This window comes from Agelaius phoeniceus, chromosome 1 (assembly GCF_051311805.1).
Source record: "Agelaius phoeniceus isolate bAgePho1 chromosome 1, bAgePho1.hap1, whole genome shotgun sequence".
Lineage (NCBI taxonomy): Eukaryota > Metazoa > Chordata > Aves > Passeriformes > Icteridae > Agelaius > Agelaius phoeniceus.
The window spans coordinates 42,416,742-42,705,099 of NC_135265.1; the positions used below are offsets into that span (position 1 = coordinate 42,416,742).

Below are 288,358 nucleotides of genomic sequence, written 5' to 3' on the forward strand. Positions count from 1 at the left end.
CCAGCAATGTCTTTGGCAGTTGCTATGGCCTTATTTTTGCCAGCAAGTTCTGTTCTAACCAAGTTTAGACAACACTTCTGATAGCAACAAAAGCAGCTGGTTGGCTTTAGAAATCCCAGTGGAGATGGAGCTGCTCCAGTGTCAGCCTAAGTGTGTCATGGGGAGTTTGCCAAAAAAGGCTAGGTTAGATGAAGTCTTCAGAGGCTACACACAAACCAAACGTGTCAAAATCCTGGCACTTAACTGCCAGGAAGTTTATAACCCAGGGAGAAAGAGAAGACAAGTCTCCTGACATAACCACAGCATTTTCTCACTTTCACAGAGTTTCAGAAGGAAAACTGAAGTTGTTTGATGATGCAGTCCATCAGAAATAAGACAAAGGCCATCATCCAGGCAAGCATCTCAGGGTAATTTGAATCTTAGGAAAATATTACAAAGGGAAACATACGTAAGCAAGCCAACCCAAGACATCACACAAGAAAGAGAAGGTTTTAAGAAAAAAAAAGGAGTATTCTCTGCATGAAAGTAAACTGATGAGCTGATGGCACAGGTTTTAAGACTATTTTTCTTTAGTTTAGTAGTTTTGAAGAAAAATACCACTCCTATTTTTTTTGCACAAACACAAATTTTATGCATAACGATTCTGACCCATTCCTTGTACTCAAGTAGATTTTCTTCACAGAGGATAGGAAGAATGTGCATTCAGTGATACTATGGCTTTATTAATTAATACATATAGGAAAAAAATCAATGAAATAATTTCTTTCCACTTTTTGTTTTTTCCTAACATGTACCTAACATAGAACAATCATAACTCTATGAAGTTGATTAAATGCAGTATGTGTCCTTCAGGCTTGAGTCTTGGTAAAAGAAAAAAATAAAAGTGAAGGAAAGGTAGGAAAATACTCTTGTATCAGCCTCTTTCTCAGGAAAATTCTCCACTTTAGTTCAAGTCAAAGGTTACCAGCTTCTTATTTGGCCAAGAGCAGTTTGCTTCAACCAAGACTGGGGCGATAGAAATAAACAGTGTAAGTTCACAGAAAAGGGTGAATCTCCATTTGTAACATAGAACTAAGGGAGTACATTTTTCTTTAACAATCTGTAGCACAATGCAATTAATGTTTCTCCCTAGAAATAAAGAGAATAAAGTTCTATTTTTCTCTGCCCTTAGCTATCCAGGAATACACTCCTGGAAGGAATGACCAGGCAGCACACAGCTTCCTGATTCACTGGTTACTGAACTTCCTGTGCATTCCCTGTACTGTTTGTGGCACCCTTTGGGAAGAGCTAGGCCTTTGAAAAAATTGTGCTACATAACGTAGAAGATAAAGAAATTCAAACCCAACTAGAATCAAAGTACTTAATGCAGTTGATCTCTGCTATGCATCCTGTTTGCCAGAGTCTACCTAATGTCACATAGCATCAGAAATAAAATCAAAATACATATTGTAAAGGTTTAATCACAGCTCTTACTCTTCAGAAATCCAGCAGACAATGGCAGGAAGTTCAAACACTGTTATACAGTTTACACAAAAGCAAGAGGTATTGTTGGAAGTAAAAATGACATTGAGAAGGTCACCTTTTTACAGTGGCTGGTGCTGAAATACAAGGTACATTTGGGCACCTCTTGTTAATACAGATCAAAGGAGGCAGGGAAACTGCAGCATAGAAATGTAAGAAGTAAAATTGTGGTTTTACCTATGGTACAAGGTACATTAGATTATCTGTGGCTGAATGAAAATGGGAGAATCAAATTTGTTTTCTCATGAAGGAAAAGAATATTGAAATGCAGGGCACAACTAAAAAGCTTCACAAAGGGCTTGTAAGACTGGCAGGTTTAGAATTAAATCTGGGCACATTATTTAGACTTAGCTCAAGATCTACTCAGTCCAGAGCAAGGCTTCTAGCAGATGGATGGCAATCTAACTCAGCAGACATGACTGAAAATTCAAAATGTCAGTAAAAAGGATGGCTCGGGTATGAAGCTCAATTCCGCAGGGTACTAAGGAATATGCTTACAAAGCTCAAAATCAAAGTCAAGCAAAATACCTCGTGAAGCCTTGCATTCTGTGATAGTCAGCACAATCTAGGAAAACATGTCATAAAATGCATGTAGAAAAAAGCAAAACTTCTAATACATTTTGTCATTTTGCAAGGGTGTACCAGCAGAGTGCATAACACCAAAAAGGAGACAATGAGGGCCTCATTAAATCTAATTAATTTCTCAGAGGAGTTCTACCAGGAGATGAATGGACTGCCAGCTAGAAAGCAAATGGGAAATGTATTGCTTTGTGCACCAGCGTCCAGCTTAAAACCAATGTATTGCCAGAACTGCAGAGATTCTAATAAAAAGCCACTAATCATAGAAGTTAAGCAATAGGACCTAGACTTCACAGTGGTTAGCTCTCCCCACAGACATAATACATTAATTAGGTTATATTTCTATAAATTATAACAGTGTCAAAGGAAAGAAAAGCCCCAACCAAAACGCCCCTTTTGGATTTAAAATAATTCATACCTTTGGTCTTACTAAGGAGGTCACCCTCAGATGCAAAAGGGAAAGCAAAATAATTCAGATTATTATGAAGACATCTTCCTGGGTAAGTATAAAAATCTTCACAGAGTATTGAAAAGAGCTGGAAAAATTCAAGGACTTCAGATTTCATGCCTCCAGAAAAGTGCCTACCACAGCATGAGAAGAGAACCCAAATGTTTTATTTTGGGAGCCACAGAGCAATCAGAAAACCCAAAAAAGCAAAAACATTTCAGCATCATTGAAAAAAATATTCCACTTAGGCATGGATTCCAAAGAATTCAGCAAATATTTAAAACAGAAACATGTTCCATTTCCTCAAAAGGGAAGAACACTCAGGGAATGTGACTGATGCCAAGAATTTTTCTTCACTGAATGCATTCTCAAAATTGCCTGTATACATCTGCAATAGCCCATCCTACAAAGCTTATATATTTCGCTCTTCCCTGTGATGAAAGGCTAAATAATATTTTTCTTTAATCCAATATTCTAATTAAATTTCCAAGGTTTAAAGGTGCAAGAAACTGCCCAGTTAATGTAGTAATTAATGACTAGAAAGCCAACTTTCCATTACATTATTATTTGGACAGCTCACACACTTGAGAAGACTTCTAATTGTGTTACTGATGATAAATGTTGAATGGTCAAAGCTTGTGTGTGCTGTGCACATTTTACTGCCCTCAAGGCCAACACACTAAACAGTTTAAAACATTCAAATATTCTTGCAAACTTGAAAGTTAAGCCATAAACTACTACATTCACTGTTATTACAGCAGATTAATTAGTCATGCCATGGAGTTTATGGGTGCACAGACAAAAAACTGACAATGTATCATCTCTACTAGCAGCAAATATGAGGATCTGAATGTCCAAGAAAACTGATAACATTTCTTCTGAAAGATGCAGCAAGTTATATAGCAGTTAAGAAAATAAATACAAATAACAAGAGGTTTCATTATCTCCTGAGTTAATCTATTTTTCAATACAAATGTTTTCTACACCATTTTGTTATCCATTCTTATGTATTAGGTATAAACTAGAATATCAAAGCAGAGGAGACAAGTTTGCAGAGATGAGGATAACTATAGAGGGGATAATCACTTTGTGCTAATAATTGAAAAGAATTTTCTTTTTTAAACTAATGGATACAAATTAGGCTATTAAACAGTGAGAAGGCCTGTCCTCTACATAAAATCATAGCTATATTCTTTTGAGACATTACTTTGTGGCATGCTATTGATTCACAAAGTGGATTTATGTAAATGAAAGTGGATTTATCCCTTATCTTCTACTGAAGATATCCTCTGGTATTCATTGATATCTAGTGTTATCTATTGATATCAGTCTACTGATATTTACTGGGTTTACTTCCTATCAGTGGTGCCAAAAGTCAGCCCTTCCTCACCCTATTTATTAATCAACATGATTGCATCTTATAAGCCCATCCTTTATGCCTGCACAACCCTATCTGCAACAGATAAGTTGCATGAGCTTTGGAGATTAATACTTTGAGTTCTAGAACATTATTTTAAGTCTGAAAATCACATTAGTATACATAAACATCACCAAAAAAAAAAAAGGTTTTTCTTCATAGAAAATAGATTTCTATCTAAAATTAAAGAACAAACTGCCCAGGTGAGTGGCTGAGTCACCTTCCCTGGAGTTACATAACAAGCCTATAGATGTGTGCTGTTTAGGGACATGGTTTAGTGATGGGCTTAGCAGTACTGAGTTAATGGTTGCACTCAGTGATCTTAGAGGCCTTTTCCAGACCTCTAAGATTGTATGGATGATTGTATGATTCTATTATGATTGTATGCTTCTATTAAAATCAAAACTAGTGATGAAATTGTTAACATCAACATAGTTCATAGTTTTTTTTTCCAAGCACTTGTGGGTATCTGTTTTTTCTCCTGCACCCAAGTAGCCAACTAAGGTATCACTCAGGAATTTGGAATTCAGAGCTCTTTTGGAAATATCTCTGTTGAGCAGGGACTTAAATTGGCTGCTAAAACCTGTGAAGCTATCAATAAACTACATATTTTTAGATTTTAGATTTTGCTAATGAAGGATGTCCCAGTCTTTCTTGAACATAAAAGTTGGAGGCTCAAATTAAATTAAGTCCAAATTAAATCCAAAGTTAGTTCCAAAATTAGTTCAACTCATTCATTAACTTTAAGAATCACAATAAAAGGTGACATAGTCACTGACTGTAAACTTCACTTTGTAGCACATCTTATTCAGAAACATTTGGTCTAATGCTTCTTTTGTCTCTATCTTGTCTTTTGCTCTGTCAGTTTGCATACAAACCCTGTAATCCAATAAAGTTCCCATATGTTTGAACTTCAGCTGCATGGGACAGGTTTATTGCCAGAAAACAGCAACTCCCTCTAGTGCCAAAGGTGCTTCCTCCCTTACAGCACACTAAATTAATCTCCTGTGAAAGTCATTCATTGCTAATTAATGTTGTGATCTTGTTATAAAGTAGCATTCAAAAGTCTTTTTCCTGTTAGTTTTGGTTGTATCTGCTGACACAAGTGTTAACAGGAACTAAAATTTAATAGAAACAAAAATAACTTCTGTGTTTGCAAATTAGGACACACTTGGACATAGATGATTTTTTTTTCTTGAAACACATGTTAAGCACACTGCAAAGCTTTGGTTTACACACTCAAGCCCTATCAGACTGGAACGAAAAGCTGGCTCTCTGCCATCTTTGAAAACTGTTTCAGAACCCTGTGGCTTTTACAATTTATGGCAAGTGTATGATTTCCAAGCAAACAACCACATTGAAATCAGTCACAGTTACTCTGGATGCTAAATTTGTCCTAGGTGTTGATACTCAGCAGGTTAATATGCATGGAATCTACCACAGAATAACAAAGCAGAAAGTTGCAAGCCTTATGGGAGTTTGTATCCTCTGAAGATAAGATAAATAAAACTCCTATGCCCTTGAGTTACAAACTAGCTGCTGCAGATCAATTCCACTGGGGGCATTCCATGCTGGCTTGGTGCGCTGATAAGCGGGTTTGCACACTGCTGGTACTGTTAGACTGCACATACTGGATACAAGGGTTACTGGAGTTGTCAAACTCAATGCAGAGAAGCTTTGTGTACATTAGGATTGCACAGCTTGCTTTGTTTTCTGAGGCACAGCAATGGAACAGCACGAAACTAAGTGGTAAAGGCAAAAAACCAGCAGAGTGCTGGGAAGAAATAAGGTTACACCTCATTAAAGGTGTCCTGCAGGGCAACTGTCCTGCCTCCATCACAGAAGGAGGACTAGCCTGCAATGCTGGATCTGTCTCCATCTTTTGCTAAGTTGTAAAAAAAGGTGGAAAAGAATAAGAGATGGGGCTTATAGGAAAGATCTCACTAAGAAACTCCCATTACAATAATCCAAAATTAGATCATGACCTGATGTCCAAAAATGTGGTTTTAGACCTTTACAGGGTCACTTACCATGACCTACTACATGGAAAAAGATGAACACAGGAAACAAGCAGCTGCCCAGCTGTCTTTGTGTCAGAAGCTGAGGTACAAGCTGTCCCTCCTGTAGTGTATGTGGTGACCACTTACAAAGCAGACAAGCATGGGGCAATATCCTGTACAGATCAAGAGCAGCATCATCTACATCTGTATGCTACAGTGTGGCAGAGTTCTGTACAGTGAACAAGCTAAAATAGCACTAAGTCAGCATTCAGAGCATTAGGATCACTACAGAGCCTGTACAGATCAAGAGCAGCAACATCTGCTCTTGATGCCCTGTACAGATCAAGAATAGCAACATCTGTATCTGTATGCTGCAGTGTGGCATAGTTCTGTACAGTGAATCAGCTAAAATAGCACTAAGTCAGCATTCAGAGCATTAGGATCTCTACAGAACAAATAGAAGGGAGGCAGACAGTGAGGCCACAAAATGCCATGTCTAGCCCAGTGCAAGAGCCAAGTGCAACTTGGCTTTCTTACTCCTGCAGCCTATATTTTAATTTTTTTTTTTTCCCCTGGGATCACTGACACCCTGTGAGTCCCACATAGTAGAACTACTGCAGACTCTTTGGCTTTGCACAACTGATAGTCCACAACCTGGTGTCCATCAACCATCCTGGCTTGGTATTCAGCTCAAAGGCTCACAAACTTCTTTCCTGCCATAAAAAAAACCATTATGAGGAGGTTAACTGAGATTTAACCAGGTAACCAGCCTGACTGCCCAGGTGGAGCCATGGGAAAAGGTGATCCTCTTAAGTCTCCCAAGAATCTCTTAGGGCTATTGGAAATAGATTTCAATATCTGTTAGGTATTTTGTGGCTAATAAAACACTGGCTGGTGTAGTTGCTGGAGTTAGCAAGCTGCTTTTTACTAAATAGTATATATAACAGTATAGATATAGATTTGGTTTATCCTACCTGATTTATTTTCACTTTAATCTCACATAATCATAGTACAAGGGAATAAGAAGATATTTTCACTTCCAGCCTTAAATAATTTTATAATCAGGAATAATTTACACTTTTTATGTACCTTCCTTGCATGAATGAGTCATGTACTCATTGTAACTTCATATGGCCCTAATGCCTAATCTTGCATAATTTTATGCAAATAAACTGTCTCTGTGGTTGCTAAACAAAGTCAGCTAGAAATACAAATAAACTGCCTTTCTGTGCAGCTGATCATTGTCCTGTTGCTAGTCTCACTCCTCTCAGTGATGCAGGATCAGCACAGGTGCATCCACATAACAGCAAGGGCTGAGCTGAAAAGCATCTCCTGAGACAACGGGTGGCGTGTGCATGGATGGAAATGTGCATCCTAGTCCCATCTGAGGCTTCTCACAGCTGGCTCCTGACAGCTGAGCCAACATTGCACAGCTGTGCCACACCATAGCTACCTGCCAACAGAGGCAGCCAAAGCCTGGGAGATGGGGAAGACATTCCAGAGAAGGCTCATGGAAAATGATGGTTACAGATTGGTCAAGATAACTGAAACCTGTGGGTCCACTGAGGGCCCTGACAGCAGCTGAGTTCAAATGTTCTGTAAAGATTTTTCTAGCTACACATTTCCATTTAAAAATGGAGTACCCTTTTTGTATTTTTTTCTCCTTGCTACATCAAATATTCACCAGTCCATGCACACCGAGGCTGTAATTTTGCTTAAAACGAACCATTACTTTCTGATTTTAGTACTTTACATTGACTGTTTCATAGCGAATTCGTATTTTTTATTGTTGCCCAGTGTTTACATGATGAAAAACACATTCCATGGTTCTCAGTTCAGTCTCTCTTTATAGACATGACAGTTCACTAATTTGCTCCAAAAAAATGACAATGGCATGTAACCAAATTTGAATGCAACAAAAAAAAAAAATCAATTTTGGAACTGCATACAATTTCACATAGTCTATGTCAATAAAAGCTATTAAGCAGTAACAAACTAACTTTCAGAGACAGCTATTGAGAGCATCAGCTAAGTATATTATTGACTACCAGGGACTGCTGGGCACAATTACATCTAAAAAAATCAGTCAATACATCTTCCTACAATAACTTTATCTGAATGTTTTCTTCAGGCTATATAAGGCTGAATAAGTGTTATATGAAGAAAAATGAGGATATGCATATATAACTCAGCATTCCCTATGTTAATGGAAATGCCTTTACTGTCTCAATCCTTATTTTGGAAGTTCCAAACTTATGTTACTATAAACTTGGGAAGAACTGGTACTGTCTTTTCAGAAACCTGGAAGTCTATTTGCATGCCTATTGTATTTGCTGGGATGCCCTGACAAAAATGCCCCAAATGATGTATTTGACTATGTTCTTAGAAGGCTAATTTATTACTTTATTATACTGTTTTATATTAAAGAATGCTATATTATACTAAAGAATACAAAAAAGATACTTACTGAATGCTAAAAAGATTATAATGAAAACTTGTGACTCTTTCTAGAGTCTTAACACAGCTTGGCCCCAATTGGCCAAAGAGTTAAAACAACCCACACCAGAATCCAACCAGGCAATCACTTGTGGGTAAACAATCTCCAAACACATTCTAGATGAGCATAACACAGGAGAAGCAAATGAGATAAAAATTGTTTTCCTTTTTCTCTGAGGCCTCTCAGCTTCCCAGGAGAAAAATCTTGAGCAAAGGAATTTTTTCAGAGAATGTGAATGCTACACATGCCAGTTAAAATTCATTTTAAATGTACTAACAGTCACTGGAGCATAGTAGAGAGAGATTCTAAGTAATCTGTCCTGATTCCAGATCATTGGACAGCACATCAGATTACATTACGGCTGAGAGAACCGTGCACTTAGCTGTGCTTCCCATCTTGTGAATGTCACTGACATCCACGAACTTATGATTCCCCGATTGAACTAACCAGTCAGACACTTTACATCTTGACCAGCTAGAAGCAGTTTTCACTTCAAGTCCAGATACTTTACTCTCAGATGCTTCACTGTAACAATGTGCTGGTGCCAAGTGCCCCTCCAGAGCTGCCCAGAGTCAACATGATGATAGATGATAGGGCACAGCTCTGCACTCAGCAATCCAAGAAACCAGTAGTAGTTAATCCTGACTACTGCTTGTTAGGAGATTGCAAGCCCATTTACAACTCTCTTACACTAAAAAGTGGAGGCAATGATGCCAGTGAATGTGCAGCAGATCGGCAGCCATCTCTGGCGTCACAATCATAAACAAAGAAGTACAAAACTTCCACTCAAGTTACAGCAGGGTTTTCCTATTTGCAGCATTCTATGGTTAATGATACACAAAGACAGATGAGAACAATTATACTATGTGGACATTAGCCAATGCAGTTTACCTAAAGAACCAGATTGTAATTAATTTGTCTTTTTTCCTCCCTCAATAATCCCTTTGCAGACAACAGGGGGGAAAATACCACATGATTAAAACCTTTTTGACTAATAAAAATGATAAACTGTAAATTATTTCAATTTACTCATCTTAAACCTCATTTATGCACTATACATGCCTGATAATAGCTCTGTGCAGCTACAGGAACACAGTTCCATGGATTGAGGCTGCACAGTAGTGGGAGGCTCATTTTATAGTTTTGTAAGAAATCCTCTCATTGCACTATCTGGAAGGCAGAGAAACTACTGAGCAAGAGTTATCCATGAAGCAGAACCCAATGAGGAGAGCAGGACATACTCTGGAATAAGCACCAGAGTAGAGGCACTAGTTAATCTCTAGCAGCTGTAAGGGTCACATCAGAGATGCTGACCTATGCATTGCAAATTTAAGGCTTTATTAAAGCTGACTGTTAAACAGCAGGGAACTAGGCCTACATTCCTACATCATCATTCCTACACCATTTTCCTAGCTTGCAAAGACAAAGCTTGTTATTGTGTGCTTTGCTGAGGAAAGGTTAGAAAGAAAGCATTCTCTGCATGCCATCGAGTGGTTCAGTGAGAAAGGTGAGATGGCTAGTACAATTTCAAGAGGACTGGAAGCCAGAAAAGAAAAGAAAGGAATGATCTGAGGTAATCTTCAAAGAACAAGGGAAAAATCCACATCTCTAGAGCAAAACTTGCCTTTATCTTTTGTTTTATAAGGAATAGACTTTAATGCTGTTTATATATAGTACAGACCATTGACAAGCAAATCTTCTAAAAATAGTTCTCTGCTGCCTAACGATTGTAGGCAAGAAACACTTTCCTGGCAGACACCCGTATTTGCAAAGATCATTTTTGTGTATTGCCCTCAGCCCACATAATTCTGTCGCCGTTTTATATTTAGACTCTGTATTCCAGAATACAAATCTAACAGCACTAAATTGCTTAGTCGGATATTTGACTTCTTACTATGGGTTGAGACAGTCATTCAACAGTTTAAGTTTGAAAAACAGATAAACACAGCTGATTCTCCTTTCTGATTTTCTGCATGGACAGCAGAAATGACAACTTTTGTATTAGCACAAGTGGGGGGAAGAAAGTGCAGAAAGGGGAATGGACAATTGAGGGAGGCTGACAATTGTCAGCCTTTTTATTGACACAAAATGTTTATCATGCTATTAATAGACCTTAATTAATAGAGATGTTACACAGAAATTTAATGGAGTAACCTGCAACAAGTTACCTGAAAGAAGTTGTGCAGGAAAAAACAGTACCAGTAAAACATGTAAGATACAGACAGGTCTTTATGAAGCTGAAATCAGATATTTCTTTTCCAGATTTCTCCTTATTTTTTAAGCTTTATAATCTGTGCTTGACATAGGTTCACAGCTAGATTAAAATTGTATTTAAGGTCTGCCAAAATGCAATATGATAGAGCTGAAAACATTCTTTCTTCTTTGAGCATAGAGGTGTGATCTGTTCAGAAGATTGACTTATTTTGAAGGTGCTTGAATGAGGTGGGTAGTTCTCTAAGCAATGTAAAGGAAAAACAATAAAGCAATGTAAGGAAAAACAAAATGGCTTTTTAACCCACAAATCGCCTTTCTTTCCTCATTAACATTTTATACTCAAAAATGCAGATTTGGCAATCAAAATAGAACAGGACTGGAAAGAGAAACCTTTTAATAAACTTGAGGAGACATGACAAAATAAGCACAGATAAGAAGTGGGAAAACAGGTTATGTGAAGAAAGGATGAATAGGGAGTGGATGTGAAGAGGAGGGAAGGTAAAATGTTTGTGCTTCTCACCATTTCCTGGCCTTCATCTACACTTCTTTTTGTGGGACTTCAAAGTTACCCAGCAGTCACTGGGAATAAAATCCCAAAAGCTAAAAGTCAAACCTAACTCCTTCTCATCCTGTACACCTTCAAGAGTCAAAGACTGTGACTTTCTTAATTAAATTATTCAGTTACATCTATGTTTGTTTAATTTAGGCAGGACCTCATCATCAGGTCTGTATTTGAGATGCTTTAGAAACTGAGGTGCCTTAAGAAAGTATTAATTATTATATCTTAATCTGCTTGCCCTTGAGGTCACCTACTCAGAGAGGCTAAGCTATGCTGCCTAATCCATATCCATAGACAGGAGTTCACAGTACTAAAGGAATCACAGAATTTTATAAGTCCCACACTCTCACAACAGCATGTACATAAAAGAAATTCCTAGAATATTGCCAGAATTTAGAATGACTCAAAATGTGTTTCAAGATGTTAACATGTTCTGGTGAAATAATTATTTGATTACATATAACTCAGATTCTTATATTTTGTGCAGAATACTAAGAATATACTAAAAGAAAGCTGCTATTTAATGTATTTAATTATATCTTAAAAAATTTTCCTTTCTAATACATTCAACAAGAAAATCAGCCTATTAAAGGGAAAATTTCCAAGTATGTAATCAGGACTCTTTTCAGAAACTTGCAATTGAAGCTAAATATTTTATATTACTGTAGCTCTTCTGTATTTTACACTTGCCAGATGTTTCTGCTTTGTACAGGACTCTTTGCAGTTGCAGATTAGCACTCACATATCTTATTGTCTCTGGGTACTGAGTTTTGAAAGGAGCTTGTCAGGTTTTGATAAATGCTTGGATCATCAGGCAAATACAGAACTCCTGAGAAAAAGAGGAACAGGTATCCCAGCAATATCTAGTCTAGTTAAAATAGATCAATACATAAAGCTGTAAGCACAGTGACTCTGCCTATAAGTAGTCTAGAACATGCAACTAGAGAGTATCAGAGCTTTATGCTGCCCTTTCAGGAGTTGCTTTTTTTTCTTCTTAATGATTGCTCAATCCATGCTGTCTTTTTCATCACTGTGTATGAAGTCAAACGAGGCACTGAAGAAAAGAAATAGATTTATGTGCATTGACACTGGAGCTACAAACCACTTAGATGCAGAGGAAAACTGGAAAACAAGAACAGTGATACCATTGTATATTACTTCCTCCCCCAAACAAAATGTATTTTTATGTTAACAAACTTCCTTCTTTTTTTTTTCTTATTTTTTTTCTGTAATGGAATTATGGGTACCACACTAGCTGCTTTCTGATATGCACTACATAAAGTTAATATTGACTTAGTATTTTGGGATTGTTGACAGATCCAATGTGTCAAATCTTAGTGGTGGTTTAACAAACCCAGCTGCCTGCTTCACCTGTCAAAGGAGCTCCTACTGTTGCCATAGCAAGGCTGGCATAAGGGAACATGTGCTCCTGCTGCAGCTGCTTCCATACAAAGCCCAGAATCTGAAGGCCTTAAAACCCATAACTCAGGCAACAGTTGTTTGACTTATCTATTAGAACCCAGCTGTCTGTCACTTCCCTTTGGCTGGTTGCTCTACAAGGCTTAGCAGAATGGAATATGGATGTGAATATCTGTGACTTCAATTAATTGGTTATACCTGGACTGTCACAGCTACACCATCAGGATGCAGTTTTTTATGAAAGATGCTGCAAGTCTGATTTCCCTGAGATTACCTTTCAGATTGCCTTTGCTCCTGACTCTTCTCATTAGCAATTTACAGTGAGATGTCAGACTCTGAACTCAAGCCACTGACATGTAATTTCTTCTGCCAGCCTTGAGAAGAAGATTAAAATCTCCATCTGGGGTCAGTTTGGCCCACCAGGATGGGAGGACAGTACCTTCTGTTAGTATAACTAGATTGCCTGAACACAGCTGTCTGAGTCTGCAGACGAGGCATAAAAGAAAATCTTGTATTCTTGCTAACATTAATGATCTGGTAGCACTTGTTTTAACAGTAGAAAAGTTCTTTCTTGCCCTTTCTTCTCCATTGTCTGCAGTGTTTTTATTTAAATGATTGGTCATTTCTTACTTCAGAAGCAGTTTCAAGTAATCAGCCCTAAATTCATCAGGCAGTTGGACAAGATGGTTGTTGTAGTTCCTTTCCAACTGAAATAGTCTATTTTACTTTATTCTATTCTGTAAAATTTAAAGTGGCACAGCAGATCTGCACAATGTACTTCTGCAATACATCTGAGGATTCTTCAAGATGAATATGAGTTTATATTCTGGCTTTTTTTTTAAGTTTGTGTAAACTCAATCTAAGTAGAATGCAGTTTAGTTCATGGTGTAAATGCATGTTAAATTTCAGGATGCAGGCTGCCAGTGAGACAATGGCAATTCTCTGAAAAATAGAGAAGTACACACACAACCTCACAATATGCTGCAGACTGATGGACCATAGCCTTCTAGACTGGTGAAGAACTGTCAGCTTTTTGAGAAAATCTATAGAAATTATAATTTATCTGTATTTTTTTATATTTTACATTAAACTTAATAAAGACTTTAACCTTTCTGTCCAGACTCTCAAAATTATTCTGAAGTGCTCATATTCAGGATGTACATTTTGCATAATATTCAGTTCCCTATTTCATTAAGCATTTAGATTCGAGTCACTCATCACTCAATTTTATAGAACTATCTCCTCCTCAATCCCTCAAAACTTAGGCCAGATATTATCAACCCTGGTCTCTGAATGCCTAAAGCAATCATAAGCAAAACACTTTCTCACTGGGCTCAAACAACGAGATGAGGGCTTTCTCCACATTAGGAAGTGCTTGCAGTAGAAATAAAGATACTAGTGCAAGCAGATTGGATTTTAGGCATGTTGGTTTTAGTTGTTGTTTTGGGGGTTTTTTTCTCTTCTGTTATGATTTAATTTGATAGCAAACTGGCAGTGGAGTAAATGGAGTAAATGAAAACCGTGCTTTTAAACTAAAAGGAAACCAGCAGGTAGCAATTCACACTGCTTCAGCAATGATAGCTCAAAAGGCAACAGAGCTGATCCAACTTTTCTTCTTTTATAGCCTCTAATTGAAAGAGCATTTCATTGACAGCTAACCCCTAGCAAGCAATTTAGAAGAAGTACAAATGAAGAAAAGTGCTGTAATGAAAAGCTCAAAAGGTCTTGATACATGGTTGATTTTCATAAAGAGAAGGGGACACTGTTCTGGTATGGGGACAAGAGCATTGTCATAGAATCATAGAATATGCTGAGTTGGAAGGGATCCACTAAGTCCAGCTCCTGGCCCTGCACAGGGCAGCCCCAAAAATCACACGATGTGCTTTGTCCAAACTCTTCTTAAACTCTGGTAGCTTGGTGCTGTGACCACTTCCCAGGAAGCCTGTTCCAATGCCCAACAACTCTCTGGGTGAAGTACTCTTCCTAATACCCAGCCTAAACTCCCACCCCAGCTTCCCACTGTTTCCTTGAGTCCTATCATTGGTCATCAGAGAAAAGAGATCAATACTTGCCCCTCTACCTGCCCTCCTCAGGAAGTTGCAGACCATGACGAGATCCTCGGTCTTTCCTTGATAATTTATTATTAAATACAGCTAAAAGAGTCAGTAGAAATACACATATGATGGAAAAGTTTATCACAGATGACTCACACCCATCTATCAGACCAACAACATATCCACTTTTGTTTCCACCTAGAGAAGCATGTGGGATAGAGAACAATATGATTTTGGCTGAAGGCTGAGGGCAAAGGAGTATTTGGAAACACTCTATTTCTGTTTCTAAGATCCCTCCAGGCCTAACATGCTTTATTACCTGATACATTGGTTCCTCCACACCTGGGAGCCTTCACAGACTTACTCCAAAGCTATATAGCACTAGGAGAGAGCAGAAATTTTGCTGTTACATATATGGCTGAAATGTACATTAGTTCAGCAGATAATGGTGACAATAAGGATTCTTCTGCTGCACTTGGCAGTGGTGAGGCCACAACTTGAGTGCTTTGTCCAATTCTGGACCCCTCAATTCAGGAAGGACATTGAGGTGCTGGAGTGTGTGCAGAAAAGGGCAACAGAGCTGGTGAAGGGTCAGGAACATGAATCCTGTGAGGAGCAGCTGAGGGAGCTGGGGTTGTTTAGCCTGGGAAAAGGAGGCTCAGAGGAGACTTTATTGATGTCTAGAATTACCTGAACGGAGGTTGTAGCCAGGTGGGGGCCAGCCTCTTCTCCCAAGTAACAAATGACACGACAAGAGGACACAGTCTTAAGCTATGTCAGATTCAGGTTGGACATTAGGTGGAATTTCTTCACAGAAAGGGTGATTAGATATTACAATGGACTGTCCAGAGAGGTGGTGGAGTCACCGTTGCTGGAGGTGTTTAAGGAAAGACTGGACGTGGCCACTCAGTGCCGTGGTCTGGTTGTAGTGTTCGGCCACAGGTTGGATTCGATGCTCTCAGAAGTCTTTTCGAACCTAAATGATTCCGTGGCTCTGCGATACGCCGCAGTGCCTGCGGGATTGCCTGCTTTGTTCCAGAGCCCCCCTCACCCTCAGCCGCCGCGGTCCCGGCGGGGGGGGACGGAACTACAGTTCCCGTCACGCCGCAGGGGCGGAGGGAGAGCGGGCGATGCCCTGACGGCGGAGGCGGGAGCAGGGGGCGGGCGCCTCACGGAGCTCCTGACCGCGGCCGCTGTGGCGGGGCGCGGGCGGCGCTGTCATGGCGCTCTCCGCCGGCGCCCTCAAGGTCTGCATCGTGGGCTCGGGCAACTGGTGAGTGCGGCGGCCCCTGGCAAGGCGGGCACCTCGACGGCCGCCGCGGCCCGGCTTTCCCGGAGGCGGTGTCCGCCCGGGCCTTGCTGTCGGTTCCCGCCCGGCGCCGCGGCCGCGCTGTCCTCAGGTGGCGGCCGTGAGGCCACCCGGTGCCGGCGGTGGAGCGCGGTGTCGCCGGACCGTGGCGGGCTCTGGGTCGCGCTGGTTCCGTGCGGGAGGGCTCGTCCTGCCGTGCCCCCGGCTCCCTCGGAGCGGAGGGGCTGCCGTGACGTACTCGGAGGAAGAAGCGGCAGAATCGAGCCCGCAGTTTTAGTGCTTGTAAACACCCGCGTGTCCTGCGAAGAAGTTGTTCTAGGATATTTTTAACCTGGTATTTGTTGTGCGCTTTGTCCGATAGCAAATGACGTAGACATTAAAGATGCTGTACATTTTTAATATTTTTTTTTCAACTTACGCCCTGTTTATAGAGCTTCACTAACAATCTCGCTTGTCTACAAAAGTGTTGTTCGGCGTTTTCTGTGTTCTTATGTGTCTATTGTCAAAGACAGTTCAAAAAAGAATTGGGAGACCCTGGGTTATTCGAAATACCTTCTTTTTCTTTTCCCTCCAAATTGATTATGCTGAAGCACACTGAGAGCTTGAGACAAGGTTTTATTGCTGTCCCTATCTCTAGTTTATAATTAGACATAAATAAACTTGCTTCTTCATCCACTGAAAGCAATAGACTTACTTGACATCATTCTTCCAGAGGAGTATCGTGTTAATAACCCTTTGTCTTCTTTAGTTACTTCTCTTTCTTACACCAGATCCCTCTTTACACTGAATAAATTAAGTACAATGTGTTATAGAAATAGGTCTTCACAGTTTGTCACTTCCAATTACTAATGCTAAGCACACATTATTCGGGTAGCATTGGCTTTTAAGACATTAAACTCAGAAGAATTCCGTGTAGAGCAAGCCACTGTTTTATTAAACCAAATTTGCCAGTCTTTTGTCAGGATGATCTTAGACTTGTTGCTCACCCTCTGCCCGCCCACTCCGTGCAGTTGGCTTTTGCTGCTGTTAAGAACACCAGCAGCTGCCAAGTTTTATCTTTCTTTGTGATTCCCTCGTTGAGGGAATGGCTGATGTTTCAGTGCAGTATCTCTTGCTTTCCTTGCACCAGCTTGTAAAATGCGTGCATTTCACTATATATGACAAGGAAATTATGCAGTTAGAGCTTGTCTTTTAGGAGTGGGTGGCTGTTGTTCTATAGTTGAAATCTAGAAAAAGTTTCACAGGAAGTTTGACTCCATTTGTATTTGACTGTGAAACACTTGCAGAAGCAAGAGGATTTGGAGATACTGCCTACTAGCAATAACCATATGCAAATGTATGTTGTTTTCCTCTCACTGGATAAGTTTAATAAATGACAAAAGTTCTGCCTAATAGTATGAGTTGGTGGCAAAATGCCCATATCTCCTATGCTGAGAGAAAGAAAGAAGCTGCTGCCTGGTAGCAGCATTCGCCCTTCATTTTGGGGATAAATGTATTTAAATAACTTACAGCTTCTTTCATATGTAATGGCAGGGGTTTTCATGTGTCTAAAGTAGAAACCAAAGTAAGCAAAAACTGAAAATAGTAATTCTTGGAGAGGTAGGTGGTTTCTTCCTCAAAGTCCATGGGATGACAGACACCAAACCCTGACTGCAAAGAGCACTGTGATTCTGTGTATGAGCACTGTGTATGTGTAATCATTGCACTAAATTGGACTAAATTTGTAAACCTTGTAGGTGCCTTTTGAACTGGGGCCTGTGGTCCTAAAATATTTAATTAAAATATTAGTATTTAATGCATTAAAGCAGGTAACTAGAAAGAGATTGAAGCATTTGTAAATATCTGATCATTGATATTTGGGGATTATATACTTTTAAACCTTGTGTTTATAAGAGTGTGTGATAGGTGGTGCCTAAATTGTAAGCATGTAAATAGTTGATCTGAGTGGGGTTTGGCATCTTGAGCAGTTTGGAGACAGTGGGTTTTGGAGTTCTGTGTGAGATGATTCTGTCAGACAAGTCTTCTCATAGCCCTTTAACCTATATCTGGGATGAAAAAACCCCTAAAGGAGCTTGGCAGGACAGTAGCTTTAGAAGGGTTAAGCCAGTCACCTTGGTTGATTGACTACTTCCAGTCAGACTTGTTTGGTTGGTTTGCTACAGGAAGGTCACCTTAACAATGAAGTTGACTTGGCAGGGGTCACTTGACACCTGATGGAAGATCATGGGACAGGACAGATGGCTCAGCATGGGAGAGCAGGAGCTGTGCTGTCTGCTGGCCTTGCCCTTTTAGGGTTGCTCAGCTGGTGGATCAGTGATTCTGTTAGGGTCTTTTAAGACAGGGGATAAAGTAAGGTGTCTGGAGTGTTGAGAGAGTACACCTTGGGTATGCCTTGGAGCCCTGGGATTCCAGGACAGTGCCCAGAGTCATTTAAAGCACTGCAAGCCTGCCTTGATCATGTACTGCAGCCTGTTCTGATAACACTCCCAGGGCAAGTTAATGAGGTGTGCACAGCCACAATTTGTCCCTCATCATTTTCTTGGAACCAGTCTTTAAGTAACCTGATTGCCAAACTTGAACAGAAACTGTAAAATTTGGGAAGAGATGGGAAGTTACTGGACAGAGGGGTTTATGCAGCTGGGAACTTGTAGAAAACTGGGAGGAACTGTGGTTTAACTGAGGTCATTTTACAGGGACAGTGGTAGAGCTAGATAATTATATCATTTGCACTTGCATGTTGTGACCTCCACTGTTGCTGTTATCAGGGCAAGTTAAGGAGCTTTTTGCCTTTGTGCTTTAGTTAAAAATTGATGAGGGGACAGCAGGCCAACTATGAAATAGTCCTGAAAGAGTGATTGCAACATCATGGGAAATGATGAACCAGAGAAGCCAGTCAGGAGAATCTTCTTCTTGAATTCAGAAACTAAGACTAGGCAAATCTCCACTTTTCCTAATACTGCATTCAAAGGGTGAAAAAAAAAAAAGACAGTTCAGGCATTTAAGTGTTAAAAAGTACTAGAATTAATGTCTCACATAAGTAGTACACACTGCCAGACCTTCTGCTGGCAGACTGAAAATCCCAGTCAGAGAGTTGCTGAATCAGTTATTTCTGTCTTGCTCTGTCACCAGCAAGCCCAGAGAATATGTAGTGAAGTTGAAAACAGAAGGCAGTGGGCTTGCCAGGATCCTAACTGTGTATATAAATCTGTAGGAGTAAATGTGCTTTTGTTCAAGGAACTCAAAGCACACTCTGAGGAGCACATACCTGAGCTGTGTTGAATATGAGGTCTGCTGTTTGTATGGATCTGATATTTAGAGGCTGAGGTGGTGAGCTGTGTAGCAGTGCAGCAGAAACCATGCTGGTCAAGCTTGATAAGAGATGGCTTGCAATTGTCTTCTGTATCACCTCCTGAACCTGGGGGCATTTTTAGTGTGTGAAGTGCTATTAGAGAAGTAAATTCCAGTCTTTTAAGACACACAGTTTATGGTTTGACTATAAAAGGTCTCTTAGGGTACTAAATTTTTTTTCTGCTGCAACTTTGAAAGTGACCTTAGTCATGTGCTAGCACACATCTTTAATACAGCCCAATGAGTTGTGCCATATCATAAGATCTTGAAGCAGAATGAACCCAGCTATGGGTTTATTATAAGCAATGTGCAATATAAATTCAGGGGATCATGTGAGTATAACTAGATTGGAAATGTTAGTGTTCTTACCTCCTAATAAAGTATGCGGTTTACACACACACACGTAAACCTCAGATCATTACTCTGTATTTTTATCACATCTTTAAATTTTTTGTGTCTCCTTAGTAGGTTATCAGTAATTATGAAATTACCTCCTATCCCAGGAAAGGAACTTAGGTTAACAGGTTTAATAGAATGATGAAAGGGAAGATTGTGTTTGTTCCTCCTCTTGTAATTGTGATTAATTTTGTTACTGCTTAGAGATTTCAGAATTAAAATTGATCACTGTAGTGCAGATCTTACTGTATGCTGTTCTTGGGGAGAATATGAGGGTAACAGTAATGGACTTGTCTCCATGCAGTTTCAGAGGATGCTGTTACAATAGTTCAGTTCTGTGAGGTTGGCTGCACAGCCATGAAGCTCACAACTTCTGCGACATATAAACGATTCTTGGCTTTCAATGCCTATTGGTATTGTACAACAACTTATGAGTCAGTCATCTCAGCAAAGAAGCTTCTCATCTCTTTTAGAGGTGAAAGTGACACATTTAATAAAATTTAGTATGTCACTTTTATCTCGGCTTTGAAGATACAGTTAATTTGATTTGGGAAAATACAGTAACCTAAACTCTCAGTAGATAGCCAATAAGAAAGCAAAATAAGTAAGGATGTTTCAGTAAATGCTTCAGTCCAACCTACTCTAGCTGTAGTTGAGAGAAAGCAGCAGATGTGAATGACTAGTGTATTTTCCCACTTATTTTACTAGATCAGAATGTTTTATGGTAGCTGGTCAAATAATCTGTGAATTTGTGATTGTTTTAAAAACAAAGTCTTCTTTTTCCTGCAGCGAAATCATAATTTTTTAAGACTGTTTTTGTTTTCTTTTGTGCAGGGGTTCTGCAGTTGCCAAAATAATAGGTAATAATGTAAAAAAATTGCAGAAGTTTGCTCCCACAGTGAACATGTGGGTCTTCGAGGAGAATATTAATGGGAGAAAACTGACAGAAATCATAAATACGGACCATGAAAACGTAAAGTATCTCCCTGGATGCAAGCTGCCTGATAATGTGGTAAGGCTCAAAAGTTAAATTATAGTTATGGAGCACAGGGAATATTGCTTGTGCTGTAAATGGAGTTAGAAATTTGTTTTGTTAACACCTCTAGGGTCTATAATATTTCAGACTAAGCTATTTTACTGATGACATCAAAAATTTAAACAAATAAAATTATGCAATTTTGCAGTTAAGTAAATCCAATGTACTCTTTCTTCCTATCGCTATTGGTTTTTATGTTATTTCAATTTCTGTACAAGAAAGCAAGTGTGGAAACAAGAGCAAAATTAACAGCTTTGACTATACCCATCAAAAAAAAAAAATTGGCCTCAACCTTGGATTGGAGCTGTTGGTCTGGGAAGTCTATGCTACTGCTTATTCTCAGTGACAAAATGCAGTAGTTTGTAGCATTCAGCATGAGACCAAACTGCTCGGGTTCAAGTTCAAGATCAAACTGGGAGATTCAGTTTGGGCATTCGGAGGGATTTCTTCACAGAAGCAGTGACTAAACATTAGAATGGGGTGCCCAGGGAAGTGGTGGAGTCACGGTCCCTGGAGGTGTTTGAGAAAGGACTAGATGTGGCACTCAGTGCTGTGGCCCAGTGGGCTGGGTGGTGTTTGTTCCAAGGTTGGACTCAATAATCTCAGAGGTCTTTTCCAAACTAATTAATTCCGTGATTTTAGTTTTTATTAGATACCACTTGTGTGTAGTGTTAATTTTGAGAAGTTATGCAGCCTTTCTCTCCCATAACTACACAGGTTGCTATCCCAAACCTTTGTGAAGCGGTACAGGATGCAGACTTGCTGGTTTTTGTCGTTCCTCACCAGTTCATCCATAAAGTCTGCGATGAAATCACAGGACAAGTACCCAGTAAAGCTCTCGGCATAACTCTCATAAAGGTACAATAAATACCCTGCATTAATAACCGAGAATGTGTCATGGAATCTTCTAAGACAAGGTGACTTGATATTTTGATTTGCAAAGTCTCGGTGCATTATTCACTTGATTGGTCCATTAAACCTTTCTAGATGTAAGATTAGAATTTGTCTTGGTCATTAGTGGATTGTTACGCAACGCTTGCAGGAAGGGGAAAATGAGGCTCTTCACAAGACTTTTAGAAAGAAAGAGGGAGTCGATATGTTTTGCACCGCTAAGCTTTCCAGTCTTTTATTTGTTGTTTCCAAAAGCATCATTAGATGAAGAGCAGAGCACAAGCATAATGCTTTGATTGTTAATGCACATCCCACATGCTGAGTTGATCATTTCAAGAACTGCTGAGAGAATTTCATGTGATTGAGAGAATAGTGCTCTTGTTCATGTCAAATATTATGTTGCAACAAGAGAGTCTGTTCAACACCGCCCAAAGACAGTTTGAGCATAGGAAATAGGAAAGGGCAGAGGTGTGGGAGGCCTGGAGTGTTTGTAGTTTTGCTGGCAGAAAAATTTTAAAATGTGGATTAGCTTATTTTTGGGATTGTTTTTGGGTGGGTGGGCTTTTTTCCTCTGTATGTTTAGCTGGAAATAATAAGCAATTCCCAAGAGGTTTGGAAGATTGTGGTTTGTTGTTGCTTTGAAGGCCATTTTCTTTGCACACATTCCCTTGTTTCCTGTCATCTCTGGAAAATCATACATTTATGGATCTGTGCTCAAAAAAAGAACAAAAAACCTCAATCACTGCATGCTGCAAGCTTGTCTCTTTAGTTTGGCTAACAAAGCCCACGAAATCTATTGTTTTGTCAGTGCTGACTAGTGTATTGCTGTGAGGTGTGGAAAAGTAATGCTTCCAAAGTGTTCTTACTCCAAATTGTAGAGAAACTCTTCATATCATAGAAAGGTAAAATAAGGCACTGTTAAAAGTGCTCAAGATATTTATTCTCCTTTAATTTGCTAAATGTGATTTATATTCTCCTAGTGATAGGAGTTACTAATGAAATTGCTGGACTAAACGAGGTTTAAGTCAGCATATGTGAAGTCAGGGTCCTGGGCTATATTCCCTTGGAATTAGTTCTGGATACAAATTACCAATTCTCTAATGGAGTGTTGATTAATAGCTATATTTGGCAAAACAAAAACAAAAAAGAAAAAAAGGGAGGGTGTGGAAGGGAAAGAAATCCTTACATTAAAAAAAAAGCTAAACTCCAAACAGACAGAAACCCCCAGCAAAACAAAAAGTCCATGCATAGTGTAGTGGTGGAAATGAAATTGTGGCACTTGCCATGCAGCACAGAGTTGGTTACTGGGCAGTTTCCCTCTGTCACATTGCAGCACTGCATCCATAGGCAGCCTTTCCAAAGAAATGCTGTGAGGCCCCTTAATATTTTGCAGGAGAATGCAAAGTACATGCCAGTATTTATGAAAAGGCATAACTGAAAACGCATAACATAACATCATTAAAAGTGTCATTTGAGAAGAAAGGGTAGAGATTTAACACAACATTCTTTCCTCTACTTTTACGAATTCTTTAGGCATGCTGTTTTCATCAGTGTCATAATTTTTGAGTCTCATGCTCAGTGCTAATGCTGTTAAAGTGGCTTGTGTTAACATTGATAGTTAAAGTGCAGTTCTGCTCTGAAAACTATTACTTGTGGGACATCTTGTTTTTGTGCTTTCTAAATTGGCTGTCAAGTTACCAGTGTGTCATCTTTTAGTCTTTTTTTGTTTTGTTTTGTTGTTTTTTTTTCTTTCTGACAGTCTAATCTTCATGCAGAGCCTAATGTCTGACAAGAAAACTGAGTCTTTGGGAAATAAAAACATTTATCTGCTGGTTAATAGTCGTTTCTATTGAAACATTTGCATCTGTGTTGTTTTACATTAGCTCTTTGTTGATGAAAACCTTACAAGTGACTGTGTGGCTGTGGGGAGAGGAACCATATAAAACTTAGAGTGCAGTACAGCAGTGAGCATAAGTTGCAGGCTAGCTGAAAGTCATTCAAAATACTCTTCAGGCAACCTCAACATCAGTCTCATTTTCATTTCCCTGTTACTGGCTCCAAGGATTGCTCTGGCAGGCATGTTAGGATGCAAGCAGTAAGGTCTGCTTGCTTTGCCTGCAGACCATTGCTGCCCAGTGAAAATGCCCATGGTGGAGCCTTGGTTTTGCAGGGAGGAAGGGGTGTTTGGTTTTTATTCTGTCATTCAGTATTGGATTTAACTCGTTGCGTCTATTTCACAATGGAGCAAAATCTGGCACCTAAGCTTTTCTGGTCTCCTTTCACTTGCATGAATAATTGTTGTATAGGTATTTACATTTTTGGAGTTGTTCCCAATGGGTGCATGCTTTTCTGTTTATTATTTGCCTGCTTAGGAAGAGGGGCAAGTTAAATTATTCTGAGTTGTTCAGCTTTCTACATATCTGTGAATGGCTGTTCCTTTTGTATTTCTACTACTAAACTGTTGTTGGTTATAGACTGGGGAACCTGCCTCTGATATTTCAGTTCAATTATCTCTTCACAAAACAAATTATTCAGATGCCGTTTTGTGAGTTTCAGTGTAATTTCAAATCCAAGTTCAAGTCAGGTTCATAACTGATGGATTGGTTAGGCTTCACTGATTAGGGATATACTGATAACAAGCCCTTGATTTCTGAACTAAAAAAGCAGAATGTTCAGCACTTCTTAGAATCAGGTCTTTGAGGATGGAATAAAAACTGGTTTCATCAACTAGAGTTTAGTCCTAAGCCTTAAGGTGCTGCCTCCTACAATTCTAAGACATCTTGGAGAGGTCAAAATAGCAGAAGTGCCTGTGGTAGTACACCTGTCATCTTTAGTCTCTGTCTGAATAGTCCTTGTTTCACTTCTCACCTGGGGACAAGACTAATTGTGTTCTGCTTGCATCTCTACTGTGCCTAATGAATGACTTTTTAGTAATTCCATTTAATGTTGGCTGCAGGGGATAGATCATGGCCCGGAGGGACTCAAACTGATCTCTGACATTATTCGAGAGAAGATGGGAATAGACATCAGTGTGCTGATGGGAGCTAACATTGCCAATGAGGTGGCAGCAGACAAATTCTGTGAAACCACAATAGGTACTGTTCCAAGTTGTAAGAATATTTAAAACATGCACCTGTTGCACCTGTCCTCACAGGCGCACACCAAATAGCTCAAATTTCACTGTTTTCGACATTAGCTGACTGTTACCAGAAGCTGTTGGTTGAATTTCCTAGAATGTTTATACTTCCAAAAGTACTAGGACAATACTGGGAATAGAGGGAGACAGAAAACCACAATTTTACCTATTCTTACTAGGGTTATTACCTTAGTATGTGAAATACAAGCATGTTTTTTATCACCCTTCACATAACAAACTGCTTCGTTTTATTACTGTGTTTAAGATTTTTTCTTGGGTCTGAATGGCTTTACATGGATAAACAATTATAAATTCTGTACTCCAGCTCAGGTGCTATTGTCAAAGATAGTACCTTCATGCATGTTTGTTTTGGTTTAACTTTTTTGTTTGTTTTTTTAAGGTCTCTTGTTTTAATTTCTCAAAATACTTCGCTCCCACAAAAACTAGAAATTGTTTTAGTTCTGTGTTGATGTCTGCATACCTTTGCAGCATAAGGATGTGCCTAGTCTTGGGTTTTACAGTTTCTAGAAAGGCATGTGTGTATGTATATGCATGCAGGTACTCATACATACTCTCGCTTTATAGCACAGAGTTCATATTATGTTTTTTTTAGTGTTAATTTTTAGAGTTTTATGCACTGCTAGCTTTGTAACATCTCATTCACAGCTTTTGCACTGAACTTAATTTTCAATGGTTGAACAGCATCTTAGTGTTTAAAAACAATTGTCAGGGGCAGGATGCTTGATTAATAAAGCAGCTTTAACTTACCTTTATCAGTAGGTATTTTTCTGAAGTGCTGACTTTGAAATAATTGGTAGAATTGCTCCTTCTTAATTAATCTCTGTTTTATTATTTGCTGTTCTTTTTAAAGACAGTGATCAAAAAACAGACAGTGAATTAATGGAAATAGAGAGTGAATTAATGGAATTATTTAGAACCTGTTACTGAGCAGACAATAAATTGTGAAAAAGTCCTGAATAACTCAGTGCAGAGCTTTTAAGTGCAATGTCAACGTGATTGGTCCCTTAGAACAGGGATTCTATTTAGGGTTGAAATAAAACAACCTTATCTCTACTTTTAGGCATTTTGGCTTGCACAGGAAAGGCTAAATAACATACAAATAAATTATTCCCTTTTTTTTAGCTTTCCTTTCTCTCTCTCAATAGGCTGCAAAATCTTGGAAAATGGCCTTCTCTTCAAAGAACTCCTGCAGACTCCGAACTTCCGAATAACTGTAGTTGATGATGCAGATGCAGTTGAGGTGTGTGGTGCTTTGAAGGTAAGATTAACAGGCTGCAGGTGATACACAGGTGAAATAGTGATCCTTGTAGGAAAAGAAAAGAGGGTATTTCCATGTAAAAAATGAAGTTCATTGTGTTTTATATAATATGTAAAACTGCGACACAACATTTCCAGAAGAACCAGAGGGGAAATGAGGGAGCAGCATTTTCTGAGAGCTGGCTTTTAGATCTGTGTCACCATCTGCCAGGTTCTCTTTCTACATCTTCCACTTAACTTGCACACAGTCATGAAGCAGGTATTGATTTCATCTAACTGGCTGATATATTTCTAAATCTATTTTAGTTCCCTTTTTCTTTTTGCAGCAGTGTGTTCACCAAAGGAAAGGGTGAAAGAAGTTGTTTGGCACCATAGCAAACAGTACAGTAGCTCACATTATCTCATACCTATCCTGAATGATTTCTGATGGGTGTAGTGAATAAACATTTATTTTTTGTGTTTTGAATAATTATTTTGTTTGCCTTTGGTTTTGCTGTTGAAATTTTGTCTAAACTAAATTAACTGGCCTGCAAAGCTACCACACCAAGCAATGATGTCTTAAGATAAGGAACTCTGATTCCTGCTTAGTGAAAGTAGCTGGATAGACACAATAGCATTTTTTTGGCATATTAATTTCCTTAATTTTGTCTTGACAGCTGTCATACTGGAAGGCCTGAGAAAGAGGAGGTAATGGGTCTGTGCACTGATGGGATTAGGTGTTTTGAGGCAGCATGCTTTGGAGTTACTGTACAGAGAGAAATTTCTTGAGATTATGGAGCTTGTAATTCAGCTCCACAGCCATTGCTTTAAAATGATGTGGGTGATATGGGAAGGTTACCAGAAAAGAAATCCCTGTGTATAGACCCTTGAAAAAGTTTTGCAGAGTTATTTTTCTTTGGAATCTGCTCAGCAGGATGTTTTCTGACTAGCTTAAATTCTTGCCTGATAGAGGAGTTCTGTCCCAGGAAATTTTCATTGACACAAATCTCCTGAAAGGGCATTAGAGATGACCACGCCCATCCAACTGGGCAGGTAGGCAGCAGACACTCAAAACTCCACTGTAAAGGTCTAAGTCAGGCAAGATACCAATATTTCTTTGGAACTGCAGTAGAATTTAAATAGATTGTTTTTCTTGACCTGGAAAGATTCTAAGGTGAGACTTTAGGGGATTTTTGTAACCTTGCTTTATTGCTCTCTTCTGCTTCGTTATTCATCATGCATCCTGCAGACTGAACTGTCTAGTTGTATCTCTGAAAAGGTGTTTATATTCTGTGTGCTCTCGTCATTTCATATTGATTGCAGTATATTTTATTAATTGAGTTGAAATTTCCAAAAAATGCATGGTATAAGGTCTAAACAAAAAGTGAATTAAAGATAGATTAACTGGTTTAAAAGTACTGTGGATTTCTTGCATAATTAAAAGGCAAAACTGGTATAAAGTGGCATAGACCCATCATTCTAGTATGGGTGATGTCTTTAAACATACAAGTCTGTCTTAATCTAAAAGAAAATATTAATAAAATTAATAAAGTTGTTTTTAATTTAAAACCCTTTCTAGTTTATCCTAAATCTTGTGGTGGCAGCATGTAAATAATGTCCTCAGGTGTTTTACTCTCAAAGACTGAAAAATTTTATTAATGCATTGGGAACATGTCTGGCTCTGAAAGAAAATAAAGAAGCTAAAATTAAACCTGTGGATAAGGTTTTATTACCATAGTGCAAAGCAAAATGCAAAACTCAGATATGAATAGTGCTTTTTCTGAGAAGCTGTACATATTTTCTATTAAAAGAATTGTTTGCTAAGGGTATCAACCAGAGCTTTGCTTTCTTATCATTCATCTGATAGTCTTCATAATAAAAATTTGAAAAGTAGACCTTTTTTTTTTTTGATAGTAAAATCTAATTTGTAGCTTCAGTCAGCTGACAGTTTGTTAAACTTGGGAAGTTACTTCAGTAAAAAATAGTAAAAATTAGCTTTGTTTAACTTCCTGGAAGGAGGAAGTTCCAATTTCAGAAGGTGATGGTGTCATGTTGTATGGAGACACTGGCATGAAAAGAGAGGCACTACTCTCTTTCAGTTCCAATTCAAAATGTTAGTAGTGGCACTATGAACTACAGCAAGGAGGACAGGGTAAGCAGGCAAACATGTCACTCCAGCCTGTCTTTTTGGATGTGGAAATAGTAAAAACAATTCCTGTGTTGGTATTTGAAGGATGAGAAACAGTACACTATGGAAAACTACATTCTTCCAGCTTCTGCACTTTCCTGCAAATACCAGCTTAGGAAAAGGAGACTTTCCTGTTATTACTGGCATAATGGACTAGCTGTTAAAAGCTTGTACTCTACCTCTCTTTTTATTTCTGCAAGCCTTTCTATGCAGGGAAGATTTTCAGCGTGGGTGGTTGCCTAAAGCTTGGGAAAAAATACAGAAGGGTAACAAAGAATGCTCTGAGCACAGCTTTCCCTTACAATGATAATTGCAGGTTTGAAATTTGGTTTTGGAAGCCTATTTGAGTTCAGACTGTAGTATTAGGTAGTGCAGCTGGGTGATCATAGGAAAACATGTGCTTGATTGCTATTTATATATGGATATGTATAGAACATCCACTTCATTTACTGTATTTAGATTTGGGACAATGGGCTGGTGGAGATAAAGTGAAGTGCAGAAATCAGTGCCATGAAAAAGCAGTCTTGTGCCAGCTTGGAGACTGGCTGAATAGACAGTGGCAGTGGCTTTACAAAATCTGATAGTACTGAGGAGGAACAGCTTTCTACGGTAACCTGCTGTTGGAACAAAAGTGCTTGGCATGTTCTTTGTGAGGATATTTTTTTTCTTTTGAGGGCTGATGACCATTTCACATTTGTCTGTTGACCTTTTCTAAGGGTTGGGGACAGAAACTGACAAAGTTGAAATTTGGATAGTTGTTTCAAGGTGCCCAGTCGGCTTTACAGGCAGCATGACTCAAGGCCTTGTACCTACAAGTACATCTGCCATTTACCAGATGATGAATGGACCTTCCTAGAAAATGCTTAAAGTTTATGTCACCTAAAAATAGTATGTGCAGCTATGCTCACATATGGAGGTGCTGTTGGATACTGATGGATGTGATAGTGCAGAGCAGCATGGACCCAAGGTTGTCACCTCAGAAGTGTCCTTAGAGTCCTCACCGCCTGTGCCAGTGTGGTGTTAGAAGCAGCACAGATGTGAAGCCAGACTGAGCTGGGGTATGAACCTGGCCACATCCTTGAGAGGCCATTTAAATGCTGGTAGTTGCAGTCTCGGGGGTAAACCATACCCCAGTTTAGCTCACTTACCCAATGCAGCAGTGCAAGGGGTGCCTGAGAGGAGGAGGATTAAGAATCTAACCTCTGGATATGGAAAAATAGCCATATGATGAAAAATAGCCATGCCTGATGATCAGGGATCCAGAGAGTTAAAAACCCTCAAGTGGCAGCAGCCAAGGACCAAGACAGATGTGAGTTACTGTAGGAAGAAGCAGCAGCAAGCAGCAGCAAGGAGTTGCTTCAGGTTGCATCAGGCTCATCTAAACCTTCCAGCTTCAGCTAAGCCTTTAATAAAGAAGTAAGAAGTATAGTGAGGGTTTATTGTTTACCAGGTTATGTAACTCAGCATTGTTACTTGCAAAGTGTGTTTAGGGCAGTCAGTGTTGAATAGTCAGTGTAGGTACTCTAGAAGTTGATCATGAGAGGTTTTTCCTTTTTCCTGAGATTGGAAATGGAATTCAAGTTAACCAGGAGCAAGCAAACAGTTTATACTTAACCTCTCTGACAGTCCTGCTGATACTGTCTTTGATTTTTTGAATCTTTTCATTTGACCTCTTCTCAGCCATCAGGGGAAGCAATGAGCTTCTCCAAGTTCATGTGTAAACAGAGAGAAAGCAGGCTACGCTGAGCTGTGACACTGCCTCAAGGAAGGTGAAATAATATGATCCATTTAATTATGGAGAAGTAATGGTTGCCTCAGAAATGGCTGCTGAAGCTGTCTTCATGGGCACTCCACAAACGTGCTGTACACTGGATATTGGATACTTCTGAGGACTGACTCTGTAGGAGAACAATCTGTCAGCAGAGTCTACAGACTTGTTGTCCTTGTTTTCTTGGTCATCTGTTGTCCTTGCATTTGTGACCTCTTGCATGTTTGCAGCAGGTTGTGTGCAAGTAAAGAACACTTTCTCTCATTTGTTTTGACACATACTGTGAGCACTGCCTTGGATCAGCATTTCCTTTCTGGAGCATAACTTCACTAGCCCAGTGAAAAAATAACTAAATCCATTCCTTGTTCATGTTCTAGAATAACCAGGACTAACACCAGGATAGCAGAACAGCTCGTCTGTTAGGGCAAAGTATTTTAGTAGCTTAAAACCAAGTGCAATATAAAACCACACTGGAAATCATGGTCAGGATGTGTGCTTTCATGCAAAAAGCTGTTAATGCCAAGATAGGGGAAGTGTGTGTGCTTAAGCATGTAGTGATTTTGAGAGCTCTGAATGCCTCAGGCCAAGAGGAACATTGTGTTGCAGTCCTTTTGGGGTTATTGTGACAGTATCTTTGAACCTGTGGAACATGTTTGTCAGTAGGCACTTACTTATTGGGCTCTCAGACTCCCATGTGTGCATGCAAATACAGTCAGTTTCTAATCTCATGGAAATGTGGGCTCTCTCCTCTTGCACAAATACATACCCACTGCATTTGCAGGAATTCCTGTAACTTCATGCTGTGGGTTTAATCCCAGCTGGCAACTGCATATTGTGCAGCTGCTCGCTCACAAAACCCCTACCCCCTGTCAGGGATGGGTAGGAGAATAAGTGGAAAAAAAGTAAAACTCAAGGGTTGAAATACAAACAGTTTAATAATTGAAATCAAGGGAAGTACAGTAACAAGATCAGCAGTAGTAATAGTAATTGTAATGAAGGACAGAGTGAAAACCCAAGAAGAACAAGTGATGCACACTACAGTTGCTCAGCACTCACTGCCCAGTGCCCAGCCTGTCCCCAGGCAGCGATTGATGGCTCCCAGCCAATGCCTCCAGTTTATATACTGGGCATGGCATTCTATGGTATGGAGTAGCCCTTTGGCCAGTTTGGATCAGCTCTCCTGGCTGTGTTGCCCCCTCCCCAGACTCTTGTTCAGCTACTCACTGGCAGAGCATGAGACACTAAAAAGTTCCTTTCTTAAAGTAAGCAGTACTTAGCAAACCACCAAAACACCAGTGTGTTGCCAACATTATTCTCCTACTGAACTCAAACCACAGCACTGTACCAGCTACTAAGAAGGAAGTTAACTGAAACCAGGTCACTTCAGGTGTAGTCTTTGTCAGTGGCAACATTCAAAATCAACCATATGAAATACAGAAAGATGTTTTTGCCAGGTCAGTCACCCTTCCTGCCTCATGTACTTCCAGACAATCTCACAATAGTGACAGTGCCACTATACTCTTGTGTGTCAGTTTGTGTTCTGCTTGCGCATCTTCCTGAAACAAGCTCAGCTTAGTGCCTACAGCCAGAGACTTCAAGTAACAAACTAACTGTTTTGATCTTGTTCAGGACTGAAAGATAACTGGGTTGTAAGTTTGGGGAGATTTTTTTGGTCATTGTTGTTGTTTTTAAAGGGGTGGCTCGTCTTTGAGTAAGGTACAATTTTCAATGTGGTATAATTAGTTCTCTACAGTATATTAGGTACCTGACAGTTGTCAGAGATTCTTCAAGGAGTTAAATAAAACCAGATGGTAGACCTTGTAAATTAATAGCTGTGGCTTGAGGGATATGTGTGCCAGGACATAACAGTCTCCTAGGCACGGGGGTGTGTTCTAGAGCATAATCTGTTGCCTTGTGTCCTCATTATTTGCAAACTGTGTAAGAATATACAATGAGAACATTGTACAAACAAGGAGCTCATGTTTTAGAGTTGGACTCACAACTTCCCTTGTTCCCTAGCCCATTTCCTCAGATGTAAATAGTCTTGGTATGACTTACTTAAAAGAGTATTTCTGTTCCTCCAAAGACAAGCACTGCAAAAGGTACAAATAGACAACAAAATACCGTAGGCCAAATTGTATTGTAAATTATGAACAAGCAGACTGCTTCAAAGTGGAAAGTCAAGCAGACAAAACTGGAGGGAAGGGGAAGCTTTAGTATGGGAGTGTTCAAGAAGTATATGGAAAAAGCCCAAAGGTTGCTCAGTCATGTTTGTGTTTTTAGATGAGTGATAAATACTTAGAGATTTCACATACATGTAAAATCCATTTAAATGGGTTATCCCATCTGAAAACTTCTTAAATATCTGTTTGACTTCCTCTTGCTTTGGCATCAAATGAAAAAATATTAAAGGTTGCTCTGCAAGAGGTGCCTGATGGAAGTGTACCTTGATTGAATCACCACAGCTAAGATCTAAGCCAAGATGATTTAAACAACCAAATTTTAAAGTTGACTGCCTTGGGCTGCTTCAGGTCTAATGTTGGGATATCTGTCTGCAATTTTCAGGATCACCTTTAGACCTCAACTAGCTGCTCAAGAAGTAATGACTGATCCTCTAGCCTCATGTGATTCAGAGTCACCTAGCCATGACTGGCCACACAGCTCTGCAGCTGCCTAGCATTTGTGGTTCTTACAGCCCAAAACCAAACCAGCTGTTAATCAGTGGTTGTTTTCAGTAGCATCTTCTGATTATAGTTCTTTCTTCATCAACAGTTAAAGTTGATTTTTTAATGTTATTTTTTTCCCTGCATCGGGTGCTACATTAGGAGTCATAATGTTGGTTCTCCTGTGCATTCTGTTGAGATCACTGCTGCTGCTGTTGCATGCAGGAAGATATTAACATTCATTACTTCCTTGTTTTCTTTATCTATATGTCAGAATGCCATCTTTTTGGGGTTTTTTGTGTTAGATGGATTGTTTTAGTGGGGATAGTGGAACCAGGGCTAGTGCCTGCTCTGACTCCCAAGCCAGAAAATAGGTTTTATAGTTGCTTCACTCAATTCTGTCTCATCAAATATCTATGTTCTGTAACCAAAGCAGGGACCATATAGCTGAATGTTAACAGCACATTCTTTGTAGAAGGTCATCACCAGGTCTAAGGAAAAAGCAAACAATTTTTTTGCTAAGGGAGGTCTTCCTGTGTCTTGAACCTTTTGTGAATCCTTTATGAACTATTTATGGTTATAGAAACTCTGCATACTTAAAAGGGCTGGATACTATTGGCTTGGCTGAATTTGGTCCTGTAGGATGTCATCATAGATGTCATTAAATGCTTTTTAGCTGTACTGGTGCTTTAATCATTAAGAAAATCGGAATAAAGGGACTGTAGGATGTCAGTCTAACTTCACCCTTACCTCAGGGTAGGAGTAGCTCAGTCTAGCTAAAACTTTGTTTGGGTGTAGTGCAACCTGTTTATCCTTAAAGATGGTCAATAATAATAGCTCTGCAGCCTCAGGGGCAACTTGTGTCAGAGTTTTAACTATGCTTTTATCCTTGGAAATGTTTTGCCTTATATTTTTTCTTCTTTTTTTAGGTTATGCCATAGACATCAAAATCGCCAAACCAAAATAACCCAAACTAGCAACCTAGTCTTTCAGTAGTAAAGTGTTTGCTGTTCTTAAGGACATCTGTAAGCAGTAATTGAGTCATTTCCCATTTCTCTTCCTATTAGAATGTAGTAGCAGTGGGAGCTGGTTTCTGTGACGGCCTTGGCTACGGTGACAATACCAAAGCTGCTGTTATTCGCCTTGGCCTAATGGAGATGATCGCCTTTGCCAAAATTTTTTGCACGGGACAGGTTTCTATTGCCACTTTCCTGGAGAGCTGTGGCATTGCTGATCTCATCACAACGTGTTACGCTGGCCGGAATCGACGTGTAGCAGAAGCATTCGTTAAAACTGGAAAGGTACCTAATTCTCTGGGTGAAATCTGTTCCTATAAGTACTGCCACTCCTCAATTGCTGGAGTAACAGTAGAGTTATCTGAGTCATGGTAGCTCACTGAGTGGGCACCCTTCTCTTTCCTTGTGTTTTCTGAGTCTGTTGGCTAGAATAAGTGTAAAGCTATTAAAAGGTGGGTGGGTGGTGATTTAAAAAAAAAGCTTGAGAGACAATACTTACAAATAAGAACATAAGAGAGTATTCCATATGCTCACTCAAGATTACTTTTGAAAAAGAAAAACACTCTCAGTAACTTTTTTTTTTCATCCAGATTATGTTGTCAGGCTTGTGAAAAGTTTATCATACCTCTCCTTTGCTTTCTTTTTTTTTTCCTCTGCTGCTTAGTCTCTTGAAGAATTAGAGAAGGAAATGTTGCATGGTCAGAAACTCCAAGGACCACAGACTTCTGCAGAAGTGCATCAGATCCTGAAGAAGAAAGAAATGGTGGACAAGTGAGTAAGAACAGATAAAACAAATTCCACATACCCCTTTTTTATCTCCATAATTCTTTCTGCATATTTGGTTTTGATATCTTCATAAAAGTAATAGCCAAAAAGAAAATCACTGTAATAACAATAGATTAGAAGTTAAAATCAAAGAGAAGTGAATAGAACCTGAAAATAATATTGGTGTAGATAGAGCTATTAGTGTGATGTTAAATTTGGGAATGTCCTATTTGCAGACTGTATTGTTGCCTTCTGCTACTACAGAAAAGCACAGCAAATGTGTTTTAATATGTGAAAAGAAAAAAATGCATGAAAGTAGAAGTAGAGCTTCTTAAAGAGACTGTGGAAAGTTGCTACATCTCATTTCATTGTAGTAAATTCATTACTTACCCTCTAAGGAGACGAGCTTGGTGATCATCTGTATAGAGTGACTGCCTCCACCACATGGATTCTAGCTTAGATACTGCAGTTCTCCTTCTTAATGTGACTTCCAGTTTGCTGTAGGTTAAAACCTCCCATCTGCCTCTGTAGATCAGGGTGGTTTTTTGTGCTATGACATTAAGCAGATTGTCCTGGCTTGGTTCACTTGTATTCAAGTCAGAAAATGAATGATTCCTATAGCCACACACACAGTTGTCTCCTTACAAAATTAAGGGATACATTTTCCTGTTCGTTAAAGAGGAAAAATCAGAAATTTAAAAACTGCCAGTCAAAAGACCAACCCTTGTTACTTTTTTTTTTCAAAAGCATTTTTGAAATTCTAGTTTTAATGCATCAGCTGCATTAAATGATTAATGTTTTAATATTATCTTTGGATGTAAGGTACCTAAGTCTGTCTCCTTACTATACAGTAATTAAGCTAACTGCAGAAAAAATTAATTAGAATGTTGGCTTCATTCTTTACTGTTTATGATTCCCTAAATGAAACAGGATGCTGTGTTTGAGGGTTGTTTTGTATCCTGTTCTATCTTACAGCAAATTAAGTGCATTAGAGATGATTTTGGGTTGTGTTTTTAGTAAAAGACATGAAAACAGTGTTGCTAATTTCCTTTTGGCATGCCAACATATATATGTCAGTTCTTCATAAAAGGTCTCATTCAACAAGACTTTTGAAGGCAATTTTCAAAGTGTTTTGAAAAAACTACTGCTTTAAAACATAAAACACAGTGGAGCAGCCACAGTTTCAAAGTGAAGAGGAGAGAGTCTCATAAGGGTAGAATTTCCTACTCTGGTCCTACAAAACTATTCCCAAGTCTATGTAGAAGTGTGCAAACGTCCAGTTTCAGAAGAGCCTTGGTAGCAGGGCTGATGCCTGTTGATACTCGTGGTGCAATTTTTTTCAGCAGTTGTAGTCCTTGCTGTCTTGATGTGCTCAGGCCTGAGATGCATCTGGAGTTTGCTGGCCCTGAGCCTGCAGTCAGCCTTGGTACAGGTTTCTCCACGTGAAGTGTGGCAGACCTGTGCACAGTAATGTTCTCTGGGATAAGCAGCAGGACTTAGGTATCAGGTTGTGGCTTGTAGTAGTGGTGCTTCTTCACTGAGAAGTAACTGCCAGTATTGTACCTAAACCTGTGGGAAACCTGCTTTGCTTCGGGAGGTTTGCCTGTTTTGTGGCCACCTCTCGCATAGTCACAGCAAATTTTGTTAGTGCCTACACATGAGCTTTTATGGCAGCAGCAAATGTAACCCCCCTTCAGGCCAGTACATCATACAAGGTGAGTGAGGTTTGTTAAGAAATGCAGAAGTCATTGTATAAATTTTTTCTGCAGATTTCCTAGTAAGGGTTTTACAATCTGAGCAGTTTAGCATTGGATTTGAGAGAGCAGCTATGTGGCTGTGTGTTAATTTTTTTTCCACCAATGAAGTAGAAACAAAACTCAAGTCAGTCTAGTTCAGGGTGATGTGCTGATAGCAGCATTACTTCAATGTAATAGTGACAGCAGAATGTATAGGTCATCATACATGGTGCTCAGGGCTGCTCAACTCTGAAATGGGCATTACAGATAAAGCTGCAGAGTCGCTGGTGGGACACATTTCCTAAGGAGAAAGTCCTAATACTGAATCACTCAGAAATTACTATTTCACCATCTCCAATGACCCTTGTTTTTTATCTCCATTGGTTAAAATTCATCAGTATAAAAAGCCATGCTGAAATGGTACATGTACTTGATGAACAAATCAACCCCCAAAATTTACCAAGCTTTGTATGGAAATTGAACTTGGCTGGCTGTTACTGTTTGGGATGGACAGAAAGCAAATACAAATTCTGTAAAGTATCCTGGCTGTAACAAACCTTCAGATTATCAGAGAAGCCTGAATAATTTGAAGGTTGTTGGAGATGTGCCAATCTAAAAAAGAAAAAAGAAAAAGTAGATGTGGAATTCTGTATTTCAAAATCCAGGTTTAATTTTCAATTCTTACTAAAAAAACTTGACCTTCAATGTCTTCCTGGGTCTTTTTTTGTCATGTACTGTATTATCAAGTTATTGCTGAGAAGTACTGCATAACAGATGTGCCAGTCATCCTTTTTAACCACAGATGGGTACTGCTGTGAGAACAGCCAGGAAAAATGTTTTAAATTTATTTTTTAGATCACTTTATGGTTGTGCCATACATAATGAATGTCTCAGGCTCCATTATAGCTAGCTAGGCTTCTGAGAGTCATTCTATTTCAGAGATGCATGCAGATTATGCAGTTATGCCCTGCTTTTCAGCCTAGCATTTGCACCTGACAAATAGAAAAAAGAAATATTTTTTCCACCTCTCCCTTTTCCCCCTCCCTCTCCTCACCCCTTTATATTTCTTTCATTTAATAAAATGTTACAGAATAAATTCACACTGTGTTCACTTTCCCCACCCTCTTTCCTCAGGTTTCCACTCTTCACTGCTGTGTATGAAATCTGCTATGAAGGCAGACCTGTTACAGACATAATATCCTGCCTTCAAAATCATCCAGAGCACAAGTAGAATCCATCAGGCTGCTGTACTAATGCAGCTTTCTGCCTTTCGAATTCGTGTCCAGGTTCCAGTGGATGTAGCTGTCATTAAGCTTTGTTCAGAGCTGCTCTTAGGCAACAGGAGCACCATGAATGTCTGTGAGCAGGTGTCGGTGTCTGTCCCCAGCCTGGTGTGACACAGCACGCGGTGTTGGCTTGGTGATTGTCCTTTTACTGGCTAACGTGCAACTCCTCTAAGATACGCAATACAAAAGTTGCACTACCTGCCTGCTATATATACACAGGTGTACTTTGAGTTTGCTCCTGCACCATAAAACACAATGCTTTGTTGTCTTCTATTAAAGCCTGGTCCTCAGTCCGCTGGCACTCTGGGAAGAATCCCAGTGGTTTTGATCAGAGGCTGAATCAAGCGTGTGACCTTGAAATATTAGGAATCTGTTGGAACTTTGTTTTATTCTGTATACGCAATTAAATGTTAACATTTTGCATGCTTATGACTATATTAATTTAAGCAATGTTAATGCAAAACAAGTTGTAGCAGTTATTCATGGGGCTACAGGGATATTTCAATGAACTCTAGTGAAGAATATTTTGATTTTTGAAAGTTGTTGAAATTGTCAAGCTACTTTGAAACCAATTTCTAAATGAATTTAAAGTTTTTAATTACACTGTTTTAAAGGGAATATTCTAGAGGGGGATCATTGCCTCCCCTTCTGTTTTTTAATCCCTGCATTTTTGTATTTCTCCATTTCTCCCTTACTACTCCTCTGTGTTAGGCTCTTCTAGAATCCCATTCCCCAAAGCAAGCCAGAGGTGTTCACCTGGGAGTTCTGAGCCCTTGAGCCTACAGTTCATTTTATCGTTTTACCTGTGGTTGTTCTTCACTGCTGTTGTTGGTTGTTTGATGAAGAATAGCCTTGGGTATCCACTGCTCCAAGTTGTTCTGCTGTGATTTTAGCTTAGCTACAATGTGTTGAGCTCCACACAACACTCCAAGCAATGTCAGGGGAATTCCCTGGTACAACACACTTGTGTCGTCAGAAGGGTTGTGTGCCAGTACGATGACTGCATTCATTTCAGTGCCTGCCAGTCACTGGCACGTCCACTGGGCTGTAGTCCTGATCCAGCCTTCCCAGCTCTGGAGTTACTCTTTCACTGGACAAAACTTTTATGGGTGCTGAATCAAATCCTTTACAACTCATCTCCCAGAAGCTTCTCAAAGGCATCCATCTCTTTTATTCCCCAGGGATCTCAACTAGATTTTTTTCAGGAACCTTTGTTTTATCAGGGAGGTTAATTTTATTTGTTATTGGAAAATTTGTGTTTTTATGAAGTTTAAGGCAGGGGGCAGGGGGTGGTTGGTTTGGTTGGTCTTTTTAGATTTTTTTAAGATTGATGCAAGAGAAGGTAGATAAGTAAAATCTGTTTTGCTTTTCTTGTATATTAAAGTGTGGGGTTTGGGTTTTTTTGTGAAATATATGCTAGACACATTAAGGGTAGACTCCTTCTTCCAACTGGGAGACAAGGGTTGGCATTAGAATTTATAGAACAAGACTGCCCATCTGCTCTGAATATCCACACCTAACATCTGAGCAGTATTGGAACTGTTGTTCACTGCTCTCAGTGGTGGTTTTAGACCAGGAATCATGAGCACGCACCCGTCCTGAAACTTCAGGTTGTCATTCAAAATTTGCTAAAACAAAGAGGATGCCTGGGAATAATTGTTGTACTTACATATCCTGGATTACTCTGAAATGGGAAAGCTTTGGGACAACTTTGTGTGGACAGGAAGACCCTTCCATTTAGGGGTACCATTTTTTTGTGCTCCTGTATTATTTTGAATTCATATTTGGAAGATCTCATGAATGTCCTCAGATATTCAGGGATGTGAAAAGTTATTTTGCCTTACTTCTGATTTAGTGCTAAACATAAGAGATGGCTGGAAGTTAAGTGACATCAGACATTTGTGGCAGTTGGGAACATCACTGGTAGAGCTGACTTGGAGCAAGCACTCTGCTTAGAGGTTTAAGAGGATGTTTTAAGGTTGGAAGCACTGTTACGCTAACGCACACATGGAGCATACACTCCTCATTACTGCATAACTTTCAGTGTGTTTGCTTATGCTTTGTTTTGTTCTGTTTTTTAAATACCAAATTGGTGGCTTTTGCTTTGTACGTGTATATATACATTATATATATAAACTTTTTTTTTTACACGCAGTATGTAGGACAGTAGCATTTTGTAAGATACATAAAGGGCTATATGAGCTAAATGTGGTAAATTAATATATATTTTTAAATTATTTCTTTATTATTCCAATACTACTTCTACCACTGAAAGTCTCAAATCTTAATTGTTCTTGTTTTTTAGAGAAGCTTATATTCTAAGGCAAATCCAGAGAAAAGGTTTTTATGGAATTCATTTCTCCAGTCTGTTACAATATTCTTTTTTTCAGACAAAAATTGAGGTTTCAGTAACTAAAATAACTAAAATAGTTTATTTAAATTCCATTGATAGTTCACTATTTACATTTGCTTTTCAGTGCTGGAGAACACTCAGCTTGGCACTATGTATTTTTTCTCCCACTAATATTTACTGCTCATTAAAAGACTGTGACATGGTACTGGAACTGAATGAGCCTGCTCTGCAAACACTCTGTTTTGCCTGGTACTGGGATAGTCTTACTGAAATCATTAGCCCCTGTGTAAGGGGGTCATAAATTTGTAACTAATTCTTGGGTTATGAACTTTACTTGCTAAGGAAGGCATTAGATTCTAATGATACTTACTCAACTTGCCCTCATCATATGTACTGATTTTGTTTAGAGATGTTGAATGTATACCTGTTTGAAGAGTTAGTACAAATAAACATTTTGGGAATCACTTTGGTTTCTGTTCTCTTTGTCTCATTTTACAAGGCTTGCAATTCATATTTTATTCACTTGATGGAATGTAGGTTTTTCTGGTTGTGGTATGTAATGATAGCAGATGGGAAGTTGCCATGCAAGAACATAAATTTTAAAAAGAGCTATTTGGCATCCAGATGTCAGCATTTTCTTTCTTTCCATTAGTGAGACAACTGTGCTGTGTTTGACCTCTGAAAACAGGTTCTTGTCTTCAGTTCCTTCAGTTGCTCTGGGAGCCACTGGAGGGCACTGGTCGGTAAGTGGCTGATTCCATCCCCTCTGGAGTTACTCTTCTGACCTTTTCTAAATTTCCCGAGGTTTCTGTGTGACTGCGCCTGTCTTACAGTGTGTTCCTTGTATTTAGGAGATGGCTACAATTCAGCACCAGATGCATGTGTTGTAGACCACTGGAATTGAGGGAAGGAGCTTGTTATAAAAGCCCAACATACTATAACCTCCACCCAAGGCACTGCCTTGCCTGTCATCAGAGACCCTCCTCAGTACAGGGCAACAGCCACTACCTCAGCTGCTGGACAACATGGTCAGTGAGATCCTTCAGTATCACTGGGGTTCCTGTACTGTGTACCCAACATTTTTTTCTCTTGGGTGTTGAAGTTGAAAGACTTAGGGAAGTAACAAGAATGCATTGTGCTCAGGTTTGTCAGTTTGTACTTCAGCCAAAGGGGTGGGAGGTGTCACAAGTGTTTATCCAGAGAAAGAAAGGTCTGCTACTTAGTGTGGGACATCATACTGTAAAACAAGTATGGTTTTCTTGGTGACCAAAATAATGCATTGTCTACTGAAAGCCTCAGAGCAGTTAATAAAATGAGAGCAATGTCTTAATCATTTACACGTAGGGATACTGAGAGGAGTAAAGATGGTTGCCCAGCAAATCTGTACCTGGTTGCATTTTATTCCTAATTTTAAGACAGAATTTTAGCCATTAGGTCATTTCTTCTTCTTTTACCTCAAAATTATATTTATTTTAAGAGTACATGAAATCAATCAATAGAATAAATATGTAAGTATCTCAAACATACTATCCAAAAGGGCTTAAATTCTTATTAGCCTGAGTCAACAGCAAAGTAAAAAGCCATCACAAGAGAATTAGGATGGACAACCTTGTTTTGTGTATCTTCTTAAGGGGGTGGTGCTTTCTCACTAAATCAGTGCAAACAGGCTGGGTGTCTCTCATTGTCTGACAGCAAATAACAGCCAGGCTGCACAAGAAACACGGCAGGCAAGAAGCCAGTCTGTGCTGAGAGTTCTTCTTAATGCTCCCAACCTGGACTTCATTGTATGCCTGGAGTCATATGAATGAATTACATAGATTTCACAGCAGTGAAATTGGATAAAGCTGAAATAAAATGTCCTGGAACACATGGCACGTCATATTATTAGAAAGTGTAAAACTGTTTAGTTTCTGCCTGTCTCCTGGCTGCATGGATTTTTCTCCTGTGATTTGCCATGAGCTGATGGAAATCTGAGCACTAAAAGGTAACACTTCTGTTTTGAATAATGGATGAGAAGAGCATCTGCCTTCAATCCCAACATGTGCAAAGGAGAGGTGTTTGGCATTCAGGTTGAATGAAATATGTTTCTCTTTCAGTCTGTTCTAACTTGATTTCAGATCCCTGCTTTGGGTAAGGACTTTTAGATACTCTTCATCTGTCAATCTAATCCTGCTCTTACTGAAAACAGTGGCAGAGCTTGATTTTAAGAAGAGTACAATAGGGTGGCACCCAGCATAATGGTATCTCTGTCAAGAGTTCCCCGTGTCTAAATTGAATTTACCTATTTGTTATATTTACCTGTTCCTTACAGTATCTGTTTTAGGTTTAGTGAAGGGTAATTGTAGGGACATTGGGAACTATTTGTTGATTATTTCTGTAAATTACTGTGTGAATTTCTGATTTTCTGTGTGAATTACTGATTTTAAAAGTATGCTCTTCCTGTAAGTTATGCTGAAGGAATCAGTGAATGATAAATAAAGTACTGCTCTGACCTGTGTGAGCAGTCCTGATTGTTTAGGTGGATGTAGCTGCCAGAGTCTGCTCAGTCCAATCCACATTGCCCTCTGATGTTAGTGTTGCTGTTTGTTGCTACAGTGCACGTTTCCTTTTCTCACCTGGATGAGAGTCATGTAGTGTCCTTCACCCTACAGCTTTTCTTCGTGCCTGTTCAGCTTCCTTCTTGTCTTTGTGTAGCTGCACCTGTGTGTGCTGTTTTGTAGTGACCCTTAAGAAGAGTTCTTCATATCAGAAGGTGGATGTGTGTACATGCTCACACATGCTCATCTACACAGGTAAACCCCTGCTTACCTTGCTTTTGAATGTTTGTGTGCACAAATAAGCCTTGTTAGGTGCTGGGAATTTTGCACAGGATTTTAGCAAGGCTACCAAGAGGATTAATGTTCAGCTGCCATTTGCACTCGCTAATGTCTGTCTATCCATTTAAAGCTGTCTGGCTGTGAAGCTAGTGCATAGATTTCTTTCAGCCTGTCCTCGGTGTCTGTGATGGCAATAAGTCAGGTTGGGGTAATTGAAAACATTGCTACTGTTTCAGGAGAGCAGTATCACATCCATGCTGCCAGTCCCTGAAGCTCTTGAAATGCCATGTTTGTAGAGAATAGTGCATATTTCACATTCAGGTGAAAGTAATAGTGACATTAATTGAACTAGTTTGCCCTTTCTTTCTCCAAATCCACGTTTATTATAAACTGAATTCTTGTCATAGGACCATACTTCAGCTCTCAGTGTGATAGATTTTTTCTGTATGATTTGTGGTTTTGAGGACCTGGCGAGTATCTTTCAGTTTGATGATTACTGAGCACAGGCATGTAGTAGGCTCAAAAAGTACAGCCTTGGGGACTTTCAGTTTGCTCTTTTGCTATTTAAAGGCTGGAGAGAGCTGGAAAGCAAGCCAAATCTGTTAGCAAGCACTGGCTGGGTTCCTGAACTACATCATTTTAAATACTAGCATTTGAAATGCAAAGTCAAACACAAACACTTGCATCACAGCTGCTCAGGACTGGGAGGCTTTTTTTTTTTTTAACATGCTGTTCTTTTTTTATGATACCCACTTCCTGTATTGTTGCATCAAGAAATAAACCTACATGTATTGTGATCCATGCTTTAGGAAGCTCTAAATACTTGAAAGCAAAGAGAGCACAAAGCAAGCTGCTCTGTACTGTGATTGCTGAGCAGAGCCAGCCTTGGCTGTGCTTGTGCTTTGGATTAAAGCCCAGGTTTTATAGAAGTATTTTTAGTGGTATTTTTATACCAAATTTATATTTTTTTTCTAATTTCCACTTACCATGCAGATTTGCAATGGCATGTGACAGAGATGCTTTGGGTATTTTGTTGTTTCTGGACTTTTATAAAATGTAAAGTAGGTGTCATCAACATAATTTTCTTCAAGCTTCAAGCTAGGTGGTAATTGCAGCAGCTCTTGGTCGTGCCAGTCTTCCCTTGTCTTTGTTTAGTCTTACCCTCCTGTTTTCTTTATCTGCATTTTTTCAGGCTGTAGGCTACTATAGATAAGGAATACCTTTCATTACTCCCAGAGATTTAGCCAGCATGGAAAAAAAGGAACAGCATGCTGCCATGTGCATTTAGGCTTGTCTTATGTTTGATGCCCAGCAGGGAAGTTAAATGGAATAAGGTCTTCCAAGCCTTCATACTCTTGGGTTTAATCCTTATGCCACTCCCATCTTTGTTCATATATTGTCTGTTTTAAAATGGCAGAAGCTGAAGTTGTTTATTAGTGGTGTTTCCTGGTGCAGTTGCTCAGTCTGCTTTAAGTCTCTTGAGTAGGTGATCACACCAAGATCTCAGTAGCTAGCAATGATCTTTAACCCATCACTGCTTAAGCTTTGTAACAAAAGCTGCTTATGTTGATTCTAATATATTCCTGCTCTGGAGCCAGAGTATCCTACACTTAGGTGTAGTCTACCTAGTTACTATACTCACATAATTTTTCCCCTCAGAAATTTTATCTCCATTATGAATGACTATACATTATTCAGAGATGCATTAAAAAACTGGTAATTCAGCTCCTTGAAACCATTTGACAGAGGAATGTGCAGTTTCCAGGTATGACAATTTCCAGGTGTGGCTTTTCTTCCAAAATACAATGTGGTTGCCTTGACAAGGCTGGGCAAGGCTAGAGCAGCAGACGTGTTTGCTAGCAGGCACAATTAGCTTTCTGAAAGCAATCAGATTAGAGTGGAATGGGATTGCACTGCAAACCCTACAGGTAAATTGTTTTAAGTGTTAACTTGTATGTACTATGTGTGGAGAAGAGAGGGGACAGAATGCAAAGTATTGCATTTGTTAGAACATTAGGAATGAGCCTAAGTCAGTTTTAACCAGTGCAAGAGATGGTAATACAAGAACCCTGTAACACAGAATGAGTGAAGACAAAGCTGTTGAGAGCTGATTGAAGCCCCTTTTGGCCTGTCAGTCTGTACCAGGCATGGCTTCATGGTAACAGCTTAGTGCAGCAGCATTCCTTTCAAAGCTAAAACCTGGAAAATGTCTCCTCAGAGGATTTAGCAGTTGCTGAAGTAGAAGAGAGATTTCGCACTTGGTGTTATCAAACTGCATAGAGATAAAACCATTGCTGTTGAAGTTTGCTTTCCATTCCATGTATTGTTTCTACAAGCAAGAAATGGAAAACTAAGATGAGAAAAATATGCTGTTCATGTGTTATAGACAACTTATACAGAGGAAATATGCACTTCACTCACTTTGCTGTGGGATCATGAGAGTTCATGAAATGTGATGATGGTCATGAGAAAGGCTGGCAAGAGAAAAAGCTGCAACTTCCTCGGGGTTGCATATACTGTATTTAACAAGTGAGAAGTAATCAGAAGTGTTGGTTACCTCCTCATCGGTTTGTGATTTTTCTCAGAGCTAAGCTAAACAGGATTAGGTCTGACTAAGTAGTTAGAGATAAGCCCTCAAAGCAAAGCTCCTCAAAATGCTCTTCCTGAATTTCTGAGGGAATTATCTTCCTTCTCTTTTGCAATTGCAGATTTAGAGCTAGGAGCAGGAGCCCTAGGTAATAGCAAGGTAGCCATAACCCTGGCTATTAACGTTCTTCTGTAATCTTAAAACCAAATAAGTATAATGCTGCCAGCAGCTCTGCCCTGTTGTCACCAGAGGCTGAGGTTAAATGAAAATAATTGAGCAAGAGCACTCCAGGGACACTCCTGACTCCAGATGTGATTTTATTCATCTAATATAGGTTAAAATAAGGCTAGAAATCTTCCTGGTTGCTTCCATCTGAGAACTTGCATGTTGTACCCAAGCTCTCTTCCCTAGCACAAGGCCAGCATCACTGTTTTGGGCTTTTTTTTTTCCTTTTTAATTGCTACTGTAATCAATCCTAAAGTGAAGAGTGGTGGATGTGGTACATGACTTTTGAAGAGGCATTAGTGTGAAATGAGCATGGTTAGCTAGAACCTGTCATGTCAGCATGTGGGCTGGATCAGGAGAGCATCCAAGGAGCAGTGAGCAAATATTGGGAGGTTTGAACATCTCTGTTCTTGTAATGTTGGGACAGTAATTAGGCCCAGAGTCTAATGGACAGGCAGATTTTAGGAAACAGAATGGGAACACTTGAGAAGCTCAGCTCAAGGTACCTTGTGTTAATTACTGAGTTAAACTAGACTGATTTAAAACTCATTATGTTATAATGACTGGGAATTCTCCACCAGGTAACCAGGCTTCACACAAGTCCTCCTTGAATGCATTACTAAAAATGAAAATGTGTTTATTGTTACAGAGGTTATATGGTGAATATAACTAGTCAGGGAATCTAAACTATTCAAGGCAGCCTGCTTGAGTCGGGATAAAAGCATTTCAACTGGACGTTAGAAGGTAATTCCTTGGATTGCTGACCTTGCTGGACATACCTTAAGGAACCAGTGACATCATTCCCTGGGACTGCTTGCTGTTTACCTGCTTCTGTGTGTTAAATTCACATTTTTAAGAAGGAAATGCATGCACAGACAGCACTTGAACAGGAAAAATGTTTAATTTTCAAGTCTGCTTTCAGGTCTGAAGTATTAGTCTTATCATATGATTTATCTCTGTTCAATGCAGTTTTCTTGGGTATACCTATTTCCAAGTGTTTGTGTAGCTAGACAGAGCTTTGGAAAGATTATTTTGCTTTAAAAGGAATTATCTATTTTGAGATGATTAGTAAAATATCTCGAAATCCAGTAGGCAAATCTCAAGAAATAGCTGATCTTCAATTTAATACAGATTCAGAGTGTTTGGCGTTGCTGGTGATTTGGGTTGGCAATTTTTTTATTTTCTGTGCTGCCTTTGAATGAACAAAACTTCCTGTATCTGCTTTAGTCCAGTATTCTTGATTAATTGGTGACTTTTTTTAGAACAACTTAAGTCAGGGGATTCACTACCACCAACACACAGGGTAAAGGTAGTTTCTCTGTGTAGTGATCATGGAGAGTCCATGCCTCTCTTTGTCTCTCATCTTAAAAAATTATTTTCAATCACATCAATGAAGATCTGGGAAATAGTGGCTTCTTTTTCAAGGCAGGGATCCACAGTCCTGCTTCTTCTTCATTTCCCCAAATTCGGAGGTGGACTTGAACTGTAGAGAGGGAGGATCTGCAAATGAGGGAGGGAGGGAGGATCTGCAAACTCTCCTTTCCCCTTTCCTAGAGAGGCCCCCCTTTCATGACTCCCTTTCTGTGCTCTTATAAAAGCACTGTGGAACACTTGTCCTTGTAGTACAGGTGTCTTCACTGGCTTTTCTTTCCTTTTCCATGTGTATGTTTTTCTTATCACTTGTTGCCTTACACTGGTTTGCTTTATATATTGGAGTATTTTTGCAGGCTGGAGGATGTCACCTATAAATCAGCTGCTGGTTCGATAGATACCTTGAAATACCCATTGAGGTATCCCAGTGTTGTTCATTGCTGTTGATGAAGATAATTTGTTGAATCCTGCATTTCAGCACTGATGAACTGATGTAATCCACTTACTCATATTTCCCTTACTTGTGAATTACATGAAGAAAACCTTCACTAGTAATTTCAGACAGCCCATAAAAGAAGTATTCTAGCACAAGAAGGATACTTGCATGCAAGAAATCATAGAATCATTTAGTTTTGACAAGACCTCTAAGATCATTGAGTCCACCTGTTAACCCAGCACTGCCATCTCCACAATGAAACTGTACCCCCAAGTGCCATAGCCACATGTTTTTTGGAACAATTCCAAGGATGGTGATTCCACCATTTCCCTGGGCAGCTTGTTCCAATGCCTGACCACTCTTTTAGTGAAGAAATGTTTTCTAATATCAAATCTAAACTTCCCTTGGAGCAAATGAGATTTCATCAAAGTAATACCTGGTTTAAATATATTATTGCTAACTTCAATATTTTTTTGTTGCACTGCCTGCTGGAACAATGAATCATGAAATGATGACCTCCCTGATTACTCCTTCACTGAAATAGCAATCATAGCATCACTTAAAAAGAAAGCCCAGCAGTTTGATGCATGACCTTCATTTGCACACACTGATACAGCTTGTTTCCTGGGCATCTGATTGAATCCTTGTGAGGATGGCAAGTGAGTAATTATTTGATTGGTATATTCAGAGAATCACACTGCTTTTGTAGCATCATAGATTTTATATATTTAGTGACCACTATTGTTTTTTTAAATAATTGTCTGGATCTATGAAACATGCTTTTTTGTATGCCTCTGTGTGTATATATATATTTTTCTAAAAAATCAGATTTCTGATGTGCTGAGGAGATGAAGCTGTCACATCCTCATCTTCATAGTGTCAACTGATCAGTCAATCCCAGGTGAGCAGAGGAAGGTTACCAGAAGATATCAAATTCTTGTAAATGCCAAGAATGTGGATAACTGAGGAGATGCTCTCTGTAGAAAAATCTACATGGAATAGATTGCTCTTACAAATATCCCCACTGCAGCCAGCACAACCAATGGAGTCTGTACTTTTCTTGATCATTAAAGTGAGCCAACCTCAAAGTTTATAGGAAAAGAAGCTTTTTCATTGCAGGGATGTATGGGGACATCTGTATAATTAAAAATCTCACATCATAATTGTCTCATAGTTAGCATTAAGCCAGACATTTGCAAATGGATTTCATTCACCTCAATATCTGTAATTAGAGCCACATCCATCACAGAGCATCCTCTACTTACTCCAAATCTAGTAGTGCAAACCACAGGGCTGTGCCAGTTCACATAGTTTAAAAACCAGGGATGCCCTCAGCAGAAAGACTATATTAGCTGCACTATGAGCTGTTAGAAAAATCCTTCCTGGTAAGTTTTTCTCATCGTTCAAAGAGCTTAGATATCCTAACTCCTATCGGCTCTTCTCCCAATCTCCTAAAATCCCCAAATGAAAACCTTCCTTTCTTCTAAAATTCTCTTTTCCCTCACTGATCTAGGGAAGAAGCATTATCCATTCTCAGTAGCTAGTTAGCAGGGTGAGAAATGACTTGACAGGATAAGCTTTCTCAAGACATGGCATAAATGGAATAAGCCTTTGTTCTGAGGAAATCCCAATCCCTCCAAAAGGCAGCCCATCATCCACCCTGAGTCCTATAGTCTCACACCATGCACTATTCTCACACAGCCCAAAGCCTGCAATTTTTGTAGAAAACTAAATGAATTGAGAAATTTAACTAAATTTGTCTTTCTGATTCATTTAAAAATCCCAGAAGGTTTTATTAGGCCAGCAGCAGAAAACACACTCTGTTCCCCATAAATACATGCAGTCATAACAGAAACATTTTTCTCTCCCCTGTTTCTTCAAACTCCCGCTTCTCTTGCAAAGGATGTTTTTGGAAGCTAGAACTGGAGGATTAATTAAGTGCCTTGCATCTTAACTGCAGGGGTTTTTTTCATGCACCAACACAAGTCCTACCAGGTATCAGGAGCTTTGCATGCTGGTTCTTTGCATATCTGTAACACTAATGCTCTGAAAGCATCCAATGATTTGACAGTCATGAGCAGTATCTTGTATATCCTAAAACACTGGTGCCTGCACCTCTGTGTCCTGCTTTGAATTGAATTTGACTGTGTTTTGTACTAGGGAGAATTGTTTATTTGCTTTTGTTTTGTTTCAGGGCTAAGACTGCTCTGTAAATACAAACATCAGGGTCATTTTGTTCTTTGTTGCACAGAAGTCGTTTGACACTTGTCTAAATGCAGAGATAAAGTGCTGATTTGAAAATACCAATGCTATATTGCTCAGCTGCTTGCAGATTTCAGGCCACTACGTGGTGTACTGTGTCCTCTGTTAACATTTTCCTCTCCTGTTAATGGATAGATGTCAAAAGTCTATACTCCATACTAACAGAAAGGCTGTGCCAACCAGGATGAGGAGCAGTAAAACATCTGCCTGCACTCCTATGCCTTCTCCTTCCACTGTTGTGTTCCCCAAGATTTAGGTCAGTGCCCTGCCAGGCTCAGTTCTCTTCTCCTGCACTTCAGCCCCCCATGACAGAGCATGTACACTCTGGCACCTCGCCCCAGTTACCTGGCCCCTTTCTCTGCAGGTCCTGCAGTCAGCCCACTGGTTTTTTAACTTTCTCTGGATGAGAATTTTTCCACTCTTAAACCTTGCAGTATGTTCTCCTTGTACAGCAGTTTCATCACCAGTTTTCATTGTCCAGACAGAGCAAGATTCATTAGATCCTTTATTCTGCTGCCACTCCAGGAGATGTGTCAGGCATTGGTACTGCATGCGTACTGTACAGCTGGGTGACTAGAGCGTTAACAAGACTGGCACTTTATGGAAATAATTGGAATTAATTTCTGTGGTTTCTCAAATCATTTGGGTCATCTCTTGTCATGTTCTGTATAATAAAGACCACCAAATTTGTCAATGTAAGTCTGGTAAAGGGTACATTTCAAATAAACCTATAGCTTGGAATTATAGATATAAAATGATGGAGAGTTTAATGTTTTATTTAAGAAATCCTTCAAATAGCTAATAATGCTATGTGAAAAACAATACAATCAAAAAGCTCCAACAACAAAACCAATTTCTTTTCAGTCTGAATTTGTCTAGTTTCAGCTTTTAGCCATAGTATTTGGTTAGGTTTTTACCTGCCATCCATGTCTTCTCTCAGTGTATATAAACACACAGCAAGCTCAAGTGGCCTCCTCATAATTTGAGATAAGGGATGCTTTAAGTCTCAGGCCTCTGTCATGGTGTTGTATTAACCAAAGCAGAGCAACATAGCTGACTGTTTAATATTTTATTTAAGCCTTCAAGCAAACTGAGTTGGCTGTGAACTCTCTCCTTAAACTTGAATGGTGCTTTGATGAAACCACGGTAGAATTATACAGTCTTTCATTAATTATCTAAAAACAAATATGGCATTGACAATTGTTGAAGGTGGTATTTTCTTCCAGCTGTTTTGCACTGGGCTTGGGTGCTATATAAACATTACCTGCTGTGATTTACATAAACACTTAGGCAAGCACCACCCTTAGCAGGTAGAAAATGCAAATGTCTTCAGTGGAAGTGTTTATATTCTCAATGATGTAATCACTAGTATGTGTTTGCTCCATAATAATATTTAAAGGTCTGTGGCGGACTGCTGACCCTAATGAAAGTATTTATGAGTGTGCCTCAGGGACAGCCTGCCTGGACGTGCTCAGGGGCAGAATCAGCTCCTTCCTCACACAACATGACACCAGACACTCCTGAGTATTGGGGTGGCCTCTGATTTGCAGGTGTGAGAAGGCACAGCCAGCAGCTGTGCTTGGAGCTGTGCTTGCAGGCTCGCTGGAGAGCAGGACAGCTGAGAGCAGCTGGGAAGCAGCCTGGGAAATGAAATGCAGACATCTCTTGCAGGTGCACTACAGAGCTGAGGCCCCTAAATATGAAAACCACAACTCCTGTTCTGAGAAGATTTGTATGTGGACTTCACACAACTCACTACAAACTCTTTTTAATTTGAGTAGATGTGCTCTCTGCCCTAAAGTTAAGCACATATATTCAGTGTGCAGGGACAGTGTGTTCTAAGTACAAGCCAGCTCTGAAAGAGGTAAGCAATTTTTCCTCAGTACAATATCTGTGACATAGTTGTGTTGCAGGGCTGGGAGAGATCTTTAGATTACCAGAGCAGATAAAACAGCTGGTGAAAGCCTAATGCAAAGAAAATACAAGGCTTATGTACTCTGTGCTTTCTTTTCTTAGCATAGTCTCTATCACCACACAGTTTACTTAGTGTCATGGGTTTCAAAACTGAAAAATAAAATCTAAAAGTCAGTATGTTGCTGTTCCCAGCACAGAGTTAATTATCTGTATGGCAAAATATGTTGTAAGACAGCTTTCTGGCAGGTAAAATGACTGTGTGTCTACAGTCAGGACTTTGTGCATATAATTCAAGTAAACTTCATGTAAAGAAAGAAATATTTGTGATAAGAGTAGTACAGAACATATACAGCTAAGTCCTGCCTTTTCCAGCATTAGGGTAGTAACAAACACCTGCTGATAAAATCTCATGCCCTGTCATTACTTTAATTATTGTTTCAATTGGTATTGATTTTATGTTCTTTAATTTTAGGTGCCCAAGCTGCAAAACAAAACAAGCTTCATGTTCAGTGACCCCATGTACAAAAAAGGATTCTCTATGGATTTGCCAAATAATGGCTGTTTTGAAAATATGAGCATCTCACCTATTCTCTCTTTGTTGCAGCAGCATTGGAAAATCCAGGTATCTCAGTCATGAAAACCATCTTTTCTTTGTGAAATATGGATTCCTACACAGAGACATTTGCCCTGATTGATCATGTGCCTATGGCACATGTTACTACCAAAGTACAAATCAAGTATTTCTGGTTTGTATTAGTATAAATCAGCTTTTCCATATGGTTGTAAACTGCTGAAGGGTAAAATATGTTATAAATTATTTACTTGAATACTTTTGTAGCTCAAAGCCTACACTTTGCTAATTCTGAAAAGCCAATAGGAAATTTCCAATCATTTCTTGATTTAATGCTAACTAAAAATAACTCATCCTCAGATTATTTGCACAGTAGGATGTCAAGGGTGAGAATATTTGTCCTGGACATCTGACATAAATCCCCGTTCCTTGTGCGAGACCTGGGTTTTATGGAAAGTACAGTTCCTTTCTTGCTCTCTTCAGATTAAGTTTCCTTAGCTTTCTTAGCTCACTCAGGTGGTATAAATATAGTAAATTTTTTGTTTGGGGTGAAACCTGCTGATAACCACTGAAAAATCTCACTCATCTTTTATATGTTAATGTGTTTTACTTACCTAAAAATAGTCTGAATGAGTTTCACATTTGAAAATTCTAGGATTTGGGAAGGGGGAAGGGAAGCTGTATTTCAAAATCAGAAAAACAGTTCAGGAAATTCCAGTCAGCTCCACTCCTTGGACCTGTGAGTCTACTTTAATTAGCACTTCCAGCTGGCCAGATTGTTGCTAAGAAAGTAGTTCTAGAGGGCTTGATCAGTAATGTTAAAAATGTTGATACCTCAGGATTTGAGAACAAAACCAGCTTAAATGGAAGACTCTGTTAATTAGATAATGAGACATTCAGGAATAATCCCTTTACTGAGAAACCTGATAATACCTTTATCCACTATTCTGCTTTTACTAAAGCATTTGCATTCACCACATTGCATATTTTTTTCCTAATCAGACTTTACTTCCTTATAGCAGTTGACAAATAAGAGGCTACAATCTTGACTGGTGTTTAAAAGCCTTGCCGATCCTTCCCTTGAAAGGTTAATTTAAAATAAAGAAAATGGGCCACCTTATTCTCTCTTGGTAGTTCTGTAATAAAAGGTTGATTGTTCAAGCAGCAGCATTCAATTATTCTGTTTCTGATGCTATCTACATGTAAAAAAATCTAGCTAGGCTTAGCTGGTCCCTGAAGGCTTTCCAGTTCTAGCCCTCAGTGCAAGGATGCAAAACAAAAAAATTAGAGCCTCACAATTAACATTCAAAATGTCAAGTATTATGTTGTCAAGTTAAAGAATGAAATTTGCTTCCAGGAATATCAGATACAGAAAAGCTTCTGGAGTGTTTACCCATTTTTTAGTGAAACTCATTCTTTGAATATGTTTGCTGGAGAAAAATAAGCTAACTAGGGAAGTCAGAGTGGCAGCCAGTGTTCAGAGAAATTGCCCACAAGTGTAGCCCTCCAGTTCTTGTTGAATTAATCATGATACTAGACCTCTACAACAGACATTGAAAGTGTACAGTTTATTAATAGAGCTGAAGCAGAAAACAATTGGTTCCCTATCTGTGTTTTTATTTTACTTTTTTTTCTCCCCTACAGGAACTGGGATGCTCAAACAACAGATGTGCAGACCAAAAGCAATGAAATTTACTGCTCTGATTCTGATAGCTGAAAGAAAACCAACACTGACCCTCAAGAGTTTAGGGTATAAATAAAGAGTTTTAGAATTATGCATGAACACTGAGACCAGTGAATAACATCCTGGAAACATGGTGAGAATATACATCTAGTGTAAAATAAACCGGCTCTCAAAGGGAAAGTGATGTGAATGGCTCAAACAAAATTGAAATTGAAATACTGAAATTAGTGTTAATTTTGATAGCAGCATGAATTTTAGCCCCACATTTCCTCACTTTTATTTACTGATCTTCTAGGTGGAAAACTGAAAAGACAGGAATCTCTCAGAGAGGAAAATCGATGCAGTTACAATGGATCCTCACAAACAGCAACAGGGGCATGGCAAAGCAGCTCTGGCATTGGAAGGAACCTTGGCAGTGCTGAACAATCAGATAAAGCGTTTTTTACTTGCAAGCCAGTTGAAGCAGGCCTCCAGACAGACCAGTGCACAGGTGTGTTCTGTACCTTTAAATATCAACTCTTATATAAAAGAAAGAGATAAAATAGGAACACAAAAAAGCCCATAATCCTGTTAATGTCACCAAAGAAAAAAAAAAAAAAAAAAAAAGGTTTTGCCAAAAAGTATAAAATTCCTTGTTTCATGATTAAGGAGTTGTATTCAGTGGTTTGAGTGTGTATTAATGGTCTCTTTTTTTCCTTAAAAAAAAAAAAAAAAGAAAACAAAAGAAAAAAGATGCTATCTGTATATCTTATCATGTCAAGTGACAGGCATCGTGTTATGATGACCTGCAGTTCATGTTTGCAAAACTCTGCCACATTTCCTCTGCCATCTTAAATTAAAAAGTCACCAGTGTCTAAAACATTTACATTGAAAGGCTTCACCAACTTGCATATTTTGACCTAATCAGAGTATACTTCTTTTCCTAGTCAGAGTGTAAAGGGCATGAAAGCTCCACAGAGCCTGAGCCAAGATACACGTTCCAAGAAGCCCATGGAGCCTGTACTGTGACACACACACGCTGTGAGTGGAGGCACAATAATGCACAAGAACAGTTCCTTTGGGTAATTCATGTTTCCTGTATTTCTGGGAGAAACTCTCCCATACTCCTTCTCCTCCCTTCCCAGCTGCTTCAGTCCCTTGCTGAAAGGTAATACCACAAAATCCAGCCTTTGTTATCCAGTGGGAGAGCAGCAGTAAACAATTCAAGGACAATAGCCACCAGACATGTGGAAAACACTTCATTTTTACTGAATGGCCACAAAATCCTTTGCTAATTAGAGTTCCTGAATGTTGAAAATAACTATAACCTGCTTGCTTATTGTTGAAACCCCATGGTTTTTGTGGAATGGAAGATCTCTTTAGAAGCTTTTAAAAGATCCAGAAGTGTTTGGATTTGTTTTTTTTAATGACACTTCAGACTGGAGTACTGAAAAATACAGGTTAAGGGACAGCTCAGCACTGCCATGGGTAAATAATGACTTCATACTTTACATTTCCAGTGACTTTTAGGGCATTTAAAAGTCTTTTGCGTTGTTCAGTCTCTTGGTTATTTGGCGGACCCCAGCAAACCCCCATTTCCAGCTCTGGGAGGGCTGTGTTAGCTCCTAGACTCCCGTTCCCCGCCCGCGGCACTTCGTGGCGGTTCCTCTCGCAGGCGCTGGCTGCCAGCGGGGACAGCCACCGGCGGCACCAGCCAGCGGGGACAGCCACCTGCGGCACAGCACGGCCCCTGCCAGCCTTTGGGGCCTCTGGAGCCGGGGGTGACAGCCACCTGCGGCACAGCACGGCCCCTGCCAGCCTTTGGGGCCTCTGGAGCCGGGGGTGACAGCCACCTGCGGCACAGCACGGCCCCTGCCAGCCTTTGGGGCCTCTGGAGCCGGGGGTGACAGCCACCCGCGGCACAGCACGGCCCCTGCCAGCCTTTGGGGCCTTTGGAGCCAGGGCTGACAGCCCGGAGCCACGATGACGGCCGGGGCATGAGGCTGGACCTTCCAAGGGGCTGTGGCACAGACAGCAGTGGCTCAGCCTGGCTCCTCGGCCGCACTGGAAGCAGACGGGATCCCAAGTGTATAAAAGTCCGCGAGGTCAGAGATGGTTTTGAGGAGATGGTTTTGAGAGGGGACGCGCTTTGACCCTCATTCCCTGGCGCTGGGGAAGCCTCGCACCGGGCAGCGCTGTCCCGCCCCGGGGGCAGCGGCGGGAGGGCTGGGCGGTCTCCGGGGCGGGCGGCCCCGCTCGGGACCCGCCTCCCCGCCCGGGGCCGGGCGCCGAGCACCCTCCTCCTCCTCCCCCTGGCCCAGGCGGGGGCTGCCCGCGGCGCCGGGGCCACACAAAGCGGCGAGCGGCGGTGCCTCCGCGCCGCCTGTCCGGCGACAGCCGCGCCGGCCATGGAGCCGCCCGTGCCGCCGCCTCAGGAGCAGCCGCCGCGCCCGCGCTCGCACACGGTCACCACCACCAGCAGCTCCTTCACCGCCAACCTGTCGGCCAGCTCCAGCACCCTCGCCTACGACAGGGAGTTCCTGCGCACCGTGCCCGGGCTCCTCATGGTGACCGAGATTGTGAGTGCCCCGGGGGCGCGGAGGGGCGGGGGAGCCTCGGCCGGCGCTGGGGTGAGGAGGGGTTGGGGTGTCCCTCAGCGCATCACCCCGTGCGGGTCCCTGCCCGCAGGTGAAGCGCGGGGGAAGGACGAGCCCGCGGAAGCAAGAGCGGCTCCGCGGCGGGGGCACAACTGTCCCGCCTGGAAACTGGAAAAGGAGCGCAGGGCACACGCGGTCTGCTCAGCCTCCCGTGGTATCTGCGGTATCATCTCGTCCCGTAGCGGAAAGACGAGTTTTGGCAGACAGGGAGCTGAGTTTTGGAGACTTTTCTGTAACCACATTGGTTGTGTATGCTTTGCACTTGATAGCACACGAATAGTCATGATGTGAGAGTTTATTAAACAATTTATCTTTGTTTCCTAGGTCAAAAAAACCCCATTTCCTTACATTCTTACTGCTTAGGTACACCTGTGCAGAGTAGGAGATGAACTGCTGCCTTTTGGGCTTGATAGTGAATTTTTTTTTTTTTTTTTTTTTTTTTTTTGCAGGTAGTCTATAAGGTGTAAATGAACATACAGAGGGCCAGGCAGTGCTAAATTCGGTCACTTGCCTTAGTGGTAGGCACTGAACAGCACAACGCCAGGATCCCGCTGCAGGCCTGTGTGCCCTCAATGTGTTGAGCCACAGATACTCAGCATCTCCTCTTAAAAATTACGTGTTTCATTCCATTCATCTACACTATTCATAATTAAGGGTCTTAAAAAGCTGGCTTCCCCAGCTAAGTTTTTGAGTTTCCTGTGTGAAGTTTTTGTTGTGCTGAAGCTTCAAGGATTAACTTATCAGATCACATTCGTTTTCAAGGCTTGAAAACACTGTGCTTCACCAGAGCAGTGGAATGGCTGTTGGTTTTGCTGACTTCAAAGTAAAAATAACCAGGCAAAGCTTCAGGCTGGTGTATGATGTGGGACCTCTGGAAGGAGCAGTGCCACTGGAGAGGGGATGCACACTGAGATGCCAGATTGCTGTGGAGGCCGATAGTGATGAGGCTGTGAGGTCAGAGCCTGCTCCCAGCTGGTGCCCTGTGTGCCAGTGTCTTTGGGAATTCTGTCGATCTCGGGTAGATAGGTGATTGTAGGCTTATTTTGGCTGTTAAATACAGGAGATGCTTCACCGTCAAAGCTGTGGTCGATCTGTGAATAAACAAGTCTTTGAAATAATAGCTGCTTTCTTTTCCACTCTTTTTCAGTTAGTAATTACAACGGAGTTATGTACCTTTCTAGTACTTTATCTGAAGAGTGATCCCACTGCAGATTGTTACAGAGGTGCCCAAGGCTTTTCCAGAGCCCTGCTGGAATGTCATATATTCATCCTGGCTGTGAATACTGGATCAGCTGCACTCACATTGAGCTACATGACCACAGGGCATGGACAGGCTCTTGCTTACTCTTTGTTGGAAGTGTGCCTTCTAGTTTGTGTTGACAGGTGATGTCGTGCAGCTTACCTTTCTAAACAGTGATGATGCTTTTTAGAGGGATTTTGTTTCCTCTCAGCCGTTCCTAACTCCTGGGATAATTGTAAAATGTGAAATGAGCAGTTCCTGGCCAACTCAAAGGAGCTAATAGAAGTCTCTAATGTAGATTAACTTTTACAGGTTTGCAATGGTGTATTTGAGAGAACAGAGTAGAGTTCTGATATTAAGCTGAAAGGTGTAGGGCAGGTCCTACAGAAGTGGAGTACTGATAGATAGTCCCTTTAAGGAAATACTTCTAATTCTTAACTCCACTTATTTTAAAGCAGCTAGGGTAGCTGTTCTTCGGTGAAATTAAAGAAAAATATATCAGTGAAGACCTTTATATGGAATTAGCTGAAAGAACCCCAGTTACTAAAATCAAATAGTGAGTTTATATGTGTTTGTGTATATATATATATATTTGGCATTGGGTATTGGTTAAACATTTTCCACCAGTTTGGTATGTTCTTTTTTTTTTTTTCTGAGAGAAAATGTACTTTAACAGAGCATGACTAGAGATCCCAAGATCTCTACTTCAAAATTTGCTGTGCATATTCAGCAGTATTGGAGCTGTGTACCCTAAATCAGCCTGTTCTGATTGCTGTGCCTTGCCTGCACCAATTGGCCCTTCAGGATATTTCTGACCCTCAGTACTGATGCCCCAACTTATAGCATGATCCTTCTGCTAAGGATTTGCAAATCTGTAAATAAGACCAGCATGTAATTCAGTCTCAGGAGTTTGCAGCCTGGTAGATCTTTTCCAGTCTAAACTCTGAGCTCTGAAGGACAGCTGCTGTGGTAGAAGCATCCCTTTGCTTCTGGTGCCCCTTCTCTGGGACAGCTGTGACACGGACAGGGAAGAGGACTGGTTTTAGTCATATCTGCTATCTGTGTAGCTACTCATCTGCCAGATCCCATGTCCATGTTAAAGCTGAGCTAGGGGCATTAAACAATAGTGGTAAATGCTCCGAGAGTTTGCACTCTCAGAGTGGGGCTGCATAAATATTTGATTATTGCTGCTGTCAGTCAGCAATGTGCATGCAGCAAGAGGGGTGCAGTCTGTGTCTCCTGGCTCTGAAACTCTACTCTCTCCTCTGTGTCGGCAAAGGGCAAATCTGTGTTATTCTTTGACCAAAGAGAATGGAAAAGCAGAAAGTTACCCCATAAATGAAACATTCCAGCCCCTTAAATGGAGGATCTTGATCAGGTTTTGCTCCCACGTCCCTGATTTGCATACTGTGAAGATGAATTAACTGCTGTGTGGGTTTCCATGTGTGCTGGTAACCAGCCTACATCTGCACTGAGGCTGTGGTTTAATGGCACAGTAAATTCAGCTTAACAGTTCCTACTAAGAGATTCTTTGTAGTCGTGCAAAGCACTGGTCTGCTATTAACTCAGTCTCCTGTTTCAAATTTGTTCAAAATGAGTTAGCTTTATAAAGACAGGTTTTATGATGGATCAGGTATTATCCATCCTTTATGTAGCTGCTTTAGAGCCTGTGTAAATGTGGGATGAGGCTGACTGTGCCTATTCAGCAGTAATAGAGTTATGTACCCAAACCTGGTTAATCTTAATTCTGTAATGCCTTTTGGTCTAGCACTGCATACATCCAGCATGAATGAGCTCAGAAATGCAGCCTGAAGTGTAGGCTAAATTACCTGGTGCTGACAGATTTCCATTGCCTTTGATGTCTGCTTCCATGACCAGAGCAGGTGCAAGGTTTCCTGCAACTCACTTGGAAAGAGCTGGGGTCAGTTCATTTCAGTGGAAAGAGCAAAGTGGAAAATGCCACTGGGTTTCTGAGAGGCCTTTGGAAACTGGCATAAAACATAACTTTGGTGCATGGAAGGCTGTCCAAAGCACTTATATACAGAAGTAGTGGTGCTTGCTGGACAGGGCAGGGGGTTCTGACTCTGGAAACTTGCATTTACTGGCCTTAGCTGGCCATTGACTCTGCAGGTTAATTTATCTGCATCTCTCTAACTTCTCAGAATGTCTCATCCATTCATGGAATATGTGTACTAATCTTTGTAAGGAGCACTGAGATCCATTGGTGGAAAGTAGTACAGAAGATGTAAGTGGTGTTACACAAAGTCTTTAAATGAGAAAATGAGATGTCAATTGCCTGGGTTGACACTGAAGTAAAAATACATCATATAAAGTAATTGATACTGATTCCTACATGTAGCACCACCAGTCCCCCTGGAGGATTTACAGTTTCAAAATGAGCAAGTATAGCAATTTCTAGAGATATCTTTTGAGTGTTTCTTTTCTGTGAAATGATGGCCCAGAAAAGCTACATTTATCTTCCTGGGACTTTTATGGCCAAGAAAAATGATGGCAAGTGATACCTTCTCAGAGCTTTAAATCAGCTTCTCAAGTCAAGCATTATGGATCACTTTGGGGAGGTGGAGAGTTTTGTGGTTGCTATGGATGTAGTTATAAAAATATTTACTTTCTAGCAGGATGACATTGATCTCTTCAGATTGTTGCTTCATACCAGTGTGTTGCTAGATGGAGCCTCTTGTAAAACTTGCACTATTGATTTTAAGGCTTGTGATGGCTATTTGACCTTGACAAAAACAAATACTTCTATAGCTTGGAAAGGTTTGGAAGGTTGTTACTTTGCTGCTGCTGCACTGAGATCTTGTGATGGCATAAGTTTTAGTTAATTGTACTTACAGTTGCATTTCTTTATGCTGTTCCGTGCACATTATTCTTTGAAATGCCCAGAATAAAATAGGTACTTGAAATAGAAGCCTGATAGGAATTCATTTACTTTATTAGCACCACATAAAATTGTGGTTCAAATTTATGTTTCTGGACAATAAAAATAATTTTGATCACTGGTTCATTATTCTTCTTCAAATGTTAGACCTTTGCAGGTTTAATTCATAAAGGAAATATTGTTGACTTTGTTTATTCTAGTAGACTGATGACCCTCAGAATATTAAATAGATATTGAAAGTTAGGTCAGATCTAAGATATTGAGGTTGCCAAAACCAGAACAACTGGAAATGTGCAAGTCCTTGTTTGACAGACTTTTCACCTTTGTCTTTTTCCTGAGAGATGCATCAAACTCATCTACTGATATTCAAGTGTTAAATTAACTCAGCAATAAAGCCATATTAATGTTAAGAAAAACAGAAGTAATACAGATGGGATGATCTACTGTGAGAAAGCTAAAATAAAAAATTCTACTTAAAGCTCTCCTTGCATTTAGCTTTTTCTTTTAGTCATACAGCCTCTCTGACTGCAGTTCAAAGTTTTATGTGTATTTACCATCCTCCTCCTGCCCTCCCATTTCTTGGAAAAGCTCAGAAGAATAGAGCAGAAACATGGAGGGAGTTCCAAAGAGCCTCTCTCCTCACCTGAGTGGCAGCAAGACTTTCTCTTCTTTCAGGAATAGTAGTGATGTTTTTCTTTTTTCTTATAATGTGATTTTTACTCCGATCATAGCATGTCTGCTTGCAAGTAGTTGACAACACTGAGCTACCTCCTGACATGTTGAATAAGTGCTTTGCCTGGAGGAGATGTATACAAGCACCATCTTAATATTATTCACTTTGAATTACTGAATGGAAAAAACCAAATTCTGTAGTGACTAGTCAGTCACTTCATCCAGCAGCTTCATGCTCCTATGCATGAATAAGAAAACACACAATACCAAGTCTCAGCTCTCTCCTTTGGTCTTGATCAGACAGAACTCTTGCTGAAGTCAGGTTTCAGTTCTGCCTTTTTTAGGTGCTGTTGTTTCACTCCTAACCCTTAGCTGTCTTTAGTGTACTGAATACATACATCTATATGATTTCCATCTTCCTTTAGGATCATATAGTTATTTTAAGTTCTGTTTCCTGTAAGGTCTTTGGTTTCCTGGACAAGATCAGGGTGTTTCCTTGGGAAGAGAGAACTGTTTGGGGGACACAAGAAAACAGAACCTTTTGAACATGCTCCAAGTGATGATAGAAACAGTGTTAGGGCTAAAATGGTAGGAGGGTGAAAATGCCTCTTAAACTGAATGAAGATATTTTACCAAAGGTCAAAAATGCAAAATATTCTCAATACGTCAGAGTTAAGGTACAACACGTGTGAAATGTCTTTATCTCTTCATGAGAAGAATGCTTTAAAGTCATACTTAAACATCTCCTTTGTTGTTGGGTGGATAGTGAATATAATACAAATCTCCCCCCCCCCCCCAAAACTCTAGAAATTATTTTTCTTTTGTGCCTGCAAAAATTCTTACGTGCACAAACTTATTTTTAAAAAAATAAATAAATAAATAGATCATTTGGGGCTTCAGTGGCCTGTGTCTGTATGACAGTGAAATGTGCAGTCCTCCCATTATTCCTAACGGAATAGGCAGAGCTTCCCAGGTGCTTAGCTTTAGCATGATGCTGTGGCTGGGTGTGAGTCCTATGTGAGGGTAAATGCTGAGGGGGCCATCATGGTCTGAGGACAAAGGTCAATGATGTAGTTGTAAAGAGACTGTGACTGCATTCCTGAAAATTGCCTTTTTCCAGATATGCACAAGAGTCCCAAATCCCTGGGTAATCATGCTATGGGAAGACAGTGATAATGCCAGATACCTGATAATGATGGAGACACCCAATGGTGCATTTTGTCCTTAAATTAATTCAGATCCTGGATTTGTCTGTGTCTCTTTTCTTTGTGGTTGTTCATTTGTTGTTCAGTTGGGATTGTTGGGATTTTTTTTTCTCCCATTGTGTTATATTCTCTTTTTTTCTCTTTCTGCACTGTCATTCCTGCTTTTTGTTTGTAATTATTTATTATACTCTGTTAAGACCACAGATTAGAGGATCTTGAAGTGGTGTATGCCTATCTAAGAACCCCTGTTTTCCATGCAGTGTATGATGAAGAGGTGTATTTGTTGGCAGCATAGTCAGAATGTGAGCAGAAAAAGGACACAGAAAGAAGTTGTCTATGGGTCACACCAGATTCTTGCAAAATCATTAATGGCCCCAGGTTTCTGAGTCCATTAACAAAATGCTGCTTCCAGAGCAAAAGCAGATGCCTTTCACTCCCTGCCCTTTGGATGGGAGCACTCCTGTGTACCTGGGGAGCCCACTGATGTATCTGCTCTGTTCTGTGCTCTGAACCTCCTGTGTAGTACCAACAGGCAGGGTTGGAGCAGAGGTGCCTGAAAGATTCTTCTTAAAAAGAAGAATCTCAAAACCACAGAAAAACTCCCTTGGGGACTCTGAACCCTTCAGAATGGGAAGTGTGGAGGGAATGATGATGTTTTGTTGTTTGTTGATTGCCTTCTCATTCAGCCTACTGTTTTTTCCTGTTCTCTTCTGGGAGTAACAGTGCCCTATATTTAGTTTATAATGGTCATGCAGACATATATGCATATATATGTGTACACATACATTCATATATCTATAAATAGCTTTTAGCTTAATTTTACTTTGGATAAAGTACATATTGTATTGTGTGATATTTCTGCACTTTTTCCCCTTCGAATTCCAGAAAAACAGCAGAAAGTGTGTCCTTACAAAGAGGACCTAGCTCTTTTTTTTTTAGTGTCAAACAGCAAATAGCTTTTAGCATCCATCAGGCCTTTGGCCAAGGTAGTTCTGTTCCTGTGGCCTGAGCCAGTTCCCCATGGAAGCTGCTGGCACTAATTCACCTGCCTCTGAAAGGACCAGATCAGGTATAAGGCTCTTGAAACTCCAGTGGAGGAGGGACTGAGTAAGGAAAGAATCAAGTCACTGCTTTCAGTGGCACCTGGGACTGGTCCAAGGAAAGTTTAGTGTCATGCTTATGTTAATGAACATAAAGAAGCTGAGCTCTTGGTTCTACACACATTAATAAGGTATCCAGGCTTTGCCAGACCTCTTCACTGCACAGGCTTGGATCCTGGGCGTGACTGCATTTTTGCCAAGCTAGGGAACAATACTGAGTGTTTACACTGACCATTTTTGCAAGCTATGGGTGTGCAGATGACACTGATGCAAGCACAGGTTTGCTGAGAGAAAAATCTTCAGAGCAAAGCAAAACCAGTTTCAACAAATTGGTATTGTTAGAGGCATGCAGTCTGTGCAGTTTGTTCTGGGCAGCCACAATGTTTCTGGTCTGATTTAAGATGTGCTAAAATCAGATTTTGTAGAACTGAGACAAAGTAAGTAGGTGTGGTAATAATCAGTAAGGTGTCAGTCTCTGGATATATCATAATCTAATTATGAAGAATAAGTAAATTGCAAACATCCCAAGCAGGATCCTGGAAAGAGGCCATGTGGGAAAAGCAGCCTCTCTGATCATACTCTGGTAATCACTTCTGGTCTTTGACTGGTAGCCTAATGTGCACAACTTGAAAGGAAATCTGTCAAGAACCTCTGCTTTATACCAGAAAATAAGAACAGTTTGTATCATTAGCTTTAAATGTGGCTGCCGTGTCCAGGCCTGAATTTAAATAAATTCAAGGTGACACTGTCTTTGCACAGATCCATTTATTTAGCCTCAAAGTTGTGCAGCTGCTAACAGGCTCCCTTTTTTTAAATCTTTCTTGGCTTTCTTCTTTTTTTTCTCCTTTTTTTTTTTCTTTTTTTTTCTTTTTTTTTTTTTTCCTGTCTGTCCCTTTAATATATATTTTCACATAGGTTCTCTGCATTCAACAATAATGGTATTCCAAAGGCTTCAGCTCATATGGCAGGTAATAGCTGAATGGGGCAGCATGGTTTTGAGACAACTGTAGGTGAAACTTAAAAACTGAGACAGTGTTGCAGGCAGGAATTCAGCACTGAGGGATAGTGGAAGAGGTTAAAAAAATAATCCTCTATCAAAAGGAAAACATCTCCAATGTACCTTTAAAATGATACTTCAGCTGATAACATCAGCCTTGGTTGCGCCCAGCCAGAGACAGCCACTGCAGGGCAGACTGACAAGGATCAGGCGAGGAGAAGGTGAGTCTGTGGTGATTGCCTGTTACTACTGCTGTAGGTTGGAAAGCATAAACAAATGCACAATCGTCCTTTTACAGGATCAGGACACAGCTATGATACATGCTGGGGAGAGTGGTGCTATAATTCAGTCCTTAGTGGGGAAAAAGACCAAAAAATGACAGCATTTGTGCTGATTTGGTATTAGTTTAATTTATAAACGGTGACGTACCTTGCTATCAGGAACCCCATGTGCTGTTTCAAAGAGCTTGCATGTGTATAGGTGCTTAATAATTAACAATTAAAAAACATTATTATGTTATTAAGGTCCTGGAAATTAAGCACCAAAATTAGTTTCACCCTAGCAGTGTTGGTTTTGTATTGAATTATGTGCAGGTACTGAAATCCAGTCAAAACTTGCTTGATTGTGGTTTTTTATCAAGAAACTTCTGTCATGGTCATTGCACAGAAGAGCTTTTCTAGGCGTGACTGGGATATTGTGCACACAGCATTGGAGGAAGTCATGTTGTGAGTAAGGAAAGGGATTATTCAAAGGGAGAGGATGGTCTCCTGGCTAATTGCTTCCTTGGAAAATTTGATTTTTATCTTCTCCTTGAACCACAATATTCCTATGGGATGCTAGACAAGGCAAGTAAGCCCTACATTTCAGTGTGTTCACTCTACTCCTTGTTTGCTGAATCCCCAGCTTTGGGTCTGAGTTGCAGAAAAAGCAATTATTCTCAGATGTGTCTGAAAGTCAGTAGGAGCTCTGTGTTCTGAAGATGCAAAATGCAGTGCCATAATAAATGCTGTAGGAAAAGAGTTTTCCAGAGTTTGGATGCTAAATAAAATTCAAACTTGACAGAAAGAAATCTGGCAAGAATTGGCTTTTGACTCTAATTTTAGTGCACTGTCTAAAATTAGGATAGCATACTTCTCTATCTCAGAGATGTGTTTAATAGTTTATTGATGGACTTGTGGGGCAACACAGATAACACAGTGTTTTTCAAGAGCCCAAATGCAAAGCTGAATTGCAGTTCTGCAGGCCATGCAAGTAAACAGGCAGAAAGCAAAATAAGGGGAAGCATTAGTTCTGAAGGAGGTTTTCCCTTCTGTTGCTGCATGCAGGTAGTGGTGTGGAGAAGGGGAAAGTATATGGTCAGAAAATTATAGGCTATAGCATAATGTATATTTAACCAAGGATAGAATTAAGATGTGTGAAGAACTCATTTCTGGAAGTGTTGCATAGTTAGCTGCAAGTATTTCAACATGTTTGTCCCTCTCTCTTGTCCACCCCTCTGCCTCTGTCCCAAGTCCTAATTTCCCATCTCTCTTCTGCGGTGGGTTTGGTTTGGTTTTGTCTCCCTGCCTCATTTCTTCAAGCCCTCTTGTCCAGCAGCTCCAGGCAACTTGCCAAAGGCCTGCTTTGCATGATTTTCATCTGCTCTTCTTCAGGCTTGACAGAGAAAATCAACGTAGAAAATGCAGCTCCTACACGAAAAATTTGGGGAAATGTTGTTTTAGGAGAGGAGGTGTTGGGCAACTGAAAGAACAGGCTCTGCTCAGTATGAGACATCCATCTTTAATGGTTTCATAAAGCTGTGGGTGGACAAAGCTATGAAAAATACCATAGTATTTTAGAACAGTATTAGAAATACTGATAGTGATACAGTGATTTAGGAGGTTGTTGGTGAATATTGTGACATGTTTAGTTCTTGCATTCATCCAGAATGCAACTTTTTCTAAAACAAAAGGCATAAAGCAGGCTGGACAGAGCTGGATTTTTTGAGACCAACTACAATCTTGTGGTGATCTCGGTGAAAGATGAAAAAGGCTGAAAAGCTCTTCAATATAAGAGATTCAGACTGCATGGAAAAACAAGATCCCTGCTGGAATTTCTGATTGATGCTTCAAGGCCTCTCTATGTGCATAAGCCATGTTCGTTGGACTGTGCAATGCAGTTGTAACAGTTACTGTCAACAGTCATTGCTAGTTGGCCTCCAAGCTGAAAATATTTTCCCTTCCCCATGTTGTTACTAAGGTATAGCACAGTACAAATCAATACATTAATTAGTGTTCTTTTTATTTCTCCTAATGCATGGGAAGGAGTTTGGATGCTAAATAAAATTCAAACTTGACAGAAAGAAATTGTCATTGGGAAACTACTATATTTAATTTTGGAAAACCACAATCCTTATTTTACTCTTTTGAGTACATTTTTATATTGCTGGAACTTAATTTTAAAAGGCAGTGTGCAAGAGGAAAGTAATGACCTACTTGAAGAGATGGTTCCTCTTGTGGTGTGTTTTCTGCTTGAAATATGAGCATCCATGTAAAGATGTATAAAACTAATCTTGAACGTACAAAGCAGGCCAGTGGAACTGTAATTTAATGATGGAACTTGCCGTGAGCGAAACAGTGATAAACAGCTTATATGTTACTAGGTACAATTTCATTGTTGCATTTGGTATATTGAAAGGATTTTCTGTTTAACTTCTCAGCAAAAATGGTAGGAATCTTACCCAGGAGAATGAGGTTTCCAAGCAGTTTTTTTTCAAACTGGGGATTTCTTCCTAGACTTTGGCAATCATGAAACGTGACCAGACGCTTGTACAAAGAACTTGGCATTCTCTTTGTGCAGTAACAGACAACTATCTAGCAAATGTTTGCCTGAAGTAAGCAAGTCTAGATAATGTGTTAAAGGTGAGATGGGGTCTCTTGTAAAGTGTTTTACCAGCTCAAGTTAAAATTAAACTGAGTACACAGCAACAAATGAAAAGGAATTCTCTAAGGTTGGTTACATCTAATTTTCACTCTCTTATTAAGCTGTACAGTGTAATGCTAGTCTTGGGGGGGGGGGGAAGAAAAAACACAAACCAAAAGAAAAATCCCTCCCCCCAATAAACCTCCAGAAAAAAAAAACCAACCCACTCTATACTATGTCTGTAGTAATTTTCACTCTAAAAACTTAGCTTAATTTCAAAATGCCTCTTCAATTTAGGTCTCAGTTTAAAAAAATGGCAGTGAAGTCAACTTAAAAAGAACACTTTATTTTGACTTGTGTTGGTTGGTGTTTCTGTAGATTACATATTGCATGAACAATGTACACGAACAAGAAGATGACCCTAAGAACTGGTGCAAGTACAGTCCGGATGAGTTGATGGGAACAAAATCAGATTAAGATCTAATGTACACAAACAATATTGTTATGAAGAGAAGGTTATAATGAATCAGTTCTTGATGCTCTCAAAACCTGTTGTGAATTTCCCATTGACTTCTGTCATCCCGACATATCTGCACACGAAATGAAGAGAACATGAAAGGAACATGAAAGCCAACCTACTGTGCAGTCTGTGTGCTCTAATCAGCGCTGGCATTGTTTGTCAGACTCCTCAGGACAGCAGCTCCTTCCCGAGAGTCGTTTCCTATCCCCTTGTTAGCGTTTGGTGAAGGGCGGCTCTGATGTTGCTTCCGTTCGGCGCAGAAGAAAAGGGTATGCCCAGAAACTTTCCCCACTGGTTTCTTCTGCCAGGGCCATGGATTAGTCTGATAAAGGAGATCACCTTCCTTAAGACCTTTCCTCTCCAATCCTCCTGCATGGAGCACTCACTGTCAAATTAGATTCAGATTAGAAGGAGCCTAATTAACAGCTTGTACCATTTTCGTGTTGACCTATTGTGCTAAAATTGACTTTGGGAGGATAACAGGCACAGTTAACCCACTTGGTACCAAGATTACCCCAAAAATTCCCTGTCATGCTACCTGTTTCTTGTGCACAGTTTCTTTGGCTTGAACATCTAGCTGATAGATGGTGAAAGGGGAAGCTGTTCAGATCCATTGTTTGGACATGATCTTTTATAACCCAGCTGTCTAATTTATGTATTTCTTCAGAGCTCCCTATAGTCATGTATCCCACAGTCCCAGGACATAGCTTATTTTTTAATGAAACACTGATGATTTTTTTTATATCCACATCATGATTCTATTAAATCCTGTGTATCAAAACAGCTCAGCATCACAACTATCAATCTAAATTTGTTTATTCAATACAACAGATGGGTTTGTCCCATAGCTGTCCTGCCTTATCACTGGATTATCAAACGATATATGCCTTTTCCTGTATCAAATTGCTGTGCATGCTGTGCTCTTCCTTTTCCCTTTGTGTGAACTAGCAAAGCCCCCAGTTTGTGATGCTTTTCAGTGCCCTAATTCCTTTTTGGTTTCTTGGTTTTATGTGCTAAGACCTGTAATATTGTTGGCAGTAGGAGATTGCAATACATGCCTCTGTGTTTGTACACATTTCATCATAGCGGGCTGAGCTTTCAGTGTGTGTGGATGTGGGCATTTTGATATAGCAATAATTCATAGCTTGAAGAAAGGGATATCTGCAAAGTACTACTTTTTTAGTATTACTTTATATATATGTATAAAATTTTTTAAAGTTATTTTAAGATTTTTTCCCTTTTTGATTTGAAACTAGTAATACCAGGCTTTGCAGGGAAAATGTGCTAAATATCTCTGCACACAGACTTTTTGAACAAAAAGCTCCCATGTCATTGTACAGGCTTTCCCTTCCCCCCTCAGTGGGAAAACAGGAACTTCTGGGGGGGCAGTAAATAGCTGAAATACTCAACAAAGAGCACTTGAACAAAAGGCTGGTAACACCTCATTATTGTATCTGCACTATTGTCATTCTAGGGACGAAAATATTAGGCAGAAGAAAGCAGTGATCCAAATCTGAGGAAATAGAAAGGGGAAAAGGTGTGGAAGTTAGCTAAGTAAATATAATTTAGTTGATTGTGTATATTGGAATGCAGTAATATAAACAGCACTACAGGAAAAGGCTTGGGTTTTTCAGAAGAACCATTTGGGTGGGAAGGTCAAGCTGTAAGCTTGCATAGTGATATGGAGACTTTATTCAAAAAGCTTGTGTGCAGTGAAAGATTTTCAAAGTGTTTTTCCCTCAAAGCAAGTGTAGAGCACACTCTCACTCTGCCTGTAATCCCTGAGCAACTTGGCTGTTGCTACCTTACCTAGAGCTCTCCTCCCCATAACCTTGGTGTGTGTGCTGCATCACTTGCTGCTCATGAATCACAGCTCACATGCAGACAGCCTTTGACAAAGACAGTGGCTGCATTTTTGGATATTGGTACTTTCAGCTGCCTGCACTGCCCCAGCAGCTGACCCAGTCACAGCTCCCCTCAGCCTGAGCTGTGATCTGAGCACAGCAGTGGTGGTTGACTCTAAACTGTTTGGTGGTGGAGTCTGACAAGGGGTCTGGCCCCATTTATCTGCCTTTCTCATCATCAAGTGGTCCATGCTGCGGGAGCCTTGTCCTCCCTTCTCACAGCTCAGTCTGCGCATGAAACCCTGTCCTGGTCTGCTCACTGGGCTTTGATAGTGCAGGGGATGGGTGGAGGCTGGATGGGATGGAGAACAAGCAGTGCCATCTCTGTTTCATGTTTGCTGAGGAGATTTCCCTGAAATTTAGATCCAAGTTCTAGCCTGGGCTAGGATTGAAGGCGCACTTTGCTACATCCATCTGGGGGTTGTACCAGCTTTCGGTCTGACAACACGTTTGTCTCCCAGAGGAAACAGCCCTGCTGACAGAGGAGCTTGAAGGAGAATGTGTGGGAAATACCTTACCACTAAGAGGTGTAATTGCTCTAAACACTTTCAGGCATGCGGGATTCATTAATCCATAATAATCCCTGTAGTTTGTAGCCATTCTGACATCTGTGAGCTGTACTGGGAAATCAGATTTAGAGGAGAAGTGGAATCAAAAGTTCTTGAAAACCCAAAATATATTAGCTGTATTGTGGGGACAGTGAAGCATGTGGGGGAATGCAGTGAGAGCAGCAGCTCTTGGCATTTCTGTGTTTATGCATTATGGGAGGCAAATACCGAATTTCTGGTTTCAGACTGATAGCTCATACATGCAGACAGCTGACAAGGTCTCCATGCCTTGCTGTTCACTGCAGTTCACATTCTAGCCTGTGGTGACACCACAAACCAGAGATTTGTTTACCTCAAATACACTGAGCATTAGAGTGCAGTGACTGAGGAGCAGCTTTGTCTTCAGTAACCCTTGCAGGGCATTAACCTCTGGCACAACAGCAGAGCAAATATCTGAGGGACATTAAATAATTTCTGCTCACATATTTAAATCTGGATAAGACAATGGATTGAGGGGTTTTTTTTTTCCTTGATTGAAGACTTTTTTCTTGCACTAGAAAGCTGGCATTTGTCACCAGTTGTTCTGTTCTTTGTTTACATAAGGCCCATTGAAGCAGTTGGAGAACATTATACCCTGCCCCACAAATAGGCATGTATACTTAATTTATGACTTTGGTAGTTTGAATTTCGAGTGTCAGGTATCCCACAGACCTTTTTACTTTGTTCTTTTATATTGCATGCACTGCTTGAGTATTTATTATGGAGAGCAGAAAGGCTGCGGGAAGTCTCCTTCAGGCTTGTGGACTTTTTTCTTCAGATCCTTGAAAATAAAGTTATGGAGCTCGAGAAAAAGGAGTTCTCTAAAAGCATGACTGATGTGTAGAGTTGTTTAACTTGTTTGGCCAATTAATTTTTTTTCATTTGGTATTAATATTTTCACTTGCATATAATTCTTCCTTCATATAATACACTTCATGTAATTCACCCTAAAGTTGCTTTAGTACCCTAAACATCTCTGCAAAACATTAAATGTGGAACACTGGTAACAAGCCTTATATAGGTCTTATGTAGGCCTCTGTTGAAAACTTAATTCTGGATTTGTTCTTGATTCCTTCAAAGTCAACTCTTTCTATTACTACCACAAAAATAATAAAGAGAAAGATAAAGCAGAATTAAAAAACCCAATGTAGCTTGTTGCCAGAAGCAATGCTAGTATTTCTGATTATCTCTTGTTCAGTTGTGTTTTGTCAACAATTTTGAATATGGCCCTTAGTTCAAAGTTATCTTTGATATATTGGTGACAGATGGACGTTTTGGAAAAGGACATGACTTGAAACTGACTTCAGAAAAATTCAGATGAGAAATGGGGCTGGGGTTTTTCACCAATGAAAGCAGTAGACATGACGGCAGTTTTTTTAGAGACAAGATGAATTTTATCATTGCAACGTTTGTGCCAAGGTGTCATCTCTTTCCAAAAAGCATGTTGTAAGTTGAAATCTTTATGCCATTGGCAACATGGCCAAAATGGTCCTTTCTGACAGTGAAGTCTTTGAACATAAATGCCTCCAGAACAGCATATGCAAGTGTTAAATATTTATAGGCATGCAGTTCTTCTGTGTTGTTATTGCAAAGTGTACTCAGGAAAGAAAGTGATTTTTGCCAGAGAAGTAAAAGGATTTTTCATTGAGGTGCTTCTACAACACGTGGATCAGTCTTTGTAAAATCTTTAAACTTTACCTAAATATGTGAATCACAGTCCTTAGGGGTGGATTATTATTCCTGGGACTCAATATAGAAGTAATCTGCTTCTAAATAGGCAGACAACAACAAATCTGAATGCAGATTCCTTATTTCTTTATCATCTTATTTTCTCTTCTGTTTGTTGGGCAAGGGGAATTGTTTCAACTTTTGATGACAAGAAGATTCTGTCTCACAGCAAGAAAAAATTCTGTATTGTACAAAATCAATTTTTGTGGTTTTCAGCTGTGGAAATTAAAAGATACTTTCAGTCTAAAGGTTTTTTGAAAAAGCAGTTAAGGGTTTCCTCCTGTTTAAATGGATGAAGAATGCAGCAATAGATTTTTGAATTTTCCATTGCGTCATATCTGGCTTTATGACTTTGTATCTTAGCTATGGGGCAAAATACAAGTTATTCCCAAAGAAGTAATAAGCTTCCTATTTTAATGTAGCAGCTAAGACTTGTGAAACAATGCTGCATGCCCGCTAATTTTAGGCATCTCTATTTACATGGCCTAACAGGAAGATGGAGATGTAAAAATAGCAACAAAGAGCCAGTGACATTATTAATAAAGCAGCTGTATACAGCATTGTTCTCTTGTAGACAGCCTTTAAACAAAGTGAACTACATAAATAATCGTTTATAATTCATAAGGTAGCCATTGTTAGGGATTCTCCTTTAAAAATGATTTACTTTATTAATATAAAAACTATGGCAAAATGACTTCTTCGTTTTTTTCTTGGATGTGTACTCCACATGTATACATGCACGAAATGTTAAAAGTAGCTTACAAAATTTATTGAGAAGCTTGTATTTTTCTACCCTCAGGAGCTATGTCCCTTCAGGGGAGATCGGAAGAAGGATGATAGAGTGCTGCAAAACTTCTTTCAAAGGAAGAGTTTGTATGTCTCTAGAAGAGGCAATATCAAGGTTAAGGAAGACTTTTCATGTATGATTTTATTGGATCAGAAGAAAAACTCCTTCTGCCATCATGCTCCAATAAGAAACAGTAGTAGTTGTAGTGATAAAAAAAATAGTAAATAGCCACATTGGGGAAGACACGTTCAGACAGATAAAAATGGTCCTCTATCTTTTGAACTCAGAATCTGCTTCTGCCCTTTTCCAGTTAAAATAATAAAAGAAAAAGTAAATGAGATTGCAGACAGTTATTGCATTTTTTCCTAGTTTTTCTGTACAAGGACAATAATTTCTTCACAATGCACTTCTGAAAAGCAAGAAACAAACATTGTATTCAGTAAGCACAGCAGATCAAGCCTGCACATTTAATTTGTATAAGTGCTTTATAAAGGAGAAATAGTATTCGGAACTCAAGGGCTATACTGTCGTCTTCACCTCCATAAATATGCCTCTACTGCTTGGCTTGAAGTAGTCCCTCTCAGGAAGGACTTCTCAGGAAAACTCTCATGTGTTTGTGAACCAGGCACTGCATTTGTGTAAAGGAAAAGGAATATGTTAAGATTTTGTCTGCCCCACCCAAGCTCCTGAGGTGGAAGGGGGCAACCCTATCCCAGAGTTAAACTGCAGCTGCACTCTGGAAGTCAGTTCTGTCTTGAGAAGAGATGTGAAATTCATCATCAGCTGACATTCTTGGTGAATGTGAGGAAGCGTCTTTCTTTGTCCAAATCTTAGGTTCATGTCTCAAAACAAGAATTCAAAAAGCTTGCCAATGTAGTTTTCCTTTTTTTCTTTTTATTTAAATTGCCTCAAGGAAGCACTACAAGCTCTCCTAAGTCTTTCCACCAAGTAGCTGATGTTCCTGACTAATGTGAGCTCTCAAATCTACACATAATTTTATAGTATGAAGATCTAAAATTTAAATCAATTAAATCATATGACATTGTATGAGTGCAATGATAGGTCTCCTCACAAATCGACTCAGTAAATTGCCCCTGGATCTCCTGTGAGTCACATAGGATTTATTTTTACTTCTCTACTGCCTGTTTGGGGACAGGACTGTTTAGAGGACTAAAACTGAGTGTTAATTCTCAAAGAAATCAGTTACAGGTTCTACTCAGAACTCCAAAATGTATTAATATTTGAGTGTTAAATAAAAAATCATTCAGCCTTGTAGTTTCGCCAATCTTGATTTATAAGCAGGCTTTTGAAAAGGAAAAAATATTGGAATATGGAATTTAATTGCTACTTTTGTATCTGAAGGTGTTTGTACTGAATTTTAAAGTTTTTCCTCAAAAAAGCCGTCACCTCTAGAGACTGCACAAAAGAAGCCACTAGGACACAAAAAAATACATATCCTGTGCCTTCTATAGTCTCTATGTGACTATTCTGCTTGTAATTGTCTGCTTTAAAATTCATACTTGAAGGCGTGGTTAAATGAAAATTTGCTCAGAAAGTGACTGGAAAGGCAGATTATTTTTTATTTGATTCTAATGTGCTATTACTTTACATTCTCCTTTCTCTGCTGCTCAAGGGCAAAATGTAGCAGCAATTCCAGTGAGTAATTCCCAGCTCCATGATACTGCAGTGTTTACTGTAGCAGTACCACTTCACGGTTTCCTGACAGGGCTGGGAGGAGGCAGTGAATTTGGAATCAACAAGCATTTCTGCACAATATCACAGTGTTTCTCTCTAGGAAATCCTAGGTGGTGAGAGAAACCCCTGCCACGGGCAGGCCTCGCTGAAGTGGAAGGAAAAGGGAGTGGCAGCAGCCTTCCTTTCAGTAGCATCCCGCGGGATTGTTCGATAAGAGGCCAGGCAGTCTCCTCTCCTTGCTGTTTAGATGCTCTTGTCAACCTTTAGAGATTGAGCACTGTGGAGGTCACTGCCTTGCACTGTCACCCTTCCAGAGAGGTGAGTAAGTGCTGCTTAGGTCAGGCTGCTTGTCTCCAGTAGCGTTTTGTACCACCCCTCTTTATTTTTACATGACACTGTGGCCCTGATGGAGCCACTGATAGCAGCCACCAGTGTGGTCCCAGCCAGCTGCAGCAGCCCTGAGCTTGCAGGTCTTTCTCCTGGCTGCCTATCTCACTGTATTCTGCATCAAGACACTTTCAGACTAGAGAACATGATGGGCACAGACAAGGCTGTCTTCTGCTGCCTCTTTGTAGATGAAATGATGGTAGCACTGTGATACCAAGTTAATGTATGCATAGTGTACAGTAACCTATATAAACTACTCCATGTGTGCAGATCCCCAGGCAAAATACAAGGCTGAGTTAGAATTTACAGGCATGGATAAGCAGTACTGTGCTCCTGAACGCAGCCCTCAAACTCCAGAGCATTTAATGTGGAAAGTGCCCTGGGACAAGGACCAATCTTTATGCTTTGTACACATTTTAATGGCCTGTTAATGATCAACCTCCACTCTACTGAGAAGATAAATTTCATGATGATATAATTCGAGCCAGATTCTTCACAGTTCCTTGAGATAATTTGTTGTAATTCTACTTTAGAAACAAATGATATATTGATGTGGCATGTAATCATCTCATCCTATTCTATTAACACTTCTACATCTTCCAGTCCTTGGTTGCCAGGGTTGCAGGAAAGGAAGGCCAGTTAAAACCAGAAGTAATGGATCTGGTCAGTGGTTTGTTTAGCTCAGTCTCTAATATTCACTGATACCGAAAACTTAGGGAGGAATGTTAGAAGGAGCATGTACTGCAAGCTTTTCTCCTCTATTATGGTTCTCTAACTTCTAGCAAACTGCACATGTAGGAATTTCCAGTGCTGAAGATTGCTGACTATCCTGACTGTCATGCATGTACATAATATATACAGATAGGGCTGACCCAGAGTAGGTATGATGTTTCCTATGGCATTCTGTGATTTGATTATGTACTGTGGGGTTTTTTCCTTCTTTTTGATTTTGTTTTGTTTTTAAAGACCATTTCATTTGTTTGCTTTTCATCTTTTTGTGTGATAATTTTAGCAGGATGCTTCTTGTGTTGCAAGTCCTAATCCACTCCTCGCTCCCCTCTTTGTGCCACCTGACATTCTGCAGACTTCTGTCATATCCTCCTTCAGTCTTCAACAGAAAATTGGATCTGTCTTTTTTTCCAGCTTTAACTTTCTTTTCTTGTAGGAGCTGTTCTCTGTGCCTTGAATAATACAACTGAATCATTTTGTAAGTGGAAGGGAGGAATGAGCAGAACATACTCAATGTGTGGGTATATCATTGATTTATAAAGCACTCTGGAATTTTCTCTTTGGTAGAGGTTTTTATTTACTTTTATTTTTTTTCCTAAGAGTTTCTAATCTTCCATTGTAACATTTTGATGACATGAACAAAATTTACAACCTGAACAAACTCTTGTTTCTTATTTACCTTCTGAATATCCACTACTCTGCCTCTAATAGAGCTTCCTGAGAAACTGTAAGAAATCTGTTGCAGTGATTTCATAATTTTGATGTGGTATGTCTGTGTTTTCCAGAAAACATATCTTGTTTTTTTAATATAGGCTACCTCCTTAAGTTTACTGTGTTACTGGTGTTAGCTCTGGTCTCAGACATTCCGTGCATATTTCTCAGGTGAAGCAACCTGTAATGTGCTGCTGGCATGGACAGCATGATTTCCTTACTGACCCCCACCCCTGGGTTATTTTTCTGGGATGCCAGATGCAGTGAGCTGGAGCACTGTATCACAAAAGATTCCTCATGCATGGGCTGCAGTGGAGAAGGAGTACCTTTGTGATTTACACCTTTTTAGTAGGTGGTAGATTACTAAGGTGACACGAAATATGGCGTGCTGCTGCATTTTGCCTGGATGATGTTGTCTTTATGCCTGGGCAGTGCCCATTCTGATCAGACAAAAAAGTTTCTCACTTGCACGTTGCTTTCTCTTTGCTCTTCCCAATGAGACTTCATAGTTTCTTGGGCACTCCTGAGTGCTGGCTGAACACCAGGACTGGACTTTATTTACTGGCTCACACATGAGGAGGTCTGGTGCCCAGTTTTTTAGGCATAGGTGCTCCTGGACTCTTTCTGGGGGGTTTGGGGTGGGTGTGGGAGGACTTCCCTGCTTTGTGGAGCTGTGGGAAAGGCAGCAGAGGCCTGTCAGCCCTCGAAGGGCTTTGTCTGAAGTCTCATTCCGGAATAGGTGTGTTCCCTATTGAATGAAGTGTCTGCCAGAAGGGTTTGACCCATTTCAATCTTGGGTCAGGAGGTTTTCTGACATGTCATAGGATTTGGACTAAACTCTGGGGTAAGAGAGTTCAGTCTTTGATGAAGATATACATCCGGAACATATTTTGGCACGTGCTGCTTCCAGCAGTTTTCTTTCTTAGGAAATCTATCCTAAATAACAACTCTGGAGGGGGTGATTCTCTGAAGTAATGGTCAGTATTGCCACTGTTTCAGGCCCATTTAGCCTGAGGGGTGTGTGCTGGTGCTGCCACCAAGCCAAGAGCATGACAGAAATCTTGAAGACTAGTGGGAAGATTCAACTGAAACTGGTCACTTGAAAGTAATTAAACAGGCATTCAGAAAATTTTTAGAAATTCTGGCAAAGTAGAAGAGACTGAATTTTGGACTTTGATTAGGCAGAAGTGTTTTCAAAGCTAGGAGAGACTTGAGACCCATAGCTGCTGCTTAAGTTTGGTGCTAAGAGTAGTACTGTGCAAATTATAAAATTGGTATGTCCACTATGACCACTGGCATGCTTCTGTGTGCTTCTGTGAGCACTGTGGATTTTAAAATTTTTTCCTAGCAAGGCAAAACCATGAACAATCTAATGAGAGGGGGACACTAGAGAGTGGCTGATGTCAGCTCGCTGTAATGTTTGGTGCTTGAAAAAAAAATGTTTGAGACTGGGAAAGAGAAGCAGTAGGGTAAGGCAATGTATTGATTAGATTGTTCCAGAGTACATTCACATGGCTCTTGAACTGTCAAAGACACTTAAGCAAGGTTCTTTTATCTCTAAAAACCATAGCTGAAAAAAAATTTTGAATTTCTTCATCTTTGCACCTTTACTCAATGTTAGTGGAAATATTTGAAGTTTGAATCTTTCAATTTAAAAACATGCTCATCACCTTTTCTCTTACAGCAGCAGAAATAAGATTTTTATATTTTGTATTTTAGTCTGGATTGATGTTTGATTTATCCAGCAATTACAGGCTTTCACCTTATTTTTTCTTATACTTTTTTTTTAAGTTGAACACATCAAGTGTTCTTATTTTGACTAGTTCGTGAATAAACCTGCAGTTGATGTTGCTGTTGTTGCACCTGGTATGGACATTAACCTGTTGAATTTGTCTTGGGAAGACACTCAAATTTGGAATTACTCCTAGTGAAAGATTTATATAGATATAGATATCTTGCTTATTTTGAGTGGTCCTTTTCGATTTGCAGGGGTTACAATTGCCCTGATGCTACTGCTGGGCAAAATGCCCCTTCCGTGAAGAAAAAAGCAATGATTGTGCTCGCTCTAGCGGCAGAAGGCAGAATTGTTGTGTCACTTCATGGATGATGTGTGAGAGCACAAAAATTCTGATTTAAAGACACTTCTAAAGTGCAGTGCAAACACTTACTCCATTTAGCCTGAGCTGGAAAAAACATTAAAAAAAAAAAAATCTGTATCTGTAAATAATCTGCAAATAAATCAATAAATCTGTAAAATAAAACCAGCTGGAAATGATACCATTAAATCCACCTGTTCTTATGACTGACTGTCCTGGATATATTTAACAGGAACGGTAGAGGGATATTTCTCTTTTTCTCACTCTTTTTTTTGTCATTAAAATCCACACCAGCACCACCATCTTGGTATGTAGCCAAGGCAGAAAAGGATGGAGGTTGAGACATTGACAGGCTGCTTGTGCTGCTGATAAGGTAGCTCCTAACTTGTGATTTAGTAATGAAATAATGATGTGCAATAATTTACAATGGTCTCTCTGTCCTCTAGTCATAAATCTCCTCTGCTAGGAAGAGGAGGCAAGATGTCCTGCTTTCTCCTTGCTGGATGCTGTCCATGTTTAGGTGGCTTTGCATACAGTAGGCAATTCGTGCTGCAAAAGCACAACTCTTCTAGTTTCCATCTGCCATCCTTTTCATCTGCGCCAGCAGCAACTCCATATAAATCCTGCAGTGCTTATGGTCACAGGAAGCATCTCTTGGATAAAGAATAGGAAAAGCTTCTGGCAAAGGTACCAAATTTTTGTTTTGGTTTGTTTTTTTGTGTTTTTTTTTTGTTTGTTTGTTTGTTTTTGTTTTAAATAGGTGAGCCTTGGGTTTTTCTTCCTGTGAGTTCTGCTACAATGAGACTTCTTTTATTGTGGAAAGGCCATATATACATTTTTAACTGTGTTGCTGAGTTAACTACTCAGGAGAAATGCTGGAGAATTCCAAACCCTGGTGTCACTGGAGAGGAGTTGTTACATCGTAGTCTTTTGAATGCAGGTGGCAAGTACAAATTTTCTTTTGCAGTTTTTAAGCTGCTTTGAAAAGCAAAGTTGGATACACAGATTCAAGCTCACACCTGCTTTTATACCTGCTGAATTGTGACACGAGACAAGAAGTGTCTCATGTACTAACAACAAAGCCCTCTTTTTTTTAAAGTGACTAAATAATCCAATACTTTTGAAGTTCTCAGCACTGCAGAAGAATTATGGCATTTATTTAAGGGTTTGAATATGTAATTAAGCATCTAATTTTAAACCTGCACACTCAATAATGTTGGATTTTGCTACCAAGTTACTTCCTTTTTATGGTGTCTGCCAACTGCTGAAGTATGCATTAGTGCATTGACATATTAATGCATTTTAGTAATGCAGGTACCTGATGAAGCAGCAGCCAAATGACCACAAAATAAATGTCTGAGTTGAAATCAGAACCTGCCATAAACAACAGAAAACTGCTTGCCTTTATCTTGCACTGACATCCCTATTCCCATCTGACTGGAAAAACTGGATCCATTGGTGGAGCCCTTATAGTCTTAGGATCCAGCATCCCCTCTCATCCATTACCACATTAATGGTAAAATGCATTATTTTCTTGGGCCTTCTTCATGCCTTTCCCTCCCCCTTTCTTGGGCTCATTTTTTCCAGAATAGTAGTATGTTCCTGTAATTCTAATTAAGTATATTCTGACTTGCTCATAAATTAAAACCAAATACTTAGCTATTACTAATACACTCTAGCCTACCTGGTCATAGTGAGATAGAGGCCTTCCCCAGTTCCTGGGTGGAGCCTTCTCCCTTGTCTTAGAGCTGACCTGGAGCAGTGAAGGTGGCTGTGCACCATCTGTGCTCACTGAATTACTGCAGGCACTCCCCAGCTGTTGCTGATGTTGGCTTTCCAGCATTGCTTGCCTATCACTCACTTGCCAGATTCTGTACGCTGGATGCTCATTGAGGTGACATGTGAATACAGTCCACTTTTTCCCAGTGGGGAGGTGTGATACCAAGCCAGTAGGAGAAGTGGCATTCTCAGCTGCAGCAGATACAGCAGTGTCACCCAGTTTGTACTGATCTGTTGAACAGCAAAGCTGTCATGTAAGGGGCAGTCAGAAAATTATGAGGCAGGCATTTAGCACCAGAGAAACAATCTCGGTATTTAGCATGCTGAGAATACCAGCTAATCATGGAAGGCTTGTCTAGATGTCTGGATTGCTTTGGCTCCTGAGGTATTTTGTAGATGCTGACGGCCAGTGTGAACTTTGAATCAATTTATTGCGTATGTTTACATATGCAGCGAAACCATTTGCCATATCATTTAACTACACGGAGTGAATTGTTGACCATGAGCTGATCTGACCTTTTCAGGTCTAATCAAGAAGTCTGAAATATTATTTTAGCCTGTCAGCTCCAGTAATATGCTGTAAGAGTATCTGGATCTAACTGAAAATGTCAAATGTGCTCTAATATGCAACCCATCAAAGTTACGATGCAGGAACCAGTTAAGAATATAAATCTGTAACATCTGTGGTGCATCTCAATTGCCTGGGTGAGTTGTTCTGCCATTGATACAAGCCAGCTAAAAACGTGGGTTAAAAGCAGTTCTTCGGAATACATGTGAGGTGTACAGCCACCTAAATATTAAAATTATCTTGGAAGAGGGGGGATAACTCCAGGTTCGAATACTACGGGAAAAAACAGGGCCCAGCATGAATACTTGTGCTCTAGGGAATGTCTTGCTAGCTTTAGTGTGTGGTTATGTAAGATTAGTGGTCTCATGTAACCTCAGAATTTTCCTTTTTAATTTTAATAATTTGCCACTTGTGAAGATTTTGTTCTTTTAAATAATAATCCATTATATAAACTGAGGTATCCTTATCAATCTTATTGCATTTAGTAGGAAAAATTTTTCCTAGTCCTGTGCATTTCATGAAAAATCTACTTCTATATTTAAAAGTGTTCTAAAAATCAACACTTATAAGCAGAGTATTTAATGATTAAACTTTTAATTTTTTTTCCTCACCTTCAAAATTTCTGTTCTTGGTATTTTATAAGATACTCAGATCTAGGATAAATCTGCCTTCAGTAATTATTTATCAAGCATGAGATCAGTTGTTTATCTGTATAATTTCTGGATGATGAATTTAAATTTGGATTCAAGCGTATGGATGTAATGAAAAACAACTTTGTATCCTGTGAAAATGGTATTTTTCTTTAGCTAAACAGTCTATCAAAATTGTTTAGCCTTAAAACAGTTGTTACACTAAAATTGAGTTGCTTTTTATCTGATTGTGGGTAGTTCTTGCAATTTGAGGTGCTATTAACTGAATTGCTACTATTAGTAAAACGTTGTTGGAAGTAGAATTAAAATGAACTATGGGAAGCATTGCTGAACCGATAACTTTGCATTGAAAACAGTGTGTTTTAAAGGCTCCACTTAACGCTGTTTGAGCTGTTCTTACTATGCAATGCTGCCCTCCCCTGGTATGCTGCGAAAAGCAGGAATTTTTTATTCCAGTTCTAGAGCTTCCCGTTGGAGAGAAATTCGTGTGTTGGTGAAAACGTTTAGGGGGGAAAATGCTCCTAAACAGACCATTATATGCTTTCTCTCTTAAGAGAGAAAAGCAAACTCCAAACAAACCATAGAACAGACATTTGTGCAGTGCTTTTATGGATGCATGATGCAGATGTAGATGAATGTACAAATAACATACATCTAATCTACTTTCGATACATGGTAGAGGGTTGAATTAAGTTTGTGTGGCAATTTGGAAGTTGAATTGAAGACAAAATAAACAGATACAAGGTGGTAGGAGGACCAATGACAAGAAGTTTTTCTGTAACAGTATTGTCTTGTAAACATGAATGATAAATCTCTAAACATTATATGTACGTTCAATTCTGCAATAGAGGAGTAAATGTGACCATGGCCAGCAGCTTGCATGGGAATAGGATTGGCTCTTGTGCAAATGAAGCTGTAGCAAAACCATCATCTGCTGTCAGGGTCTGTTGATGACAAAGATATCACCACCAGCTCAGGAAGTCCCTTCACTGCACAGTCCTGAGAGCTGAGGAAGGTAGTCCAAGGAAATATTATTTTTGATGGTCTGTTCTTTAATGTATTTCCTCAGGTGTCTGGTACTAACTGCTGCTGGAGATAGAATATTGGGGTAGAAGGTTCTTTAAGCTGTCCAGCTGTGGCTCTTATGTGTTAAATGCGTTGCTATTTGCTTTAATTTTGTAATCTTTCCATTTCTTACTGCTAGATAATTTCACCATAGTCCAGATAGAGCAGAAAGAGTTAAGCCTTGTTGCAAATAAGGAATTTTAGTTCCCACATCTGAGTCTAATAAAGTGTGTGGAGTGAGTTTTGCTTTTTGTTTGTTTGTTTGTTTGTTTTTAAGGTATAAAATGTCACTTTCTTTTTATGGTTAAGATTTTTCTAATTGCTGGACAACTTGAAAAACACACAACTTTTTTTTTCCTGTGGCATATGACTTACATTTTGCTTGCTCCTCATTCCTTTTAATGCATTGGAGATCACCTAGCATTGGAGAAAACTGGAGAGAGTATGTTAAAACCTCTGGTTTGTGTATTTTTTTGTGTCTTAGATCTGAACAGACTGCCACATCAGGAGGGAGGTTTTTCTCCCAGACTGGTTTGCTTGAGGACTTTGCTTGAGTGTGAGTCCTTGTCTACTACTTAGGGTCAAGTCACGTGGGAGATGTTTTAAGAGCTGTGGAGTACAATGACATTCCCAATGTGACTTGCTCTTCTCCAGTTACAGATGTGTGTTTTAGTGGTGTTGATATTTTACTACAGCCTTTTACAGTAGGGTTTAGGAGTTGTTCTGTGTCTGTGGTGCCTGCCAATCCACAGAGCAGGTGTGGGCCATTCTGAGCTGGACCCCAACTAGTAAGTGACCTGTGACTGTGGCAGGTAGAACCTGAAGATCCCAGTGGTCTTCCACAGGCTGTTGTTTCTAAAGTGACATTGCTGGCAGGAAAACAGCAGCATTTGCCTTCATGCATCAGCAGGAAAGCTACAATAATCAATCCTTTTGGGAGCATAGCTGTAAAACCACTGCAAGTATGACTCCAAAGTAGTTAAAGGCTGGGCTAAATCAACAGATAAGATGCCTTTCCCTTTGTGACACCCTGCCACAGCAATACCAGTTTTATATGTTCTTTTTTGTTGGATCAGTATTTTGCCAGTGCAGCATCCCCATTCAGCTCATTGAATGGTTCATGTGAACAGCAGTCTGAGGTCTAGAACTGTGTGACAGTTTTCTTTCTTCTCCTTAACTTTTGCAGGTGCTGGGGCTGCTGGTGTGGACCCTGATTGCAGGAACAGAATACTTTCTCTATCCAGCCTTTGGCTGGGTGATGTTTGTAGCTGTGTTTTACTGGGTTCTCACCGTCTTCTTTCTGATCATCTACATGACAATGACCTACACCAGGATCCCGCAGGTGCCATGGACCATGGTGGTAAATATACCCATTCTTTGTTGTTCCAGGCTTGCTGGGTTTCAAAGTGAATAAAATATTGATGCATTCTACATGTATATTTTACCAGCTCTACTTGTACTCTTTGCAGATTTTTCCCTGATTACTGTGTGTCTGCAGTGTTTAACTTTCATACTACCCAGACACTTTCAAAGCACTTTTTCTATGACGTTTCACCATTTTTTCAGCCATTGATGTAGTGACTTGATTTTTCATGTGTGTGTGACTGACACTTACGCACGGTGACCTCTTTTTCTCTCTGTAGTGGTTATGTCCCATGAAGAATGAGTCTGTTGCTGCCTCTGAGGTAACAGACTCAGCCATATGGCTTAAACAGCAGAAATCCCTACTGGAATCAACACCATGCATTAGAAGCAGGACTCGGGCTCTTAAAACATGAGTCTTCCTCTGCTAAAGTTAAAGCAAGGATAGTTCAGAGGTAGCAACACTCTGACAATCCATATGTAGTCTACTGTGAAAATGGTGCTGAAAATTATTTATATGTAAAATATGTACCATGTAATCCTTTGCTTTGAGCTCAAGAGTTAAAGCAAATCAGATAAACAGCTACTGTAATTACAGAAAAATTTCACAGGCACTTAAAATGCAGATCCAGTTTTTATGGTTTGAGCAAACCTGGCCAGCTCTAACTCTCAACAGTATATTTTTACCTCATTTGCATAGCCTGGTCTTCAGGATAGTAGATCCTAAAAGTCATTGTCATTTTAGCCAACTGGCTATTTGTGACCCATCTAAGAATCACTATAAACTTTATCTTTGCATTCGTTGGATGCAGTGAGATACTGTTCTTTTTTTTTTTTTAACAGCTAAATATTATTGACTAGAATTCTGTTATTTCTATGATGAAATGTATTTGACTTCTGTGTTGCTAACAGCCTGTTATCAGCTATATTGTGTGACTATCAGCTATATGTGACTAAAATTGAATACTAGAATACTCTCCTCTTTTAGTGTTCCCATTTGCTGCTGCAATAAATAGCCAGCTATAGCAATTACTAATAAGAACAACCAGGATTATGTTCAGATAGCTTCTCTATTTTCGAGTTTCATAACCAGCAATTACCATTAAGGCTGTAACACTGCTATAGAAATGTTGGATTATTTCAATTACCGCAGTAATGTATCTGGGTATGTTTAAAGGTGTGGGGGTTTTTTTTCCCCATTGCATTACATGTAAGTAAAGTACATTGAAAGAGAAAGCATCTTTTTATCCATTTGAATAAAGCTTTGGTCATTACCCTTCTTTCATCAGTTGAATGCTATTATGAGGCAACTGCACATAAATGAGTTCCCCTGATCTATGGTGGCAGACAAACTGGAATATTTGATTTGTTTCTATTTCATATTGAGTATATTTCTTGCTCTGAGTTCCAAATAACTGTAAGTCCAAAAGATAGTCTCCTTTCATATAAAAGGGTCATTTAAAGAGAAAATAAATACAAAACAAATAAAAGATGCTTGTGTTCTAGCTTGTTTTGCCCTAAGGTAGAGCTTTTGAGAGCAGAGCTTTTGGGAACAGCCCTCAAATTGGTCCTTTGCTGCTCCTGTATGGCCAAGAGGAACATTGAGTCTCTTTTCAGAGAGGTGCTTTTAAAGTCTTTGTTGGAAAGAGCATGACACACATCTTTTTGAGTGAGTTTACACCCACCTTTACCCTATTCTCTGAAGAATCCCGAATTTCAGTATCTGCCAGTTATTGCTGTGCTTCCTTAGGTGACAGTTAGCTCAAACTGTTCCTATTGTACGCAGTATCCAAAATTACATCTGGACATCTCTGTTGTAAATTCACTTTTTGCAGGTTAAGCACATTACCAAATTGCTTAAGATGCAGTTACTTTTACTGCAAATTTATCCAAAAGACATGCTTCAAAACTGACTCTCCTTCATAGTGCAAGTTTTTTGCTAAAACAATCAATGGAAGCTTTTAAAATCTGGTGAATTTGAATTTAAGAAGCAGATGGTAATTTAGCATGAACCATTTGGTTTGAGTAATATATTGGCAGCAAAGGCCCAATCAGCTTGCACTGCATTCCATCTTCCCCAACAGTGTTATTTCCCAGAGCAGCACTTTGCAGAAATTGTGTGCTTTTCTCTTTTTTCTACATGACAAGATATTGCAGGGATTTGTAGCTTTCCAGGGTAATTGAGTCTTTTTGGAATGGGAAATCTGAAAATAACAACAAATACTTTAGGTAATCAAATTTGGGGTTTCTAAATCAGTGCTTTACAGAAGTTCACCAGAACCTGCCAGAACCTGCATCTTATCCTAAAATTGACAATTTGATATTTTATTGCTGTACTGCCCAGATAAAGCAAGGGGAGAGATCTGTGGATAGACATAGTACCTTTTATTAGACAAGCTGATATAGGTGAGATGAACCCTCACTCATTTGTAAGTGTGTGAATTAAATCTCAGGTGCCAGTCCTTGGACTCCATCTCAGTGCTGAGGCACTGCCCAGGCCAGTTCCCTGGGAAGGGATGGATGGAAGGATAAGTGGATATTTTCTACTGTTCCTTCTTAACTTCTCTTCTTGAGCTACAGCTTTTTTTAGATTTTGCCAAAGCTGGTTAAAAGTGAATTAAATTGTGGGTAATTGGCATAAATTCCTAACATTCAGTGGGTCACACAGTGGGAATTAATAAGTTGGAGTTGTACCAGCTTGGCAACATTTAGGCAACTAGAGCAACAGAGTTATGGGTTATATTTGTGTGACACTCTGGAGTGTAGGACTGGGATCAGAAGCTGAAGGGAGCTGATTATGTACATGAGACCAGGTCTATATTGAGTTACCCATTCCCGGAATTGTAACTAGATGCAAAGCATATCAGAGGCATTCCACTTAAACATGCACCAAATTTGTATGCCTTAGACAAGTAGCAGAGTGGAGTTTAAAAGGATTTAACTTTTCTTTTTTTAAGAAACTTCTATGACCAAATAGTAAAAGAGCAAAGGACAAAGTTTCATACATACATTTTTCATCATCTTAGACATCTTAGACATCTGTTCTCTCTTCCTTTCCTGTTCTCTCTCACATGCAAAAGCCAAACAAACTTTTTGTTTGCTCTCTGTAGGGTTATGTGAGGTCATTGTTATCTGCTCTGCTTCTTTCTTAGTAATAAATGTAAGTATCCTGAGACATTCACTTTGCCTCTTGAAAGAGAAAATGCAGCATCTGCCATGGGTCTTGATGACCCATGTAGTCCAGTCAGACTCTTCTCCTCCTTGGATTTACCTGTTTCTTTCTCCACTTAAAAACAGACCAAAGGGAAAGGTACTGAGAGATGGAAGAATACAACTGAGAAAAAAAAGTCACTCTCTTTATGTCCTTCAGTAGTGTAGAAAACAAAGTTTTGGAAGCTTTATAAATACTCTCTGGATGCCACCAGTTATTGGTTCCTATCTTTGTGTAGATTAGAAGTGTAATCAAAGTGCAGTTTGATCTTGTTTCTTTGTTTGTTTTTTATCATGTAGAGTCATATTCTTACTGCCTAACCCTTAGATTGTGGTAACCAAACTGAGTCCTTATTTTCACTTCTGGAAAATCACAGCACACTGACTTTAAGACTTTTCTGGATTTAGTGTGATGGATGGAGAGAACACTTTGTCCATAATATCGTTCAATGTTTATGGATTTTCAAAGCAGTTAAATCTTAATCTTACAGATAGAAACATGGAAGAAGGCAAAAAGTTAAAAATGTTAGTTAAGAATGACATTTCTGGTGTACACTGCATGTGTTCAGTGTATTTCAGAAGAGAGTTTTGTAATGTTGGAAAACAAATGCCTGTGCATATTAATGATGTGTTTGTCTTTTCAACAGGGTCTGTGTTTTAATGGAAGTGCCTTTGTTTTGTATCTCATTGCTGCCATTGTAGATGCATCTTCAGTTACCAAAGATCTGGACAATCACAATTACAACAGCTGGGCAGCTTCTTCAGTGAGTTCATTTTTTGTTTAAATCAGTTCTGCATCCAGTAAAGGTACAGCAAATGAAGTCTCATTGGAAGTATGGGTTGAAGTTGCAGGTGTTCTGCACTTTGAAAAGCTGCAGAGTGATAGAGGTCACATGCAAAACCTATAAGTAGCTGCAATTTAGTTCATAGTTTTTAGAGGTGACTAGAAATTCCACCAGGAGATGACAGTCACATCAGAAAAGGCAGTAAAGTTTTTAAGATCACACTGATTTCCTCCTCCCTCACCCCCATTTATTACCAGCTCTCTGGCTGAGGTCAGAGCCTGAACATCAGAGCAGACAAAAAAGATTGTGTGAGCACCCCAATGCACCTGGACAACTTCAAAGGCAGTTTAAACTAACTCAGCTAACTTTGCATACTTATGCATAAGATGCATTCAGCTTTCTGTGGGCTGACCTATTGTCCACCTTGTCCACACAGTACCTTGGGGAAAGCCCTGGAATAGTATTGCTGTTTCCACAATGATCTTCCTGTTACAGCTTCAACTTTTGATATTCTTTCCTTTGAGTTGCAAGGGCAACGTGTGAAAAATGATGTAACGTGATCAAATCACTAATTAGTCTGACATTACTATCTTAGCGCTTAGATTTAGAAGTCCAAAACAGTCAAAGTGGATAAAATATAACTTTAAACACAAAGGAATAGAAAAGAACCTTATCACTTTTTGAGTTAGGTGAATACATTCCCTAGCAAAGTGAAGAGAGTTGTAGAAGAGCTTATTTCATGTTGTGGCAACAGGAGTCAAATTCAATTGTATACAAGAATTCCAAATTAGTGAGTGTTCATGCTTCTGCAGTTGTCCTACTGTCTATTCACAAATCCTGTCTGAAGCTTTTTTTGTATGGCCATGAACACAGGAACTATGAGCACCTGCTCTGTTTTTGTCCTGGGAATTGGATCATTAAATCCCTGTCATTTCAGTGGTGTTCAGGGTCTTCTCCTCTTGGCAGTTTGTAACTACAGATCTATTACTCAGTCACTGCAGCTGACAGGAACTTGCTTGCTGCTAGATAAGCTTCCATGCTGATTCAGGTTTTATGCAAAATGCATGACTGTTCAGTGTCTCATGGGAGGTTTGGATTCTCTTCTAATACTTCCTAATAATGTTTATCTAACACAGTGTCTAAATAAACTATTAAATGTGGATTCTTGCTTTCAAAATCCATTAAGGGTTTCATGGATAGAGGATTTAGCAAATCATCTATCCCCAGTAGTCATTCTGTTAGAAAGATTTTAGATGGAGCTTTTATTTAATAAGAAACAAAATCATTGGAAAAAGAAGAATGCTCCAGTATTTTACTGTAATAAGATTTTACATCACCATCTACAGTTTTTTGGAGTTAGAGATTAAATTTGCATTAGACAATGCTCGCCAAGAGCCCTCTGTTGAAAGGCTTAGATTTCTGCCTGGATGCTCAGCATGTGAGCATCACAGTGCCTACTGTGCTCAGCAGTGCCTACCCATGCCAATGATGGCATATAAGCCAGGAACAACTGTAGAATCATAAAATATTTTTAGGCTGGAAGGGACTTCTTGGAAGCCATCTGGCCCAACTCCCTCCACTCCTACAGCTGGGCTAACTCATATCAGGTTACCAGGGCCTTGTCCGCTTGAATTTGAGTATTTCCAAATATGGCCATTCCACAATGCCTGTGTTTGATTACTCACACTGTGGGTTGGGGTTTTTTTTCCCTAATATCTAATTGAAATTTCCTGTCCTGTAACTTGTGTTTGTTCCTTCTTGTCCTATCATTGCTCAGCTCTTAGAAAAGTGGTGTTAATCTTATTTGCAGCGACAGCTTTACTTGATTCAGTTACTAGCACAAAACATTCTGGTATTTTCGTTAAGACCATGTTGAATATTGTCTATTTTGAACAACATGCAGTGATTAACAGGAACTTAAGCACTAGTGCTGAATTGGACTTTATCAGTACAAATGAAATAAATCTAGCCTGCTATAGAAGGCTTATAATGTTATCAATTTCTGACAACGTAGTAATATGACAGCATGGTTGTTGTCACTGAGGAATATCTTTATCCATCAGTAGAGGACCTCTGGAATTGGTAACCTAATCAGCAGTGCTGTTTGAGAACACGTCTGGGTCTGCATTTAAATCCAAGCTTTCTCTGTAAGCAGACAGATGCACCATGAGGCGTGCTGAGGTACAGGTGGGCTGTAGACAATATCTGGAACACAGCAGCAGGGCAGGAGTGCTAGCTTGAGCTCACATTGTCCCACAGACAATTCCTCAGCCTCTAAAAGTGGCAAGTATTTACATTGGTGGCAGTCCAGTCTGTAAGATATGAGGCTATATAATGAGGAATTTATTTAAAAAGTTGAAATATGTCATGTTTTGTCTGCTCCAAGCCCATACTTCTAGGCATAGTGTAAGCTTACTTTTACACAGTGTTGGCTGTGGTGGCCACACAAGCACAAGGTGAGAGTGTGCCATTTTTGTCAGCTTGCTATTTTCCTTTTTCCCAAGTCCCATAACTTTTTTTTTCCCTTAGAAATTACAGTGCTCTCAAATATATTTATTTCCTAATCTATGTTTTCCTCTCTCTCAACAGTTCTTTGCCTTTGTGGTTACCTCCTGCTATGCTGGAAATACATATTTCAGCTTTATATCCTGGCGATCACGAACTTTGCAGTAAATACTTTGTTAAAGTGAATTCTGTTGTGTAAAGTACCTTGAGGATTATCCAATTTTGATAAAAGCTTGGAAGAGGGGTGAGGTATTTTTGAACATTTCTCCTAGAACTGACACGATATAAACTGAGATAAATTGATTATTTATAATAATGCCATCTTTAGAGACGTTTTTAACCCGACTTTGTACTATATAATAAAATTTCATACTGCTTCTTTTAAAATTAACATAGTATTTTTCTAGACATTGTATAGTTGTTACTACTAGACCTTTAAAAAATCTTACTCAATGTGCCACGTATGTAAATGTAACTTTTTAAATGTTACAGTTATACTTTTGATACTGAAGGCTACCAAAACTAAGATTGATATTGTATTATTATGTATGAAAAAGTGACATTGTGCAGAAAAAAAATACCTGAAAGTTTAAAAAATAAATAAATAAATGCTCCAACTGTACATGTTTTGTAAACTGAGAGTAGAAGTTTGCTTTTTTAAATTTATTTTTCAGAGTACAATAGATACTACCAAGAATTCTGATGATCCTGTCGGTGTGCATAGTGTAACAGCTTCTCAGATCATGAGGTTGCTTTTGGTTACTGTAGGTCTGAAGCTGAAGAAATGTTGTGCCTGGAACACATTATCTTAACAGGTTTCTCAGATCCAACAGGCTCCAAAGCAGGAGCCCAGACAACAGCCCCTTAGTGCTCAGTGCTCAACCTGCTGAGGGCATCACAAATCTCTGGCTGAAGGTAACAAACACTTCTTGTTTCTCAGCAGACTCTGGTTTCTTGGGTTTTCTTCTCCTCAGATGAGGCCATTACTCTCTCTTATTAAAATCTGAGCTTCTAAATCCTATTAAGTGATACAGAGATTAAATCCATAGAAGAAATGTCAAGACACCAGTGCTACAAGCAAGGAATTTCCTCCCTCCTTTCCTGTCTACTGGCATCATCTGCAACTTGTTAGTTTAACAAATGAAGTTGGTACTCCTATTTAAATAACTTTGAATCAAGCAGAAGTATGACAGAATATGACTTTCAAAACAGATACCTTTGAAAATTACTTTCAAATACAAATTACCTAAGGATTTTTTTTCCCAGAAATTACATGGTGAGTGAAAGGTTGTGATTATTTTATGATGTTATTTAAAGCTTTCCTCATTTAAAACTACTGGTGAACCTTTTATTCTTGGATTAAGAAGATTTGGATTCCCTTCTAGTCTTCAAAAGCTTATTTGGTTGATAATATATGGTAGCAGAAAAACCTTACTGCTTAAAAAAACATTCTTTACTTCTCCTTGTAAATAAATGGTGTGTGGTTACTTTGTATATATGCCTTGCAGAAGATATATCAGCAGACAGCTAATTTCCTTCTTGATCACATGGTTTTCTTCTTGATTATCTATCAGTCATAAGATCTCAGTGTAAGGGAAGCCAAGATATTATTTAAAAACCTATACTTGCCTGCAAATTGCACTTGGCCTACACAACATAGGTCAGGCTGTCTGCTGCTTGCTAAATTTGTCCAGTTGTGAGAAGGAAGAATGGCTACCAACTCTGCATTTTATCTACACAGATAAAATGTGTCATTAAAATCCTGTATGCTCTTTTCCATCGCTGGGAGTAAAAAGAATCAAAGGCATTGAAATGATCCAAGTGCCAACTGATAAAGTGTGACTAGAAATATAGCCAGAATTAAAATTTCATCAGTGACTTCTCACCAGTTAAAAAGCTTCAGTAGTGATAGAAATTCTTTCTTAATTAACATTTGATGTATCTATTTCAACTCCAAAGGATGTGACTATGTTTGCACAAACATTTCAAGATTTTGCAGTAACTGCAATGGTTTGGTCTAAACTCATAACCCAGACCTCATTTGTGGACAGAGGCAGAAAGAGGGAGGAGAGCTAAGAGGAGGTTCTGTTTCGTCCAGTTTACCTAAAACTGTCATGGCAACTGTGTGTTACATGTCAGAGTTGCCCTTTAATGTAAGATAAAACCAGATAAGGAGTGATTCTGGCAAAATACCTACGTGCTCTCTGAGACTTCAGTGCTGATCCTCAAGGGAAGATCTGCAGAATGGCTTCTGAAGGCAAATTGAATCCTTAATTCTGAATTTAAAAAAATACATACTAGGCAAAAATTTGCTTTGTACTTGGCCTTGCTTTTTTTTTGTTTTTCTTCACAAACCATAACTTACCTGTCTTGCTCTGTCCTTTCACAAAGATAATTATCTTACTTCCCATGCTCTTTCTCATCTGTTGCCCAGGTACCAACTGTCTTGTTTTTTAAATGTTCTGAATATCCAATTAAAATTGGAGGAGTCTGCACAAGCTGACCATTCCTTTTGGAATTTGCTCCTCCAGTTTCAGGCCTGAAGAAAGGCATAAGCACCCAAAAGATAATCTTCCAGTTCACTCATCTTAAATATTGATTTGGAAACCATGAGTTAATGCATTTGTATATTCTAATATTGATAAAGAAGATAAGCTAGCTGTGGTTTATCATATAACAATTGAAACATGGTTTGTATCTGCTGTAGGTTAGAACTTGTAAGATTGAAAGAAGCCTTAAAAGAACAACTGGTAAGTGAAGTCATTAGTGAAATGCTTAATACAGATATTTAGAAGAATAAACAAACTGCTAATAAACTTGCAAAAATGAAGGTGTTTGACTTATAAATAACTTGTTTCAGACAAAGTCTCTGAAAAATCTAAGTCACATACATAAGGGTACTTGATGTCAACTTATGGCCATTAATTTTCATTTATTAAGGAGTTGTCAGTACCTTTTTTCATCCTCATACACAATGCCCCAAACAAGACAAAGTAAATAGCATGAGAACTGTAATAGAAGCTTCAGATGCAGTAGAGTTTGGCTGACTTTGTCCCAGTGCTTCACAGAAGACACCTGTATTGCTGGGTAGAAAACATGTCTGTTATTCTACTTGTATTAATTTAAAGTTATTTCTGTTTCACTGCCCTGAACTCAGATCAGCAGGGCCTGAGTCACACACACACTTTCAAAAGAAATAGAGAACTAAAGAAGCTGAACCAGCAGGTAAAACTGTGTATTTCTAAATAGGAAGTGAAGAAGTTACTGGAACCTTCCTCCACAGGGCTTATAGAAACCTGTAGCCATGCATGCTTCCAAATGGGAACTGTAAGGAGAAAAAAAAAAAAAACAACAGTAGTTTAAAAGTGGAACAAATTTTTCTTTTTATTTCTCAGCAGCTAGTATTTTACTCTTGTGGCAGTAGCCAGTGTGGTAGCTTTGATATCTAGTGACATGAGATAAAGTGTGGTGGGACAGGTAACACCTTTTACTGCTACCACAAGATGGCTTAACAGAAGTCCAGAACTATGTACTGCTTAATCTAGGGGGGACCATTGCCCACATTGGCAAACCCATTTTGCTCCAAGTAAATTGCTTATGCTGGGGCCTTATGTGTGTTGGGGGTCATCTGGGCTTACATGTCTTCCTTCTTAGGACAATTTTAGTTGCTGAAGGAACTTATTAAATACTAAATATGAGCAGAATCTGCATCGTAACTGCAGAATGAAGCAGCAGAAGATGGGATCACTACTGCAATGAGTACAAAAGTGGCATATGCCCAGCTCAGAGGCCTGCTGCTAGCTCACTTGTCAGAAAGCAGAACAAGTTATTTTTAAACGTGAAGAAATACATAGCTTCCTTTGCTGTGTTTCATTACAATTGCTGTATGAGTTAATGAAAACACTGGGCCTGAGACATCTGGACAGCCCTTACAGTTTTACCTGTTGCTGCCCATTAATGCAAATGGTTTTTATTTTTTATGAGATCGAGAATCAGATCTCATAAAAGACAAAAACCATTTATTATTGGGAGGGGGTTTGGCAAGAGTGGGTGCCGTGTAAGAAGGCGCTGTTTGCGGCTGTGCCTCCACAGCAAAGCACCGGAGTCGCTCTCCTGCCAGGGGTTTGTCACTGTCCCCTCCGAGCTGCTCGGTGCGGAGCTCCCTCCGGCCTGTTTCCATGGGTCCCGCTCCCTCCGGCCTGTTTCCATGGGTCCCGCTCCCTCCGGCCTGTTTCCATGGGTCCCGGGCGGGCTGCACGGCGCGGGGGCAGCCTCCCTGCGCGGCTCCCGCTCCCGGCTGTCCCGGTCCCCGCTGTCCCGCCTGGGCGCGGCGGCGTCTCCCCGGAGGCCGGGAAACCCCCGCGGCTCCCCTCGGCCTCCCCCGCCCCGCGGCCCGAGCGGGCGGGGAAGCGCCGCGCTCCGCCCGGCCCCGCCAGCCCCGGGGCGCCGCCGCCCGCCCCGCCCCGTCCCGTCCCATCCCATCCCGTCCCGTCCCGTCCCGATCCCCGTGCCGGGCCGAGGGGAGCGCGGTCGCAGCCATGTCGCACGGGGCTCGAGTGATCCGCACCGGGGTCAGCAGCGCGGGGCCCGCCGCCCCGCCGCCCGTCACCGTCGCCTCCTCCTCGGCGGGCTCGGACGCGGAGCTCATGGACGGCGGCTATTTCCGCTCCTGCGCCGGCATGCTGAAGGTGGCCCAGATGGTAAGGGGCGAGCGGGGCGGGGGCCGCTGCCGGGGCTCCTCGGGGCCCTCGCAGCCCGCGGGAATCGCGCCCGTCCCGGCCGGACGGCTCCTGTGGCGGCGCGGCCGGAGAGCCCGACGGGCTCCGCGCGGGTTTGGCCCCTCAGCCCTCGCAGCTGCCAGCAGGACCAAAAACCCACGTTCCTCTGGCAGAGCGTCTGTCGGAAGCTGCCTTTGCCTCCTCCTAACGCAGCAATGGTCCCTTCTGAGCAGACGGACGTGTGCCAGCCCAAAGTGGCAGTGTTAACTTTTTGCCTTTAGCAGCGGTAGCACCGTGATGCGATGGCACGTCGTGCAGTGCAGCACCTCATTCCGCACTCATCCCGTAGTGTGGGTAAGCTTTTAGGAGATAGCAGGGCCAAGTGGCGGTGCCCACAGCGATCTGGTAGAGCTGGGCACCACAGCTGAGGGTGCTGGCTCCGTGCCCTGACTGCCAGAGACCTCCTGCAGTGACCCAGTGACACGGGGAGGGATGTGGGAGATGTATGGCTGAAATTCAAAAGCAGTCGATGGTGGAACGCTGCCAGGTTTTGAGCTGATGCCTTAAGTCAGTGCATGAAATTCAGCTCCATGCAGATGTGGAGAAGATTAACAGATGGATAAGCTCTTTCTCATTTTTATGGGCCATAATTATCTGTGGGGTGATTTGTCAGCTTAATTACGGTAGTGGCAGTGATAATGCTCAGGAAAGACCATGAAAGATATCGTGTACAGATACCTCCACACGTACATTTTCATCCTGCAAGAAGTTGTGCCTTGATAGAGTTTTATCCTGGAGTTGTTGCCTTATCTTTTGTAAGCTTGCAATGCCTTCTTTCCCCATGCCTGTATTTGTGCAGTCATTTTTAAAAGTTGTGTAGATTATTAGATTTCTAAACTGACATTCGAAGTTAGGATTCGTTATGTTCTAAGTTATTGAGTAGTAACATCAAATCCCCAGGTTTCTTTTTAAAAGCTGCCTGGTTTCTTCCAGTTTGTTATTAGCTGTCAGCTGCCCTTAGAAATAACCATCGGTAGCAGGAGATGAAGTTGACCATGACTGTTCATGACTGCCTCTACCTGCTGAGCATCTGCCCTGCACTCGTGAGACAGAGGGACTCAGAGCTGTCCCTCACTATGAATTCTGTGCTGTAGGAACACAAAGAGTTGTCTGCTGCCTTCTTCTGTCCTGGGTTCTTCCCAAACCACTGAGTGGATCTGGGGAGTCTTTGCAGGAGACAAGTAAGCATGTGTCTACATTGCAGCTGAACCTGTAGCCCTAAAGCAGTAGACTTGTGCTCTGCTGATAAGATGAAAGTCTATTTGCTTTCACCACTGTGGAAAGAACAGTTCCTTTTATGGACTAGAGATAACTCATCCTCTCTGCCCTCCATGCTGCTCTGGTGTGTCTCCAGCTCTGAGGTGTGACTCCTAAAGCTGCCACAGCATGGGTATTGGTGCTGTAATGTCAGTTTCTGGTGTGCGTATTAAGTGCGTGCATTCTTTACATGCTTTACATATTTTCATGTGCTGGATGTAAATCAATCTAATTTTATGTAATGCTACACATACTTTGCGTAAAGTCATATTTTATCAATGCCGTTCAATCTAAAATTCATCCAAATTTAAGCAAGTGTCCTAAAGTGGTGAATTTAACAGAAGTTAAAATAATCTAAATTATTTCTCCTTTCAGTTTCACTCTTTTAGCTTCACCTTCTTATATTTTTGTGCTTTTCATCTTGCCTGTAAACATCAGTCAGAGTTACCTCAGGTATTCAAGGAACTTTGGGCAAATGAACCTCTTGCAATATCACATATCACAGTAGCGCCTTCTCAAATAACTCCATAAGAAAACCAAATGTTTGTGCTGTAGCCTGTAGAAATAACCATGATACATTAGTTCTAGATATACTCCTGCACCCAATTAGGGAGAGCTAAATATTTTTACAATTCTCTTTTATCTCTTCTCAGACAGTATTTATACCCACAGCTCCATTTGTATGAGCATTCAGTTCTCCTAGTACAAAATGTTGGCAGTAACTTTTTCTGGTAAAGATTTCTTTGTGCTAAATCTGTAGACATTCCTGCACTAGTGTAGGTGTAGTCTTACTGAGAAGCAGAACCCTTATGCTGGCAAAGGGGAAAGGTAAGGTCATTTGGTCATCATATCACATTAAATTATGTGCTGGGCCTCTGAGTGGTTGTGGTTGTGAAGAGGAAATGTTACAAGTTTTGTTTTCTCTTTCTTCTTTGTCCCCTTTACCAAGAAGTAGAGGATGTTATAGAGAGCAGGAAAGAAACATTTCATCATTTACTGTAATGTTGAGAGCTGTTTGCTGTACTTGCAAGATAAAAAACCCCAATGATTAGATGTTTATGTGAGTGACATTAATCTAATATATGACAACAACATGCTATGGAAATGATTGGAAGAAAATAGAAGATAATGTTACAGCTGTTCTGCTGTAAGGACATAAGGACTAAAACTCAGGATTATTGAAGAGATTGTGCAGCCTGAATTGTTGCTAATTTTGAGTGTTGAAATTCTGGGTGCTGTGGTGTCTAGCATAGAATGAAATTAAGAAGAAAAAAGTGTTTCTTCTGTAAGCCTATGCAAGTTCCTTTACTTTTTTTGCTAGAGAATTTCTTTAACCTTGCAGAATTATTATAGCTTTAAAAGACACTGTATTTTATGCATTGACTTCATGGCCTAGGGAATAGTCTATAAATATGTTGAAAATAAAATGGAAGAGAAAACATAGTTATGCAGACTTGTGTATTTTGTGTGGCAGTAAGACTATTTGAAAGCTGCTTTTCCATATGTGACTGTCACTAACCTTAGTTGGGGCTCTTTTCAAAATCCAGTCTGAACTGACATTCTGATTTTAACAGAAAATTGCAAAGTATTTCAACATCTAACTTGCTCCAGCTTGTTTAACTTGATGTTGTTAATACAGATTTTGCTTTTTCTTTCCTTTCATTCTCTTTTTTTTTTGGTATTTGCTGTTGTGCCACGACCTCTTAGGGATATGTGCAGGATCCCACTGTGGCCACCTTGGTTCTGTAGCAGCAGTGCACTAAGCAAGTGTGTGAGTGGGTGTGCAACAATGTGCACAATACACTTAGACCAGAGAAACTGACTTGAATGACTCGAATTTTTGCCAGCTTGCCAAAATTGACACAGGTGGCACTCTCCAGCATTCTGCATGAGCTGTGCTGGTTTGGTTGAGGCACATTTGCTTTGTGTTTGTTTCTTTTTCTTGGAAAAGAAATTCACAAAAGCAAGTTCTGCTTGGAATTGAGAGCTACTCGGTCTTTTAACTTGATCTTGAGACTGAAACATCTTTTTGTCCAAGGAGGTGATTGAAGTAAAACATCTAATTCTGTGCTACTGCTAACTTGTTTTATTGTAAGCCTTTGTAGGAACCTCTTTTGCTAGCCTGGCAAGTTCTCAATAGATGGGTTCTTGGGAGTTTTTTGAGGCATCCTGTGCTATTAGGGTCAGTGGTATGAATGTGCATTTGTATTGTCACCAAGGTGGCTCAAGTGCCAGCGTTGATAGATTGAAACAAGTCTGGTTCCACTGAATTTGTCCTAGAGCCTCATGTGCTTTTTATATTTTTACAGCTGAAGTCTGGAGGATGCCACTGATGCTGTACTGGATGAGGTCCTGCTTCCAGCCCAGCCCATGTTAGACAGGGGAGCCTGTGTAGGTGTCCCCCTCTCTTAGGCACGTGGTAGGAGTGATTGTATCACCTGTGCAAAGTGTCTGCTGCAGAGCTTTGCAGGAGTGTGCCCATACAGGCTGAAGAGAGAAAATTGAAGAGCTGAGAGCTCACGTGTAGGAGAGCCATCATGGCACAGCACATGCTTGTGTAGGTTTTTCAGGCTTCTCAAACTGTTGTTGGACCACTCCTTTTTCCTGAGAGGTGCACAGTGACCCATGGCTGCCTTTGCCTCTCTTTCACCTCCCCTAGGTTGGGCCAAGCTAACTGTGCTCACAGTTCAGACTGAAGGCCATTGTTCCCACAATGACACCACTGTTACTGTTACAGCTCTGTCAGAGTAAGCACAGCCTCAGAACACTGGGTTTTAAGCTAAAAGCAGTGCTGATTCTGTCAGCTCAATATGAGCCATCAGTTTCACAAGACAGAGAACAAGAAAATCAAAATTACCTTCTCAAGGCTGAAGAAAAAAATTACAAGCAATTGTAATGTGAAAAAAAAGGATAAACTCAATAAAAGCTGACTTAACAACATCATTTTAACTTGTTAAAAATGCTAAAGCAATAGCTAAAGCTTTTCTGCAGAGTATCTATTTAATTTCCAAAGTATGCCTTGACAAAAGCAATGACATACTTGACAAGTGAATGGCCAACAAGACAGTCTGTAATTCTGAGCAACTTTGAAGTGTGCTGAAACCTCTCTGGGTTATTTGTATACTAACATACAGTTGCATAATAGCATTCAAGAGAATATTCATTCATCTAACACTGAAGGCTAGAGAATGCTAGTAGTGAGGTTGCTGTAGCTAAGTTCCATTTCTGAATGTGTTTCCAAATTTACTGGGGAGCTATATTCAGAAGAATTTAAAATATGAAAAGAGAGCAAAATCTGTTAGTGCAAGAAAACAATTCCTGATTAAAATCATTGATGCAAGAAAAAGAAATTCACAAAAGCAAGTGATGCTTGGAATTATTTGAGAGCTACTCAGTCTTTTAACTTGATCTTGAGACTGAAACATCTTTCTGTGCAAGGAGGTGATTGAAGTAAAACATCTAATTCTGTGCAGCAGTGTGTCAGTGACATGATTTTGCCTTTATTCTAATAAAGCTGTTCAGTCAGAAGAGAGGCATTCTGGTGATATGTGGAGGTGCTGAAATTGTAAATCTGTCTGTAAGTTCTGTATAGACTGTGCTTTCTGGGGGATGGTGGAAAATCACCCCAAAAATGTGCAAGAAAAACTACTGGCTAAGCAATGGGACACATTTTCGGAGGCCAAGGTCAGAGCTGTTGTAGCTGCTCATTATTTTTGTTGTTCTGCTGGAAACTGCAGTAAAAGGACCTTGCTGGGCATGCTGAACAAAGAGAAAGAAAAAACCTGTCTGAGTCTTAGATGGCTCCAAAGTAAGCTGGAGCACTGCAGTAAGGAATGTCCAAGCTTAGTAATTAAGCCCAGTAGGACTGGGAGGTCCTGTTATTTCCCCTCTGAGGACACAAAGCTGGCTGCCTCAGCCAGTGGTGTTTTTAACATGCTGCTGCTGCTCTGGGTGGCCATTTTTTCTCTCCAGGTGTTTGCGTAAGAGCTGGAAGCAAACACTGTGTTCTCTGCATGTTAACCAAGGAGTGCTTGCTGGGAGGCTGACACACTTTTGTTTGATGATGTGAAATTCCACAAGGAACACCATTTTAAGGAATTTTCCCCTTCTGTCTTGTCTCCATGCAGCTGTTCTCAGCTGCAGTGATATAGGAGTCCACAGGTTACACAGTACCTGTGGAACTAATGGAGATTTACTTCAGCTCTCTGGTTTTCTTTTTCCATAAGTGTTTTTAGGGAACAGTGCAGCCATAGAGGTTGCTGTGGACAAGAACAAGTGTCTGGCATGGAAGGCAGGAAATACATAAGCTTGAAGTGGTTCCATGTGTTTCAAACCACAAGCTGAGAATGTAGTCCTTTTGCTTATTCTCTTGGGCAGGGGAAGGTTTTGTACCATCTGTTTTAATTTCTATCTGCCTCTTTCAGGGAAAAAAAAAAAAGAAACTTGTAGTTTTTCTGATGTCAAAACTGCTCTAGAAGGCTAAAAAAATCAACTCCAAGGCAATTATAGTCATTACTAAACACTAGGATATCTCTGCTCTGAAAGTGTCAGTTTTTTACTTACTAAAAGAGGCTTTCTAAAAGCTCAAAGTTGGAGCCATCTTTTATTGCTTATTTGGTGCATCCATTTGGATTTGTTGCAATACATTCATTAGCTATCTCTGTGCATGTAGAGGTGATTCTTTCTGTAGAGGTGATTGAACAGGGGTCAACAAATAACATTTTCTGAAATAACAAGAAAAGGGAAATGAAGCATAGGAATTTACCACATCACCTGAGATGTGTTTTGTATGCCTGAACGAGCAGAGTGAAGTATTGGCAGTGGTTTCTTAGCACATTTGTTTTATGGGAAGTTAAATTTTAAGGCGGTGTTTAAAAATCTTAGGTCACACGGTGTCTGCGGATAATAAGATGTGGTGAAAAATGTGGATTCTTACTGCTCTGCAAATACCTTTTAAGATGTGCAAGAGCAATGTGTTCCCTGTCCTCGCTTTGTTTGGATTTGGTGTCCCTTTGAACATCCTCCTCTCCTGCCCCAGAGTGACAGACCCCAGTGGATCCCTTGTTTACAAGTTGGGTGCCCCTCTGCTCAGAGCCTGTACACGACACAGAGCACCTTTCCAAGCATCCTTCACTGGGCTCCAGGGCTGCAGGGGCTGGCACAATCTGTTGTGTTGTGTCTCCCTGGGATCCAGCAGAAGCCATCAGTGAGAGAGAGAAGCACACCTGACCCCGAGGCTCTGGTACCTGCTCTGCATTAGTGGGGTGTTGTTCCCCAAAGCCAGACAGTGTTTCCTTCTATGAGTAAGTGTTTCCTCTGCTGTCCTCCCTGGGGAGTCCCTGAGAGGTGCTCACTCAGTCCTGTGGCTGAGCTGTCCCCTTTGTGCTATTGTCATATCGTGTGTGCTGTGGTCTTGTCCTCCTATTTTGTGGTCATATGTAAAGTATGCAGCAGCCAGAAATTGCTATTTTCTGTACACAGAGCTCAGACTCTGAAGTTGCTGTGATTTCCCTTCACCCACCTGTAAGCTTCCTCTCCTTTGTGTAACTGAGATTCCTGAAGGGGTCATTGTGGCTGAAACAACTCCCTGGCCTGTGATGATGGTCATCTGATGAATGTAATGGCAAGGACAGATGTGCCTGACTGGTAAAGGCTAGCTGTCAGCAGCTTTCAAAGCCAAAACAAACCTGGCTGCTGTTCCTGAAACAATAGCAGCAGCTGCAATGCTTAGGGCTTCCTCTTCTGCTCACAGCTTCCCTGAAGGAAAATGGAAGTGTGGTGATGACAAAATTGAGAAGCTACTTTAGGGGGAATTTTCTCATAATATTTTTGGCAGTTTGTGGTTTTGTTTCTGTTTTTTAGGGGTACCACGAATGAGTTCAAGACACAAGTGCTGACAGCTGGGCAAAAAGTATGCTATTAACATGAGATGACCATCAGCAGCTGCAGAACTGCAGACTGACTTGGCCTATTTTCCTCGAGTCTGTAATCATGCTCTGCAAGAGCTCTTTTCTTTGTTTGGGAAAGGCACAGTCCCCACTTGCTGCTTCTCACCTGCTGGCTTGTTGAGCCTTTTGGCAATTGCTTGAGTATCCAACTTCCTAGCAGACACAGGAGTGCTGTCCCAGCCTGTTGGAGAGGCCTGTCAGTCTCCAGGCACTCACTGAGAGCTGTCAGCTGCAGCAGTGCCACGGGGGAATCTCATCTCTTCTCATTTTTCCCCCTCTTTCAGTGCCCTTCACTTCTCTGGCACCTTGCTAAGCATGGAGTATTCACACTTAGAAAAGGTTGTTCTGTGGTGGGCAAAGACCCACTCTGATCCAGCAGCCAGGCTGTGATGATGCTAGTTCATCTGGGCATTGTCTTGATGTTTTCTGGAGCTCTCACCTGTGTTTTCCTGATGAAAATCATGATATGCCAGCACAGCTAACAAGGTGGACTGGGTGATGTAAATGAGTCCTCCTCTTATTCAAGGAGACCCCACTCAAGCTACGGTTTCCATGGCTTGCAAAGCCCTTGCTGGAGATGATAGATAACAACTTTTTAACTGCTGTCTGTGCTGTCTGTGACTGCCAGATGTCAGTGTGGTGATCTCTGAGGCAGGGAGAGATATGGCAGGTGTCAACTGAAGATCTGAATCAGTCAAGCACTAAATGCCTCACTCAGACAGTGAGAAGGGGCTGTGTTGTGAGCAGCATCTCTAAGGGGGAGTGATGAGCAGATTGCTCACAGAGGGTTGGCAGGCAGAGGCATGAGGCATCACTGAGCCCTTCACATTGTATCCCTTGATCTCAGCAACAACTTCCAGCAAGATGAGATTGCTGTTTGTTTTTTCATGCATCTAATTTGATAGCTTAAATAGAATGATTGTTGCCCTGGGGTACTGGTTTTTGTGTTGTATGTTCCTATCTTAGTTTTATCTGGCTGTGTGCTGCTAGATACGTGTTGGATGTCCAGAACATGGTGGAAACTTTGCTGCCTGTAAATATGCACAATGTACCCTGGGCTTCTAGCAGCCAGGCTTGGTTGGCCAGCCAACGTGGGCTCCTTCTCTGTAGGTGGTATTGCCATGCACAGTTGGTGGATCCATTTTTAGGCAGCCATGGAATTGATCTACAAGAGCTCTATAGCTCACAAGTATGGATTAAGCTCTTTCTAGATTGTGTATCACTGGCAATATGGGACTTCACTTTGGGGATTTTTAATGGGCAAGCAGTACAAACAAGCCAAACAATCTGAGAATGGTTCAGAGTGATGGTCTCAGTGGTGCCTGGTTCCTGCAAGCAGTTTATCTTCCCAGTCAGCTTGAAGAAGGTGTGGCAGGTGAGGTGGGCAGCCTCCTGCAGTCCTTCTCCACTTATACCAACCTACTCACACTGTGGACTGTCTTCTCCCGTCCTTCTGTCTGACTTTCAGCTTTACCAGATGGACAGAACGGCTGACGTGGCTCTCTAGGAGGATCTAGATGTTGGAAGTGCTTGACTTGTAGAAGACAGAAGTATCAATCACAGCTTGCTGTGCAATTCTTGAATCTGGAGAGATTTGGTTATACTAATTACCTTCATTTTCGGCTGCTATCACCAGATACTCCAGTTTCTCCTAGGGGAGTCTGGAGATTCAAGTCTCTTACAATGTTTTTTACTTCCTGTAGTCTTTTGAGATGATTTAGAGATTCTCCCTACTATGCAAGATAGATGATCTTCTACAATGGGGTGAGCTACAGCAGGAGCCACGTGCATATATGGGGTTTTGCAGCAATAAGGTAGTATTCTGTTGCCTGCACAAAGAATTAATTCCTTATTAATAAATAAACAAGCTACAAAGTGCAGGGTTCTCCTGGCTTTGTCCACAGTAATATTTCCAGTTGTTGCAGGTGGTGCTTCTTTGAAAGTTAGAGGGAAAGCAGCTGTGTTTTGCAGAGCTGGAACCTTGCTAGGGCATTTGCTGTATTAAAATTTCTGTTCCTATCCTTTGCAGACATGCTAGCAGTCAGCTGTGCCATTAATAGGGTTTTGCAGTGGATTTTACGTGTTTGGGGAATTGTTTGTAACTTGCATTATGCCACTTGTGCAATGTTAATCAGTTGTTGCAATACTTCGAGGGTCATGTGTGCAGCTTTTACATAGATTGGAAAAACTTACCGATAGTGCTTTCACAGTTGGAATGTTTTAAATTTAAGTAGATTTTTAAACAAATTGGAGAGAAGAAGAAATAAAATTATGAGGCTGTTGTGGGTAACAAGCTTTTCTTTTTTTCACTAATTCACTGTCTGATGGGAATATAGCATATTCTTTGCCATGTAACCATGAAGTCCTTAGCTTTCAGTAAATGACATGCAGGATAGTGTGGTGCCTTTCAGTGTGTGCAGGCAGCTGTGGGATTGAGGCAGGGAGCTAGTTCAGCTGGCAGGGGTGGGATTGAAGTCCTGCATGCCCTGTGATCAGTGGCAGACAGGACTTAATTGCAGCTAGTCATTACAAAGAATTGCCTTTTTAATGATCATGGCTAACACCCAGCATCAAGGGCTCTTTAATAATGTCCTTCATATGCTGGCTCTGGGATTACCCCACATCCTTTTCAACCACTGAGGCCTGGGCCTGAGCAGATAGATAACTTTTATTAATAGATATAGAACACCACTCACTTGTACTTCAGATTGTCCTCTTATCTTGTTGTAGAGGGTCTGAATAAGATTATTTTGCCTTTTCTCACCCTCCCACCATTTTTATCTTCAATAAATAGCCTGTGGATGGTGGTGCACAAGAGAAGTGACTTATCAGAGGCCAGGCAGCCTCCTTATTTTAGCAAAGCAGCCAGACAAGAAGGAAATCTGCCCAGACGCAGGGGCTGAGAGATGATTGTGCAACCAAAGACTGACTGCTTCACAGAACCATGCACTTGCAGGCAGCTGATTTCATCTGCCATTAATGAAGTTTCAAATGGACTGTGCCTTTTATCTTCTTTTTCTAGTGGGGGTTTACAGCTCACATTTCCAACACTGCCCTGGAAGAAGGAAATCTTGTTTACAGCAGCAGTCAACAATTGCTGCTTAGATTAGCTGGACCAGTCTTGCCTGAGCTGCAGTCATAACCTTGATCTGTGCTTTGCTCATCTTTCTGATTTGGGAAGCTGTTAAAAAATTATTTTACTCCATCCAGAAGTATGAACTTAATAATATGTGGGTGTTGCTGCAGTGTGTTGAGGTGTAACATTTGGAAATGTCCAGCTGTAATCAGTGACATTTCTCCAGGGCACAGTTATCCTGATTGGCTCTTGTAGGGATGGAAAATTCCAGTTACTATCTTGGCTGGTGTCACAAGCTGGAAACTTTGACTTTTTTTCATTCAAATACAAAAAGCATTTAGCTCTTATATTTTAAAAAAAATGTGATGAAACTGCATGAGTCAGTGCTGTCCCTTGCTCTAAATTTGCAGACACAGTTTCTGTACAATTGCTTGCATTAAAACTTGGGTAAGTTTTAAGATAGTGGAAATCAAACAGGTTTTATCAATTTTATGAATAGTTCTCAGGGTCCTCCTCTTTTCAGATTCAGGAGGAGGGACATTAAAGCAGTACAAAGGTTCATCGATCCTCCATCAAGTACAATGGATGAAAAAGAAAAGCACTTTCAGGTATTACCAAAGGAAACTGGCGAGCCAGAGCTGCTGCCTGCAGTGTTTGTGCAGGTGTAGCACTATGCTGAATCCTGTCCCCTGACATTTTTCCCCTGAACGGTGCTAATTTTTGGTTAGCTAATTTCAGTACGTGCCCTGATGCAAGAGAGTAGGCAAGATCGTTAGGAAATAGTAAAAGAGGGAATCGGGGTGCATTGTCATGTAGAGAGGGAGATTTGGATAGGAAAGAATGAGAGATATAAAAGGAGAAGAAACATGGAGTGTAAAGGAGGGAAAGAAGAGGAAAGGGCAATACGGAGCAGAAAAAAAAAAGAAAGGAAACACCAGAGACAAAAAGTTGTCTCTTCTTATGGGAGGATATGGTAGAGGGGAAAAGTCAAGGAAAAAAATACTCTGAGAAACGCGAGGATGTGGTTGTACATTGCATGGCAAAATAATTAAATGAAAAGATAACACAGAGCTGGGTGCATCATACATGAGAATGTATATGTCCTGGTATTATGGTAAAACTTTGAGATAAGAGTTATAATGTTCCTCTGTAACGGGGCACCTTGAGGCAATTTTGCTTCGTATTAGTGTTATCTTTCCTCCTGCAGTTAGGTTGGCATTTCACATCTTATTTCTATATAGAGAAAGAAAATTATTATCCAGAGTTTAAAGTTACATGGTCAGATAGCAGTTTCAGCCTGGCAATTCAGTACATTGTCTTGGGATTTGTGAAAACCATAGTCAGTGTCTTTCTGCAATGAAGTTTTTTAATATTGTTCTTTGTGCTACCACAGCAGCTAGATATCCAGATAAGGGGTAGACCACATGCAGTGAGTTAACCCCAGCCAGCAGCCAAACACCCAGCCAGCCTCTCACTCACTGCCCTCCCCTGCAGGATGGGGAGAAAATAGAAGGAAAGACCCATGGATCCAGATTATGGCAGTTTTATTAGGAAAGCAAAAGCTGCACACACAGCAAAGCTGTAAATTCTTCCATTACTCTGTTCAAGGCCAGGCTGGATAGGTGGTCTAGCTGAAGGAGCCTCTGTCCATGGCAGGAGGCTGGGCATAGATGGTCTTTAAGGTCCCTTCCAGCCCAAAATATCCTGTGAGTATATGATTCTAAACATACTGGTTGCTTGGGAAGAGAAATGCTATAACCCAAAATATTCCCCCTGAAAACTGCTTGCTTGTCTTGAGCTGTTACCACTGAACACAACATCATATGGGCTGGAAAATCCCATTGCTCAGCTGGAGCCAGCTGGCATTGCCAGTGTATTTCCCACTTGTGAGCGTGCTTTGGGATGAGGGGAGGGAGAGGAGAGTCAGGAAGCCTTGCTGCTTGCTGTGTGAGCCCAGTTCAGCAGGAAGCACTGATAGGTTATCAGCAGAACCACCTTTCTGTGGTTTTAACTACAGAAAGGGCAGCCCCTGTGAGCTGCTGTGAAGGCAGCTTGTGACACACCCACAGCAGGGCATCACCACTGTGCAGGGGCTTGCACAGCTTGCACACTGGGAAAGGGCAGCCTGTGCTCCACTGGCAGGGTGGTGAAAGAGCTGCTGCACAGGGGTGACTGAGAACGTGCAGCTCTGAACAGTCAGGGATGGTCAAGAGGATGAGCACTAAAGTAGTCCTAGCATTAAAGATCCAAAACCAGTTTATTTGCAATGTCTTGTGCATGGTGTGCTTTCTGAATCACTGCTCACAGTTGGTTTTAAGTAATAAGTGACAGACAGGAAGTAAATACTGATTTCCATTTTACAGTGAGCTCGTAGTCTCATTTTTGTTTATCTTGTGTGCTGAGCTAGCAACTCAAAGCAGCTCTCAGAAAGTGAACATTTTCCTCCTTTTGCTTGTTGTGTGGCTTCCTCCTTGGATGATTTTCACACCTGCTTGTCTGTTATATCTGTTGATTGGCCATTTGGGTTTTTGGGCTTTTTGGAGAGGGGAGCAGGGAGGAAAAGGATATGGGTATTTTCGTATGGCTTTGGGGGGTTTCGTCTTGTCTGTTTTTATTTCTTTGCTTGTTGGGGTATTTTTAGTGAGCATCTATTTTCATTCACTCTGTAAAGGAAAACAGCCATCTTGTCCTAGACATTTATTAGCAATCCTCAAAATTCTCACCTTTATTTTGTATGTCTGAAGTGTTTTGAAGGTGCAAAACTTCAGAACAATGCATGTGAAGTCTTTCTTAGTCCTAATTTGGTGACTGGAGGAGCTGAAGTGGGGAAATACATGATTTACTGAAGTTCAGACAGAAACAGGGCTACAAAACTGGGGTCAGGATTCAAGAGTCAGTGACTTACAATTTCTCCCTTGTTGTGTCAGTGGAAATGGGCCTCTCATCCTCAGAACATTAGGCTTTCCTTTAAGAGTAGGTTCTTGTCAGTTTTGGAGATCATGTGGGATTTATGTTTGTGCAGGTAGCTGTGTCTGTGGAAAATTTAGTTCTCTCCAAATGTTACAGAGGAATTAGGTATTGGCAATAAAGCCAGAGCTTTTATTTATGACATCCATTATAGCAGGACAGTAGAAAAAGATCATACAAAGCACTTGCACAGATTGATTCCTGGGTTATAAAATTGTTCTGTGGTCAGATAAACTACAATCTTCTACCACATGAGCAGAAAATGCTTTGTGGTACCAGTAGGTACATGTGGAGCAAAACAAATCCTTTCCTTTGTTACCCTCAGGACACTAGTGAAGAAAATTGTATGTGTAATCTCTGGACTGGTGAGCATGCACCCCTGCCTGCCCCTTTCTTGGAGCAGGTGGTTCTCTGTTAAGTTCTTTGAGCTTGCTGGCTTGGCCTGGGCTTTTTCCCTCTGTGCTGGTGCACTCCAGCACCGAGTGTTGGTGCAGGAGAGCCCAGCCCATCAGCCCTGAGGGCAGGCAGCTCTTGGGCAGTGTTCCTGGTGGCCTCTGGGACCAGTGACAGGACTGGGAGCCACAGGAGCACCCAGCCAGCAGAGAGGCTGAGGGTTGTGTGGCTGGCTTGCTCTGGGTCTCAGCATCATGCCCAGCCCACTCCCATGTGGACAGGGTGTTTGGAGCCAAGCTTGCTCTGTAGCCTAATTGCAGGACTGCAGCCACCCAAGAATGAGCATGGGGAGTTAGAGGTGGAATTCAAACCATCTAAAATGAGAAGTACAACAGCATCTGGGCCTAATGCCATGGGGCTTTTCTCCAGTATGCATTTGCCTTAGGATAACTGGAAGTTGGATCTTCCTTCTATATATAATTTCTTCTTAATATGAAGGCATGATTCCTCTCCTTTCATTAAGAAGGTTTTGAATTTTCCTGCAGTGGAAAATTAATTTCATCGAAGTCTTGATACACATTTTCTTTGTTTTTTACTGAGTGTAATAATGACCAGTGGGCTCCAGATACTCATTCTTTGTCAGGGACAAGAAGAAACAAGGAGGAAACCAGCTGATTTTTAAAAAGAAGCAGCATTTCCAGGGAACACTTCCAGAGGCATTTTATAGCACAGGGGAGGAGAATGTATCCCTCTTGTCCAGTCTTTCCCTATCTTCTCTAGCCTGAGAAATACAAAAGGAAGGTAGGGGAGGAGAATGTATCCCTCTTGTCCAGTCTTTCCCTATCTTCTTTAGCCTGAGAAATACAAAAGGAAGGTGTGCCATTCTGAACAGATTGAAGTAATATCTATGGGTAGGAAGGAAGATCCAGGGACTTACAGGTTTGTCATCTTCCCCTCAGTCCCTTGGGAGATGATGAAGAAAATCCTCTTAGAAATCCAAACACATGAAGGACAAGGTGATCAGGAGTAGTCAACATGGATTTACGAAGGGGAAATGATGCTTGACCAGCCTTGCTGCTTTTTGTAACGAGGTGACTAGCTTGGTGGACAGGGGATGGATGTGGTTTACCTTGATCTTGGTAAGGTTCTGTTCTCCCATAACATCCTCACAGACAAGCTGACAAACTGGGTATGGATGAAATCAGTGGGCAGTGAGATGGATTTAAAATTGAACAACTCAGCCCAGAGGGTTGTGATCAGTGGTACAAGGTCCAGTTGGAGGCCACTCACTAGTGGTGTACATCAGGGGTCCATACTGGGACTGGCACTGTTCCACATCCTCATTAATGACCTGGATGATGATGCAGAGTGCACTCCTGAGAAGTTTGTAGGTGATGAAAAACCTGGGAGGAGTGGCTGATGAGCCAGGGGGTTGTGCTGCCATAGAGAGAGAGATCTTGGCAGTCTGGAGAGAGAGAGGAGTCTCATCAAGTTCCACACAGAGAAATGCCAAATCCTGTATCTGGAGATGTTTGAGGGTAATCCCCTGCACCAGTGCAGGCTGGAGTTTGGAAAGCAGTTCTCCAGAGAAGACCTTGGGATCTTGGGGGACAACATGATGACCATGAGCCAACCATGTGCTTTTGTGGTGACGGTGGCCAACAGCTTCCTGGGCTGCTTTAGGAAGAGGACCACATCAGGAAAGAAAGAATTATGTTTCATTTTTTGGGTAGATCTGAGTTAATTTCCAATCAGGATGGGGTTTAGCTTGGGAAGGTATGCCAGTGCCATTCAAGAGGCAGATTGTGAGGATGTGGTTACCTCATCTTCAGCTCCAAGTAGGGAAGAGAATGCAGGTTCTGTAAAAGTTTTGCAGTCTCTGTTATGTCTTTTCTGTCTGCTAAGTGCTGACTGCCTTTAGCTCACATTGCCTTGACTGCAAGATAGTTCCTGATCTATACCAGTGTCCCTAAAAGTGCTTCACAACTCATTTCAAATATCTCGTCCAAAGGAGAGTCAAGAAGTGGGTTCATTTAAGCTGATGGACTTCTATGAAACAGAGTAAATGTGAAACTTTATTTAAATGTAGAAATGCCTCCTTGGGGTTGATTAATGCATATGGTCTTTATTTTGTTCTCAGAAACCAGAAAGCACTTAAATAATAGTACCCTGCAATGTGTCCCTCATCCATTTTGTAATGCAGGTCTGGAGCCCGGGTGTATATTGTGGAGCACACCAAAATCTTCTCATGAGACTGCCCATCACTTGACCTGTACTTGTGCTCACACTGGCTTGCTGGCTCTGGGTTATTACATCTGTGTTGCTGTCATGACCTGTGAAGTGCTATATTGAAATGGAAACAGTAGTGCCCTGGGTGTTTTGTTTTTTTGGGGTTTTTTTTGTGCCTCCAGTTTTTATTTTCAGGGTGTATAAACCTGCTCCCCTGAGCACAGATGCATAAAGAACACTCATAACATTTGATCGGTGCTTTGCCATTCCTTTCTCTCGCTCTCTGTGCCACCGACCGACTTCTGAGATAGATGTTCAACTGTATCCCAGACAGTTACATATTTATCACTTTATCACTCAGTTCTCTGGAAACCAGAATCCCAGGGGGAAAAAAGGTACAGTCATCACCTGGTATATCATGATAAACCAGTGTCTGGTGAAGGAACTTCAATATTTGTCAGTTTCAAAGAACCAGTGACATTGTGTGGCTCTCTTGTATTTGTTAGCATTCTTTTTTCAACAGGTGAGTTTTAAACTCTGTATCTGCAGGCAATACAGTGTGGCAGATGGGGTAGAGCTTTATATGAAGTTGTGGAGAGGTCCCCTTTGCACTTGTCCTGTGAAACAGAATCACATGCCTATGAACCAAGGACACTCTTAAGAAATCTCATGTTGCAAGATTTATGCTAAGAAAGTAAATCTTTGAAAGAAATATCTCTTGCCATGCAGTGGTTTCTTCCTGTCTGTGTGCTGAGGCACATCTAAATTCAAAGAAGGGAGAATCTTTACTAATTGGGTTTGGAGTTGTTTCAGTCATGAAGAACTGTTGAAATGGAAAGCATGTTTGTTCAAATCCACGGTTCTACCCGGTCAGGGGTTGAGCAGATTCTTCATTGGTACCATGTATCTTCTTATTTCTGAGGATTGTGACACCTCAGATGTACTTTCTGTCCTTGAATGACTCACATTCTTCTTTATGCTTCTCGATTTCTTTATACCTTTTAACTGAAAAGAAAAATGCTGCTATGCTTCCATGAAATTGAAAGAACTGGGTCTAGCTTAAACTAAGGTTTTTTCCCACTACTTTTTATTATTTGAATGGTGGTTGTACTTCAAGAGTCCAGTCCTCCTCCTTATCCTTTGTACACTGAAAAAAAACCTGCTAAAGTTAATTGTTCACGCATGAAATGAGCTGGTGGGCAGATTTAATATTTCTGTGAATTAACATTTCCTTCTTGATTTTTACAGTGTAATTGAAATGGGGAACTGATTATTGTGAAGACAAATAAGGAAAACTACTTCTAGCCTTTGGTGGTTAGAGAATGTTGTCCTCATCCCACTTTTATCCAAGAGCAAGGCTCGGTGCTTGCTGTGACTTGTTGTTGAGTCTTCCTATAGAATAAAATTTCATTAAATTTAGTTTTAAATTATGGAAATAATAGCTGTGTCTTGCATCACTTAGAGTGTGCTTCTAGCTTATAGGGTAAATTATCTCCTTCTGATTGTTCAGGTCAAGTTATTTTTATTATTATTTAAGTTATTATTATTCAGTGGCTAAGTCAGATGACTCTGCTTAACTGACATTAAGATTCAGAGAGCAGGGCTCACTTACAGGGCTAATATCACCTCCTTGGACTGCCACAGCAAAAATAATGGAGCTGTTCTGACAACAGTTCTGACAACAGTTTAGCCACTTGTGTGGGAAGAAATATGGAGCACTGAATTTTTTTCTGTGGAGCCACTGTTTTGAGGTGGGTCACTGTCAAGACATTGATGTGGCTGTTTGGATGGAGATTGGTGAAGGTGGCAGGTCCTTGTGAAGTTTGTACATACAGACCTTTTGGTTGCCCTTGTACATGTGTATATTTAGCCTGTCCACTCAGAAATGAGCAGGTGAAACCTGGCTAACACTTAGGGAGAATCTAAGCTATGTCGCTTGGGTGTTGGGGTTGGGTTTTTTCTCTTTTAATCTTAAGGAAATTATTCTGATAATGAATGCAGTTGGTTGGGAGTTTGGAAGATGAGTGTGCAGGAAAGGATGGTGCAGTCTTGAAGTGCTGGCTTCCTCAGATAGTTTTTTAATGTCCAGGAGAAACACTTAAAATGTGAATAATTACAGCTTCTGGCTGACTTTGGATGAACTAAAAATTACAGTGGCTGAAAGCATTCATTGACTGAGTCTGTAATAAAAAAATATTTTAATATATTCTTGGTAGATTTATTTTGATCACCCAGGTTATCCAGGCTGCTGGAAGCAGCAAGATTAGTAAAATAAACAAATAGCTTTAGATTAAAGAAAAAAAGGAAATAGCTTTTGTCCTTAGCAAGCACACAGCTGAAAGAAGTTGTACAATAATGCTTTATAGTTTTATGTGGCAGTGTTAACTTATAAAAGTTTTGGGGCTGAGGTGAATTAAATCAGTTCCTCCAAATGTTTATATTATTTACTCTGATACTGCCTTACAGTCCACTAATACTTCTGCTCTATAGGTGGCAGAAAAGGAAAAGTAAAACTGTTAGCTCAGGTCCCCCAATTGTGCGTGTGAGAAATGTCACTAAATGAAAGTGAAAGATGTATGTTCATGGACACCTCCATTTTCACAGCTTTCAGTGGACTTCTGAAGGTCTCTGGGGTTCAGATGCTTCAGTCACTGGTGCAGCTCCAGGCATCCAGTTCCATTTCTCTATTTGACACCCCTTCTGTTGTACGTAGAGTCATCTTCAAGTTGAGATCTTCAGGCTGAAACTGCTGCTTTCCCTCTGGCCATTGCCCCTTTCACCAGGGGGTCGCTTCAGCTCATTTATCAGCTAATTATAAAACCTTATTATCATGCTTGTTACTTTGTCCTCCATTTTGTTGGGATCACCCCATTTACATTAGATATTTGTCTTTTGTTTCTAAGTGTCATTTTGTTGTGCTTAAAATCATCTCCACAACCCTCCGAGCACCAAAGTGAACACCTTGAATGTGCCTTTTGTCTTCCAGATCACGCTGCTGATTGGATTCATCAGTGTAAATAATTCTCCATGGACAGATTACAGTGCATACAGCTTCTTTCAGATTGTCACCATGTGCGACCTGGTTATGATTTTGTTCTTCTACATCATGCACATTTTCAGAGTCTATAGGAAGCTGACTTGTGTTAGCTGGCCGCTCGCGGTAAGCCTGGGCTCCTCTCCTCTCCTCTCCTCTCCTGGGGGTTGCTGGGGCTTTCTCAGTCCATTCCCTTGTGCTGTTTTTCACTCAACTCTCACTCAAGTTAGGCTGTCTTTCATTCAGTTCTTTTTTGCCTCCTGTGCAAATCCTTTTGTTGCTTGCATTCAGCTCAGCAGGTTGTGTAACTGTGAGATTTTCAGCTGATTTGGATTTGATTCTGCCCTCCTTTGCACAGACATAAATCTAGATCTACTATATGGAAGGCAATAATTTTATTAAGAGACAATTGAAAGGAAGCGACTGATCATCAAGCCTTCAGCGGGTGGGTCCTAGCTCAGGTCATTTATAGCAGCTCAGGCATTGCTAAAGTACCAAATCATCACCAAGCTTTAGAATTCATGTACTACATCCTGTCCCAAAATAAAGCCTGTGAGTGCTATTTAAATCAAATGTGCCTCTTTTTGGTATGGTTTTAGATAACTTAAACAACAGCAAAAAATAGTAGCCTCAGCCTGATTGCACAGCCTGGCCATTCCTGGGATATCCTGCAGGATGTTCCTGCCTCATTCCCGCATTTCCCATACACATCCATCTCTCATATCCCAGCAGAGAACCCACAGGCAGCACCAAAAATGTGAGACCTGAACTTCCTCAGTAGCTCTGCTCAGGTCAGCTAACAGAAGAGTTCTGCATCCTAGTGTGGGATGATGGATTTTAACAACCTCTTAGAACATGCCTCCCTTGCAATATATTAGTTCCACTGAAGAAGGGCCAAAGGAGTGGGGAAAGCCAACTGGAGAGATAGAGAGGAATTTTTAAACCCAAGAAGTAGTTGGGTGGTGGTTAATGGAAACTATGTAAGCAATTTACAGATCTAAGATAACAGTTTGTCCATCCATCCACTTATAACCAGAGAGAAAAAATTAGTTATCTTTTTTTTTAGCTGAAGAATATGGCTAGACTTTTTTTCAAATGTGTGCCACCACTATTTGTTTCTAAAGGTACTTATTTATCTAGATAGAGTACAGATGCAGGGATTGAAATAAAGGAGTGAAGTAAGCTAATAAATGACAGTTTTGCAGAGCAGCATTTAATGTGTGCATTGCTGTAACAGGGCTATTCTATTTTTGCCTTTGCATGGGCTGCTTCTGGGTTTTTTTTTTTTGTTGTGTGTTTAATTATTCCTCAACGTTCCAGAGTTTAAGGCACTGAAGTTTGTGGCTGCTCAGCTTCAGAAAGCTTTATAGGATGTGATGCTTGAACATTGCTGCTCTGTTACGAAACAAACAACCTCATTTTCAGTCACATTTAAGTATCTTTAGAACAGAAGAGGAAGATGTGAGAGAGTCTGGAAAACTACAGCTAGCATTTGGATGAGTTTCCTGGCAGGATCTTTACATTGCAATCAGGGGTGTGATTTGCAGCCAGTAAAGCTGAAGTGCTTCAAGAGGTTGTTCATTGCTGACACCTTTTAAAGCTTGGAAGTATTTCTCCAGAAGGGCACTCTTCTGGCCCTGCTGGGGGTTGGGTCTCCACCCAGTGTGGCCTTTGATGACTCTGTTGCAGCTTTGCCCATCCCTTGGATTCCTCTAAAGTAGTAGCCTGTGTACACTGCTTTATTTGATGTCTCTAAGGAGGCAGTGGAATGTCCCATTTGCTGCTGCGTCATGGGCTAGTCAGAGAAGCCTCCTTATGCATATAATTTATTCTGGCAAATGCAAGGGTTGAGATTTTGATTACCTGAAACAAATTTACAAATTAGGAAAGTAACTTGTGGTCTCAGAGCCTACTTTACTGGAAAAATCCTCCTCAGCTCTTTGTAACACCTGAGCAGGGTAAAACTGGTGTGGTAGACTGTTCATCTTCTGGGCTTTCCTTGGAAAATTTCCTTTTGGGATTGTATTCCATCTTCTGGTTTGAGACAGAATCTCTCCTCTCCTTTCCTTTGTATTTGCTTGGCTCATGCTGGTAGTGCAATGCAGATAAAGGAAGCAGATATCCACCTGCCCCACCCTGCTATGCACAAGAAACAACCCATGTTCAGTGTCCAGACACCTGTACTGGTTGTCATAAGCTTTGTGGGGATTCAAAATCTAAATCCACAGATACACTGTGCTTGTAACAAGGTAAAATTGACTCCTAGGCTGATACTTATCATATCAGAGAAGAATTTAAATATGGTGCCTTGGTCCTCTCTCAGAAAACCCCATGGCATCATGTTTTACTGCAGCTGTTCTTTCTGGGCCTTCCCTCCCTTCCCTATGGTTCCCAGTCTCAGCTGATGTAAGTTTTTTGTAAATGCAGCAGTAGATCCAGTGCTTGCTTCCTAAGACTATCAGAAGTAGGAGCATTTGGTTTCCCACTTATGCCATTTCATATAGGCTAGAGAAAGATGTCCTTAAGGCTCCTTCCTTGCTCCAGCACCATCTCTTTAGGTAAGGTGCATACTTGATGCACTGAAGTAATGTACTGTGCTGAATTGAAAGGATTGCATCCATACCCAGCAAGTAAATCCTATTCCAGAAACATTAGTTGACCCAAACTGTTCTTTTTTGAACAGAAACTGAGGTTTGGTATAAAATCCTCTCACAAGGTGAGTTGCTGGGTTTTGGGTTTTGGTTTTTTGCTTTGTTTTACTTTGTTGTTTTTTTTTCTTTTCCTTTCTGGCTATGTTTTGTCCTCTGGGTTTGAGGGTTTGAGTCACCTCTGCCAACTTACTTTCTTTCTGAGACATATCAAAATGCTTTGCAGATAAGTTTCCTTTCTGATCCATGCTGTGCTTGTCTTTTCAGGAGTTTCTTCATTACTTAATTGGTACAATTCTGCTTCTCATTGGATCGATTGTAGCAGCATCCAAGAGTTACAATATAACTGGACTTGTGGCTGGAGCGGTAAGACTGTGTTTATTAGGCTTGACACTTTTAAAATTGCAATATATATTAAGTAGGCCATTGGAAATCTATCACTTGTACCTCTGTTTTCTTACAGACTTGCCTTAGTTGTGTCTTGGTTAGGTGAACAACCTTCTAGCTCATTTCAGTGAATGTTCTGTAACACAATGCCAACAAAAATATTTTGTTGTCAGATGCTGGACTCATCACTAATGTTGGTATTTGTCCTGCCAGAGCATTGAAACCAAAGGCTTTTGCTTTAACTCACAGGAACTAATGTGTTTAGGTGAAGAATTACGACAATTAACTTTTGACAAAAGACTGTTGTAGCAGCTGGAAATTACCTAAAAGATTTCATTGCACTTTTCAGCTTTCAACGCTTCCTGCTCCTGAACAGAGCCCTGTTCAAGATAATTTCTCCTGAGCTAAAACCCACTGAGGCTCTGATCTGACTTCTGGCAGGTGCTGTCTGCTTCTCTTGGCTGGAAGGCTGCGCAGAGAGAGGCATGACTTCCAAGTGTGGGTGACAGTATTTTCACAGCAGCAGGACCTGAAATACAACTCCTCCAGAATAAAGAATTACTTTCAGAAACTTAGTCCTGACAGTGCAAACAGACTAGGAGACCTACCTGACTTGTTTATTTGGCAGACAGCGGGGAAGGACTTGTTTGAATGGGGCAGTAAAAGAGCAGTAATCAGAGGTGCTAGAAACAGTCTTTTCTTTGTTGCAGAATCCTAGTGAGAAGTTCAGAACTTCACATTCCATACTGCTGTCCAGCTTTTTCTCCCTCCTTGTGCACAACTCTCAGTCTGTCTTTCAGTTCTGACAAGACATAAGCTGCTATTATACTACAGAAACTTCTGGGTTTTTTAGTCTTTTGTCAGAATGGAGTAAAAAACCCCACTATTTTTTGGGTCTGTTAATCCCATAAAATGTGTAGCTGAATATGCAAAAGTGTCCATACATGCATGGAATATGTGTCATCTAATGCTCCATAAGTATCTGTGGTTGGTTTGTTTTCTCATCCAGACTTTCGGGTTCCTGGCTACAATACTTTGTGTTATAAGCATGTGGTCATCCTACAAGGTTTCGTGCATCACACAGTCAACAAGTAAGTATCGTGCTTAGTAACTGCCTGAATGCTTCCCAGAATGAATATTTATATTTTCTGGCACAGGGCTGTGTCTACCTGGAAGAATCTATTAATGCCGTGGTTGCTGTGACTCAGAATTACTCAAAAAGCAATAATTCCAAATTTTCTGTCATCACAAACGTTGTCACAGCTACTGACAGCTGTTAACAAATAACTACAAGAGCAAAATAACTTGCTTCTAGCTAATAGTGAGCATAGCAGTGCTTTCTTTTCTCCCTTCCCCACCCCTTACCAAAAGATTTCCAGTGTGTTGCTTAATAAATTGGATGAATTTGTTTGTGGCAACACAAGTGACACTAGTCTTCCTTTTCAAAGGTGCATCTGTGTGACTCCATCACCTGTGCAAGATGTCTGCCTTACAAAACAGGATGCCAAAGAGGAGTGTCCACTACTGACGAGAGAGACATGGGTATTTTGTTACTAGCCTGGACAAGCTGGTAGCTTTGGAAGATCTACTTGAATTCCTATGCCAAACAATGTTGTGAACCAAAGTTTTTTTGCTCCCCCCACCAAAAGAAGTTTATAATGGAGAATCTGCTTGTTTCAGAGAAAGACAACTTCTAACTCTCAAGCTGGGCTGTGGCCGTTTCCAGCTATTTGCAATAGTGCTATTTAAAACTCATTTGGACAGTCATTTGGTTCTCCTTTCAGAGGGATGGAAAAATTCCTTCTGATTTCCTCCATCTGTTTACACAAGGGAAATCCTGCAAATTCCTACCTGATTCTTAACTTCCAAGGATTATATGTTTAACAAGTGAACAGTTACAAACTAATTTGTGTCTGGATAAGCTGACCCAAGCCTTTGTTACCTCTTTCCATCAGAGCTGTGGACTTTTTCTAACATCAGCTCAGCCAGCATCAAAAATTAATGAACTGCAACTTGAAAACATCATTGCAAGCACTTCCTCCTAACCCCAAAATACATGATGAAATCAGGGATTTTCTCCATGAATTTTTAGCAAAAATTATTCTTTTAAAATTCCCTTGCCAAATACAGGAAAATATGCACCCAAGAACATACATTTAATATTTTATGGGGTCTTTTTTCTCCTCTTCATAGTAAGACCATTTCTTTATAAAATTTCTGTGCATTTGCTATAAATTATTTGCTTTGTAATCTAACAGTGTTTATGGAAAGCCCATTGTGAATGGAGCAATGTGCTTCTTTCTCTCTCTTACATGTGGTAATGTCACTTCTCTGCCTCAGCTGGAATCTGTGCTCCTGGGGACTCTGCCCAGAGCCTGGACAGACAGAACAGTTCAGTTTTGTCCAACCTGGTATCATAATGAAATTCTATGTAACTTCAGTGCTGAGACAATGCCTTCTTGGCACCTTTGTCTTTCCTTTTGCAATCCATCTCTGGTGAGCTGGGAATACTTTGCAGGAAAAAAGGAAGCATGGGCCTCTCTTCCTCTTTGGTGCTTCTCCTATCATGTCTAGCTGTGAAGTAGAACTTGGTTTATTCTGTCGGGATAACTGCATGATGGTGCAGCAGAAGTTGGGTTTATAGAGTTTACCAGGGACAGTCTGAAGAAAAAAACCATTTTCTGGCCTCCTATTTATTTTTTCTATTTGTCTGAAATTCTGCATCAATAATGCTAAGTAATTTAATGGTTGTCTCAGAAAATTCTTTTTGTGCCTCATGGCAGGTCAACATATATTGCTATTTGTTGCCACCTTTTTTTTTCCATCCTAATATATGTATCTTTACTTAGAATTTATTTTTAATTGACAACAGAAAATTGGCCAGCTGCTAAAATGTCAAAAATTTTGAGTTAGTAAATGAAAATAGATAACTTGAAGAGGTAAGAATCCCCCTCCTCATGGTGCACAGTTTCTGTGATTCTTTTTGCTATTCCTTTTCAAAAGTGTGCTGTTTAGAGCAACACAGAGCAGGAAACAATTCAAAAGGACAAAATTCTGGTTTTAGTGGATGAAGGTACATACATTCACTCCAAGATAAAGTGCTTCAATATTAATACAGAGGATTATTCAAATGAACCATATAACAGGCACATATATTGTCACTAATTTCATGTTGACTATTATTCTTCTACAATGTTCAACTTCTGCCCCCTACCTTCAGATGATGTGCTTTATGCTTAGCCAGGAATGAGCCATTTTCTTCTTTTTGACAACCAGAATTGAGCATAGCTCAAAGGCTCTCTGGCTAGAGAGAACAAACATTCTTCTCAGCTGGGAATCCATTGTCAGCAGTGTCAGTGATAGCTCAGCCTTCCTTGTGCTGCCAGCACAGGGCCAGTCAAGTGGCCTTATGTGACAAGAGACCTCATTCTGGGCACTTTGAGTGAAAGTACCTGCAGAGCAAGGTACTCACACACACACACACACATATATGTGTGTGTCTAATTTTTTGCAGCAGGGGTGCTTGATCACCAGTCCTCCTGCCAAGACTGATTTTACAGTTTTTGGAAAGCAGCACTCTGACTTTAATTTGCACTGATATGACAGATGTTTAAGGATACGACCTCTCCTGTTCCCCTAGAAGAAAAAGGCTGTGTTATTTCTCCTTCACCTCCTGAGGTATGACCTCAGATTGACAGTAGGAACCTTCCCACATTAAGCTTTAAGGCCACTTGGCAGTGCTGTGGCAAGCAGTGTTGTGCTGCAGACAGGGTGAGTGCAGCTGAGACCTCAGCGCTGCAATGGCACTGGGGAGAAGCACCTGCTAAGGATTGGGGCTGGAGCCTGAGCTTGCTCTGCAGAAAATGCTGTTTCCACTTTCTCCTGGAGCCATGCCCCCTCTCCTGGCACTATACTGGCTTTTTTTTTTTGCCTCTCACATCACTCTTGTCAGTTGTCACCATATGGAGAAAAAAAAGTCAAGGGGAATTTCATGCAGTCTAACAACCAAAGAATTTCTGAACTATGATCTGTGATCATCCAAAGAATATGTTTTGCTGTAAGTGCACTTGCTTATACTGGATCAAGAGATGTAAGTTACCAGTTCCCTTTTGGCTTTTGTGCCTACTGATAGGGCTAAAATATTCCTGCAGCTTTGGCTGTTGTGACAGCGCTGGGTCCATAGACCCACCAGATGCTCCTAATCAGGCTGCTCTCAGGCTGGAAGACTGACATCTCTGCTGCCAAAGTTTCCTTGCTTTCCCCAAATCCTCCTTGTGAAGCATGTCTACCAAGAAGAGCACAGATTTTCTGTTATCACCAGCTCCACCGGGGGTTGCTGAATGACAGCTCCGTCTGGCAGGGAATTCAACACCTCTCTGCTGTACCTCTGCCAGCAAAAGTGTTTTAAGTCTCCTTCAGTGTCAACCTGGTTCTCAAAGCTCCATCTGTCTGCAACTTTGTCAAATATGGGATTCCAGCTGTTTTAGAAATAAACTCTGTTAGCTATCTGGGTGATGTGGAGAATCAGACTGTTGTCCTGGTCATTTTTTTCCTTCCTCTACCACAGCAGTGACTTTCTCTCAGGGGAGTATCAGAATACATCCTGTAACTGGAGGAAAATAGGTAAGAGCCACAGAAAAACCTGCTGTTGTGTTTGGATGTGCTCCCACTATCCCATCCAAAAGTTGTCCATCCTCTTCAGCTCCAAGATGAGTGTAGTTTATCCTTTGAGCTTACACAGAGTTTGAGATTCAGCTTTTACTGAAAAATTAAAGTGTAAATGTTGAGAGAAGAAAATTTGGTAGTACAAACTGTTTCATACTGTGAGAAAACCAAAACCTCATCTTTGAGCTCTGGGGACATGAGGTAAGCTAGAGAGTGAATGGTGCTTTTGTCAGGTAGAAACCGGGAAAATGAGAAGGGGAAATGAAACTTTTAAAAAAGAGGAAGAGTGGCTTTGAAAAGCTTGAGGACCACAGTGCTGGATGAAGACACTGCAGGTTATGTGACCTGCATAACTTGCACACTTTTTCTGTTGCTGAGAATTGGTTGCACTGTTTGGAAACAGTTCTCTATGTGGGATTTGAAGGGAGTAGCAGGACACCAGGATAATGGTAACTGGTAAGGAAGTGTATGTGTGCTGGTGGGGTGTCAAATGATGCTCCATGGAAGAAAGCTAGGTGCAAACATCCATAGAAAGCTAATGAGGGGAAAATTATGTGAGTGCCTTGTGCACTAATAGAAGTGGTGGCAGATATTAACAGTTTCTGTGCTGGTTATTAAGGGGCAGATCTGCCTGGAGTGACAGAGAAGTCTCTTTACTGCTTGCCTGCACTTTATACCCTGTGTCTGGGATTTTCCTGTTCTGCTAAAGCTGGGGAGGATGCACGAGACCTGACCACGGGCTGTGGAATGTGGCATCAAGTTGCCACACGCTCTGCCCTGTTTAATTTTAAATTGCTGTGGGCTCCACTGTGCTTAGAGACAGCATGGAGCCACATGGGCTGCTGAGGCTGTGTGCTGGCCAGGGGCCTTGGCCATCCCTGCAGCTTGGGCAAAGTATGGACCTACTTTTAGACTGAGTGCCATCAGAAAGCCAAGGAAAGCTGGATTTATGTATCTCTGGGCCCTGCTGGGCATCCTGGAGGTGCTGCTGGTTGTGTGAGCCAGGGAGAAGTGGGGAGCAGAGAAAGGGAGGCCTACATCCTGTTCTTTCTGCCTGCAGAGATTTACACCCCAGTGGCAGGAGAGAGCCCTCACCACAAAGCTCTAGGGTGCTCTCAAGCAACCCACCTGTTTGGGCTGTTTCAAGTTTCACACTGGGGCAAGTGCAAGTGCCATGCCCTTGGCTTACCTTTCACTCCTCTGCACACACAGGGGCTGCACACTTGGGAGGCCATCCTGTTGGGAACAGGTGGCTCTTGGTTCCAGTCCCTGGTCCCAGGGCTTTTCTAACCCTGCTAAAACCCTGCTAACCCTAGAAGGTCAGAAAGCGGCACCAGTGCTTGTTATCTCCCTCTCCTGGAGAGGAACAATTACTTTTTTCCAGCACAACAGCAGCTGGAAAACAGGAAAAGAATGATGTCCTTTCCAGAGGTCACTGATTACCCACAGCAGGCTACTCAAGAGTTTATTTCTGTTCTGCCTGTCCCTGGGCCCAGTCCATCAGCCTCAGCTGGTCCCCTGGGTCAGCACACTGGTTTCTCACAGCCAATGTAGCAAGTACACATCAGTGTTTGTTACTGGGGACTGATCAGCATCCGCAGCGGGTTCCCACCACCCCAGAGCTTGCACAAAATAAATAAAAAAAAGACCATATTTCTAATTAACTGATGATTCATCCTATTCTTATCTCATATCTGCACTGTTCTACTTGCCAATTTATTAAGGATCAAACAAGCCCTCATCATGTGCCTGAACCAGTCCCTCTGCCCTGGGGCAGCTGGCAAAAAAAAAAAAAAATCTGTCTGCTTTTTGCCCTTTACCAAACCTCTGCCTGAGCTGTACTAATAGTGAAAGTGAAGCTGTCTGGCATGCCCAGAAGCAGCACTTCACAGTGGGGAAGATTGGAAGTTAGAGGGGAAAAAAAGAAAAAAACAAGGGAAGAAGAAGAAAACAATAATTAGAAGAGTTGCAGCATCACAGGAGTTACCTGCCTCAGGGATGAGGTGGCTACCAGCTTTCAGTTTTTCAGGTGAGCTTTCAGTTTTACAGGAAGGCAGAATTTAGGTACCAAAATCCTTGGCATTGTTCTGGCTTAGTGCTGTGAAAGCTTGGCTTTAAGATTCCAGCACTGAATAGTCAAAGGTCTGATTTGACTGTGGCTGCTTGAACTGTGCTGCAGGGGACAGCAGTATGATAGGGAGGGCTCCTGAAAGGAGGCTGTGAGGGACCTTGGCTTTTTGTGTGGTGATGGTGAGGAATGAGGGCAGAGCTCAAAGAGAAAGTGCAGATGAAGGAGCTAAAATCCAGGGGTCACTGCAGAGTAGCAGCACTACCAACCTTTCCTGAGGGAACAGCTCAGAACAGTGCTGTTCCTTGGATTAACATTTTTGTATTGCTTCCTGAGCATAACTCCACCTCCAGCAGCACCTGGTTTTTCCATATTGCTGAACCACAGTCTTACAGAAAGGCACAACAGTGTTTTCAAAAGCAGGTTTGTCACTAGGTAAACACTGGCTCTCAGATGAGAAATGTATTTGGGTGAAGTATGTCCTTCAGAGCACTAGCCAGCCATAAAGGCCTAAACTTTTGAAGCAGAAAAAAAGGATTAGGGCATAGATAAATTTGCTTCAATTAAAATTAATTTTTTATAATCCTGGCTTGGACTGATTTGAATTCAGAGAGCCCAAGATTGTGTAAATTTCATTTATTGCTCTTTAGATGTTTGCAGACCTAGAATAACAGCAAGACACCAAGCAACCACTTGAAAGGAATAAACTGCCACCTCTAAAGCCCAAGCCAAAGAACAGCAGTCCTGCCCTCCTCACGGTGACAAGTCCTGCCTGCAGTGTGATGTAACCCAGGAATGCCCAGGTGTCCTGGTGCCAACACTTGGTGCTACAAAGCCCCCGGTTACTCTGCCTGGCCCTGCAGTGATTTCAGCCCTGCCTGGTGCACAGAGGCACTGTCACATCTGTCACTTCAGAGCCCTTCTCCCAGGGGACTCCAGACAGCTGGGGCCATGCAAAGGCGGGCAGGCGAGTGTGCAGCAAGCCAAGCACCTGGGAAGGAGGGAATAGCACAGAAGAAAAGGAGCAGGCTGAGTGCTCTGTGCTTGCATGTGTAGACAAACAGTCCTGTGGGGGGTGAAGGAAGCACCTGTGTGTTTCTGTGGGTGCTGAAGGGGTTCCCAGAAAGACCAGGAGAGCACACGAGCTGTTGAGGCAGAGCTGGTGTGCGTGTGAACGCCGTGGCAGCTATGCAGGGTGATGGGGCATTCCTCCCCACAGAGGGGAATATCCCCAGGCCACTAATGGAGAGTCATTGCTAAATTGTGTCTGAGCCACTTGTTCTTTTCTTACATGTTTGCACTTGTGTAGGAAGAGCAACACAGACAGGCAGCCCTCTTAGCACAGGAGGAATGGTAACAAGAAGGAACTGGAATGAGGGGAGGAAGACTCCCTAGGTGTAGACTGGAGGCATATAACCCTTGGGCATACGAGGTCAGCCTAGAAAATTAGAGACAGCACTCCTTCTGCACTATTTTTACTGCTCAAAGAGAGTAAATATCATTGTCCCAGGAAAAAGCACAGTGTATCTTGGAGACCATTTGCATGGGACTAGCTTTAATACTCAGCGACTCTCCCCTGCACATCTGATGAAGGAAGAGAAGAATCTCTTCTCAAGAGTGAATCATAGCAGCGAGTCAGAGTGCAGGAGTTACCCTTCCCCTCTGATTCACCCTCTAGATGTGCCTCTTCCTCCATCAGCTACCAGGGCAGCGTGGCCTCTCAGCTGGAACATCTCAGGGTGGAGCTGAGACACTGCTTTTACCTTCCCATGTGCAGCTGGGGCAACACTCACCTTTTACTTCCAGCACTTGTATCTCAGCACATAACAGAGCTGGTGCTGTAGCTGGGTGGATGGAAAGGGACCAGGCTAGGGGTTTGATACCACCTTAAAGCCTGTAGCCAGCCAGAAGCACCCATTTGCAGCTTCCTTCTATTACATCTGCAAGCCAGCTGTGATGGTAGGGTATGACTCCCCTCCTCCCCCTGCCAGCACACACACTAACAAATTACACTATTTGTAATTACACTAACAAAACTTTCCTTTATTATGATTATTGGGGGTTATATGAGGTGGACTGGTGCTGGGGGCTTTGTACCACTACTAGTATGAATTACAGCTCTGCTGGTGTAACAGCTCCTTTTCCATCAGAAGTGCTTTGTCTGTCTAGCATAGTCTACTGTTATTGCTACATCTGTAAATCACTCTTAACATAAAGCTTAATGATCTGCATCCCCCTTTTCCATGAACCCCTGCCAAACAAGAGCACAATGCTGCAGCTGTAGCTATTAAGCTATGGTGGCAGCAAAGCACTCCATTAATACCTCATGCTCAGCAGTTTGTGATGCATGAGAGCTGAATAATTATGCCCTTGTTACCCTCAAATGAGATGCACAATTGCCAGAAACAAGCGTTTACAATTAAAAAAAACCCCAAAACTGTATCAAGTCAAGGACAACATTGGTTCATTCATAAAACAAGCCTTTCTGAGCAAAAGGACGATGAGGCAGAAAACAGGCTTTCATTAATGAGCCAGTTGTTTCTAGAGCTGTATTGTACCTCTCAGAAAGGCCTCCACAGCCTCTTTATCCCAGCTGTTTTGAGAAACTCAGCAGGCAGAGATTTAGCCAAGGCTCTTGTTGCTATGAGTTGCACTGATAGGGAGGTTTAGTTTAGGTTTGAGGTGCAGGAATGGGAAGCCAGGCTTTAGCAATATGAGTATCAAATCCCAGTGCTCTGAAAGCATTTGAAACTGAGCAGGCAGGCAAAGGAGACTGAAAATGGGTGTTAATGAAAATAGGAGTGATGAATCTGTCCTCTTTGCTGAGGATAAGGATGCCTTGCTGCTCACATCAGGATAGCAGCTCCACACCTTTGGTTAGTGGAGTGCAGAGATCACAGAACAATTAAGTAACTGCCCTTTCCTCCCCTAGACCTCAACATGAGCAGGGATTTCAGAATCTTGTCTGCACTGATATTTCTGGGAGAGGAACAGCTGGTGCAAAGGAAGTAGCTAAAAGGAGGGCTGTAGTGCAGACAGGCTTGCATTATTTTGAGCAACATTGCACCATTCTCTAAGCAAGGGTAGAGCATATGGTCACAGAAAAGTTGTCATCCTTTTTGTCTTCCCATGTTATGCTTCCTGTAAGTCCAAGTGAGGACTAAAAAGAGAGCTCTGACATTCAGCCCCAGCTTAGCACTGCAGAATAGTGCCTGCCTGTGTGCAGCACATCAGGCAGTGCATACCTGACTGGGGATTTGCTGTCCCCATCTGGCTGTGCATGCATCATGCTGCAGAAGAATGTGTTTGTGCTGTCACCTCCTCATGAAGCCTGACTCTCACCTCAGGACTTGCTAACTTCAAAACAGCCAAGTCTTGTTTATTTTCCCACCAATAATTCAGCCAAGAGATAATAGGTCATAAGAAACAAACTGAGTAAGTGATCAGGGCACGTGGGCTGGCCAAAGCAAGTTTCACTGGGATGCCTGGAGAGGACTGGAACTGCAAGAAGTCCCGTCTGGCATGCTTTACAGCTATGCTTGCCAACATTTCTGTTTGTGGGCCCTGATTTTTTTTCCAGTATGCATAATTTGCATTTTTGGATAATAAGCTTCCCTCATTTAACTTAAGAGTCCAGGAAATGCACAGGTACACCCCACTCCATTCCTCTCCCACCTGTGATCCACAGACCTTTCATTGAAAACCACAGCATAGTACAAACCTCAAAGTTCACCAAGACTGCAGTGCAGTGTTTTTAAGTGCTGGTGCTGTCATGCAGCTGAAGCTCGACTTGCATTTTTAAAAACATTTATTGGCAGGTTACAAAACACAAGTAATGCATGTAAAACCCTTTCAAACCGCTCAGGCACAGTATCTCCCTGGGACAATACTGATGAGATTATATTGCCAAAAATACTTCAAGCTACATATTGAGAAATAAGAAAATTAATGGAAAGAGTATCCCTAAAACGCAGAGTTCAATTTATGGAAGGACTTGGGGGCTTCAATCCCACTGGAAATACAGGTGGGAGGAAGACGGAGTCCTTCAGACCAAGTAATTTCAATCCCAGGATCATTTTTGCCCTCTTGTGGACAACCTTCCCTCCTGCAGCTTCTCGGCACGTTCCTGTGCAGACGGCGGGAACAAGGCAAAACACATTTCTGCCCTTCCCTGTGCTTCCTTCCGCGGGCTAAGAATAGCCATTCCCAATCCAAGGGGCAGCCACGCCCAAAGCCCAGCCAAGTAGCGACCCTCGCTTGGCTCCTGCATGACCGCAGCTGTGTGAGAGAGCAGGTGGCTGGTCCTGCTCCTCCCTGGAAGGAGAAAACCCCAAAGCAAGGAAACACATCTGTGCCTGGGCCGAGGGATGCACAGACAGTGACCAGGTGGTGCCTGTGCACTCACAAAGGAAAGCTGCGTGCTACCAGGCCATATTCTGCCCTGCTGCACTACATTCTGTCATTTACAGTGAGCCAGCCTGGATTAGGCTCCTGAGAAGGGGGTTGTTATGATTCTAGCAATAACACGATTTAAACTGTGTGGTCAAGCTTCAAATTATTAAATCTAGTATTTCTGAGTTATGTTCTCATGGTGTAAAATCCACCACTGGCATACCTTTCTAATACAACATTTTGCCTTGACTGTTTTCTTGCATCTAGGTAATTAAAAGTATTTGAGACCTTTTTCCCTTTTGAGTCCTTACAATTACACTAATCTCTGGCAACTTCATCAAAGAGACAATTTCATCTTTAAAATGATTTCATCTTTTCGTGTTACAAAATAAAGAAAAGCATACTGTGGCACTCCAGTTTCTGTGCCAACGATGAAGGAAGCATCATTCTCCTCCTGCATACAAGATGACCACCAGGTAATAAGTAATCTGCAGGACTATGAAACTAAAAAGTGCTCCCCTGCCAAAAAGCAAAACATGCAGGTTTGCTTCCTTTTCCTCACCCTTTACCACTGACAATCAGCCAAACAATTTTTTAAAGATCAGGTGGCTCTCCCTCAGCCAAAGAAGTCAATGACCTGCGTTTTTCACACCAGAATTATTTGCTCTCAACACCTTTTGTTAGGTTGTGCTCCTTCCTTTAGCAAGTCTGCCCCTTTATTTTTTCAGTTCCATGGAATCAAGACAATAGGAAGCAGCACCTGACTGTGCTTCTCACAGGAACTTACAGACCACACGTAAAAGCTACTGCAAACTACTTAGGCTGGACCCTGTGGTCAGGGGCAATACTGACCTTATCAGAACTTTTTTTCCTGGGAACTTCAAGTGAGAATATCCAGCTAGTTGGACCCTCTTCCCCAGGAACAGGCAAACACAATGCAAGCTCTTTCCTCCAAACCAGGAACAAAAGAATGATGTTATTTCCTATGGCTGGTTTTGGGAAAAGTACACAGCAACACCAAATCATAGCAGCAAAAACAAGACACACTTATTTACTAAACCTTTATTTTAAAAAATGATTACAAAATATTTTATAAAGTTCCTTAGATCAAGAAAACATAATGTGTTGAAAAAGACCACAGATTTAGAATGATAAAAAAATATTTAGGCATTTAAAAATTATTTAGATGGAAATTCAAGGGAACACTGGAAACTACAAAATTCTTGCTTTATATATATAAAATTAATGTATTATCATCTCGCTTTAATAATAATGAAAAAATCACTTAAATTCTTAATGGTATTAAAAGTGACATATAGCTCTGTCCAGCATAAAATTTAATATCAAGAGAGCTGCTTATGTTTACAGCAATAGACTAAAACAAAAATGAATTTTCATCTTGAAGGCACTATCAGCATCTTTATTTGCTAGAATTTTATAGAACCTTTGAAAATTTTCACTAAGAATTTCCCTTCTGTGTTGAAAGCTTGGTACTTTATTGCACAAATTTGAACAAGGATCACCACGACAGCCATTATGCCAAACCATTTAGTGCAGAGCTCTGAGAATTGTGTGAGATCATTCACTGCTCTTTCAGGTTGGAGACCACAACGTTTCCCTGCTCTTTTCAAGCACAGGGTACAGGCAGTAAGGCACAATTCCTTCCCATACTCAGAAGTGGCAGCACTGTGATTTTAACGTGGGCTAAACATCAAACACAAAAATTAACATTCAAAATCTATGCAATGCCCAGTACAGATCTTGAGAGCAGAATTTCACAGTCCAGCGACTGTATCCTGAAAAATCCTCTCCACTGATTCTCAAGGCACTGCAAAAAAGCTTTGAAAGTGGTTACAGAGCCTTAAGCTTGACAGGTTCAGCTGGAAAACACCAAAGCTGAGTGTCCAAGCAGGCTCCAACACCACTGCCAAGCACTGTGGTGAAGAATGGAGAAGACAATCCCCAGATAGATGTACTGGGCCAGCTGCTTCTTTCCAACAGGCTTTACTACCAGTTATGATGTGCAGAGATGTTCACTTTGCTAACAGAAGAAATTTGAGGCAGTTGAATCTAACAGCACTTCTGCCAGAGCTCCCATCACTCTCCTGAACAATCCTTAATGTGCTTAAGCCAAAATCAGCCACCTTAATGGAAGCAATTTAAATAGGTGGTTTAAATAAGATTGGCTGATTTCATCAGAAGCAGGCTGGGAAACAAGCAAAGGGCTTTGCTGACAGAGCACGAGGAGTAAGAGGCATCCAGCATACACACAGAGCTCCTGCAGAACCAGACATTTAATCCAGCTCCAACAGCATTCTCTAGGATCAGTCTAATTAAGAGACAGACATTTAAAGCCAGCACCTGACACCAGAGGCATCAAAGGGGCATGTTAAGACTGCAGACAAGTCTGCTCAGTCACTGCAGCAAGGAAGCCTCTCCCCCACCTAGACTGGGAGGGCAGAGGACCTAGGAGTGATAAGGAAAACTAGGATACAGGAAGCTGATAAAGCAGTCAAAAAAATAACCTCACAGAAGCAGAAAACAGCACACACACGCGCAAATCTGCTTCTCATCTATTTTAAAACAGAGCAAAAACATCTTACAAGGTGCAAGGATTAACAGCACTATCATGCATGTTAGCCAACAACTGCTTTGGAAGCAACATTTTAGGCAACTGCCTTAAACCTATAACCATTCTGTGACTTGCTCCTAGGATTTAACTACTATGTGACAGACTATGGCCAGGTAAACTGCCAAGGTCAGGAGATGACTTTACAGATCCCTTTCTGCATCTCCAAGAATGGACATCAGTAACACATCACTTAGGTGGGGAAAAGCCTATAGAAAAAAAAAACCAGCCAAAACCTAGACTTCCATTAACTTATCTTTGGGCTGAGAAAAATAACAGGAGAAATTACCTCAAGATAAAAGTCCTTTCACAGTGCTGCATTGCTTAATAAATACTTAGCAGCACAGTGTTGCTCTTACACTATATTTACAGCTACCAATTACAGATAAAGATTTAAAGACTATAAATATTTTGGTGTGGAAAAAAAATTCAGCAGGACTCTAGGCAATAAAAAGAAACCAAAACAAGACTGTTGGAATATTAGTTATATGGGCATGGTCCCCAGAGTAAGACATTGCAGATCATAGAGGAGATATTTTTCATTATGGGTATTTTGTATCACCGGTAACACTGCTTGTAAACCAAACATCTCTAATCTACCCAGTTATCAGAGACAGCTACAGCAAGCACTGACTGAAATCAGACTTTAGTGCAAACAGACACTAATAAATACATGGAAAAAAAAAAAAAGCCAGTCCAAAGAGCATTTCTCCTTTACAACACAGAAAATTCTATGAAGTATCTCTTCTATGTATAGTTCTAAAACCAAGCTGTGGCTTTAATTTGGTGCTTCACAGCACCCAGCAAAATTTGGCATCCTCCAAGCAAAGTGTAGTCTCAGGCCATAGAGAGACAGAACATCACAAAATCACACTCATCAGAAAGTGGCAGCAATGGGAAAAAAACCAATTTTGACTTGCTACTACAGTCCTTTGTCTTAAAACAGCTTCCTCTTCCTTTCCTAAATACAGCTCAGGCAGTTTCTGGAGGGCTTGGTCTCAATGCTGCCACAATAGGTTACAGGACTGGGAACACGCCAGGTTGGGATACCGGTGAAATACAGTTAACCCCTGGGAGACACAGCAAATGGCTCAAGCATCAATCAGGTTTTTCTTATTTGCTTGGCTATTTTGGAACATCTCCTGACTTTCAGTAATTTGCTCTGATTTTGAAAGCTTTCCTCTTAAGAGAGGCATAGCAGTCTTGCTTTTAACTCAGACATCAGAAAAATGCTTTTTCAGCACTTCATTTCTTTTACAGCCATCAACATCTGGTCTGACACATCCGTCACTTGTCCGATACGTGTCCCATCAATAGTTTTCCTTGCAGTCTACAGACTGTTGCTTGCAAAACAGATCAAGGAGACAAGTGCTTATTTACCTGTTTACCAACTGAGCTAGTCAGCAGCAAGGAGTCTCAAGCTACTGCCATATCTATAAACACAGAAAATGGTGAGGTTTAAAACCATTCTGGCAAAACTTAGCATTATCTATATATAAACAAGCTGCATATGGCATTAACCTTGCAAGTAATATTCACCAGAGTAGAACCAACATGCTCTAAGGTTTTTTCCATTGATATTCAGATTGCTGCTTCTGGGGTTGCTTCATGTAAAATACTTATTCTTTATCTTATTCCTCCCACTGCTGGCTTTTCAAGTTTCTTCCTGCAAATGTTACAGCTTTTGAAACCATCTGAAAGAAGATTCTGGCATACAAGTCCAAACTTTGACAATCATGGGGTGCAAAACTGTCTCTCAATATACCATTTACATTACCTTCCCCATAAACTCCCTACAGTCATTATAACATTAAACTGATCTCCATAGACAGAACTGAGACACAGGACTAGTAAAAAACAACCCAAAACCCCTTACTTAAGGATAAACATTCCTGTAAATTCCAGTTAGGTATCCCTTTTGCACTCAGTTTCACCAGGAAGTACAAAAATGAATTCTGCTGTGCTAATTTTTAACTCACAACAGAAACATCTGGTCCATTTAACCAGGAAATATCTTTAGGTTATAGGTCAGAATTTATGCCTCAGACATTAACCTTTATTAGTCATCTCTGTCAAAATCAAATCAGCACACTACTGTTCTGAAGTTAATCTGTTTAGACCCAAGGTTTTTAGTACCTGTCATCCAAGCAGGTGGCAGGACCAGGTACCTTAGAACATGATGCCCAAGATGCCATTACCTGACCAAGAATCCATAAAAGTTTGTGATGAGCAATGTGTACAAAATTGACTAGAAGAAAGAAACAGAAGTTGTTACCTACAGTGCACTGAAAGTTCATTTTAGTTTGCTCCAGTTAAAAAAAAAAAAAAAAGAAAAAAAAAGAAACAATTTCAGGAAGTTATCTTTGTTTATTCAATGGCTGGTTTTCTGTGGCACTCAGAGCGTTACCAGGCTTTTCAGGGCGTCCATCGGTGTTCTGTTTTTGTTTTCGTCTGAGACAGAGCTCTATAACAAATTCAGCTGCAAATGCAGCAGTTGCAAAAAATCCAAATACCTGTGAAAAGGACAGAAATATGTGATTTCAAAATGCATAAACAGTATTTATTCTAACACTGTTTGGAAACATTCACTGTACCATTTTATATACATTAATAACGCTTATAATATTAAGATTATAGTCCTCCTTAAATCAATAGTTTCATTTAAATTAGACACAGATCAGAAATCATAATTCTAGCACATTGATTGGGGAAGTTTTTACAGTTGTCATTCTTTTAATCAAGTGTGAACCTTATACTGTGTTCTAATCAACCTTTAATAGCAAAAGTATATTAGTTGCATTGCCAAAATCAGTTATTAAAGTAGCATATAGCAGACTATTTATCCAAGAGAGGGCTGCTGATTGATGAGAGTAAATGAAGAATAACACACAGAAGATGAAGAAAGATAAGATCTGCAGAGCCTGGGTCAGCAAGGGAGAATGAAATGACATTTTGTGAACGACATTTTGTTACCAGTCATGGCAAGATGAGAGGTGGTAAAGAGAAGGCAGCTTTTTTCAAACAAGGAAAGAAACATATGCATTATTCTAACTCTACCTAAATTTTACACAACTGTTTTGGACCAAAGTAATTTGACATTAATAAGTATTAAATCACAGTCGTTTTTATTTTTTCTGTACCAAAAAAGCAAAGCTGACCCCTAATTTATGCTCAAACTATTAGGTCTAAATAGATCTACATCACATAAGATGACTGTACAGAAGTGTGTATCGCTAATAGCCGATGCTGCCATGGAACAGAATTATCTTGCTTTCTTTTCCACATCAACTTTCCAGCAACCCTGAGGAATGCCTCAGGTAAGTGAGGAATTTCCTGAGGTAAGTTTCTGGAAGATGTGAGAAATAGCTAATTCCTCCTGAAACATCACAATGCACTGAGCTCTATTCCCTGCCCAGTTTCTTCTCTACAAATTGAGTGAAGTTTAGAGGGGAGAGAAAATAATATACCAGATAAATACAAAGTAAATCTTGCCATTTTAAGACTTACACATGCAGCAAATTCTTCAGGCTCATTGCAGGTTGCAGAAAACAGTATTGATGCTGACAGAAAACAGGCACTTATGACCGGCACAGCCCAAAAATTCTGCAAATACATATAAAAATATATATATAATTTAACTGCAGATAGGTTACCTAAAAAGAACGAACATCATAACAACAGCTGAGTTAACCTGCCTGTGAATTATGTTTTGATACTTTGATGGTAGTGGAAGCTTCAGAAAATACATTTTACAACTAAATTCCAAATGACATTCAACATTACAACTATTTAAACAGCATTATCATCTATTTAAAGGAGTCTGCCTTTTTTTTTTTTTTTGTCTTTTTAAAGTATTTAATTAATTTCATCTAACCTTTTTTCACCATCAAATTCAAGCTCAGGACAACCATGGTAGCTTTATTCCTTATATAAAACATTTAAGAAACCAGAAAACTGTAAGTAAATGTGCTCATTCAAACCTTTTGCTACACTCCCTTATCTGTATCCTCACATAAAGACACCACTGTTTGCTCTGAAGGCACATAGGAAGGGACACTTGTGAGAAGGAATAACGTTCCTACTGACTTTACAGAGCAACTTTCTCCCACTGCTGGATCATCTGAAGCACGAAGCCATAAACTGTAACTGTAACGAGCTATGATTATTGCCAAAAAGGAAGTAGTCTACACTCAGTAGGAAAATAGATAGGGTAAACTTTTTAATTTTTTTTTTAATTGCAAGCATCATGCTGGTGGTAAACTGTATTCCACATGCGTACAGATCAGCAATGGCTATGCTGTAGTACTAGCAGCATTAATGTGGAAAGACTTTTCCACACAAGTCCCAAAATCCTGCAGGTAGCCAGCTTTGACAAATATGACAATATAAACTCTCAAAGTTGGCTCATTTTTAAACTATAAGATACTTTATTCTACCCTTTATATGGAGAAGAAAAGGAGATTCATTTTGCATAAGTTTTTTACTCAACAGCAGACTATGCACTTAGAAGAAATGGTTTGTTTTTCCAAAAAAAAAGTTTTCTTACCAGTTTCTGCACTTTATCTTCCCCCAGTGATTCATACAAATCAGTGCAATACACATACAGAATCAGGAGGCTCAAAAGAAAAGCACTGCAGCTTATGAATTCAAAGAAGTAAAGTCCACTACAGTTGGCGCATTCTTCCACGAGTTCTTCACAAACAACAGCCACTAAAGAGAAAATCTGCAAACAAATAACATGCTTGAGTTGGATCAAGTCTCTAACATCTTCAACAAACACACATCGCTGATACCAAGATTAATAAAGCTAGCTGTGACAAAAACTCTCAATCTACAAAGAGTTTGGTGAAGTTCCACACTATTTTCTTACAGACAGAAATAATTATACAATGACATGGTTTACACTTGGTTGTTAAAGGTGGTCCATAAAGTACACTCAGGTAAGCTGAGCACACAGCCAAACAGGGGCTTCTTGATTAGACAGACAAGATTCCTGTTTTGTGCAACTGCCAGTTTGAAGGAGATGAGGCAGCATGGAGAACACACATCCTGTAAAATGCTGCTGCTTAGGACATACAGCTGCACTCAGTTCTGAATGTATTTGGGTTCAGGGCAGTGGGGGAAACTGGACAGCCCTGACACACTCAGCTACCTCCCTAAAAGTTCACAGCAGATGTTACCTCACTTGATAAAACTTCAGAGGAAGTCCACGAACCCAACACTCACATGTTTGTGACCCAGTAATGACAGAAGCTCAACTGCTCTTGTAGGAACTGAAACCTTACACTCTGTTCAAGTGTGCTGGACAATGTTTAATCTATGCAGAGCTCTATCTTCACCTTCCTGCCCACAGTGTGTTTTGAGAAAAGAACATGCCTTACTTCCTATACGGTCACCATATCCCTGCTGCTGGATTTTCTACTGTTTTATCATACAAGAAAGACTATTGCTTTATTTAACCATTCGCTTATTTTGGTCACTTCTTGCTAGTTCCTTCATCCCATAAATAGCATCATTTCCTTCATCCCATAAACTTGGCATAGCTTTACAGATCTTCATATAAGGAGTTCACCAAATTAAAATGAAACCCCAAACAGGAATCAGACTGGGTCATAAAACTGAGACTGATATGAGAATGACATGTATTTTTAATAAGAGTATGTGGGCAATAAAGAAGTTGACAGTTCTTTGTTAAAAAAAAATAAAAACCTAAATTTAAGATTCAGAATTTTTCTTGGAAAATAAACATCAGTTTTGGTTTCAGTTTTCTCACAGTAAAAACAAGAACAACAATTTAGCAGTAGGGAGTGTAAATTCCCCTTACTAAGAGAGGTTCAGAAGAGCACTTTGGAGAACCATGTTTTGGAAATGCAACAATATAAAGTAAACAGGAGCTCAGAAAGAGAAAGAATGGGAGCTGGGAAACATCAATAGGGGAAACTATCAGGCCTCCTCATGCTTCCTTTCTCTCCCACACTGGTTGACAACACAAACTTCTCAGCAGCCCTTGCACCTAAGCCAGTGAACTACAATGTCCAGGAATGTTTTAAACTCTGACTTTCCAGTTTTTATGGTTTGGGTTTTTTGTTTGGTTTTTTTTGTTGGTTTGTTTTTTTTTTTTCATTTCAAAACATGGGCTTATAACTGCATCCATTGACTTTCAATTTCACATTTTTCACAAGGTCAGCTATGAGATAGCACTGTACATGAAAACTTATCTCTTTTATAAGCACTGGAAACAGAAAGTCATCACTTTCACTTGGGCTGAAACAAAGCAGAAAGAAAATAAACCTGTCCTTAAAAGAAAGTATGTGTCCAGATAACCATAATATGATCTAAATAGCTGAAAAAAGCTTCTCTACTGAGTGTACAAGTTGAAAAAAGTCCCACTCAAAGAGCAGTTATAAAGGGTTCAGTGTCAAATAACTGAGATTTACCAAGTACAATCCTGTGTGGGACTTGTCCAAGTCGATATTCAATTTTTTTATTAATAAGCTGAGTAATAAAATAGAGTACATCAATTTAAAAAAAGTTGGCTTGAAGAACTTTGAGTAAGTGCTTTGATTAAGTTAATGTATCAGCAGGACACTTATAAGATGCCAGAATCTGCTTGGATTTCTTAACTTGCTCTTTGATATCACTTTCAGGAAAAAAAAGGTATTCCTCTGTTGTCCTCCTGCCACCAAAAATTAAAAATTTTCAACACCAAAAGCACTGTTGAAGAAGCACTTGTTTTGCATTTTTAAAATTTTGTTATTAGTCATGTCTGTATATACACCAGAAATTAAACATCTTCATCTGTCTCTTACCAGCAAAAAATTATTCATTGACACTGACATTACTGTTGGAAGTTTCTAAACAAATGTCAGTTTCATAAAGATTTAACAAGTGAATTGCTACAAAAGAATTTAACAAATGAACTGCTACGAAAATAGAGCAGATCAATGAACTTGCCAGCAATCCTGTGAAGATGCTTGGCATCTGGGAGGTACTGAGATTCTCTGTACAAAATCTTCTTCAGGTAGATATTAATTCTCTATTAAGTTTGCACAGTTCAGGCTACTACAGAACATTAACAGCTCAAAAAGGAGCTGATTTTTAAGCCTGAATTACAATTTTCCTTTCCAGCCAGGCCATTTTGACTCAAGTTAAACAATAATTGATGACAATTTGTCCTGCTTTAGGTAAGAATTAGTTTCTACCTCAATCTTGGCACAATACACATTGTGCCATTTACCTTTGTGCTGAATTTGAACCAGTCATGGACTAACGAAAACATTCCACCTATTTAAACAAACAAACAAAAAACCAAAAAAAAAACCAAAAAACCCCACACAAACAAAACAACAACATCCTAGAAACCTGTGCAATAACATGACTCCCAGCATCCTTTGGGCACTCATATTTGTGACTTTTAGCAGCGACATTTTCCTTGTTTCATTTGCTCAAAAGAACTGGCTAAGGTTACAGAGCATGCCATTATTCATCTGAAGAAAAGTGTTTCTTAGGTCTAGAAGCCAGTTTTCTGCAGGTGATTTCAGAGTGTTTTATAAAACCCTTGATCACCTCTACAGTGAACAGAGCCCACTTTCTGATTGCAACACCCTGTTTAGCAGTCCACCCCAGCAATTATCAGGGCATAATCCCAGTAACAATCACTGTTGTAACACAAAGCCAGAAGGTAATGACCATCACTGACATTTCCAAAATCAACTCTTTCCCGGAACAGGAACCTTTTACTGCAAAGACAGAGGCTTCCAACTTCAGGACTTTCCAGGGCTTGTTTAAAGTGTTTTGACCCAGACCTCCAGATCTCTGCATTTTGATAAAGGTTACAAAAAAGGAGGGAAAAATGTTGGAAATTAGGAGGGTGGACAACTATAACTCCATTTTTTTTCTCTCACTGACTAATGGGTTCAGGCCACAAACTGTTGCTTATTTAAGAACATGTTAAGCAGCTATCCATCGTGTCTAGGATAATGATAAATTTTCTTTTTTTCTACTTAGAAAGCATTTAAATAATTAAACAGTTTAAGGCTTTGGTACATCAGTAGATTTGCCTATATAATCACTTATTTTATTTTAGTCAATGAACCTATTTATATAAACATTCCACTTGTTAGGGAACAGAACCCAGCAGATCTTGCTTTAACAATCTCCAGTAGATTAATTAAAAGTTTATGTTCCATTATATTTATTTAAAGCATTCTTGGGTGTGATTTTTGTTTTAAACACTCTTAGAAAACTTTATTTTTGGCAGTGTTACCACTTTACAAACACTAAAGAATATTACATTTCTGGTTGAGGGTTTTGACTGTGTGTGAGATGAAGCTTAAAACCCAAACGTCCTGTTTTCTGCAATGATGAAGTAACGAGAAAGGGTTGGAAATCACCTACAATTCCTGTAAGCATGACACATCTGACTAAAAAGCCACTGTGTTGGCTGCAAAATGTAGGCTGACACACATTTGCAGTCAGCTGCCCTTTACCACCAAGGGTTTCCCTCATTCCCTGCTAGTACATAAGAGTGATGCTCCCCATATCCTTACCAGCACTCACACTGGTACATTTTGGAAGAGCTCATCACCAAACACTGAACAGGACCTTGCAGCAGGAGCCCAGCTGCTTGATTCAGGAGCAACAATATGTATCAAAGGCAGAAAATAAGCCTTTTATTTCCTGGTGAGCCCAGGGCTGCCTGACATGAAGTGATGCGTCATGCAATAGGCCACCATGATTACGGGTTTCTGGTGCAATTTTTTACCACAAATCACGGGAGAAATAGGCTCCTTAATTTTATCACAGACAGCCCAGACTGACAGGCTTAGAATGGGCTACAGGAGCAGCAAGAGAGGAAGGTCTGGAGCTCATGACCCAGCAATGCCCTTCCCAGTTCTACTGCCCTATGGTGAAGTTCAACCAAAGGCTTCTTCCTCCTGTTTTCGTACAATGCGGCCCTCAGAAGAAGCCGCTACATTTCCTGCGAAGCTTCCCTCTGATTTTAGCCAGGGCGGGCGGTGTTTAAGGACCACGGCGGCTGCAGCACCGAGCCTCGGGCGCACGACGCGGGCACCATCCAGTGTCGGCACCTACTCCTGCAGCTCGGACACGAGGAAGAAACACTCCCACCACTTCCCCACCATAAACCACTTTGAACCAGCATTATAAGGCACCATGCCAGCTTTCCACCTGAGTTACAGGTCTGCACAATTTTAGTGACTCCATGCCCATGCCACGTCCTAAGTCAGGACACCTTCCCGGCGGAGCCTTTTCCGACAGGCAGAATCCATTCTCTCGAAGCCTGTGTGCGGCCATCTCCTCAGCCTGCCCTGGTTCACCGAGGAGTTTAATTTTTAAGCGGTAGGGGACCGTCCTAAAGGCGAAGGTCACCACAACACGCTCGTTTCCATCCCAGACTGGGGTACCCCCGCCCCGCCGGGCTCAGCCCCGGCAGCCTGTGAGTCTCTCCCCGGCCCGGGGGAGATCCTGCCAGGGGTGCTCCCTCCACGCCAGGCCCGGCACGTCCCGCACGGCGAGGGGAGGAGGCACTCACCGTCTGGAACACCTTGACTGCCAGCCGCCATCCCCGCAGGTGCCGCAGGGTGCAGCCCAAGGGGAGGCGGCGGGGCCTCTTCACCTCGGGTTCCGTGGTCTGGTTGTAGACGGGGGAGCCGTCCATGGCCGGGCCGGGGCGCCGGCTCCCAGCTGGAAAAAACCGAAAGCAAAAGAGAGGCCGGCAGGGCGTCTTCGCCTCCGGTTGCGTGGTCTGCTTGAAGGCGGAGCTGTACTCCCCGGCGGTGCCGGGCCACCGGCTCCCAGGTGGAAAACAGCTCAAGAAAAAGCTGGGGAGGTAGCGGGACGCCGTTGGTTGTGTGGTCTGCTTGTAGGCGGAGCTGTGCTCCCTCGCTGGGCCGGGCCGCCGGCTGCCGGCTGCAAAACACCTCAAGAAAACGGGCGGCAGGCGGCGGGACGCCTCCGATTGCGTGGTCTGGTTGTAGGCGGCCCGCTTCTCCATGGCCGGGCCGGGCCGCCGGCTACCATCTGGGAAAAACCGCAACAAAGGGGGCGGCAGGCCCCTTTGGGATGGGAACGGGAACGGGAAGGGCGAGAGGCCCCGGGGAGCCCGGGGGCCCCGGGGGGCGGCGGTTGCACCGACGGTTGGTCCCGGCGGGACAAAGGCGCTGCCGGCGGCGCCCCCTGGCGGCCGCGGGCGGGAGCGTGAGGGACGGCCCGGACCGCGGGGCCGCCTCAGGCCCAGTCCGGGCTTAGTTCGCCAACAGGAGTTTGGTAAGTAAAGTTTACACGAGTATTCACTTGTGACACGAGATTACGGTATCAAAAGAGAGGGGTTAAGACAAAGCTTTGCCTGGTTACATTCACATAATCAGTTAGATTGGAAAAACCCTCTGAGATCATCAACTCCGAACACCAGCACTGTGTCAACCACACCATGGCAGTGAGTGCGATGTGTTTAAGTCTTGCCTTAAACACCTCCACAGACAGTGACTCTGCCACCTCCTTGGGCAGCCCATTCCAGTGTCTTACACTCTTTCTGGGAAGAAATTCCTCCTAATGTCCAACCTTAACCTACCCTGGGTGCTGCTTGAGGCTATGTCCTCTAGTCCTGTCATGAGTTGTTTGAGAGAAGATCCTGATCTCCATCTTTCTACAACCTCCTTTCAGGCAGTTCTAGATATCAGTAAGGCCACCCCTGAACCTCCCTTTCTCCAGGCTAAACAATCCCAGCTCCCTCAGCTGCTCCTCACAGGAATCATGCTCCAGACCCTTCACCAGCTCAGCTGCCCTTCTCTGGACTCACTCCAGCACCTCAATGTCCTCCCTGAATTGAGAGGCCCAGAACTGGACAGGGCACTCGAGGTGTGGCCTCACCAGTTCTGAGTACAGGAGAAGAATCATTGTCTTTGAAGACATTCCTTGTTGTGAATGAGAAAATACTCATATCACCAACCCTCTTCTAATATATTCCCATACCTTAGCCCAGGTCAGCTTTTAAAAGTAACTATAAAAGTTTTTGTGGCCTACAGTAGATTGAACCTTCTATACGTAAGCAAAGGTGTGTTATGTTTGCTTCTATATTATTGATGTATTACCCACAGAGCTATTAGGGTCCTTTGTAGTCAAGTTCAATTTACTTGTTTAAATTCAAAGAAATGGAAAATTGCTACAGGTTGAAAAAGAGGAGATTTGCTTGCTTAACATTAGCTGTATAGGAGCAGATTGCCTGCTTAGGGAACAGGTCAGGCTGTTCAGATACTGCTTCTGTTTGGGAGCCACACAGTGCAGTGGGAATGTGCTACAGAGCCCCATGAGGCTGGGGCTACTTTTAGCTCTGGCAGGACACCCCCTTAACTGGGCAGATGCAGAAGTATGGGCCAGACCAAAGCAGCTGGGCCGTGCTCCCTGCTGAGTGTGTACCAGCAGGCTGTGTGCTTCTCCCAGTAAGAAAACACAATCCAGGGGAATACAGTGTCCCTAGACAGGATCATACAGACCTGCCACTGTCACAAACAATGTTTGGCTGCAGGAATTGGCTTGGGAGGCAAATGAGCAGGGCAAGTCCTGTGATTCCCAAGGCGTGGGCGTTTCCACTAAAACAAATGAGGTATCATCATGGGTGTGCCCCAGCTTCTGCCTGGGATTGGGGTGAGTCTAACATGGCTCTGTTGGCAGCATCCCAGACTACAGGACTGAGCAGGTAGGTGCAGTCAGGAACATTTGCTGTTCCTGCTTATAAATTCCCAGTGCCTTCACTACCTCTTTTCACACTAGTACGTTATAAATTAGATTACGTTACAGAAGCTGGCATCTCTCTTCTGAAGGAAATTTCTTTCTTGTCTTCATTTTTTCTTTCCTAATATTTCACAACTGGCTGAATAACTCAAAGCCACAAAGCATATGTCTAGGCTGTACTGTGGTCTGACAGAGACAGGACTTAACCAAGATAGAAGCAGCTGTCAGGTCTTTTAAGATGTTCAGTAGCATCTAAGGCTATTTTGTAGCCCTTCCCTTGTGCATCTTTAAAATGGCTTCATGCAGCATTGCAAGATTATGAATACAGATGTTAGTACTGAAGAAAACTGTCCTGAGGACAGACTGCTTTTCAGGGAGCCACAGAAACACAAAACAAGAGTACAAAAGATAAAATAGATGGCAACCTCTTTCCAGTTTCTACTGTCTTTAAGTTGGTTTTCCTGTTCAGGCCCTGTCCAGGAAATACATATCAATGATGCATGAATGATAAAGGTTAGCTTGCCATTTAAAGCCTAACTTATTGAGGCCAATTTATTTATTTTTTAATAAGAGGTTAAGGAAAAGTGAAACTCCAGCAAAGCTAGGGAACTGTAAGGTCATGTGACAGAGAAGGAATGAAAACTGGACAACAGCATAGCAGTTGATATCTTGAAAATATTTATAACATTACATTATGCTGCTCTTCACAGAGGTACAGCAGGTGTTCTTCACCCTTTTTTTCACTCTAACATTCCAGTATAGTTTTTTTCCTTTAAAGAGGGAATTGAAACAACAGTTACTGTAACAATAAGCTTTAATGCAAATAACAGTAACTGGCTGACTGTGATGTGATGGAAATTCCATTCCAGGTATACAGCTATTAATTTCCTTTTGGTTATGTGCTACACCTGGCAGTTTTACAGAAAAAGAAGTCATTCTTACCCTGCCACAGCCTCTGCTGGACTGGCAGGAGCAGAGCTAAAGGCAGGACATGGTGGCAGAGAAGCAACCCCACGGATAGATGCTGAGCTGTGGTAACATCTCCAGTCAGCCAGGCACAGAGAGAGACATCAGTGGAAGCAGATTAGTGATGAGTGACCTGGTTTTCTCCCTCATTACATCTCCTCCAAGACACCCTCCAGAGTGACCAAAAATCAATGCCAATGGAGAAAGCCCCCTCACCAGAGGAGATGGCAGTGTACACAGTATAGCTGTATGACAGTTGCCACTTTGTGCCCCCATGTTGAAATAATTTCCAAAACTGTGACTGGAGTTCCTTGAAACAGTTGAGTAAATGCCAGCTGCTGCAATAAGGGGGCTCCAGGCCACAGCTGCATTGCTGTTTTCATCAAGTGAGCCCCTCTTTGGCAAGGCTCTGTGTGCTGTGTTACAATGAAACACTACAGCCTGAGTCCCTCACACTCAGCACTGGCCTCACGAGTTCATGTTCTCCTTTCCTCACTTTCATAATTGCAATGGGTTTTTTTGCTTTTCTTGCCAGAAGGCAAGGAAGAAGGAAGTAGAAAAATGGGAAAGCAGCTTGGAAGCACAAACCACTGAAAGAGACAGACTTAGTTTCTTTGGAAGAGTGATGAGGAAGAGGAGGAAGTGTGTGTTACTGCACAATTCAGGGAGCTCCACTGAAGACAGCCTTTCTGAGGCACATCTCCCTCCTTCATTTTTATGTCACATGGACATCTCAACATATTCTGTTCAAGACTATCCCCATGTATTACATGAAGTAAATACAGGATGATTAGCTAGCAAATGGAATATTCCAAGTACTGCAACAATGAGCTCAGAGAAGACTTCAATGTGTTGCATCTGCTGAACTTTCTTTAGTGCTTGAGGCTCTATTTTTGTGCTCAGTATTGCAATTGAACTTCACAAACCATGACACCACACTAAACAGGCTTGAATGTGTGATTTTTTAACAGCTGAAGAATTAGCATTTTTAACAGCTATAACTAAGTATCCCTTATGGCACCAGAGATGAAATAAATCCCCACACTTTCCAAATGCAAGCTTAGGCTAACTCTTCTCAGTGGTTTTCTGCATGCATCTGCATGGCACAGAGAAGCATTAAGCCATGAGGTATTTGATAGGCAACAGTTCTGCTGCTGCAAGTGTCCCACTGCAAACTGTTTGCTCCCCAAGGAGAGACTGCAGCCCAACAGGCAGCAATTCTTGCATTTCAGAAGTATCACTAGAAATTTAAGGTTACTATAGTAGCTAGTCCATAAAACCTAAAAGCCATGTGCACGTTCCAGAGATTGTAATTTTCAGCTGAAAAATATGATCTAAAAATATGAAACAAAGTGGACATTTACTCAAAAATTTCAAGCTTAAAATTTGCAGAACAGCTTTATTAGAATCAGTATACTCAAAAGAACTGATGTGGGAACAGGTTAGAGAAGGAGGAAGAGAAGATTTACAAAATTCCCCTGAAATCTTTTCGTTTCAGTCCAATCAGCAACTTGTCTACATTCAACTAGCCCTGAAAGTCTAAAGGAATTTAGTTGATTTACATTGTAGCATTTTTTCAGTGTTCATACTGAATAGAATTTTAAAAGCATTGTTATTAAAATTGTGTCCTGTAGTTCTTGTATCACCTCTTTGCTTTCTGCATCTTATGTGTTAGTCTGAAACTTTGTACCCAACAGCACTAAAGGCACAGAAGAGTGATTGAGAGCAAAATTATTGTAATTTGTAATGTTACTCTTTCAAAAATTGGGGTAATCCCAAACCTAACCCCTCCCGAGCCTAGAGCAAGAAAGTATTCTTGCCAAACTAGCTTCACTGTTTTCACCCTATTTATTTATTTTGGTGCTTCACTTGATGGTGAAAGGAGAACAGGGAGCAGGGTTTACTGGCACTACCTTTTGTGAAAAGGGCTCCTTGTCACAGAGACTGTGTTTTGCATGATAGCTGTGGTAAATCCCACCTTAATTGTCTACTCTCACCAAAGCAGGAGTTGGGGGAACTGCATCTCAAGAGGAAAAAGCAACCAGCCCAGGAGCCTTAGTCTCATCAGAGGGAAACAAGAAGCCAAAGACATCAGGTTACACAGAAATATTCTCAGGTATTTTCCTTTTGTGGTAAATTTTCCCCCCAGACAGCATGAGCAGGCTGCAGATAGGAAGTGACAGTAGCATTAAGAAAATTTGAAGGAGGTAAGCAGGCTACTTTAGTCTTTTACAATGAAGAGGCATGGTAGGGGACAGTCTTTGTGTAAACAAGCATTTGTAAATAAGAATTTAAAAATCAAAACAACCAAAAACCTCCAAAGCTATAGGGGCTTAGGGAAAAACACATTTAGAAGCTTCAAATACACAGAAGTGACATCTATTTCAAGAAGTGAAATTATAATGAGTCATTTGTAAGGTTTTCCCCTGTCCCAGCCTCCCCAAATAAGGGCATCTGGTGTGATGCATTATATGGCCAATTTCCCAGCTTCATAAAGGGTTTTGTGTTTTGTTAGATGCTCAAAGTAACTAACCTAGAGACTGCAGTTGTCTTTCAAAAATATGGACAGTATCCACTAGTTTAAAATGTTGCCCTTAAAATCCAGTTCCACCCTAATGATACATACCACTGCAGTTGTGTGAGAATGGGTCCTGCTTTCATCATCAGAGGATCCTTTCTCTCAAGCACGCTCCAAATTCAGTTTCAAGTTTACATACTGAACCTAGACAACTGTTCTGATACTGATGGACGCCGTGCATCCATCATTAGAAGCCTAATTTTTTTCTTCCAAACAATTTACTCTATTCAGCTGTTCATCAGCAGGTCATGCATTTCCCCATGTGTCCCCCCCAACCTTTACTGAACTGTTGACATAAGCAAAATTTTCAGGGCTGCAGTTAAAGACAGCTAAGAACATTCACTGAAACTTCTCAGTCCACAATTCAATCTTCTATTTTAACAAGTGTGCCTAACTTGAGGCAGTTAAGCACACAACAAGATAAATGTTGCTCTTAAATAAATTTAGGTATTTTGAAAATATGGAGGTAACTCAGGTCAAGAGAGGTGATCCTGCCCTCTACTCAGCCCTAGGGAGGTCACACCTGCAGTGCTGTGTCCAGTTTTGGGCTCCTCAGGACAAGAGAGATGGAGCTCCTGGATCAGGTCCCATGGAGGAGAACAAAGATGATTAAGGGAAGGGAGCATCTCTCTCACAAGGAAAGGCTGAGGGAGCTGGGCCTGTTCAGCCTCCAGAAGAGATGACTGAGAGGGGACCTCATCAATGTCTGCCAGTATCTAAAGGGGAGTGCCAATGGAGCCAGGCTCTTCTTGGTGGTGCCCAGCAATAGGGCAAGAGGCAACAGCCAGAGAGTGATGCACAGAAGCTCTGCTGGAATGTGAGGAAGAACAGCTTTACTGTGCAGGTGACTATGCACTGGAACAGGTTGCCCTGAGACACTATGGAGTCTTCCTCACTGGAGATATTCAAGAACTGCCTGGACATGATCCTGTGCCATGAGCTCTGGGATGGCCCTGCTTGAGCAGGGAGGTTGGACCAGGTGACCCCACTGTGGTCCCTTCCAACCTGACCCAATTCACCAGAACCACTACAGAATGCAGGAACTGGGGAAGAAGAGTACCACCATATTCAAAATAGAGAGATTTCTAACAAACCAGAGAAATTAAGACTGATTTAAAAAAAAACAAAAAAAAACCTAGAAAACCTGAACTCATTAAAATGTCTTGGCAATCATTTGATCAGGATATATCTTTTACATTTCCTAGTCTGAGGCTGTAAGCAGAAAGTAACCGCAAATTTCACAGAGGAAAAAGTGATGTCCAACATTTGTGTACTGAAAGCTTAAGTCAAGTCCTACCCTTGGTCAACTACTACTTAGACAACACACTGCAGCCAGCAGCAGGATCCTTAGTCTAATGTGTGTTCTGAAAACACTGCAACACAAACCACCCAAGTCAGATAATCTAGTTCCTAGTTTGTTCCTAGGAACAAACACTGCAGATTCATCCCCTTCCTTACAGAAACAATGTTTTAAGGAAGTTTAAATACCTGCCACTGATGTTATTAACTGAGAGGTGAAAATATAAAAGCATGTTTTAAGATGTTTTACACCACATCCTTAGATGTAACTAAATGAACAAGAACACCATGGCTTCAATGAAAGTTATTTAAATTTGAATGCAGAGAATACTTTATTAACTGATTACAGTTTTGATGACCAATTTTAAACCATAAGTAGTGTGGGAAACATAGTGGGGGACATTAAGGCTGAGCCATATATATATAGACAAATCTGGATACTGATATTCTGTACATTTAACCTCTGCTTTTTCTTTATACATCTTTTATTCAGTGTCTGCAATTAACCAAAGAGGAATAAACAAAAAAAAAAAACCCGGACACTAATTTAGTCTTATACCTGGAATGAATTTTTGCATGGGTTTTTGAAAGCAGTGTAAACTTCAGTGTATATGAAACAGATTTTTTTAACTGTATTCCCAATTAAGTGTTTAAGTATAACTGGAGTTTGTTGCTATTATTTTTGTGCAATTATTTTTCTCTTTCAAAAACTAGCAGTAGTTCTCTCATGTAGAGGTTAAATCTATTTAAGATAGTATTAAACTTACCTAACAGACTGGGAAATCAATATAAATTAAGTGCCTGTGGTGTGTATCAGTTTTCTTGCTCTAAGCAATCCCTATCGCTTAAGTGGACATACTTGCAATTTTACAGAATTACACTGACTTTTCAACAAAACCCAGAAAAAAAATTAATTTCCTGGTTTTGCACTGTGAGCAGTGCTTCTACACAATGTGATATCGTTTTCCATCTGTACAGCTCCCTTTTGTAAAGTTGGGCAACACATATAAAAGAAAGACAGACATCAATGGTTTGTGTTCTGAAAGATATTTCAGTTCTTTAGTTCCAGTCACTGAAGGAAGAGGCAGAGGCAAGTTTGAATTATCCCAGAAAACTGAACAATTGGTTTTATTTGGTGTCTTCAAGACGCTTCACCTTCTGTGGGAGATGTAGATGATGTAGGAGAGACCATTTCAGGTTTTCGTGAAATTCTGTCCAATTCTGCCTGAACATCTGTTAAAACTGGCTTCTGACCTACAAAATAAATGTGTATGATTCAGTCATATTTATGAAAAGCCTATGGTATCTTCAATTCTCAAATCAGACAAATCCTAGTAATTGTTACTGCATGCTTTAGATGCACAACTAAGGCATAAGGCCAAAACCCGAAAGAAACAGAAAGGAAACAGTAGAGAGAAAGTCATATCTTTTCATATTTCTGAAGAGTTAAAATATAAAATAAAGAAGATTGTTAAGACTAGCAGTTATGACTGCTTCTACACAATTGTCTGTATAATTTGTATTTGAAATAATGCTGAATGTAAAAATCAGTGGTTTCACCAAACGCAGCAAAGCCAGTTTTGTGTACTTAGTCAGCATAAACCTGACACCACTCCTCATGGGTGCACACAGACCTGCAGATGGCAAATCCCTTTCTCTCCTCACCCACTTATGTCCTCTCTAAATTGAACTGGCACAAACATTTGTGCAGCCAGACTCTAACCTAATTTCAGCTCAAAACACACCATTTCCCCCCACCCTTTTAATTCCTACTCCTCAGTCCAGGTTTCTATCCCACTATGTCCTATAGCAAAAATGGAGGAGCCAACATGGGAAAAGGCAGTGCAGGATTAGGACTCCAACAATATGACAAGTGTGCACAGCATCTGTAAAAGAATGTGCTACTGCTGCACATGTGTCAGAAGTGTCCCAGCATCCTTTCTGAAGATGCAAATTAATGGGAACTATGCATAAAGGTAATTTTGGCCAGATGTACTTTGCTGCCCTTCAAATCATTTAACAAAAGATAATACTGCATTAGAATCAACGCAGCTAACGTTCCAACTACTAAGCAGAAGAAATTTCCCAAAGCTGCTGAGGAAAAAGTAATTCTCAAATCCCAAACTACTGTCTTAACAGACAGTTTACAGATTTGAAGAGTGAGTGACACAGATATCACTAAATACAGACAGCAAACACTGAAGAAGGTGAAGAGGCCACATTTAAGCCATATTTGTTTGTATTTATGGTAGTTCCTTGAAAACATAGTCCTTTCTGAAGTTAAACTGGCTGTAACCCTAACCCTTCATTTGTTGCATAGCAGGAAACATCTGAGAACTGTTTTGCTCCTTAATAATTAAATTTTGTCCTTAAAAGTTTCTGCCACAGCCCAGACAGAACACTTTTCTGGAGTGCTGCCTCTGTTTGCTTGGCATCATCCAAACCTGCTGCCAGCCACTCCCCACAGGATTTTTCAGTGGGTGCTCTCTGTGCCTCATATTGCGTCAGCTGCATTTGTTTGAACAATCTCCATATGCTGTTCAAACTGGCACTGCTGACTTTGCCTACAGCACATTAGGAAGCACTCAAACTTTGCTTAGCCCACTGAGTTTTGCACTTAGAGAAGGGAAGTGTGCACAGGCAAAAAAATTCAGGGTTAATCTACACAAAATGTTAGTGGGAAGTATGAAGCACCAATGAAAGACCAGCATTCTCCCCTAAGAGCAGCATTATTGACCTCTGGGGAAGTAGGGAGGAAGGTGTCTGTGTACACATGATCTTAAGTAATACAGAAACATTTTAAATTGGAATAGCAAGAAATTCCAGTATAGTCCTGCATCTAGCTTTAGCACAGTCACTATTAAACTCTTCTAGATCAATAGTAATTATTAATTGCCTCATATATAAACAACTGTCAAAAGAAAACACATCAGTATTTTTACAGGCTGCCACCAAACTCAAATTGCTTATCACATCAGAGCTAGAACTCTAGTGAAAGAAAATTTAAAGCTATTTTAATACTGACAGTATTGTCAAAAAGAATCAGCTTGAAATACAGCTCTAACCTATTTAATTAAGACTAGAAGAGGCTTATGGCATAAGCCATTTCATTGGAATGGTGGAAACAAAGGGAAAAAACGAGGAACTCATGTAGACACGATTCATGCTTAAACAACTACATGAAGATTTTTTCTTTGATCCTCTGAAAGCCACAAAAAGGCAATACTAAAGTGCTGTGAAAACAAAAGCAAAAAGCCATATAGAATATAAAAGCATATATATATATATATATATAACATTCAGTTAAATATAGTAGTATTCATACTTTTGATAAACTATACTAACAGGAACATCCATCACTCAATTTAGATTGAGTCGATCTTTAATGTCATTAATCATACCTGACTTTTTTGCTGATGGTGGTAAGTTGCTGCCAGCCCCTCCAGTGCCACCTCCCCCTGGACTGCCACCAACACCACCAGGGCCACCAGGAGAACCAGTTTTCTTGCTCAGGAGACTATTGAAGAAGTTAGCCAGGACTCCTTCAGATGTAGCTCCAGCTACAAGGGGAAGAAGGAAAGAAAAACCACAACACAAAACCAACACAGATTTTCTAAGTAAATACTTATTTAGTGTGTTAATAAATCTAAATAAGCACATTAAAGCAAGCGGGCAAAGCAATTATTTTGCTTCTCCAGCTGCATGTGTGCCCTCACAAGAAAAGGTACCTTTCATATTGGGATCAATCTTTTTTGACCCAGTGGGGATAGGTGTAACACTGGCAACATTCGATGTTACAGATCTATTTGGTGTCCTAGGAGATCCACCAGGAACTCTTGGTGAGGCATCCTATTAAAAAACAAAATAAATCAAAACAACAGAACAACAAACCTGAAGTGTAAGAATAGATTAAATGAAGCCTTTTGTTATTTCTCACACCTCCTAAGCTTTTGTATTTTAAATGTAGTATCTCATGCAATTGAAACGAGATAGGATTACATTTTGCTGATTGCGTATGAGATTTTTCACACTTGTAGAACATTGTTAAAACTATTAATTTTGGTGTAACTAAAGCACAAGAGAAGATTTTAATTTTATCTCCATGAGAAACCTGAAAATCCAGGTGCCTCTGGCCATAAATGCATTCTAACATACGAAAAGGAAAGCCAGGACCTTTAGCCATTGCTGTCAATACTAGTTGTTGTGACTCACCATGGAGTGTCATAATTTGAGAGCACTATTTGACAGAGTCTTTAAATACTATGTAGTTAAAAACAGTTAGATCAAACAATATTTGACAGTGCAGATAAAAGCAACGCTCTAAATATACAAAAGTTAATGTTTTTCATGTGATGATATTTAAAATTTTTGTTACTAACCACTGGCCTTCCTGCAGCAGTAGGTGGTTGTTTAGCCAACTGTGACTGCAAAAACACAAACATACACATGGAGTGTTAGATATTACAGTGACTAAGAATGCAACCCCAAATTTATACTGGGAATGTTGTTAGATTAAACTCTTGTTGCTTGTTTTATAGACCGAAAATTACCTGCTGCTTCATAAGAAACACTTGGTCATCCTCAGCTACAATTTCTTTTTCATGAACAAACTGCAATACAAAAACAAGACCATAAATTTGACTAAAAGAAAGAAAGAAAGGGTTTTTTTTATCTGCTAGTGAATATGACCAAAACATTCAATAATGAAGTACATGTCTAAAATACTATGATTGCTGCATATCACGTTTTTCATATTTAAGACTGCTGCCTCATGATTTAGGTCAAGTTAATTAGAAGTGAAATAGAATTATCATTAACTCCTTTGACCTGTTAGGCATAAAGCTGTAGATACATTTGTGGAAAGACCTACTAAAAAGCTCATTTAATTGTTCAGTAAAAAGGAATTAAGTACATGGTTACAAGGCTCATTCAGAGGTCTCAGGATCAGTAAGAAACATTCATGGATGCACACATTCTGCATCATGCCCGTGTCTCTGGTAATTTACTGAGGCCTCACCTCAGTATTACTTTATAGGTAACTATGGCACACATGACTCTTCACCTGTGTTGCATCACATTGGTGCAGGCACTGGACACAGACATCTCAGATCCCAGTTCTATGCATCAAATTGCAAGCACTCCCCTTCCAAATAAGCTCACCAAAAATTTTGCCCAAGCAAGCATGGTAAATATCAGTATCAAAGTTTATAATCCAGGCCTGAAGTTTATAACTGTGCAAAGGAAATATTGTCAGTTATATTTTCCTTGGACTCCTATTTAAAATGTCTTGATATTTTCCCTAAAGATTTCAGAAAGGACATAGTATTAGTTTTCTCCATTAAAATAATTCCCACTTGAAAATAAGATCAGTCACTAAATCTTAGCTTTGTTAGAAAAAAGCTATAGAAATATTTGCCTTCAAGAACCTCTGAGTGCATGGGAGTCCACTGCTGCAGGAATTTTGTTCAACAACCTCACATATGTTTACAGGTCATTCTATCAAGGCCTTTTGTTAGATAGTACAATGGAAAATACACTGAATATATGCAGAAGCTATTTGCACATGTTTATTTTTGATTTTACACTGTCTCAAGCTTTCTTATTTTAAATACTCAAAAGAAACAGAAAGTATTATGAAGTTATAAACAACTCTGAGCAAAATGAAATATTCTTAAAAAAAAACAACTGAGAAACCAGTAAATCATGTTTAGGCTTTTCAATACCAAATACGCCTTAAAAGCAAAACAAGTGTATTTGTAGTCTTGAATAATGTAACAGTGGAAGGAAAAAAGGTGTAAGCTGAAGAAGAGCTATAAAGAACAAAAACACATAATGATCTTTTTTGTTAACTAAAGAGCAACTTTAAGAACAAAATAAGAACACCACCCCATGGTACATGACAGTTTTGAGAAAATGGAAGCGTAGTCTCAATGAAAGAGAAAAAAACTGCAGGCAAATAAATAGCAAAGCAGTTAAATGCAAAGACATTTCAGTGTACCTTTCTGACTGGTGGTTTTGTTATGATATCTTCAAAATTGTCATCTGCTTTTAGTGTCTGGAAGTTCTCATGCAATATTCCTATCTTCTTGTCATTATCCCAACCTGCAGGACTAGAGAAAGGATTATTTGGCTTAAAATTCTATTGCTACTTCAGGCTATTTTTGCATGCACTCCTGAACTGCACATGACTGAGAGCCAGCAAAGCTGTGACAGTGCCCATTCTCCTATGCAAGCTGGTTATTGATCAGTATGAACAAGTACAGACTAGTTCAACATAACAGAAGAGGAAAATCTCTGGGCTTAACATTTCCCTTTGGAGCAGTGAGTGTTTGTAATCTTCATCCACTGGCCCTCATCAAATTCCAACTCATGAGACTGTTACATGGAACTCTAAAGCAGCATTTAGAGCCTTTTTTTGGTTTATGCTTTTTAAAGTGTCGCACAGGTACATTTTGTAAACACACACACATAATAGTGCAGGTAACTTACATAAATACTGCATCTTTTTCCACAACAACAGCTGGAACATTGAAAGGAAATCCGTACAACTTCTGGACTATATATTTATACACTAAATCAATGTTTTTGTTTTCTTTTACTGAAGTGTAAATAAGTGCTGCCCCATCTGAATAAACATGTTAAAGAAAACTCAGTTCAGTGGCTAGTAAAAGAAAATTAAGTAACCTTTAAACTATCAAAAGAGAGTCAGCTACTTTGTAGAATTTTGAAAGGGAATACAAAATCAAAGCAAAACAGGTCAAGTAACTTCCAACATTTCATTCTGAAATAAGCTATTAAGTAATTTAAATCAATCTTTCTTTTTTCTGCATTTGTTTTAGGCCAGCTCAACTGGTTTTCAGTAAAACTGAACTTTACTTGAACTGATTTTCAAGTAAAATAAAGGCTCTTCTTGCTTTCAAAGCCCCCCAGTACCAATGGTTTCAATACAATGCCTTTAAAACAGTCTTTTGCTTTTAGTGAACAAAAATTCTCATGCCACATCCTTATATGTTCGCATTATCCCACCCTGCAATCACTGCAGCACTAACACTAGCAGCTTCAAAAATGCCAAAGATCTTCCACTTTCCCATCTGGGTTTTTTTAATTAGGGGAACAAACTCTTACATTATACAGTGATCTGCTTTTAAAGGAAATGAAGGCAAATGAGTTTACTATGTATCAGTTACTAAGAGACCAAGAGAGTGCTTAGTATTCTAGCACAGTTTGCTATCAAATTAACACATTATATGCACAGGATTAATAAAAGAGAAATTTTTTCTTTGGGATTGTAAAAATACCAAATTGCCTAATTTATTTCTACATGCCTGCAATTCAAATCCTAGAAGAAACTTATATAATGGGGTCTGATTCCTAGTCTGTGAAATTTAGAATGGAATTTCCAGTTGTACACGGCATATGCAATCATGGAGGCTAATCACTACTATTTTATATTCTTCTGCCACACACAAGAGTTACTACATAATTCTATCTTGAAAAATTAGGTCTTGGAAGCCCTTTGAAGAAAGTGCCATTTCAACTGAAAGCTCTGGCTCTTGAACTAATTTTTCCATTCATCACCTGCTGTCCCTCCAATATAATTTAAACTTCCCTTCACCACAGCACAAATGATGACACAATGTAGGCATGTTAGTGGCATCTAAAATCTAGATTTCAATATGTCTATCTGACTAAACAACACCAGACAGTATTTTTTACCCTTCTTCTAAAAAAATTAAGTTTAAATATAATAATAGCACAGCACCAATTTCTGTGCATTGTCTCTGTACCAAAACAAGGAAAGTCAGTGGACTCTGCCTACAGCAATTCACACTTCTTTCCCTCCATCCTAACCTCATCCTGTAGAATTACTGAACATGGAGGAGACTGCATATTTGGGACAAAATTAATAATATGCCTTATGTGCATCTGGAGCAAGATCATACTTAAATGAATTATCTTGTTGTTATTTTAGAGAGCTTGTCAGCTAAGATGTGCTGTTCTGAGAACTGATTTTCTAAATATGAAAATGGAGGCAATAAGGAAATTCATGGTAAGGGAAATTCATACTAGAAACTCTAGTAGCTCTGTAAAAAAAATACAAGAAAACCAAAAAATTTAATTCAATGTTGCCCATAGGGGTAGCTGAAGCAGACTGCAAGCTACAGTAAAAGAGTTGCATCCTACTTTGGTACAGACACAAATATTCTTTTAAACTTGTTATAATTAATATAAACATTGACTTGAGTAATTATATCATCTTTGTGATGTGTTAAAGGATACATTGTAAGCAAAACCGTCTGATATGTGACTGAATGAAGTCAAAGTGTTCATCTCTGTAGTCATGCTCTTTTTCCAGAACACTGATGGCATCACACTGTCAAAATAAACACAAAATTAATATACTGCTTCCAGTCATCTGCTAAAATAGCAGTGCTGCTACACATCCAGTTCACAAGGGGAAAGGGAGATAGAGTGGGATGGGGTAGTGGAGAGGAAAACAAAAACCTGCTAAGATGGTTTAGAAGCACAATTGAACCTTTTTGGTTTTGATAATATATAAGTGGATGTATATGGAGTCAGCATAACTTGAGAGTTCAAGTGACTGGAACTTTTCATTCACTCTTCCTTCCCACTCCAATGCAGTCCCCACTCACAATCTCTAAAACTTACCACTTTCAAAAAAAAAAATTTCAAAACATCTTTCAAAACTTACCACTAAATGATATCACAGTTTTTTACCCAATGTTTTTTACACACTGTGGCATTAAGACAGTGTTTTTAATCTGGTTACTAACTAGCTCTTTGCAAAGGGAGGCAAAAGCAAAGAATATGGAAGCAGAAAAAGTAAAAAGGTGTGGGGGTGGGTGGAAAAAAAATAGAAGGAAACTAGCAGGTGAGAAAAAAAAAATGGTGTTCAAATGAGAGGGTTAGCCTTCCAGAGAGGGAACAGCATATGCATCAAAAGGTTTATGCCTTCCCTGGGGGCCAGCAGAGGCTGCAGAAGCAGTATGCTTAATGCCAATGAGAACTGAGGAGCTGGGGGGAAAAAACCAACAAAACGACATAAAAATAGCCACAGGAGAACCACACCATTGTTTTCTTTAATATGGTTACATATCTAACAGAAACCAAAACAGATCACATAAACACCCTAAGAACTGAGAAAAGTTAAAAGTGCAGTGCTTCACTAACTACAATTCTCAAAGAAATTTATCTTCAGAAAAATATCAGAAATATTAAGAAAACCCACTATTTTCAGAATATGGAGGACTGTGGAAATCAAGGGCAACTCTAGTTGCTTATTGACTACCTCATTTCTGTGAGCAAAACCAGGTCTGAGGTATTTCTCAATTCCTTAAAAACTGGTAGAACTAAAGGAAAAGCTAATTCCAAAATAACATTAAATAATGGGTTCCAGAAGATAACCAGACTTCAGTATTAAACACTTTTAAGGAGTTCTTAAGTGAGGTATTCAGAATAACTTAATAACTGTGTGCTTCCCACCCCAATCCACAATTGACAGAATTACTTCAATAAAATATGCAAAAACCTGAAACATGAAACAAACCTTTGTACAAACTACTACTACTGGAATGCCTAAGTTACATGTTAGTGTATCTGCACCCAGGGGTAAAATCACACTGTCATCTTTGTCTTCCTGTAATGAAGTATTTCTTCTCTGTGGAGAAGCTGGAAAATCCTCGCCTGGTTCTATATACTCCTGGAAGTCTCTTACCACTGAAAGTAAAAAAAGTTACATTAAAACATCAGCTGCTTTATTATTTCAACAATGATTTCCACTGCCATTGATCTCTAGCACAGTTGATTCTCTAGCACTGTACTTCTGCATCTTGGTGTTGAAAAAACGGAGCATGCACCTAATCCTGGCTAACTGCTGGCTCTGTGCAGCACAAGGGAGAACTAGCAAGTCTGAGATCTGCTGGATCAGCAGCCAGAAGAACATGATCAGATAAAACTGCCCATAAGGACAACATGAAAGCATATTTTTTTATCATTGTGAAACCACTAAGCAGTTGCTACTAAGGATTACTGTTTGATCTGCTTCCTAAAGGACATAAGTTTCCTTCCATTCTTATGGCAATGTTAATGGAACAGTTTGTCAGAAAAAAACAGAATTAAGCCTCACACAAACCGCTTACTGTATACCAGGTTTTACCTACAGACCCTTTTTCCACACTTTACTCTCTCTACAGTGACTCAATAGTAGTATAAACAAAAAATAATAGAATACATAAACACTAGTTTTAACTAGCCTTATAATTACTTAATAGCATATTAAACAGTTGGTATGCTTTAAAATGATCAGCTATTACTTTAAAATGTAGCAAGCAGGGTAAATTAGAGTGTAACTTTCCTTTGTCCTAATTCTTGTTGCAAATCCTTGTCATGTTCTGCTGCACACGCCCAAGCCTCAAATTACACAGTCACTTACTATTCCTACAGTCAGGGATGCCATGTCAGGCATAAAATGTCTGCATTTTTCACATCACATGTCCTGTTCCACACAGCAGAAACAAGGCTCTACCAAACCAAACCACAGCACTGCCTACTATTCCACCAGTAGCACATCCTGATTCAGCACAAGAAGCCAGGCAGCAAGGCAGCTCAGCTGCATTGTGCACAGGGCCAGTGAACTACAGCAGAACATCCTCACTTCTCTGTTAATCCACTGCTACTGTCACTAAACTGACTGAAGCCCTCTGAGTTGATTCCTAGAAAACATCTGTGCAATTGACAGAGTAAAACTTATTTCAACGCCCTAGAGGAAAAATTATATTAGGCGAAGATTATTCCATTTTTCTGTGGATCTTGGAGTTCACAATAACAAAAAGCACATGCACAGGTTATCATCTCAAACTGTCAACCCTAATTTAGGGAATGCTGCTGATTCAAGTCTGCTCCAAAGAGCTTCTTAGATTAACTGAATGTATCTGAAACCCAGAGTTCTCACCACAACATGCCAGTCACTCTACAGTATCTTTCCTGTATGTATATATATCCTGTCCTGGGATAATTGCATAAATCCTCCATGGGACCCTAAAGTTCCCAATTAGTTCACACTAATCTTTATGTAAGTAGGGAAAGCAGTAAAAAGGAGGATTAATTTAGTATATCACAGCTCCAAAACTGTGGAATACTACCTCAGGTCTTCCTTAGAAACACAATTTCATTAAACACAGATTAATTCAGTGAAGAGGAAAAACTATTTCAACCCTTCACACACGGCTGCTATGTATCCACAAATGTCTTTCTGTATCAGTTCTAGCCCTCACAGGGTCTGTCTTTGAGTGAGTGGAGTTAAGCTGCTAGAAATGAAGACACACACAGACCCTCAGCAGATTTCAGTCCTAGTAGCAAGTTAAATCAGTTCTCAGGAGCACTGAGCTTGACACAGGAATCTAGTGGGAACCCATAGCCAAAAGCCAGGCAAGCAATGTTCCCTCCCTCCTTTTGGCAGTGTCAAGCTCCTGCCCGCCTAGCAATGCATGAAGTCACTTCACAACAGGATCAAAACAAAAACCAGCTTCCAGTCACATCTGGATTGTGTCCAGGGCCTCTGTTATACCCAATGTTCAGATTACTTATATCTGCAAGAATTAGACCAGATGACAGAAAACCAAAACAGACAAAACTAAATGGAGCAGCATTTTTTTTCTTGACTCATTTCATTGCTTACATTTTCTGGATTTTGTAGAGTTTCTCTATTCTGTTCAGTCTGTAAAGAAGTAAAACTAACAGCTATACACCTTTGATAACATAGATACTGTATCCATACTTTAATCCAGCAAAATCCTATCCTGAAAGTGTTTGAGGGAATGTTTAATACACATGCACTAACATCCAAAAGCAGATGGAAGATACAATTCTCAAGGATGATATTTCCCTCAGAAGAATCTCTCTCTTAAGGGACAAACAGAACTAATATTCCCCATACCTCGTTCCAGAGTATCTACAACTGTCACCTTACATTCCACTTCATCACAGCACAGCTACAACCTGCATTTCTAAATTAGCATAAGCACTCCTTGCTTAAAAATGTACCAGTTAGAGTGCAACTTCAGACTTAAAAAGAAAGATTAATCATGCTATTTGATCTCAACAGCTTTCTCAAATCTCTTCCTTGTAGTAATTCACTGAGACATGAATGGGAAAGACTCAAATTCTACTACCAGGGTTGCTCAAAAGTAATATGGAGCTATAATGTGAGTTCAGTCAGCCAGTTTAAGAAACCCTTCAAGATCTTTGTGTTCTGTATGTTTAAAACTAAAAAGACAAGACACTGACAGAGCAACAAACACATAGCTCTGCTAACATTGATAATAATTACAATAAAACTCTTCAAGTGAAAAGGGCCCAGACATGGCCATGCTGCCATGAATCCTCTCAAATTTACACTTTTGGTAGGCATAGAACATCTAGCAGTCCCAGATTCTCTAACTGGCTAACTACAGAAACAGTTAAGAAGCTGATGCAGTGATCTGCCTTTAAACAAATAAATGAAAAAATGAATGCTTAGGATTTTTTTTTTTTTGCTTGGTGCATCTTACCTAGAAAAATACATAAAAAGCAAGACTCTAATTTCAGCTGTATTCATTCTGAATTTTTTCCCCCTACATTGTTAATTTGTTAGAAAGAAGTACTAGTATTGTTCACATAGCTACTTGAGACTTATCTGAATCTAGACTTGCTTGGTAAGTTCTAAATTTAAATAACACTTCCAAAGAATGAAAAGGACTGCAATGGAGAGATTAAATGGTGCAGAAAGCATTAAGCATATTTAAATGGATTCCCATGTATTTGCAGAATACTCACATTTTTGCTCCATTTCTTTCATTTCTTCAGGAGGAATTTTTAACTTGTCAATATGTTCTCTTACAACACTTGCCCATTTTTGTAAAGAATCCAGTGCAGTCCAAGGTCTAGACATGTCTACTACCAACATAACTAGAGTGTCCTTTAGAGAGCTTGCTTCCATTGCAAATTTAAGAAGACCTTTGTGATACAGGTCACCATCCAAAATCCATACATTACATCTTGTTTGGTCTACAAAAAAAAAAGGAAAAACATTTCATGAGATTTACTTGAAACACATCACTCCATAATGGCTATTGAATGTTCTTTGGACATGTAAAATACAAGAAGAAAGCAGATGATGTTTTATCAGTCCACTGAACACACATAATGACACAGCAATCTGCAGCTTGTGGGGAGACAAGCTCCTTGCCTTTCAAACCCTGATATTTAATGGCTGATAACTGAAGATCTTAAATACATTATCTGAAAGGATAATGATCTGATAAATCTGATCCAGAGAAAGCATTCAACATTTTCAAAATAGTTGTTCACCATTTTTGAGTAGAAAAATGTTTTCTTCAACATGCAACTTCGAAGAGAAAAAGTGGGTGAACTCAGTCATCTTCTTGCAGGTGTTGGCCTGCTTAGCTCTCAGGTTTGCCATCTCCCCTTCAAAACTCCATCTGACATGCTTGGCTAACTCTTAGAGTATAGAATATACCTCAGCCACTCAAAAAATCTGAAGAACTGTAAGCTTTTAATGATTGAGTTTGACTTAATAGACAGTTTACTCTTCCAATTTGCAAAAGGACAATCACGATACGGATAGACCATCCCACTGTTTTTCCCCCCAAAAATACCACAAACTACAAATTCACAAACACTCGTGCAGTAAAAGAAGAGATGTTGATTCAAAATTAGTTGGCTTCATGTAATTACATTTCCTTTCAGGTAAATTTTTATTACCTGTTACAGAAGTTCTGCGGAAGACATTTAAAGCAAACTCCCAACCTTCTTAAATCTGGTTCCAAGCCATCTTTGAGACCAATACCCAGACATGAATGTCAGTAAAGCAGGTGATTTCAGAAAAAAAAAAAAAGGGCCAACTTCTTCTAGTTCTCCTTCTACATGTTTGTGATTTTTTTTAATAGTATACACAAGAGTTCCCATTTTTCTCCAATCTTCCAGTATATCCTTACTCACATCCTATAACTCCAGGTACTGGGATATTAAACAGGATCTTAAACATACTTTTTCCTTTCTAACCATACCTTCACTCAAGTTTTTGGGTTTTCTTGTTTGTTTTTTAAATCTCCTTTTGCATTGTGCACAATTTCCTACCCATCAGTCGATGACAGTAGTCTTGCAAATTGTGTACCAGCAAGACAAAGGTTTCTCTGTAGGTTCAGGATAACTGCTTGTCACAGCAATTGAAATGAAAGATAGAAGCCTGGGCACCTCCTCCTTTAGGCCTGAGGAACACACATCTATTCAAAATGCCGCAGCTAAGTCTGCTTCCCTGGTCTTTTCTTTTTAGCTTTTGCTTTTGACAGGTTCCTCTCCTCCTCTACCACTTAAGTGGTCGTTCCTGGTATCTACCGAAGAAATTACACAGACAAAATTCCTTATGATACAAATAACTTCTGGCATAAACTGGATTCCTGCATACTATAAAGACACAAAAACATCCCATTGTCATTTCAAATATCATACTACTGAACCATTGCTTTCAAACTGGTTTAAGATATTGTCACAAGTACAGACTCACCATCTCGGTCTTCATCATGCACATTTAAATACAAATACTCCATTCCTCTTCCTTTTTTGTACTCCTCTATTCCTTGTATTTTTCCTATTAAGCTAGTTTTACCTGCTCCATCTTCACCTGGAGAGACAGAAGTAAGATATCACTCAGTTTTTAATCACAGTTACACATTAAAAACCACCTCGGGCAAGAAGAAAACCATATCCTAACAGGGTGACTGAGCTCATTGGAGTTTTGAAACACAGCAGGTTTTGCCCAAATCATCCATCTGTTCTAAGTGCATGTTTCAGTTTCAAATACTATTCTACTTATTGATAAATGCATTTATACCACCAACTATGCTACCTGAAATAGGCTCTTATATCCATCTTTAAAAGGATATGCTAAGGAGCAATTAAACACCTCAAACAATTTCAGTCTTTCAACTACAACCAAATTAGTAATAAAGTTTTTCTAAAGTAGAGTTTAATTGACAGTAAACTCCTCTTAACAGTTCAGAACTCTCTCATTTCAAACAGCACACTGAATAAGGCAAATCTGTTACCTCAGCTTTTATGAATTGGTTTCTTTTAATATTTTCTCTGTTACAGGTCTCAAGACACCTTAAAAAGAAGTGACAAATAGTAAGCCCACTGCCTTACAATACATGTGTGTATGTTCGGATACACAGAGACAAGCCTGCAATCCAGATTCATTCACTCCTTTCCCCTCCAAAGGGAGCTTGGATAACCACTGAACCTTACAGCATATGCACAATGTAAACACCACAACTACTGCCAGAGACCCTTCTTGAAAAACTTCATTTGTAGTCATAGGTCTCAGAGTTGGAAAACGTCATGTGCATTTTTTGCAGTTCAAAAGAGTAATCAAGCTGAATTTGGACACAAAGTAGGGGTTTGCCAGTTTGGTTTTTTCTCTTATTTGCAGAATGATGAGTATGTAACAGACATTACTAAATTCTTGAAACTCACTCACAGCTTATAAAATGAATGGTAATCCCAGGTCCCTAAGAAGCACGTTATAAATTTTGTGTCAAACAGAACATTTTTTCCCAAGTCTCTCCTATAGAGGGAGAGTCTAAACACATGGCTTTTAATCACAAAACAAAGACAAAAGTTCAAGGGCAGTAACTTTCACTGCTAAACATAATGACATTTTCCCTTTAAAGAGAACTGACTATGCTCTTATAGATGTCACTCAATGGAATGAACATATTTTAAATGAAATATATTTTGAGAAAGAGAGTGAGAGAGAGAGAGAGAGAGAGAGAGAAATAAGATCAGAACTGAAGTCTGAAGTCTAGTTAAGTATAGACAAGTTAAATGAAAAATGAAGTAGTATCCCTTTAACTTTTCCACAATTTGAGGGTTCATTTGTGAGTTCCTGTATTAAATCAAGATGTACCTGAGCAAAAAATTACAGCTAGTTTTAAATAACCATTGAAAAGCAATGCTACTTTCTAGTCATACATCAAGCTTTTCCTCTTGTAAAAATATCTTTTAAATAATTCTGATGAAAAAGTGAAGAGTTTAAGCTTCATCACCATAGATGAATTACAATTCCTCCTCTGCCCTCACCTCTGTACTTACCCAAGCTTCTTGAAATTGTCATGCATGAATAACTGAGAAGACTTTATTCACTGCTACTCTGACAAGTTATGAAGCTGCTTTAACTTTGCCAACAATGTCTTATGATTCATTGAGCTATTTCACCTTTCTGAATTGGTAGCTTCAATTAATGCGTGCCAGCAGAAGGCTCAATAGGTAAGACAAATCAAAATTTGTTATTCATTTTAATGAGGGGTGGCACTTAAGAGCTTTCTGAGTTTCTCAGAACAGATCACTTCCAGCTAAGTTCTTTTGCATACAGTTTGATTCACACAGGTGACAATAAAGATTTCAACTTGCTTGAATTTGGGAAACTTTACTATCTCCTGTGTGCATCTACCAGTTCTTAAAGTAGCTGCAACATGTCTAAGAAACTCCTGCAGTTGTAAAAGGTTCTGCATCTGATAAAAGATACACTTAAACAGTCTGAACTAAACCATACTTATACAGATGCTAATATCTAGACAACTATTGTTAGAAAGTGCTCAAGCTAAGCAATATAGGCAAACTTGAAATATACTTCCCACGAGCCCCTTACTTGTCATGGCTCTGTGTTATGTAATTTCCTCTCCAACCCCGTATTTCCAAATGCCTAAAATAAATTGGAGTTGAATACTGTTAAATTAATACCTTATGGCAAAGTAAGAACTGGAATTTTATTTTCCCCTCTGCACTGAAAGAAATTTAGTACAGCACAAGACAAATTGATTTGATGTAAAATTAGTACCTCTGGACACATATGCACACACAGCAGTTATTTTAGCCTTCCATCAGTTCCTTCCAAGAACAACTTGAATTTAATCTGTTTCATGAGGAAGCCTGTCTATTCTCTTGTCCTTAGCAAATACTCACACACATTCCAAAGCATCAAGACCAGGCAGGTGGATCACTGACACACATAACAGTGCTGTACAAGTTACTGCATGAAGAGAGCAGCACTCATCTTTCATGAGGGAAAGCTGGAAGATGCGTCAGTGAAGTCTGAAGTTATTAATACATAAACCAACTAGTTTACAAACAGGATGACCCACTTGCAAAGGTACAAACTAGCTGCCTAGTCAAATGTGCCATCCCTCATAGGAGATCCAAAGTTCTTGACACATTTAAGCCAAATTAGAGTCAGTATTATTTAAAAAGCTGTGAGGAAGTAAAAACAGGACCATCACTTATGACACAAGGACTTCCTCCTTTTTGCCCAAACAATTGATCATAAAGGTGAGGCAAAGAGAACTGTCTGGGCCAAGAGAACACAGATTCCTAACAGAATACTTTGGGTTGGAAGGGACCTCCAAAGGTCAGCTAGTCCAACCCCACTTTAGTGGAACCCAACATGCAAAGATCTGAGGTTTCATCTACTTCTGCTTCCTATGTGCAGTATGTTGCATATACCTTTTGAAATCATAACAACTGCAAATGTATTTGTATCCTTGTTATTATTTTTTCCCAACCTAGTCTGCAATAAAAACCACTTAAAAAGTCAGCACACTTTGAATACACTGAGTTATGGTGGGAAAGAGCAGCAGATTTTTGCTTTGTAGCTACTCTTCAGCAACAATAAAAACCAGAAAATCTTAAACCAGTGTTTATCTAAAACTCCTAGGTAGTTTTTAGAAATCTTGAGAACAAATTAATTCTAAGTGCCAACTTTTAGACTTCTCGAAACTCAAACATTTTATTGTAGTGCCTTTCCTATGTACAGAATCTTCTCTCCCTCTCAGAGAAAAGGGTAATATATGTGAGGAAATTAAAGTCTATTAGCTGTTGGAGGTTTGATTGATAATGCACAACATACCAATACAGCTACCATTAACTGCTACCTGGGACATATATAAGAGTATGTATGTTCAGAAAAAGTGTCAATCACAATACATATATACTCACATATGGCTTTTCAAATTACAAATCTTAACACATTTAACACATTTACCTTTTTTTTTGTGATACCTCTACAGTACATGAAAAAGTAATGCTGCTTAGTATCAGACAAAAGGAAAATTTCATATTCCCTAGGTGCAAACATCACTGCCTATTAATATTATGAAACAATTTTTTTTCAAGTGCTACTGGAGCAATAGAGAAAACAGAGCTTTATGCACCTTCAAGAATAATTACCATCATCCTCCACTTCATTTCAGAATTTTGGAAAATCCTGTAGCTTCTTTATTTTTAACTGTGGGATAATTAAATTAACAACTGACTTCCATACATAAGCTCACAGAGCAAAACATTTCTGACATAGTATTTTTGATATAGCATTTCAAGGTAGAATAAAAATCAGGTAGATTTTGCATCCTTCTTTTGCAAATAACATAAAAAGGCCTCCTTTTGCAGAGTAAATACTAAATAACAAAAATTCTCCATTATACCAAACTGCACTCACACATTAATACGACAGTGAAGAAACAGAAGTGATGTTTCTAGCAAGCGGTGCTATGCAAAGCTGAATACAAGTAAAAGAAAAACAACAGATTTAATTTTGCACAGAAGTCAGGCTAGGAAGCAGCTGAAACAAAGCCAAACCAATCTGCTTACACACAGTATTTCACTGTCTTGTTAACAAAATGGAAAGTCTTATACTCAACTAAACAAACGCTGTCGCATTTTTATCCACACACTGCCACTACTTCATTCCTCTGATAAACTCCAGTTTGGGGTTGTGAAAGCTCCTCTGTCCAAGGTGCTACTCTGTTCACAAAACAGATTTTGAAAACATCCTTCTTGCTGCTGCCCCCAAACATATAGGAAACTGTAACAACAGAAATCCTTCCCAGCCTCCTCTTCCCTTCTCACTACTCCAGGCAAAAATCAAGTTTGCTGAGCAGAAAGTCAAGTATCACTAAATGTTCTGCCACAATACAGAATTTGGCAGAATGGTCCCCCCAGACAGGAAGGGTGGGCAATGAGGTGAGTGAGTCTCCTTCTGCAAGTGCAGGCAAACAGGCATTTATCTATGTCCTGCTACACCAACTGTTCAGCCATAAGCTATTACATTAGAGAGGACTTAGGCTCTCCATTAGAGAACTTCTTCAAACTTTCAATTAACATTTTCAAATTCAAAATATTTACTACTCATGCTACTTCCACACTTCTTGCAGTTTAGCAAATGAAAACCGAAGTAGAATTTCACTGGTCCTACAACAAGACATTTCTTAAAGAAATCTGTACATGGAAGAGCAATCAACGTGTTATCTGCAGGACAGACATGAGCTTTGACTGTCTGTTTAAATTGTTTCTCCATTGTAAAGTGTCCAGTGTGTTTAAAATATGTCAAGGCAAAGAAGCAAGAAGTGAATACTTCTTTTATGTCATCAGTATTGGTAGCATGCCCCTCTTCAGTCCAGGACTGTGATTTTTTTTTAATAGCTCTTTGAAAAACCCTGGATACCTTACTTGTTTGTAGTCTATAATCCTAGTGGTTCCTTGAAGGAATTTTTTTGTTTGCATTTTAAATCCATCAATTAAAATTCAGCTTGATATGGGAATTCTACGACTCATCTCTAAAAAAATCATGTTCAAACAACGCCAAACAAAACCTGAAGTAATGGTCCCAATTAACATCTTCTGCACACCCCACACCCCCAAGCATACTTTTGTGAATCAGCTCTATACTTTTTACAATGCAAAAGACAGCTTCTGGGTAGGAAAATTCAGAACATTCAATATCTGTAGCATAAAATATTGAGTATTTTTATTAATTGGAAAAAATCTATCTTGCTTAGGTATGATAGAATAAAGCCATCAAGTCTAAACATGAGTTATTGAATGGGGCTAAGATGCCTTCCCAGAATCCCAGAGCAATCTCTGTTCCATACCATGTGGAACGCCTGAATCCCAACACAGTGGTGTAGAGACATAATGATCTTCTTCCTACTAGAACCAAGCACATGTCACTATAGCTATTTTCAAGATAAAATACTTGTCACAAGCCAATAACTGCCTTTTCTACAGCTGCATATTAGTGAAAGAAGCTTGTTTACACATTCTGTACTAATTGAAGAAAGTCTTTTACAGAACAAGACCAAAATAATCAGAGTAAGCCAAATTTAGTTTGCTTTCAGAGAATTAAAGAACAAAATTCATTATGCTGATGAGCGCATACAATCTCTCAAACCAACATGGAAGTTCACAATAAGTAGGCCATAACAAGTTTACAAATAACTTGTCACTAAATTTTCATTTGCTCATTGAATAAAAATTGTCTCCTTCTCCAACTTTATTTTACTCTGCCAGATAAGTCTTTCCCCTCACATATGATTCACTTGGTATATCTGTGACACTGAAAAATTAAATCACTTTTCTGAGGAGCACCTTAATTGCACTTCAGCCTTTCAACATGATAGAAAGCAGATTGCAGATAACTCTTCCAGCAAGTCTTTTGCCATGTCCTGCACCACAAGAATACATGAGCTGACTGTGAAAACAGGTACAGCAGTAATGGTGCTACCTGTGCTTGGAGAGACCCACAGCCAGAGAAAGGCAAATATTGCAGAGAATTCTACAGTGATTATGAACAGCATCCATTCCTAACTCAGTCCTTCTCCTTTAACATAGCAGGAAGTTGTCTAGTGCATTTTATCCAGGTTCACTACCAAAATAGAATAATCCCATGTTACTATCCACGGGACACCTTTATTGGTACTCCTGCCATTAACCTGCCTGGAGAACACAGAAGCACAGTTCCTTTCACTGTTCTTCACCTTTGGAGCTATTTCTGAGATAGATCCAGTAACCAGCAGCACCTTTGACACCAAGGAGACAAACTAAAATAAATGCAATTCAAGAATTTCAAAACCTTCCATGCTGTTCTAAGTGACTTCTACTACACAACATCCTTGTAATTCTGGATTTTTGAAAGGGTATTATAGCAGGAAGGGCATAACAAAGAAGTACTACTTAATTCGAAAAAAATGTAGCTACAAAACAAGCAATTAGAATTTTATCTAGGTCATTGCCCCATCAAAACAATTGACACTTTAGAAGCATAACTCTGCTGACCTAAACACAATTTGACTACATTTGCAAGGCTTTCATTGCCTGCAGAAGGTGAATTAGAAGGTGCAAGAAGAGGACAAAAAGAAACCCTCCGAGTTAACTTCTGCAGCACTAGGGAATATTTGAAATATATTTGAAGAAAAATACTTGAAATTAATAACATGGACAGTATGAACAAGCAGTATTTTATCAGTTTCAATTTTTAAATGCAAACAATGAAGCGGTCAGCTTTTTGAAAAGGAAAAAGTAAAAGAAAACCTAATTTTTATAGTGTTGAGTACAAATTGAGGTAAGCAGATTTTATACCCTCACCAAAATTTGCTGTATTAAAACTTAATTTTTGAGTTCTTCATATTCCACAGGTCCACTAGAAGAAAGCAGCAAGCTAAACCTGCTCTGGAAGATATATTGGGAATGGCTGTTATTTCAGAAAATGGTACGTGTACACACAGAAAAGTGTACCCGTAAATTAGCTGTGGATTGTGCTTCTTTCCAAGCATCCTTACAGCCACTGGACAGGAGCAGAGCTCCAAGATTCAAACAAACAGGCCTAGCCCTGGGAAGTGAGATGTCTGGGGTAAAGAGAAAATGTGGACATGAGGCAGTTGAACTCTCACTGCCTATTAAACTCAAAGCTTTGATCATCAAGTCAAGTAAAATGCATAAAAAACCCAAGCCCACTAGTGATTCAGTAGAAGCATTGTGCAATACAGACACAGAGAATCAGGCATACGAGTGTCACTGGATGGCTTGACATTGTTAAAATTTCAGGCAGAGAATATATTGTGCTTCAGAGACAGTGGAATGCATGAAACACAAAGCCAGATAGAAAACAACCATCCAATTCACTTTCCAGCTGGAAGCCTGTGTCCTGTGCATCCTGGAATGACTTTGAACATTGCTGCTTGAATGCATGCAGCAGTTCATTGGGTACATTATTAGTTCAGGTCTCTGAATCCAAGCCTTCACACATTCTACAGCACTATGGATTCCATTCAATCTGCAATGGTGAGTTGTCAGCTGCTCCCCTCTACTCCACTCACTGATGTATCAGAAAGGGAATGAACAGGAGACCTCCCAGCTATAAGCATCAGTTTTCTCATCACAAAAAACATCTCCTGTGAACAACTACCTTTATTACACAAGTGAGCAAAAGACAGTTCATGAGAAGAAAAAAAAAGAAAAAATGAAGCAAGTGCAACAAAAACACTACTTCAGCTATCTGCAAAAAGTAGCTAGAAGTGTCAATGAGAGCACTCAATTTCCTTAAGAAAGCATGGACATTTTACATTTTCTGCTGGTATAGTTTGCTAAACAAGGTAGCTATGGCCACTATGATAAAACTACCTAGGAATCAGAGCATAATGGACTTACAATAAAGTTTAGAAAAGCTTGCACTTTTATTATTTGTTCATACAAGCTCAGAAAGATGAGAAGCTTTCATGCCACATGTTGTGCCAATCAGAGTTTAAACTTTAAAGAAAAATAGTTATTGAAAAAATGTCTGCAAGTGAAACAACTTTGGAGAAGTAAAACTGTAGTCAACTAATTTTGGGCTGATTTTGAGCAAATGATTACCAGCATTATTTGTTAACCTTCACAAAACTATGTGCCGTATCTAGAGATTAACATTTGGCATTCCAGTCTCTTTTAGTTAGATAACTCCAACTGCTTTCCAGGTTCTTAAAAATGAGATGTTAACACAGCTAAAAATAAATACTGAAATAGCAGAATTAGCATGCCAGACACAGACAGGTTCCCAGAACAACTAGGCATACAACTATATGCACTGTTTGAAAAATAAAAATGCTGTAGGCAAATTAGAAAACCTGTCCTAGCAAACAAAAGAACACTACGTGGTGGGTTTTTCCAGTTGGTTTGTCAGGGTGGGGCCATGAGATGTTGGAGGTTTAAGTTTTTTTTTTTTAATGCAGTTTGTATTGAAAATTAACACTCATTTGTTACTATAAATAATCTTCATCTGGCAAGTTTTGACCAATATGACTGTTTATACAGTAAATATTCACCTGCCACAAATTGACTGAAAACCATCAAGATGCTGGTCAGCTTTACACCTTTTCCTCAAAAGTACTGAAAGTATAAAGAAACTGAAAATAATCATGCCAGGAAGTGCTCTGTATTAGTAACAAAAGTTAGTACAAAACTATCTAAAGGAACAAAGCTTGAACACAGAGGAAATGTTTGGTAACAGAGAAACTGTAAACACAGTTCAAGAATTCAAATAGACAGAACTTCACCTACTGAATCTGTCCAATACAGAATACATAAGACCTCTCCTTTTCCTGTGATGTGGTGTGCTTCAGGAGAAGCATCATGACTTGCAAGTGAACAACAAAGATCAGGTATTCTCATGAAAAACATGGCCATGTTCTTCTCTGGCCAGTCCTCAGATCTGGTATTCTTTTTCCTAAATACATGCCAAATTTGGGGGTTTTTAAACCCCTCTTGGATCAAGGCCTTCCTAGAAAACACAATTTCTAAGCAAGAATTAGAATTTCTTCTATGAATCTGTACATCTTCCAAAAAAATACATTAGTCAAATAAAGGAAAAAAGGTATTAATTACATTAAGCCATTCTATGAGCTCTACATAAATGGTAAGAAAGAAGATTTATACACAACAGGTTGTATAGCACAAACTAAAGGAGCATTGGAAACAATCTATGATATCCTTTCTAGCTCTGAAGGAAGAAGTCTCCAGTTACTGAGCACTAAGGATTACCTGACTATGAAGAGAGGGGAAAAACAAACAGTGTAATCTTCTTGACAAGGATCACAGCTTGAAGAAGAATCTCCCAACTTCAGCAAGGACAATCATCCAATTTAAGTTCAAAGTGTCACATAAAATCTATCAATCGTTATAAACTATTTATTTTGTTTGATATCACTGCAACTTCCAATCTCAACATCCTACTTAATTACATAACATACAAAGCAACAAATTAAAGGGTAGTAAGTCTTGTAAGAGCTTCAGAAGACCATACTATCATCCTTGCACGGTCTTCTCTTTCTCCTTCTCAGTTTTAAGTAACCACTCAGCTTATCAAAACAGGAAGAAAAGGATCACAGTGATTGCTTTAGGATTACAGAGGGAAAAAAAAAAAAGCCTAACTCAAAGAACCTCAAGAGAGTGTAAGCCACAAGACTATGCAGAATCATAGTGTGTACAGTCTGCAAGAATATCTTTACTGAGTTTTAACCCTGTTTCCAAATATTAACACATTTTTTTCTGGGGACAGGGAGGTTGGCAAAAGGAGTGGAAGAAGGAGCTAGTTATAAATCCATACACCTGGACTCATTATGTTGTCTACTGGTAATAGTATTTAATAGTCTTTCAGGAGGAAAAAAAAAAACCAAAACAAAATAACAAAAATCACACCGCACTAATAATAGTACTAATAGCTATTCATACACATGCACTTGAGAGCATCCATTTCTCTCTCTCTTCCACGAAGCTTTTAATTTTGACGTATCATTTTCCTTCATGAATTGCAGCTGGGTGTCTCATTACCACCCTATCAAAGTCCCCTTCCGTACCTGTCACCTTGCCGAGGGCCAGGCTGGACTAAGGCCCTGGGTGGAGATGCCGGGGCGGCAGCGCTGGGTGCGAGTGGGCAGGGCAGAGCCCGCCCGGCCCTCCCCGGGCCCTCCCCGCCCTCCGGCCCGCAGGCAGCACCGTCATTGATGCCGCTCGGGCCACGGAAGCGGTTTTTGTGTCCGCATGACACACCGCAAGCGCCGGCAAGCGGCACCGCCGGCCCCGGGAGGGAGGGCTCGGGAGCCGCACGCCCCCCGAGGAGAGACAATAACAGCTCCCCGTCCAAGCCATCCCCGCCTATGGAGCCAGGGTGGGGGAAGGACTGTAGGGTATTATGGCGAGGTACCTACGATGAGGGGCGTATCTAAAGCATCTGTGGACAATCTGCAAAATGAAGCAAAGCCACGCAAGGGAGAAAGCAGGAGGGTTAAGACAGCGCCTTGCCACCCATCACTCCCCCCTCCCCTTGGGGCGCTGAACAAGGGAAGCTCCAGGCACCCAGGAGAGGGCTCAGGAGCCAGCCTGTGTGCGGCGGGGATGGGGGCAGGATCGGGATGCTTTCCTCAGTCAGTGTGCGGAGGGGAAGGCACAGGGATCAGGATGCTTTCCTCACCCAGCAGGAGAACGTTCTTCCCCGAAGGCAGCTTGGAGCGGGAGCGCGTGGACACCTCGCTGAGGATGCAGGACCTGGCAGGGAAAGGCGACAGCGCTTAGGAAGGGTCTCCCGCTTCCTCCCGGTCCCCACCCTCGCCATCTCCCGGGGATGGGGGGGGCTACGGCATGAGGGGCGGGGGGCAGGGCAGGAGCTGCCACTGCCAAGGGGAGGTGCCCCCCCCGCCCGAGCTCAGTGACTGAGAGGCGCTGAGCGGTGGGATTATCCAGCCCCCTTCCCCTCGCCCCCCGCAGGGCACCGAGGCGCCCCGAGGGCGGCGGCCAGCGCGCCCGGGTCCGCGGGGCGGGGCGGGCACTCACCAGAGGTTCTGCCCATCGTCCTCATCGCCCGCCCGCAGCTCCGCGTTGTTGTTGTTGGCCGTGGCCGTAGAAGCGGCGGAGGAAGAAGAGGAAAAGCTGGCAGCCGAGCCGAGCCCGGAAGAAGAAGAGGAGCCGAAGGAGCCAGCTCTCCCCACCGCCGCCGCCATCTTCGCTGCTGCCTCCTCCTCCCTCCCCTGCCCCGCCGCCTCCCCGGGACGCGGAGCGGGCGGGCGGCGGCGCCGCGGCGCCGGCGGGGACCCGGATGTTGGGGGGGCGGGGCCGGGGCGGGGGCAGCGGCGCTCCGGCCGCTCCCCTCAGCCGCCCGGAGCAGCAGCGAGCGGCTGTCAGCCCGGCTGCCCTCGGCGCCGCTCCCCCGTGCGAGGTGCTGCCGTGGGCAGGTGCTGCCCGGGCAGCCCCGGTCCTGCAGGAAGCACCTCGCATCCAAGAGAAGTAAGTGCAGCTCAGGAGGGAGATGCGCCCGCTGGGGAGGTCAGGGTGGTCGTCCTCTCCAGGAGGCCTCGTTACTTGGTCTTCCCTCACGAGTATCGCTTGAGAATTCGGAAAAGATGGATCACATCACCATCATTTTAACAGCTCGGCTTTGGCTAGAAGTTCCAAGAAGCAAGCAAGTGTGCCAACTCTTTCTTTATATGTTTCCTAGGGTAACACGAGGATGGTGGTAAATTCTGTAAAAGTTCGATGGGTGAGTTTGGTCCCTTAAGGGGAATTTAGGGAAAACCTAACGCAGGGGATGTTTCCTTGTGTCCCCTCTTTTAAACAAAGGATACACATTCCCAGAGACTCTGGGCATAGGGCAAGTAATTGGCTGTATTAGCGACTTATGTGTGCCAGCAGTTTGTACTTTTATGTTTCTTGCTGCTGTGTTGACTTTTTTCCCCCTGAAAACACTGATTTTGATTTTAAGTAGTATTTTGAAACGGGGGGGGGGAATCTGTTTTTCTTAGCCATGGGTTTCTCTCAATGGCTTTCTGTTGCTTTGCAACCCAAACTACAGATGTTTCTTTCACATGTTTGTTGTTTCGGTAGGGATCAGCTGTTGTAAGGTGTAGGTCACCATTCATGAAAGTGTATTTCTTTCAGGTACTTCAGGTATAAAATAAATGAAACAACGGTAGCCATATGCTGAATTGGAAGTATCTGTCACAGCAGATAGAGTTATTGATCAGAAATATTTTGTCATGGACAGAATGTAGGTGCAGAAGACTTGCAAAGTTTTGATGTTGATGCATTATCCTGTAAACAGGGGCAACTGAATAGAGGAGTGCTGCTGAAAAGCTGCCAAGAAAAAACCTTTCTGCATGACCACCGTGCAAGGTCTCCTTATGGCCTGCTGTAAACTGCCTTCACCTGTTATCTCTGGTTTTCATCACTGTTGGGTCAACTGACTTAAATCACAGAAATACTGAAAAATTGATTTCTGAAATGGCTGAATAACGCTGCTGATTTAATGAGCTGATTCAGCTTGTGGGAAGCGTTTGACAAGTGGCAGAGCCAATATAAAGGGTGGGGAACAGAAAAGACCAGAGAGTAAGGGGAAAAGAAGGGTGAAGTTTGAATTTGGAAAGAGTGGCATGGGAATGCTTTTTCAGTGACAATAAACAGATCAGCTCAGCTGCAGGTTGAGTTCATATTCTAAGAGAAAGGGGAAAACCCACAAAGAGCCCTAACGGATTCTGGAATGCATTTCCTAACAGAAGCAACTTCACAGAGTACAAACTTCAGCCACCTACTTCAAGCAAAAGGGATAACATTGCTTTTAATATAATATGAGAAATAGATTGCTGTTTATCTCGGTGTGTGGATTTTAGATTTTTTGTGAAACTTTACTTAAAAGGGGAAAATCACTGAAATTTGATTAATTAGCTTTAAACACCTCACTTAGAGGCACTGAAAGTAAGGAGAGTTTTAAACTACTTCATGTTGCTTGTTATTTTAAATTATGTTCCTTATCATATTGTTCATATGTAAACTATATTCAGTTGAGATATATAAATAATATAACCCCAGGACTTTTTTGAAATTAGAATGTAGATGACAGAAGTGATATCTAAATATGTGAAAGTAGTAGAAAATAAAAGGCTACAAGGAAGAATGATAATAAAAGCTTGCTGCTTTGTGCTGAGTTAGGAACATATTGATGTTGAGAAAAGATGGTGCAATTTTCCTGATTTTTTACTGTTATAGAGGCTAATATTGCTATCTGGGGGGAAAAAACCAAACCTGGTAATTTTAAAGCTACCAGGGATTATTCACAGTGAGAGACCACCTCTTTTCTTTCTCCCTTCCTCCTTCCCCTGCCATCCATTCATTTTGGAATCTTTTTAAGGTGGCTTTCACTGCCTCATCCTCTTGTCATGGAGGATTTTGCTGTGTACCTGTGAAGGGATGTGTATAGTTAAAATTCCCTGAGGACTCACCAGATTGTCACACATGAAGTTTTGATGATGGTTGTGTGATGTGTTCTCTGCCTTTAGCAGAAGGCATCTCACCCCCTCCCATTCTGCCCCCTCTCCATTTTATTTCTGTCTTGGGAACTGCAGAGGAGAAAGTGAAAATGGAAATGCTTGGTCATCGTGCTCTCAGGTTAGGTTACAAAAAAATCAGGATGGAAGCAAAAATGTTGAGAGAATCGAGCCTTCATCAACTGCAGTGTGCAGTTAAATTATTCATAGAGTAAGCTGTACAGCATGATAGGAAGAGGAAATTTAGGAAAGCTGTAATGAAGCAACTGTAGAAAAGCAGGGGGAAAAATCAGTAATACATTTTTTCCTTTCTTGCCCTGTGAAATAACTTTGTCTGCACAAATGATCTTGTGAATGTATAGTAAAAACCACTCCATGTAGCATTTTCCAAAATGTGGCTGTGAACAGGAATGGATGTTAATGATGCCTAGCAAACATTAAAGCCTCATTTTTCTCCTACCTGATCAACCTGTAGCTATTAAGCCAAGGACCATAAATACAAGGCCTCACCTCCTATCAAATTGTAAGTTTTGAAGTTCAAGTTAAGTTTTTGATTTGATACTATGTTATACTCAGTGGCTGTTACACTTGCAGAGATAGGTATGCCTATACAATAGCAAGGTAATGAAGAGACAGGTCCCTCAGCTATGCTGAGAAATCACATTTTTTCAGGTGATGATTGTTGCAGCCGTTCTAACTGGAAACAGCGCTGCCAACAGCTTAACTACCCACATGCACAAGAGTAAACTGCAGCAGCATCTCACTGGTGAAATAATGTCATTTCCTAATAGGGGCGGGTTCTCCATCCCTGTGTGAGCTGCCATGGGGTGATGCTGAAGAGCAGACTCTGGGAGGGAGGGGAGCCAGCTGTGTCAGCCGTGCTGTGCTGACCAAGAGGCACCAACAGGGACACACCTCCTGTGCACAGCTGGCTGCTGATCCCAGGAGTGAAGTCTCAGTTTCTCTCACATTCTGTGCCTTTGCACAAATGTTTGTTCTTAACAGGGGGCTCCTTGTTGTCTGTCTCTCTTCACTTAAAAACTTTTGTCTGAGTTAGCAGTGTATGAAATTCAAGACGTGATGGTCCAGCTTCCATGTCTGCATCTATTGTCAGTGGCCAAATACTATAAAATTGGTTGCAAATTTAGAAGGCATTTTTTTCATAAGCCTGTGGAAATGAATTGTTATAGTTCAATTACATTTAAAAGATCCAGTTTGGGCTCTCAGAGAGACTTTTGCCTTTAAGGCAAAACTGGCTTCTTAGTGATGTTGACCTTGTTGTTGAAATCAAAATTATAGAGGTCACTGTGCTCAATACATGCTTGTAGTTTGCTGTGCAAAAAGCTTCCCTTTGAAAAGGCAGCAATGAAGAAGCAGAATACATAAAATTTCCAAAAAGATGTTTTGTTGCCTTTGGCTGCAATGTATTCAAAAATATAAAACTAAGTCTTTAAAAGAGAAAGGTGATTTGTCATTATTTGCTGATTGGAATTTGTGTGCAGTTAATATTCAGAAAGCATTCATGGAGTTGGTAATGATTTTTGAAAGTGGCTTTTTTGTAGTATTAACTGCCAGTCATCTGAAACTTAATCTTGAAAGTGAATCACTGATCTTGTTTACAACATTCAAGTTATTCTGTGAAGAAATGAAAAAAATACTGTATGACTTACCTGAATAGTTGCAATAGCACAATTTGCAAACAGATTACTTCAGCACAGAGTTAATATTTCAATCTGCATGCTGAAATTTGTTAATATAAACTGTATAGACAATACTTAAGAATAACAAACATGTCTCAGGAGCCTTACTGGGATTAATCCTAAGAAATTCTAGACTCTGACCAGTTTTATGTATCACATTTCTATTTTTCACTTCACCAAGTATAAATCTTGTTATTCATCCAGTTATGGTTTGTGCTGGTTGGTAATAGCAGCTCTGCAGACTGTGCAGCTATAGACCACTTCATTCTAAATTAATTTTCTATGTACTGCACTGTAAATTTTTAAGAATGGTCAGGACTATCTAACTGTGAAGTAGTATATTATGGTCTGCTGAAAACGAAAAAACTGTTGTATTTCACATAGATTCAAGAAATGTTTGGTTTCTTGAATGTGAATTTTTTACCAGAGCATCTTAAACATATGTTTAAGTGCACCCTTAAATTTACTTGCAATCAATGGGATTTAAAATGTACTTTACATGTCCCATTGATGATTAAAAATATATGCTTACTGTGAATATACAGAAGATAAATAACTATGGAGGGTCTGATCAGCTAAGATCTGAGTGTCCTTGTTTTCCATTTGGAGACCAGGTACATTCCCTCTCAAGGCACATTCAGTTCTTTCAGGGCCACATGGTGTAAGTACAATTGTTCCATTGGTTTGAGCAGGTTAATTTCTTCCAAGAGAGAAATATCTCAGGTTGGTTGGTTTGGTTGGCTGGTTGGTTTGGTTCTTTAATACAATGGTGTTTATTCAGAAAAAATAGATATGGATGAATAATTTTTTCAGATTAATGTAGAGACAGTCAGCAGCAGGCACTTCCTTGTGTTTTATTTACAATTCTGCTTTTTCAGTGAGTTCTTTACCTCAGGGAGCTGAAAGACTCTTTCTCAAGTAGCTGGTTTTCTTTATAGTGGCTTTTTGGTTGCCAGATGTCATGGCTACTTGGACAGGCTAACATAAAATAAGGCAGGATCTGTGTTTGTGGTGTGGCAGCTACTTTATGCATGTTGTCTCAAAGTATCCATGAAGATTTTTGTGTTTGCTCTGCCTTCAATAGGAATAAGGTAAGATATTTTCCATTTACTGCAAAATGAGAATGATACATGTGATTTCATCATTTTTTTCCTTTCACAGTCAAGTCTTTGAAGCCCTACAGAGTTCAAATATATTTAAACTACTGGATTAGAAATCACAATTTTGACTAAGTGGTATGTTTCATATGTTGGAGGAGGATATTCTTTTCCATATTACTCTTGCTGTGAAAATCTTTAGTGAGGATGATGTCTTTTTCAATAAAATTGCCTGGTAAAATCATCCTCCTCCTCAGAACTGTATAAATGGACGACTTTGGTTAGTATAATCAAGTTATGAATGTATGACTAACCTGTACTGTGCTCTCTGTGAATTGGTAGAAAAACATAGCCCAAACAGAAAATAAGCAAAAATTGATCATATGAGGAACTGCCTTAGAATAGCCTTAAAATGTCTTAGGATATCAAACAGAAAACCAAAAAAAATTATTAATATGATAAGAAGATAAATACTGGCAATGAGAGTTGAGAGTTCTCACTTGAAAGCAAACCTAAAAGAAATAGTACATTCAGTAAGCAGAATTGTGAAGGTTCTTTTGCATGGAAGGAGGCCTGATTGTTTTGGGTTTTTTTGGCTTTTGTTTAAGTCCTGGCGAGATCTGTCCTTATGTTGTATTAAGAGCTGTGATGCACAAAAACAGCGAGCAGAGCTGCCTGCAGAGTGCCAAGAATATGGGTTGTTGAGACACATTTTTAACACATAAGGCAACATTTGAAGAATAGAGAGGGGATACCATGGCATGAGGGGAGAGCATCAGATCTCAGCACAAGGCATTTGTAGCTGTCCTTGAGATAAACAGAGCAATGGGACAGAGCCATCATGGCCCTTTGCCTGACTGGTTAAAAATAAGCACTGTACACACTTCATATGCATCTCTCCCTTGAATGTGTGGGAGGAGAGAAAAAGCCACACAGGAGCAGATGCTCTGTTCTTGTCCTGTTCATGGCACCCTCCCAGGTTCTTATCCCTGCCCTTCACTCAGTCATGCCACACTCAAGGGAAGGCCTCTTTGATTCTTAATCCCTGTAGGATGGGAGCACATCTATGGATTGAGTTGAGGGTTGACTGATTTGTTAATAAATTTATTGGCTCATAATAAAAGAATAAATCTTTCATCTCATGCACCATAAAAACAATTTCTCATTACTTTGGTAAGAATCTTGACAGGATAAAGAAAAAGGATCAAATCTTAATTTGGGGAAGTACTGTACTATGAAATTGATTCACAGCAAGTATACCTGAGTGAGTAAAAGTACCAAAGAAAAGTAAGGAAAGAAAAATTATTGATTTACTCAATGTTACATGTTTTCTAAGAAAATCAGGGTGGTTTTTTTCCCAAAAACCTTTATAGTTGTCTGGCATTCTGTTTGTCACTGGGTTAATGTGTTTGGTTAATTTTTTTTGTCTTAATTCTTTGGAAACTGCCCATGCAGCATCTATCTTTAAGATGGAAATTTGCTAACACTGACTGTAGGACTAAAATGAAAGTATTTCAGCTAAGTACTCTGAAGGTTTTGAAATTAATATTGGTTTTTATTAATGCAGTGTTCCATGTTTTGGAAAGAGATCAAGGTCAGTTGAAGCATTTGTCTGGCTCACATCACATTACATTCAGATTGCATGTGAAATCTCCAGTTGCTTTGTTTTGCCTTTGGACAGGTGCTCAGAAGGTTTGTCAGGAATGTTAAGGCCATGTTGGACAGGTGTATTGTGGGGCTGATTCTTCCCTTGACTTGAACCAAATCAAGTGAAAGCCCTATTAAGCCAGAGGTATTGCAACAAAGCAAAATGGGCATGAAAGGATAGTCAAACACAGACTGTTTCCTGCAGGCTGATTCCTCATATTCATTCATTTCTTCACTGTGTGAGGAGCACAGCAGCCAGGAACAGTGGCAATTAGACATTAGGATGGCAGAAAGGGAATGAGGAAGTACCACTGTCCTGCTTCCTCTGCCAAGCAAACACAGATCTTTCTAATTACATGGTCTGATTTGAGATATGTATTACAGATTTTCAAAATATATGTTAGAGTATAAATTACTGTAAGGTAAGCATTGTATAGTTTCATATTGGGGTAAATACATATGGGCTGTATATTCAATTTCAGTAGTATTTTCCTTGCTTTCATAAGACTAAATATGCATACACAGCTATTATATTCAATAAGTAAATCTAAATTTCTGCAGAAGGCCACATTTCTTCCTTAAAAAAAAATCTTCATTTTAAATGTTTTTCTGTGTGTCCTTTCTCTTAATCTACTTTGTCTTTCATAACCCCTTTCTTACTCATCTATAAAACTTGAATGCCCTGCATTCTCCCACCCACCAAGTCACTCTGGACCATTAAGGTCCTGGAGCTTCTGATGTTGTGGGACTTGGGACATGATTTACATGATTTAGTGTTGTCCGTGTTAGGTAAATGGTTGTACTCAATGATCTTGAGGTCTTTTCCCACCCAAGTGATTCCATGATACTATGTTTCATTCCCTCTGTGATAAAGCTCTTCATATGGTATCTCCATGTTTTGGAGCCCTTTTATGTCCTCAAATCTTTGTTTTTTTTCTTTTTTTTTTTTTTTTTTTTTTTGTTTGTTTGTTTTGGTTTTTTTTTTTTTTTTTTGTTTTTTTTTTTTTTGAGGCTTATGTTGATCTTTGTGCTGACCTTTCCTTTATCCTTGTGTCAGGATAGAATCCACTGCCTAAGCAATTTCTCTCATTCCCACTCCAGACCCCTGCCCTTCCTGAATCCAGAAAAGGTGCTGATGTGACAGTGAAGCACTCAGTGAGATAAGTGATAGACTTCCTGAAACTGTGTTCTCTGTGCAGTGTCTGTTAGTAGGAATGACTTGCAGCAACAAATCTGCAGGATGGAGAAGAGCCAGAGAAACCACGAGGAGTGAAAGGTGTCCAGGTTACCTAAGCAAATTGGATTGTAAAGGGGAAAGATTGGAATGTGTGAGAAATTAAGATAGACTGCTCTTAAAAAGTACAGAACCATTGTCAAGTGTTCTGTCAATCCTGATTTCCTACTCTTTTAACTGCATTTCTTCCCTTCTCAGGCATCTCTTAGGGATCTGGTGATGGTGATGTCAGTTATCTGCCACTACTACATTAAGATGCTTCTTCCAAAGTGATAAGTGATGTCATTCTCTTAATAGAATTGTCACTAAGCTTCAGTCATTGTAGTGATGTGCAGGGCTCAGCATTCCAGCAAAGCCCTTAGTGCAAATGTTGAAAATCTTTTCAGTTTGCATGTCAAAAGTTATCATGGGCTTTGAGATGCATGGAAAAACTGGAGTCTGTTCTATGGAAATTTGGCATTCCAGAAAGGCAAATCAGTACAGAGTCAGTGAGGAGAAAGAGCTTGGTGATCCATGGGATTGGAAGTGTACAATGGGAAACTAGGAGTGTAATTACACTACACAGTGAAGTATAAGTATATAAATAATTGATCTAACCACCACTAAACTGTTTCCAGAAGTGAATTAGTGCAGCCACCTTAGTTTGGCTCTGAATACATGCTGAGGAAGACTGGCTATCTCAATGACAGGGCACATTGGCCTGAAAGCAATGTGCTAACCTATCTGCACAGCTCTTGGGATCAGGCCATGTGGGTGTGGAATGTCTGCAGTGTCTCTGCTCTGACAGGCCTGGTGTCACAGCCAGCTGGGACCTCTTCACATTGCATACCATGGTAGGAGAGATGTGCTGTGAAAGCACTTGCCTCAATGAGCCAAGCTAAATGACTATTAACAGATGATATAATTTCCTTCTCTGAATGTACCATCACAGAGGTAAAGCTCTCTTGAAGCCAAGGAACTGTGTTAGTAGAAGAGCATAAGTCATCAACTGACTAGGAATACACTGACTCTAAAAATCAAAACAGAATTTTCACATTGAGACTGCCATCTGATAGAGTAGTTACTAAAGCAATTTTGGTCAGTTTCTGAAATAAATTAAGTGATACAACTACAGGTGTAAGAGTACTTGCAGTGGTTTAGGAGTTCCATTCTAGTCCTATGTTTGTATGTCTCACAATTCTGTTCAAGTATTAGAGTCAACAATGCATCCCACTATTGGCTCATCTGGGAAGAGCTGGGTCCTAATTATAACCTTGTGGAGTAATATCCTGCTCTTATATTTCATGTATCTCTTATCTACATATATTTCAACTATATTTCAGTTAACACAGTTGAGGTGTGAAAGCAGTGGTTTGTCTGGTAGCCAGAATATATAACCTTAAAAATGTGTAGGGAATTAGACTGCTTCAGTTGGACAGTTAATGAAGGAATTTTGTTTTATTGTGATTCTTTTTAAGTAGCAGTGATGGAAACAGAGAGCTCCTGGCCAAATTTCTTGTAACAATATGCCAAACAATATACATAATGATTTCAGTCATTCTAGTCATGAGGACCTGAGAACTGCTGAATTTAGCCAGATGAGAGGTCTATCTAACCTAGTATGTAGATATTTATGGAAAAAATGTCCAGAGGCAGTCATGCTTGCAGTGATTTTTCCATCATTCTCTTCAGGCCTTCAGTGACTAGGAGACTCTTTTGTTTAACAGTTACTGCTGACCTACTGAATAGAACTGCTGAATCAATGAAGTCATGCTTTTTCTGGTCCATGTACAGTTTATGCTTCACAATATGTAATGAAAGTAAGCTTAGTTTATTATTGGGAAAAAAAAAAAAGCATGCCTTCCAATATTTATATTGGGAAAACCGGTGTATTACTATTAATAGGTCACTTTTTGAATAAAGTTCAGTACTTGATACATTGCTCTCATATTCTTCTCTAGATGTTTTTCTAATTCTATCATGATGTTTTTGATAATGGAATGACTAAAGCTCCAAATTATTCATAAAGTGTTGGGGGCCTGAGTGTTTACAGGGCAGATTTTTCATGTTTTTCTGTTAATTTTTAAATAATAAATTATGTTCATTTTAAAATAATTAAAAAGCTATGTTTGTTCCTTTAAGCACCAGATATTTTCAGATTTCTTTCCTGGTGATACTAACACCCCATATATATACATATATGTGTATTTTCTCTTCCCTTCTTGATGTGCATTGCACTTAATGACACTGAATAGCCTCTGGCATTTTATCACTCATTCAGTATTGAACCACCTCCAAAGCTTTTCATATCTAGTCCTAGATTTCCTCAGCCTAATAGTTTTGTGTCATCTGATTTTTTTTCCTTTGTCTAATTATGTGTGTTCTTTTTCACAGTGTTTATGAATATATTGAAGGCCCACATCTGCCAGCTGAGCCTAAGTCAGTGAATCCTGAAAAAGAGTACAAGCAATATAAAATACGACCTATAAAAATAATTCAGCCCTTTTTCTTCTCACTAAAATGAATTTTACTATTTTAGTTTTATTATTTATTACATAAGTAGATGCATTTTTAATTTGTTTTCACAATGCAGATCTGCTTTTCAAAGCACTTGTAGGATAATGGAAATAGAAGATGAGAAATTCACTGCTTTCTGATAATTTAAATATCACACATGTTGACATTAATGACTAACATTTTTATTTCATATTTCACTGTATGGGATTCTGGCACATACTGACAATTTAAGGATGATTGTCAGGAAAGAACTATATAAAAGGAACTGTTCTTTTTATTTTTTGAATGTTAGCATGTAAAGGTTGTCTTTGACTGTCTTCAATCTCCTATTGGCTTAATCCACTATACTTACTTATTAAGCTATGAATACCTGCAAATCCTTTAAAGGATTAACTGTATCTGCCTGCTAAGCTTTCCGAGGCAGTTAAAAATAACTGCAGGCTGATTCTACTGACACACTAAAAATTGGACCTGCTCTACATTTTATGTTGTATTTGCTGCTGCTTTGACAAATGTGATACAGTCTGGAGGTACTTAAACCTTCTGTGAAGTTAGGTCGACCAAGTGCTCTCAATACCCCAGTTCTGACTAGCAGCTGTTTTCCCTTACAGCCCAAAGAAGATCAGCATTTGCTTTGTCTCATGAAAAATGCCAGTGACCAAGAACATACAAGCTGGACAAAGAAATTCAGCTTAATATAAATTAATGAAATAAAGGTGTCCTTCTCTGAAGATAAGGCTTTGCTTTATACAAGTGGTCTGCAATGCAAATGCAGTCCTTCCTGTTTGGTATGTTTTTTTCTAGCTGTACTAATTGACTTCAGAAAATGTATCTCTTTTCCACATTTACAAAACTGGTATATTCTAATACAGTATAAGCATGTGTGCTGGATGCTGCTAGATATTGTTAGTAAGGCAGCCAAATATATTATATCCATCATTATATCCATAAATGGAAGCCTTACAGGGGATGCACAGTTTCTCTCAATGGTCTGGAGAGTGCAGGAGACAGCAGCACATTAAAATATATACTGACTACCTCCATTCCTGCTGGCTGTCAAGGAAGAAGAGTTGGACTCCACCATCTTTATATATTGCACTTTATTGCATTTTATAGTGCAATATATAAAATGGAAACTTTGAGACAAGACTTAGCACTTTCCATAGTCATTTGCCAGGTATTTTCTCTTGGAAGTCTTGTACAGAAATTTATGGCTGCAAAATGATACCATAAATGTTGGTGTTTTCTTGCTGTCAAAGGACAGAATGGGACACTGATTCTCTGCTACAGTGATTTCTACCTTCATTAACAGATTGTTTAGGTTCCTGCACAAAAAAAAAGCAGAAGTTCAAGTGCATATAAAGCTGAAACTGGTTCTCACACTTTATAAGAGCTGAAGGAATGTAACATGGCATAAAGTTATTTTCCCCACAAGTCATAGGCATCAGGCTAATTAATACTTAGCTGAGTGCATGAAACCTGCATTTGTTTAAAGCTGAAGGGGGAATTGAATTGAAAACCAAATTCAGTCAGATGTAGGTACTCACAAGGGACAACTCTGTCAGCATTCCTTATAGTGAACTCCTGACTGTAAAACAATATATGAATATAGAATAATATGAACTTGAGTTGGGCTTGCCAGCCACTCTGTGTAAAGCACTGACACAGGTGCAGAAGGAACATTGGATCCATCTGTGTGGATTCAGCCTTCAGTCCCCAAAAGTATGGCTGCTAGAATTCTTTAGTTTAGCTAGTTGAAGAGCTAAGTAGTTAGTAGTTGTTGATTAATTACTTTATTATTATGCTATTTGACAGTAAGAGAACAGTAGGTTTTCCTGCTCTTTTAAGTACATAAGCAAACTGCACAACCCAAGCTGAAGGTTCTAGCTCAGACACAATAAGCATTATAACTCTATTAGCATTAATATGTGCTAATTTATGTCTAAAATACATATTAAAAATTGTGCTGAGACAACTTCATACTGAGCTATATCGGGAAATCACATTATGTTTTTTCTATTTCTAGCTAAGGGAAGTCAACAAAACCTTGTGAGAGTTACATTTTACCCCTTTGTTCCAACAGTGTCTGCCTGCCTGTGGCCCTGCTCTGCCTGAGGAAGCACCATGGGTAAGCAGATACATTGCTTGTGGTACTTCAGTGTTTCTTAGAGCTAATTGCAGAATTTCTGCAGTGCCCTGTATTGCACTACTCAAGCAACAGATGACACAGACATACCAGGTAGATTGTGTGGTTCTATTTGTTTCAATACTATTTTTTTCTCATTAGGCATATATTCCTTCATGTTTGGTTTTATCTGAACTTCACCACAAACTGTCAAGTTAAATTTTACTCAACGTGTATTTTTGGAGGCAGAAAATGGACTTGTACAAAATGCACTTCCTAACATAAACTATTTAGTATTTTCTTGTGAAGAGAAGGTAGCATTCTTATGTTTTAAAAGAGAAATCTTGTGGAACCCAAGCTTGTCAAATTTTTGCCAGAAACTTGCTGGTTGCCTGCCAGCTCTCTACCCATGCACTTGGCAGGTGGCCCAGCCTTCCAAGAGCTGCAGCTGCCTCTGCGGCAGGGCTGGCAGTACTTGCAGGGCTGCAGTCCCTGAGCAGGTGTCCACATGGACTCCCTCCCAAAGGGTCCCTGGCACCCTGGCCTGAGGGGCTGTGCCTCCTGCTAAGGAACTTCCAGGCCTGGAAATGTTTTGTCTTGTGCCAGCTTTTGGGAACCCACATTCTTTACTTTAAGAAATTGTTTCATAAATGGACATCCTATTTCTGTTGCTAAGGAAGGCCTTGTACCTGAAAGCAGGGATGGATGCCTTTAATACATCACTTTGTAGCAGTCCTGCTTCTGAGGAAGGTTCACGAAGAAATGACACAAAATGCAGCAGCATGTCTAGAGGAATGTTGCTTTTTAAGTTGGAATTTGGCTTCTGACATTAGCATTAGGTTTTGTTGAGGTTTTGTGCTTTCCTTTTATCTTAACAGACATTTCCCCCCACCCCCCCCCAAATACTATCTAATCTTATTTGAAATTCAATCAGACATCAGCAATATCTTGTGGACTAATATGCAATTTTTTAATGAGTTAAATATTCATGGTAGTTGATACAATCTTGGTATTAGTAATCTATTATGAAAGAACTGTAAGAATAAATAAAAGCTGATAAGCTTTATGCTGGTGTGTACATGGTTGTTAGTATTTTTTATTCTATCTTTTTAGGGCTGAGAAAAGTACAATTGAAGAGCATGGAGCATTCTGACACGTATAACTCTTTGTATCAAAGTAAGTGCCAACTCAGGTTAATAAATAATAAAAGTGCACAAAACAATTTTTCTTCCTTTTCCTGATTATTGTTTAATATTTTGCTGCATTTTGAATAGCTTGAATAGAAAACTTATCTTTCCTAATGGAGCTCTATTCCAAAAATAAATCAATTCCACAACAGGAGGGTTGGAGAATTATTTTTTCTGTTCCAGCTATTGTTTGTAGATTGCTACTAGATATCATGTAAATAAATCAATCAATCTCAACTTTATTGAAGCTAAATAATGATCTTGAAAGACACATGTGAATGGAATCAAGCAGCTGTGATACATCAAATATTTTATAGACTGTTGTCTAGAGATGATACCTATTTTATGACTGCCCTCAAGGAAATGTAGTGAAGAATTTTCAATTAACATAATACAGAAGAGCATAAGAAAGTCTTGTAATTAATTTGGCAAATAGAAACAGTGATGCAATAGAAGATGATATTCTGATAAAATTTCTCCAGCTTTGTAACTTTTTCAGCAAAATTGCTTTGTGATTTTACTTCAGACTTTGCCCCACTAAAGGCAGTTAGTCTATTCCTGAAGTTCCTAGTGGGGTAGAGTAACAGTTTCAGAGTCTAGGTGGGACATTATTTTGGCTTATACAATGTTATCTCACAGTGCAAGAGATGAAGGAATAAACACTGCCTTATTTAGGGAACCAATGGCCTGTCAAAATCAGTACAAAAGTACAAAAAAAAAAAAAATTCCTCTCCTGTTTCTCAGCTAGTACAATATGTTGGAGTGGAGGTTAACCTTGTTGTGCATTTTTCAGATGCTTCCAAATAGCTGCACAAAATGACACCAAGCTCAATTGATTTGCCCCTGTGCTACTGCAGTTTTATGTGTATTGAAAGCATGGGGGGGGGGTCTGTTAATAATAAAATTAGAATGACATAGAAATAAAGTGTACATTCTCTTTCTTGCTGATGTGATGACAAGTAGTTTCTCTGATTTTATTCCTCTCTTGCATTAGCCAATATAAAAATTTTGCCAATATGTTTTTCACAACACTTACAGATTACCAATAGCTGCCTAACTCCATTTCTGCTTACAAACTTAGTAACAACGTGCTTACATAAAGTAGACTATGATGGTCACATCTTCAGCTGCATCCTGGCATAGCTCCAACTACATAGCTGTTGACTTCATGAGGATTTGGATACAAACTTAAAGTTAAGCCCATGCTTAACTGCTTTGTCAATCTGTCTCTCTCTCCCCCTCTCCTCCTGCTGTTACTATCATATAACATCTATGAAATTTAGCTCGTGCTGACATGAATGAATGTTCAGGTATTTCTATACACTCCTTGTACACGGAGCTGTGGTTGATTTACTCTTGTTTCAAGCCTGAAGAACAGACTGCATCCACTGTGACTTCCAGAGTGCTGTAAGCATGTGCATGTGTTTATCTGTTTTCTAAGGTCACCTGTGGGCCTCTCATCCAACCAAAACTTCTGTAAGAAGGGAGACTGCATTTCAGAATAAAACCTTCTCTGGGATTCAGTGCCAAAATTCATGCTTTTTGTAGCAGTTGTAAATTAAGTCCTTTTTTGTTTTTTGGTTTAAATCATTTAGAGGTATCAATAGCTTCATAAACATTTTTTCATTGTATTTAAAAACATTTACAGCAAAATACTGCATCAGTAATAGTAGCAAAGATTTAGTTGTATAACTACTATTATATATAATCTCCCATATAAAACGGAAGTTATTATACAAAGGAAAGTATAATAAAATTATGACTGTAGGCAGTGGCTTTCATGAAGAGTGTAAGTTTTTCAAATACTTAATAAACGAAGAGATTTTATAGAAATGTAAGCTTGTGTTTATGTGATTTACATGCATTCTTCCCAAAACAGCATTCAGCTACAATAAGGTTTAGTTGGGCATGTATACATGACCACATTAATGAATGTGATATTTGATTGTCTAGAGAGCTGTGGATATATTTAAACAAAAGATTTTATATTGCTTTAATTATTGTAATAAATCAGAGCTAAGTGACAATATTGTCATAAATTAGAGGGAGAAAAATATTTTAAGCACACATTTCCTAAATTTTATCTCCTAAAAAATTGGATAGCATTTCTACATATCTCTTCATAGTTTGGTATTTGCTAGATGTACTGTTGTTTCCCCTGGCATATCTGTTCTGTAAGGCAAGGGACAACAGAATCAAGAAATAAACATCTGACCACGTCACAAATCCAATTAACTCTGACAAGGGCTAGTAAAGTCAAGTGAATAACAAAGCACTGCTGTCTGGAAGCAGCTTTGCAGGCAGTAGGACACCAGCTGGATGAAGCAAAAGTACTTCAGGCAGCCGAATTTTCTGCCTCCACTAAGACCATCTTATACCCCGGTGAGGTCACAGCGCTGTAGCATTTTCAAGTGTCACATCTCATCTCTTCACCGTTCCTAAGCGGCAGGGAGGAGGAGGAGGGAAGCATTCCCTTCACAGAATGTAAAATATGTGCTAATGTCATTACAAGGTAATGCAGCGAAGCAGAAACTGCAGCAACCATTGCACAGCCTCTCCTCGGCCACCACTACAGCGTTGGGTTATGATAGAAACCTCCAAGAGATTTCAGTGCAGCAATCCTTGGGCAGAAATCGTGGTGGTTTTCTAATCCCAAGGCCTGTGCATGTTCAAAGTAGCTCTCCTTTTTCTAGCTCTTGCTGGATGTAGCTAACCAATGTCCCATTTAATGGGACTGAATGATTAAATGATTGCTTCACCAGTCTGCTGCATTCATCCATGCTTGAGACTCAGAAATGTGGGGGGATTTCTCATCTGGAGTATAGCAGTGTCAATCCAGAGACATTCCTTTGGCAAAGTTATTTTGGGTTTATCTTGAGAGGACAATCCACTCCCTGCCCATCTGACTGGAAATTGAAATTCTTCAGTGCTTGTTTCCAGATAGAAAGGAAATACGTGCTCCGTTTACGTTATCTGTGTAACCCAAACAACACAATGTTACCCTTGGAATCTTTTCTTGCTCTAACCTATTTCTCTGTCATGCAGTGTCCTTAAGTGAAATGCTTTCCATTTACACTGTAGTAATGGAAGGAATCTTAGACCCATATACAATACTCAGTATTTTTACTGATAATTGTCAACATTATTGGCAGCTCCTATTTTCTAGTAGCCAGAAGAGTCAAATATATAGTTTGTCAGCTTTAACATGGGTTATAAAACTGAAACAAACAGATATTCTCAGCTTTGAGATGGAGGAAGGAATATTTCTTAGGAAACAACATAAGAATTGGGGTTAGCTCATAACTCACAGCTAGTTTGCATCTGAAATTTCCCAGCACTTTTCTAACAGTCCTATTAAACTGAAATTAAAATTATATTAATTCAGCAAAATTTTCCAAAGGGAGATTTATTTAGTTAAGAATGGGATTTCTGGGTTCTAGAAACCAGAAACAGATACACACAATGACTCAGTGATTAGGTTATTAAATTACTGGATTTAGAGCAGGAAACTGAAACTGTTTCCCCTCTTTTAATTCCACATCTTTCTATGCACAGCATCTTTTGAATCTTCCCCCTCCCCCTGCCCCCCCCCCCCCCCCCGCCAACTTTAAAGAAATACTTATTAATCTTGGAGTTGGTCCCAATTTTCCTGATACTAAGAAATTAACACAGGGTGAGATGGGTAAATTGAAGTGTCAGGATGGTCTATGAAATCAGAAAAAGGAGCAAGGAAACAAGGAAAGAATAAAAATATGCAGGATTGCTTCTACAGAAAACTAAAAATTAAACATATCATCATGCTTGTACTTTTTTTTAAGTGCATTGAAACTTGATCTTCTTGCTACAACTTTGGACACAAATAGAATTTAGCAAATGGAGATATGCTGTAGGAGCAGCACAGGCATATGCTGACATACGATTACCATATGTCAGTCCACAGTGATTCTCGAGCTCCTGAGACATGTTTTGTTCTTTAAATAGTTTTCCATCTTTTTAACATTTTGAAGCACATAGACTATTTTCATTATGCTTTTTTCCTCCTTCCTTTGAAGCCACATGCATTTACAACTGACTTAGATTAGGCAGGAAGGACAGATAGAAAGAAGCTAAAATAGCTTTAAGAAATTACTACTGCAGTCAAGTATATTTGGAAATTCAAGAGTCAACATGAACTATAAAAATAAAATAAAGTCTACAATAATCTTTTATTTATAAAGAAAACATATGGGTTAGGATTTTTGTCCTGCATTCATCCAGGATCACATGCAGTATTTTGTTCTGGGATGTAATACAGCAAGTTAAATTTTAATTTAAAAACCAACAAAACCCCCTTTGTATTTAATCATGTATCATTAAAACCTGAGATTTTGACTTGAACTGGAGACTGAGTCAGAACCTCACAGACTCACACAGAGAACATAGTAGCTGCCAACAGGCTATTTCCTGTTGCTTTTCACAACAAACAAAAAAGGGATATTTCAGTATGATCTGCAGATGTGCAGCCTGATGACATTTAGATGCAAGTTTTACAGAGGCCTACAATTTTAGGCATATAATATATAAAATTCCCTCCTATTTCTTAAAAAACCAACTCCATCACTAAAGAATTAAGATCTTTCAACAAATTGTGTGACAGTCTTAAGTTTCTAAGCTCCTAAAAGATTTGGAGGAAAAAATACTTAAAATTTACTCAAATGCCTGTGAGAGCTTAAAAAAGGAAAAATAATGAGAACATACATAAAAATTCTACTGCACACTGGTAAGGTAGAAAAACTGTACTGAACATATTTTTTGGCTTTTGCAACGTCTCATATAGGCTTGATCAGCAAAATAATTTGTTTCTTTAGTGAAAAAAAATGCTTTATACTTCTCAAGAGAGAAATAATTATTTCTGAATGTCTGGAGAAATACTGAGAAAAATAACTACCATAAACAAGTCATTAGTAAGAATTTACCTTTTCAGTGCCTGGAGACATAATATAATTTCCTAATAAGCTCCAGCCTCCTAGCTGTTGCAAACCAAAGACATCCTAGAGCTTCCTACTAAGTGTGCATATCAGCTTGGGCCAGCACAGGAAGAATTCTTAAGGCTGGGCTGAAAGAACCAATGTTTCCTCAAAGCCTCTGATTCATCACAGGTACATTTGCTTTCTAGTTCTGTGTCTTAAAAAGGGTCAAACTCTGCAATGTTGAAGGGCATAAAGTAGTGCTTGACACATTGGGCATAAACACATATATCACACAGACATCCTCCTGTTAGGAAAAAATCAATTCCTGCTTGCACTAAAAGGCACTGATGTAATCACAAAATGTTTTAGAGAGTTTTTACTCCTAACTGGGTAACACTGGAAATTTTGTCCCTCTGCAAGTTATGGATTGGGTCTTAGCATACTTTTGTTGAAATAAAGGTACTCCAGTCAATTTGAGAGTTGAACTGGAAACCAAAGTCCTGTAAGTTTTGTGCTAGCCTCCTCTACAGGAAGGTAAACAACCCCAAAAGAATGGTGATATGTGAATAGTTCTCCCACAACCTCTTTGTTTGCCAAAGTAATTGTAATTGAGTAGGCAGATTTCTTCTGGATGATACCAGAAGAGAAAAATGAAGAAGGTTGTATAAAACCGTATTTTGTTTCTTATCCTAGGGAAGCCTTACATGGCACAATTTGGATGATGTCTGGACTTAAACCCATTACCAGAAAAAGATAATGATGCTGTTTTGAGAGCCAAATGAAGAGACAATACATAATACCATATACAAGGAAAATCAGAGGAGATCTTGAATGAGCAAAGAGGATGTACATGATGGAGTTATTTACCAGGTACTATAATATGAAGAAAAGCAAAGCACCTCTTCTCAAAAGGGAATTACAGAAATTAATTGAGGATATTGTGGCATCATTCCTTTAAATCCCTTATGCTCCACAGTTCCCTGTTTCTCAGTGCCCCCCCCCTTGCTCTCAGAAGTTTTGCACCCACTTGTTCTCTTTCCACATCCCCAACATCCTGTCTAAGTTTGTCTCCTGGGCCCAGCATCCCTACCTGGCTGTGAACAAAGCTGTCACAGTGGTAAACACTGTCAGAAAGATTTCCTGTCTCCTTTTTTTGTATATGAAAGCAAGGGGTAAGAAGGGTGCAATCAAGGTGTTTTCCTGGCACTGCTACAGTGCCTGGAGGGCAAAGGCTATTCCTCCTCCCCTGCACCACCAAGCAATCCATGTTCCAGCACCAGAGGGAAGAGCAGGATATGAAACAAGCAAAACAGTGTCACTCAGAACCTGGAGGAGTGAGAAAAGAGGGCTTCCTTCTGCCTGTAGAATTTTTATGTACATGGTGGAGACTGGTGTGAAACATATTACAGGAGACAGGTGAGAGGGGAACTTGGTGCTTCTTAGAGGTCCCATGGTCAAGGAAGTTTTGTGAGAGCACTTTTTCAGGGAGTTTCAAAATAGGTGATGATGATGATGTGCTGTACTGGGCCAATTCCCACCAGATGCAGAATAACTTCTGTGTGAGAATATACTGGAGCTGTGAGGAACCTCAGCCCCTGCAGTTTACAGCTGTCAATCTGCTCCTGCTGCTCTGAATGACTTGCTAAAGTAAGCACAGCCTCTGCTGGTTTATCACTGAGCGCTGACAAACAACTACGTGCAATATGCAATAATTTTCCAGGAAAATATATTCCACAGCATTCTGAAAGTAAAAACACTATCTAAATGAGATTCACAGCAGCATGTTTTATTGACTTTGAGAGACAGATTCAGAAAAAGAGGATTACCAAGCTGAGACTAATAGCTACATTCAACATACTTACACTAGTTTACATTGTAAACAAGAATTCCACAGACCCAGCAGAAAGGGATGTGGGGGTGTTTGTTGGTTGACATCCAGATGAACATGAGCCAGCAGTGTTCCCAGGTGGCCAAGAAGGCCAGTGGCATCCTGGCCTGTAAAAGAATTAGTGTGGCCAGCAGGACCAGAGCAGTGATTGTCCCCCTGTACTCGGCACCTCAGCTTCTGTGTTTAGTCTTTGCCCACTCACTGCAAGAAAGACATCGAGGTGCTGGAGCGTGTCCGGAGAAAGGCAACAAAGCTTATGAAGAGTCTGGAGCAGAAGTGCTATGAGGAGCAGTTGAAGAAGCTGGGAGTGTTTAGCCTGGAGAAGAGAAGGCTCAGGCAGGACCTTATTGCTCTCTACAATCCCCTGAAAGGAGGGTGTAGCCAGGTGGAGGTCAGCCTCTTCTCCCAGGCCCAGTGAAAGGGCAAGAGAAAATGGCCTCAAGCTGCACCAGTGGAGGTTCAAGTTGGACATCAGGAAGTATTTTGTCACTGAAAGGGTTGTCAAGCATTGGTACAACCTGTTGCTCCTGGTGCTGGAGTCACCATCCGTGGAAGTGTTCAAGAAATGACTGGATGTGGCACTAAGTGCTATGGATTACTTACATGGTGGTGTTTGGCCACAGGTTGATCGTGAATGTCTTTTCCAACCTTAATGACTCTTTCTTAATGATCATTCCATGTTTAAACATGCCTTGTTTTATTGGACAGTGCCACCTAGGGGGGTAACGGCTTTTAAACTAGAGTGGCAAAGGAGAGGGAGCTTTAATAATAACATAGAAAGAATTTCTTCTATTAAATTCTCTTTCAGAATATACTAGGCAGACAAAGTGCTGCTGAGATTTTCATACTGTGGAATCTGGCAAAAACCTGTAATTTTCACAGGTCCCTTTGGAGCTGCCCATACTCTTTTCTCTCTTCCATAGTGAGAGAAATCTCTTCTGGCGGTGATTGGGGATGCCACAAATCCCGATTTTCTCCTCTGCTAGGCAGGTCTTGCTGGTATGATCAGTGAAGAGGTTATCTACATCTCATTACAGCTGTAAGGCTGGCTAGGAGATTGCTGTATTGCTGTGCTTGGGTTTCCAAGGACTTGAAAGAGAGCCTTGAAAAGTTTGCTTTTTGAGGCCAAAAGCAGAGAGAAACCCCAGGTCTACTTCTACTTAATCTAGTCTGCTAAAGGAAGGTAGTGTACAAGGCAGGAATGAGATGCTGAGACTACTCTGTCTGAGAGCAGATAGGTTTTATCCTGACACTTCCCCCACTGTCCTTGAAATTACAAGTTACAGTTGGCTCCTTTGGACTTCTAACAGTTTAACCTAGAAATGGACAAAAGAAACTTAGAAAAAATGCCCATCTCTGTAGCATGTTCATTTTCTTCAGAATTAGATTTGTTTTAAAAGCCTGAATTGTGGTAATTTCTTTCCTGAAAAGACAAAATTCCAGGACAGGTAATATTTTAGGAGTGGGTATTTTTTTTTCCCATACACTTTTTTTATTCTCACAAATGGTATTTGATTTTATTCTGTATCTTCCACAGCAGATGGCGTGCCTGCCTCCCTGAGACCAGAGATCCCAAGCAGCATGCAAATGATACAAGAAACTCGTATAACATAGAAACAATAGTATAATATAAGAAACAATTATGCAAGGAACCTGCTCCTCTTTCCTTACAGGAAAGTAGTGACACTACCACAATATTTTTGAAGGAAAAATGTCAACATTTTTGATTGCATGACTGTGTGTTTGAATTGTAATAAAGGGCAGGTCTCTTTCTTTCCTTCAGTAACCTCCACACACATAAGCAACTGAGTATTAATAAGAAGAGATTTTATTTAAGTTCCTTTTAAAAATAATCCATTCTAAAAAAAAAGTCCAGCTGATAAAAATTGCTTTGTCTGCCCCCTAGAAATGGAAAAAGAGAAATTATTTTGGAACTACAAGCCACAGACATGGCAAAAAGATGATGGAAGTTATACCAAAGCTTGTTGTAAGTACCTCTCAGGTAAACAAGTCCTGTGGTAAAATTATGGCATGATGGATTCTCTCAGGCTGCAAGATGTGGCTGGGGGTGTGTATTCTGTTGCCGTCTGTTAGAGGTGGGGCAGTTATCTACTGTTAATTGGGCCACCTGTCAAAACCAGCTAGGGCAGTTTTCTTTATCTCTTCCACAACCAACCCTCCCTCCAAGAGATATCAGCTGTTAATGGGCCATTGAGTCTCACTGCATGACTGATAAAATTACATCATCCCATTGGGAGATGCTCCACCCAGGGGGAGGAGCCAAGCATTCCTACCTGGATATAATCTAAGATCTGGAACACCACAAGCAGCTTTTCCCCCACTACATTCCCAGAAGAAGACCAGGTCCATCTACACCACCACTGGACTGTCAGAGGAAAACTACATCCTTTTACAGGATCACTGCTTCAGCAGAACCACACCTGTGGTTCTGGATATAATATTGAGATTTGGAACACCACAAGCAGCCTTTGCAAGCAACCAGAACCTCCTGTGCAGGAGGGCTGCAGCCACCATTTAATGGGACTGCTACCAACACCCTGACCAACAGGGTGCCAGGTCATATTCTGACTCTGACAATGGTTTTTTTGTACTATTGCATTTGTATTTTTAATTTTCCTAGTAAAGAAATGTTATTCCTATTCTCATATCTTTGCTTGAGAGCCCCTTAATTTAATATTATAATAACTTGGAGGGAGGGAGTTTACATTTTCCATTTCAAAGGAGGCTCTTGCCTTCCTTAGCAGGAGCCTTTTCAAGCCAAGACATGGATAAAGCAAACTCTTACTGTCCTCTCCTCTAGATGTCATGATGTGGAAGAGGAGCAGCTGGATACCAGGGCTGCCACACTTGAAGCTAAATAGCTTTTGACATGATCTTTAAAGAAAAGCTACAGTACGGCATGGCAAATTCACCACAGTGCCCATCCTGATGTGACATGCTCTGGAGCAAGCAGGCTCCTGCTCAGGCACTGGGAATAAACACTGGACCAAACCTGGGAGACAGGGACATGGACACCCACAGCAGGTCCACACTGGCCATTCTGGATTCTGACTTGGTCACTCAGCATAGATTTTTGGTGACTTCCTTGTTTTGATAAAACCAGAGAGAATATGCAGTTACACTTGTAGCACAGTGCTCTTCCCTTTATAGGTTTTATTTCTTACCAAAAAAACATGGTTTTTACATATATCTGCACATAGAAATAAATAGAATGGCAAGATTAATAAATAATTACAATGTTAAATATATACACATTAGGAAGACTTGCTATTGCAACTTTACTTGCAGATACTTGCAAATACATACTGGTCTTGTCCAACAGCTTTTTCTTACAAAAGAAGATACAACAAATTCAGAGACTTGGAAAAAGATATTTAAGAATAAGGATTGTGTGATTCTTTCATATATATATGTGTCTAAAAGAAAGCCTGAAGATCAGAGTTGACTGAAGATGAATTGAAGAAGTGGTGATAAATAGTAAGTTATTAGACATAATTTGGAATATTCAGAACTTCAAGTACAAAATAGGAAGAATCATCCTGCTCTTCAAATTCCTCAAATAATCCCGTTCCTTTTCAGAATCCTTCATGTTACAGGGTCTGTCTCTTTAAAAGCTGTGATTTAAAGGTGTTCAGAGCTGGTGTGTGTTAGAGTGCATTTCCTCCCCACTGTTTCCCTGTGTTAAATCTTTCCTTACCTACAAACCTGACCTCTCTGAGGGGCCTGACAGCAGAGTTAGGGAGAACATTGTCCCTGGAGGCCACTGCAAGAAGACTACTAAAAAATCCTGCTTCCACTGAATCCCTTTAGCTGTTGACTTTCCCAAGGACAGCTTTCCCCTAATGTGCAAGAGGCACACCATAGGTGCAGTGTGCATGAGACACTCTGGGCTATCTTGACAAGTGTTGTCTGCTGGCAGCGAGACAAAAACTGTACAAGCTGAAGTCTCTTAATCAGAACTGAGTGTATCTACACTTGCTGTCGCAAGTAGGAAAACAAGGTGATGCTTAACAGGAATAAATGAGGAAAGAGTGGGGGAAGGGGGAAATCTTGGAGAACCACATCTGGAGAAATAATAGAAGAAAGTGTTCCCATATCAACAGATAACTGTTGACTATTACTGTGGAAGCAGTGTCTGACAGGAACCCCACAGTGACACAGAAGCAGCACACAGTGCACGTTGATGATGGCCATTAAAGGTAACTGTCCCTGTGTCTATGGAGCCTGACTCCGAGGGACAGAGACACAGGGAACCTTTTGGTGCTTGAAGGGGACATTTCTGGGGTGCCTTCTAACCTCATCCTACTTCCTGTTGTAAATAACTATGAGGGTTCAAAAGAGAACCCCCTGCCTGGCTCCTCCGCACTCATCCACAGAGTCCGTGCCCAAGAGTCAGAACAGGAAGTGGCTACTGAGCCTACTAAGGTACATTGTAGCAAAGGTGAATGCTTAAATACTATGTATAGCAGATCCAAGTAATCACAGCATCCATTCACTTGGAAAAGCCCTCTGAGATCAGGAAGTCCAGCCTATGACTGAACACCAGCACGTCAACCAGACCATGGCATTGAGTGCTATATCCAGTCTTTCCTTAAACACTTCCAGAGGCAGGAAATCTATTGCCTCCCTGAGAAATCCATTCTAATGTTTAATTGCTCTTTCCATGAAGAATGATGCCCACCCTCCCCTGGCACAGCTTGAGGCTGGTCCTCTCACAGGTTGCCCAGAAGAAGAGCCTGACCTCCCTTTCACTACACCCTCCTTTCAGGCAGTTGTAGAGAGTGATAAGGTCACTCCTGACCCTCCTTTTCTCCAGGCTAAACAACCCTGGCTCCCTTGGCTGCTCCTCGTTATCCTCTAGACCCTTAGCCAGCTTCACTGACTTTGCTGGACCCACTCCAGCACCTTTTTGTCCTTCTGGAATTGAGGGGCCTGGAACTGGACACAAACACCTAAGGATCTTTAATATTCATGACTATGCCAGTGCCATTTATCCCATGCCTGTTAATTTAATGAGAAATATAATAACAACCATTACAAAGGCTAATTGGGGTCTTCAGCGTGATGAGGCAGTTGTCCCCCTGCCCAGGCTTTGGGTGTCCAGTGCCCAAACAGCCACTTAGGAAGGAATGTGGGATGCAGGCACTTATTGCCATTAATTAGTATGGTGAGAAGCACCCTAAAAACACTTTAGATAGTCCACCTGATAATCCACACAAACTAGAGAATACATTGAATGGAAGCCTGTAGGTCACTGCTATTGCTCCAGAGGGATCACAGAATGGGTCAGGTCGGAAGGGACCACAGTGGCTAAGCTGGCCCAACCCCCCTGCTCAAGCAAGACCATCCTAGAGATACTGCACAGGATTGTGCCCAGGGGCATTTGAATATCCCCGGTGACGGAGACTCCTCAGCCTCTCTGGGCAATCTGTTAAGGTGCTTGGTCACCCACACAGTAAAGTAGTTCATGTTCAGGTGAAACTTCCTACGGATGAGTTTCTGCCCGTCGCCTCTTGTCCCATTGCTTGGCACAACCGAGCAGAGCCTGACTCCATCCTCTTGGCACCCCACCTTTAGATATTTACATCCATTGATGAGAGCCGGCACGTCTGGCCGGGGTAGAAAGGACAAACCCCGTTCGAGACAGCGGCCGGCAGCTGCCAGCGAGCTCCGTGCCGCGGGAGGAGCGCGCACCGCCGCACCGCAGCCCTCATGGCGGCCCCGCCTCGCTCGCCTCTCCCTCCCCCCCGCCGCGTCCTGGCGTCACATCCGCGGTGCCCCAGCAACCGCCGGACGTCGCGGGTGCGCCGGGAACCCGGAAGCGGCGGGCGAATCGGGGCGGGCGGCGCAACCGGCGGGGCGGGCCCGGCGCGCGCAGGGCAGCGGCGGCAAAGTAGCGCCGGGGGGCAGCGGCCGGTTGGTGGCGGCGGCGGTCGGGCAGTGCCTGTGGCGCAGCGCGCGGGGGACTCTCGACAACTACCGGCGCTCTCGGGCTACGCGGTCCCGCACGGAGCTGCGGCCGAGGCGGAGATGGCGGCGGACAAGGCTGCGGGTGAGTGCCGGGGGAGCGGCCGCGGCCCCGCCGTGTCCGCCCCCGGCCTGCACCGCCCGGCGCGGAGGGACACGCGCCGCCGGGGGAAAGCCGCCCCTGCGGCTGTGCGCCGTGTCCTTCCGCCGAAGAGGTAGTGCCCGCGGGCGCGGGGCCGTGTGAGGGGCCCCCGTGACACCTGCGGGTCACCGGCGGGGCCGTGTGCGCACCGGGCCATCCGTGCCCTCGGCAAGCGGCGCTGAGCTGGTGCCCCCTCCTGGCCGGGAAGGGCTCGGAGGGGAGGGCCCTATGTCCGTATGGCCGGGAGGGGGGGTTGTGTGTTTGTGTCACTTAGAGCTTAATAACCCCTACAGAAGTCGAGCTTCTGGGTTATTTTGTTAAACTGGGGCGTGCAGGAGGTACGAGGGAGGTTATAACTCTTGGTGGTGCTGCTTAATCGCTGGAGGGCAGTCTGATTCCCTCAGGGATGCTGCTTTGGTTTCAGGGGATGAGTGCGTCCTCACTGAACTCAGGCCTGAACAGACACTGCAGAGAGAAATCACCGAGGCTAAAACATAAGCCATGTTCTGGTAAACAGACAGAATAAATCTCAAATACAGTTGCTGTCTAGCACTGCTAAACTACTGCTTGTCCATCTCCTGTACAACTCCCCATCATGCAAGAAGTCTTCATTGCAGGAAAGGTCATCCTGTCAGATGTCAGCTCTTGGGGGGATGGAGAAGAGGGTGATGTGGAGGAAAGCCTTACTTTTAGAATTGTGTAGGTCTGCTTAATAGAAGTGTAGGATATCCTGAGTTGGAAGACCAATAAAGATTAACAAATTCCAGTTCCTGGCCCTGCACAGGACATCTCTAAGAATTGCACCATGTGCCTGTGAGTGTTTTCCACACACTTGTTGGACTCTGTTGGGCTTGTGCCAGGTGGGGAACCCATTCCAGTGCTCAAACACTCTCTGAATGAAGAATCTTTTCCTAATATCCAACCTAAACCTCCCTGACGCAGCTTCATGCCATTCCTTCTGGTCTTGTTTCTGGTCACCTTTTTTCCTAGTTGTTTTCATGTGGAGGGAGCATTATTTAAAATCACCTTAAGCATTTTTTCCTCTGGATACTAAATATGAAATGCTTCAGTATTTGGGAAAAAAATTACAGGGAAAATAAGTATACTGCACTGAGTGATGTTTACAAAACTTATCACATGTTTATTTATAAGAACTGTAAGTGACTGCTAAAATATTGGCATCAAGTTTTTAATACTTTTTTGTTGATGTTCTTTAAAGTGTTGAAGGAACTTTTCAGTTTTACTTTCTAAAAAGTATGTGCCAAATGAATCAAAGATGTGAGCTATGGCAAGATATTCTACATGCTGCACTTGTTCATGGCAGTGAGCTATAGGTAGCTTTCCACTGAGAAATGTTTGTTTTTTATTGCACACCACCAAAGAAGCCTATTGTAGCTATACTGGTAGTGAAGGGCTTCATACAAAAATTAAAACATAAGTCTTGGTGCCACAGCTGTTATCTTGTAATGGCTGGACAGTGGCTGGGCTTCATACCCTTCAAAATTCTTTTGGAGCAAGAGTCATGTGATAGATTCCTCCCCTTTCAAGAAAGAGATTATCCCTCTGCCTGAAGAGTTTGGAAATCAAAAATATTGCCAGAGATGCTCTGGTGTTCAACAAGATGTAATTTGCAGGGCATAGGAACAAGAGAGCTCAGGAACAGCAGTCCTTGGAGAAATGGAGAGCAGGTATGGGAAGGATAATGATTGCAGTCACTCTCAGGTGTCTTCAGGTATGTGTATGCGGGAGATGTGACTTTTGTTGCTTTTATGAAATTCTGGCAGCGAGCCTGTGAGGAGAGCAATCTTCCTTTTCAGGTGGCAGTCTCATACTTTTCCTTGTTCTCCTGCCATAGAGACAGTTTTCCTGAAGTTCTGCTGTCCACCATGATGCACCCTCTCCAGCAGGAGCAGCTTCCTGCTTGTACACAGCAAACCAGCCTCTGTGACGTAGTGTTGCTGCTGCTCAGCCCCAGGATTGATAGCTAGGAAGATAACTCCTGGCTTGATTCTTTAACTTCCAGCTCAGTGCAGCAGCTTCCTCCAGATCAAAATCTGAGCAGTTGATTTTTACATCCTTTTTGAGGTTGCCCCTTTTGCCCCTCATCATGAACCTACACAAGTTTTAGTGTTAGAGTTGATCTGTACTCATGAAAGTTGGACAAATGAAAAGTTGAGCAAACAGGTCCATATTTAAATACAAATTCCAGAGATTAATCAAGTTATCTCACTTGTGAAGTAGAGAATCTGCAGTGCTCTGGATATTTCAGCTGATAGTTGTGGCTGCTGTACAGATGGGAGCACATTGGAGATGACTGGTGTGCCGTGTGTTACCTACACCACGTGCAGTTCTGCAAGAATGCCAGAGGTCAGGGGGCCCAAGTGAGCAAGGCATGCTGTTTCTTTTGCCAGGGAACAAGTTTCCTACCTGTTTCACTTTCAAGTGCTTCAAGGAACATGGAAGTAATAGTTCTATTTGCAAGCACTGGGATAGCCATTTGCAGCCAAGAGAACAGGAGCACTCCCTCCCCGCCACCCCTGCCACTTCAGTGGAATTGGTGGGTTCTGTTCAGTACTTTGTGCCAGCCAGCTTTCAGGTGACTCCTCTTGGAGGGATCTCTGATAGCAAAGATCAGCTGAAGCAGTAGATCCCAGTCTAAACAACAATGGCAGTCTCACATTAGTCTGGAGTGGCTTTTAGGTCTTTAACAAGTTTCAGGTGTGTTTGGACAGAAAGGGTACAGAGTAGCCAAAGTGTTTTGTCACACTTTTTTCAAAGGAAGGAGCTATACTGTGAACTACATCAGCTGGATTTTTCTTTTACTTGATAAGCTTCCAGTTCAGGTTTCACAAGCCTGCTTTGTTTACTGAGTGCTAGTAGGTGCAGTTGATTGGATTACAGAGACAGCTCTGGTTTTGCTTAAAGTAGTCCCCAGCTTCATTTTATGTTTTGGGTTTGTTTGTGTTTGTTTAATGTACCAACAAGTTTAGAGAGAGTGAAATTTGGAGACCTGTCCTGATTTTTCCTTAGGAATTACATCAACCAAGCTATGTAAGTGTAGTTTTTATGGCAGACCTTAGACAAGTATCTCTTGATTTATCTGTCACTTCACTGAACACATTTTACTTCAGAATTCAGACTTCCTTTGAGACGCTGGTCTTACAAACCTGCATACAAAGGCAATAATCAGTAATGTACCTGGTAGTTGATGGCTTTCTGCTAGGTAAACCTGTGTGTGAGGAATCTAATCAGATTAAGTGTTATCAGCTTCAAAAGCTTTAGAGCCTCAAGGCTCTGCACTGTGGTTACCTTTACCAGCACAATCTGACAGGCATGCTGAGCAAGTAAAACAGATAATGCCACTGTTAGCATGAAAGTTTGAGGGAAGATGCATTTGATTACTTGCTGCTGTTCTAAAGAGTAAGAGCTTTTAGTTCATCTGTATAATCACAAGGTTTAGAGCTGGAATCAGATCTATGCTATATTTAGGTTGAAGCAGAGGTACTTCCTGTTCCTTTCCTCTTTCACTGTGGAAAGCTTTTGGCACATCAGAAATGTTCTGAGCTTTTTTGTGGTTTAAATTTCTCTTTTGCCTTTCCTTTGAAGGACAAGGCAGTGCAAATGGTGTTGATCAATGCATTATGCAGTCAGATTTCATAGCAGGTGTAGGCCCTTGAAGGTCCATCCCTCCAGAGTACTGAAATTGCTGAACCCTGAATTTTGCCCAAGTGAGAGTGGGTTACTCTTGCCGGTGTAAGATTTGTTGAGATTTTAAAATCGCTACTTTGTTGATATCTTAATGCTGGATGAAAGTCCCAACCAAATATTTACAATTCTTACTCATTTGCAGGGGGCAATATTATTATTGTAGGTGGAAGGAATCTCACCATTTCCCAGCAACAGGCACAAACTTAGTAGATTACTAAGTCTGTTTTGTTCTTACTGAGGATATTATATGATTAATCTTCTGAGGTTTGACTGCCCCTTATGACTGTCATTTGTCCAATATTTGTAAATTTTCATGGTCAGTAGTAGAAGATCCAGATATACTGGTGGTGATGGGGAATGGATTTTGCAGAGGAGCTCAGAGCTAAGTGTTTTCATTTGTTCAAAGTGAACAGTGAGTGGAGTTTGCATTATATCTCTGAATTACAGGGAAGAGAAAGCAGGCATTGAGTTTACATAGCCTACATAGTCTATTAAGATAGCAAAACGTGTTTTAGAGCAGATCTTCCACTGTGAAATTCAAGAAATACTTTTCTGCAGAAGCAGAAACCATTGCTGGTTTATAAAGTCTTTGTTTCAAAAACATGAAATTATTTTTGTATGTTCTAGCACATTAATTAATGCTCCTAGAAATACTTCCTCCAGTGTGGTGGTTGTGTGGTTGTTTTATTTTTTCTCAGTAGTTTGTGTTCAGCACAAGGAAGGGCTTACTGGAGGGTTTTTTCAGCTTCTTTGACATGGAATGTGTGTACTGTGCTTTTTAATGCAACTTCACTGAATTCTTAATTACATGATGACAAAAGGATTTAGTAGACTTCTTTCTGAAAATATGCTCAATAGTGACTGCACCATAAATCATTAGGAATTCAGTGTAAAAAATTGAAGGCAATTAAAACCTTGTTACGTTGCTATATAAATGCATAAAGGGGCCAGCATCATAGTTGCTACGTGTTGTTCTTGTCCTAATCTGGAAAAGGGTGTGGTAGAACTGGAGAAGATTCTGGGAAAAAATGTGAGGAAGATGGGGAGTAAACTGCTCCTGCTCACATTGGAAGAGATGTGATTGAAAGGAATATCTGTAAGATTTGGAGTGAGGCTGAAAAAGTGAGCAGGCAGCATGTGCTTGTGCCTTGCAATATAATCACCAGACAGCATTTGATGGAGTATATGGAAGAATACAAAAGTATAGAGTGGTTTTTTAAAAAATATACTAGATCTGTCAGTGATTATTAACAATGATGGTTCAAGTGCAGCCTCTTATTTGGGGAGATATTCTTCCAAAGTAGGGAGCTGTGGGGAAGTTCCAGTGTTTACTGTGGTTTTTGTTGCACCCTAGAGTATTCCTTGCTTGCTGTTTAGGAAGCACTATACAGGATTTTCTGTGGATTTTCATCTAACCCACTGTGGTACATATTTCATGATGTATGGCCTTCACTGCTGACTTTTGAGCAAAATAAGACAATCCTAGTGTATGGTTGCAGCTTTAAAGAGAAATCTAAAATGTATGGGTTGTCAGTTAACTTTGGTTGTTCGTTGAGCACCATAATTTACATTTCATGGAGAGGAATTCACTAGGAGTACAGAATAACTTGATATATTGTGGTAGGAGATGTAACTTGGGATATAGGTAGTGTAGTAGGGACACTGCTACAGTTATCTAGAAAATTACTTGTGTTGGCAGGAGGACCTTGAAGACTGGAAGAAACAAAGTTTTTAAGCTGCACAGCTGTTATCACACTTGCAAGCTTTGTTGTAATCTGTTCACTTTTACAGATCAAGGTACTGAAAAACATGAAGGAGCAGGTACTTCTGGGATTACTGATCAGGAAAAGGAATTGTCGAGCAGTGCATTACAAGCTTTTCAGGTAAGACAAAGTCAGACTCTGAGACTTCTAAGTTACCACATTACTGCTAAGTGGGATTGTGTGATTGTTTTTCCTGTTTTCTTAATACAACTGCAAATGCATTAAGAGGATGTTCAAAAATAGCACTAGTTGTGTTATAAAGACAGCACATGCCTTTTCTATCTGCTGGGATGTGAGAAGACTGAACAGGATACTTGAACAAGAGCACTTTTAATTTTGATTCTCAAAACTTAGTAACCTTAAAAGCTATATGAGGCTTCTCTTCTGCATCAGCATTGGGAATGCATGATCTCTTGGAAGAATTAATCACATCAAGCTAAAAATGGTATGTTAGTGTTTAAAAAACAGCAGTGAAACAAACGCTTGTGTTTCAGCATCATGCTATACTATATTCTTTCACAAAAAGTGTTGTATAATGTCCTGTCACTTTGCAATAAAACATTTTGGAATGTGTAACACCTACAGGCAGTATCTACTACTTGTTTTGTGTTTCTTGGAAGATTTTTTTTCTTCTGTGTTAAAGTTCAGGTACCAGGTCTTTCAGTTTATTTCTTTCTTTGTATTTTGCCTATTTTTATGTAGTGTGACAGGAAGTATAATTGCTTTTCCTTTCAATTATATCTCTGTCTCCAAAATGCCTTGCTTTAAATTCAGTTTTAAATTTGTGAAATAAATCAGTGAAGAATTTAAGTGTTGTCTTTTGAGATTCTTGCTTCAATGTTTCACTCAGTACTTCTATGTTTCACTCATTTTGCTACATTAAGTGCCTATGGTTGGTTCTTAACACTGTGTTGTTCCCTGATGTCTCCTTGAACGCTGTCTAGTTCAATTACTCTTTTTCAATAACATTTTAATCAGTGGCATTTGATCCTTGCCCACATATCTAAATGTCTAAAATACTTTTGATCTGCTAATGATTTCATCTTTACTTTTATCCTGGTCCAGTGTATTTGGTTTATCTTGTCAAGTTCTTTCTTGCTTTGAGAATTCCCTGAGTTCATGGCGTGAGGTGGCAACAGATGTGAGCAGAATTAATTTGATGCCTTGTTTGCCAATTTTTTGCCATTGAGTAGCTCCAGATAGCATTGTGGGCTGCCTCGCATCCTGCTTTATCATATTACATGCCCAGTTTCAGTCTTGACAGAATTCTTATAGAATTGGGTATTATAGTCTAGATCCTGTCTAGTAGAGTGGCATAAAGGACTGTTAGCTGATGAAAAACATCACCAAATAACCTGAGCATTCAAAGCTTCGAGCTTTGTAGTCCAGCCATGATTAGAAGCCTTGTTGCTGTGATCTGGAAGCTCCTACTGAAGAGAAGCTCCAAGTGTGAGCACAGGAAGAGAACCACTGGATGATGAACTGTCTCAACTAAAGAGCATGCCAGCAGTTGAGCTGCAAGTTCCTGTGTTCGTGCACATGATCAGAAGGCAATCCATGCTGTTGGTGCTTAGAGTTGTGAAAATGTGTCAGTGTCCTGCTACGTCTCTCTAAGTTATATAACCGTGCCTGCCTGGGAGACTGAAGGAACTGGAGTGGTTCCATGGAAAGGAGCTGTAGAATGGCAGCTTTCCTGGGGAGAGCAGAAGAACCCCAGAGCTCTTCTCTGTTGTATTCTGCCCTTAATAGGAAATTATTCAGCAGTCCAGGAGAAGCTCTGTGGAACAGCACCTGAAAAGGAGGAGTAGGTGGAGGGTGGTACTCCAGAGCTTAGCTTTTGAGTGTGAACCATTGACAGAGATGGAAATGCATCTGCTTATGACCATATTGGAAGTAACTCTGATATGGAAGAAGTGAATGTGATTATTTTTGTGTAGGAAATCAGCAGTTTAAAATGAAGCATCATCTAGGCTTAATGAGTGAGGAGTTTCTCTTTCATTCCTTGATGCCACTAAAGTCCTCCTGTGGTGAAAGAAAGGGATTTTTCCACTAGATCACACATCAGTGGAACATCATGCTTTGCTCCTAGTTTCTGTTTAGGCATTCCTAGGTGATTGAATACTTCATCCAACAGCTAAGGCTTGTAAAAATGTTTCTTAAACCTATTCTGGGAAGGTGACACTTTCTTTTTCCAATCTCTCTTGAGCTAACTTCTGTAGATTAAATTGTAAATCGCTATATATTCAGATGAACTGAAGACTGAACATAAAATGTTGGGCTGGAACTTGTGTAAGCAACTGCAGCTGCTCAGTGTTAATGGAATGGGGAAAGATTATGAAAACTGAGGAAACAGAGTCTTGAAACTTAATATGATAAGAGAAATGAGAATAACGCTTTTCATGGAAACATCTTTTAATAGTAATCAGCTACTTAATTTGTCCTTACACCACCAAATTATTTTTGAAGTTTGGATATAGCTTCAACATTTAGACTTGCTTCTCATCCATGTTAATCTGCATAAATAATGAAATGTGTATACACATTTAGTTCACTTGTATTGATAAAGGAGAGACTATCTTCTAATGCATGTTTCTGGTATGTGTGCGATTTACAGGCTGGAAACTATGATGCTTGTTTACAACACCTAAATACCCTTCAAGACATAAACAAAGATGACTACAAAATAACTTTGAATACTGCTGTTGCAGAGTTCTGTAAAAGTAATCAGACTACCACGGACAATTTGAGACAAACCCTTAACCAGCTGAAAAACCAGGTAATGCAACTGTATTGACATGGTACTTGATTTTGAGTACCATTAATGATGGTGGGGTCTTTCGGTGAAGTGGGAGTAAAGCTTCTGCCCCTTGTCCCGTAGATTTAACAAAATAAGAAAGTAACATTACTTTTAAACATTTGAGTCAGTTTAATCTTGTAGGACAGTTTTTGTAGTTGTGTTTTTAACTATTGTTGAAATTGCTCTGAGAGTATAACAATAGAAGGACCTGCTATGTTCTTTCGGTAGAAAATTCCTTAATGTGGAATAGTTTGTGAAATAATAAAAAAGTGAAAATATTACTTTACTTCTCAATTGATAATTTTGTATTTCATTGTACCTTTTTTTTTGCTGTGTTAATTTATAGCAACAATGAAGTTTATTAGGTCAGTAAGTTACAATTTGCTTTTAGAGAAATTCATAGCTTTGGAGGTTTTTTTTAAAATACCTGATACTTTAAAATCATAGGTACTGAAAGTTTAATGAAATGAGTGGGGTTTTTTCAGGTTCACTCTGTTGTTGAAGAAATGGATGGTTTGGATGATGTTGAGAACAGTATGCTGTACTACAATCAAGCTGTTATCCTGTACCATCTCCGTCAGTATACTGAAGCTATATCTGTTGGGGAGAAGCTGTACCAGTTCATAGAGCCTTTTGGTATGTAGGTAGAAAGAAGAATCTTGTCCATTCAAGAACTACAGAAAGACAATTCAGTCTTTTTCACTATCAGACAAGTCATTTGTAATTTGTCTAATATGGTTTTAAGAAATTCGGTAGGGTTTGAAATGAAGAATGTTTTACTTATATCAAGGACAACAGACGAATCTGGGGGAAGGTGCTTCAGAGAGCTTTAGCAGACAAGTGCTATGAAACTGAAGTGGATTCTTTCAACTTAAATAATAATGTACAAGCTAATGAAATTATTTTAAATCTAATTTAATTTTTTTTGAGTCATCATGTGACTTCACAGGTGGGTATATGTTTTTCAGGGAACTCATTTTTAAATACCTTTATTAGGTAATACATAGTTGTATGTACTTATATCTGAATAGAAAGTCTGCAACTTTTGTAAGCTATGATACCTTGTGTAGTAGCATTACTATAGTTGCACAAAATAATTTCATAATCCTTGTTAAATCTTATAAGTGAGAAGGCTGAAGGATGTATGTGTGTGGGTCTCAGTAAGTTAAGTAAATGCTGCTGTGTTCCTGCTTCAGTTCCTCCCAGTTATCAATATGCATAATTGGGACTTACTCTGTGAAGTCAGCTAAACAGATGTGTTTTACAGAATCTTTCTGAGGTCTGTGGGATTCTACATCTGCATGCAGCTCTGTCTGTTTGGATGCTGCAACTTTGGTGCTAATCTACTTAAATCAGTTCTCAGAACCTATGAACATGAAATACTTGTTAAGCTGTCTTTAGTCTGTACTTTCATGCTGATGCTATTTTAATAAATTAGCTTTCTTTTCAGTGCACGTACTTAGCTGTGGGTTGGACATGGCTGGTTTTTTTTTTCTTATGTAATATATTGATTTTTCTCATAATGTTGCATAAATGGCACTTTACAGTAGTTTTTTTTCCATCCATGTTTGGAGGTATTGGTATTAGAGCTGTAAAACAAATTTTTCTTCTTTGCTTTTTGCAGAAGAGAAGTTTGCCCAGGCTGTGTGCTTCTTGCTTGTAGACTTATACCTGTTAACTTACCAAGCTGAGAAAGCCTTGCATCTGCTTGCTGTTCTGGAAAAAATGATTTCACAGGGCAACAATAACAGCAAGAATGGAAAAAATGAGGTAAGCTTAAAATCATACAAATGCTTTTAAATCTTTATCAGAAGTATGCTTTAGTTCAGTCCAAAATTAGTATCTTGATAGACTTTGGAATTATAAGACTATGTTAGATCACCTGTAACTTTAGACAGCAGCCTAAATATTTTAGTGACTGAGTTAATTGTGTACAACAGCTGTTTATTCCCTCTTTTTCACCCTTTTTTCTTACTCCAGGGAGCTAAAATGTCTTTCTTCAGTCAGAGACTTGCATTGGAAAAACATTTGTCTCCTGGGTCAACTATTGCTTGTCTTTGACTATGACCATATGAGACCCTAAGTTTGAAAGGGAAGTCAGTGTCAGAGGAACTGAGTTGCACAGCATAGGATAGGAAATTAAGTATCTTTTTTACCCAGTATCTGAAAGTATGAGGCACACTTTCAGATGAAATCTTTCATATGCCTTTTGGAAAAATCAGTAGAATCAGTGGTAGCTTGGAAGTGAAGAGATGGCATTTCAGTGTTTTCCTGTTGATGGAATGTCACACTTTAGATAAAATATTCTCTCTTTAAGTATATAGTAATTCTACTGAAGGAAGAATTAAAGAGGTACTCTAGAATATGCATGTCATCCTTCTAGGCAAAAGAATTCTTCTTAACTGCAGAGCAACATAGTGTAACACTAATGTTAGTACAGAATTCAGCTCTTCAAAGGCTGGTGTGGTTTGTGGGTTTTGATTGTTAAACTCAAGTTAGTTTCTGGTGGGATGTATATATTTTGGTATATATACACATTGTGTATATATTGGTATATATATATGTGTGTATTTTGGTATATATTAAATACTCAAACAATATTATTATTAATACTATTAAATCCTTATTTTTCTTCATGCGAGTTGAATCTGTCAACTGAATTTAAAAGGTGACTAACAGTAATGCTTCCTTTTTTTTTTTTTTTTGACAGTCAGGTAATAATACCAATAAAGATTCCTCCAATCAAAAAGCTGAAAGTGGAGCTTTAATAGAAGTTGCTAAATCTAAGATACATCAGGTAAGGGTCTGCATGTTATTTATACAAGAATATTTCTTCAAGGGTTTTCTAGATCTGAGTGTCATCTCCTTCAAAACCAGTTCAGCCCAAATTATGATGCTTTCTCTCCTTGCTGTAAAACAAAAAATGAATTTATCTAAGTCTTCTTTTTTGTAAGATGCATGTACAGGAAATACTGACCTGACATCCTGCCCCCCATCACCACCATTTCAGTCCCTGACATGGCAGTCCCTTACATGGCAGTTTGCTGCATTGAAATTGTCTGTTCAACCTCCAACAGTCTAAATCAGCTGAGGTTTTATTTCACTGTACTGTTCTGATGAAAAATATGTGAAGAATCAGAGTACTTCTCTATAAGCATTCACTTACCTTCAGTTTAGTAGGTAAATGTCTGGGTTTAAGATGTTGGATTATTTTAATTAGTTTGTCATTTTAAGTGCTCATATCTGTATTTGAATATGGAGCAGCTGTTGGCCATTGAACAAAGGGTTCATCTCCTTATTGTAAATACAAACTCTATAAATGTGGTGTTTTAAGTCTGAATAAAATTTCTTTTTGTGAAGACTTTTTGAATAGCTTTTTGCTACCTGTTTTTAAAATGTATATAAAATATTCTGCAGTAAATATCTAGATACAGTTTGTCTTGCAAACCTGCAGAAATTATTGTGTATTATTTAACAAATTTAATTTTTTAACAGTATAAGGTGAGAGCCTATATCCAGATGAAGTCATTAAAAGCATGCAAAAGGGAGATCAAGTCTGTTATGAATACAGCTGGGAATGTAAGTATTCTTAAGACTGCCAAATTCAGTTTTAAGATACAGAACGCATCTAGATTTGAAAAACAACAATGTTCTTTACAAGAAAAGTTCTTATTGAAGGTGGATGTTTGAAGTAATTCTTTATAGTCAGTTGAGTTTATAATATCTGTGCAAATGGAATTAATGTAGAATTTTCTTATTTGTGCTCTTTTCAGTTTCTAAAAAGATATGCCTTGTGGTGCCAAAATAACAGTGAAACTATATCATAAACAGGTTCAGCATTCTTTATAATTGAAATAAGTTTTAGTTTACTATAGATGTTTTGCATATTACAAACTTTGATGTAATTGGTAGTTTAAACCAATTTATAAAGGATTAATTCTGGGATATGTGGCCATTTTTTGGAGTTGGTTTTTTTCCTTTTTGTTGACATTTTTTGGAGGCTTATGTCTTGCTGGAAAGCAAGTTTAAAGAAAGCCTTCTGGATCATGAGGTCTGTGTTGGAAGATCCCAGACTACAAGGAACTCTGCAGGGTGGGGAGGTGTGAGGAGGAAGGTATTAGAGGACAGGTTAGAGATCCTTTGCTCTCAGCCACTTCCATGACAGGGTTCCCTAAAATTCATGACAGAGTGCTTGAAAGTAGCATGGCCTAAACCCATTTATTTTTAAATGGCAGCAGAAGCCAGTTTGTGAAGTGATATAACACTAGCAGTAGAAATCATCAACCAAGACATAACTAACTATTGTTTTCTCCTTCACAGTCAGCTCCTTCTCTCTTTCTTAAGAGTAATTTTGAGTATTTGAGAGGCAATTACCGTAAAGCTGTCAAACTTTTAAACAGTGCCAACATTGCCGAACATCCAGGCTTCATGAAAACAGGTAAAATAAAAACCCTTTATCCTGCAGGTACTTCAGTGTCTAGTATAATAGGACTATTTGTTGATAGCAATTTTAAGGATATTAATGATCACTTAACAGTGTCAGCCCTGAAAGTCATGGATTTATAATGCTGGATGTGTTTCATCTTTCTTCTCGTACTCTCACACAACACTGTAGTGATTTTCATTGAACATTCTTCTACAGAAGGCTGGGATTGTCTGTGAAAATGGATTTATGAAGCTGTGTTATATTTGCAAGGCTCATGATTGAGTCTCTTAATCAATAAATGAAACAAAAGGCAACTTATTAGATCTAGAATTGAGGCCTCTCTGGCAGTTTTTATGCTTAAAGTTCTCTTTATTATTTAAAATTTTTTGAAAATTTTACTGTCACATAACTTTTTTGCATTAGCTTTTTTGCACAGTATACTGTTCATTTAGTAGCCTTCCTAGGCTAGGACTAAAATCATGTCTGTTTAATTTGCTAACAGTCTGATTATTTGGATTTTTAGGGTGTTTTTTTTTTCTTTTGTCTTTATTACCCATGTTAACCCTGTAAAACTTCAGTCACGAGCAAATAAGTGACAAGTTAAATTTTTTGTCCTTTATTATTTAGAAAAAACCTCTCACAGTGTTACCTGAACATATATTTAGGAAGAAGAGTGCATTTCCTGCTTGTATGGTTAAGTTGGTATAAATATATGTGTATGTCATATTGGATATAACAGTGTCACCCGTGAACATCTCACTGAAAAACATCTTTCATAGACTGCCATAATATGCTGACCCATCAGAAAGTGGTTGGAGCATTTTGTGGGCATAGCAACAACTTTCACTTCCTGAAAATGGTCTTTTGTTGTTCTCTCAGGTGAATGCTTAAGGTGTATGTTCTGGAACAATCTTGGCTGCATCCACTTTGCAATGGGAAAGCACAATTTAGGAATTTTTTACTTTAAAAAAGCCTTGCAAGAAAATGATAATGCATGTGCACAGCTGGGAACGGGTAGCTCGGATCCAGGTAAGCAAAAGATTAAAACAGATGGTGGAAGAGGGGTTGGCAAGTCTCAGGAATAGAGAACAGAAGGTTTGAGTAATTATCAGCAAAACTCCCCTTCCGTCTTTTTGTGGAGGGCAGGGTAAGAGGGGTGAGAATTTTGATGATAACCTGATGTAGGAATGTAGTTGCTGTTGCCAGAAATACATGATGATGATTAAATATCTTCTTTATTTTTCTGTTTTTCGTGATGTACCATGGTGCTAGGACAATTACTTCTCTCTTGTTTATAAACTTTGTCCATCAGTTAGGGAGGTATGACAAAAAAAAGTTTTTGTGACCTATTTTGCATAGGTTATTTATAGTTCTGCTGACAATGTGTGGAATCATCAGAGCATAAAGGATGCCTTCTCCATATTCTGAGTAACCAGGTCTCCTGGTTTCTTTGTGGAGGGGATTCACACTTTCCCTAGTTTTCCTTTTATCACCAACATATCTATAGAAGATTTTGTTGTTGCCCTTGATGTCCCTGGTCAGATTGAATCCTGTCAGGGCTTTACCTTTCCAACCTGGTCCCTGGTTGTTCAGTTTCTCTGTATTCCTCCATTGCTGGTCCTTGCTTCCACCCTTTGTAGGCTTTCTATTTGTATTTGTCCAGGAGCTCCTTGTTCAGGAGGCCTCCTGGCACTTTTGCCTAACTTCTTTGTAGGGATGCATCACTCCTGAGCTTGGGAGAGGTGATCCTTGAATATTAATCAGCTTTCTCGGGCTCCTCTTCCATTCAGGGCTTTATCCCATGGTATTGTACCAATCAGACCCTCAAAGATGCCAAAGTCTACTTGCCTGAAGTCCAGTGTAGTGAGCATACTTCTACTGTCCTAAGGATCTTTAACTCCACTATTTCATGGTCCCAACCAGCCCCTCCTTGTTGGTGAGAATGAGGTCCAGTATAGGACCTGTCCTTATTGGGTCCTTCAACATTTGGAGAAGGAAATCATAAACACACTACAGGAATCTCCTGGATTGTTAATGCCCTTCTGTGTTGTCCCAGATCCACATTGTATTTTGCTGCTGTTGTGTTTTAAGTGTAGCAGCACCAGGGCTTGTGTATGTGAGACCTCTCCTATCTGACTATAGAGGGCCTCATCACTCAGTCTTCATTTCATGATGAAATTATAATTGTTTTCATTTCTTGTTTCCTTTAAAATATACTCACTATCAGGCATTTTGTTGTTTTTTTTCCCATTTCTCCCCTGGACCTAGTGTAGCCTTAGGTATTAATGTGAAGACAGAAAGTGTTTTATGCTTGTTAACAGCAATGTGGCTTTCTTCCGGGATCTGTATTCTCTGGAATGTGTGTAGATGTGTATTCTCACAAATCTGGGATTCAGTACTATTGTATAACAGTTAGCATGTGTGATAAGGAACGTATGAGGTTAGCATTTAATGCACTTCAATCTTCATTAAGAATACAATTAATTTGTCTTTGAAATCAGTTCTGGTATTAAAGCAATTTACAGAGAGAGGCTAGTGGATTTCAGCAGTGAGAGGGGTTTTTGGTAACTTTGGGGTGTTTCTCACAGCTTCCTTCTTCCTCTTAGTTTTGTGCTGTCTTGAGCTGCACATATACATTACATATAATGTAATCCTTTGCTGCAGGTAAAAAATTTTCAGGGAGACCCATGTGTACACTACTGACTAACAAACGATACGAGTTGCTCTATAACTGTGGAATTCAGCTCTTGCATATTGGGAGGCCCTTAGCAGCCTTTGAATGCCTGATTGAGGCAGTCCAGGTCTATCACTCAAACCCTCGTCTGTGGCTGAGAATAGCAGAATGCTGTATTGCTGCCAATAAAGGGGTAAGTAGATTTGGAAAATTCTTCTAAAGAATGGCATGTGATTACAGAAAGATAGAACTAATACCTAGAGTTTAAAACTGTGTATTTTGAAGGCCTGATGTTGTAATGTTGTAACACCTCTGTAAATCCAGATTAATTATTTCTTGTGTATATGTATTTTTACGTGTTTAATCTGGAGCTGCAACAGGTGAAGGGAACTCTTTGCATACGGTCTTTTTCTCTTCATGCAGCCAAAGATCATCTGAAGTTTCATTGTTTCCTCACTCATTGTCCACTAGAGATTAAGTGGGGTGAGATTTTGTCATGTGGGTAGCCTGAAAGTGACAGAGGCTGAGGAAGCAGAGATCAGCCTTCTCCATCCTGAAGCTGTTGGGATCACACCTGCTGGGAAACAGAATCTCTAATTGCTAAGTCTTCACCTTCTTCTCCTGGCAAAGTTGGTGGAAACCTGCTGATGGCAGGCATATTGCATGTCCTCTGGGACATCTTGTTTTCAACCTGCTGATCCATGTATGCTTAGGATAAACCCATATGATAAAATTCAGAGGGCTGAGGACAGGAACAAAAAACTGCATCTAAATAATATGTCTGTGAAATTAAGATACAGGGAATCAAGTAGAGTGTAATTCACCCCTTAAGTGTGGGGGAGTGATGATATAATCTGTAATTGCATTATCCTATGCAGTTATTCCCACAGTATGCCCATTTCACTCCTCACACAGGATGTGTGTGATGAATTGAGCAAATAGCTATATTCACTTTATTTTCCCCCCACCCTTCAATTCTCTGTTTTTCCTCTCTGGCTGGCCTCTGTACATTTATTTACTGCACATTATCCAATTACAAAAATTAATAACTTTTCCTTTGGGAATTTGAATAGTACTCCATATTTTGGTATCTCTATTTCAGAGAACATAAGAAAGATACAACTTTATAGCAGAGGTTTGCTTGTATACCAATTTCAGAGGCAGAGCACTGAAGATTCAAGAGTATTGGGTCAAAACTGAACTGACTGTGATTCTCTATGTGCTGCTTGTTGTCAGATTGCCTGAGTTTTATAAAGAACAGCAAATGCAGGAAGAATGGCTTTCTTCATACTAATTTTGCAATTTTCTGTAGCAATCCTACTGGGTGCAAGAAATAGGTAAAGAAGACACATCTGATCATCTCTAGTGAAAAGCTGAGTATGAGAGTGGATTAGTGGTTTTGTGGCAGAAATCCAAAGCTAGGATTCCATTTACAAGGATATTGTTTAGCAGTCTGGAAAAGGGAAATACAGATCCTTATGGGTATCCCTATTTACTGCAGACTAGCCAAAGTAGTAGATTATGCCAGGTTCCTGAGACTTTCTTCCTGTATAGTTATGATGATGTGTAGTATACCAGAGCTTGAATTCATGTAAAAAGACCAGCTTGTTTCCTAAATTTGTAATCTTAAAAGAAAAAAAAAAAATTGGATGCTATTAATATTAAAGGCAAAGAGAAACTATCTTTAAATTGTTAAATTTGCAACATGACAAGTGAGGTCGTAAAGCCAATAATATGTTCAATTTGACCTTTGTAACTCAATTTGCAGCAGTATTCCTTTATATCTAAGCATGGATTCTTATTTATGCTCTGAACGCCATGCAGAAAAGCAATTTCACTGAAGCTAATTTTCACCCACTTTACTATTTTGTAAGCATAAAATATGAATGGAAGAAGGTTCCCTTTTAAACACCTGCATTTCAAACACCTTTTTTGAAATATGTGCTTCATATCCAAACTTAGTGTATGTATTTTTTATTTGGCAGTAAATGCTACCATTTCAATGTTTTTACTACTATGCTACTATGTCAGCCTATTTTTGGATTCTGATAAATTTTTGAAAAAATGACTGCTGTGAAAGTTCAGATTTAGGATAAGTTTTTTCTTAAAACTGCAACTCTTAATGACTCACTAAACTTAGCAATGTGGTTAAGATGGCTCATGGCAAAACAGCCAAACAAACCTCAGTAAACATGGTGTAGAGATAATTCTTGGGACTGACAATTAGGGTACTTTAAGTTCATTTGACCCCCAGAATGTGTCTGCATACTCAACAATCCATTAAACAAGTTAATTTAATGTATCTTTGCATATGTTGTTGTTCAGCTTTGTGCTCCCCATGGAACAGTTTGGGAGCAGCTTTTCCAAAGAGCTTTTTGAGTGCTGTGTAAGCAGGGAGAGAAGATGGCAAGCGTTACAGTGCCAAGTCTGAATGTTATGTGGCAGATCAAATTATTTCTTTTTAGATATCCTGTCAGTTCTTTTAATATGACTTGGTTCATTGTTCTTTTGCTTTCAAAACAGAGGAGAAACTAGGTCAGTAGGCTATCAGACAAGCTGTCAGAACTAATCTGTGCTTACACTGTGTGCAATAAAACCCCTCTGCAACACAAAGACAATAGAAGGTGCCTGATCCTTCATTGTACTTTAGATTTAAAACTGTATCCATTATTCTTATATTTTAGCAGGGTTCAAGGTCTTCTTTCAGCCTTCACTTACTTTGTCAAGCTCTCATTCAATAGCCTTGATATTTAAGCTCTTTTTTTCCTTTTAGACATCAGAACAAGAGACTAAAGGTCTTCCCAGCAAAAAGGGAATTGTGCAATCAATAGTAGGTCAAGGCTACCACCGTAAGATAGTCCTAGCATCCCAGTCCATACAGAATGTTGTTTATAAGTGAGTATGTTTTCTATGGGTTATTTATTTTGTTTTTATAGCTTTGTTAAGGATATATATCTGTTTATCAGAGATTTTAAAACTGTTGTGGAATAACTGTTCATTTATGTAGTGAAGAGAGAGGCATGCTAAAATGCTTGGTGAGTCTTAAACATCATTTTGTGCCTCCTCTGTGATAAGCCAGCAGAGGGCTTAACTGTGTGTTTATTGTAAGTAAGATGAGCATTAAAGCTTAAAATTTACTTATCTGAAATTTTATTTTCAGATAACTGAATCTGTCCTCTTTTTCTTACTTAAAAACATATATTTTCAGTAATCCCCTTAAGAAAAATGCAGGAAGACTCTAGTTGCTCTGCTGTAAAACTTCAGAAAGTGAAACCAAAAATCTAGTGAATCTATTTGGGCATGTGATGTATTTTCAATATGTAAAGATAACAAGATACTACATCTTAATAAATTACATTTGGTATATTAAAATGTTATTTAACATTTTTAGGGTGAAGTTTTCTCTGCATTCAGATATTTTTGGAGCTCTGCTTTAATTTTTCATTTAGTAGGATTGCTACTTATTGGTCAACTTCTGTGTCTCTTTAAGTGATGGGCAGTCCTCAGCAATACCTGTAGCCAGCATGGAGTTTGCAGCAATTTGTCTAAGAAATGCCTTGCTGCTACTGCCAGAAGATCAACAGGAGCCCAAGCAGGAAAATGGATCAAAAACTAATAATCAGCTGGGGGGAAATACAGAAAACACTGAAAGCAGTGAAGCATGCAGGTAAACAGAATTGAATATAAGCCCTTCTTTTTGTCCAGAGGAACTCTGTGCCGACGGTCTGTGTCTGTGATTTACCTTGTTTGGTCAGCAGAAAAACAGAACATATTTGTAAATTCTCTTAATAAGGCTGGTATGTTCAAGGAAATTGTTTAGCTGCTTGTTGTTTAAATTTAAGAATAAAATACTGAATTGATTCTTCCTGTCCCTATCAGCTTTTATTAAATTAGATAGTGAAATTATTTTTTCCCTTGGCCATCTTTTTTTTTCTGTGCTGCAAATGTTATGTTTTCCCAGACCCTCCTGCTGGGCATATTGGTATTTCTCTAATTGTAAGTGAAGTTTCATGTTACAGTGATTTTGTGTGTGAGCGCACGTGCGCCATGTACTTGATTCAATATATATCTGAATGTCTGGAAACTCAGTTGTAAACATTTCCCCATGATTGGGTTTGACATTCATCAGCCCTAGTATGCTTTGTTGTGTTTGCATTAAAATGGGAAACTAGATTTAAAAAGTAAGTAGGAAAGCAGCATGGAGCTATTGCTTAATAAATCATATTTTGCAGAAAAGAATTTAAGAAAAATCTTTTCTGTCAATAAAATCTCAGAAAAAGTAATTTGTAGGCATGTATGTTAAAGGAAGGTGGTTTAATTTATTGCATCATCTCATATATTCTGGACTTCCTTTTGAAGAATAACTTTTGATCACAGTCTGCACTTTCATTAAAGACCATTTTGAGGGTAAATGTTAAAATACTTTTTCATCTGGAAAAAGTTTCTGTGGTAGAACTTGAACTACTTAGAGAGTAATGAAAAAACACGGTGGTTTTGTCAGACCTGAGTACAGATAAATGTTAAGAAGATGCATTTGTCACAAGGCAGGATTTACTGTACACATACCGTGTTGTGTAGGCACAAGGTGCATCCTCATATATTCTGAAGTTGTCTGTGGCTGGGGGTCAGTGGCTGTTACTGTTTGCAACAATATTTGAAAGCTGCTCTCTATAATCCTGTTTTTCCAATTACAGTCTCTCTTGTCAAGTGACCAAATGATTTATAAAAGTCAGAGGGAGGAAGGGTGGTTGTGGGTTTTTATTTTTGTTTGGTTGGTTGTTGTAGGGTTTTTTTTCTTTTTCTCTTTACTGAGGTTGGAGGTTCTTTGGCAAGTGTATATGCAGCCCACTGAGATGAAGCTTCTCTGGTTTAAATGGGACTTCACTTTTAAGCTTTTGGGGCTCACTAAGGGGCAATAATGAAAACAAAATGGTGGCCCTTATTCAGACAAGACCTCCTTTTCTGTTTTCTGTTGGGGTGGTTTTTGTTTATTTTTGTTGGAGTGAGGAAAGGAAAACATGCCCTCTATGGGAAGATCCTTTGCTACCTTCTACTTTCAAAACCAGATGCTTCTTCAGCTGAAAAAAGCTAAAGAAAGGACTCCCTCATATCTTCCAGTAGTCATTGCCAATTTCAAAATATCCAACAAAGGAGGCTGTTCTTGAATTTCTGTGCCACATTCTGAAAGGTTCTCTAAGGATTTGTTCCTTCTGACAAGGGAACCTCTGTGAGAGAACAGTAAAACATACAAGGCATTTGAAGAAAATCACACTAATTGAACAGGATGGTTTTAAAGCAAATCCACTAATTGAGCAAGCTGACTCTTAAGGCAGATTCTTCTCTTATTCACAAGAAAAGAGTGAATGCTTTTAGTGGTTAAGGGTATTTTTTGGAACTAATTTTTGGTAAAGGCATGAAGTATGTACTCTACAGCAGTATTGAGTATGAATTCCTTGGAGATTTCTGCTGTATGTTTTGAACGTTGGAGTTATCTTACCTATTTGTAATAGAGAGTCATGAAACTCATAAATTAAGTTCTTGTTAAGTGGACAGATTCAGTTTCAATTCTGAATTTTCTTTTAAATCTTTTTCTAGACCTTGGTGTCTCTCACTGCCAAGATATCGCCATTAGCTGTCTCTTCAATTCTCATTCCAAGAAGTTCTTTCAGCTTATTGGAGGGTGAAGTTTCATACTTCTTAAATAGAATGAATACTCCCCAAATGCTCCCCCCCAAAAAAAGGTGTAATTTTAAGAAAGTGGATTTTATTTGGAGAAAGGGAAAAAAATAGAAGAAACATTTTGTATTAAAGGGAAGCTAGAAATCTAAAGGAAGCTGTAGCATTTTGTGGGTTATCTTTCTAGAGTATTTATGTAACTAGTTTTTAAGAGGTCTAGAGAGAAAACTAGTTTACTGCTTTTCTTACAGGCTAAAAGGAGACAAGCTACAAATGCAGCAAATTCTGTGTCCCTCCAGTTAAAAATGCTTATCCTACACTGAACTTCAAAAATAGTTCAAGGCTGTGAAGAATGGTGTGGGTTGTTTGGTCTGTCAGTCAAATCCTTTCCAGCAAGTGTCCCACTTCTTCCTTCTCAAATGGAATGGTTAGGATAAGAGTGTGTGCCTCAATCTGTGAATAACTTCAACTCCCTCTATTTTAAGCTGCAGAATTTATGTTCTTTTAAATGGAGTGAATAAATACACTGAGAATTTTTTAAAATTATCTATTATAGTAATACACTGTTTTTATTCTAGCAATAAAAGTCATGAAGGGGATAAATTCATTGCAGCTCCTCCTTCTTCGCCTTTGAAGAAACAGGAATTGGAGAATTTAAGGCAAGTAAATAATATCAAATATTCATCATTAAAAAAGCCTCTCCCTTAATTGTCATTCCTAGGGGTCTTTTTGTAGCCACCTGTGATGTTGAATTGTAGCTGGTAATCTTTTTTTCAAATGTGTGTGCTTCCTTTCTTCGGGGCTTTGAATCTGAACAAATAGAAATCATCCAGAATTACAGTTTAGGTAGATCAGTCTGTTTGATTGCAGTATTGTAAGTTTGGTGTTATATATTGGGCAAAGCTGAAAATATCAAGTCTCATAAGGACAAATCTAAAAAGCCTGAGAATGGCTGTTGACATTGGTGGAAGGGGATGGAAATTACTGTATGTACCTTTTCCCCTAAAGTCACAATAAGGCTAGTTTAGAATTCAGTCCCCACATTATATGCTTGTTGGATGGGAAAAAAATGAAAGTAGAAAGCAGCATAGCTGCTTTTACCAATGAGAATGGTGTTCCTTTCAGCAGGAATAAATCCATAGTTTACGTAAAATAGAAAGCAAAAATGCCTCTGTCCAGGCATTTGACTTTCTCACAATGGAAAAATATAGGTAAAATTTCACTGTAGATTTCTTATGTGTTCTCTGAGATCCTTAAACTGCCTGTTCAGGAGTCTGAATGTTCTCCAGGTGGAATAACTCACGTGTGTGTAACTAAGTATCATTTTATCTAGAGTCTCTTTACTTTTCCCCAACAAGATTACCATTTACTGGCAATGTTAATTATTTCAGGTGGCTTCCAGCTTGTTGAAAATCTCTTACTATAAAGCTTGCACCTGTTTAGAAGAAAAATCTGTTTTAAGTTTCTATTATGGACAAAGCATACAGTAATTTCCCACTTGAACTCTTAGGTAAACATTCTGTTTCAGCCTAACCCCAGGTAACCTATGTTTTAGAATGACCAGCTTAACCTTTTTTTTGCTCCACTACATGTAGCAAATCTTTTTGTACTCATTTAAAAGCACTTCAGGAGGAATCTGTGAGGCGACGTCGATTATTCATTTTGGAGTCGTACAAGAGCGTGCTGCTTGAAATAGAACATGCTGGATTAAAGACAGTGATGTGGGTTGCTTGTGGGTTTTGTGGGTTTTTTCTCCTCCTGACTGTTGAAAATGTGGCTGCCACATGTCAAAATTACATGGTGTCAATTTGTGATTATTTTTTTTTTTTTTAATATGTAGTCTTATTTTTCACAATCAGCTGTTGTTATCTGCTGATGAAATCTGACAACATGTCAGGAAAAACTTAGCAGTTCAGCAAGAAATGAGCTGCTTCTGGTAAAGAACTTCATATGAGGAAAGGAAAAGCATTGGGTTTTTGGTTTTTTTCACTACATACTTTGGTTTAATCTAGAGGACTATACATTCCTAGAAAGAGATTCTGCTGAAACTGTTTCTAAGCTTCTGGAGATGTGAATAGCAAAAAACATTGCACTCAAATAGTAGTCCTGTAGTCTTGCTCACTAAGGAGCTAGGTGAGAAAATTGAAATTCTTGTTGAATCCAGGAAAATTAAGAAGAAAGAATTCTGGATGTTCTCAAGGATTATCCTAAGGAATAGGTATCTGTTCAGTTTTTTCCTGGCAAGTCACTGAATTGAAAAACCTCTATTACTTCTAGAACTGAAAAGAGACTGTGAATGCTTTTTTTGGATGATTGTATACAGTTGTGCATCCTTGTAAGAGGATGCCTGACTTACCTTTGTCCCTGAACAGTTTTTAAAAGTGAAAAATATAATCTAGAAAAGGTTTACATATCCTATATATTGCTTGATACTTCTGCACAAATTGGTGGACTAGTTGAGTGGACTATTCTCATAATAAGCAGTAATTCAATAGTAATTCAATTGCAAGGTTTTAAAAGCAACAAGCAGAAGTCTGAGGACACCAATCATTGCTAAGAATTTATGCACTGGAAGTAGAAACTACAGGTTTTTCTTCTAAACAATTTTTCTCGCTGCTTCTCATCCTTGGACAAGCCAATGCCCCTGCTCTGGTCTCAGGCTGTAGTATGTTCCACACACCACAGCCACCTAACACTGTTTGGATACATCAAGAGAATAGATGTTCTGGTAGACCACAGTTCTACATTTGGAAAATTGTGTGGATTTTATTGTAAAAGTTGAGATAGACCACAACAAGGTCTGTCGCTGTCTTTCTCCTTAGATTGAAGGTGTTTGTGTAAGAACCTTAATTTTCCCCTCAAAGCAGGTAGAGATAAATGAATCATTCGATCATTTGTTTTCTCCACACTTACCCAGTTTTGCCTCAGTTATCCATTTAAAGGTTGCAGTGGTCTGTTTGGCCCTGTCACAGTACTACAAGCTTACAGTGATTATCACCCAGAGCTGTTTCACTCTCTTCTTCCTCACTCTTAGCTACTTCTTCCCCCATCTCCCCTTTGCTGGTGCTGATTTTCCCCTTGGAGTAAGCACAGTCTGCATTCTGTATTTCTTAATATTTTGTATTGTTTGCCAGTGTCGAAACATAAAAAGTAGGTATTTTATATCCATTGTTGGGCTTAGCTGTTTGAAATTATTTCACATTAGTGATGTTCTCTTAATGGTTTAGAAGTGTCATTTTTGGTGCCTTCATGCTAAGTTTTGAAGGACTGGATTTGCTCTGGCTTGCCATTTCCCTGAGAAATAAGGCAAGTCAGATGTGGCGTTTGGGTTCCGTAAACTTACAGTCTGTGTGGGCTGACAAATCCTGTTGCCTAGACCTACACAAGAGGCTGTTTGACATAATCTGGCAGTTTAAAAAAACATTTTTCTTTTTCCTAGTGCAAAGGCAGTTTTATTTAGGGCATGTGGAGGCTCGGTGATGCTGGAAGTCTGCCGTGCTCAAAGGCGACCTGTGGAGTTTTGTCAGAATCCTGAGCGGGGTGAAACACTAGTTTGTCTTTTCCCTTGTGCTGCAATTCTTCTGCTCCGGTTGGCTGTCAGCTCTCCTGAGCTTCGGTTCAGCCAACTCAACAATGGATCCAAGTGCAAGAACACAACTGCATGGCAGGAAATCTGAATGTTTTCCTCCTTAGATGGCTGTTGCCTGCTCTTATGTGGCAGCAAACAGTGGCTAGTGCTTAGAGCAGAGGAGTAGGTTTCATTCTGTTGTGTGATTGGAGCATGTGTTGTGTTTGAATTTACACTTGCAGAATTAAAAATAGGCTTTAAAAAAGTTGTGGGAAATGTAACACACATTGATGGGAAAGGGCACTCTGCAGGGCCTGACTTGTGTCTAAGGGTATTTTGCTGGTGACACGCAGCATCTCTGCTGATTTAAAAGCTGTATCTCCTTGAGGTAGCGACAAAAAGAGGTTAGTTAGAAGCAGATTGTTATTGCAGAGATTTTTTTTTCCCCATTCCATCCCCCTTCCCAGTCACAACCTATCATAAATATTTTAGGTTTGGGACTTGAGCTGGGGAAGCTTTCCTCTCCCTCTCTCAAGCTTTTGTATGTGCTCAGATTTGATGTGACATCTGGACACGGTGGAGAGGAAGTGGGGGGTAGGGGAAAACACTGGAGAAGTTTCTTACCCTACTTGTGCATAATTAAGGAGCATGCCTCCTGGGAAAGGGGAATAAAGGCACCCCAGGCCCTGCCATGAATGACATGACTTACTGCTGGACCGAAAGCAGGCTTGACAGTTGCCAGAAGGTTGGGCAGTAATAGCCCGCCTACCAGCGGGAGAGCCCGCGCCTCTCCTCCCACCACTCCCAACCCGAGACCCCACTCAGAGCATCCACTCGTCCTCCCTGGAGAAGAACAGAGTCCTGCTCACAGCAGGGTGTCCTGGGCAGAGGCTTGTGCCCTGAGGATAAGGCAGCCTGCACTGAAAGATGTTTTACCAAGTGGAAAATATCGCCAAGAACAGTGTTTGGAGAGGGGTGCAGTTATTACGAAGTGTGAAGCTTGGCCTAATGATGGCGTCCTGATGTGGGGTTATTGTTTGAAGATGGAAAATGTGAGTAGTTCAGATTTCATTAAATGAACTGCCAGAGATTTTCTGGTTTTGGAAAGATAAGCAAGTCTGTGATGGCAACAAAATGCCATGGATCACTCAGAGTCTTGGCACTGGGTTACAGCCCTCAATTGAACACAAAACCGGAAATGCCAGATTCTCCAGTGTTTGTCTATCTGTGTGCAGACGTTGTTCAATAGAAGAGTGAAATATGTTACAGCTTAATTGATAGCTACTGTGTGTCTTACAGCAATCTAGAAACCTGCTGCTCTTCTCTACAACAGAAGGCGAGGGCAGAGGAGTACAAATGAGAGTTCAAGGCAAGACCGGTAACAAGAGTGTGAGAATGGCAAACTGTCCATGAGAAAAATGACACATGGTGAAGTCCACTTTTTAGTCTGTCATTTAAGATGAAAACTGCAAAATCTTACTGAGCACACCATGGTGATCCTTGATTTATATTGGTAGGACAATCGAGCCCATAAATAATGAAAACCCTTTTACTTCATAGTTAGATAGGAAGTCATTATTGAAGGTTTGATATATTTCTCTAGCACTAAACAAGAAAGAAGATTTAACAGGTGTATTTGGAATCACAGAATTCTCCATTTAACATGTTGACTCTCTCCCCCTCCCCTTTATTTGTCTGTTTCCTTCCAGGTGCTCGATCCTTGCATGTAGTGCTTACGTGGCTCTGGCTTTGGGGGATAACCTTATGGCATTGAATCATGCAGATAAACTTCTGCAGCAACCAAAGCTCTCAGGGTCTCTTAAGTAAGTCTGATAGGGTCATTTCTTCTTTCTCAGCCCTGTTTTTGCTGGACACTTCTGGGTTGAAGCTTCCAATGTCTGTAGTTGCTTGCCAAATCTGTGTTTGATGCAAAGAATTGCTTGGCCTGCTCCAGTTCTTGTTGAAGCCCTGACTAAATGTCCATTGATACACAGGAACATGAATTGCCTCCTTTGTGTATGAATTCCACATAATTTGGAATCAATTGCTGGTTTTGTTACTGTTTCTCCAGCTCTGGGGTCCCATGCAACAGCAGGACCATCAGGTCTCTGTCAGGATTCACTGCAGGATTGCACATGCTTGGCACAGCACAAGGGGCAGGGATGTGCAGCTGTGGGTAGCTAACATCAGCCCAAACCCACACAGCTGAAAGGTTACTTCTGAAACTGCAGCCTCAGAGGGGAAGGTTTGCTCAGTCACTCAGGGTAACAGATCTTGTGTGTGCAGGACTGTCACTTCACCTGCTACTGCTGCTTATGTAGGTTCCATTCTTCAGTTCTCTCAGTCACCTCCCACTTGGCACTGTATTTTTTGGAAGGATATTCAAAGTGCATTCTTTTTCTACCCACCAGTTCTCATACAGCTCTACAAATTCAAAGGCAACACCCTTCTGACACTGTGCATTTAATGCACGGGATACAGTATAGCAGAGGTTTTTACAGTAATAATATTTTTCAAAACTGGTAATGTACTTGTGGAAGGCAAGGTAACTCGTGCTTATTTTTATATGCTGGCACCATGCTTTAAACTGGTCCGTGCCAATTAAATTCTTTGGCTTTTTTCTTCACACTACTGCAGCTCATCCTTTTGCACAGTCATTGTATTAGCAAGATCTTTGAGGAGTTTGCAAGGTAACACATATTTTGTGTTACTGTTATGTAAGGAAGGAAATGCTAAATAACAGGTCTTTTGCAAAGACAAAGAGAGATGTGTATCTTGGTCCCAGGAAAATAGGTGCTTTATTTTTATTGAATGTAAAATAATGTAACACTTTAAATTGTAGATCTATTCATATTCTGGGGTGGCTTTTCTTCATTCTCTGAATAAGGCCCCACCAAGGTACTTTCTCTGTGGAATGGAAACTCCTGTGCATGGATGAATTATTCAGGTGTGGAATTTTTTTATAACTTTGGTGCCTAAAAGCAGTAAATGGTAGAACTGGGTATTATGACAATACCTTATGAGCAAGTTAACTTCCATGCTATTGTTCCCAGTAACAGTTCCCATGTGCTCACATCAAAAACTGCATTGTTTGTCTCTCATAACAAACTGTGGGGATTGCTGTGCTGACATTTGTACCTTGACCCTTTTTGCTGTTGTAGGTTTCTTGGGCATTTGTATGCAGCAGAAGCTCTCATCTCTCTAGACAGAATATCTGATGCCATCACTCACTTGAACCCCGAGAATGTCACTGATGTTTCCCTTGGGATCTCTTCAAATGAGCAGGATCAAGGTTAGGTTAATGCATCCACACTTCATGATAACTGGTTATGCTTTCAGCTGCCTTCCTGTTGTAACTTTTTTGACACAGATGTAATGATGATTAAGACATTTTGTTTTAACACCTGTAGATTATTTCAGGGTGAGAGAGAGTGTTGTTTGTGTTTTTGTTGTTGTGTTTTTATTTTCCTGGCTTCAGTTCCCACTTTGTGTTTGGTGTGTCGTTTCCTTGTTTGTCATTCCTATGAGGTGGTTAATTCTGTAGCATTAATAGGACTGTATATTGTAGTATTCTGACTTGTTTGAATGAAATTTTTGAAAGCTGGTTTTGTTAAATATGCTATTATGGTTAAGTTTGGGTTTTATGTCATTTATCTCTCCCAGCTTTTTGGTCTTTAAACCAGGCTTTGTCATACCACTGCAGTCTACTTTACTGAGATATAGGGAGTGGGGAGAACTTAATCTTAGTCCTCTTGTTGGGAGTGTGTATTCTGTTAAGAAAAGTACTTCAGAACCATCTGTATAGTGGAGTCTACAGCAGCTCTGATTCCAGTGACATGCCTGCAGTTTAAACTCACTGTACTCATCTGCAAATCTAAAAGCATAGCACTGAAGTTAGGAAGTCTTGAATGATGTAAACTCTTGAGGAAACTGATCTGTTTTTCCTCTTTAATGCCAGACTGTGAAGAGAGCAGAAAATTTGCGTCTTTGTATTATTTTTGTAATAACCTTTAAAAAAGGTCACAGAACATGATGTGTTTGTTTTTTCTTTGCAGGGTCTGACAAAGGAGAGAATGAGGCAATGGAATCTTGTAAGTACCAGCCACTGTATTCAGCAGAGTACAAGAACTTACTTGGCCAGTTGGAATAAAAGTGTAAGGAAAAGAAGAATTTTATTTTCTTTTAATTGCAGCTGGCAAGCAGACCCCACAGTGTTACCCCAGTTCGGTCACGTCTGCTCGAACAATGATGTTATTTAACCTTGGAAGTGCTTACTGCTTGAGGAGTGAATATGACAAAGCTCGAAAGTGTCTTCATCAGGTATGAAAAACAAATCTCAAGGCAGCTTTAGGGACAAATGTACTTCCTTCTAAGTGCCATTCAAATCACAGTGAATTCTGGTGATTTCACAGCCCAGCTTACTTGCAGACCCTGCTGAGATGGTGGCTTTTCTCTGTCTTTATGAACCAATCTCTATTAAAAACAAAATTAATTCCAAATTTCTTACTTGTGTAAAAAGTTTGATACCACTACAGGCAGCATTTTATGTTCTGTTCATAGCAGAACAGTGGAAGATGGCTGGGAAGCCTTTTCATGTTTAAGTTAACTTGCTTTTTTGAGTTTTTTGTGGTCTTTTTAATGGTTTAGTAGTAATTGTTATGATTCAGAGAAGGTTTTCTCCCTAGTCATTTAATAACTCACCATCAGAACTATTATCTTTAGGGCTGTGAGAACAAACTACAATTCTGCTGAGAGCATGCTCCTTGTCTGCCTCTTGTCCCAGGAATTCTCAAGTACTGCTTTTGAAATGCTGTCTCCACCTGGCCTGTGTCACATCACTCGGTCTTTTTCATGGCTGGGACCCATCTCTTTCAGCATGATGTTTCTTTTTGCAGCCACTCCTGTCTGTCAGGAAGACTGCCTGGATGCATTGTTGAGCTACAAACTGAAACAGCAGCTTCCAAATTCCAAATTCACAGTGGTTGTGTATGTGAACAGATTCAAATTCTATGAGGCTCTCAGCTATTTAAGGCAGTTGTCTGGCTCTTTTTCCTGCTGAGGTTTCTTATGATGGGGCAGGTGTCTCTGCTTGGGCTCTGAAACACCTGTGTAAAGCCCAGAGGAGTGCAAGGCCACCCATGGATGTAAAATACAGTGGGGCTCTGCATCTACAATAAATTCATTAACTTCATAGCCAAAAAATGGTTGTATATGGAAAGTTAATGAACAATCCTTGTTAACTTTGTATTCTGAACTTTGGAGCAGTGGAGGTTACCTTCTTCACCTGTCACCTCAGCAGGAAACCACGCTAGGCTGGCCCAAGAAATACAGATCCATATGAACATAAGCACACAGCAGATGGTCCTGCTAATTAGTGTGAAACAATCTTGCTATGTAGATAATCTTGCATGCTTAAAACTGATGGAGTGTATGAGTTTGAAAAAATCTGGTCTTGGTTATGAATTGATCTTGTCAAGGGGCACTTTCTTTGTTCTGGATCTTTCTCTTAAGCTCTTTTTCTCTCCACCCTCTTCTTTTCAATAAGGCTGCTTCGCTGATCCACCCCAAAGAGATCCCTCCAGAGGCCATCCTGCTGGCTGTGTATCTTGAATTGCAGAATGGTAAGTTGGGAGCTGTTCAGGCAACCTAAGTCTGGGATACAAAGGGAGGAGAGCAGCACTCATCATTCCCACCCTATAGAGAGAGTTGTGCCAGTATTTTGGACAAAACCCTTTAGGCCTTGCCTCCTTCTTCTGCTGTGGATCCATGTATGTGCACCTTCACTTCCATAGTTTATTGCCATCCTGTTCTTACACACTCCAGACCTCCTAAACATTCATTTCCTGAGCTGAAGTTTTCTATCTTAGTGCAGAAGTCAGCACTCTTGGATAGGCTCTGCGGAAGTTTGCAGGCAACCCTGATGTGGGAAGAGACGAGAATGGTTCAGAAAGAGATGACTCCATGGTTCAGAAAGCTGATTTATTATTTTATTATATATATATATATATATATATATATATATATATATATATATATATATATATATATATATATATATATATATATTAAAACTATACTAAAAGAATAGAAGAAAGGATTTCATCAGAAGGCCAGCAAGGAAAAAAAAATGATAACAAAAGGTCGTGACTCTCAGAGAGTCTGAGCCAGCTGGCTGTGATTGGCCATTAATTAGAAACAACCAGCATGGACCAATCAAAGATGTACCTGTTGCATTCCACAGCAGCTGGTAATTATTGGTTTTCTTTTCCTCTGAGGCTTCTCAGTGTCTCAGGAGAAAAAATCTTAACAAAAGGATTTTTCATAAAATATCATGACTACATTCTCAGTAAAACCCTTGATGAAGTTTCTACTATAAAGAGTGTTTGAAAAGCTTTCTCCATTAAAAGCCAACCACAATCCAGGTTTCCCAAAGAAGCTGTGTCAAGGCCTGTGTAGCAAGTATGGCAGCAAAGCTTGTAATACTGATAATTTTCTCTTCCACAATGCTTTCCTTTGAAGGTTCACTTCGTTAGGAGGGGAAAGCTCTACATAATGGGAAAGTGGAAAGGTTGCACTTGAATTCTGCAGTGAGAACAGACTGGTGCAGCTGCTGCCTGAAGCTGTCATGGTTGCAGACCTGTGCTCCTTGGGGGGCACTTCATATCCAAGTGTTGTGAAATGTTCTGTGTGCCTGTTCCCCTTCAGTGATGCTGCACTGCAGGCAGGCAGAGGATTTGAGCATTTGTATTTGGAATTGAGACTTCTACAATGCTTTTCTTACAAAGATGTTTCTAAATTGGAGTTTTGGAAACCTTTATTTCTGCAACAAAGATGTACAGAGCAGAAGAGAGTAGAAAGTGGGATTTACATCTCTTACCCTTCTTCTAAGTACATGATTAAAAGAGGCTGAAGACATTTTTTGTTCTATAAATGACAACAAAATGGTACATCTCTTCTGAAACAAAAACTTCAGGAAAAGAAAATTATGAGGGAAAAATACTCTCCTCGCAACTCAGTGCCTTTTCTCCTGTAATTTTGCAAGTTTAATTTTTAACAGAGTAAGTTTTCCATGTATAGTGGTAGTTGTTTGATGGACCGTACATACAGTTAAAAATCAGATTTCTTCATTTGAAAACATCTTTCATGCCCTTGGCATTTGCATTACTGTCTGCAGTGTCACAATGTGAGGGCATGTTGTGTGAGATCTAGAGCCTCACTGTGCAGCTGGGAGAGAGAAGAGGTGACCTTTGGGAAATTAGAAGGGGCTTTGGCATCTTCCAGTACTAAGGTAAAAGCTTGATGTCTTCAGCTAAGAATAAGTGGACTCAATCAAATCTAATTTTTTTCAAATTTCCTGTTGTCTACTGCTTTTCCTATCTGTGCCAGCATTTCACTGGAGAGGAAGGACTGCTAGTGTACCTGGCCTGGGCCCAGGGCTAGCTCATCAGCTCTGTCCCTGAACAATAATTCATATGCCATTAAATGGTATTTTGGGTTTTTAATTGAAACTTGTCTTGTAGGTAACACACAGCTGGCACTGCAGATCATCAAGAGGAACCAGCTGCTCCCTTCTGTGAAAACACTCTCTGACATGAGGAAAAAGCCTGTTTTCCAGCCAGTCCACTCCATCCAGCCCATTCAGATGCCAGCTTTCACCACTGTTCAAAGGAAGTGAGGTTGTGCTTGAACCTGCTGCTGCCCTGGTCAGGGGGGCTTGGGATTTTGTATATTTTTTTAACCTAGGACACCTGAATACCCCAATTGCTGGAGTGTGTTTGTTTATGTAAATTTTTAATAAAAGATGTAAACCAAAAGACTTGTTTGTAAAGCTTATTTAATGAATGATGAGATGTTAGTACCTGCTTTGAATAGGAGGGGTAGTTTATTTACAAAAAAAAAATAGCCAAGTGTGTAATTCAGCTCTTTTTGAAGAGACTAGAGGGGAGAGCAGTGAGTGGAGAAGACCATTTACCTGAAGTAAAGTCCTGAAGGAGCAGTTGAGCTGTTGTGTTGGCTGCTGTTCTGACATATATAAGCCATGCTCTTCCTCAACAAAGAGGGAACCTGTTTCTGTTGGCTTTTTTTTTTTTCCTTTGTGAATTTTTTTTTCCCCTCTCTCTGGTTTTCCTTTGCCCAACAGAATGATGTAATGGTGCAGCTATGGAGGAAGAATGGATCTGGTTATAAGAAAAAGGTTGGGTTTGGAGTGGTTTCGTTTGTGGATTTGTTTGTGGGGAGCAGGGGCTTGGGTGGGTGGGGTTTTTTTTTTTGTTTTTTTTTTTTTTTTTTTTTTCTTTTGGAGAGGAAATTGTGGCAGTTTTTTAATCTAGTTTCCAATGTAGAGGAATAGGTCTCTTCTTAACAAGAAAAAATTTGCCTTTTACTCAAAGGAAGATTGGAGCATAATCAAGGACCTTCTGGTTACTTACTGTGAGCACAGGAGAGAAGGAGAGGCATAGGATAATTGGAGCCCAGCACTCCTCTCACAGTCCCTTCAGGGCTGTTTTGTGCCATTTCAGCTCTCCTGATAAGCTCCAGGGCAGAGCTGAGCTACCACCTTATCTCCCTGTGCTGCTGGCATTGTACTTTTGGTGCTGGCTGGAGGCAAAGGTCACTGCTCCCAGCAGCACCCTGGAGTCGGGGCCGGCCCTTTCTGCTCTCAGTACCGTGAGTGTGAGGGAATGCACGTGTGTCCAGGAGGGGAAGGCAGCAGGATTTGTATCCATCATCTTGGAGAAAGCAGCTGACAGAAACAGCACAGCAAGTCTATTCAACAATGTGCAAGTTGTGGAGTGACCACAGGTGTGTCTCCAGAGGGAAGCAGCAGCTTGAGACCTGCTACTCTGTCTCGTGTCAGATGAATCCTTTCAGAATCCAACCCAGTAGCTGCCTTTTTCAGTGACTTTTCTATCACTGCAACGCACCCTTGTCCTCAGGTAGGGACAAACAGCTTAGAAACACTAGGAATAAAAAAGTATCAGGAGTAAGTTGGTAGCGATCACCTTTCTGAAAGAGAGAAGAAAGGGAGCTGATAGATCTTTTACCTCAGAGTAGATTGACTGATTAAATACAAAAAGGTTCAAGATGCTCCCTGTGTGGTCCTGGGCCCTGAATAGAGAAGATTCTTCCCCGCCCCCCCAGGAATGCGGGGCATTCACATGCAAAAGATGCTGTGGCCGTGCCGGGGCTGGGTGAAGGATGCGGTTGTTTCCCAGATAAGGCACCTCTCTTATCGCAGCCGCGCGTGCACGTGAGCCGCAGCCCCGGCCCTGCTGCCCCGAGGCGGCTGAGCCCCCACCGCAGCTGCGGGATGGACGGGCGGGGATGACGGCTCTCAGCTTTCAGCCTTTGCTATTGACAGAAAGGAAAAAATAAATATCATAACACGTCAAGGGAGGCAGCAGCCAAGGCCTGGATTCTCCCTTCAATCCTTTTAATCTCTGGTAGGAAAGAAGTGAAGGTCAAGTAAAACGGTGAGCTGTCCTTCGGTAGAAAACCGGGGAGCAGGAGCAGCCCAGGCTCAGCAGTAGGCTAAGTTAGTAAACCCAGTAATGCTCAGCAGTTTGGTTTGGGCCCCTTCCAGAAGGAAAGGGTGCCTTGTGCCTCTCCCCCCACTCTCCCCTTACCTCCAGGATCTTCCCCTGCAGCAGCACAGAGGCTCATATTCCCAGAGCAGGAGAAAGGGCTGCATTCCCTTTTCCCACAGCACACACCACAAGCATTGTTGCTGCCTCAACAATGGTCAGCAGTGCCTGTGGCCACTGCTGATACCTTTAGCAGTGCCCATGGCCCCGGTGCAAGGACTGGCCAGCACTCATCCAGCAGTGTCCTGAGCCATCTCCTGCTGTTCAGGGAGCTTTTGGGTACCAGTTGTCTTCAGGAGGAGGGCACAGAGGAGCCAAGGGAATACAGAGTAACACAGAAGCTGGACAAACTCACCTGTGCAGCCTTTGTCCCCACCTCCACAGGGCCTTCTCCCTCCTTCCCTCCCACTTGAAAGGATCTCTGTACTCCTGCCATGTTGCCAGCTGCTCCAGCAGGAAGAAGGCAATGGCCTGGTGAAGGGTTTTGATGGATGGTGCTGAGAGCCCTACAGCTGTACAGTTGATGCCAAGAAGGCATCTTGGCTCTGAAAAGCTAAAGCAGACAGCACTTCCAGAGCCTGGAATCCACCTCCACTGCTACCCATGCTGGGAATTCAGGCAGTGGCTTTAATTCTTAACCTCACTTGAAGAGCATCTTCCTATGCTCACCATTTCTTTTCAAACCTTTTCCAAGGTAGTAAGAAAAAATGGCAGCTTTCCACTAACCCAACTTTTGTTGAGAGCCTGCCCTGTAAGATGCCAGAGAGACTTATTAAATGTTCTGGTGGCTTTGCTTAACACTGCCATGCAGAAGAAACATTTTCAGTGGCCAAGGTGAAGGAAAGGATACCTAGAAATGGATCTAAAAAAGTTAAACCAGAAACTTCCTAGCAAAATATTGGGGAAAAAGGATGGAGTTTGAAGCAGTGAGTTCAATATCACATCTCTTTTCTCCAGTCATGACAATAAGGACTTTTTCTAATAACACAAACAACTAGGAGGGGCTTTTTCTTTTTTGCAACCTGATAGAAGAGAAGGCTTTTCCTGGGAGGTACAGAAACACACACACACACACACACAGAGTTGCCGTGAAAAAAACCTCACATTTATTTGATTAAACAAAAATAAAATAAACTGCATAGGAACATTTTAAAGTCCAGAGAGACACTGACTTTGTTTTAAGGCTGCCAGTAGCTGATACATCGTCTCCTTGCTACATCCTTCAGCCTTCCCTATGGACCACAAAGATACATTCAGAAGCCTCCATTAACACAAGGGTTCTAACATTTTGTTCACTTATTCTACGTAAAAGTTTGCACATAACCTGTCATGCTTTCTTCTCTGCAGTACTCAACATCTGACAAGTAAAAATTGTATCACTTTTTCTCCAAGTAGAAATGTGATGCCCTTTTTGGAGCACGGCAATTTTTGTTACAGCCTGACTCATTTTCAATTAGATAGAAAAGCTCTGAGCAGCTCATTAAAAGCAGAGCACTGTCTGACCTCCTGAGATATTTTATTATTATCAGGAGAGCAGCATGATTAGTTACTAAAGTAGAAAAGAAGTAACAGAAGAGGAAACTAAGAAACCAAATCAACTCAACATCCAAAGAATTACAAGATCAGCCTGGATCCCAATGCAAACCTGCACTGAGGCAATGCTACTTACAAATCAGTAGTGAAATTTTTCTAAGATGGGGCAAACATCTACAGCCAATTAAGGGGGAGGGGAGGGAGGGAAAAAATAACATGTGTGACACTGGTTTCATGAGGCTGAGCTTCATTTTGTTCAAGGCTTGCAATTTCTATTTGAGTTGAATTGCAGGCATGTGTTTCACACACTCAACTCCTCCAAGGACCTGTGCACGAAGTGAGCAGGGCATGACAGGTAATGCACAGTACAAACAAGAGTCACAGAAACCCCCACCAACTCAGGTGACTAAGCAAACCTTACAAACTAGTTAAAAACCTCTTAGTCATTTTAGAGAAAAAAACCAAAACAAAACCAAAAAAAAAAAAAACACCAAAAAAACCCCTCAGAAACAGGCATCTCTCCCTCTGAAGGAAAAACTACTACATTGTCTGAAAAGTACTCTACAAACCTATAAAAGGACTTTTTTTTTTTTTTAACTAGTCTGGTAGTTCAAAAGGAAGTTACTAAACTACATCAGTACACAGACACTTAACATTCAGTCAGTAAGGCTCTATGAAAAGAGCTTAAAAAATTATCTACCTGAGTTTGTAAGTTGATACAATCATTAATAGAAGGTCTAAGACCATGCAGGTACACAAAGCATTTTTAGAACCATTACTGGTTGAACAATGATGGAAAAAGATGCCAGTCTGGCTTGTTAACCCGTAAGATCACTTTGAGACATCAATGTACATTTCCCACCATAACATTTACCAAACCCAACACAGCCTATTGTCATTAGGGGTCTCCTGTACCCACTTCTGCCACCCCTTAATATGAGCTGGGGAGGAAAAAGGACTTCTTTTTCCTCCAAGAGAGTAGTCTGAAAATATGCTTCTGCAACTTAACTCCACAGGTAAAACGGGGTATGTTGCACATCACTACTTAACTTGCCTAAAACCCCAAGACACTGGTTTTAAACTGCCTCTCCTGAGTATGTCTGAACCTAAGCTGCCCTCCAGGAATAGGAACTTGATTGCTTTGTCATGGTGGAAAAAATCCCATTGAGTCAAGCAAGCTACAAATACAATCACCAAGTCAATAAAATAAAAAACCAGGACCTTATTCCCTTCAAGCATTTGGTATAGCATTGTGTTTACAGCAATCATAACACCAGTCCTCCTAAACAGGACACATTGGTAGGCATGCATAAAAGTTTTTCTCTTGTAGAGAGAAGACCTAAAGGTCTTAAGGACATAAGAACACTGCAAATGAACATGAAGGATGTCACGTCAGCCAGTAGTGTCATAATACTGAACAAAAGTTTACACTTCCATACCTCGTAGCAAAACCAGAACAAACTCTGAAGCATTTCAGGTCTCAGTCCAGTTTGCCTGAACATTTGGTTTTATTTACAGATTCTCTAGCAAGGGCAGCTTAATATCTCCATAGGCAGGCAGCAAAAACAAAAGCAAACAAAAGCAAGCAGTCACCACATAGTACACACTTAGTATCTCTGTTTCAATTAAAATGCTTTTCCAACAGGCAGGATGAATCCTTCCCCCAGGCAGATTCTCAACTATTTCCCAAGCCTGTCTGATGCTAAATTGAGGTAGATGATTTACTTCTGCAAAGTGAGGTAGAACTTCAAGCAAAAGATAGTGGCATCTCTAGTTGTGCATTTTGTACCACAGCAAACTGGGTTTCAAACTCCCAAGGACTCAAAGACCAAAGGTACAATATTTGTCTAACTCAAGTACCAGTGTTCCTTTTTTATACAGTTCCAAACTGTTTGTCTAAATAGCTCTACTTTTAAATACCCTATTACCTTTTGGCACCATTTGGCTTACACTCCTTTAAAAAATAAACAAAACTTTGGCACAATATTTTTTTAAACTAGAACTGAACAAAGAAATCTTATGATCAAAGTTATGGCAAGGTGAGTCTATAAACCTGCTCTCTTCAGAAATCAATTTTGGTTTGACTAACATAATGCACTGGGCCCACTTTCCTTCAATTCCAAGGGAATACCACATCCAAGTGACTTGTTCTTTCTCTCAGGTTGGTTAAGTCTGGCCCTAATATGCATTAGTTTTCAGGTGTTATCTTCCTTTCCTTGCTTTGTTTGAAAGTTTCAGGTTTATGGCCCTCCTTAAATCAGTTATATTTAAAACTTACTGAATCAAAAGGAGCAAGTTATGTCAAGGACCTGCATTATCAAGTACTGAATCTGCTTCAGCTTGCTACTAAAGTTCCTGCTTAAATAATTCTGAGAAAGGACAAGATTGCTTTATATGCTGAGCACCCAAACCAGCCACACTGATTGCTGATAACATTTTGTCAAGCAAAAGGTTTACAGAGAGCCACTGGTTTAACCTGGCATAGAGAAAATCCTTTGGGAGTTCGAGTAGACAGCTCTGTCCCCCACATTTGCTGTTTCCCAACCAAGAGGTACACACTCACTTTACCCTTCTCCAGGCTATTTCCCCTAGTTAAGAAGGTTACTCTGAATGCTTGTTTGGTTTGCAACCCAGCTTCCAAGCCTTGCTTTTCCTCTCTGCATGCACGTACATTATGATACTGGGGCATTAACCTGAGAACATGCATGGAAAAGCAGAGCAAGGTTGGAATCTCGTTTATTACTTTTTAATAAGCCTCTATGGGACATCTGATGTTGGCATTGTATATTAGCACTACTTTTTTTCATTGCATATAAAACACTCCATTTTATAAGCTACACTACCACTTTTCAATGAGACCAAGTGTGCTTAGCACTATCTATCACAAAGATAAGGAATTCTCTTGGGGAGCTAAATAGTAGTGTTTTTAAAACGAAAAAGCTCCCCAACAACACAAGGTCAAACACTCAAGGTTCGGTTTGCGAGCAAATCCCACTGAGTTAAATAGACAGAAACTTAGAAAGAGTTTAAGTCATTCCTCTTCCTGACTGAGCTGGGCTGGGGGGTTGTGCAATGGCTCCATTCAAAAAGCAAAGGGCAACTTCAGTGTCTGTCACCTTCCACACGGTGCAGGCTGGGGGGGCAAAACGTTCTCCAGTTCAACACAATCCTGACTGCACACTTAACCTTTTTTTTTTAATGCCTGGAAAAACAACTCCCTTCTAGCCACAGAGAAGGGCAAACCCCACAAGCATTTAAGCACAAGAGCGTTTCTAGGACACTTCAACACTGTCAGCCACTCTGGTCAAAGTATTTAGAGACCTGGCGTTTTCGTTAAGACATGATAGGAGAAATGCAAGGACACTGCAGACTAAACATTAAAGCTTTTTAAACCACTATTCTTTGGTATCTAGATCTTGCAGGCTATTAGTTTTTTCACAGCCCAAGTTGCAAATAATTCTTAGGCTGAATAATACAAGACAACCACGGACATCTGTCACAACTGTAGGCCACCCCCAAGAAGGGAGGCGTGCACACAGGCAGAACTTGCAAAACTTGAAGGTAAACTAGCTCTCTCTGATACATGTTTTGTGTGGCCACAGAAATTTATTGACAGACATCTGTATAAAAGATTATCCTTTCAAACTGTTTTTAAACCATGCCATCCTAAGATTAAGCCTAACTGAAACACACTGCTTTGAAGAGTTTGCTTCCTTGAGGCTTTGGCTGAAAGGCAGCACAGTTGTTTTATCCCATTTAATTTAGGTGGTTTTCCTCACCCTTCTTTTGAAAGAGGTTTTGCCATCTCATGAATCTTGTCTCTTTCTGGTCCTTTAGTTTAAGCCTCCTCTAAAGTGGCAGCGCTCTCTGTCTGCACACATCATTGGTATTTCTACAAAACTCAGAAAGTTAACACTCCTTGGAGGGGAAAAGCAGCAAGAAGGAAAGTGCACCTTGTGATTTCTCACAAACTTGTAAAGAGCCTTTCAACCTCAGGTCACTTTTGTGCATGGTGGCTGGCAGAGAGGAACCCTTTCCTTGCAGGATGGTTAAGGCTCTTCAGACTTTTTGACAATGACCACATTTACATTTCAAAGATCTTCTTTTGCAAACAGTAAGGTAAATCCCATGGCATTTCCAAACTCAAGAGTGCTGACACGTGAGTTTTTCCATTGCAGAGAGCAAGAAGAGCCCTCTCTTGCCCACTTTAAACAATTTTTGTTTGCCAACACCAGAGGGTGAAGCTACAGGTCTGTACAGACCAAATCTGCTTGAACAGCTAAACTGGAATGCAGGAAATTGAAGAATAAAACCAAATCCTTCCAGGGACTCAAAGTCACATTTTGCTAAAGAGATCTCTATTCTCCCCAAAAGTTTCTGCCTCTCAGAACATCAGTTTCTAATATCCCCGAAAGGGCAAACTTCCCCCTGCCTCCAAGCTTTTAAGGGTCATATACATTAATTTTACACAGAAGTCTTTGGTACTGCCCTGGGAAAAAAAGCAGCAAAGTTTTGCCTTGATGAAGTTTGCCTTTAGCTGGTACTGGTAACTCTTCACTTGGATCTGTAGCCAGAGATCCTGCAGCAGGGAGCTCCAGGCCCACTCCACCCACCCTAAAAGCTACAGTAGCTATTTCCAAAATTTACAGTCCAGCTCTCTGGGGAAGCCAGAAGACAAAAAATAAAAAAAAAAAATTAATCAGTGATAGAGTTATTGCAATCTTCTCTGAACAAAAAACCCCAAAACAAAACAACTGTTGACTTCTCCAAATCACACCCTGAATCTCCAAAGCTGTGCTTATTTCTTACTTTTGGAAAAAGGTACCACTTCTAAGAAATTCAAACTTTATTCCCTTAAGGTTTCTCTATGGGAAGGGGCAAAAAATGCTAAGTCATTTCACAAGAAAGTAAATCAAAAGGGTTTGATTTTCCCTGTTTCAATGCTCCTCCTAACCTCTTCTGTTACCTAGATTAGGGGCACTGATAAAAAGAAACAGCAACTTTTTTCAAACTAATTTAGCTTTCAGGTGAAAAGAGGTAAAAATGAAATTCTCAATGACAGGATACACTAAAGGAAGCCTTGCTTTTTATCTAAACTTTACAATGACTGCACTAAGCCACTAAAATGAACAATTTGGTTTAAACTTAAAGAATTTTTGTGCATTTTCATCAGCTTCACTTTGTGCTGTTAAATTACTGTGTTTCAGTAAAAAAATACACAGAAATGCCAAAAAAGATGCAAACTTGCTCTTCCTGGCGAGTGAATCTCACTCACTTTCATAAAACGTTCAAAGTTGTCTGGGAACAAGATGCTGTGCTCTCCAGTAAATCAAACACACTGAGGTATAAAAAGGAGAACAGGAAAAAGTTCTCTGCTGCAGCAGCAATGAAAAAAAAAAAAAACAAAACAAAACCAAAACCAACAACAACAACAAATGTCCCTCCCTCCCATGTCCCCACCCACAGAACTGCAGAATGGTCAAGAACACAAATTTCTCTACAAACACCTACTACCATTTTCTCCATTTAAAAAGTTACATAGCGCCTTTCTTGGCTTAGTCTAACAGAACTCACCACACAAACCACCTAATGTGCACAGCAATTCTCGTTTGTGCATGAAACCCCATCGGGGGGAAAGAGGTAAAACGTTCTGAACTATGAGTATGTGGGGATGGGGAGGGGGGCGAGAAATCGGGGAGGGAAGGGAGGACAATGAGGTAGATAGAATTCAATTTTACAGGCTCACTCCCTGCAGAAAAGGTAAGTACATTCATCTGTAAAAAAATTAAAGATGAGGTAGGTTTGAATTAACGTTGTATTTTTTCATTTTCTCTTAGAAGAATTTCCCTGAGACAGTTTCTTCCTAATTCAAACACAGATTAGAAGACGAGAATTCGATTGTTTCCAAAGTCGACCACGACAATCATGCCATCAGGGGTGACAGCTATACCTGAAGGACGGTCCATCTGACCAAAGCCGCTTCCCTGAGTGCCAAACTTGCATAAAAAGCTACCATTGGACTCGAATATCTGCACCCGGTGGTTCCTGGAGTCGGCCACGATGATGCGCCCTTCCTGATCCACCGCCACTCCCTGCGGGCGCAGGAACTGCCCGTTGCCGGTGCCCTCGGAGCCCAGGAAGCGCGCCGACTGGCAGTCCGGGTGGATGACCAAGAGGCGATGGTTGTTGAAGTCTGTCACTACCAAGTGGCCCTCGTGATTGAACGTCACGCCTCTGGGGGAATCAAAGTGCTTCCAGAGTACCCCTTCGAAGCCGTACTTGTTCAGGAACACGCCGTCGGGCCCGAACAGCTGAACGCGATGGTTCCTCGTGTCAGAGACCAGGATCTTGCCCTCCGCGTTGACAGCCACATCCCACGGGTAATTGAACTGCCCGTTCTTCGTTCCTTTCTCCCCAAACTTCAGAATGAACTGCCCCTCGAACGTGAAGATCTGGATGCGATGATTGTCCTTGTCGGCCACGACGATCCTGCGCGAAACGTCGCAGGCCACGCCGGCGGGGCGATCGAACTGGCCCGGCCGGGAGCCCAGCGTGCCAAACTTGTGGTGGAAGGTCCCGCACGGCTTGAACACCTGGATGCGGTTGTTGCTGCGGTCGGCGACGATGATGAAGCCTTCCTTGTCGACGCTGACCCCCCAGGGGCGGCAGAGCTTGCCGTCGCTGTCTCCCTCGCTGCCAAAGGACAGCCCCGGCAGCCCGATGCCGATGTAGCTGCGCCCAGACTTCACCATCACTTTGAAGGGGCTGTTCTCGATGTGTTGGTTGCACATCATCACGGACACCAGGTGCTCTCCCTCCAGCTGGGGACGGTAGCTGACCAGGTAGGTCCCGTTCTGCTGATCGCTGACGTCTGCCCCGAAAAGGTTTCCATCAGGGCCCATGACCACGGCAGAGATCATGTCACCCCCCGAGAGACGAGGCTCCCCGTCGTGGTCGTAGCCGATCACGGTGAACGAGGCCACCTTGCCCTGCAGAGCGCGCTTGAGACCTTCCCCCGTGGCTTTGGTCAGGGGAGCAAAAGCCCCACTACTGACAAAGCCCATGGATTTGATGGCCATATACAATGCCTGGTCAGGGGGGGTGAACATGATCCTGTCGTCTTCCTGTGGCTGGAGAAGGCCTCTGACGTTCTTCAGCTCCTGCACCTGAGCCAGCATGCGGTCCCGAGCCAGAAGAATGTCCATGGTGCGACCCTCCTCCAGGACCTGCTGAACAGCACTAATGGTGTTATCCAGCTTGTTCAGGTTCTGACGTAACTTTTCAACTTGCAAGTAGAGGGACTTGGCCTTGACTTGGCGAATCTTTTCCACCTTGTGGGAAACGGGGGAGAGAAAATCACACTTACATCAGCAAAGACAGACCACAGAGATTTCCTTCAGTCTCCCTTCTACATAAAAGCCAGCTGGACAGTTGCTATAGCATGCTGACATACAGCTCCAGAACAAACCTCTAAAAATCACAATGCAGACAAGAAACAAGGAAAACAAATTACTTATCCAAATTTAGGATTATTAGTCTCTCCTACCCTCCAGGCGACAACATACATTCCTACTCTGCAGATCTGCTGCATCAGAGTGACATTTGAGAGCGAAAATCACTTGCTTACCAGTAATTATTTGCTTCCTCAAATGCTATTCTGTTTTCTAGTTTCAAGGTACTTGACAGATCATCCAAAGGCACATCTCATTCAGCCCCCAGGGAGGACAGAAGTTATTGCAGCCTCTCCAGAAGAGCAGAGGCTGAGGCTTCACTAACCAGAACTGAGACCAATTTCAGACGGTGACCTCCACTGAGATGGGAGTCAGCACCAGCTAATGCACATGGGCTCCTGTCATTCCCCTGCCTGCCAGAACTGGTTTTTGTGACTGGATAATACCAGACATCTATCTCCAGGAATTTTTAGAGTCCAATTATTTTAATATTTTCTTGTAAATACCAGCAGTCCTGCTGAGCTTGTGCTTTTAAACAGGATGTTTTGTGAATGTCATTTCAAATAACACAGAAGGTTGCTGCCAGTCCCTGCTTGAGGGACTGAAGTTGGTGCAAAAATGCCTGTTTTGTAAATCATCTATATAAGCCTGTGTCTACCCTTACTTGTGAAAAACCACTTTGGACCATCTGGCAAAGACACCTGCTGCATAAAACTAATGTAATGTGTCTTTGTTTTATTGTTGCAAAAGTACATTTCCTGATGTCTGAATACTTGCTTGGCCTCAGAACAGTATCTGGAATGCATTTTAGTGAAGGAAGACTCAATGTCTGAAGACTCCTTGATTAGACATTGACTCGATAACATATGTACAAACATGCTGTAAATTGAGGTATGTAGGTTTTACCAAGCTGTAAAAAATTTGGCGATACTTCTCACAATAGTTGTCCATTGTACACATTGTAAAGAAGTATCACCAGAAGAAGACACATTACTGATCTTAGGTCTTAGCTAAATCCATAGACTCAGCCCTGTTATGCAAAATTGTTTATTAGCATGCTTGATAGACTGAGTTTGTTTTCCTAAAATCATTTACCACCACCATATTTCCTTCTTAAAATAATGTTTTTCAGCTTGAAGAGAACTTGCTGTCAGTGCAGATATTCTAACAAAGTGCATTTGTACAGCACTGTAGGATAAAAAGAACTTAGGCACAGATCTTACTCCTCCTGTACTAGGAATACCTTAAAAAAGAAAGCTGCCAAGCTTCCTGCAAGAGGTTAAGAGTAAAAATCCAAATCCAAACTCTCAAGGAGCATTCAAAGAACACTAACTATATAAAGTGCAATTTTAATCTTGCTATTGACACTTACAAAAGAAAACAAAGCTTCTCTTGCAGGGGACCATGACCACTGAATTACTTTTCTGGAACAAGAAACTTGCCTATTACTTCCTTTCCTCCTCTCAAAATACCACACAAGCATTGTTGAGCTGAAATGAGCCCACCAGTTGAGAATTGTGCAGATACTCTTTTCTTATACTAGTTCAAAAAATTGCTTAGAGGGAGGACGCTACCTTGATTGACAGTAAAGGTTTTTAAGCATGGGGACAGTGAAAGTTGGTCTCACAGAATTTCTACCAGCCTTTCTAAAAAAAACAAAAAAGGACAGGATAGCATATACAGCTTTGCTCCTGTCCTTTATGAGGAGTGGGTTGGAAAACCAATTATATTATGTACCTAATCCTAGAGCATGTGTTTTGAAGACATTGTTCAGAGGGGACCTCCTCTCGGGGCAGCTGCGGGGCCAGCAGGGGGAGTGCCCAGCCCGCGTGTGGGGCTGTGCTGCTCCCAGGATCCGGCAGCAAAAACCCCACCAGCAGCTCCAGGTAAGGAAACCTGCAGCTTTCCTCGGATATCAGAATCTGGCTGTGCAGTAGTTTGAGTAATTTTTCAGTTTGAAAAGCACTTGTCAGCAGTACAAACCACAAGTGTAAGGGTGAATACCTTCCAGAGCAGCTCACACTCCCGCTCTTCCAAGGCCTTCTTGTGTCTAGTGGTCACTACCTTGACTTCAGACTGTACCACCTTCGCTTTCATCTCAACTTGCTCTGCCACAGCCTGGGCCTGTTCAATACTCAGCTGGGGAGAAAAAAGACACACACACTTAGGGCTTGACCAAACCAATTAAAAATACACCAGAGGACTGCTGCTTATGTTTTACATTACATGCTACACCTTCAGGTAAAGGCATAAAGTGACAACTCTTAGTTTCTTACTAGGCCTTCTTCACCCATTTCATACACTACAGCCTAAAATCTGTAAGGATTCCTTAAATACATGTATTACATGGAGTTTACACCTTCATTGTGACTTGCACACACACAACAGCACTAAATCCCCGTGCAATTGCAGCGAGCAGCTAATGTGGTAAACAAGAGATCTGCACAGAAATTCATACTTGTGTTTTCTTCCATGTAGAGAACCCAGCTTTTCTAGCCCCTCCAAATGGTTCAGACTGTTGTTGTGTGATGGGTCTGCTTCTAGTAAAAAAAGACACTGTAGGGAAAAGACTGTTGTCTATGCATTTGAGCTGCACAGAAATACGCCTAAAAGAGTGTGGAGATAATCAATTTTAAAAGAAAAGAACAAATGGTTATCAGTAAAAAGTATTAATATAGTTATTCACACCTTGGGTAGAGGTGAGAATTATTTCTAATATTCAAATTATTTCTAATATAACCTTGCAATGTTAATATTTTTAAAATATTCTGTAGTAGTATTCTGCAGAATGGACCCAGAAGGAGCATGTCTCTTCCCCTCTTCCCACCCCCTCCCCCAAAATTAAAAATGGCTTCCTCAAAAAATCTGTCGTAAACTACTCCCAAATTTCACAAAATATTACAGAAAGAGGCATAAAAACAAAGAGCAGGCAAATCTGAAGGATCACAGTTCCCAATGGAACAGGTTCAATAGCAATGGCCAACAATTTTTTTCAACACCTTTGTCATAGAGTGAACCAGCAGATGAACCTGTGATCCTCAAAGAGGTTAAAAAGATAGTAACTTATTAGTTCCAAAATTCTAGAACAAGATGTTGGCCTGTGAAGGTATTCAGACTAAAAAAGAGGGGAGTTCTTACAAGTATACATACACTTGAAGGGAGGGCACTGAAAGGGCAGAGCCAGGCTCTTTCCAGAGGTGCCCTGTGACAGAACCAGAGGCAATGGGCACAAACTGAGACAGAGGTTCCCTCTGAACATTAGGAAATGCTTCTTTTTCCTCAGAAATGCAGGCTCATTGAAATCAGCTAAAAAGGAATCGGAAGGCTTTACCATACATTCAGAACCTTCAGGAAGATGCCCTCATTTTAACTGTACTTATGAGGATGCACCAACCTAAGAACCACCTGTTGCAACAATGAACTACCCAGTGTGATCCAGCATCATCTAGAATATCAGACAGTACACATTGTCATATTTCACTAAATGGTTGTTAGTATTTTTGAACTCTCCATTCAGCAGCATCTAGTTTATGCCAACAACTGGAATGCTAAAACATAAAAACTTAAATATAGTGTTACTTGGGACATTTTTCATTCCAGGTAAGTTATTTTAAGACAACTAGTCTGAACTAGACTTATTCTTCCAGGTCACATAGGAGATCCTTTTCTGAAAGAAAAAGAAGACTGAACTTGGCCAGGTGATTGCTCTCTGGAGACAAGCTGAAGACGACCCTGACAAAATCAGACAAGACAACATTTCTATCTTTACTCCAAAGAATTCTCCTGCAAACTGTCAGGGGAAAACGGGAGTGCTGCTTGACAGCCAGCCTGCAGCCCAGGGCTCCGTAAGAGGAACAGGTCTTTCAGCTCTTCCTCCTTCAGGAACTTCACTACAGTTTTAACAGGGAATGTCTTCAAACTCACACAGCCTATGTACCCCAGTCCCACTGGAGGCTGACCTGACCTGCCCTCTCACAAAGCTTCTGGCAGGAAAATTTGGCAAAAAAACTAAAATCTCATTACAACAGTTAGCAAAGTAGACATGAAGTCACAACTGGCCATGGATTAAGACTTCATAAAAGCCAGTAGCCTCAGACCTAGCTAGAACAGGTCACACATAAGAATACTGTGCCTCTATCACCTCTTTGCCATTCAAATACAGAAGCTGCCCTACAGCAGGGAAAAAGCATGCATTTCTTACAAAACAGACCTGGATTCCCATCAAGTACAGCAAAACACCTTCCTTCTCTTGTGAGGAGAAAGAGGTATCACCTTGAGAAGTGTCAGGGAAACTATCCACTCATATTCCAATTCTAACAATGATGTCTGTGAAAGCATAAAAATTTTGATTTACTTATTTTTGCTTTTTGTACTCAGTACCCATTTAGAACTATGATCTATATATATGCATCCCTTATTATACCTTAGGCATAAGAGCGATCCCAACTTCCCTCATTAATCCCCACTAAAAGCAGAGTCCACCTTTCAAGAACTCCATCACAGCAGGAGCAGTAGCAGTTCCCCATGGATGCTGGGATCTTTCAGCTATAGGAACCAGTTATGCACAACCAGTTGTCTACCAACTACTCATGTCATCATCTGATTTATTTTTACTTGCCCAAGTATGAACAGCCCAGATCAGTGGGGGATGCCCAAAATGCTAAGATTCTAATTCATCCAGGATATTGGTGATGTTATGGTAAAACTCAGGGGGCTCTGCACTCTGCCCAAATAAGCTAGAACAGCCTAGGAAGGCTGACCAGCATCAGACATGCAGAGTATGATGGGGGGAACAGCAATAGCAAGTGATCTATATCTGAAGCAAAAGCCAAGAGCATTAAGTACAATTTTTGGGAGTCTTCTTCACATGGAAATTCCTTGTTCACTTTGATTATTGTAAGGTGTCAGAGTTCTGCTATGAAAACTCACTCCTACTGTTCTGAAGGCATTTTCTGTGCTGAACTTGTCTTGGAGAGGTCAGCTTTTTAGGAAGCATGTTAAGCAGCAGTGCTTCTTGTTCTGGTCAGACACCACACAATCTTTTTAACTACAAATCATTGTAAAGAATAATAGCTTTTATCATGCTCTCATCATGGTATGTAAATTTTTTCAGTGCTAGTGGATTAGATGGTCAATCAGTTCACACACTTGGGAGACAGAAGACAAGGCCTGCATTTACCCAAGAATTGTGCTGGGTTACTCAATGTGAGATGGAAAACAACTGTTTTGTTTCCTGCTGTTGGCCAATAAAGTAAATCATCTATTTACAGCTGTACCTCTCCACCTGTGGCCTCTCAGGGCTCTAAAGATGGCCAACATCACTCCCCATTCTATTAGAGATGTCACCAGTGCCTCGTGTTTGTTAAAAACAACTAAAAACAAGAACAACACTGCTTTGCAGTGTATCTTGTAAACTACTTTAGGGTTGAAACTGGTACTTCCAATTCCTCAAGAGTAAAACTGAAGTAGCAGCAGTTGTTGTGCAGGTGACATGTTCCAGGGGGCCACCACCCAAGGACACTGCACACAGAGCTTCCAGTGAGGCAGACAAACGTGTTTGCATGAAGGACAGCAATGCAGAGACACCCATCCCTAGCTACTGCTACCAGCACATTTCAGTTCTGAGTAAAAGCTGAAGGGCAAAGTTGCATCAGAACCTGGGGGTCCTTCACAAGCTCCCTTTAGGTGGAATACCTCTGTGAGCTCCTCTTTATCTACATTTCACCATCTGAGGGAAAAACTAGTGGTGATCTTGCTCCAGTGGTTATGGCAACTGATGGTACAACATGAACCCATGAAGGAACCAACTGCAAGAGCCAGAAGTAGCAGGGTAGCATTACAGAACTTGGCCATGCTTCTGGATGCCTATGCTGACTACAGAGGTGCCCAAATCAAGACTTGCTGTTTTGTAGAATGGCAACATTCAGTAATTTTTTGTATTTCCCGTCTTCTGTTGAACAGTAGGAACTATAGCCTCAAGTTACAAAAAAATTTTACATTATTTCATTTTTACCTAAATATGCCTAAGGGATATTTAATGTTCTAGACTTCCAAGTTTCACTGAGTGGTTTCTGCTGTCTGATACTCAAATTAAATCAGTATGTCCACAGTTATGTCCACCCAGCACACAGTTATTTGAAGAGGCTACCTCAGGTCTCTGAAACAGCAGGGTGATCCAGGTGCTGAGCCATGATGTTAGATCACACCAATTTAGTCCAGGAATTTGTCCAATTGGACAAACTGCAGCACCACACACCACAATGGCAGCACCATGAGATACATAAAGGCTGCTTATGGTAACTGTACTGCAACTCATCAGTGCTGGCTTGCATGAACATATTTGAAAAAGTCACTAGTATTTTTTTATTCCATCCATCCAAAGATGGGAGGGGGCTATAATTTTTCAGCCATTAATTCCAACACTTAAGTTTCCCAAACTCAAGTTTTCCAATGAAGGCGCAAACCTCTGGAGAGAAAATTCAAATTCAAAAGCATTTGAACATTTTGGTTCTACTGAGGAATTCTTCAGTATTTGAGGGGTGAATGGACCACAGGTATTGAATAAAGAATATTAAATATACACTTTCCTACCTCAAGTATGGAGGATTTGCAGTTTAACCATTAAGGAATTTAAGACTAAGTTAACCCTAATCAGAGGGGAATGAACAGCTGAGATGCTTCTTCTCTGACAAACTCCTTTCTGGATTTCATAAGCACATTAACTACAAAAAATCCTGAAGGAAACTTTTTGGTATGTCTCAAGTTAGCCCTCTTCCACCAAATGGAAGGTGTTCCCAGCCATAGGTGGTTTGTTTTCAGTTCCTTAAGGCACAAAAAGATACGGTGGGTTTGTTTCACTAAACTTTTCCAGTTACTTATCACTGAGCCTTGCAGGATAAAACAACCAGGACAAAAAGTTGGCTTTCTCCAGCATCAAGAACTGGATACAAACCTCCTGATGTTCTTACACTAGAAAAATTAACTGGAAGATCCTACACAATTGCAGTGAAAGGTACCAAGATTTGCAGTAATACCGGTGCAGCTATAGCACAAACCACAGTAGCTGGACCAATTTAAAGGTTTCAGTACAATGTGTGCAAAACACTACAACATTCTCACTTGAAGTTCCTCACAAAGATAATTTTAAAATAAGCTTTGATGGAGGGACAGCTAGAGGCCAGGTTAATTCATGCCAGATACAACTAAACAATCATTTTGGTTTGTGCTGCAAGAACAGACTTTTTGCCTACAGTTTTAGGCAGAACAGTAGTTTGGACAGTGACACATGTCAAATCCATCTTCCCCAGTAACCATCTGCTCATATGCTGCACTGAGGAGCTCACTGAAATACCACACAAAACAGAAACTAAAAGTACAAAGAAATTCAGCCTCTTTAATATAAATCCCAGCTTCAGAAAAGCACAATTGACTCAATTTTGTTGCCAAAGATTCATTTCAGATTCTCAAACCTGCAAGCCTGACTTCAAAGCCACGCACAAGGCTGCCTGAGCTAACTGAATGTGACAACCCCAAAAAGACCCCTTGCAGCACAGCAGTGCCATCCTTCTCAGGTATCGACCTCCCAGCAGCACACATCCATATGGCAACCCACAGGGAAGCTCCCACCCAAGGGCAGAGGCTCAAGGCAACGGATCAGCTTCCTCCTCTGGCCAGCTGAGTTTCTTACAGTACCCCCTCACCCCCTGTAAAGGTGTTAATCTATTACATACCACTTCCCCCACAAATTTGGGAGGGAAGCTCCTAAGCCTTTCATGACAGATAAGAGAGCAGCTCCTGCTATGTTCTGCACTGGCCAGTCTCACCAGGCAGTGAGAAGCTTGCATGGTCAAGCACCCCTGCAAAAACAATTACAGGGCTCAGCTAAGAAAGAATTGATTTTGTTTTCCAATAAACCCACTTTTTTAAGACATCTGAGACGAACAGATTAAAATGTATTTTGACATGTTCACCTGGAAATTGACCCTAAATGAACATGAGCGCTCAGTGCTTTACTGTTATGCAAGTGCATTAGATTACATGCATACATCCATACATATATATACAGTTACACACGTATAGATGTATTTTAAGAAGGTGACATTTTGAAGAAGCCATCTATCTTTCACCATAACAGATTTACGTTCAGTTTGTGACCTAGTCCTTGGAAAAAATTCTGAAAGAAGACAGCTAAGTGTGCACTTTCGTGAGGTAAAACAAGGCAGCGGGACACGCTCCTCACATATAGAAAGGCAGCAGTCCTGATTCCTCCCACACCATTTATCCAGCGTCAACTTTGGCTTTCATATCACCCTGTGAATCAATCTGAGTCTCTGAAGAGGCTGGAAAAGTATCCCAGCTAGGAGTATAGCTTTCTGCCGAAATAAGAAAAGAGTCCTACCAGCACCCCAGTTGGATGTTGCTGCTTCATTCCCTGGCACCATCAACAGTCCTTGCAGCACTGCAGTCAACCAGCCAGGGGGCTGACCCAGCCAAAAAGTAAACCCACAGAAAAGCTACCCTTTCAGCTGGATCAGTTCATCACACAGGCACAAGTTCTCAAGTTAGAGACAGGCTCAGGAATGCAGGCCAGGACCATCATAGCACAAGGAAGCATGGAAGGCTCTCCACTGCTGCAGAAATATCACTGAGGGGGGGAAAAAAGCAAGCCTCTTGCTCTTTCTTACAGAGGACTTCAACTTCCTTGAAAAGTGAGGTTTGGACTCTTCTGGAGTGACAGGCTACATCAGGCTTCAGTGGATCAAGAGGTTGAAATGTATCCCAACTCACAGCATTTTTTTTAAGTCTGAAAAACAATCTTTCCTCCAAAGCCACAGGAAGAGCTTAAATAAACATTTCTTCCTAAAAGCCTTCAACTTTGCTTAACCAGATACTCTCCAGCCAGTTGACTCATGGCTTGATTTCCTCTCTCCTGCAACGCTGCCCTTCAAATTCCACCTTTTCCCATTTACTCTCAACTACCCCTCCTCATCCATCCTCAACATCTCCTGTCAGGGGAGCTATCACTTTCAGAGCCTATTAAGAAAGAGTTTATGGTACAGCAGTATGTATCAGTCCCACTAAGAAGTGTTACTACAATGTATTACTTTTCAAGCCTCTTACAGCTCCAGTCTTGTGTCCCTCATATTACAGCTTGTACTGGCATTTAATTCTCTGTTGGCTATTTCCATACTTTTAAGAAAATCACTCACACCAATTTCTTTTAATTTAGAGACTACTTATTTTAAGAGTTTGTTTTGAATTCATGCTGACACGCTGTCTCCTCCCTAGGATAAACATACAGCTTCACAGCCATATTGTCCCAAGAATAAGGAGAGCTCTGCTCCATGAAAACTGAGTTGAGCACTTCTGCTTTTAACAGCACCACATGCTCTTCTGGTTGCTGCTGATGTTGCTTCAGGAGTAGCTGGCTTGGGCTGAGCAATTTTCCCATTCCTGCACATGCAGATTTCCACCCCGTTAATTTAATCACAGGTCTGTTTGCTCACTGCTCTTCTTTTCTGCAGTGGTCCAGATTAGGAACCCCACTAAACTAATGAAACAACTTAGCTCTTGAGAACATGGTTCATTTTACAGATCTTTATACAAGCTGCTCAGCTAATACTTCCAAGACAGCCTCTTAAGCTGGATGGGCTGCAGCCAGACCTGGGCAAAGCTGCATGAGCTAAGTTCAGTAGAGTTGCTTGTTCAAGTTACATGAGCACAGCCCGTACCACACAACTTTTACCTGCACCATCAAGCAACAATCAGCCCACCACAATGGCAGGAGCCTTCAGCATGAAAGGCAGAAAAAGATAAGGGAGGAATGAGCAAAGTAAACTCAGTTGGAAGAAAATCAGTCACAAAAGCATTTATGCAATAGTAGCAGAGTGGTGCTCCATGATCTCCTGCTAGTTTCTACTCCAAAACACAGTCCTTAGATGATTCAGCTGTACTAGTTAGATGATTAAGAGCCCTGGAGGTCAAAAGCAATAATTTAATTACTAACAGGCAAGCCCTTGTCTAGGACAGCCTGGAGAAATTCAGCGATGGTCTTTAAACTAGTATAATTCCTTCCTTCTTGTCATTTTGGGGATGTGGAAAGCATTTCAGTATGGATACTGCTAAAGAGCTTTACAACCCAGTTTAAAACAAATCTTGGAAGATTCTATATCTACAAGGATTCTGCCTGAAGCTGGAGTTTAAAATAAGCCATCCAGCTCCAAAAACTTGTTGCTTACTGTGTCAGTGTAACAAGTTAACATCAGAAGCTGAAGGAAAATGTCAACAACTGATTACTGTCTATAGCAACATAAACTATTATCATTCCACTGGTGCAAAGACTTAATGAGAGACTAATTAGTTGCTCTTGTCTCACAGAATAAGCTTAATTCCTTCATTTACTAGAAACAAGCAGCAAAGGGAGGGCAATGAGCTTTGGGTTATTTTAATTATTGTTTGTACCTTGCATGTGCCAGGAAAGCCCACCCAATTTGGAAAGTAAGTTACCTGCCTATCCATGACATTCTAAAAAAGTTTACTCAAACAAAATCTTAGTAGTTAAAGCATATAGTGTTGAGTTTTGTAATACCCAACTCAAATTTAGCACATGACGCTAACAAAACTACATGGCAACAGGTGTGGAGTGAAGCTCCCCACTATGGTCTCCCCATCCAAAGTCTCCCTATAGACCAAACTACTACTAATATATTAACAAACCTACCACTGGGTATTACTCAGCAAAAGTAATTATCTACATATCACTGCAGTTTAATTCCCTATGAAAACTCCTTCTCTAGTTTGAAGCACTGTGCTCTTCTCTCCAGCCCTTGCCAGGTATTTATATTTGCACTACAAAACACAGCTGAGGTAGAGCACAGTAACAGGCAGTGTGCCTCTGTGTGTGCAGAGCAATCCTCACATGGCGATAGCTCTGGACCCTCTGCAAACGCAGGTTAAGGAATTTCACACTAATCCAGCAGCTGATTAGTATTTTGTATTTGGTGGCAAGACTGAAGACATAACAAGAGTCAAAGGTAGGCAGAGTGCTAGAAACTATAGGGGCAGGAAGATGCTCAAAGAAAGTCTGATTCGTGAAAACAAAACCAGGTTTGGCACTGCCACATAAGATCTGAGCTTTCTTGAAATGCTTCACACTCCAGTGCATTTGTACAGAGCTTCATATATATTGTGATTTACATGACAGGATTATGCTGCAAGAATGCAAAACTCATATAACAGCACTTTATTTTCAGCTCCACTGCCACTTCTGTCAGAGATCTGAGAAAACAGAAGGGGTGAGAAGACTGACAGCAGAAGCAGAGAGCTTTTTGCCTTGACACCTTGCCCTGTAACAGACAAGCTGGGTGGGAGAGGGGGAAGAGGAAGGAGGGGGAAATAAAGTACTCAAGTTGGGAGTATCTTACTTGAATAGCCTGTCGTCCTTGCTGAGCATCTGCCAGGAGCTGAATGGTGAGAGTCCTGGAGTCCTGTAGGGCGTCTTGGAGGTAGATAAAGCTGTGACCCACATGTCGTCCCATGGTACATTCCCGACATATGGGGACAGAACAGGTATCACAGTAGAAATGCAGTACCTGGAAGAAAGGGGGGAAAAATGAATTCTCACCACATAAAGAAGAAATGAAAAGAAAACAGAGCCAGGATGTGTTAAAAAAAAAAAATCCAAAAGCTCAACTATAAAGGAGATGGTTAGAGGCAGTAGCAACAGGCAAAGACTGCACAATAGTTTCTCCACAGAGGAAAAGCTATCCTTCCCAGTAAACTCCAAACCATGCCCCAACAGTTAGATGGAAGCGTTGTTGTTTTCTTTGCAATACAATACTAGGAAGAGTGTCCACATCAGCTCCTCTTAAGAGCGGAAGCCATCTGCCAACACTTACAGACTGGAGATGGCATCTATGGCAAGTTTCAGGTGAAGACTTTTCCTGAAAATACAAACACCAAATTCTCTTAAGAGGCCATTCAATAATCAATACACTGGAGAGCTGCAACAGCAGCACACCCACTGCTCACAAGGGGAAAACCAACCATGCATGCCGAGAACCATCCTCTCTTTTCAAAATATGCAAATCCCTTATGTTCAGGACAGCAACAATATTGGGCAAAACTCCCCCCTGCCACTTCCATCAACAAAGCAAAAATCCTTTGCTATGACAGTGTTTTCTATGCTAGTGATGCTTCAGGATGCTTGAGTTGGAAAACACGACTGGAACTTTATCACGCCCATCAGAGCGTTTGAATGCTGCAGTGACCTGTGGGTAACCACTAAATCCCCATTCTGTTCACAAAGCACTCCCAAACCCTATATTCAGATCACAACTTAGACCAAGATGTTAGCCTAGAAAGCTGGACCCATTCATCAGCTGTAGCTGCTCCCATTCCATCCAGTAGAGGGAAGTAGCACACAGAAATAGCAACTTCCATGGAAGCCTGCCTTCTTAGAGCGAAGTAGAAACCAGCTCAAGTTTTTATTTCCAAAGATGCAAATGAAGGAGCACAACACTCCAACACAAGAAAGTTCTGTATTCAAGTCTTGCTCTTAACTACACACACTATTTTTCTTAGACTGTAATAACAGAAAATCTATATTACCATGGAACAGTACAATGACACAAGGTTTCATACTAAAAACAACTTTTCCATCACCAGATATTTGAAGCCTACCTCAGAGAAAGGAGCCAGAGCAGAACAAAGATTGGAAAAGTGTTTGATATGCCTGTCTTCTCCCAGCTGTCATCCAGCCACTCCCGACTCCAGCTAACAGCTCGTGACATGGGGTGCATTACATCCCCCCTTTCCCTTCTCCCTCAAAAGCAAGGGAAGGACAGGACAGGTGATTCCCCCCTTGGATTGCCTGGGCTGCATAAAGTGACATTTTAAGCTCCTACAAGCACAACAGCTGAAGTGGTACATGGATTAATTTCTCAAAGGGGTATGTGTGTGTTCGTGTGCACATGTCAGATTTTACTAAAGCCTGCCCTTTTTTTTCTGAAATTAGGTTTTACTGGAGGGAAACTGGAACAGACTTATGTTTGCTTCTGTTTAAACACTAAATCCTCAAGCAGTGTCTCAGATTCCCATTTTTCCAAGTAAAAAAATGCCTTAGGTCTGAAATGCATTGTTCAAACACATCATCTTCCTTAACTAGAAGGATCCTTGTCCTTACACTGCGGTTGTCCAAATATGTATACCATGTCCCCTTGCACATGAAGTTCTGTAATTTTTCTGTTGAAATTACAGGGAATGTTTATTACATGCTCCTGAATAACTCCACTTAAACAACTGAGAAGTTGAGGGAGAATGAAAACCAAGACAAGGTATCAAGTTAAGTCATATGAATCTGATATACTTTAAAAACATACAGCAGGGATTTGGGGCCTCAGTCAAGCAGAGCAGCTGAAAAGAAAATGGTGACCATATGAACAGAAGACCAGAAGCAAGTTAAATCTATTACTAGTCCTACACAATAGCCAATACCAGGAGCAAAAGCTCAGTCCTCTCCTGCTGCAATGTAACAGCATCCACTGGTAAAAGAGTCATCCAGCTGCTCAAGCCAAAGAAAAAAAAAATCAAGCTTCAACTGTTTAGTTGCCTCTTGCCACCCACCAAAATGTGGTGGGAAACATCACTCCTGAATTTCAAATGAAGAGAGACAAGAGCCATATTCTCCTTTAGGAAATGGGCAGATTACACAGGACATGGCAAGGGAAGATCTTGGGTAAATAGTATAGAGCCATTGATAAGGCCTTATTTATTTCTTAGTCAAACAAACAAATAAAACAAAAAAGGTAAAAACAAAAAAGATTAAAAACAGAGAGCAAAAGAGTTAGCAAGCTGGGGCAAAAAGAAGTAGATATGCTGGTCTGATCTCCATCACTACACTTTTCCTTAAGTACGCAGAGGGGAAAATTACAAATGCACAAACCTTAGTGCTCTCTGTGGGGAGGGGGGCTAGCCAGCCAGCCACCAGAAGAGCACTGAAGGAGTCAGCTTCAAGGTGAACTAGCACCTCCCCAGAAACTCCTTTCTGGGCACAAAGACTACGAGAGAAGCCCCAGACCTGGCAGGGGTACAAGGAAGGGCAGGTCTCCTCCCGCAGCCAGTGTCACACACACACTTGTCAGGGGCACCCAGCAGGCTGTACCCAGCAAAGGGGGCACGCTCCCAGAGAATAAACCTGGGAAATCTCTGGCTGTGCAGGGCACAACAGTGAGGGGGGGTTGTGCCAGCTGGGCTGCTGGGGCTTGGGCACAGCATCCAACTTGCCTGTGCTTGCAGGCACAGCCAGGAGTTTATTGTTAAGCTCAAGCCTGCTCACATCCCAGTCCCTAGGTCATGGCCACAAAGGTCACGTACTGCTAGATTAAGTTTCTATGCCTGGTTCTAAATAGAGGGGGGTGGGGGGAGCCAGAGCTCCCCTTTCCCCCCATCCCCCAAACAAGCAACTCCCTGGAAAAAAAGGGAAAAAAATAAAAAAAGAAGATAATCATACTGAGGATAGGTGTAGGACAATGCACAGCTGTGTTCCCAGTTCAGAACTGATGCACACACAGTGCACCCAAAGCAGGTTCAGTTCCAGCAATGTGAGATGGCCTCCCCACATTTCAGGTCAAACAGCTCCTGCTCCTCACAGCACAAATAACAAGACTGGTCTTGAAGGGTGGATGGGCAGAAGTAGCAGGAGGGAAGGGAAGAGCCAGACTAAGTCTTCCTCAGTGGACATCAGCTTACACTCAGGGAAAAAAAAATTACACACCACCCCAAAAATCCCAAACAAATCAAAAACCCCACTAAAACAGGGTTTATAGGAAAGTCCTAAAAATTTTCCCCCCTCCCTATTTGAAGAGGCAGAGATTATACAGCCAAAAGATCCATCAAGCTGTAAATTAACTATTGTCCTGTTAATTTCACTATTTACCCAAACATAGGAAAAACTGGTTTATAAGCAAACACCTTCAAACATAGCAGGTTTTTTCCAAACCACGTGAATGCTCTGATGGGCAGCAAGGAAAGAAGTATGAAAGCAGAGATATTTCTCCTTTCAAAGAAATGTATAATCTGTGTAAATTGCATTTAATGAATTGTTTCTTTCTGAAGTAATTATTAAGTAATTAGGTAAAAATACCATTTTAAAGATAAAAACTGGTGCTCTACAACACCCTATGCGGTAGGGGAAAAAAGATTAATAAGCAAGTTTAGGAGCTTTTATTTCTTTTTTTAAACTGTTCTACTCAATTAATTAGTATTTTAGAATTTCCACGAGAATTAAGTGAAGAGAGAAATCAGAAGGAAGAGGGACTAGTTTTAGAGATAGTTAAAAGTGATTTATTTTAAAATAAATCAGCTATGGGTTGATTATTTCCCAAACAGGAAATATTTCCTGAATTGGTGGCATACAATTTTAGACACAAAACAATAAAGGGAGCCTACTTCAATTTAAACAGAATCAGTGAACCATGTTACAGGGCTATTCATCTTTTACAGCCACAGCAGCCCAAGAAATACAACAGCAAGGCCATAAATGTGATTGCTTCAGGAAAGGCTGTACAGTGCACCGTAAAAACATTTTACAACAGCAGGAATTCCTGGGTGTCGCTCTCCCCATTTTTTGGTCCATCTGCTTTCAAAGGGGGCAGGGGGATGGGCGGAGATGTTGTTAAACGTCCCCCGGGACTGCACAGCAATCAATCATCATCTGATGAATGGCCACTAAAGTTAAACCCTGACCCCACTCCACAATTCCCACACCAGCCCTTCTCTCCTTACTGCTGACCAGCTTCCAGCGTGCCCCCCCCCACCTTCCAGCCCTCACCAAAATTTCCCAAATACCAAGCCCAGACAAAAGCAATGGAATGTAGTAGGCACCATGACAGAGGAGAATTCAGCAGGAACAGCATCTGAGGAGGCTTATCCTTACACTGTGTTTAAATAAATGTTCTTTCAGCAATACTCTCGGTGCCCTTCTCCTCCCAGCTTGCAAACACTTCACTTCTCTCATTTTCAGAGCACATGTGCATGCAAATGGACAATAAAGCACGGGGAATCTAATCACATTAAAAATTTGTCTTCTGTCATGATATTTCAGCATCTTGCAAGGATTTTATTTAAGCCTACAGTGTTAAGGATTTGTACAAAGCAACAACCCATAAGGCCGCATTATTTTTAAAATGCAAGTCTGGTCTAAAAAGCTACCCTGTAATGTTAACCAACAATAAAAGAAGGCTACAGACAAAACAGTAGCCTCCTGGTTTCCACTTTTGGAAAAGTTTCAGTATGGTACTTGTAAATTAACTTAGGTTGATTTTATAATTAAAAAAATCTAACTATAGTCAGTTTAAAGTTTTCCATTGCTAAAGGTGTTTTATTATCAAGCTCCCTTGATAGTACCTCAAACACCAGTGGCTTTGTTAGGTAGTGTGTAAGGCTTAGATGACCAAGTTTAATTTTCTAAGGAATGGTCCTACTTCCTCAGCACTGTGGGGTTGGTTTTTTCTTTATTTTTTTCCCCTTCCCTCCCTCCCTCCCTGAAGAAAAAGCTGCTTCCCTGAATACAGCATTTTTTTTTTTTTGAACAGTATTTAAATGAACTAGTCCTCCTGAGTGGCATAGACTTTGATACAGGTAATTGGTGCAGGTTTAAGCAAAAATAGGTAATATTTTTACTCTTTAGAAGACATGGGCAAGTCACATGATATACATCAGAACTACAAGCAAACACATCAAACTACAATTTCCCAGTATACCTTAAACATTTGACATTCAGAGATACCAGTTAATAATCTAATTGCTCCTAGAACTTGATTTTAACTTGATGCTCTGGTGTAGAAGAGAGTGGCTTTTAACACCAATCTTCCTCTCTGCATACAGTGGCAATGGAAAATTGCACACCAACTCCAGAAAGTCTCCACAGCAGACAAGAGTTACTTCTTGAACTAGCTCAATATTCCAATAACAAAATTTCCACAAAAGCATGGGCACTTTGAAGTGTTACGGCCCTCTCCTACACAGGGCATGCAGCATGCACCAAGTGGCAATAGTGAATTCAGCTTACTGTTACCTTCCCTTGCCACTTGGATGAACAGAGGTGGGTTTTGTTCCATTTAGAAATTTAGAAATTCAACTTTGCTCCATTTAGAAGTGCAAGAGGATCATTCAGCCCTTTTGTTAAATTCACCTTGATTTCCTTACCCCACCTGGAATAATAAAAGCCCAGCCAACAGATGACTTGGCTCATGCAAGTCTGTTTATAGGAAATAAAGCTGTAATTCCACATGCTTTTTTTTCAGCTCTAGTGTTAATACCCTTCCTTCCCCAGATGCTCCAGCGGGTCCTGTTCCTTGTTGCTCAGCCACACAGGTATCTCTTGGCCCAGCACATAAAGGGGAAGGAAGCTCACAAATAAAACCCCAAATGTGAAACCACACACAGCCCAAGGCTGCCACTTCACTCCGCAGTTAAACTGACAGCTACTCTGTGAGGAAGCCCTAAATCTCCCCTGTCCTGCTCCTATCTCCCTCCCTTTACTGATCCTGTGAAAAAGATCTGGCTATCTTTACAAAAAGCATAAAATTCATTTTTGAATAAACTATTTTTATCAGCTGAGCCTGGGATAGGAAGATCAGTAGGACCAGCACGATGAAGGGGGAAGAACCCATAATTAAGGGCATAGAGACATTTGATGACAACTGTCTGGTACTCTGCCAACCTCACAGCTGGAAATCAGTGTAAATCTTCTTGTCTCAAGTTCTAACTGGAAGAGAACAGTATCTAACTGGAGTGGAGTTAAACAGGCTGGTAAATCAAACAGACTACTATACTCTTAAAATTCCTAATGTTTACCTTCTTCAATCCTCCTGTGATGTCATGAAGCCAGTAAAAACAGCTACATATTTTAGAGTGGTGACAGCACTGAGTCAGTCAAACCATCCAGGTTAAAAGCAAAGTTTTTTGAAGGACACACAGCCACATTAATCACGTTTAGAACACCCAGTAGGTATTAACAGCCAGCTGGGAGTGGAGCAGAGACCATTTTAATTGCCTTTGCCAACACAAACAGCATTTGCAAATTTAAATGGATTTGGGGTAGAAGTGACAATCAAGTTCCACTTCACTCGGATCACTGAAATGGTGTGACAACAGGCTGCCAAGCAGGTCAGGAGACAGGAAGTCACACCTTTGACAAAGCTGTTTTGAGGATCTGCTGGCTCCAGCCTACTATGAAATTGCATTTTCTGTGTTTTAAGTTAAAATCTTATCAATGAAACTTCATGTGATGACTGCAGCTTCTGGTTCTAGGCTCTCACCTGGCCCTACAGCTTTCCAAGCATTTCTCTATCCATACATTTCTCTTGCCCTATGCCCCTATTGATCCACTCTGATTGTGGAGGGAGCACCACACCAGTCACAGATGGACTTTGGCCATCTCATCAGCTAACTTTCTAAAAGATCTTGGGTGCAAGGTAACTCAGTCAGCTGATCTAACTCACCACCTCAGAGATTCCAGTTATTGATGGACTGGAAAGGGCATCTTGCTTCCAAAAAACTCATTGATCCAATTCTTCCTAAATAGGGATAAGCAAGGCTTAATACTATTTTTAATGTTAACACTGAGGTGATGCAAGGATAATTATCCCATAGTGGACTATTGTTTAATTATTACATAATGGCAAGTTGACATTCAGCACTTTTCTTTAAATATGTTGTTTGGAGTTTAAAAAAAAAATCACTATTTTGTTTTTAAAAAGTCACAACATCAGTTTCAACACTGAAGCAGGTAACATAGCCAGTCTAGGGAAAGATGCAATGGTATCAGTAGCTAGTAGATTACTCAGTCCAAGATAAGTCACAGCTCTTTCACGGATTTCAATAGGGGAGACCAGCCTGTGCTTCAACATGCAACTCATTAGCTGTTTAAATGCAGCTTCTGTGCCAAATCTGCATGACATGAGTAGCAGCAGGGTGGTCTTGGCACACAGGGGACAGTGGGTGGATCTAAATATTCAACAGTTCAAGCATGCAAGCTAATAGCCTGCTGTGGTAGCTGACAGAGTGGGTCAGGACACAGTTCTACTTTCAAGCCCATCTGTCCAAGGCACTGCTCTGAGTCCCTGCAAATCCTCCACTGAAGAGTCAGGAAATTCTTCAGCTCTCTGAAAACCAGAGTGTCTTCAAGTTCTGATCCAAAGCTTGGCCATGATTTCAGCAATGCTGTAAACAGCAACAGGTTTACAACTTCTTCGCTGTTGCGTAAGGTGTTTTGTATTTTAGAGAGAACCAAATGTTAACATCTCTACAAACTCCTTATGTAAGGTGTTCTCCCCTTTCCTGCACAGCTCAGTGTAAGAGCTTGTGAAAATTTTCCTTCTCTGCACAGAAAGGGTTGGATTAAGAGTCACAGTGCACACAAGGCTCCTGTGCCATCTCTGTGACTACCATCAGTACAGGCCTCACCTCTCAAAATCCATTTTCCCCAAAGCCATGCTGTTCCCACACCACTGAACTTTCTCTGTTCAGGTCCTTGGCAACTGTTGATCTTCACATGGAAATATGACAGCAAGGATGCCATTCTATGTCTTGCAAACAAAAAGTTTTTGTCTCTTAATATACTGGAGACAAGCCTTGTTGGTTTTTTTATTTGATGGGGGAAGGGAGCAGGAAGAGAAATAAACAACCCTAAAGTTCCCATATTTCACTCAAGGGCAGCTAGTACTCATGGTGAGGACAAACCAATTGAGAAACAACATGTTAAACAGATGAGTTGTGTGCAGTTTGACAGACAGACTTCCCTGATCCCAACACAAACAGGTCTTGAGTAGGATTGATTTTCTTATACAGCCAGTCTCTAGTCAATCCTCCACTACCTAACAAAATTCACTTTGATGCAACTGATTCCCATTAATAAGCCCTGGGGGGTCAGAAAGCCTATCAGGATAGACATCTTAAATTCATAATATTCAACTGCTAGTGGAAAGCTGAGTATGAGAAGAAAGAACACATTTATCCAGATAAGCTTCTGCTTTATCTATTTGAACTTTGTGATAGCTTCTACTTCAGGTTTTTTTAAAAAAAATTATTTCATGTGAGGTTTTAGAGGGGGGCTGTACTTTTCTATTTTTAAAGCAATACTAGAAATCTTGGTTTAGAAAAGCATTTCTTCAGAACATGAGTCTGGACTTTTTCACACCATGTAATGCTTCAATTAAATGACCTAGTACTCATTTGCTACCAGAAAAAAAAAGACTGAAAGCATGTATTTGAAAACTCCCACAGCTGAAGCACCACATGAATAAGTCAAACTGCAGAAGGTGGAGAATACTGAAAGACAAAGTACTAGAAAAGTAAGCAAGCATGAATTCTGAGCCCACTTTTCAGCTTCACTGTCTCCTTGTTCCCCCTTGCTTATGTGGCCTTACTGACAATCACAGAGGAAAAGCACAAGAGCCAAGAGTCAAAACAATTAGTAGAGAACAGTGCTCAAAAATTTGTAAGTTTTAGATAAAGTAGTTTTTAGTAGAAAAAAGTAGTAAAGTAACATGAACATAAAACCATCAGTAGGCAGCAGCTCAACATATTTAATCTCTAATCTTCAAGAGCATACATTATTTGGGGAGGTTGTCTCTGCACTGATTATTCACTTAAAGTAATTTTAATAGCATTACATAATCTCTACATAATTTTTAAAAACACTTCTCCTTATACTTTTTCAAAGGAGTATTTGTGTTAGGAAGAAAGAAAAATGCATCAACTTGTAGACTAACAAATCTCAAAGCCCTTTTAACAAAGAGGATTGGTAGCACACATTTGGCAAAGTGAAGCAATTCTGGTATCTAACACCACCACTACCAGACTCTGGTCACTCCAGTTTGAGTAACAGCCTGGTAAGCACAATCATCCCCATAACTTGTACAAGACACTGTCCCTCCTCTCCTGCTTTCCAGTATCAGCTCTCCAGAGAGTGCCCCAGTATTATGGGAGTGAATATTCTCACAGAGATAGCACAGCAATTACCGAAGGAGGATTAGGCTGCTTCCAATGAGAACTAGACTTTTACATATGCAAAACATTAAACACCCCTATCAGGTTTAAATTTAGTTTCAACTCCCATAGGATTGGTATGGTTCTGTTTTTATGTGGAGTAAAAGCAAATAACAATAAAAGCAATTTACCCATTAGGGCATAAGCCAACCACCTGGGATACTATAGGAAGGAACTCTTCCTCCCTCCTTTTTCTCAGTGGTAAACTACCCAGTGTGCAGGCAGACTGGGGAAGGGGTAGAAAGTGGCATCATTTTCTCCTCTCCCTTCTCCCCAACCCCATCCCAGCACTGGGCTCTGGGCACTGCTGCAGCCCCGATATCTAATGGGAACAGCACAGTTCTGCTGCTCCTCCCACTCCTGCCTCGAATCTCTGTCTTCAGAGAAAAGCTGTAACAGGAACAGCCATGGCACTGAACCCCCACTGCAGGAACTGTTAAATTTTTTCTTCTTTAATTGTGAAACAATCCATTCCTATTAAACAAGTCCAGTTACTACCAGTGCCATATGCACATCAAACTCAGGTCAAAGTGAATATGACCAACTATAGCCTTTTATTAGGAAATACAGGCAAGACGCCTGTCTGGGAAAACTGACATATAAACCCATTCCAAGTGTTTTATACCACAATGTTTTTAGTTACTGCTTATGTGGAACAGCTTTTGTGGAAAGCACAAAGGCAGCACCGAATTGGCCCACTCTGTTCTTTGCCTTACTCTGTCCCACTCTTTTTACAACTATACACCCATATATGAAGTCCTTATAGAATAAGGCACTGTAGGGAACTTCTTTCTTCACCAAAACAGCCAATGTGAACTTTTGGAAGGTATCTTCAAAAAACATTCAAGTTCTACCCCTATATCATCCTTTTAAAGACTAACAAACCAAAAATATGCAAGTATAAAATTTTTACTAGGTTAAGTGCACATGTTTCAGAGCAGGAAAAAAAATTACAACATGTCAAGGTTTCATTTGGGACTACTAATAAATGAGGAATCTTAATTAAGCAAAACCAAATTTGGATGGCATTAAAAGAAAAGACTAAATTGGTTTGCTCCAAATCCAGGCTGTGGTTTCTGGAAGTGTATTATTATAGGCTTCCTTAGCTAACACCAACAAACTGTACTATCCATGTCAAAAATAATCATTATCTGCACCCAGCATTGGGCTTGGCACATACTCTGGAGTATCTTATTCAGAGAAACAATGCTGTCCTTGAGGACCAAAACTCTGATGCTTGTAGTAGAATGTCAGACTGCATTTGTCAGATTAATACGCTTGTTACAACTCCTCTTAATTTTAAGTAGGATTATACAAAGCACATTTTATGAAAGACTCATGCAAGCATTATCCTATGTGTGATAGTGCACTATTACTTCCAACTGAACTCTAGTATTTAATGTTTGTTTTGGAAGATCTAGCTGTCTTAACAGCCACAGGGCATTTCAATAATCATATAACAAACACTACTGCAGGTTACTCTTTAATCCCTCGTGAGTGAATGAGTAAATTCTTGTCCATCTATCATATAATTACATAGCTCTGTAGTTACAGCCAAAAAAGGTACTGTAAATCATAAAGGAAAGGCATCTAAGAATAAGACAGAGAGCTGTTCCAGGAAGTCAAAAGTGTTTGCACAGATTAATTTTTTTTGCCATCACCATAAAAAAAATGAACAACGGAAAGCTTTTGTTAACAAGACATTAACATAAAGTGAGAGAACCTATATTTATATATGAAAAGACAAGTCCTGGTGGACAATTTAAATTAAGTGTGTCTTTATTTATCCCACTTCACCTCTCTGACAACAGAGCAAAACCTCGAAGTTTCAGAACTCTGAATGAATTATCTACCCACTGCACACTTATTTCCAAGTGGCTAATATATAGGTACAAACAAGTTTAAAGCCCCTCTTCCACCAAGTGGTCTTTGTTGATTGTGGGAGGATTTTTTTTTTAATCCCTGAAAATGTACTTTCAGCATTTCTGTCAAAGATTTAAGAGCTGCACAGTGTCCTATTCTAATAGCCTTTTTCCTCATGGAGGGAACTTCAGATTGCTCTTCTTCTGAATTTGGGAATGCTGGAAAGTGATAAGCTTTCCGGGACAAATATTCAAGTAAGTGGAAACTGACAGCATGGTTACTACTCCTTCCAACTGCAGGACAGATGTGAGGTGCTTACAGATAATAACACTAATAACTGCACTTTGTCACTGTGCCATAGATGCCATTATTGAGTAGCAGCTCGAGTTCTGGGACAACGAGAGCAATCTTCTATCACAGTCAAGGTTTAAGTTATGATTGATAGACACTATTTTTAATCCATTCCATGGTGCTCTCGTGGGGCAAGTGTACAGTGTGGCATTCCTACAAACACCAGAATGTTTCTGCTATAGAGCATTACAGCTTTGGTCTAACCAAACTTTAGTGGTTTGATGCCACTTTGCCATGGTTCAGCACCAAATTTCAAGGACCTTTTAAGAATTTAAAGGCATTCTGAATAATTAAAATGCTTAAATACTTTGAATCCCTCAGTGAAAGCAGCAGCCTTTTCAATAGCAGCATCCACCTTCCACTAGCTTTAGATTGCTTCGACATTGTGCAGAGAAGTTAGCCTTATCCTAAACTTTAACTGTAGCCTTGTTTAAGCTTTAAATCAGGAAAAAAGAAAACATGGAAAGCTTGCTCAATCATCAGTGAAGGGAAGAAAAGCTATCTAGGCTGAACTAGAGGGGAAGATTTGAACATGATTCACTTTACCAAAGGAAGAAAGAAGAGGGAAAGGATGGCTAAGGTTAAACCTTTGCCCAGTTCTTGAAAAGAAAAATACACATTAGTTTTAGTACAAAACAACAAAAAAATCCCTATCTACACTTTCTTGTGAGATAAAATTTTATTAAAGAGGACATTCTTACATTTAAAATGCACTATAAACTCTTAAATTAGAAACAAGCCGTTTCTGACAAGGATCAGCAGGACTTTGCTGCCATTTAAGTACATGAACTAGCCAAAAGGCTGGGTTAACACAAGGTATGGTCTCATACAGCACACACATACCCTGAGGGAGGAAGTGGGTAGGCAAGGCAGAAGAAATTTTATTATCTCTGCACAATCAGCAAGTTGTGTTTTTATGAACACTCTTGCGTACACAAGTCTTGCATGTTATGCCATGATCATTAATTTTTTATGTATTGCCAAACTTGTCCTACGTGTCCCCTGTTGACTAAGAAGCAAGTACCAGGAGGTCATAGATTAGGTTTATTCTCTGAAGAGGAAAAAGCTTTTCTGCAATCCAGGCACAAAACATGCTTAACCAGATTTCCAAGAACAGGACAATTAAACTTAGAGTCAACCCCCACTTGGTCAAATGAGTTTCAACGAAGTTACCTGCCTCCCCTCCAGAAGATTCTTTTCTGTACTATTTTCTCCCAAAGCCAGTTATGCTGAATTAAAGAACAGGAAGGAGGTCAGGCTTTTGGACAGTGCTGTCATACAGTTCTCTCAGCAACTGTGCACAGCATTAAGCACCATGCTGGTTTCCTAAATTAGTAGTTGTTAATTTATTTTAAGACACAAATGAGCACTGGGAAAGTACGATGGGCGTGCATGATTAAGCATGCAAGGGAGAATTTAAACTCCTGAAGCTAACACAATTAAAGTTTCAGGAAAAGCTGCATTTCTTCCTTAGTGCTGTACCAAAATGTTTACTCGTTGCACCCCACACACCACCTTTGCTCTCAAAGTAAGGGAGCAGCTTCAAGAGCCACACACAGGCAAGTGCCTCTGGTAGCTTACTGCCAGGACAGACCCACTGCATCAGGAACATCACTTCCTGTAACACTGCTTTTAAGTAATAACCAGACCCACTGATTCACTTAAGATTTAATGAGATTACAGCTTGAGGTGATTTGACTGGAAACCATAAAAGTTTTAGGAGCCCATCTGCTCTGCAAAACCACCCTCTCACACACAGGCCCGGGTATGAGCTGACCTTTGAGAGCTGCAGTGTAGTTAAGGGAGGAATGAGTCCAATCGGTGCTCTTGATGGGCACGCAGGCCAGGCAAAAAAAAAAAAAAAAAAGAGATTTGCACTTTCAGGCAAAGAGGAGCTTCCATATGCATCAGCACTCAAGGGGGAGCTTCCCAAACAATCAGCAGTCTTTTCATTAAGAAAAGAAGAGTCACCTCAGGGTGCTTTCCCCACCATTATCACACCATTAACAGCAAATGCAAACTGTACTGGCAATGGTCGCAAAATCACCAGTATTGCAAAAGCCTAATGCATTATTCACCTTGTGTACACACCAAAAATCCATGACAAAATACTCTTGAGGAGTGCTGCGGGTTTTTTTGTTTTGGGAGGGAAAAAAAAAAAAAAGAACTTCCCAATCACAATGAAGGGGTATGTTACCACTGGTTTCCATCTCACTTTACACTTCTTTCAATCCCCTAACCCAAGGCAAGCATGTGCACTTTCAACAACTAACTGATTATTTTTTCTATATTTCCCAGTATCAGAACAAACACTGACTTTTATTCCAGTGAAAAAAAAAGACATACTTATTTTGAGAGATTGAGGGCAGAATGGAGTGGAAAGAGCTATTGTTTTTCCTCTCTTACTTTTTACAGACACATTAAAAAACAGCACTTACCTAAAACTGCTGTTAACATACTTTAGATGTGAATGTTGGGACAAATATTCACATTTTGTTATTCTAAACCTGACCTTGGTTGGTTGCAGAAGCATCAGTGTCATCAGACAGCTGTATTTTGTAGCTGTAAGAAGTAGGTGCTGTTATTTTTCCTCCCCCCCTTGTAGGCTGAGATGTTTTGTTGTTTTCTTCTCACTTCAGTAACAGGCCTCAATATGCAAGTTACATCTGGAAACAGACAAAAGCCAACTGCCCAGCAGTATTGGAAAATTAAAACATTGGGTCAGACTCAAACGGACTAGGAAGGCAAAGGTCAAAGCAGCATTAAATCATTAGTTTCCCAGCTGCCACCAAGGCATGGAGTTGACCTTTGATTTTGTAAGAAGTGGTCCAAGCAATTTTCTGGTGGCAATATGGGCAATCTGGCACAGTGGAATATTATCCTTGAAAGGGGTGGGTGGCAAGGAGGAGTTTAAAGTCTTGAAGGCAAAGATTAAACTAACTCCAATCTCTCTAAACCAAATTTGCACTGTGAATCTGTAAGTGCAAATAATCAAGCTTTAAGGAAAAGAGACACTCCAACATTTGAATCATTCAAGTATCTTTTAATCACATAGCAGTGACAGCAAGCAGAACTTAAGAACATAAAGAATTCACTGCAGAGAATACTAGAATATTGTATTTATTTCCTGGAATGAGTTCAGTTTTTAGAAATTACACTTTAATTTAGTTTACTTAGTTTTGTTTTTTAACAATACATTTGAGATGAGCTCATGCTTCTTTAGAGGAAGGACTCAGAACAACACTTTTAGTCTACCTCTACCTCCACTACTTTTTTACTGAGGTAGGAAAGACAAGCTAAGCAAAAAAACTGGCCTCCACTTTCTTTCTCTAGCTTCCCTGATGATCTTAAACTTCATCTACTACTGCCCTGTGTTTCCAATTGCTCCTTATGCACTGCTCAGCTGAATGTTGGCATTGTACGTGCAGAGCTCTGCTCCGGCTGCTTCCAAGTTCCTAGAAAGGGTTTGGTTTTATTGCTGCTTGGCAAAGGGCAGCACAGGTATCAAAGGGGCCCCAACCAACCAAAGGACACTTGGAGAGCATGTCTGAGCCTCCATTAGCAGGGAAACACACAGGGAAAGCCTGCATGCAATCAGCTGTTAAGGTATTTCTAGGTGGATTTAAGACATTTCTATGCATATTTAAGCAACTCCAAGCAATTTCTTTAGTCTAAAAGGGTGACACAACTCATGCTTTATTGCCAGGGCAGTACAGGCTGGTGTTTTCCTTTGTGACAAGAGCACAAGTTTTCCAAATAGAACATAGAGAGCTCCCCTCCCCATCCTACATCAGTGTCCCACGATTCCTCTCTTTGTGTGAGAAACTAAACCACAGCAGAGACTTTGGGCATGGACTGAGTTGTATATCCACAACCTCTGACGAGGAAGAACATTTTCAGAGAATTTTAATTTGGCACTAATAACTTCAGTAAAGTACCTCTCTGTGCTGTAAGCCACATGGTAAGCTGTAAGCCAGTTGGTCAGGGTTCTTTCATATGCAATCACTATTTTCACCAGCAAGGTGAAAAGCACACCACCTTTAACACCTACCTTAGAGAATAAGGATGAGCAGAACCACCTCTCTTTCTTTCTATGAAAGGTCTGTGATCACAAAGACAGCACAAACATAGCACATTCTGAATATTTTCTGTGCTACACAGGCCCCTGAGCTAAACCACTCTGTTGAGACTTCTCTCTTCAAAGAGTGTAACAATCGAATGCTCAGACAAGTGGAAGAATATTTAAACGTGTCTTAATAACAGATACAACCAATAGAACGCTGAAAGACCACACTGGCAACTGCTTAGAGAAAGCAACCACAAACTTAATCTATTTGCCAAATCAAAACATACAGATGGCACCAATCTTAATCCTTTCTACACTCAATTCAGGTAGCACTGAAGGAGTAAAACAAGTAACCAGAAGCCTTCTATTGCAGAAGACACACATTTCTCATCAAGACCATTCTGTCTGAGAAAAACACAACAGATTTTTTTTTTTTTTTTTTTTTTTTTTTTGGTTGTTAGTGTTCTGGTTTACTCACACAAATTCAAATTCACTGCTGAGACACCATGGAAGTATCACCCTGGCTACATGCAGCCTGAACATGCCCACTGTTTCCTAGACAGAGAATAGGTTCTACCACTGTCCATTTTCCCTCCAAAAGAGAAAATAAAATCAATCATCAGGTCTGCAAGCTACCTCAGTTAGCTCTCATGGCTGTTGCTGTACTACCTTCCACAGTTTCAAGAGGAATATAAGATCACAGAATCACAGAATGGTTTGGGCTGGAAGGGACCTTAAAGACCATCCAGCTCCAATGCCCCCTGCCAGGAGGAGGGACTGAGCTTCCACTAGGACAGGTTGTCAGGGCCCCATCCAACCAGGCCTTGAACACTGCCAGGGATGGGGCACCCACAACTTCTCTGGGCAACCTGTGCCAGTGCACCACCACACTCTGGGAAAAGATGTACAAAGCTTAAAAGAGGCCTTGCTAGAAAGAGCTATTCCTCACATCTCTAGTTTTAAAAAATAATTCTCATACAAACAGGCCAGTTAGCAAAACACAATGGTTTCAGACTGGATAATAAGGCTATTTCTGGAACTGGGATACTGCACTGAGACAGCTTCTGCCACAAAAACTTATAAAATCCAGCTACTTGAATACCTTCTTTCCTGAAAAGAGAGTTCTGTTTCTTGTTTGAGCTAGAAATGAGACTTGACAATGCCCTAGAGTTCTTCAGGAGTTTAAGTACACTCCCTGGACCAGAACAAGCAGCCAAATGCTGGACTAGCACTGCAGGTAGTCAGTCATGTGCTCCTCAGCAGAAGATGGCATGGGACTGAAATAAGATATGAATCACACAGGTGTGACTGACTGCCCCTGATCCTGCCTCAGCCCTATTCTGATTGCCATGTGAAACTGGAAAATATCTTCTCTGCTTATATTGGGAAAAAACCAATTTCCATGAGTTCTCATCTGTGCAAATGTAACTGGAGGCAGGACTTCAAATTTACAGTGGAAAGTCATCTTGTATCTTGAAACCACTCACAAGAAACTCCTGGAGAATCACTGCTGTAATTGCAGCACTTTTTTGCTGTAATTTTTGTGAGCATGTAGTCTCAATGCTGAAAACAACTGTATGTATGGCCACACAGCTGAAGCTCTAGAAACAAGCCAATAGACTTTTTTTTCCCTGATTGAACAGGCTAATAACTGCCAAGGCAGTCCATCAAGATAACACATGAAAAGAGAAGCATGTTATGCAACTACCCCCTTCCACACCCCAACTGAAGGGGCCCATTTGATATCAACCAATGGCAGTAAGGGACCTTGTAGCCTTCCACAAGGAAGCTTGGGGAAAAGGAAGACAGACCTTTGGAGCTGGACCAGGGGCAAGCAAGAGGCCCCCTTCTGTGGCTGCACAGTCCTCCTCGTCTTTGCTTTGAGTCCCTTATCACTAGAGCCAGATGTTAGGGGAGCACAACAGCCAGCAGCAGCAGCCAGGGACAATAGCCTGGATGTTCGGGTGTGGTGGCCCAGAGCAGCTAAAAACAACTACTTAATGCAAGGTCTTGGGCAGGGCTGAAAGCACCCCCAGCACACAGGATCTTCTGAGAAGAGAAGTAGGAAAGATGTACAGCTCCCTCCACCGAGCTCCAGCCCTCACATGCATGGTGCCAGAGCTATCAGCCTGAACCTGCCTTCAGTGCAGGTGATTGCTTTGGCTTTGTCTACTACCAAGCATAGGAGGTGGTCTTGTGAAAGGCTTGCCTCAGAACACAACAAAAACGATGCCAGCAAAGACAAACATGGAGCTTTCTCTGCTAAGAAGTATCCGGTATTATCTCAGAATTCTTGCCCCAATTTCTTTGTGACAGTGAAATGATGCTTTGTGGTGTGGCCTTTTTGCTTGGTCTTAACACACAGCTCTGGGAAATAAGACGACATTACAAGCCATCACAGTTTTTTTTTTTACTGAGAGGACAGTCCCACAACCCTACCTCAGGGCAGGAAACAAAACTGAATTTGGCAATTCCTCCAAAACCAGCAGTTAACCTCATGCTCAGGTGTCATGGGCTTAGTCAGATCTCTCACTCCACAGGACTATGAATTTATCACTAGACAGTTTCCAATCCATTTGCTTTTGATAGGACAACTACACCCAGTTTTATTTCCAGCTCATGGTCTACTTCTAGCTTTGCCATTTCTGCTATTCAGTAATCTGTGCATGGCTCAGTGCCCTTTGGAGCCATTCTGAGCCTCAACTGGGGTACAAAGATGAATCCCCAGGTAGCCCAGAGCAGCACAAAGTACTCCTGGGAATACTCCTGGCATTCCTCTGATCTCAGCAAGGCCATTGCACCCGGAACAGCTTATCAGCCAGCATCACTGCTCAGAGATACAGGGCAGGTTTAATGATCTGTTTCCAGGAGATGAGGTCTTAAGCAATGGCTAAGAGTGGAAGACTACTTCTGACATACAGCCTCACAGAAAGAGGTTCTACGAGAACAGGAAACAGACCTCTGCTTTTATCCCATTGCCTTTCTTCAGCTTAACTCTCCCCCTTGGAGCTGCTGTTAACACCTTAGAAAAGGAAGCACAAGCTGCAGCAGCCTTCTCAAAACCAGACCACACTTGGGCACAAGTGGGCTGGAATAATTAGGTCATGCAGAAGTAAAATTTGAAGTCTAGGAGGTCTACTCTTGTGAAGTCTGGTTCAGCTGCCAGCAACAGGTAGTAGGGGAATACAGATCCGTGGGTGATTTGAACAGAACAAGTCCTCCTTTCTGCTACTGATATAATCTAGGACTGGCTGGCAGCAGACCCTTGTACCTTAAAGTCAACAGCTCCCTTAAAGGCTTAACCAAGATGTTGTCAGTAAAGACAAACATGGAGGTTTTCCCACTAGTAGGTACCCCATATGATCCCATAAATACCTTCCCCTCTGCTGGCATTAAAAAAAAAACTAGAGGGGAATTAAGAGTCACATGCAGTATTTTGATGCTGCCTTAGCTATGATGGAAATACAGCAGATAAGATGAATAAAGTGCTCTAATGTGGTAGATCAGTAGCCTGCAAAAGCCTCAGCTAGGTAAAGCTTTAAATGTGACCTTTCTAAGCAGAGCTGATCTTGCAGGAAGTTGCATGCTCAAAAAAAGTAATTCCAGTGAAACAGAGGCACTCAAGATGCTTGAGATCTGGAGCTAATACATACCAGGAAGGGATTTCTTTTCTTGGGAGAAGGGAGGAGTCAAGCAGGAAAAAAAGGAATAAAGCTTACTAAGAATGTTAACAGCAGACATTATATCTAATTTCTTTGCATTCCTTCCCCCCTCCTTTTCCTCCCGTTCTTTAAAAAACAGGAGCAAACTTGTGAGTTAAGGATTCTGATCAATGCAACATGTTAGGAAAAGAGAGCAGGAGGTCAAGAGGAAATGATTAATCCTGTGCAGAAGACTGGCAGGATGGGTCCTGGAATGGCTTACCAGAACAATGCCCCCACTAATAAGCAGGTCAAAAGACCCTTACAGTGAACAGAAGCCCCAGTTACACTGTACATTAATATTCTTCCCTTTACCCGAAGTTATATTTGTTTGTTAAAGCCACAATAAAATAAAAAAAACCCCAAGTATTGAATTAGAAGACAGGTGAAAAGTTGTGGTGCCAGACAAGCAGGAAATCTGAAAGATAAAGGATTACAACTAAACAAGTCAAAGTGTAAAGAGCTCCACTGTAAGATGGTATTTGCAGAAGGCTTTGGTAAACTGAGGAACAAGGCAAGAACCTTCTATTACAGATTTCACACTGACTTTTGTGTTCAACTAATGCAGCAGACCAGTGTCTCTTCTGATAAAGACTGCTCTTCTGCTAGTGGCCTAGTCTAATGAGCTGAGGAAAAAAAGAGCAAATTCACTGCAGGAAATACTTTGGACCTGAAGGTGCATGTGGTTCAAGGTTTACTGCAAGAGATAGCTGTTTAGTACTGTGGTTTCATGATATCAAACAAGCTATTCAATCCCAAGAGGCTCCAAGCTTCAGGTAATTATCCCAATCCCACACCACTTCTCCACTTTAGGCAGAATTACAAGTCCCCAGGGCTGCACTGTGGATGCTGTCGGGGAAGGCAGCTCTGTTTCCAAAAATACTCTGAACTTACATGAAGTATGTATCTACCCCACGATGCAGCACCCAGTACAAGGTCAGACTTGTGTTTCACAAGCACACAGCAGAGGTTTCACAAAGGCTTCAAGGCTGACAGAAGCAAACCCACCTCTTCCAGAACCACCAGCCTTCCAAGCTCCATCCCAGTTTACACAAGTAAGCACCAGCACCTTGTGGTGCCACCAGAGAACTGATGTGAAGATTACCCTGAAGACTCATCCACAGTCCAAAGGATGAAGTTACTCCTCAGTTCACTAATACAGCCTGCTGTACTGATGACGGCAAGGTGACAGCAATACTGCTAGAGGTGTAAAAGCTGGTGCTGATGGTACCAGCCAGGGGTGAGCAGGAAGAGCCGGTCAGGGAGGAGAGGGGCCAGCCTGCCCCTCCTCCCAGCCCAGCAGCAGCGCTGCCCTTGGCTCCTGGGGCCAGGGCAGAACCAGCCCTGAAGGAGCCAAGCGCTGGGGAGGGAACGCCCTCCGGCAGCAGCAGCAGCAGCATCGCCTTTGTATCAGCACACAGCCTCCATTTTGAGCAGCTGGAGGCACTGAGCCCAGGCTGGAGGAGGCCAAACTTCAGCTTCCCAAGAGGAGGAATAAAAATGGGGAGATTGGTATCAGCGCTGACACAGTATTGTTAGTGCCCTCAGTGCTCCCCCAGCTGTACACTACTGCTGTGTGCACTGAGTGTCCATCCTCCACCCCACACCAGCAGAACAGGGCTGCATGCTGAGCTAACTATGGGCCAAATGCAGGGGTTTTGCAGTGAGACCAATCCTTACAGCATAATATGACAGAATTCCTCAGCTTTTAGCAAACTGAATATTAAAGCAAGGCTGATCATTAATACATTTATCTCCATCCCTATCCCCCAGCCCCCCATTTTTCTGCAGGAGAAAAGGCACAGGCTGTAAAATGGGACATGGGTTTCAAATCAGAGAGGTCTTTGGGCACCAGAAGGTTGTTTCAGGGAACTCCACAGCTCTTCAAGAGAAGTCTGAAAACAAAGCTACAGCTTACTTGCAAGAGAATTTGGACTCTGAGGGCTTCACGGCTCTCTTGGTTGAAGACAAAATCTAGCTAGTGTACATGTCACCTTGTGCCAGCACTGTCAAACCCACTAGTATAGGCACAGCCTGTTCCAGTTTGTGACCTCTCTCAGGTCTGCTGAGAGCCCCAGCAGATGTCAGGCCACTAATTTTTATTAAATCAAAATCAGTGAATTAAATTGAAATCTACCCCTTCAAGTCTGGAAGAAATCAAGTCTGAATTGTTAAATTCAATTTTTGCAATCTGTTTTCCTATTTAATTCAGCTTTTCACAAGGAAACGCATTTTAAAAGTGCTCCTCTTGTTCTAGGAGTAAGCTACACATTCCATTCCAAATCCTGCAGCATGCATCAAGAGAGACTGGCTTGAGGTAGAGACTGTCCTTACAACGCATCCAAGAAGCAAACTTCAGAGTCTTTGTTCCAGAACACAAGCCAAAACCGCCTGAGAGCTGGGTGAGGTTATACATCTCTGCACAGAACCACAAGAGCAGCAGCACGAGGTTAGTGCAAATTAAAGCCCCAGCGAGCTGACCTGCTCCTGGTGTGCGAATTCACAGAACAACCCCGTGTGGCTGGCTCAACATGCCAAATAGAAGGATGTTAAAAAGCCAAATAATTGTTATCTGAAGCTCAGTGCACGTGCTGAGTTCAGCGCAAACATCCATTTTGCTCTGCCTCCCCACACAAAAGCCAGGAAAGTGGATTCCAAAGTTCAAGCACTGTAACTACAGAGGAAATGCTGCAATGACACACAGTTTCACTCTAGCAACATTTCCTCAAAATTAAAGGACAAGGTTCTTGGATACCCAAGTCACACCAGTAACATGCCAACTATTTAGGGTGCATCTCCTACACACTTATTTTCATTACTAAAAACATCACAGCTAGCAATAAAATAGAGCTCACACACAGAACTATTCACTGCAGTATAAGCCTATTAAAAATGAAATGGCTAATAGGTTCCTTGACCAATAAAAGTAGTAACAACCATTATTTAATCAAGGGATGATAGGAACTCTTAAAAGAGCAATTTCTTCTGCTATTTGTTTCTCCTCTATTCCCCACAGTTCATTATAAAGATGCATTTTCCAGTGTTGGGGGGTGGTAAAGGCACTGCTAACCAAAAGTTGGCACCTCCAGCCAGACACACACACGTTGTGATGCAAAAACATCAGCGTCTTCTCACGCACTAAAATACAGTCCCCTCCTATTTTCTGTGCAACAAGATATTGTCACAAGGGCAAATCCATTTTAGCTATGGCTGAATTTTATGAACAGGATCAAGTTGCACAGCTTCCCCCCCACCCAGCTGATGAACCTTTAAAAAACAGAACCACCACCCCACATTTTTGTAACTCCATTCTTGACTGGCAGAGATTGTCATTGTTCCAGCCCTAATCCTGCACTCTAAAAGTATCAGATGATTCCCCCAAAAATAGGAACTACTCAGTCCTCCATCTGCCCTGCATAATTACTCTTTCGCTGACAGTCACCATCTTTTTCACCACAAAACATCAAGTACTGCTTAGGTCCAAAATCAGTTTTTAATGCTGTCCCTTTTAACACAAGCACAAAAGCCCAGTCTGCCATGAGTGTAAGTATTTATGGAGTTGCAAACCTCCAGATTCCACCTAGAGTCACACTATCCTCTTTGAAACTTTTCCCAATGGCTGTCTCAAAGCAAGAGCCCATAAAGAGTTTATTTCATCAAACTGGAAGCTCTATGAGGGGAAACAGTGCTTGTGAACACCACCATATTTAACTCGTTAGACTTTCTTCAAATGTTTTGGATTTTGACCATTTCAGGCAGGGAGGGGATTGAAAGCATTTACCAGCAAGAGCCATGATTGATTTAAAAACAGTTTAGAGAAACAGGCAGAAGCAAGTGCAGGGCTTCCTTTCAAATTTGAAAAGAAACATATCTTGTTGTTGGCCCTCCGGTCACATTCAGTGCTGTTTTTTCTTAGGACCATCTAAACAAGACAGATGTAGCCAGTATCCAGGCAGCAGCTGAAGCCTGAGCACTAGAAAGGCTCTCTGGGGTGGGGGATGGAGGGGAAAAGAGGCAGAAGAGAAGGAGGAAGCCATTTGGCTATAAAAAGGATCTTTCTTTCCTGTTGAAATGCAATGGTAGAGAGTGTCAAAATGGCTTAAGGGTGGGGAGGTCAAACATGTTTTGAGATGTTAAAAACTCTTAAGCTTTGTCCAAAAGCCTGAAAAAAATCCTTAAGGTAGGTTTTTGTTCTTCCATTCAAAATACTTAGCCATCATAATAGCCAGGAGCAATCCTAAAATTTCCATTATCTGTTCACTTTTATCACAAATCAGTCAAAACTATTCAGTTAACATATTATTCTAATGAATCTGCCACTAGAGAAACACTTCTGAAAATTACTGTTTTCCAGTAATTTTTAGACACATCATGTATTTGCCAATCCTCCCTCCCTCCAGCAAGCCTCCATTTTAAAAATCCATCACTGCTGCTCATACAGTGCAACTGGCTCTGCACTAATAAGGATGCTGAAAAATAGACACTAAGTAGTATTTTCATTAATGCCACAGCACCAGCAAAATACACCTTTAATCTGTATGCCATCAAAGCTAAACACAACATAGGTTTTCCCCTAAACAAAAATATTTTAGTAACTAGCCTGCACAGCGAAGCCTCATTTGCTATGGCTACAGACGGGCTTTAAAGCTCTGCAGCTTATTTTCTAGTTTGTAGTGCAGTAATACAAGAGTCCGTGTTTTTTGTTTTGGGTTTTTTTTTTTTTTTGTTGCTGCTGTTTTGGTTTTTTTTAATAAGTAATTTATTTAAGTGGAATAAGAGCCACTGAAGTACTGACTGGCACACCAAGCCCCCCCATCTCTCCTACTGATGAGGAAGCCGGACTCTTCCTTACTCTCCCTCTCAAACCAGTCACTCTTGTTCTTCTATAAAAGTCTCCCCGACAAGAGGTTCCAAAACACCATCTCAGAAGTGATGTTTGAAAGTTCATTCACAGGAAATTGGATTTACACCTGCCTCATTTTTTAGATGTGCATAAAACAGGAATACAGCAGCAAAAAGCCACTTCCCCACCATGACCTCCCGCCCCCACACCTGAAGGGGCTGGGGTAGGGGGTGTAGGAAGGAGACCACCTTTGAGAAGGGGTTTTGAGATGCAACTTATGAACAGATGCTGGAAACCCAGATCCTCTATTACTGTTATGGAGCTTAAATTACACATCCAGAAATTAATTCCAGTTGCTAATATAGGAGTCAGGATGTTGTTAGCATCCTGACAATCCCACTCAACCACTGAAGCCCTCTCATGTTCTGTAAGCACCTTGTCTCTCTCTCAAGTTTCTACATTCCACTAAAACTCGCTGCTTGAGGTGGGGATTGCACTAGCTGGTGTTACAGCCCTTTGGGCTACGGGTGCCACTGCTTTACACCAGAATTTTCTACAGGAAAAGTCCTCTGAGAAGTGGCACTTCTCAGAGAGAAGTCAGAGAGAGAGAAGTCAGACATCTCTCTCACATGGGCAGATACAAGTAGGAGTTTTTCCCAGCACTCACTGGACTGGCTTGTTAGAGAAAAAGCCAGCATTGGGGGGTGTTCATCAAGGCTCAGTTTGTTTTCTGGCACATTAGCTGGGCTGAAGAAGTCACTCTTCTGGGCATCTTCTTGAGAATTAAGTTCACTGCACAATCAGACAAACATGTGGCCAGCAAAACACTGGCTGTTTACAGAAAAAGACAAAGCTGCTTACAGCAAGAAAAGGATTTTCAGTAGAAGCATAACTTCCCTCCTAACTGGGCAGCATTCTGGAATTAACAGCTAACTATTATAACCCCACACAATATCAGGAATCCTGAAGCTGCAATAATTTAAACTACTTCTCAAGCCAGCTTCACTAAAATTGATATTAGAAACATGGTCAAAACCTAACACAGCCCTTTTCCCCCAACTGTAGAATTCACCATTTGATCAACACATAGCTTTGACCAAAACCAAATAAAGATCAGTAGAAAATACTTTATCAAGTCCCTTTTAATGGCATAAAGACTGAATCTCTTTTGTGTCAGACATTACTTTCAGATGCCAGCACTGTTGCCAAATTGTGTGGTCAGCTAGTCTAGTGAGGGCAGAAATCCATCTTAGCTTAGACCCACTGCCGTATACATCCCCTAAAAATGTACTAAGTTGAAAGTCACTTGACCAAGTCATGCTCCATCTTTTTGTTCCAGGATAGAATCCACAATTATTAGGATCTCAATACAAAATCTCAGGTCTACAATATGGTATATTAAGGCTTTCACTACACCACCACCTAATTATTCAGGAAAACACTCCACCAGAAAACATCACAAGAACCAACAAAATTTTCAGAAAGGTCAGGATGGTGAGTAGCCAAGAGGTGGCAGTGTTCCTACCTGGTAAACAGGAAAAAGACTAATTGTTAATAGCATTCTCTTTGGGTAGGAAGTCCAGTGGCATCAAAGTGATGGACTGCAAGAGGCACACTTTTTAAACTGCTTCTCTCCCCCTTTCAGCTGCAGCCCAGTTAAACTGAATATCCTCTGCAGGCACTACAACCAGCTCCTGGTCAAAGCAATTGCCTTAAGAAGCAGTAGTAGTATACTACTACAAACATTCTAATTAGAGTAATTGAATGCATCTAGACAAGAAGGTGGCAATATTTTAATGCTTTGGTTGGCTTCTATAAATGAAAGGATTTTAAGACATTGTTTATGCAATCACAGAGGCTTTTTTAATTGATAAAGAATTTTCAGATTTATAATAAAAATTGTAGCTAATAAAAAAAAAAGTAACTCTATAAATTGGTACTTAAATTTCACTTGGCATTTTAGCTAGCCTAAGGAAATCCCAAGACTGCCTCACCTCTGAATTTTTAACATGGTTATTGAACACTGGAAGATGAAGTTTCAGTTCACATGTTCAGTGCAAAGGTCACAAGCTCTGCAAGACCATGATCAGAAACATTCCAGGGCAGCGTTGCTTAATTCATGGCAACAGCTTTATTTAACAAAAGCACTCGAGGAATGGTTTCCCTCCGTAACTCCATATGGGATCAAACATGAAACAAGCCAGCTTACTCCAAGAAGTGGCTTCTTTGACCACATGAGACCTGGGTGTTTTGAGAATTTATTTTGGCTGGTTTTGTTTCTTTTTGTTTGTTTAAACTTTGATTTGCAAAGATCTTTCATTCTGAAAGCATTTCCACCTAGCCGTAGCAGAACAAGAGAGATGGCATACATATCTGGCAGGAATGTCTCCCCTGCCTCGAGAAAAACAGATACATGAAATGGGGAAAAACAACAGACACACCATGATATTCTGACTCTTACTGATCTAGGAAACAGCCATTTGTTCCTAGTGAATGACTAGCAACAGTTTTCCTGGGCCAGACAGGAGTTTCTGAAGAGGAGTTTCCTTTCTTAGATAATAAATGTAGGATTTTATAGAATTTCACATCATACTGCTCAAAAAAACTTGTGCTACTTTATTACAACATGTGCATCCAAAAGAAGTTACTAGATTTGGAGCTGTGTCAGTCACCTTGGATTATTTCCCCTGACTACCTCCTCCTTCAGCAAGGGACTAGATAGCAAAAGTACTTTTGCCAGGGGAGCCAAATGGAAAGCTGCCCATCTACACCCAAAATCCAAATCCACTACCACAGGTGGATAACATCTTAAGGAAAAAAATTCATACCAGGAAGCTTTGGAGCAAAATCATACACCACTACAAATAATGAGAAAATTGTTCTCAAAGGGAGGAATAAACTGCAAAAAGCTGAAAATTAAGATAAGAGTTATAATGAGGGAGGTTATCATTATCCCGAATAGTGTGTCTGATTTCCATCCCAGACAAGCCATATACAAATGTACCTGAATTCTGCAATGAGGGTAAACACTGTGTTCTCATATGCTGAGGAGGAATAACTGGATGAAAAAAACAAGATTTCCAAGACAGCATTCCATGTCAGTGAGCCTCTCACCTGCTGACAGCACATTTGGATAGCATACAGTGATCTCAGCTGGGAGGTATCACTATTCTATTTTTTTTTATTTTGGTCTTTGTTTTGATATGCAACACTTCCTCTTTACAATCTATCCCCTAGCTGGTGAAAAGTGTTTCCTTTTATATTTCCTCCTGGGATGGTGTTAAAATGAATTTAAAATTCAAACAACAAACTAATTGATGAAAATATTGTGTCCTGCTATAGACAAGATCATATTGTATTTCAAGCACTATATGGTATTTTCAGTTGAGACCATGAGTTTTTTCTGTTGCTTACATTAAAAAACTAATATTAAAATAATAAAAGACAGGACACCATCAATGCTTCCCCATGATAATTTAAAAATTTAAGTGGAAGGACACATTGTAGACCAGTTACTCTAAAATACATTCTAAACAGCTTTCCTTTTTTTTCTGAAACAGCTGTCTTGAACATTGGTGAAGACAAAACAGCAGTTCTGACAGGGTACTGGTTCAATACATTGTTCCTAGATTGATTAACTGTCAAGATTTATCTTCCATTGAGGAGAAAATAAGTTGGTCTTATTATGCTAGCCAAACCCTCATAAATACCTTATAAAAATTATGTTTACATGCATATACCGACAATATATAATGAAGACAAATGAATGGCAACAGAAGTTACTACTGAGCAGCTGAGAGGAATGAACACTTGTTCCACATTTACACAGTGACTTGCACTACCAAAAACCATGACATTTTAAAAGTGAGATGCTTAGTCACAAGAATATGTGCTTTATAATGAAATGCAGAACTATGGCTTTCACCAAAAATTTATTCAAAGCATCCATGTTCAACTTCCTTCTCCAAGTTTAAGGCAGAGCTGGGGAAGGAAAGGAGATGAAGAGGTTTGGACCCAAAAAAGGGACCTTCAATACATCTTTGGTCCACACCATTGAGGAGTTTCATCAGCTGAAGCTCCTTAGCAGCCCCTGTTCTCTGCTGAATGGAACAGGCTGGCATCAAGAACAGGTGTCAGAAGTGGTATCACGTACAGAATAAAAATGCTATTAATTGTATTTACAAGGATGTTGATTGAAAGGCATGACTTCACTCTAAGAAACTGGTGGCCAAATGAGGCAGCTGAGTAACTCCTCCTCACAAAGTTTCTGCAGCTAGACAAGCAAATTGGAAACCAATTAAAATAAAGCTATAAGTAGTTTAACACTCTAAATAACTTCTACAACTATAGAAATTATGGTACTCTCTGAAGAATAATATAAGTTAATTGCTTGCATCCAAGGACTGAAATATGAAAATGAAACTATTAACTTAAAAATGGCTCAAGTTGGTTTTTTTGTTGCAGTTTGTGAAAGTAGGCGTGTGTTAACACCTGCACTTTTAAATTATGGTTCTCCTATTTGTTCTCAGAGTGTATAAAGTTTTTTGGCATCATTGCCAAGAGACAGAGATAGGAGCACTAGTAAAGACTATCAGTAATCACGTACTACTTGAACTCCCTTCACTGGCTCACAGGCATGGGAAAAGAAATGAAAGGACTGACAAGGAAGTGTTCCAGTGAAAGAAGAGCCTCTGGATCTAAGCCAAGCCCAAGTATGCCACTACAAGCTCAAGTGGCCAGCCACAGAATTCAACTACTCCAGTCTTTGTAAAGATATGCTGACCTTACCTATATCCCAAGTCAATGCCAAAGCCTCCTAAAAGGGGAAATGAAGTGCACACATTATATTAATTGTAACTGCAGTGCTTCATCACTTCCAGCAAAAATCTCTCTAGTGGTTCTCCAGAACCAGGTTCTAAAGGTTCCTAAATCCTAGAGAATTTTCAATTGTTACTACAATATACCAACATGCACTAACCATGCACCAATATGGAACAGCATCAAGGCGTACAACTGCTCCCTGGAAATATTATTTGAAGAATAAGCCACTTGGAATGAGGGGCCCACATGTACCCCATCAGGTTCAGCAGAACATTGCCTTAGAGGCTTTCCACTTGTTTTGGTAGGAGACAAAGAAATTCGGCTGACTTGACACAACTGCTCCTGAGGAACAGTTCAGATTCAGAGGCACGTAATGAACTACTTTTGACAAGATGCAAAGGTGGGATAATTCCACCTTTGCCAGAAAAGCAATAGCATGAAGATAAAGTCATGTTTGTTTTGACAAGTCACAATTGTCTAAAACTCAGGAAGTTTATCAAATTTGTATGCATTGGGAAGTGCATACAAATGGAAAAAGCACATCTCAGGAATAACTGGAAGTTTGGAGTGGACAGCCCTCCAGCAAATTGTCAGCTATGCAGCAAAAGTCAGCTCAAGACACTTTAGCCTTGCTTCCACTCAGCCCAGCCTGCTGGGACTGCCCACTATGAACCTCCCCAAGAACCATCCCACCAACCCAGAGTAATTCAAGTAAGGGAGCCATGCTCCAGCAACAGAAAGCTCAGGGGCCATACATTAATTATCCAGCAACAGGCTCAGAGCCCTTGAAAAAATTAGTAATGCAAGAAGAGTGCAGCAGCTACCATGGAATATTGTCAATTAAAATACACACTGTCTGGAACAGAGAAAGAAGACAGCACCTTCACGCTAAGGGAGGGCGTGTAGTTACCTTTTGGAACTCTTGTCAACAGCCACCATATATAATTCTAATCTTATCAATGCTTCCATGATATTGGGGGAGGCAGGGTTTATTACATCTGCCCCCTCAATGACAACTGTATTGAGTACAAGAGAGGAAGAAGCAAGGAGAGTATTAAATCTTACCCCCATTTCCATTTTAGTACATACAAGAGCAGCACTAGAAAGACTGGGACCTCAGTGTTCTAGCAATTCTTTTTACTTCATCCTTTCCAATTCCCAAATGTTTTGTTAGTGTTGCTTGTTAATTCTTTCAGGGTAGAATCCACTACCTGATCTTTCCAGTACCAATTTCTTTATTATGATAATTTTGGTTTTGTTTATCTTTTTTTCGTCCATAAACTGTCCCTCCTTTCTTCCCATCCATTTAAAAGCCTTTAACAGAAGTTGACACCAAATAGATCCTGTTGTGACATAACTGCAGTGTTGTAGGTACTTCTACAGTAGCTAGCATGGGGAAATTATTTTCCATTATTTCAGTCTAGTATTCAGTCAATTCAGCTGAATCCTCTTGTATCATTACCTGCACAAGTGTCTACAACTTGCAAGCACTTCAGTGGGAGAAACAACAATTTTCATTTTCCCTACAAATAAGCACTTCTCTGAGGGGAGGCTGTTCGGTTCTCACAACAACTTCAGCTAGCTTGCTGGTCAGTCAGCCATCGATTAAAGAAAATCTGGTTTGCAATCTGCTCATCTAGCCACAAAAGCTGTGTTTGGGACACTCAGCCGGCTCATTCGGCAACCGGTTTCTTAACAGAGAAGCCATGCCTTTCTCAAGTAACATCCTTGTATGGATCAAGTATTCTTGAAATTTGAGTGACTTTGTCTAGCAGGCTGCAGACCCCCTTCACGCTCCAACTTCAATGTATTAAATCTCCAGTGCCTTTGGGCATACCATATATAGCGGTGGGGGCGGGGTGTGCTGCAGGGGGCTGGAATTTAACCCTTTACCAGCACTGCTTTTAAAGGGGGAAAAAAAAAAAAGGAAGGCTTGGAGGCATGCTGCTCCTTCTTTCTATGCTCTGAGAAAAGTTCTTCCTCAGAGTAAGAGACCTCTCTGCCTCACATACACATGCACTTACTAAAACATCCTGGAACTATACAGCCGATTTCCAAAGCACAGCAAGCAGCAAGACCCCAGGAGCTACCTGGTGGCTGTCCCTTCCACCCTCCACACCTGACATGGCATCATTCAAGGTGACAGAAGATCAGCAAGAGTAACCTTGTCAGGCAGCCCATACTGGCTCACTCACTGGTGCTTCCCACTACCAACCCTGACACAGGCAGCATTTCTCTAGTCCCTGATCCAGCACTAGTTGGATTACAAAGCTTAAGGGCATCCGTAATGCAGACAGCTTTCAACTTTGCTCACACCCAATATTTAAGGCTAGGGATTTTTATTTTGTACATTTAACTGTCTGACAGTGTGAATAGCTGTGTAAAAAGAACAACTGAAGTGAAGGGGGAGGGAAAAGGGGAGGATTTGAAGTTTGATAGCTGACATTTTACCCTAAATAATAGTTTGCCTTTTGTTAACCAAGAGCAGCTGAACAAAAGGCTGTATAACATTAGTTTTTTAGCATATGCCAGCCACTCTGGACAGCAAGTGGCTTGACATCCAAACAAGAGTCCACAAAACCCAAGACAACATAGGACATGGGAAGTTACAGCAACAAGCTCCAGCACTACCATCCAAGAATCACACTGAAGTTTGATTGCTGAATTTAGGTCCCTGCCAGCCTTTTAATCCAGCCAAACACATCATTTGAGAGTTCTGTACATTCACAATACCTTGCCTAGCAAAAGAATATTTACAGTAGATGGTAGTTTATAACAACAATGGCTATCCACAAAATATGTAGGGGGAGGGGGCATGTAAAACAAGCAACCAACTGAAAAAGATAGGGCTTAGCAAAACACCTTTAAATATTTTGATTATGCATGGAGAAGACTGACCAACATTAGAGGGATGATGCAACACAAGTTCAGCTATTACCTTTAGCTCACTAAAGCTCACTTCTCCCCCACAACACAGATTAAAGGGCAAGCACATTGCTATTCTCACACCCCTGGAAAGCACTGGTATAAGAGCAGCCTTGGTGATTGCTTGTGTGCTCTTAGGAGAGAGAATACTATAGTAACAAACAGGAGTAAAACTGAGCTGCTGAGGTGACAGTAGCTGCCCTTGGTTGGGTAATTTGTCTACTTCAGAAATGAGTTTAAAGACAATCCACATCTTTCTTCAGTTGTGCTTTTCTCTGTAGCATTCAAGGCATATCTCACAATCCCCAGAATTTTAAGTACCCAACTCTGAAAAGTGATTCTCACCCATTGCCAGTCCAACAAGTTTAGAGCTTGCCTCAAATCACCTCCCCACTGCTGGGAGGTGATCCATTTTCTCCAAGTCAGCATCGGTGCAGAGGCATACAGCACAAAGCATACAGAACCATAAAACAGTAAGCATTTGAAGTTTCCAGTTCAAGTCTTAGTCACTTCAAAAATATTTCAACCACATACAAAAGAAACTGCTAACTAGTCATCATCCTAGCCAACAAGTTCACCATCTGGGGTTTTAGCAATGCATGTTACACACTCAAGTGAAATAACAGGAATAGTGCTCTTATTTCTTAGAGCTAAACATGTAACTATGAATTAATTCATATTGCACACTTATCCAAGATGCCTGAACAATACAGAACATATATTCATGAGCCTCATCTATGGGTACTGGCTTTTATTCCTTTTCATACTAGGCTACACAGCTAGAGCATTTAAATGGCCAACAAGCTGGCCAACATTTTTAGTTGCTAAAAAAGATTAGCAGCTATGGACGCTATAACTGAAAAGAATTTATTTTGTTGAGGTTGATAGCAGAGGAAGAAACAAGTAGAAGAGACGCAAAAGAACTTTAGAAAAGAAACACACTACTGTCTTAGCCACATACAATTTCTCTTCTTTAGATGGTAGAGCAGAGGAATAATAAAATAACTTCAGAGGTGACATCACATAGTAAAGAAGTTTTTGTACTAAAGGAGATAAGGAATTGGAGCAATACTACGTTTTTTGTTCCATTTCTGTAACTTGATTCTGATGCACAAGCTTAATTTGTTAGGAGGACCAAACCCATCGCACCCACAGAGCCCTTCTTCAAGCACAGCCAGGGAAAGGAGAAAACAAGCCATGGAAGGGGCTGCAGCTGAGCCCACAAAGAGAACAGCTGAAAAAAGTCAATATGCCTAATATATTTTGGGATGAGGGACATCCATTCATCACATTAACCAATACTTGGATTGCAAAGCAGTAACCAGTCCCATCCAGTATTTCTACACTTTTTAATTAAAGACTTTGAATGATAGGTTAAAAGCATTAGTAAAAATTACGTACTACAT

At 40.6% G+C, this 288,358-nt stretch overlaps 7 protein-coding genes and 1 long non-coding RNA gene across 25 annotated transcripts in view; 5 read left to right on the top strand and 3 right to left on the bottom strand.

The window, feature by feature from the left end:
- Window positions 1-15,824: 15,824 nt before the first annotated feature.
- On the top strand, window positions 15,825-40,320 carry GPD1L (glycerol-3-phosphate dehydrogenase 1 like). Its single transcript, XM_054645529.2, has 8 exons — window positions 15,825-15,981; window positions 20,596-20,773; window positions 21,515-21,655; window positions 24,645-24,783; window positions 25,991-26,103; window positions 33,768-34,001; window positions 34,381-34,487; window positions 37,352-40,320. The coding sequence occupies exons 1-8, from the start codon at window positions 15,929-15,931 to the stop codon at window positions 37,446-37,448; spliced, it is 1,062 nt and encodes a 353-aa protein (XP_054501504.1). The 5' UTR covers window positions 15,825-15,928; the 3' UTR covers window positions 37,449-40,320.
- Window positions 40,321-55,910: 15,590 nt separating this feature from the next.
- Window positions 55,911-91,542, top strand: CMTM8 (CKLF like MARVEL transmembrane domain containing 8). 2 transcript variants are annotated; one of them, XM_054646732.2, is made up of 4 exons: window positions 55,911-56,280; window positions 83,765-83,938; window positions 87,798-87,914; window positions 90,525-91,542. In XM_054646732.2, the coding sequence occupies exons 1-4, from the start codon at window positions 56,110-56,112 to the stop codon at window positions 90,606-90,608; spliced, it is 546 nt and encodes a 181-aa protein (XP_054502707.1). In that variant the 5' UTR covers window positions 55,911-56,109; the 3' UTR covers window positions 90,609-91,542. The 2 variants fall into 2 exon arrangements, with proteins under 2 accessions (XP_054502707.1, XP_077046946.1); XM_077190831.1 differs by having other exon boundaries at window positions 83,765-83,920.
- A 3,381-nt stretch (window positions 91,543-94,923) lies between these two features.
- Window positions 94,924-121,686, top strand: CMTM7 (CKLF like MARVEL transmembrane domain containing 7). Its single transcript, XM_054639694.2, has 5 exons — window positions 94,924-95,140; window positions 114,075-114,248; window positions 117,038-117,136; window positions 118,167-118,248; window positions 118,606-121,686. The coding sequence occupies exons 1-5, from the start codon at window positions 94,979-94,981 to the stop codon at window positions 118,617-118,619; spliced, it is 531 nt and encodes a 176-aa protein (XP_054495669.1). The 5' UTR covers window positions 94,924-94,978; the 3' UTR covers window positions 118,620-121,686.
- Window positions 121,687-133,258: 11,572 nt separating this feature from the next.
- On the bottom strand, window positions 133,259-141,071 carry CMTM6 (CKLF like MARVEL transmembrane domain containing 6). The gene is made up of 4 exons (XM_054633650.2): window positions 140,465-141,071; window positions 135,458-135,634; window positions 134,419-134,514; window positions 133,259-133,424 (listed from the first exon to the last, which is right to left on the bottom strand). Exons 1-4 carry the CDS (start codon window positions 140,924-140,926, stop codon window positions 133,269-133,271), a joined length of 891 nt encoding a protein of 296 aa, XP_054489625.2. The 5' UTR covers window positions 140,927-141,071; the 3' UTR covers window positions 133,259-133,268.
- A 6,738-nt stretch (window positions 141,072-147,809) lies between these two features.
- Window positions 147,810-173,382, bottom strand: DYNC1LI1 (dynein cytoplasmic 1 light intermediate chain 1). The gene is made up of 13 exons (XM_054642154.2): window positions 173,216-173,382; window positions 172,857-172,930; window positions 162,090-162,206; window positions 160,340-160,570; window positions 157,074-157,243; window positions 155,786-155,879; window positions 153,995-154,130; window positions 153,504-153,615; window positions 152,056-152,115; window positions 151,885-151,929; window positions 151,234-151,354; window positions 150,907-151,065; window positions 147,810-148,759 (listed from the first exon to the last, which is right to left on the bottom strand). Exons 1-13 carry the CDS (start codon window positions 173,380-173,382, stop codon window positions 148,647-148,649), a joined length of 1,599 nt encoding a protein of 532 aa, XP_054498129.2. The 3' UTR covers window positions 147,810-148,646.
- A 23-nt stretch (window positions 173,383-173,405) lies between these two features.
- LOC129126353 (uncharacterized) lies at window positions 173,406-196,687 on the top strand. 16 transcript variants are annotated; one of them, XR_013182066.1, is made up of 8 exons: window positions 173,463-173,665; window positions 173,877-173,918; window positions 183,750-183,794; window positions 184,484-184,660; window positions 185,899-186,000; window positions 187,111-187,173; window positions 192,827-193,003; window positions 195,559-196,687. It is a non-coding gene; the product is annotated as an uncharacterized LOC129126353 (long non-coding RNA). The 16 variants fall into 16 exon arrangements; XR_013182065.1 differs by lacking the exon at window positions 173,877-173,918; XR_013182063.1 differs by lacking the exon at window positions 173,877-173,918 and having other exon boundaries at window positions 183,750-184,660.
- Window positions 196,688-199,831: 3,144 nt separating this feature from the next.
- Window positions 199,832-232,577, top strand: CNOT10 (CCR4-NOT transcription complex subunit 10). 2 transcript variants are annotated; one of them, XM_054641778.2, is made up of 19 exons: window positions 199,833-200,094; window positions 205,651-205,742; window positions 208,237-208,398; window positions 208,905-209,055; window positions 210,044-210,189; window positions 211,130-211,216; window positions 211,915-211,998; window positions 212,740-212,857; window positions 213,725-213,874; window positions 215,510-215,712; window positions 218,293-218,414; window positions 219,010-219,186; window positions 221,774-221,854; window positions 226,473-226,586; window positions 227,925-228,055; window positions 228,819-228,854; window positions 228,956-229,083; window positions 230,309-230,384; window positions 232,284-232,577. In XM_054641778.2, the coding sequence occupies exons 1-19, from the start codon at window positions 200,073-200,075 to the stop codon at window positions 232,436-232,438; spliced, it is 2,235 nt and encodes a 744-aa protein (XP_054497753.1). In that variant the 5' UTR covers window positions 199,833-200,072; the 3' UTR covers window positions 232,439-232,577. The 2 variants fall into 2 exon arrangements, with proteins under 2 accessions (XP_054498005.1, XP_054497753.1); XM_054642030.2 differs by lacking the exons at window positions 230,309-230,384; window positions 232,284-232,577 and having other exon boundaries at window positions 199,832-200,094; window positions 228,932-228,995.
- Window positions 232,578-241,343: 8,766 nt separating this feature from the next.
- The window catches only part of TRIM71 (tripartite motif containing 71), a 55,138-nt gene continuing 8,123 nt past the window's right edge, over window positions 241,344-288,358 (bottom strand). The window contains exons 2-4 of the mRNA XM_054647635.2: window positions 254,755-254,922; window positions 245,336-245,470; window positions 241,344-243,211 (exon numbers count right to left, since the gene is read on the bottom strand). Of these exons, the coding sequence (XP_054503610.1) occupies window positions 241,760-243,211; window positions 245,336-245,470; window positions 254,755-254,922 (1,755 nt within the window). The 3' untranslated portion in view covers window positions 241,344-241,759. The remainder of the gene's footprint in view (window positions 243,212-245,335; window positions 245,471-254,754; window positions 254,923-288,358) is intronic.

Excerpts from the sequence above, each read along its gene's own strand:
- GPD1L (XM_054645529.2), top strand. The coding sequence starts at position 15,929 with ATGGCGCTCTCCGCCGGCGCCCTCAAGGTCTGCATCGTGGGCTCGGGC. Across the intron at positions 21,656-24,644 it reads TCGGCATAACTCTCATAAAG|GGGATAGATCATGGCCCGGA; the intron begins GTACAATAAATA and ends TGTTGGCTGCAG. Across the intron at positions 26,104-33,767 it reads AGGTGTGTGGTGCTTTGAAG|AATGTAGTAGCAGTGGGAGC; the intron begins GTAAGATTAACA and ends TCTTCCTATTAG.
- CMTM8 (XM_054646732.2), top strand. The coding sequence starts at position 56,110 with ATGGAGCCGCCCGTGCCGCCGCCTCAGGAGCAGCCGCCGCGCCCGCGC. Across the intron at positions 56,281-83,764 it reads TCCTCATGGTGACCGAGATT|GTGCTGGGGCTGCTGGTGTG; the intron begins GTGAGTGCCCCG and ends TAACTTTTGCAG. Across the intron at positions 87,915-90,524 it reads ACAGCTGGGCAGCTTCTTCA|TTCTTTGCCTTTGTGGTTAC; the intron begins GTGAGTTCATTT and ends CTCTCTCAACAG.
- CMTM7 (XM_054639694.2), top strand. The coding sequence starts at position 94,979 with ATGTCGCACGGGGCTCGAGTGATCCGCACCGGGGTCAGCAGCGCGGGG. Across the intron at positions 114,249-117,037 it reads GTGTTAGCTGGCCGCTCGCG|GAGTTTCTTCATTACTTAAT; the intron begins GTAAGCCTGGGC and ends TTGTCTTTTCAG. Across the intron at positions 117,137-118,166 it reads CTGGACTTGTGGCTGGAGCG|ACTTTCGGGTTCCTGGCTAC; the intron begins GTAAGACTGTGT and ends TTTCTCATCCAG.
- CMTM6 (XM_054633650.2), bottom strand. The coding sequence starts at position 140,926 with ATGGAGAAGCGGGCCGCCTACAACCAGACCACGCAATCGGAGGCGTCC. Across the intron at positions 135,635-140,464 it reads CAGTCAAGGTGTTCCAGACG|ATTTTCTCTTTAGTGGCTGT; the intron begins GTGAGTGCCTCC and ends ATTTGTTTGCAG. Across the intron at positions 133,425-134,418 it reads CTGAAGAATTTGCTGCATGT|GTATTTGGATTTTTTGCAAC; the intron begins GTAAGTCTTAAA and ends TCCTTTTCACAG.
- DYNC1LI1 (XM_054642154.2), bottom strand. The coding sequence starts at position 173,382 with ATGGCGGCGGCGGTGGGGAGAGCTGGCTCCTTCGGCTCCTCTTCTTCT. Across the intron at positions 157,244-160,339 it reads GAAAGAAATGGAGCAAAAAT|TGGTAAGAGACTTCCAGGAG; the intron begins GTGAGTATTCTG and ends TTTTACTTTCAG. Across the intron at positions 151,066-151,233 it reads GATTGATCCCAATATGAAAG|CTGGAGCTACATCTGAAGGA; the intron begins GTACCTTTTCTT and ends TTCCCCTTGTAG.
- CNOT10 (XM_054641778.2), top strand. The coding sequence starts at position 200,073 with ATGGCGGCGGACAAGGCTGCGG. Across the intron at positions 213,875-215,509 it reads AACGGGTAGCTCGGATCCAG|GTAAAAAATTTTCAGGGAGA; the intron begins GTAAGCAAAAGA and ends CCTTTGCTGCAG. Across the intron at positions 218,415-219,009 it reads ATACAGAATGTTGTTTATAA|TGATGGGCAGTCCTCAGCAA; the intron begins GTGAGTATGTTT and ends TGTCTCTTTAAG.